General features: G+C 31.0%; 1 protein-coding gene across 2 annotated transcripts; it reads right to left on the bottom strand.

Moving 5' to 3' along the window:
* Window positions 1-98,105: 98,105 nt before the first annotated feature.
* Window positions 98,106-220,700, bottom strand: MS3_00001700 (uncharacterized protein). Of its 2 annotated transcripts, none has more exons than XM_051209169.1 (19): window positions 219,635-220,700; window positions 141,523-141,654; window positions 139,007-139,233; window positions 136,818-136,997; window positions 134,445-135,034; window positions 131,405-131,751; window positions 128,721-128,947; window positions 125,411-125,519; window positions 124,178-124,563; window positions 120,883-121,047; window positions 119,375-119,499; window positions 117,749-118,104; window positions 115,069-115,256; window positions 112,956-113,127; window positions 110,839-110,970; window positions 108,630-108,771; window positions 106,043-106,097; window positions 104,140-104,315; window positions 98,106-100,931 (listed from the first exon to the last, which is right to left on the bottom strand). In XM_051209169.1, exons 1-19 carry the CDS (start codon window positions 220,569-220,571, stop codon window positions 100,070-100,072), a joined length of 5,508 nt encoding a protein of 1,835 aa, XP_051074600.1. In that variant the 5' UTR covers window positions 220,572-220,700; the 3' UTR covers window positions 98,106-100,069. The 2 variants fall into 2 exon arrangements, with proteins under 2 accessions (XP_051074600.1, XP_051074601.1); XM_051209170.1 differs by lacking the exon at window positions 219,635-220,700 and adding an exon at window positions 157,715-158,265.
* Between the last annotated feature and the right edge of the window lie 67,658 nt (window positions 220,701-288,358).

Raw genomic sequence — 288,358 nt, 5'->3', positions numbered from 1 at the left:
CTGTCATATTTCGGTTGAATTTGATTGTTTGATATATAATAGTAATAATTATAATAATATAATGAAGTATCATAACATTTGTAATAATATTAATAATAATAATAATAAGTTACATTTTATAATGATAAGACAATTAAATGATGCATTAGAATAAATAATTTTACTAAAAGGTAATAAAATATTCATTAATAGGTTTACTTTCAGTTATCTATATGTTTCTACTTAATTTATTATGGTTGTATCGCTTTTATGTCGCCAATTTATATGAATTTCTAATAACCAAGGTTTCTGTTAGCTTTATTGATTATTTTTTTCTTCGAGGGGTTGGGGTGGGGGCAATTTATTTTTTATATGAGATGTATAAAAGATTAATGTAATTAATATATTTTCTTTGAGAATTTATCAGATGTTTTTGTATTTTTTTTATCAAAGTAGGTAAATCATTCTAAGTATTAGTTGAATAACTTTTTAAGAAATTGTACATTAGTTGATCAATGCTGATTTATGGTTTTTAAAGAATAAATGACTTAATCTATAATGAAAGAAATCTGTTTTAAGTATTATTCATGTATAACAAAGATAAGACTATTCATGAGATGAAATATGGAATTAAAAAGTACCTATTTGAACATTGTTGATAACTGTACATTTGAGTTAAGTAGAGTAAAAAAATGATTTGATTGATTTTATGGTTGTATGTGTTCCAGGTTATTTATGTACTTGACTTGAAACTAAGTATTTAACAGATATATTATCAGTGGTTGTATACGAAATATAGCTTTCAAGCAAGTGAACTATTTTGAGATAAACTACCATAGCTAGTATTGTTTACTTGAATTTTCCCATTGGTATTTGGGACCGCAATTGATAAGTCTCTTATCTAGGTAAAAAATAGAAAGCGAATCTAAACCTCACTCTATTGCACAAGCATGTGGCTATCAGCACTCAGTAGTTAAGTGGATAACGAAATGACGTTTGAAGCGAACGATACTGAGTTGGAATCTCGGAGTGAACATCAAAAATGAGATGCAAGTACATCCAGCTAACGAGTCTCGAATAGGACGAAACGCGCGTCCTGGATTCCATTTTTAGCCACTATCCATCTTTGGTTACCATAATCAGTATTAGTGAAGTTTATATAGTCAGACCTCTACTTTGTGTAATGATTTATTAAGTGATATTAAGCCTTTTAGGTGAAGTCTACTTGAAAGTTATGTGTAAAAATAATCGACAGGGTCTCAGTTTCATATTATTATGAAAACGATCACTAGCCTATGTTTCTTATTTTCAAAAATGGCTAACATTATTCACAAATTCAAATGTTCTTGCTTGCACCTAGAAACAGAAAGAGATGTGACCTTTATATATGTCGGATAATGATATTAATAAACATTTGAAGGTGCATTTGAATTTTCAAATCTGTAAAGTAAAACCGTCCTGACATTAGTATTGAAGGTTCTGACTTTGATGCTGGATGACAGTTGTTTTGAGTTGTACATGTTTTTCAACTTCCTCGCTTTACTAATACTTGTCTTCATATATCTATCAGATCGTTTTTGTTCGTCGGTTATGCTGCCCAGTGATAAGATGTAGGTATCTATTATCGTTGACCAATCTCGAAAACACTCAAAAAGATATACGTTGGTTACGTTTCCTGATAGTATACTTGATATAGCTATCACCATAATGTCAGCTGCATTTATAGATGCACAATGTTATATCACTAGACGTTTTAAGGTGAAATTCATCTATACATATAGTGTTTAGGGACATAATAATGACTTATTAATAAGATTCAGATTATTTTGTGTTAATTTAAATATAGCTTTTTATAGAACATATACAAACCAAACTCATTAGTTTCGATTATATTGAACTATAAATTTTGTAATTTTAAAGAAATTGGGAAAATAACATTTTTATGAGTGATAACCATTTTTTATTCAAACAATAACGCTTATGTAGATCATATAGTTTTTAATTAGTTTAATAGAAAAATCTTAGAAGGTAAAAAGAAAAAAGAATTAAAAATCAATAAATAATTAACAGTCGAGATCATATGTCGATTGAACCTAGACCACCATGGAAAACCTGGGAGCACTGGACGGTCTCATGTGTGAACGCTTAACCTATAGACCACTGAGCCGATTTGCATCCAACGGTGTTAATGTCTAACTTCAACTAATCCACAAAATTGAGCGACACATTCACCATTGTCTTGAGTGAGTTACTTCTCACAACAGACCCGGCTGAACTCCATTGGTCACGGGTAATCACTAGAACTCCAGGAAATAACTCTTGGAGACAGTCACTAGTGAGCATATGATGATTATTGTCAGAAGGGGTTTTTGTGGATATTATGTTAGCTTCAGTTGGCTCATAATCTGAACTATTGAAATTACTATAATATCCACAAAAACCCCTTCTGATAAAAATAATTAGTAATTTTTATTTTAAACATGTTACATTAAAAATTGATCTGATAGTTATTTTATTAATAATTCAACTAATAACTTTATAAATATAGAAAGAATCATTCTATTATTAATGCTATGAAAAACAGTAATGTCTGATAATAAATAAGAAACTTCATTATATACGAAAATTATACTTGAACCAATCTCAGTGATTGAAATTTAATATGATTCCAACGTATCGTCCAACAAATTCGCCTAGACATCTTCAGGGTAATAATTTCGTTTATTACCCTGTCTATACTTGGCGCTCAACTTTTGTCAAACTATTCGTCCTAATATTGAAGAATATGTGTATAAAATATGAGAATTATTGTTTTCAAAGTTCATTGTTGATTTGAAAATGATGAAGACAGAATTAATAGTGTTTAAATTATCTTACTATAGGAGAATTTCCTTTTAATTAAACTAAGAAATGTAAATGTACTTTAATTAAAACAAACAATTTTTTCTAACATTTTAAGATTCATAATTCAAATCTAATAATTAACTTCTAGTATACTGGAATAAAAACTGCGTCTGGCGCCACCTCTGGGGCTACGGCCAGTCCCAGGCTCAGATAAAGTAGGAGGGTCAGGCATGAGATTAGTAACCCCATCCCATAGAAAACTAACTCGTTAAAAAAACGCTAGTCAGAAAAAGTATTAGAGTGAAATACAATGATTTATAATTTATTAAGAAAGCAACACATATAAATAACGTTTTTATTCCGATTTAACTTAGGTTTTTTTTCTTATTTTCATGAAATTTTTACGACTTGCGTTGAGTAAAAGATTACCTTTAAGAGATAAATAATATTTTTGATTGAAATCATGAGTCAATTGAAGCTAGACAACCATGGAAAACCTGGAAGTATTGGATGGCCGTTTCGTCCTAGTATGGGACTCCTCAGCAGTGCGCATCCACGATCTCGCACCCCACAAGATTCAAACCCAGGACCTATCAGTCTCGAGCACGAGCGCTTAACCAACTAGACCACTGAGCCAGCATCCAACGGTGTTAATGTCTACCTTCAACTAATCCACAAAATTGCGTGAACATCTTCCATTGTACTGAGGTAGACACCTGTTTCTACCCGACACAGATTAGCGGGGTGCGGGATCGTGTATGCGTACTGCTGAGGAGTCTTATGCTAGGACGAAACAGCTATCCAGTGCTTCCAGGTTCTCCATGGCTGTCTAGCTTCAATTGACTCATGATTTCAATCAAAACCTTAACAATCTCAACAACTCCTAAAAAGATAAGTAATAATTTGAGCCATAATGAAGAAGATTTAACGTAATGGATTTTTTTATTATCACTATGATTTAGGTAGAATACTGATTATGTATTTAATGTTTGATCAATGGATGAAATAACATGCGGCTGGAAATGTTTTCAGTACTGTTTACTAAAAAACAAAGAACATTTAAGCTAATGCTTGTTTCTAATGATTTTCTTATCATGTACCACAAATATAACTCCATATTTATGATATTACAGCAACTAATACAAGTTATAGATATATTAGAATGAGTTAAACATTGATGTAAGTTTAATTAATGAACTTTCATACCAACTATGGGTTAATTATATGCAAAATATGTTATTTCTCGGGTCAAATAAATATTTAGGAAAATATGGAGATAATCATTGTGATGTGGTTCATCAATAATATTAAATCTTTTGACTATAGATAGATCATAGGAAAAAATGTAATATTGTAATTCATAGATACATATGGATGAAGGAAGATGTTTATGGAATCATTAATATTACTTAGAGATCGGATAAAAGAGAGATAAACATGAATGAAGGCAACGGTGAAAGTTCATAGTATGCAGCTTATGAATGAAGTAACTCTGTTGTAAGACAAAGTAAAGATAAAGAATAAACCAACCATCTTTCAGATACACAGATGAAGTTTCTTCAATTTGACTAAGATGGCTTCAGCTTAATAGCGAGGGATTACTCCTGCTTATTCTAGTAAATTAATTAATACTTCACAAATAAGAGAAGTCAGTGAGACAAAATCTTTTAAGAGACTGTCACGTAAATAATTAGAAAAATACCATAAACTAAAAGTGCTTTCAAAACTGTCACTAAATTATGTGAGTTCGTATGTTTGAGTTAAATAAAATCATAGTTGATGAATATGAAAAGGTTTCTGGATACAATTTAATTATGCGTTTTTCATCAATGTTAACTGAGTGGAGTACCTAGTATGTTTTCTTTACGTTAGAATACTACTTTGTTAAATAAAAGATTACTTTATATTATCCATTTCGGATTATATTTTAAAAAATCACATCTGACATGATTGAAACGGTAGTGTAATTGTATACATCTATAAAGTTAATCATTCACACTTTTAATCTCATCTGTCATACCAACTCGCTTAAATCATAAAGCGTAAAGTGTTTCACTTTTAATCATCCTTCACTGAATGTCAAAATTTTTTTCTTTCTACCACCTGAGATATTAAAACTATATTTTCCTATGAAAACTAAATTATGATCAATAATGTGTTTTTGTATTATCCCAATGAGTAGAAAACTTAGATTTTCTGACTTTTCATGACTCTGTGTGTTGTTCCGTTGTATTATTTAAACTTGGATTAATTTTGATTTGGATATTTATTCTCGGAAGAAGTGGTTTACACTGAGTCATGAAACGTCAGAATATCTGATTTTTCTACTCATTGGGATATTATTTATTTATAACAATCTACCTAATGCTCAATTTATTCGAAATTTTCGAATCAAACCTTGGTAACGATATATCAATGTGTTATTCCTATTGTAATAAGATGGATTTTTATTCATTATTTCCTTCAGCTTGAAAAAAAACTTTACAGAGGCTGATTAAAAATTTAAGTGAATAATTCTGGATATTGTCAGCAGAATTAATCGAATTTCAGTATCTGAGGCTGATCAATTGTAGTCCTAAATAACAATGGGAAGATACAAATAGACAATTTCAAGTGAATAAATGCTGTATATATATCTTTGATCTCAACCAAAAAAAATCTACGTGGGTGACATTTATGAAAAAACCACAGAATATAACAGTTGAATTGCAGTAAGACAGAAGTTATTTAGTATTGTGTATAGATATTTTGTAAATAAACGAAACCTTACTAAGCGAAGATGGATAGTAGCTAGCAGTGGGATCCAGGACGTGCATTTCGTCCTATTTGAGACTCGTCAGCTGGATGTACCTGCATATATATATATATATATATATATATATATATATATATAGTGAGCTGAGGAACCTTATGATCCGATGTTGTTAGAACAAATAATTTATTGTCAAACCTAATATATGTAATTAGATATAATTTAATGATATATTGTATTAAAATTCAATGCCTAAGTATTCTTAGAGCTATTATGTAACAACTAATGGGTTTTAAACTTTGAATTTGTAATATAACTCATTTTGTTAGCTACGTGCAATATGTAACCGACTGTAGCTTGGATTATTTACAAACAATAGAAGGATACAGAATTGATTATAAATCTTTTGTTAACAATGTTAAATAATTTTATACATCACATAGTGAGATTTTGAGTTTTCTAAACTAACACCAGTACTACGTGACAATAAATTATAGTGATAGCAACAATTTTTATAGTTACCATATCTGTACTCATTTTAATTTCAAACGTATAAAACAGCTTATTATTATTATACAATGTAAATATGGGATGAATGATTATAATGAAGTGAATAACACTATACATAATCGAATATAGTCGATGTTACGACAATAAGATAAGCTTACTGTCCAAATAACTTTTTTGTTTCAGTTTTATGAGTTTTTAGTTTGTTTTACCAAATAGAATTTAATACACATGTTTTGTCAATTAATAAGTTACCAAAGTTAAACATTTGAATGAAACAACTGAGGTAGGAATAGAAAACAATCTTGAAAGTTGGTTTACCTAATTCAACTATGCATTTAAATTTAGGCTCTATTACTCAATGATGTAGGCGTTTCATAATAAGAACAATTTGCACAATTATATAATTTATTTGGATGAACTCAAACGCTTAGTTTGTTGTCAAGTAAAGTTTTTCGATAGAATTTTCTATGCTGAATTACATAAGACGAAGAAATTGATGTAAATATTTAAAAATTTATGAAAAAAGCTATGTCCAAAACATTATGCTTAGTTTCAATTAATTTTGTTGAAGTTATTAACTAATACTAACTGTGAAATGACTTTATATCTTTTCCATTTATATATATATATATATATATATATGATAACAGAAATCTGAGAAACTGAAAAAACAAAATGACACAAGATTTTATTTAAAATAAATCATAAAAATTTGTATTCGTTCCTATTTATGACAATTCTTTAGTTTGTGACAGTATTGCGATCATATATATACCGACTCGGTAACATACTAGGAATTGTCTGATTCCGGAATTTGAAAGTACTTGTTTTCAAGTTAATTTCAAAAAATTCAAATTAATAAGTTTGTATTTCTTTTTTAGAAGAAATAGACGAAATACTTGAAAAACAAATGATGAATTGTTCTTCGATGAAGCACTTCTGAATGTATTTTTTTGTTGAAAATTTTAGTAATTAGTAAAAGTGAATCTTTTGAACTAGTTTGAATGTTTTTCTTTCTAAGAAACATTGTATACGCATATTAAGGAATATGTGAAAAGTCAGTTCTGGTTTAGAAAGATCTTATAGATCAAGATTTCTTCCTGTATACATGACCTTCTTCAAATGATCATATTTATTTTAGATATATTTCATATTTTGTTACGTGAAACGTTTATTCAATTATCTTCATCTGTTGAACATGATTTATAGTGTTGATGTGTATTATTTGATGTGAATATGTAGAAATTAAATAATTATCATTCTGATCGAAATCCAGTGTTGATTGTTGGTCTTGTGTTGTGAGTAGCTTAACGTTAGCTTTTACAATTATTATAATAAAAATATTGAAATAAGGTAATCTTGTCGAAACATTTGTTCATCGAGAAGTATATAATTATCCTCTACTTGGCTAATGAAATGTAGTTAGGATATATCTATGCCTTATGATCATTTAAAAGATTAAATCTATATATTGGGCCATTTCGAAGATAATCAATATGAGTTTTAACACAAGAGATGTGGAATATAATTTATTTGTTTTATCGAAGTTTTGACAAATCTAAATTCAACGTCATTAACGAACATGGTAGATCTGATGCAGATGTGAAGGAGCGGATCAGCAAAGCAAGTGTAGCATATCTACAAACGGAGAACATCTGGAACTAAAAACAACTGTCAACCAACACCCGGTTCAGAATTTTTAATACAATTGTTAATACGGTTCTACTGTGTGGGTTGGGAACCTGGAGAACTACGAAAGCCATCATCCAGAAGATACAAATGTTTATTAACAGTTATTTACGCAAAATACTTAGGATCCGTTGGCCAGACACTATCAGCAACAACCTACTGTTGGAGAGAACAAACCAGATCCCAGTGGAGGAAAAAATTAGGAAGAAGCGCTGGAAGTGGATAGGACACACATTGAGGAAGGTATCCAACTGTGTCACAAGTCAAGCCCTGCCTTGGAATGCTCAAGGCTGACTGAGAAGAGGAAGACCGAAGAACACATTACGCCGGAAAATGGAGACAGACATGATAAGAATGAACAAAAATTGGATCGAACTAGAAAGGAAGACCCGTGAAAGAGAGGGTTGTGGAATACTGGTCTGTGGCCTACGCTCCACTGGAAGTAACAGGCATAAGTAAGTAAGTGAATCCAACATCTACTGCCTTCCAAACACATGACCGACGAATTTCACAATCTAATCATCATCAATTTTAACAGATTTTTATACAAAAATGTTCATCTTCATATCTACCTATAAAGTCTCTATCCATAGAAATATTGGAATTGTTTAATTTCAATCATTGAGAGTTTTACAAATATAATACGTTTTATTATCTTTCATTAACTTTGTATTAAACTACCGTAAAGCTGTTTAATCCAGTTTAAATGAGAAATACTTAAACAATGTTCATTTTATTAGTTTTGGTGACTGTTTAATAAATAACTGAATAATGTAAATGTTCTTTTGAGTACAGAAAATTATACAGTTATTTACATTGATGTCTAATAGTGGTTTATAAGTACTTTCAATAGTCGTTCATTCATGTTAAATACCGTTAGAACTAAGCATCTTTTCGTTTCCATTTTAATGGTTAAGATCATGTGTCAGTTGAAGCTAGACCACCATTGAAAACCTGGAAAGACTGAACGGCCGTTTCGTCCTATTGTGAGACTCCTCAGAAGTGGGCATCCACGACCTCACCCCCTGCGAGATTCGACAACACTGTATGATAGGTCCTGGGTTCGAATCTCGCAGGGGGCGAGGTGGTGGATGTGCACTGCTGAAAAGTCCTAAAATAGGACGAAACGGCTGTCCAGTGCTTCCAGGTTTTTCATAATGGTGTAGCTTCAACTGACTCATGATCTTAACCATTGAAATTAGTATAATATCCACAAAACCCTTCTGATATTTTCATTTTAGTCCAGTTATGCTTAACACTACGTCATTAATATTTTTTATGGTTTTATTTATATATTTTATGAAACTTTCAAATTGAAATTTGATGTAACTTATTATACAAATACTAGAAATCATGGAACAACAGTGACAAATATCAGTCCATAAATCATTAAAATAATGTAACTAAATAAAAAGCATTTGTAGGATTTTCCAAAATCTTTTGTAGGAAACAAAAATATAGTTTATAGATTAAAGATATCTAAGAATTTCTTTCTTATTACGTTTAATTTCGTAGAATAAGAAAACGACACAATGACTTTTTAGAACGTCAAACTGTCATAATATAATTTAGATTTTAGCATAAGAATCTGTTCTTAGTTTTCCTATGAATTAAGATCTAGTATTATTTACACTCATGAAATTAAGATACCATTATGACATCATTACTTACCTAATATGTATTATATTATAATTGATAAAACCTGTAAAATAACTTGATATGTGGCTTGTGTGTTTGACTATCTATCTAATTAAATATATGATACTTGATAGTTAAACATTTCTAAATTTCATGTTTAAAACACTAATGAGTGTTGCCAACTCATCAAAAGGAATTAAGATGAGCATACACACTTTTTATTCCCTGGAAGTAAATGAGAACTACTTATATAACTCAAAAAAGAAATTATAAAAGAATTTTTTGTGGTCACTTTCTGTTAAACTGCATAATTCCATTATTATTTTACGGAAATAAAACAAATAATTGAAAAAAAATATATATATTACAATAGTTGAGATCATGAGTCAATTGAAGCTAGACCACTATGGAAAACTCATAAGCACTGGACGGCCGTTTCATCCTATTGTGGAACTCCTCGAAACCAGGATCCTTGTCTCGCGCGCGAGCACTTAACCACTAGATCACTGAGCTAGCATTCATCAATGTTAATGTCTAATTTCAACCAATCCATAGAATTGAGCGACACATCTACCATTGTCGTCAGTGAGTTACTCCCTCACAACTGACACGGTCGAACTCCATTGGTCACTGCTTCTCACTAGAACTCCAGAATATACATCTTGAAGCTAGTCACTAGTGAGCATAGGCTGATCAGTAGCAGAAAAGTCGTGGATGCGCACTTCTGAGGAGTCCCACAATAAGATGAAACGGCCGAATAGTGCTTCCGGGTTTTCTATTGTGGTCTAGTTTCAATTGACTCATGATCTCAACTATTGAAATTACTAAAATTTCCACATGACCCTTTTCTGATACTAAAACATATATTACTTGTTTAATTTTTTTCTCTCTTAAATTGAGTACCTCGAAAAAATGTACACCCAACTCAAAATGCATTTTCAGTATAAAATAAAATAAATAGAAAATATATTGTGTAAATACAATTGTATGTGTTTTCTTTTCGGTATATGTAACTTTTAAACTGTCAACCGATAGGTTAACACTTTAAAAGAGTCTTCATTTGACTTATACAGTTTTATAACATAATCAACTTTTATTCTTTGTGCAATTTTGAAGTACATTTTTTTAAAAACAAAAGTTTCAACTAAAGATAGGATGAATGTAAAAGTTCCGATTTCTTATTTATTACATCATAAAGGAAAAAGATGCTTCCAAGTTGTTGCTTAATTACTATGGAAGTGAAATCAGTTTGATTACAGGGATACATTTTAATATTATGATTGTTTTACTAAGATATGATTGTTGGTCACTTTTATCAACTAACTACATTCATTTGTATAGAAAATTATGTTCTGATGTAAAATGAAATAACTCAAAAATTTTACCTACAGATTTCCTTCATTGCTCAACTTGGAATTTAGTTGTATTACCTAATAATAAATGACAAATTATATAAGTTACTTATGAAACATAATCAATTTATTTCTATGTTAGTATTGTAATGAAAAGGTACAGTTGGTGTATAAATAAAGAAATAATATTGGTTTTATGTAAACGGATGAAAATTTATTTATTCAAGCGGTGAGATGACAAATACAGGATTTTCTTATAAGATAATTAAGTATTCTGCTTTTTATTATTTTTTTGACATATACAAGAACTATTAAGAGTCTTGTTTATGATGTATCTATTATTGTTTATAAACACTTGTTTTCATTTTCTTATAAACACAAACTAGAATCACATAAAGAGTTTATTTACGCGTTAGTGGGAAGAAAATCAATCATCTTCAGTTAAGTAAATATTAGAGGGTAGAATCGAGTTGTTCGATGAATGCTTCGAGTGATCTAAAGTCATATTCAAAGTAAATTATGTAAAAAGTGGAGTACAAATAACACAACCAAGAAAATACAAACAATTCAGAATAGTTTTGATGCTCATGGTTGAGAGTAACTGAAAAGGGAGTTTTTTAAAATATGTTTTTGCCATTCTTTCTGGAAATCTTTTTCTACACACTATTTTGAGGTTGTATATGTAAAGGGTATGAAATAATAATTAATACATTTTATTTGAAGAAACGATTATTGTGTTGATTTATCGGAAATTGCATCTTATAAGTGTCTGTATAATGAAATAACATAATCAAAAGCAGAATGGACAAGACACAAAAATATGTTTCGTGGAGATTTTAGTGATTTAATTAATGAATTGATGATTCACTCGAATCTAGACCGCCATGGAAAACTTGAACGGCGGTTTCAACCTGTTGTGGGACTCCTCAGTAATGCGCATCCAGGATGCCGCCACGGGAGATTCGGACCCAGGACATATCCGTCTCGTACGCGAACGCTTAACCTCTAGACCACTTGACCGGTCTGCATCCAATCGTGTTAATGTCTAAGTTCAACTAATCCACGAAACTGAGCGACGCATCCACCATTTTCTTTAATGAGTTACTATCTCACAACAGACCCGGTTGAACTCCACTGGTCTCACTAGAACTCCAGGAAGTACCTCATGAAGCCAGTTACTAGTGAGCATATGACGATTATAATCAGCCAGAGGTTTTGTGGAGATTTTTAAACCGGTAGGTCCTGGGTTCAAATCCCGAGGGTTGGGATCGTGGTTACACACTGCTGAGGTGCCCAACAACAGGACGAAACGCCTGTCCAGTGCTTCCAGATTTTCCATGGCGATCTAGCTTCAATTGACTCATGAATCCAATTATTAAACTTTAATTACAAAGAAAACATTTAGATTCTAATTTCGAACTTATGTAAATACTTGGGAAAGATCAAATTTACGTTTTTTGTTGCATAAATCCTAACATGTATAATGACTAGCTTTCTGGAAAAATAGACTGCTTAGAACAAAATAGTCCATAACAGTTACTAGAAGTAAACAGATATAAATGCTGTCATATGGACTACTACCACTACTTATAAAACTGAATCCATTCACCTAACTTTTAAGATTTCATATTATTCACCTAAATCGATATATCTACTTCAGCTGGGATTTCTATGAGCAAAAATATAGTTTCTTCAAAATATCCAATCTAAATTACAGGAATATTTTAGGAAAATATGAAGTAGCACTATTGTCAGTTAGATTTGAATCAAGATTTATTTTAATAGATGTAATAGATCAATTAAGTCAGTTTGTTAGTCAATAATAACCACAAATTAGATTACATAAGTAAAGATAATAAGGAAAATGAGTTAAATTTTTATTCATTAGTTCATTTTATCATAATCCCTTAATTTTAAACTAATATTACTAATTAAGCTTAGCTAATCATTTTATTTCTTTACTGATTCATATGACAGATGTATTTGTGAGACACGTTGTTAAATGATTATTTCGATTTGTTTATCACCATATGAAAATATTTATTATAGATTAATTATAATGAATTACCAACAGTGTTAGTTTATAATGATAATGCAATAAGAAGATAAAGGTTATCAACATAATGTCATATATATTTGTGCAATACATTTCGAACAATTTGACCACACATATACTTGTTAAGATCTTTTTACATGAAAACTAAAAGTCAACTGGATAGATTACATTGTGACAAAAATTACTACCTTCAAGTGATCTAAAAACGATTTTTTCCATTTGTGATCATATTTAGTTTATATAGTTTAGCGTAAGGCAGAATATGAAAAAATCAAGCCAAAAATTTATAATATATATTACTTTGGAAGCAAAAATGAATAGTGGCTAGCAGTGGAATACAGGACGCGCGTTTTCTATAATCAGGACACAGTAGCCAAGTGGATAACGAGATGGTGTTTAAAGCAAACGGTACAGGGTTCGAGTCTCAGAGTGAATTCATTTATTAAATATTATGCGGATTGTGGTATGTTTATTGTTTTTGTACATCAACTTGTATCACAAACCAAAGTAATAAATTCACTTGACATTGTTTACTTGAATCGTCTCATTGTTGTTTAAGACCGCGATTGGTCAGTTTCTTATTGGCATATGTGGATATTGTGCGGATTGCCATGAGATTGCCTTAAGTCATAAGTATTATAAGCAAAGATGGATAATGGCTAGCCGTGAAAACCTAGAACACGCGTTTCGTCCTATTTGGGACTCGTCAGCTGGATGTACCTGCATCTCAGTGTTGATGTTCACTCCGGGACTCCAACTCAGTACTGTTCGCTTCAACCGCCATCACGTTATCCATTCAGCTACTGAATAAATAATCCTAGTAAATACGATATTTTAATAAGATAGTTTCATTTTTCTTGTTTCTAAATTTGAGATTTTTTCCAACAAAATATATCGTTATTTACAGGCATCAATGCCAACATTGGACTTAATAGTTTCAAGTAATTTGATCATTAGGTAGAATGCTAGTAATCAATATGTTTTTTTTGTTATATTTCGAACGTTGCGAGGTATATTCTGGAGTTCTAGTGAGAAGTAGTGACCAGTGGAGTTCAACCAGGTCTGTTGTAAGACAGTAACTCGCTATAGACAATGGTGAATGTGTCGCTCGATTTCGTGGATTAGTTGAAGTTATACATTAACACCGTTGAATGTCGGTTCAGTGGTCTAGTGGATAAGCACTCGCGCGCGAAACCAGTAGGTCCTGGGTTCGAATCTCTCAGGGGGCGAGGTTCTGGATGCGTACGACTGAGGAGTCTCACATTGAAACGAAACGGCCGTCCAGTGCTTCCTGGTTTTCCATGGTGATCTATCTTCAACTGACTCATGATCTTAATCATTAAAATTACTACAATCTCCACAAAACCCATCTGATATCTGAATCAGTAGAAAAATTGTGTTTCTAACGTTTCGTGACATGATATAAGTTACTTCTTCAGGGTACATAAATATTCAACATTAAATTAACACAAATTTAAATAATAAAAAAGGAAACAATAAAGAATATTTCTAGTACCTTTTTTTACTCATTGGGATATAACAAAAAGAAAATATTTATTACAGTTATTTGTAGTTTTACAATTAGATATTTAGCTGAAAACATTCATTTTTGATTTTATAAACGAAAAAAATAAGTTACATTTTTAGTGATGTTTTATTCAATAACAATGTTCTATGCGAAAAGACATCTCATAGTGGTGAACAATTTTTGAAGTGTTTTAACTAGAGCTTAAAGAATAATTATGTTAAAGTGTATCACAGTCTTTAAAAAGAAATTACTATATTCAATGTTGTTTTTGTTGGGGATGTTAGATCACCGGAACTCACTTGGTAAATGCTTTATTTTTGTAATATTATTTTAAAATTTTGAATTTTCTCGTTTTCACACCAAAAGCGCTCATTTTAACCTTCATGTCTTATTTCTCACTTGGGAGAGTCTTAAACTTTATTGGCTGGTTGTCTTTTAATATGCTATTTTGTAACGCTTCTCAAGGACAATTTTATGCTGTATATATACGTTTGGTTTGTGCCTGTTGGGATTGCTCATGCCTCTGGCTGCTTGCGAAATATATTACCCCGTTTCGAACTTGGACTTCTTTCTCTGGTTAGCGTGGTTGGGATGCATCAGAATAGCTAGCTTACTGGTTTTTTGGTCACAAAGTCTTTGTTCCGTTCGCAGACTAGGTGAACACGTAATCGCTTCAAACATTTTATTTTTGACTGATTCTTAGAAAATCACAAATATTCACAAAAACTTTCACAGAATTAGTTGTCCTAGTAAACGTATATGGAATTGATTAGTACTGAAATATATATTTATGTTGATTTGATGGGTGAGTATTCGGTTTGATGAGATCTGTTTGATCATTGAAAGTTTACTCATATATCCTAATTACTGACTAATAAAGAAGCTCTCATTGGACGAAAATTAATCGTATTTGTGTATCTTAATGACATATAACTGAAATATTTCACGCATGATAAATATGCTTAAAATTCATGGTTGTATGATTATTAATTTGTAGATAACTCACCAACCTATGAGATTACGGCTTGTAGCTCATTGTTAGAAACATACTTTCTTCCAATTTTATGGTAGTTGTGATCATGACATTAAAGATTTTTTATCAAACGATTACTTAAAAAGAAACTTTTTCATGACATCGAAACATAAGTATAAACGAAAAGTATTTATTTTTAAACGTTTTTAACAAGTCTTACAGTTAGAAATGAAAATTCGCAATTGACGCAATTAGACAGGTTCAAGGCAAATAGATCATTTAAAATAAGAGATGTTAATATTTAGGGCTTTTGGTTAAATAAGTTTGTTGGATGGGAGTGATAAATAGAGTAAAAAAAGTAGTAAATAATACTAATTTTTTAGATCACTTAAGATTATGAAAAGGTATAAATAGTTAGGTATGTATAATGTGGGATGAGAGGAATAATTTTGATTCAGGACAGGCAACATCTTTAATAAATTTAGATATTGACATCAGAATACATAGTTTATTATACGCATGTATAACCTTGAACCCATAAATTTTGAAGAGTTTGAGTGTACATCATATCGTCAGGATATTTATATGAGAAATGAAAGTTAAAAGAAACTAATTGGAAAGCTGAAAGATCTTGAAATAATAAGATAAACGATGTGAATTACACCACCTTGGATATTAAATCAATAGTTACAAGGTTCACTATACGTAAGAATTATTTTTAGACACAAAGGTGTGGGACTGAATTTTCTTAAATCTAGGGATTTGATAAACCTGAGTATTCAACTTTATTACAAAGCCATGAGAGGGTGACTTAAGATTATTCAAATCAGCTGCTTCAAATATGGGTTTAGTGATGGAATAAGATGATTGTCTACTATCTCTTCTCAAAGGTTCAAAGCTTACAAGATGTAGTGATTGAATAAGTAACAGGTGGTCAGAAAAACATCCAACAAAGCCATGATTTCTAGATCTATAAAAGTAGTTGATAATACAGAACATTGAAGAACGGCATTCGACTGAAATATTTGTTCTTCATATAATTTCGCTCACATGTCATATACTTTTAATTAAGAATTAATTAATTCGTTCGCAGTTATACACAGGAATAATTTTTCTGGTTAGCATTTTTCTGGCGAGTTAGTTTTCTACGGGATGGGGACGCTAACCCCATGCTCAACCCTCCTCCTTTATCCGGGCTTTGGGCCGGCAGTAGCCCCCGGAGGGACTCCAGGCGGAGGATACTCCACATTCCCTTCAATAAGAATTCGGATGAGGAACAAGTACCAACAAATTGGAAAGAAGGACTTCTGATCAAAATACCAAAGAAATGTGATCTCAGCAACTGTGATAACTACAGGAGCATCACTCTTCTCTCAATACCGGGAAAAGTCTTCAACAGGGTATTGTTAGACAGGATGAAGGACTGCGTAGACGCCCAACTTCGTGACCAACAGGCAGGATTCCGTAAGGATAGATCATGTGCAGACCAAATCGCAACTCTACGGATCATTGTGGAACAATCAGTTGAATGGAATTCATCACTCTACATCAACTTCATTGACTACGAAAATGCATTTGATAGCGTGGACAGAACAACACTATGGAAACTTCTTCGACACTACGGCGTGCCTCAGAACATAGTCAATATCATACAGAGTTCATATGATGGATTACACTGCAAAATCGTGCATGGAGGACAGTCGACAAAGTCGTTCGAAGTGAAGACCGGTGTTAGGCAAGGTTGCTTACTCTCACCCTTTCTCTTTCCCCTGGTGATCGACTGGATCATGAAGACGTCAACATCTGAAGGGAAGCACGGGATACAATGGACATCTAAGATGCAGTTGGACGATCTGGACTTCGCAGATGATCTGGCCCTTCTATCCCAAACGCAACAACAAATGCAGGAGAAGACGAACAGTGTGGCAGCAGCCTCAGCAGCAGTAGGTCTCAATATACACAAAGTGAAAAGCAAGATTCTCCCATATAACACAGCATGCATCAATCCAATCACAATTGACGGAGACGATTTGGAAGATGCAAAAACCTTTACATATTTGGGCAGCATCATTGATGAACGTGGTGGATCTGACGCAGATGTGAATGCACGGATCGGCAAAGCAAGAGCAGCATATTTACAACTGAGGAACATCTGGAACTCAAAACCACTGTCAACCAACACCAAGGTCAGGATTTTCAATACAAATGTCAAGACGGTTCTACTGTATGGGGCAGAAAGCTGGAGAACTACGAAAGCAATCATCCAGAAAATACAGGTGTTTATTAACAATTGTCTACGCAAAATACTTCAGATCCGTTGGCCAGACACTATCAGCAACAACCTACTGTTGGAGAGAACAAACCAGATCCCAGTGGAGGAAGAAATCAGGAAGAAGAGCTGGAAGTGGATAGGACACACATTGAGGAAAGCACCCAACTGCGTCACAAGACAAGCTCTCACATGGAATCCTGAAGGTCAAAGGAAAAGAGGAAGACCAAAAAACACATTACGCCGGGAAATGGAAATAGACATGAGAAAAATGAACAAGAATTGGATGGAACTAGAAAAGAAGTCCCAGGACAAAGTGGGTTGGAGAATGCTGATCGGCGGACTATGCACCATTGGGAGTAACAGGCGTAAGTAAGTAAGTAAGTATACACATGGACTAGATACTACTCACAATTCTCTTAAAGTCATTAATATAAACTAAAAGACTACCAGTTTATTCTTACTAATTTGGTCTCTTTAATGTCTATTATTTACTCGATAAAGTCCACTTGTGTAAATGAATACCAGGGTGCTTCTAAACATTTGTATGTCAGCTTATACTTCGATATCATTTTTGATGCTAAAACACATATATCACTGATCAAGCTCATTACAAACATTATCACCAAACACTAACACATTAATTCATTGATCATCTATAACACGGTTTAAGGTAAATTTCACATCATTTTAAAAAAAGTATTCTTCGTATACTTATTATTTAAAAAACCTAAATGGTTTTCAGTGTTTCTTGCCTAGTAATATTGAGTTGTTACTTTATTCAGATGCATCTTTTGTTTGGTAAGAGGCCTATAATCGCAAAATATTTTCTTTCATCTACATCTACATAAATCATCTCATTAATGCATGAGACTGTTTATATATGATAGCAGATAACGTGCATAATTTATTTAGTTTTTCCAACTTGATTCATCGAGGAATTCGTGTTGTTTAGGGAAAAAAATAGTTGCAGGATATATTTTAGCTAAATATATTGACTATCGACTCATCTGTTAACTTATTTCGTTTCGTACCAGTGAACTGACTTCAGTATGAGGTATAGTTTCTCTCAACTAAGGAACTTTTGTTCAAATGGTGAACTTTGTAATAAATTTTGACAGATGGTAGTGATTATTTTTCTGGTGAAGTTCAAGATTTGTTTTTTCCAGCATATATTTTGTGTAAAGATTCACAAATCTAATCTCTTTTGAGTAACTGAAGTTCTTAAAAAATGCAAATAAATATTTCAACTTTATCCTAAAACATCTATTGCTCTTTGATATCGGAGATAATAACTATTTCCTAAAGACTCATAACCTTCACGTCGGTGTGGAGTTTTAAAAAATATGCATAAATTCTTGACCTATTAAATGATGGAAATGTTTTTCCTAGTCAAAATTTGCAGCGTTGTAACGATATGTGGCACTTTTACTCTAATAAAACCTTTGAGACCAAAATAATGCAGTTTGAATGGAGATCCATCATATAAAGAAAAATATCTACTCTCAGCTTCATTGTGCTATTACATTAGGATCAAGTTATCAAGTAATTATACTGAAGCACTAGAAAGTTTTGTAATTGCATCAAAGGATACTTTAATAACAATATTATTAATTACAGAACCATTTAGGTAGTAACCTAATTCTGGAATTGAAGCGTAGTAAAAATCATTGAAATGACGTGTTGTCTTATCAATATTTCAAAAAGCTGTCGCCCAGCTGTAGGCCCCGATTGAATTCAACTTATTTTTTCATTAATGTTCATCAGAAAAAGTTTTCAACAATTTGAGGAAATCGATGGTTGCTAAATAATTTCAGCTTAGTATTATCAATAAAAATCACTTTAGTAATCTCTCAGATTACGTCGTTAATTGAGTCTTACTTACTCTTGCACAAATCAACTGATTGTAGCATAGGTAAAATGTGTAGAATTCGATTCAGATATGAAGGAACAAATTGGCAAAACAAAAGGGACATTCTTGCTGATGAAGAGTATTTGGAACTCAAAGGAACTGTCACGCAATTTAAAATATGAATTTTCAACAATAACATTAAAATACTATTTGATGACCATCCATTTGAGCTACAGATCTTCTCCACCATTAAAACACTTATCGTGTACAGTGCTGAGACGCAGTGAACTACCATTATCATCGTTAAAAAGTACAGATATTTATAAATAGTTGTCTATGCAAGATACTCTAGATTTGTTGGGAAGGACCATCAGGAATAACTCAGTGTAATAGAAATCAAATCAGATTCAATTTGAGTCAAAGTTTATATGAAGACAATAGAGTTGAATAGCACACAATATTCGCAGAAACTATTAAACTGAATTACAAGATAATTTCTAATTTAAAATCGTTAACGTAGTGGGAAAAGTGCTGTATTTAAGAACGAATGACGTCGAAATAGTATACTGAAATCAATGTTATGAAAAGTGTTTAATAACCACTGAAATTAGGAGCTCTGGACAGAGTTAATTTGGACTTCTTGATCAGCGACCTATACTCTATGAAGGGTAATAGGCTCAAGTAAGTACGTAGATAAGTGTGCGATAAAATTTCGAATTCTCCTGAATATAATAATCACCCAGCTTATTCAAAGTTCTTATTGTTCTTTTTAGAGCTATAATGGTGCAGTGAATCGGATAAATTTACATTAAAAAATATACAAGCTTGCAATGTTCCTAAAGTTTATCTTTACGGTTTTTGTAACATTGCTGATGATTATTATAGACCGAATGATAAAAAAGATTTATTTCTTAATTTCATGGTCATTATTCACATATAATTAAAACAATTTTGTTGTTTATGCGATCACAGATTACTTTGTTATAAAATGTTATATAATTGATCATACTAAAGAATTTGACTTGATTGAGCTAATTGATTTCCAGTGATTTAATTGTCTCTTGGAATATATATATATATATGAATTATTTTTTCACCATCAGCAACAGCCTACTCTGGGAGAGAACAAACCAGCATCAAGCTGAAGAGGAAATTAGAAAGAGATGACGGAAACGGATAAGACATACTTTACTCAAATCACCAAACTGCATCACGAGGCAAGTGCTAAATTAAAATCTTGAAGGGAAGCGGGAAAGTGGAAGGTCAAAGAACACATTACATCGGGAAATAGAATGAGATATGAAAAGGATGAATAATAACTGGAAGTAGCTGGAAAGGACTGTCCAAGACAGGGTTGGATGGAGAGTGCTTATGGGCGGCCTATGCTCCCCCACGAGGAGTAGCAGGCGTAAGTAAGTATATATGTATGTCCTAGTATATATGATCATCATCTCACTCCTACAGGAATATTATTATCTTACTATTCAATGAATTTATTATAAAAATCAAATTGTTTGATAAGACACACTTGAAATATTCACTTGTGATTTATGAAATAGACTATATTATTATCTGTTAAAGGTATCAATAAAAGAGATAAAACTGAAATGTTTGTTTGGTTACAGTATTTAAATGATCGATTATTATATAGACAATTGGAGATTTCAAGTTTGAGGAAAATGTACTTGATAGAAAATAATAATTTTTTTTTGATGAAAAATATACTTGAATCATGAATATCAAAATGATCTATTTTCAAAATAGATTTTAAGTTATTTGACAGAATTTAAGAATAAAGATAATTCAATTTTCAATGTAAAAACAAAACGACATACAGAAGCAATTATTAAACATTCGTTTTAAAATTAAATAAGCAAAATATCATGCTTTATTGCTAATGAAGAATGACAGTTTTCCGTTAGTTGTAAGAAAAAAAAGGTATTTGATTTGGTCTGATATAAAGAAATTACAAAGTTTATTTTACAGTGTTTATAAGCAAAGCTGGATGGTGTGGCTAACATTAGAATACAAGATGCGTGTTTTCTATAATCAGCACTCAGTAGATAAGTGAATAACGAGATGATGTTCAACGAGAACGGTACAGGGTTCGAGTTCTGAAGTGAACATCAAATCTGCGATGCAGGTAAATCCAGCTGACGAGTCGTAAATAGGATGAAATGCATATCCTGGATTCCACTGCTAGTCACTATCCATTTTTGCTTATAAAGCTTGTGACTTTAGACAATATCGAGGCGATCCGCACGGAATACACATTTGTATAAACAACAATGAGAGGATAAAACTAAATAACACCAAATGAACTTATTTTACAGTCATTGTATGAAAAGTGAAGATCTCTTGAAGTAATTTTTGAATAATGTGATTAGAATTCTTTTTAAGGAAATAAGTTGATGAAACTATGTGAATTATTTTAGGAGTGTTTACGGATTTTATAAAATTATCTTTTATTACTTGATAGTGATAAAGATTAACTCTTTACACACTAATTTAACACTATTAAGCATCATACTTTTAAGCCCTGTCATTTTTTTGTAAATGTGAAAATGTCAGATTAGATTTTCTCAGAGTTTCCATTAGACAAACTTCTTCATTTTAAGGGTAATTACTGTTTTGGAATATAAACTTAGAGGATATACGTTTAGAAATTATGAAAATATGAGGCTTAAAATGAATCTTTAGATTTGTTCAAGTGTCATTTTACGTGCAAATTAGTATGTTATACTTTACGTATGTATACTTACAGTTATCTGCAATAAAAACAACATTCTTCAAAGGATTATTCACCATTAGATGTTTTAAAGTTTTAAGGGTTCTGTTTAAGATGTTGAACATTATTGAGTTGTTATTTGTAATGAAAATGGTATTGTGATTTTAGTTATCAAATATAAAACTCTTTTTAATCAAACTCGAAATTGGGAAGTAAATCATTATTCTATTAGAATGAATCTTTGACACTAATATAATGGAAGAAGAATTAAAAATAACAACAATGACAAAAATGTTTTATTGAACACTGGTACTTAAAAGACTACAATGCAACATTTTGAGGAGAATGTTCACACTTAAATTTTCTGACCTAAATGGATAAAAATGGATTCATCTAACTATTAAACAATTCACTATTATTATTATAAGCTTTAATCAATATTATATTTTTGGTACAATATAGAATTTTCAGCACAAAATATTTCGACAAGTTTTCGTTTCTTATTTCTTGGTCGATCCTGACGATAAATGTTCAGTGATTGCCGGTTATAAAATGGCATTCAAGTCAATCGACATATAAATTATGTACATCCCTTTCGATGTATATTGCCAGCAACTACAATATCGCTGATTGGGCGTTTTGTAGCTTGTGCAGCGAAAGGTCGTGAACGTGTCACAAGCACATCTGAATAGGTTTTGTAATTAATTGACGTAATGATGTGTTAAAACAAACATAAAAACAATTAACTTGTTGAAATGTCCAGATGGCAGGAACAGGTAGCCCAGATGTTCAAGCAGGCCTCCTAGTTATTCCCTGAAAAATCCATCTATAGATTGGATACTTCAAACACATCTAGATGAGACACCTATTCCAACTACAAATATTTCTGGGGACTGAAGAAAGTACATGTAGCTGGAAATGTAATAATCACGATCGGAAATTGAATGTATTCATTTGGTATTGTTATTCATGAATATTTTGTCGATTATTTTTTCAACCAACCTCTTGAATTTTTTTTGGGAAGTTATGGGTTCTTAATAAAAAGCAGTTATTATCAAGTGAATAATTCTATAATTACTGACATTCTGAGATGACTGACATGGAAACAATTTGGTAATATCCAATAATGATAATTTTTTATATCAGATATGCCAGAATCCCTGTGGTTTGGCAAACATTTTTTGAATGGTACCCGAAAAGTCTGAATATTTTAAACGAAAATTCATTCTTAATATAAATAAATCGTTTACAAGTTATCTGAAACTTTGTAATGAAATTTGTAGAAAAAATGTTTTTTTTTACATTTATCTTAAAAATAACTCTTATAACGTTTAATAGTTTATAATCAAGAATATAAAAAAGAAGCAAGTACTATGAATAATTCACATTACATAATGTTTGCTTCTTCCTTGAGCGTTTAAATGGTTTGAATTATCTTTTCTGGTTAGCGTAGAATCCTTCACGTACCTGGGAAGCATCATCGATGAACAAAGAGGATCAAATGCAGACGCAAAGCAAGGACAACATTTCTACAATTGAAGAACATACGAAACTCAAAAAAGCTGTCAACAAATATCGAAGTCAGAATCTTCAATACGAACGTCAAGAAAGTTCTACTGTACGGAGCTGAAATTTGTAGACATAATACAACAATCATCAAAAAGATACAAGTATTTATAAACACTTGTCTTTGCAAGATACTCAACATCCATTGGCCGGATACCATCAACAACAGTCTTCTGTGGGAGCGAACAAAAAAGCTTCGAGCTGAAGAGAAAATTAGGAAAAGATGATAGAAATGGATAGGACATACAGTACGCAAATCACCAAACTGCGTCACAAGACAAGTGCTAACTTGGAATCCTGAAGGGAAGCGAAAAAGAGGAAGGCCAAAGAACACATTGCGTCGTATAATAGAAGCAGATATGAAAAGGATGTATAACAACTGGAAGTAGCTGGAAAGGATTGCTCACGACAGGGTTGGATGGAGAGTACTGGTTGGGCACCCTATGCTCCTCCACGAGGAGTAACAGTTGTAAATAAGTATGTAAGTAAGTCCTTGACTGTTCTGCTTTCTATTATCTTTTATACCGAAAAACAAAATAATTCTATCCAAAATTATTCAACAAAATTAGATGATAAAGTGGTAATTTATGAGTGACAAAGAAAACTGTATCATTCATTGAAATCTAATTTACATCAGAGAGTATAAATCACTACATAGATAGTGATTATACTGAATAGTAAGTGTATTTACGAGTTTTATAATAATAATAATAGAAACCGAGACTAACATTAGTTGACAAAACTTAAGAAGTTATGGAACTATGTGTTGTATTAATTATTCTAACGTCATGTTGGAAAAAAAACATTATTCGTAGTAAATCATACACTGTTTAGAATGAAGTTACTTTGATTGCAGATAACAGTTTCTCATGTTTTTTGTTGTTGCGGGAATGAAGTGTTTATTATTAGACTTTGACGATACAATTTAAATTTACCAAGTAGATTGGGATAATATAGCCCTTAAATTGGATTAAATAGTAGTTGCAAAACGTAACGTGAAGTAATCTTGTTTTAGTGTATATATATTCATATATGTTAAACATTTTACGTCAGTAATTCTGTGGTATGTGCTACTGATGTTGACAGATGTATGTAGTATGTTTCATCAATCGAAATGCCTGGAGGCAGATGGCTAAGATGATCAAAGAAAAGAGAACGAGTAAAACAAATGACTGGTGTGGAAACGAAAGAACAATGAAGTATGAGATGATTGGATGACATTTGCAGAAGGAACAGTTAAGTTTGAGACAGCTGATTGATATTTCGCAAATGAAGAATTTACTGTATGGTTTACAGATTTAACTAAGATGTTCTGTAATTTTTTATTCAAATACATTCGATTGTCTCGACATGTGTTCATGTTCACTACAAAACTATATCACATTATCTTTTAAGGGCGTCCCTAAACCAATATGTATCAAAATATCGATCGAATCGCAGTCCACAATCAATTGAGATTCATATTCGAAAAATACATTAATGCTCTCAGAGATGTCAATCAGTCAGTCTGCTGCAACACAGGACCGGGCACATATATGCATCGGTCCAAGTTGCCATACCGCATTAGCACAACAAGATGAATAGCGGATTCATAGGAGTATTTAGTTCTGTGGTGGTAATATATAAAAGAAGGATTGCATATAAGGACCCAGTACTGGAAGAAAGATTTAGTACTTAGAAAGATATGAAGCGATTTTAATCTCACAGTTTAGGGGAAAACAAAGAGTGTACGCCATTGTGATCTATTCTGAGCCATGTCACCAAGAGTCTCCAACTATTGGTTACGATAGCCACGCGGACCCCAACCAAGTAGTCTGCATCTACCAACATCGCTCAAACCATGTTGTACTTCGTAGCTTTCACTTCAGCTACATACAAGGTAATAAGTCCAGTCATGTTATGACTCAACTTAAAAGTGAATAAACTGCTTCTATACTATTTGCTTGCTTACTTCCGCCTGTTACTTCCTCATAGAGAAGTAGAGGCTGCCCACTAGGATCTTTTCCAATTTCTATTCATTCTTTTGATGTCTGCTTCTGAATTTCGACGCATTGTGTTCCTTTGTCCTCCTCTAACAAGGAACCAAATTTTCAGATACTATATTATTCCAAGTATAACTGTTGTACTTATAAGGATAGTGAATAGATCTATACTGACAAATCTGACTTCACCACAATAAAAGGACAAGCTAGCTGTCCTTAAACTGTTTTTAATCTGATCACATTCACATTATATAACATGATTTCAATACATTGATAACACAAGATTTTAATTTATTTTTAAGTTCCAATCAATAGAGTATATCATACTTTTATTGTGATGTGGGTTACTTATATCCACATAAGTAGCATATAACGATGGTCGGGCATAGAATGTATTTCAGTGGATCGATAAGGAAAGAACGGAAACTGAACGCAATTGATATGAAAATGCATGAACAATGAAATCTGAGATAATGGACCGATATATGCTAAGGAAACAGTCAAGTTTGAGACGATCGATTGATATTTTGCAAATAAACGATTTACTATATGGTTCTCAGATTTCGTCATATGCTCTGTAATTTCGTGTCTAATACATTCGATTGTCCGCACTTGTGTTCTTGTTCACTACAATAACAATAATGTTCAAAATATGAACTGATTTACTAGTCATTGTTTATTAATCAATTTCCTTTAATTACATTATATTTCTTTCATAAAATCCATGAAAACATTCTAAGTGAAAAACTTTATTTATCAATCAACTTGAATTTGACTTATTCACATTTGAACACTACAATTCTAATTATAAACATAAATTTATAATCAAAACTTACTTATATGACATTTAAAATATCAAGAAAAGTAAAGCAATGAAAGATTTCAGTGAATAAGGATCTTTTAAAAAGAAGAACAATAAACTCTTTAGAAATGTTGATTACAATAAAACACAATTAGAGTTTAATCATTAATAATAATAATAATAAATATCAGTTTTATTTAGAATTCAAAATAATGGATCTTTTAAAATGATCAACTAAAGTGAATGATTCAATTCAGAAAAATTGTGAATAAATTTTAAACAAATAAGTTCAATTATAATTCAATTAAAGAATTATCATTCATTTTAATTGTTTTCTTCATTTTTATTATCATTAAAAGTCAATTATTTACTTTGATAAATTTATTTTCTTTTTTTTTTAAATTAAAATAATATTGAAAATATGATTTAAAAGTTTTATAAATAAATAATTGTTGACAACTGGTTGCCACGGGAACTAAAAAAGTTTGAACAAATTTTTGAAAAAATATATCAAATAAGAGTTTATTTAAGAGGTAGAATGTATTTGAAAAATCTCAGCGAAAGAATTTGAAGTAAATTCAACGTTATGCCTGGCAATCTGATCCAAGCTTTTTCAAGGAAAAGATATTTACTTCAAATTCTTTCGGTGAGATTTTACAAATACATTCTTCCTCTTTAATGTCTCACATTAACTCGGCGCCTAAATATTATGAAACTAATCGATCAAATTTAGACGAAAGTTTTTATTTATTATACTGCAAGAGTTTATTTAGTTTAAATAAAGTGTATTCAATAGTGAATAAATTTTTTAAAAACAACATAATTTCCATTTAATTGTTATACAAATAATGAATGTATCATTATTCTACATTGGTTCTATAATACCTTACCTAGCAAATATACTCTATGACGAACAAGTTGTTAGAGTTGACCTAGTCAATAACCTGCATTCCTAAAATGTCTTTAATTTGGAAAGTTGTACAGTTTTTCAGATTTTTTTAACATTTTTTCCTTTCTTTCTTGTCTTTGTTTTAGTTTTGTCAAAGAAACTTGTTGAAATACCCTGTGCTGAGAATTCTATATTGTACCAAAATATAATATTGAATAAAGCCATTAATAATAATAATTGGTAACTTATGTGTATTTATGTCTAGCAGTAATCCATATTAGATTGAGCTTTATTGATGAAACACAAGTAGGAAATATTTATATGTACGGATAATTTCAAATCTATAATTTATACTTTTCATGTTAATTTAAATGAATAAAGCTTATGAAATTTGTTGAGCATAAAATTATTATTAAAATGAGGAATCAGTGATACTGAGATATTCAGACGGTAAAAGAATATATTGTGTTGTGTTCTTTCAGCTGAATGATTTATTTGGTAAACTTCGATTGTAGAACTGAATAAAATTATCAAAGTATGAATCATATGGTAAGTAAAAAATAATGGCCACGTTTAGAATTACAATATAAACTTTACAATTAAGATACCGAATACAAAAGTTATAACACGAATAAAAGTAACCGATTGATGTGAAAATCTTTGTCAAAATGGGAAGCATAATGGACCGGGATTATATTAATTTGACTGCATTAAACACTAAAAATATTTCGATGTAATGTGTAAATAATTTTTAATCCGACCAGTATTCTCTGAAACTTTATAAATCGTTATTCATCTGGTTAACTTTATTAATGTAAATAATGTCACATATTAACTCACTGAACTTCAACTATGTAAATATATATAAGCACAGATCAGAAGAGTGGATCAAATCTGTAGTGGCTGGTACAGTGTCGAGCCTACATATATAATTCTAACTTCCGGACAGACCAATTCATTCATTCTTGTAAGGCCACATATTTGATGTCAATTATTCTCTTATTAATCCTGACGATTTTTATTTGAGTGTATGTGTGATAACTGCTTGTCCTATTAATTACGTGTCTGTAACTTATTTTTAGTCTGACTATAAATATTGAGTCATACTTGATCAAATCAAGTTAACTCACTCGCCTTCTCCACTATGCGTCCTTTTTTTCGTCTCACTTTCTCCTCTTCGATTCCGTGATTGTATGTTCAGATAAAGAAGTGTTTGAAATAAACGTATTAAAAATTCATTCTTATTTTTGACTTATTTTTACTAACGCGTTTTAAGTCGGCAATTAGATACTAGAATTAGATGATAGTTGAACAAAAGTTTTGTTTGGGCTCGACCAGGATAAGAGAACCTGGTGGAAACATCTTCGACACCATTTTGTATCTGAAATCGTGAACATCATCCAGAATTCATACGTCAGATTACAGTACAAAATCGTTCATGAAGGACAGCTGACAGACGCATTCCAAGTAAGGACCGGTGTCGGGCAAGCCTGATTACTCTACCCATTTCTCTTTCTTCCGGTGTTTGACCAGATCATGAAGACCTCAACATCTGAGGGAAAGCACGGAGAACAATAGACAGTTTGGATGCACCAATACGATCTGGACTATGTAGATGACCTGGCCCTTCTATCCCATAAACGCCAACAAATGCTGGTGAAGATAACCAGTGTCTCAGAAGCCTTTGCATCAGTAGGCCTCCACATACATAAGGGAATAAGCAAGATCCTGAAATACAATGCAGTGAACACCAACACAATGACATTTGATGGAGAAACTCTGGAAGAGGTGGAAGCTTAATGACCAAGGAAGATCTGAATCAGAACTAAAGGCAAGGATTAGTAAAGCAAGGACAACATTCCTACAGTTGGAGAATATATGGGACTCAAAACAACTGTCAACCAATATCAAAGTCAGAATCTTCAATAGGAAAGTTAAGGCAGTTCTACTGCACGGAGCTGAGATTTGGATAACTATTACAGCCATCATTAGAAACGTACAAGTATTTATAAAGAATTATTTACACATGGTACTGAATGACCGGTGGTTGGATGCCATCAGCAACAGCCTATTGTGTGAGAGGACAAACCAGCTTCCATCTGAAGAGGAAATTAAGAAACGACGATGAAAGTGGATAGAACATACATTGTGGAAATCATCAAACTGCATCACAAGGGAAGCCCTAACTTGGAATCCTAAAGGGAAATGGAAAAGTGGAAGGCCGAACACACTGCGACGAGAATTGGAAGTAGACGTGAAGTGGATGAATAGCAACTGGAAACAAGTGAAAAGGATTGCCCATTATAGAGTTAGATAGAGAGTGCTTTTGGGCAGTCTATGCTCTTCTAAGAGGTATAACAGGCTTAAGTAAGTAAGTAAACGAAGGTTTATCATAAAAAATAAAATTTCGGAAGAGTCATGAACGACAACATTATAGCTCTTTAATCCCTCCTTGTCCCAAATGTTAGTTACTATGAGAAGATTCTTTATAATTTCTGATTGAATCATAAGCAACCTTTCGAAATAACGCTACTTGTTATTATTGTATGGAAAATAAACTGATTCACCTTGACAATTTTAATATAAAACAAATCCTTTTAAACAAAGTCAAGAGTGAGATTTCAACATATCAGGCGAGGAAACTGTGACAGAAAAAAAATTTGTGTAAGTTGAAAACTGAAAAGATAAATTTGATGATTTGTCAAAGAATGTTTTGAACACACATCTTCTGTCATAGTTCTGTCTATTGTACTTTTCGATGAAAAAACACTAGGAAGACAGTTTTAACATCAATCTTTAATACATAAATTAAATATTTTATTGTCAAATATAAATATGCCAAGAATGTACTAGTTTACCTTAACTAAATGTTTTGAAACAGTGAAAAATCTGAAAATGTACTTAAAATTATTCATTGATCTGTTTCAAGCTTGCTGACAGTTAAATGTTATAAATTTTCATATTTGGTAGCTGAAGTATAATCATAAAAGAACTAATGATTCTCAATAACGCAGAAAATGGATAAATACTGTTAAATAAATTTGTTTGAATATTTATGTAAGCTATTAGTATATTGAATGATGAGAAGAAATTTACCGTAAGTCATTACAATTTATGGTATACACTCACTATGGCTTTTGATTGAAAATGTAGATTAATTAGTCAGATAATATTAGCCAAGCAAATAACAATTATTAACACTCAAAGACTTTGGATGCAAACAATTCATTTCTCTTAGCTTTTTTAGATGGAGTTTTCTTCTCTGAGATAGATGGTTTGATCATGGAACATTCATCGTTTTACTAAACAAAATGATCAGCACAAACTTCAGGTGAAAGTGAAGTGTTCGAACTTTGTACTGATGATATCGTTCAGAAGAACGATGAAATCTCAATAACCAAATTATCCATCTCAGAGAACAAAATTCTATCAAAATCACCTACCTGAACTATAAATATTCTCCACCATCTCAATTTCTTTTAGCTATAGTTCAAATTATTTATTTTTAATCCACTATCATCATAGTCCATTGTACACAGTGTCAATTAAAGAAAAAATATATCCGATAAATGATGACATTTGGTTATATGTTTATTCATAAAAGTGCACAAATGTTTCCGAAAATAAACAGCATTCAAATAGTAAAATACATTGGATTAACAAAGTTTTCTATTTTGATAAGCGTTTGTAATTCATATTCATTACTATAGATGTTTAATCATCAGAATGAATGATATGTGAGAAGACATATAATAAATGACATATGACTGGTATAATACTGTTTATGGATATTCATTATTTAATTAGATAATGTTTAAAGACATGTTAGTTCCTTGGAAATGCACGTGAATTACCACATTGACAATGAATATTTATGTTATTCATGTATGTCATATGATTTAATACAGTTGTCAAAAATGACATGTAATAAGTAGTTTATTGAAATAAAGATAAATGGAATGATGATTTCAGAAATGTTGTATCAACAAAGCAGTATGTTGAGGTTTTATTTTCTTTAGAAAAATCAACATAAATTGTCACGTTCTTACTTTATGATATATAAAATGTCATCTTGACTAAATAATAAAGTTACATTTTTGAAAACTGCGTCATTTAAATGTGTACAACAATCATCAATGAATTGGATTTGCATTTTTTGAAGCTCAACTGAATCCTGCTTTTTACGACTAACAGGAACAAAATTAGTTAATAATCAAGTACTTGTTTTACTACACTTCTTAGGAAGGTAGTTTAAGTTCGAGATGGAAATGAGCGAAATTCGTTACAAAAATCGTACGATGTTGGATAATAGTGTTGTGTAAGTTTAGGCTACTTAGAAGGATACAGCCATGAACTTAATATACATAGGACAAATTATTGACAAGTGCTGTAATCGTCTTTAATAATCTAGTCACTAAGTCAGATAGCTGCTGCTAGAAACTCCATTATCTTTTCTGTAAAACGCCTTCTAAAAATCAAGCACGTTGGTCTAAAGTGATGCGTTTCACTCAAATGATTGCTCAACAATGACGTAAAGTGTTGAGTTTTGGTCGATACATGATCGACCCTTATGGATTCCGGAATGCTGATCTCAATGTTGGGCGTTCATTGAATCTTACATTGGATTCAACAACACTGTTGAAAACCTTTCCTGGTAATAATAGTGGTGTGATGTCTATCCAGTTCTCAATTTTCCTGAGATCTCCTTTCTTTGATATCCTGATGAGATATCCTTCTCTCCAATCTGTTGGCGGTTACCTTTTTCCTAACTTTTCGTGAATAGAAGTATCTTTGCAGTTACTGCTGTGTGACTTCAGTGCTCCATTAAATATGTTGTTTGGTCCTGACTATTTGCAACCTTTGATTAGTCTAATGGATATGCTGATAACTTCAATTGTTGATGGAGTGACATACATAGTAAGGCTTGTGAGTGCTGCTTTGATGTCCGGTGAGCTCAGTGAGGCGGGTCTATTCAAGAGTTTCTAGAAGTGCTCAACCCACCTTTTTTTCTGTTATTGAATCTCGATGATTGACTATTGCACTAAGATCTCCCATTAGGGTGGTTTGGTCGTTTCTTAAGCATTTTTCCACGATCGACTTCAGCCTCTCATACAGCTAATCTTTATCATTCTCCTTAATGTCATTGGTAAGAGCATAAGATTAATTGTAGTCACCTCCTTCCTCGTTCTGAAGAATGCTTGGATGATTCTGAATCCACAAGAATTTCATCCTATCAGTGTTCTTCGTGCTTCGTTGGATAGTATCAGTGTAAATCCATGTGCACATGAGGCATTTTTTTCTTGATGATCAAAGTACAACGACAACCTTTTGGAATTTAATTCTTTCTATTCAGCTTGGATCCAATGTGTTTCATTTATTTCAGGCACCACTAAGTTGTGTCTTTTTATTTTATCAGCTATTTGATTAATCCTCTTGGTCTCCAACATTGTCAGGACATTCCATGTAGCCATATTAATTGTTGCTCAGGTTGTTAGAAGGGACATCGACCTCATGACTTTCAAAGAACCTCGGCTCTCCCCATGCTGATTCAAAACTCTTCTAAGTGAAGACCCTTCAATTCTTAGAATATATTTGAAATGGTTTATATTGTTTATTCTTGTTAACCTTTTTTTAGCAAGTTTGTTTTTTACGGGATGGGATTTTTAACTCTACGGCTAGTCTCAGTCTTTATCCGGACTTGGGACTGGTAGTAATTGAAGAAGGGCTATAGGCAAAGGTGAAAGGAGATAAAGAGTTTTACTGCAAAATATAGAGTAAGACAGAGCATATAGTAATATAAAGAGAATAATTGCTACGCAAGACAAAAGATTACACCTATCATACTGAATGAAATTTACACTTAACGTAAAATAAATTGAATTGAAATAATGTTGCACTAGAAAATGTAAATCTACTATCGTACTGATTGAGATGTTACACTGGGAAGAAACTCATGTCAAAATATCACATTGGAAATAACCTAATATCTTCAATCTTTACATAAAGTTACAAAAATGTGAAACTACCTTATCCCGGACGTACCAGATAGCCAGTTGCTTGTGAAAAATGAATTTTCCATGATTTTGGAATCGACATTTTTAATATTCTATTTCTATTCTGTTCCTTTTAAATCTAATAAACAAGAATCTGCAAAACTGAATTATTTTTTTCAAACCAAATTTCATTTCAGTTGAAGCATTTTATTCTATTGTTTTATATAATCGGTTTTCACAAATGATTAATCTTTGTTCTCCTACTTGAGGATTGTACAACCTCTTAACAACTACATTTTTAGTTCCCATGCAAGTTTATCATATTTTCTTTACTTTTGTGTGTTTTGCTTCTCCATTACATTGTTTAGTAAATTATTTATATTATTATTATTATTAAACGTTTTGTTAACAATAATTTTGGAAAAAAGCACATAAGATGAATTCTAGACTGAATTACTATTTTTGGTTTTGTGTTTGAACATGTATTTTTCTTTATGTAAATAGATATATCGAGCGATATCTACCTCATGCTTAAAATGGAATACTGCATAAATATGGTATCCTTCTATTTGATTATTTGAGAACGTGACATTTGATACATGTGTGGTGTATGATACTTATGTCGTTAGACATAAGTAGTATGCAACATCAATCGGAAGTGAAAAACCTGGCAGCATAAGATTGGGATGATTGAACCGCAGAGAAGGAAAACAGTGAGTGTTTGTTATGACAATGAAGGGGCGATGAAGTTTAAGACAATTTATGGAAGGTTTGCAAATGAAATACTGAAGGTATAGTTTTCACATTTGATAAAAGGAATCTGTACTTATCTAATAAAATACAACAAGTTGTTCCCACGTATTTCCTCGTTCACAACACAGACTGATGCCTCAATCAAACATGAACACTCTTTTGATTGTAGAAATTTAACATCTCATCAGGAAGTAGTTATTACAAGTGTTAAGTCCTCAGTCGTAGCAAGAAATATCGCTATTTCTAGAAGAATTAGTAGTGAATATTTTCTATTTTACTAACAAAATAACTTCATATAATTATGGAGTGAGCTACTTATATTCACAGAAGTAGTATATAATGATGGTCACGAATAGAATGTATTTCAGTAGAAGATCGAGAAGGGAACAACGAGAATCGAAATCAATTGGTATGAAAATTTACGAACAGCGAAATCTGAGATCATGGACTGAGATTTGCAAAAGGAACAGTCAAGTGTGAGACAAATGATTAATATTTTGCAGATCAAACTATTTACTCTGTAGTTCTCAGATTTCAGTGAGATATTCTGTGATTTACTGTCTGTTATATTTATAAAAATGTTTGAATGGTGTAGATAAATTATTGACTTTAGGACGAAATCATTTACTTAAGCTGTACATTAGTATATATAGTTATCTGGAAAACATATGTCTATAGAAGGATAGAAAAGATTGCATCATAAAATGGATTCGAGACTAAATAACAAACCTCATTTGTGATTGAGTCTCGAATCCATTTTATGATGCAATCTTTTCTATCCTTCTATGAATATATATTTTCCAGATAACCTTATGTACGAATGTATAGCTTAAGTAAATGATTTCGTCGAAAAGAAAATTTTCTTCGCTGAATTTTCTTTTTCTTATTCAATGACACTATGGATTATTTTAGTTAACTTTAACTAATTATAAAACATGTATTTACATTTCGCCTTGATTTACAGTATTTTATCTACCGACATACTTCAATTAAAAATTTTTTTGTGTAGGACTAAGAAAATACTGAATAAGGGCTGGGGCGAATGAAATACTGGAAAAAACCCATATGAAAAATATGAGAAAAAAAGAAGGATTTTACACAAATGTTTAACAAATAAAAAGAAATATTATCTTGGACAACAACAACAAAAAAGGAAACATCTTTGTCGGAATTTATAAACCATAATCATGACATTCATTTTAATTATTTTTTAATGGATAATCTTGAATAAAAGATTTTTATAGTGTAAACTATAACCATTGATATTATGAAATATGGAAGTATTTTAACTGTGAAAAAAATAGGAAACCAGATTACTAGTTTACACCATTCTTTTTATTTCAGTCCTGAAACGAATGTGATTTTCTTTGTTCTAACCTACTTCCACTGATTCACTGTATTGTAATATGAAGTATTTGAAATAAAGACAAAGAATTAATGGTATTGATTATTGTAATACTTTTAATGTCAGACATATTATAAAGGTAAATTTGAGTTATTTGTATTTGTCTAATTTCTAAATAGTTAATATCTGTCTACCATCATACCATTAAGGTATGTATCTATGTTACTTTAACTATAGATTGTATGCATAGAATGAATTCTATACAAAATAACTTATCGAATTAGATCGTTTGACAAATATATAACATTGGAAAAGTTAAGAAAAAAAGTTAGTAAACTAACGGATGAACATTTTTAAGTAGTATGAGCCGATAAGGAATGAAATTTTCTCTAAATTTTTTGATATCTATTACAACTTCAAATAATCTGCAGCTTAGTAATGTATATTATGATAACATATCAACTAAATTAAATTGTCTTAAGTTTAGGCAAATTTGTAATGCAAAGATTAGAAATACGATATTGAATAAATACTCAGTCAATGAAAATTATCTAATTTTAAAGTATAATTTATTAATTTCAATGGTTAAGATCATGAGTTAGTTGAAGCCAGATCACCATGAAAAACCGGGAAGCACTGGACGGCCGTTTCGTCGTATTGTGGGACTCCTCAGCAGTGCGTATCCACAATTTCGCCCCCTGCGAGATACGGACCCGGAACCTACTGGTTCCGCGCGCGAGCACTTAAGCATTAGACCACTGAGGTCGTGGATACGCACTGCTGATGAGTCCCACAATACGACGAAACGGCTGTCTAGTCCTTTCAGGTTTTCCATGGTGGTCTGGCTTCAAGTGATTCATGATCTTAACTAATGAAATCACTATAATATTCACAAAACTCATCTGATATTAATCAACATATGCTCACTAGTGACTGGCTTCAAGAGGTATATACTGGAGTTCTAGTGAGAAGTAGTGACCAGTGGAGTTCAACCAGGTCTATTGTAACATAGTAACTCACTGAAGACAATGGTAGATTTATCGCTAAATTTCGTGGGCTAGTTGAAGTTATTCATTAACACCGATGGATGCCAGCTCAGTGGTCTAGTGGTTAAGTGCTCACGCGCGGAACCAGTAGGTTCCGGGTCCGTATTTCGCAGGGGGCGAAATCGTGGATACGCACTGCTGAGGAGTCCCACAATACGACGAAACGGCCGTCCAGTCCTTCCAGGTTTTCCATGGTGGTGTAGCTTCAACTGACTCATGATCTTAATCATTGAAATTACTTTAATATCCACAAAACCCATCTGATATAATTTAATAGTTGAGATCATGAGTTATTTGAAGCTAGACCATCATGGAAAACCTGGAAGCGTAAGTTTAGCAGAATAAAGGGTATTTTTAATGCACATTACTTAATGAATACTACTATATGATTACTCTTGATGTACAATAGGTTGGTGAATATATATATAGAAAAGTTCGAATTTTTTTATCATAAATTCCAAACAGTAATATATTAGTAGCCATCTGTAATGAGAACCATATATGCTTTATTAGACCGTTTCCATTTAAAAGTATTTAATCTGATTAATTTCAAAATAAGAAACTAATTCTATCATTATGTGTAAACTCGCAAAAACATGCTAGTCCACCTAAATTGTTCAGTATGATGATGATGATAATGATAATGCTCAGTGATGAAGCATAGCGATCAGACATTTCATTAATCATGATTTTAAGATGATGGAATGACTATATTTTCTAAGATTATTTCAAGATTCAACAAGACATACAGCTGTTCACAAAACATCATCTTATATACAGATTGTGTTGAAAATATAAACTGAGAGATATGATGATAATGGACGTGAATAATTTCAATATAAATAATATTAGGACAAACTGGATGATTTATAAAGATTGACTCTAGTCATTCAATTCCCTAATATGTTAAACAAGTTGGTGTTAGAACAAATCAGCTTGTTAAAAAAGATGAATATTATCTATTATAAAACTATAATTCATTTGTTATTCTTCATGTCGATTGGAACTGATTTATGAACATCAGTTTTTGTTCTATCTAAGTAATCGATAAGTGGTAATTATAAGTTAATACATGGAGTGATCATTTAGTTTATTCACAAAGATTAATATTTCAGTTCATATTATTAACGTACATTGATTTCATTGTGATCTCATAACCAGTTTGGGATTATTACTAAGAGTACTAACTAATATTTACTTTTTTTCTCTAGGGACACTTGAAACATTTATCAAGCAAAACCTCGAAAATATTTTAATTTCAACTATTCAGATTGTTCCCAATTTCGAAAATACGTATGTTTTTGCAATTCATGGTGCAGTGTGTGCTACTGATGTTGAATGATATAAGTAGTATGTATGACTAATCGAGAGTGAAATGCCTGGGGCAGAAGGTTAAAAAGATCAAAGAAAAGAAAACGAGAATAAAGGATGCTTGGTGTGGAGACGAAAGAACATCGAAGTCTGAGACAATTTGGTGACATTTTGTAAATTAGTTGTTTATTGTATGATTCTCAGATTTTACCAAAATGTTCTATAATTTATACACATTTGAGTGACCCCACTTGTGTTCTCGTTCAATACAATAGTATAACAAAAATGTTCGATTTCCAGTTCCTAATCTCAGCCGTTGATATTTATACTGAAATTCATGAATCGCAATAATTTCAGTCTCTTTGCTATAAGAACACCAGTATACGATCAATAAAGTACTAAGTTACTGAATTTACTAGCTATTGTAAAATTAATTTCAAAAAATCTGTCTACAATTAGTACTTTTATTTTAAATAATATTCTGATAGATTTTAGTTAGTCATTATCATCATTTTGAAAAAAGAAACAAATAACGAGATATTAGCTTCAAAATGTCATATTTGTAAAGAAGAATATCAATTGGGGCATAGTTTTGGGATAACTCATATTATGAAGTTAAGAAAGATCTTTGGAATGATGTAAGGATTTATAACACAACATGTAATATTGAATATAGTAGTCAGTCATGAGACTGACCTAAGCGTCATGGCATATAAATTCAGGCTGATGGTGAGGTCATATTAATTATTATTGATCATAATAAATATAAATGATTCAATAATTTATTAGTTGAACACATGAGTCGATTAGAGCTAGACCACAGTGGAAAACCTGAAAGCACTGGAAGGTCGTTTCGTTTTAGTATGGGAGTCCTCAGCAGTTCGCATACACGATTTCGATTTACGAGATTCGAACTCAGGACCTATCGGTCTCGTGCGCGAACGGCCGTTCAGTGCTTCCAGGTTTTTCATGATGGTCTAGCTTCAATCGACTCATGAATTCAACTCTTAAATTACTATAATACCACAAAACCCCTCTCTAATTCAATAATTGTTTTTTTAATCTTGTTTAAATTCGATAAACAAAATTAAATTTATAATTTTCATTTAATCAATGATCTGACAATGCGAAGGGTGAGATTTAAGTTCTTAGATTTAAAACTGAAGTTAAGTCAAATATATGAACAAAATAACTTTTCTTAAAAATGTAACTTTATGTCTGACATGGATTATTGCTAAGAATGCTATTTACGTATATATATTTGGGCATACTTTATTACAGATATCTCATGTCAAACAAACTTCAATTGTTTTTTGCGGGTGGAATGTCAACTATTAATCTTCTTTGTACTTGATGTTGTAGATCATAACGATACCTGCCTATAGAAGCTTATTTCATTTCGGTAACTTAAAATCTTGTTCAACTAAGGACCAAAAGTTCTCGTTTATTGTCAGCTAGTTAAATTAAATTTCCTTTGGTTATAAAATCTTATATCATTATATCAAATGCCATTTTATTCACTGCCTATTTTGACCAATTGGACTAACAGCTTGATGAATCTAGTCATACTTTTCCAAAGTTTCATCTTTCAGATTCGATTCATTTTCATCTTATTTTCATCTGCTTGACATGTTCGTTTAATTTTGTTTTATAATCTTTTCTAAATTCTATCAGTTGAATAGCCGTAATATGCTTTTTTCACCCTAACTGTAGATAAATTGAAAAAGCGAGGATGTAGTTCTTCGATGTTCTTGAGAGACAAAAATGATTTCTGTCAATAATGAGTAAGATAAGTGTCTATTTTCTTTTATATTCTTGATAAATTATTGTCTTAAACAATTTAAAACAGAACTCAGCCTGATATACATAATTGAGAATTTGTTCTGATACAAGATTTCTAAAATCATTTTTTTTCAGTAATCCAGTTTGTGAATGTTTCTATTTTAAAAGGGTTTTTAGAACATTAGTAGTTTTATTGATGTGGTCTCCATTAGTCTGAACTTATTTCTCGGACAAATGGTTTTTAATTCTTAAGAAAAAACTACATCACTAATCTAAATGGACAGCAGAAAACTAATTTTCACTATGACCTAAATGGGTTCATATATAACGTTATTAATGATAGATAATATCATACTACTAAGATTTTTAAATGCATCAATATTTACACGTGCAACAAAATAAGAAATATACAAGTATAAATTCCAACATGTTATTTAGACACTAAATTATTGTGTAGCGAACGAGAACACAAGTGGGCACAATCAAACTTATTTGTACACAAAATTATAGAATGCCTTAGTCAAATCTTAGAACCATACAGTAAATAATTAATTTGCAAAATATCAATCCATCGTTTCAAGCTTCATTGTTCTTTCGTTTCCACAATAAACATTCTTTGTTCCCGTTCTCTTTTCTCTGATCTTCTTAACCATTTGCCTCCAAGCATCTAACTTTCGATTTATGATATGTACTACTTATATCATTCGACATCAGTAGCACACACCACATTTGTACAACACATAATACAATAGTTTTGTTTTTTTAAGAAAAGAAATAAATATAGTTTTTAATTAATCAGTGACAGAAGTTGAAAAATAAGCCCTTTTGAATTTGTAGTTTATACAGCATAGATTGTGGCATTAACATAAGTTGATAAAGATGATCTAGCTGTTTTCCGATAATTTCGCTTAAAAATAGATTTTGAGTAAAATATTTAGCAATAGTTATGAAACCACTGCAAAAGTAATAGAAATAATTTAAAGACTATCCAATAATAACAAAACGTTCAATTTGAATTAAGAAGACTTATGTTGTATTTAACTAAAACTTATGCAATTTTATTTTTTTCAATCTTGTTTAATTTATTTTGTTGAATCTGGATCAATAAATACAATGAAATTCATTTATCGTGAACTACTACCATAGTTTTGGCATAATAAGACAATGGTGGATGTGTCACTTAATTTTGTGGATTAGTTGAAGTTATACATTAACACCGTTAGATGCCAGCTCAGTGGTCTAGTTGGTTAAGTGCTCACGCGTGAAACCAGTGGGTCCTGGGTTCGAATCTCGCAGGGGGCGAGGTCGTGGATGCGCACGACTGAGGAGTCTCACAATAGGAAAAAACGGCCGTTCAGTGCTTTCAGATTTTCCATGGTGATCTAGCTTCAACTGACTCATGATCCTAACCATTGAAATTACTATAATATTCGCAAAACCCATCTGATAATAATAAGAATATTTAATTGAACGTAAGAATACATTATCATCAGACCATAATAAATATCGTGTAAGTAATAAAAAATTCTTAGATCAAATTTTGCAATATTAGACATACGCAAATATTTGATAATGTTATGAAATTCGTAGTGAACCGAAGCAAATGAAAATTACATTTTCGAAAAGTTTATGGTGTACATTTTATATCTTCAAAGACCAGTATTCATTTTTTAAACGTTTTGCGATAAGTAACGTTATGTTAGCTAATAAATTTCTGCTATTTAACAGTCTATGTATTTAGCAAGCTACTCAATCAGATGTTTTATTTTGATATCAAATAGTTAATAGAAAACCAAAGAAAGTCATAAAGAGAGGTTATCTGGTGATTAGCCAACATAACACTCATATTGTTAAAACAACTTGGAAGAGGATGATTGTCGTAGCAAAAACATAGTTCTGCGATTTACTATTAATTATCTTACATCACCATGGAATATAGTTATTTTATTGATTGTCTTAAATACGTTTGCGAAAATTCATTTTCAAAGAAATAAATTGATTTCTCTTCAAGGACTTTTTTGGCATAATCTTAAGGATGATGAAAGACCGAGAAAAAATTATCAAACGACTTAGTGATTATTTTGTTAAAAACAGTTTAAAACACAAATATATGAACGAAGAATATTCATTTCAATAATTTCTCATCAAGTTCTACAATTATAAATCCAAATTAATAATCCAAAAAATTGGCCAGATTTAAGGCAGAGTACACCATTTAAAATCATACCATGTAAATTAAGGATTGTTTGGATTAGAAAATCAAATCAGATCGTTAATGTTGGGGTTGACTAATATGAAGTTGTTTACTTGAATCAGTTTGTAAGTGAAATGAAATTGTGAGATAAATGATCAGAACAAATATGGTCAACGTGGGGTGAGTGAGAGAGAGAGAAAATCATGGAATAAGAATCAGAAATTGCGTAATATGTAGAATAGTATGAATTAGGCATGAATTAGGGGATAATGGTGGATGCTGAATAAATTTCCCTAAAAGGTTATCAAGTGTAATATTAATAATAATCGCAATGATGAAGATATCAATAATAAGTTTGAGACATAAAAATGAATATTAATCAAATTGTCACCATATTATATAACTGACTATTAACTAATTGATAACCTTTTGGGGAAATTTATTCAGCATCCACCATTATCCCCTAATTCATGCCTAGTTCATACTATTCTACATATTACGCAATTTCTGATTCTTATTCCATGATTTTCTCTCTCTCACTCACCCCACGTTGACCATATTTGTTCTGATCATTTATCTCACAATTTCATTTCACTTACAAACTGATTCAAGTAAACAACTTCATATTAGTCAACCCCAACATTAACGATCTGATTTGATTTTCTAATCCAAACAATCCTTAATTTACATGGTATGATTTTAAATGGTGTACTCTGCCTTAAATCTGGCCAATTTTTTGGATTATTAATTTGGATTTATAATTGTAGAACTTGATGAGAAATTATTGAAATGAATATTCTTCGTTCATACAATTGTGTTTTAATATAATGGGAATTTTTCAGCGATTAAATAGAGATTAACCAGAGAGCCTTGATGGAAGAAATTCAGAAATCAAACTACAAAATCTATCACAACCATACCAAAATTGAAGATATATACCAACAGACTAACGTAAGCGACAAATTCATGTCTACTTTATATTGATATATATAATTATAATTAAAGGCTGAAAAATCGTGAATTATTAAAATAGATCAATACTAATTAAATCATCAAAACTATTATGTCTTAGTTGCTATTTGTCCTTAGAAAGAAAAGCGTTTTCCAAAGAATTCGAGGCTGCGAGGAACCAAGGCTCTCAACAGTGCAATAGCCCGGCATTTATTTGACACCGGGCACACCATTGACAGCCCGCACGCCTATAAAATTATCAACAGACAAAGAAGTACGACTGCTCTCCGTTTCGCTGAAGCAATCGCGATAAAAAAACTTAAACCGGATTTATGTATTCAAAAAGAGACATTAATAAACTTATTATTACCCTGGTAATCCAATTCTTTTGTTATTTGGGTTATTTTATTCATTTATTTATACATATTTGGTTGTAAGCAGCTGACGAGAAACCTCAAAATATTATGAATTCATGCTATTCTACATCAATATTTGTTCTTGCTTTATTTAAATTCTTAAAGGCAACTAATTGCATGAAATTTTTTTCTTCTCACTGAAAAGTGGAAACATAAACACAAACCGGAAATCTAATTTTATTACTATTCCATAAGCTTTTAGAATGTAACCATATTTTCAACAACAACAACAAATACTAAATTGTCGATAAAATTTAAGTTTGTTGGAAATCAAAAGTGATGATATAATTCAGTCAAGGCGTATATAGATATGTAATATATATTACATTGATATTTGAACAGGAAGTGTACACTATTGTAAAATGTACCATAATAATAATATAAGATTTTAGTGATTGAAAATACAGTAATTGGTATTTAGATGAATTTATTTTTAACCACTATTCCGGATTCCATTTGGTTGTATTGTGTAACATAAGTATAATAAGTGATTGAATGATATTATATAATGATAGGTTAAATAGGATATTAAATGTGAATAGAACAATAGCTAGTTATGTAAAATACGTAAATATATGTTAAAAACAATTGTCATGTTTATAATAAATTGTGTTCAGAAACTTAATATAAGGGGAAGGTTAAGTGAATTTATACCAAAAAAGGAATAGTTTCAAAACAATATGAATTTGTTTAATTTTTTTAATAAGTTGAATGTTTTTATGTGAAGAGAATAGACCCCATCTCAGTAAATAGTCAATTCCTTTATTGTTCCGATAGGATTAAACATAAAAGAAATGTTAGAAAAATCTTTTATATACAGCCAGTAAATGTATATGGATGCAGAAATGGATAAATACTTGTTAAGTTCAATGTGTAAATTGTTGACCATCCGATATTTTACATGTAATGTAATATTCTAAGTCTACGTCATGATAATTTATGGAATGTCTCAGAAATAAAATGGATATGTGTTGAGGGATTCAGATTTATTACAAGTAATTATTTATAGCCTCAAGCAAATTAAGCAATAATTTATTGTAAAATTACAGAAATATGATTATGAACTTTAAGTTCCAATATCTGGATGAGAAATGATATTGTTATATATTTCAATGGTCAAATATATCCTACTCTTAGTTTACTTAAGCTCTTAAAGAGAGCAAGAACAAAGATTGGTGCACAATAATATTAATTCATTTTATTTAGTTAGGTTCTCATCAGCTGCTTACAACCTAAAATATTTAAAATTCAACATCATTAGAGATATTGACATACTTATACATAAGAGGGTGATTAAGGATGAATAAATGTATCATGGTGTAGCGAAGATTCCGATAGAGTTAATGAGATCATAAAATTTTGTCTCGAATAAATAGAGTTTGAGAGCATAAGTGTTCCTTTGACAAAGTTACGTGGAAATTCTTGCATATTTTGCTTTGCAGATCTTGTATAAAGTTGATAAATTTTATGCGACATACGATACTTAGATCGTAGACTAATTCATCAAAGGCATTAGTTTCTGCCCTGAAACGTTCAATCAGTAACTCTGTTGATTCAGTGTGAGATTTTGTGATGCGTCGAAGATTTTTAAGAGAAGGCGGAAGTTTACATGAGCGTCCCTCAAGGTGATTAATAAACCAAACCTATGTATACAAAGACAGTAATAAATCTTTCTTTATCCTGGTAACAATAACCCTTCTTTTTATTCATTTATTTCTATTTATTTGTTTATTACGTCATTATTCCAACTCTTTCTGAAGTTTAAATTAAATCATACATAATTGACTGATTTCAATTCATATTTTCTTTATTACCATTAATCTATTTTCATGAGTTCTAATCAATATTTCAATGTTCCGGAACTTTCCGTCTCAAACTCTATTTATTCGAGACAAAATTTTATGATCTCATTAACTCTATCGGAATCTTCGCTACACCATGATACATTTATTCATCCTTAATCACCCTCTTATGTATAAGTATGTCAATATCTCTAATAATGTTGAATTTTAAATATTTTAGGTTGTAAGCAGCTGATGAGAACCTAATTAAATAAAATGAATTGATATTATTGTGCACCAATCTTTGTTCTTGTTCTCTTTAAGATAATAAAGGGAACTATGTATATGAAATTTCTCAAAATGCGTCTCCCTACACACCTAAGCTCTGTTAGTTTTATCGCTGCCAGCACCTAATAGTCGTTACATATCCAGTATTATTTTCCGTGCACACGTTCGAAAAAAACGCTTCCTAGTCAGTTAGATAGCAATCACTTCATAAACTTTTCACTATAGAAATCTACACAAATAAATTAATAATTAATATTGGGTAAAATGTCTGTTATATTTAGGGTGAATTTGTAAAAAGATATATTGACAGTAATAAACAAAATGGTTTATTGAAATTTTACTACGGTTTTTATAATCTGCCTACTATCGTTGTCAGTAGTTTTTTCACCACATGTACATAGACATAATTTTGTTACCTAGAATTAACTGTGTGCTTATGTAATAGCGTATAGAATTCCATAATGAAATAGTTGAAGATAAAAAAGCTAGTTTTTTTTCAAGTAATCTGTATGGGCTTCAGAAACAACATTTTTGCAATATGGAACAACTATTGTGTAATGTTTTCTGATAATGTGCTACCATTCACTTTATCAGTTAATTAAAAGAAGCAAGACCATTACATCCCTTAATCTTATGAAAATATGTATGACTACGGTTATGAAGAATCTCAGGTATTTAATACTGCTTTATATTAATATTCTATAGGGATTATGTATGCAACATGCATTGTTCGTTGTGCATGAACAAAACTATAGTTATTTCCTAAATAGGTATTATTAACATAGAAAATATATCGACCTACTGGTTCAATAGTTTGTGTTCAAATATAGTGATATTTAAAATAAAACTTGAACAATGTGTCGTGCAATGACATATACCTAATTCTAATCGTTACTGGACGAATATTACGTTTTCTTTTAGGAAAAACCTTCATTTGATGTGAATCAGACAACCTTTTGAAACTTTAATAATCATCCGCCAGGATAATTTGTCGATATTTAATTTTAGTTAAACTGAAATAATTAAAAATGGATAAACGCTAGCAGTACAATCCAGGACGCGCGTTTCGTCCTATTTGAGACTCGTCAACTGGATGTACCTGCATCTCAGTGTTGATGTTCATTCTGGGGCTCGAAGTCAGTATCGTTCTCTTCAAACGCCATCGCGTTATCCACTTAACTACTGAGTCCTGGTAGCCTTTTGCTTGTGCAATGGAGTGACGTTTAAATTCACTTGGTATTCTTTACTTGAAACTTCCTATTGATGTTTACGACTGCAATTAATCAGTCTCTTATTGACATATGTGCATCCTGTGCGTATTGCCTTGATATAGCTTTAATTCACAAGCATTGTAAGTAAAGAAGGATAGTGGCTGGGTTCGAGTCCCAGAATTAACATCAACACTGAGATGCAGGTACATCCAGTTGACGAGTCCCAAATAGGATGAAACGGACGTCCTGGATTCCACTACTAGCCACTAACCATCTTTGTTAATAATGCTTGTGAATTGAGGCAATATCGAGGCAATACGCACACCATGCGTACATGCCAATAGAGACTGATCAATTTCAATCCTGAACATCAATGGGAAGATTCAAGTAAACAATAATAGATGAATCTAAATTTAAATAATTTGTTTTAGTTTCTACGTTTCTTAATATATGTTTTTATATCGTCATAACTATAGAAAACTATTCGACTAGCAAATCCGTTGATCATAAGACAATTGTCGGTGGAATTCAATGGAAAATTTGTTGAAAAAAGTTTTAACGAATATAATTTCTGTATTTCAAATCAACTGATAAATTAGGTTAAACTTCACTGAATGTTTCGTGACAAAGAATTAAAAGTGGTAAGCATAAATTTGGTAGTATCTGATAGTGATTCTTTTAAGTGCATATCTATAGTATTTAGATAAAAAAAGTTTATTTTAGATATTCAATATTCCCTTAATCTATGTTTCTGAAATACTCTTACTATACGTTATAGACAAACTATTCATCACATTAGTTTGTTAGTATACATCAGATTCCACGTATATTAACATATGAACAATCTTTAGATTATAAGTAGTCTTAAGTGCTCTCTGACTGTTATATTTGAATAATGATTTTATTAAAAACTAGAGATTATTTGATAAAAAGCGTTTATAAATTACGAGTTGAACGAATAGATTTTGACGATACCTAAATATTGATTTGATTATCCATTAACCAGTAGTTCAGTTTTTCTTCCACATTTTAACCACCCGAAATAAATCAAACAGCATTTTTAAAATACAATCTCATTTGCGTAACTAGTATATCTCCCTTAATAATACAGGCAGGTATAAAGTAGAAAATGAGATTGAAATTCGGCTACTTAGGGTAATCATTAGAAAAAAAAACATAGAGCAAAACTAAAACACCAAGAAGTTACTACAAACTAATTAAATTAGTCTATTATTGACTAAACCTAGAATCTTATTTATTTGTCTTGTCACGAGTCGGTTATACAGTTTACGGCTCGTCGACATTTTAAATAAATATTTGATTACAAAAACACATTTCTGTCTATCCCCACATTTTCTGAAAACTGCCTTGATGTTTTGAAATTTACTCATTTTTAAAAATTATAACGATATATTTTATTCACTTTTATCAGTTTCTAAAGAGTCACTTATACGTTTCGACTATCCTTTAATTAAGCACATTAACAATTCAAATCTACTATAAACTATCACGTCGTTCAGAATTTTCAATACTATTTGACGACAAGTGTCAAGTGACATGAAGCCTAGTTCACAGTTCTTCGCCTACTGTTTCCGATCACCTAGGATTAAAACAAAGTGCGCGAGATGTTAAGCAACTAAGTCTTCGGAAGACACTGAAGCTTAAACGATAAATTATAATCGCCAGTAAAAACTGCAAGATGTCACTGACTGCATTTCAGTGATAAACCAATTTAATTTACAATTATAATTTATAAATAAAACATCATATTCACTAGCAGTGTTATGGTTATAAACTCTAAACTATTTTTTCAGCTCATTACTGTTTTCTTGATGTATTTAAAAGTACTATGTATTGGAATTTATTCATCGACCTAACTGTTTGTTGAAATATTACGCTCAAGTATTTGAGAAGAACATATCTTTGGTATTCCAAGACAACATACCTTGAGATTTTGTCGAATTTCCAGTTATCTCTACATTTATTAAAATATTATTATTACTTATTTACTTGCGCCTGTAACCCCCGCTGGAGCATAGGCAGCCAACCAACATTTTCCAAGCCACACTGTCCTGAGCTTTTCTTACTCATTCTATCCATCTGTTGTTCATTCTTCTGATATCTGTCTCCATTTCTCGATGTAATGTGTTCTTTGGTCTTTTTCTTCTCCTTTGACCTCAACGATTCCAAGTGAAGGCTTGCTTTGTGACACAATTGGACGCTTTCCTCAATATACGGTTTATCCACTTCCTGATTTCTTTCTGCGCTGGAATCCAGTTTATTCTCTCCTACAGTAGATTGCTGTTGAAAGTGTCTAACCAACGAATTCAAAGTATTATTTTATTTATTTATAAATAATAAAAGAATAATATTTCACTAAGAAATGAAACTTAAAAATTTATTTTATTTGAGTCCCTTGAGTCAATTTATTACTATGCTTTATAGCTAATAAAATATAAAAGTAGTAACCAGATAATTTTATGAAACTTCATTAAATATATTTTTGCAAATGATAAGCAATTTCCTTTCTACTCAAAAATGGCAATGATCTGTGAATTATATTTTATGTTTTAAATGAAACTGAACTTCTAAAAATAATCAAGAAAAAAAAGAAAGCATCATTTAAATGAAAGCCACTTTTCACCCATTAATAAGATAATCTATATAGTTTTCTGTCATTTGCATGATAATTACATTGTAAAAAGGTTTGATAGATTTTCAGAAAGGTTTTTAACTTTTTTAAATGGTTGGCTTTATTACCAGTAAATGAGTTTATGCTTCAAATTAAACAACTTCTTTGTAAAAGACGTTTTTATAACGAAATTCTTTGAAAGTCCATTAAAAAGTAGAATTAATAGATAAATATCAGTTACCATTAAAGTTTCAACATAAAGTTATTCATAATTTATTTGGATATTTTAGTGAGTATAAATGTGTTAAGCCACTAAGATAAGATTCTGTATTGTTCATTTTTAGATTTATTCCATTTTTCTATTAGGATAGGTGTTTTTGTTAATAAAGTGTTCTTAATGATAGTTTGATTGATTCAACAGTATGTTCTCCTATTAAGTTGATTTCAGTATGAAAATCCTGAATACATTCTCCTAATATTCTACTTTCAGGTTCACTCGTATGAAATGAATGTTTTATCCATTTCAATTACCTTTTATTTAATTTTAATGACTATCATGCTTTTCATTGAGATTGATTCTAGACATATGAGTTTCCTGTTTGTATCATTTGTTTTATCTTCACTATATGACTTTTGCTAATTCAATACAACTACAAAAATTTATTCTAGGATCAAATCTATTCACTGATTAAGTTAATTTATATAACAAGTCATCACATGAGTTAGCCTTTCTTGAAAACTTATTTTTATGTGAAAGATAATCGGCTGTAAAAATATTTGCGTTCGCTGTGAGTAAGATCAGATCGATTTGTTTAAGCTACTGAAGTATTTTTCCGTATTATTTGCTATGATTATTGATAGAATTATGATCATGATGACGACAGTTTATTTCTATTAATTAACCTACAAAATGTCATTCGTTGATGTGACGGTAACATTCAAATACTTCACTGATCTGATGACAAATATGTTGACTGTATACTGAATGCTACATAACAGTTGCTAATATCTGATGGATGCTTTTGGAACTTATTTAACAGTGTGCAAGCTTCAAGTGATTCAGTTTTTCAGCATTTGACAATGTTTTTGTCTGTAACACTTTTATAATAGAAGGATACCGACCCAATCAAATCAAAGGTCATAGGTGAATGAATTGAAGGATATACTTGAATGGTTGTCCATATGTCGAGAATCGACCGATCTAAGCTAGCTATTAGTTATATATATATATATATATATATATATATATATATATATATATATATATATATAATCAATGAATGGTTGTAATGTATATATTCCTTACGTGATAAAGTAGGTGTTCACATCACCAGCGAATAGTTCCAATGACCTAATATAGAGACAATTAGAATGTAGTGGTAAATAAATCCCAAAAATAAATAATTCGGTAAGTCTTCGGCATTGATACTGACCTTTTTAGTTTTATTGGTCACACCTTAGCTCAAAGCACTCAGTGATGTATTTGTCCCAGATCGTTAGACGTGGCAAACACCTCTTGCAACTATTAGCTAGCTTAGATCAAACGTTTCTCAACAATATGGACAACCATCCAAGTATATCTTTCAATTCATTCATCTATGACTTTTGATTCAATTGAGTCGGTATCCTTTACAGTAATTAATAATCTTCCTGGGATTATTATAAAATCTAATTTATTCTTGATTGCTAGCTGTATATTTCAACAACGGCTTCTACAATAAGTCATCAAAAGAAAGAAATTCAGTGACAATAACTATTATCATCTAATTATAACAAATAAACCCAACAGAAATTATTATTATTACTATTATCATTTTTATATCCAAAGCATTTTCAACGCTCGTATGTACCTTCATTATTTCAATGTAATCGTACTCATCTAAATAGACAAAAAATGTAAACTCTAGTTACTTTCAATTTATTAACAGAACGATTCAACTAACCACAATTTTTCTATTGCAGGTAGTCAGACAAGATTGTTAACAATAATAAATAACGAGTAACTAACGTCGAGAAGCATATTATGAAGTATAGTTACTTATTTCTAATGCCCATAAAATAAAAACCTGGATATCTTGATTTAGATTGATTTTATATAATTGATGTTGATTAATGGAGAAGGCTTTTATTTATATGTAGACTAGTTAATGTATACATATGAAGGTATAACTATAGTTTTGTTTAAGATTAAACTTCATTAAATTCATTAAAACTCTTTCACGATATGATATCAACACCATTTCAGGCTTTCTCAGCGATAAAATTTATTTATCTAACATCGATAGCATTTGATCTGCATTAAGAAGGACCTAACGGACATGACATTGATCACCACCGAGTGATCAACCATTTGTGAATACATCTCAGTTCCACGGAAGATCAGTCGATGCCCGAATAGCTCAGTGGTAACATCATTGTCTGTGAAGCTGGGTGATACAGAGAGCACCTGTTCCCTCAAGATTACAGGTACACCTTGCTGACTAGTAACATATAGCACGAAACCCTGGTCCAGGGTTTCCTGTTGACTACCTCCAACCACCATCTTATCTCAACATAGTGCACGAAATGTCGACTCACCTAGACTTGTGGCCACGTTACAACTTGGTCGATAGCATTCGATCTGAACTAAGAAGGACCTGACATACATAACATTGATCACCATCCAGTGATCAATCAATTGTGACTATATAAATAATGATAGTTTAATTGAATTTGGTTCATTTAGTATTATACGTGTTCAATAAATGTTTTAACATAATTTTTGACGAGAACTCGATACATTATACTCTATTAAAACAAATATAGTTTCTATTTAGATTGTAGTTTAATGCATGTTGAAATAATTTCCGTAAACTTTCATTTTCATTTGTAAATACTTAACCTATCAGATTATTAGTTTGTATAATCTATATCTAAGGAAATATGAACAACTCAATGAAAATCATAAAGTAATAAATATTTAAGTATTTCTACAGCTTTGACTCATGTAAACATTGGTAAGCACTATTATTTTTAGCCTTTTATTAGCTACGCAACGTAACATAGAGAAATAGCTCAGGTAAAGCATTACTTAAGCAGAGAGATGAAGAGATTTGTGTTTAAGTAAATAGAAATGGAATGTTACACTATGAAGTTTATAAGTTATGATTAGTTTAAGAAATAGAAGACAATACATCTTATGTTTACCACTGATATCGAACGTAATAAAAACAAACGTTTCTTTAAAAAATCACAAAAGCTTTTACCCAGTTCATGGTAAAGTACTTTTGAATATTATTATAATTATATTATTGTCACTACCATTGGCTTCCATTATCACTATACTTATAAGTATCGATGATTAGGCATATCTCATTACCGTATTTATTAGTTTCAATCACTTTTCAACTTATATTTCATTATCAAGATGTATTATATCCGTAAAGCTATTGTTAAATCTCTAACAATGTGAAGTAAATTTAAGTTCTTTAATGGATTATTTTGTATCTATATGTTGCGAAATTGTTTTGTCTGGAAGTTGGATTAATTCAGCACATAAAGATCATTCCTTTACATCTTTTAAGGGAAATCTGACATACACCTGAGATAATTCAGTAATACAAATATTAACTGAAAGTTGCTGAAGTGTCAACTGAAAAACCTCTGAAAATGAAATAAAGTTAAGTAACCAAATTTATATCTTAGATTCACTTGGTACTGTTTTACTTGAATCTTCCCACTGATGTTCTTGGACTGAAATTGATCAGTCTCTTATTGGCATATGTGCATACTGTGCGTATGCCTCGATATTGTCTTAATTTAAAAGCATTAATTGGAAGAAAGAGGATTATTAATATTCAAAGTGATCAAGAAGTTGCTAAGTTGCGTAATGTAAGAAACAAAGAAGGAACAGAATTTTAACGGATGGTCAATAGGATGGTAGTTACGTAAGAATCAAGAGATGAATGTTGAGAAGTTATTAAGTTCAAAAGCAACAGAAATAAAATTACAAAAGTTAAAAAAATGGAAGAAGTATGAAAAATAGTTCTTTTGAAGGAAATCTTAAACTGATGGCCAGGGAAGGGAAAGTGGTTGTACGAATCTCTTTTGAATGCAAAGGTCAGGTTTGTGAACATGGATTGCGATGGCTTCCGCAATGTGCAAGAGGCGCACTCGTAAACCATGTGGCAAATTTGAAGGGATATTGTAGATAACCTTAAAAGCTTTATTCAATTCGACTTGATGACCTGTGTCAACCAAGTGAGAGAGAATAGAACTTTTAATCACTTTTACCTGTCCTTTGTTTAACCACGACGGATGATGTTCAGTAATGCGATGACGGACTTGCCGAATTGTACGCCCAATATAACTGGCTCCACAAGAGCAGTTGAAACGATAGATACACATAGATTTGGCGAATTCAGGCAGTCTGTCTTTGTTGGCTGTTCTTATCTTGGGATAGTTGTAGAAGATTGCATTTAATCTGGCAGCATTAAATGTTTTTTGTACGGCTCTTCTTAGTTTCTGAGTCAAGGTTTCTTCAATGGTGTCATTTATGAATTGTAGTTTTATGAATAGTACCTTCTTATGGACGGTGGGTATCTTTGTCCTTGTTTTCTTCTCCATCATATGTTTGTCGATGAATTTCATGGGATACCCATTCATGCTAAGTAGGTTCCGAATATTATTCAATTCTTCTTCGATGGTGTCTTCAGAGCAAATCATTCTAGCCCGATGTGTCAAGATTTTTATCAAGTTCCTTTTGTATCTGATTGGAACTGCACTATAGAAATGAGTGTATTGTCCTGCTGCAGATTTTCTGTGTACCCCTCTTTTTAAAGTTCCATCTGCTCTTCTTTTTAGTTGGACATCTAGAAATGATATGCTGTCGTTCTGTTCATCTTCTGATGTAAAATTAATTGATGGATGAACGTTATTAAATGTATTAAGTAAATTGTCCTTATCATTCTCTTTTTCTAGTACTATGAAGGTGTCGTCTATATAGCGATAATAAGTTGGTAAATGGCTAATTATGTTTTTAAGTGGTCCGTTTTCCAGTTTTGCAAGGAAAATATCAGCCAGTAGAGGGCCCAATGGTGATCCCATGGCAACTCCATCTAGCTGTCTATAGTATTCATTGTCAAATCTGAATTGTGCATTCATTGTGCATCTGAGAATTAACTGTTTTATCGCGGATGCTGGAATCGGGGATTCTATGCGTCTCTCTGTTAGTTCATTGCAAATAAAATCAACTGTTTCTTGTAGTGGAATGTTAGTGAATAAAGATGATACATCAAGTGATAACATGAAATTATTCTTGACTGGTAGATTTTTTATGTTCTCAACAAATTCAAAGGAATCCTTGACACTATGCTTGACAATTTCTTTGTGTAATGGTTTAAGAATTTGCACCAACCATTTTGCTATAGTATGATACGCTGAGTTATTCATATCTAAAACTGGTCGAAGGGGTAAGCCACTTTTGTGTATTTTTGGTAGGCCATATAGTCTTGGTGTCATCGTTCCTGTAGGTTTCAACATTTCGAACATCTTTTCTGAAATAAAACCTTGTTTTTCTTTCCTAATGCACTTTTATTATTATCCATATTTTTAAATTACTATTTTGCACTTTAAACTTTAATCATTTATTATTATTACCTTTTACAAGTTTTCTTGATTATCATTCAGTTTATTATTATGACCTTTGTTGTTTTGTCGTTTTTCTTCATATCTGTCAATCTGTCAATTGGACTATTATCTGACCCTTAAATTTTGTTCTTCCTTACCCCTTGATTAGTACGTTAACCTCATTTGTTATTTATTGTCGAATCCATTTTTTTGTGATACAACCCTTTCTATCCTTCTATAGACATACATTTTCCATATAACTATATATACGAATGTACAGCTTAAGTAAATGATTTCGTCGAAAAGAAAATTTTCTTCGCTGAATTCTCTTTTTCTTATTCAATGACACTATGGGTTATTTTAATTATCTAAAACCTTGTTGTTTAATTTCTTTCAGTGAATCTGTTAATTGCTTTTCAATCTTATCTGCTATGTATATTTGAGAAAGGAAAAAGGCGTGAGAATTTGAAGAAAAATAAACGAAAAAAGAGCATGGAAATTAATAACATGTAAAATAAAGGTGTTACAAATTCCTTATGAACACAAAGACTTGGATTGTCGGCTCGAATTCCTATAGCTTCTGCTATGTGTAAAATATGAGATCGAACAGCATAAGGAAAACTAGTAGGAATACGACATATAACTTTGCTTTATAACTAATACATAGGCGGCCTGCTTGAGCATCTGGGCTACCTGTTCCTGCCATCCAGATAATTCAACAAGTTATCTATTTTTGTTTGTTTTAATATATCATTATGTCTATTAATCACATAACCTATTCTGCTGCGTTTCTGTACAACCTTTCGTTGTCAAAGTTACAAAAAGCTCAATAAGAGACAATGTGGTTGCTGTCAATATACAACGGAAAGAATGTACATTATTCAGATGTTTATTTACTGGACAGCTAACATCTAACTGGCGATCACTCAATATTTATCGCCAGGACCGACCAAGAAGAAAGAAACGGAAACTTGTTGAAATACTTTGCGCTAAGAATTCTAATATTGTACCGAAAATATAATATTGAATAAAGCTAATAATAATAAATAAAATGAATAAATGACTTATTTCTGTTTACTACATGATCGCTATCGATCAAGTGTGGTAGAACCGATCTGCGTGATGTCTTGAGAGTACCTTTTTTTAACAATGAATGGAGGTGTTCACTAACACTTTGGTTCAATTTTCTGGTAGTGCGCTCAATATTTGAATAAGCTATAAGGTATTTTAAGTCTATTCACATCTATTAATTTTAGTGTAACTGAGAACAAATGCCACTTTCTTACATTTTGAAATTAAAACTAATTTTTCGACTGAACTGATTGCTGTCAGTTGAATCTAATTCTCGATCGTTTTAATTAACTGTTATTATTGATAACTGACAATTTTTTAACTAGTCATGTGTTAGATGAGAAACAATCACTCCACCAAAAAAGTTTTTTATTATTTTGTCTCATAATTTTCGTCACTAAGTTTGTATGAAAACAAAACAATTTGTTAGTCTTTATTTGAAAAAAAAGGTATTGTAAGATGTATATTATAATGGCGTTGAATGTCACAAATGGTTGTAAAGTATAGATAACGATTGTTCATTTCTAGCTTTTTGGATTAGTTGTGGAGGTTGAGGAGGCGAAGAAACAACCCACCAATAAGTAAATATATATATATGTCCATGGCAAAAAACTCTTTAGATAATAAGCTTTAATTCATAATCTTAACGGTTTAGTCACTTAAATCGTCTTTTTTTTTAAAGAAATATATGATGAGATGATAGAAGAATCTAGATTTTGATCACTTCGATCTAAATTATTTGCTAATCTTTTAAATTAAGTTATGAATCTCAGATGCTCTAAATGTCTAATACAAGTGAACTAAGAGCTCGAGTGAATGAAGTTGACAGAAAAATACCGATCATGATACAGTGATTTATGGATTAATGATTTACACTACGGCTTTTGAAAACTTTGTTTCGTGGACGCTTATTTTATGGTTAGATTTTTATAAGCAAGGTTTCTGATCCCACATCTAACCCTCTTTCTTTATCTGGGCTTAAGACAAGCAGCAATCCTAGAAGAGCGTCAGGTGAACGCTTTGGTGATACCCAAGTCAAAAGCCAAGAAAGGAAGGAGATAACGACAACAGTCAACAACAACTGAACCAGACCAGATATAGGTAAGTTAGAGACTGAATACGCGGGAGAAAATGAGTAACTGAAGTCGGGCATTTGAGTTAACAAGCTGAAAAGGTGAATAGAACACTTTGAGGAACTCTTGAATAAACCAGCTCCACTGAATTCACTGGAAATCAAAGCAACACATACAGACCATCTTATAGATGTCACCCCACCAACGATCGAAGAAATCGGGATGGCCATCGAGCAAAAAAAGAGTGGGTAAGCAACAGAACCAGACAACATTCCTGCTGATGCACTCGATTTTTAGGAAGTGTGTGACAGAGCGTTTAATTAAACAAGATGAAAAGCTCTTCGACATAATGTTGTATCTGAGAAGAGCATGAGCATCATCCGGAATTCATACGACGGATTACACTATAGCTTCGTGCACGATGAGCGGCTGACAGATGCATTCCAATTGAAGACAGATTGCAGACAAGGCTTTTTACTTTCCTCTTGTCTCTTTCTTCAGGTGATTGACTGGATTATGAAGATCTCGACAGTCTAGGGAAAGAACAGAATGCAGTGGACAGCCTTTATGCAGCTAGAATATTTGCACTTCATACAAACAAATTTCAGCCGAAAGCAAACTTAGAAAAAGACAATAGTGGTGGGTAGGAAACACGTCGAATTTTGTCACGGCAAGCACTAGGTTTGAATCCTGAGATGAAGAGGAAGACAAAAGAACATATTACGCTGGAAATGGGAAGGATATTCTGAAAGAATGGATGATAATTGGTAATAATTGGAAAGAGGAGTCTGTGACAGATTTGGTTTTAGTATCCAGGCCAGCGGTCTATGTTCCAAGAGGAATAACAGGCGTAATAAATTAAGTAAAACATTAATTTTGAGTAACTAAAATGGATAAATCTGTTGACAAGCGGAAAACTAAAGAATGTATTATGAAATATTTTCAAGAACTGCTTACTAGATTAAGTTTAGAATGTACTAGTAATAGCTTGAAATGAAAATCAAATCCGCAAAATTCAACAAGAGAATCATCTCAAAATGTTTCAATCAATGTGAAGCAATATAGTAATGCTTGAATTCATGAGTCGATCTAAGCCCGACCACCATTGAAAACCTGGAAGCATTGGAATTTAGACATTGACACCGTTGGATACCGACCGGCTAAGCGGTCTAAAGGTTAAGCATTTAAGCGCGAAACCGAAGGTCTTGGATACGAGTAGCGCATGAAGGATCGTGGATGACCACTGCTGATAAGTCTCATACTAGGATGAAACGGCCGTAGAACGCTTCCAGGTTTTCATTGGTTGTCTAGCTTAGATCGACTCATGAATTCAACTATTAAAATTACTACAATCTCCACAAACTCACATTTTGGCAATTTAGTAATATTTAACCTAAGGTAAATAACATCATTTATACAATTGTCTTCTTTCTGAAGTGATTTATTTTCGAATACTACAGTTTCATTGATCTGGTAATATTTACTTTGGAATATAACCATTCCGCATTGATCCAGAAGTAATTTTCGGATTTTCTATTTTGTAGTGAAAGTGTCAATTCATTCAAATTCTCAATTTCGAAGTGATCCTATAGGATTCATTATAGTAGAAAACACTTTCTCATACATGTATTTTATGAGATTCATTTGATATTTTGAACTTTTTTAAAAGTCTCTGAAATACAATGGTGTTTTTATTGGTTTCTCAGTGTTGACTAGTTGTTTATTGTAACGAAATAAAGATCATATAAGCATCGAAGTAGTAAATGCTAGGGTACTTGTCTTTTAAGAAATATGATCATGTACTGTAGTTTTACTTTACCGCCAAGGTACGACAGAAGATTCACAACGGATATTTAAAACGTACAAAATTGAAGCTTTCTATAAGATAACTAAAACTCTAAGAAACCCTCTAGTTAGAATTAAAGATAAAATTCCGTTTACTTCTACACAAAATTATGTCTACCGATTAGGTTGTGTCGGTTGTGATGCGTTCTATATTGTAGAGCCTTCTCGTGAGATCTCAACTCGTGCCAAGGAACACTTGATTTACACAAAAAGACCTAATAATCAAGTAGAATTGGAAAAAAATGTTAAATCAGCAATGGCCGTACATGCCATACATGCTGTTTCCAATAATCACCAAATTGATATTAAAATTATCAAAATATTTCAGAAAGGCTTTTCTAACCATAATCAGAGGTGAGTAGCCGAAGCGTTTCACATAATGCTAAATTCCTCTACCTTCAAGAAGAAAGGCTTGAATATTCGTCCAAACTGAACTGTTTTTACAAACAACCACATTTGACTTTATTTATTATCATTACGCACAACCTACACACACACAGACACACAATCTCAATACATTATTTCATATTATAAATACGTACATCTTTCATACCCACATTCTGACACATAAATTAATACAGTGACAGGCCATACAAATTCACCTTCACGAAGAATTACTTGACATTGACACATTCCGACCTATTATTATTTTGATTGTACTAAAAATATTTTTCATAATTTCCTTTGTACTATTTAAACTTGGGTTAATTTAATTTCGGTTATTGATTTACTCTGAAGAAGTGGCTCACATTAAGTCACGAAAAATCAGAAATGCAATTGTTCTACTCATTGGGATATAACAAAAAATATATTTATCACTAACTTTCTACCTAAAGATCAATTTATTTGAGACTATCTAGTTCAAACTTAGTATTGTTATCTAGATTTATAATTGTGATTATAACATTTAAAATAAATGCGTAGTATTAAGAAGTGTAGAAGTATTTCCCAATTTCTAATATCTCAACTTGACAACAAATACTTTTATCAACCTTTTACATTTTTTCTGTTTCCTAGAATAAGGAATATTTATTCTGTTTCTTTTCAAAATGCTTAAAAAGACAGATAGATTATTGTTCTCATAAATGATATTTATCATTTAAATTAGTTGTATTAAAAACCTCTCTCACTTCAAATTTACAGTCTATCAATTTGATGTTATATCTTTATTAATAACCATCCATTGAAAATTTCAATTAATTTTATCCGTAAAATCTGTTTCAACTTATTTATATAATAATTCAATTTCTAAAGCAATTAGTCCCTTTGATAAATTTCGATAGTGTAATAAGAAGATGAAAATTATCTGAACTATATTATATATTAGCGTAATACATTTCGAACAATCTGATCACACATATACTTGTTAAGAACATTATTATATAAAAATAAAATGTCAACTAGACTAGAAATGAAGGGTAGGAAGAGACAAGGATGATAAACAAATAATGTGGAAACAATTTTAAACCTCATCACTTTAGATAATAAGCCAATATTACCAAGGTAGGTTTACGATGAGAACAAACTGTTTTTTGAATACACAAAGGGGGTTTGAATTATCGTATGGCTAATGCTTCAATAAACATTAGTATATTACTTTTAATACTTGTACAACACCAGTAAGTTGATTTTTTTTACTACTTTCTAGTGGTTTGAAAATGAATAATAATTCGTACATTCCGTTTCCATTTGACTGAAAGAGTGCATAAAAGTATTTGATGTTAAACCTTATGTACGGACACCCTACAAATGTAGTTTCACTTTTTCATCATATTTTACGTTTATAGGCTACGTTTTATGATATGATTCATTTTATTTAAGAGTGGTAAGTAATTAAAGCTTGATCTGTTATTATTTAAATGAATTGTTCTTTATGTAACCCTATTCCACGCGCTTCATTCATTAGGTTGTTGAAGATTTTTCATGAAGATATTGTTTATAAAATCCAATTAAATGAGCATTTAATACAGTTAGAGATATTGCAGTGAACAAGGACACAAATGGGGACAATGGAATGTATTACAATATAAAATTACAGAATTTCTTAGTAAAATCTGAGAACCATACAATAAATCCTTCGATTGTAAAATGTCAATCAATTGTCTCAAACTCAACTGTTCCCTCTGCGTAATGTCAATCAATCGTCTCACACTTCCTTGTTCTTTCGTCTCCAAACCAATCACTCTTTGTTCTCGTTCTCTTTTCTTTGATCTTCTTAATCTTCTGCATTTCGATTGATGATACATACTACTTATACCTGTCGATATCAGTAGCACACATCAAAATATTTCTGGTGAACACGTATGTCAAGACGTGAAATCATTCAATAGATATTTTACTGGAAATTTCATCACAGTTTCAATAACTTACTAAACTTGGTGTGATAAGATATTTCCATCTAGTATTATCATAGTTAAAGGTGTATTCATTGACAAATTAAATAATGAAAATACTCAGTTTTACATTAACTTATGAACTCTGTATAATAAATTATACTGAAAAAACATTTTAATTATGAAACTATTATTCTTAACAAATGAAAAATAAAGCACATGTTTTCCTGGGAAAAAATGCCCTGTAATATTTATCCAATATAAATATAATTTGAGACTAATTTATACCCTTTAGACCTGACCAACATACAATAATCTTCACTCTCATATTAAGCAAGAAAATAGATAAGTGTACTGTTCAAACTATTAAAAACATACTTAAAATAATGAAGAGTTCTGATTCTATGATAAAAACTTTTTTTCAATACTAATATGATTTATATTAAAGTATTGATTTTCAATTATTTATTGATTTAGAAAATTTAGACTAACGTACAACTCACTAGGCAATAAGAAAAATCCCCCTCCCCCACTGCGAGAAAAAAAATAAAATCTTGTATACAATGGGGAAGATAGATTGAAGAAATTAAGAAATTATTGATTATTAAACATTTTACATAAATGTTTTATAAAAATCAAAGTTAAGTGAATTATCTGAAGTTTTTAATTGTTGATTAATATAGTAACCATTTAAATGTGATAAATTTGAATATAAACTAGAAGCAGTAGTAGCTAAGGTAAAAAGTTCAAAAAAAAATTGAATAAAATTCGTTAATATAATGATAAATAATGTAAATTTTCCTACAGTTTTACTACGTGTAAATCTTATTCTCTCTATCGTTCTCCAGTTTACTAAAATACAAATCTAATGTTTTATTAGATATTACTGTGTTACTAAAGCGAACGTAGATATCACTTTGAATAGTTACTACTTTTAATGTTTATCTAATAATTTTAAATATTCACAGGATTAGAATAGGAGAAGTTATGCTGAAGTTGATTGGGCTCAAATTAAATGTCAGTAAAAGTAATGTATATTTCCAAGAAAAAAGTACTTTATTTGTTCGGACTCACGGTAGAATAAGTGATGTCCGACTTTTATCTTAAATATTGCAGAAAAATATATTGGTCTATTTAATATGAAAGTAAATTAGTTTCATGTGAAGTTGTCCGGGTTAAGTTGATATTTTTGAATATAATCACACTTACCACTACTAAATTCTACCAAGTAATAAACAATAATGGTATCTGATTTTGTTTTGAAAAGAGCATGTACGGTATGGTAATAACAAATGAACATTTATTTTAACTTGGGTAACCAATAAGAAGGCACAAGCTTCATTATAACCAGGACTGTTTGTTTTTTCATGAATAAAATCAGTAATCTACACATTAAACTATTTTTAAGCCAGGTTATCTATTTCATTTTCAAACAGATTCTGTATTGTTTCCTGCCTATTCTTTAGGAATGAATAATTTTGATTTAATTAATAGTCCAAACCTGCTATCATCAGTGCTGAGGTAAACAATGATTCCTTGATGAAAGTAAACAGGCATGATACTTTCTTAATTGTTGTTTATAGGTAATAAGAAATCAGACAGTGAGGTGCCTGTACGAACTAGACTCCAACCCATATGACGTTGTAAGCGCGCCAAGATAAAGTAAATGAACTTAAATCAAGCATCTATCTACTTCTGTCTATGTCGTTAATGTTTTAACTTTTGATGTTACCATGAAGTAACTCAGTAAAAATAATTGATATTTTCTTGCTTCGATCAGCTCAAGTAATGCAAGAGGGTATCTATTCATATAAATAAAACTTGTAAACTTATTGGCTGGAAAAAGAAATTCTATCTGTTAACCAATTTATATAAATAATCATCACTATCTTCACTACACTGACTTGCTTAAATGTAAATCCAGTTTGCATTTTATTTGAAGAAAAACTAACTTCTAGATATGTTAATAGGTAAAGTACAACATACAATCTTATCATTGCAAAAAGGGTTGTGTACTAGTCTAGTGTTAATACGCAACTGATATTTTAATCTGGTTTCTTTTTCAATAACAATTCATTTGTGACTTCAGATACGTCAAATAGTTTAGAAAGGCTACGAATGATGAATTTTCTCATTTGTAAGATTATAAGATAATATTAAAGATTATTTGGGTTATTATTCATTATCCTAGCTTCTATAATTCATCAAATAAGTTATGCATCAATGAACTTTAGGCTTTGTAACTTAACATAAAGAACGTCAAATGAGTACAAATAAAATCAAACCCAGAAACATGATTAGTTGTTTTATGGAGAATGGGATCTATTTATGGAACCTTTAATTTTTTTATTAACAAAGTGAATGTTGCTTATAAAAATTATTCATTATCAAACAAAATTTCTCGAATACATAAATATTCTAAACTTAGATGAAAAGACTGTTGCTATCATGTAGAGTATCTAACAAGAGGAAGACGTTCTGAATCAATATACTTAACTTTAGCTATCAAAGCAGTTGGAAAAGTCATGTATTCTTTTCTTTAATATAAGACATTAGAATCGTACCAGTCATCCAATGTTATACTACATATTCTGCTAAATATCATTCTGATAAAAAAATAGTTAGTTATGGATAGGTAAAAATAATATTAACTGAAACAACATAACCATAACTTTAATTCTTTATTGTCAGAAAGTTTCTGTTCTACGAGTCATTTTTTTGTTTGCAATCAGTAATATCAAAATGAAGCTATGGGGGTAAAAGTATAGGATATTATAAATGGTATCCGGGATTTTTTAAATGAAAACTCGTCCTAACATCAACTACATTGATGTTTATTTACTACATTCAGTTCATTTCAACAAATTTTATTATTATCGACTGATGTACCAAAACAGATAACATTAGTAGCATCTATCAGCTAATGCTGCAAACGAAAGTGTTGCGAAATACTGATCACCTTTAATAAATAAATCGTTTAATGTACATGTCTTGACGGGTGTATAATATCTGTCATTTTAAAATTCATATGATATGGTAATTATGTTACATTCTTTGTGCAAATAAGCTTTCCAGAACTAAATATCAAAGAAAATTCTATGATTAAAATATTTATGACCACAAGGATGTTTATTTAGAAAAGAATGTTGTCCTCTACAGTGGTTTCAATTGCGATTATGATGTTTATTTTTTTTAATGCTTCATAGCATTAACAACTCTTTGAGGTATGTTAATGTAATACGATTTTTGAATTAAATAATCTGCCTTTACTTTCCTGTTATTACTCCTATGTGTTAATATAACCATACCTGTCAATCAGTATGACATATATATATATATATATATATATATATATAAAGGCGAGGATCGACAAATTAAGGACAGCATACCTACAATTGAAGAATATATGGAACTCAAAGCAACTGTCAACCAGTATCAAAATCAGAATCTTCAATATGAAAGTTATAACAGTTCTACTGTACGGAGCTGAAATTCAGATAACTACTACAGCCAAGTATTGATAAAGAATTATCTACACAAGGTACTGAATGGCCGGTGGTTGGATACCATCAGCAACAGCCTATTGTGTGAGAGGACAAACCAGCTTCCATCTGGAGAGGAAATTAGGGAAAGACGTTGGGAGTGTATAGGATATACATTACGGAAATCATCAAACTGCATCACGAGGCAAGTGCTAACTTGAACATCTGTAAGAAACAGAAGAGAGGAATACCAAAGAGCACAGTGCTTCAAAAATTGGAATTAGATATGAAAAGAATGAATAGAAACTAGAAATAACTGGAAAAATAGCCGAGGACAGAGTTCGATGGAGAATGTTAGTTGCCAGCCTATACTGGCCATATATATTACTCGAAGATTGATATATATTAGTTTTAAACTGTTTAAATTACAGTCCATTAGCTTTAATGTAAATTAGACTACAGATCACAATGTATTTGATATAAATCGATGTTTACTTGAGAAACTGATCACTTTCAATAAATGTATGGAATTTTGTGATACTTATAAAATGTTTATAGATTATATAATCTTACTTTTTTCTAACCTTATTCCAGTTATTCTATGAATCACTCAATTCTTGAATGAACTACTACATAGTTTCGAAATTAAATTGTTCATTTTCTCATTGTAAATTACCGTAATTCACTTATTTACATTAAAATTACAGTATTAACTGATCTACAAACAGAATCAAGTAATCAAGTATTAGTTAATTCAATAAACAGAAATGGCAACTAACAAATTTCATTTGCTAAAAATTAAAAGTTAATATGTTGAATTTTAAAGGATGTAGTTGATTCAGACTTAGGTGACTTTTCATGCTGATTACCTATTAAAAAGATAATAAAAAGAATAGTTGAAGTTTATATATTGTGTCATTGAGATTCTTATAATATAATATCAAACATTTTTATTACGGCTCCCAAAATATTCATATTTCTGTTGTTATGGAAACTTATTTTTCCTATACTCAGACGGATCGATGTATGCTTGGGAAAAACTTTCATAATAACAATGAATTTTTCTGAAAAAAAATTATCAAGTGTTTCACCCAACATGACAAAATCGCTTTAGGGTAAACATCATATGTGTTAAATTTGCAATAGTGAGAATAAAGATAATAATAAAACAAATTTAGTACATGCACTTCGTGACACATTGCTTTTGGCAATTTAAACGGTGAATAAGGCTATCATTATGTTTTGCAATTGTCTGTTACTAACTCAAGCAGATAGACAACTAATCATATACTATTAATGTGACCACGAAGTTTAAAAACTGTAATTACTGGAGATCAATGACCTCAACTAAGCATCAACTTTTTAATACTGCACATTTGCGTCCGAATAATCGGCAGCTAGTCAAAATATATCATCTTGGAAACCGGAGGACCACCAAACAGAAGATGCAAGACGGCCCATGAGAAATAAGGATTCCGAAAACTAGTGGTAACCAAAAACAAGGTTTCAGCTTTGTAAATCTGGAGATAGGGAACCTCCTCATTTATCCTAAATACTCAAGGTGACCTTGAAATACCTATTGAATGAAAACAACAGAAGTTGATATCAAAACTTAACTACGGAGCAAAAGCAGATGAAATGAAAAGATGGTTTCTTATGGTACAACCTAAAGTGAGTACACAAGATAAAAGCTAATAGGACTAATACTAGGATCCCAGACGAGAAATTCAGAAACAAGCAGACTAGTGCGACAAAGACAGTAAACTATAAAACCGACCGTACAAAATTTCTAGATAAGTGTTTGTGAGAGTCTTGGATGCCAGATAATAAATTTATCTGTAGAACTACATTAGGATCTCAAAAAAGACCTCCTATGGTGTGGCTAACAAACAGAATTAGGACTGCTGACGACTTGGTCAAACACAAGTTTTCTAATCGGCATTGATGTACAAATAGTGTGGGCAGTAAACTTCAGTACGATATATGTTCCTATAAAGCCAGATGGCCAGTGACAAAAGACAACGCTAAAGTGATAACTAGTTATAGACTAAACAAGGCTGAAGCCTTCAATGACCTGGACCCGCTGAGCTCAGTAACTCATTCATGAGCAGCGTAAAAGCCTGAGACAAACATAAACCGATCCAAGTTGCCACATCACATCAGTACAAAGGGATGCAGTCGTCGAGATGAAATAGCAGAAGCAGTAGTATTCGTAGTTGCAAGAACACTTAAAAGATTGAACGTAGAGAATATATTTCACGGAGTACCTCACTCCTATTCCTGGTTACGTGATCATGAATGTGCACTGGTGAAGAGTCCCATACTAAGACAAAACGGCTGTATAATACTTCCTGGTTGTTATTGGTGGTATAACTTAGATTTTTCTTCGTGATTTAAGGTATATTGTTTGCTAGCCCATACTGACAAAACGATTTTCTTCGTCGGTAATGATTTCATTGCGAAAGTAGTGTGTCTTAGCTGCTTAGTAAAGTCTTTCAGTAGATCCAAGTATACGCTTTGAGATATTATCCGCTATGTCCACTTTAAAATCAAGTCCTAGGTAAGTGATTTAATTATTTATAGCTTCGACATTTATCACATTTCTTGTTTCAAAAAACTGTTTTATTACAAAATTGGCTTGATATACATCATCAGGTAGTGTATCTTTTGGTTTAGCCATTTCTTCTTTTCGTTATTATCATAATTAAACTAACTGCATGTCTTTGATAATATATTCGTATAACATAGTTATTAATATTGCCAATAGTTCTATTTTAATTATCTTGACATAGTATTTTTCCTATTATGCATTTTATTCACTTGATCAATCTTATTGTATCTGTAACTTGGCACCTTACAACGAATTTTTTTCACTCTTTTGTTAGGCAACGCATTTCGGATGCCTTCCAGCTGTAACCGATGCAAAGTCACATCACTTGGACATATTATTTCATCCACTCATTTATTTAGCCATTGTAATACAAAGATTTTTTATTTGGGGTCTAATCGTGAAATAATTAAAAACATTTATTAGCTCAAATATTCCTTGCTTTTGAATAGCCTAACAGTTGCAGATTTCCAGTGAGAAATTTTTCAAATATAACAGGTTCACTTTTAACACCTTTATTTTATTTAAAGCGATGTTAAACGTCTATCAGTAGTAAAGTTTATTGAATTATCATTTAAAGGTAGAGTAAACTACATAATCAGTATGCTTATGAAACTAGATAATCATCCCATGAAACATAATTCTTGAATAATAAAAACCAAAACAGAAGACCGACTTTGTTCATTAAAAATGAAGCGATTCCGGTAGTCAGTGATGACTTTATTAAACTCTTCATCTTCCGGTATCAGTTACCATATAATCTACTTATCGTTTGCAAGACAAGACCTAATATGACTGGCCAAAATATGGACTATCCTGTATACTTTTTTTGAAGAATAAGCAGCTTGTATCTCAAAGTCGGTAATCATACAGTCAGTTGACTCCTCCTATAAAACTGTAAAGTAAGGATTTTTACTTAATAATGACTAAGTACTTGGAAATCATATCAAATGCTTCATGAGTAGAGCCAGAATAGTATCTCGGTTGTTATTATAAATGAAACATTAAAACTAATCATCATATCCTGATTATGCCTGATTACACCGCTGCGTTTATAAAGAAATATACATAATGATAGAGCAGTAATCCATAATTCCTTTTAACAAGGTCATTTTTACAAAGTTTTATTTCACTTGACAGATATACTGTATAAAGAATATCTATGTTCATAAGACTAACATTTTTTGTTAACCAATATTAGTTTGCTACATCACAATTGATCAGAATTGAAAAGTTAAGCATATCCAACTCAAAGAGCTTCTACTACTCTTATGAAAGGAACTATTGGGTATATTTCTAATCTGGTACATTTATTTTCCACACAATATCAAATAAAACCAAATAATCAGTTCTAATTTATTGCTTATATTCCGAACAAATCATATGGTTGTTTTAAATCAATTATTCCTCTTTTACATATTTGAAAGTGATGGTAACTTCATTAAATATCATAACTTTGATTAATCGGTTCCTGAAAAAGAAAAACACAAAATTAAAAACAACCTAAAACGCATTGATCATAACATTTTAATCAATGAAAAATTCCCATTATATTAAAATACAAATATGTGAACAACATAATCAAAGTAACAATCTAAATCATGAACAGGTTTGAGGCAAAACAAACACAAACACTAAGAAAATATTTCAACAAGAAATCAATTATCAAAATTCAAAACTATTAAACTTGGATAAATACATTTGATGTCACGAATAGATTTGAGAAACAAAAAAACATCTACTGACTAGATGAAGACTAAATCTCACATCGGTATAAATGCAATCATTGCAAAATGCTGAATGACTTATACAGCTATTGTATACTTTCTTGGAGTTCATTGACATTAAGTCGGTATAATGATACATTCTACGATGAATACTCAGTGAATAAACATAAAACACAATTATTCACGTAGATCTTTCTTGTCATCTGTTGGTTTCAAATAATGTGTAATTGAAATACAACAAGCACTTTAACGTGTTCTATCATAATCCTTGTAGTTGTAGTAGTAGTAGTAGTGATATGTAAACATTTTACGTTTAATTTCTACCCCTCCACAAAATGGTATCAGATTTCACTGAAATAAAACATTGAAAATAGTAACTTCCCATGTTTTCATTTATTTAACTTTTATTCTAAAATATTATTCATTTGGTTATTATTTCTTGGAGAGTAATGCTTTGTTGATAATTAAAGGTTTTAACGAAACATAATTATCAACTGAGTGTTTGTTTGCTGTGATACAACTGAGATCGATTTTCAGTTTTTATTACAAGATTGTAAGTCTAAATTTGCAGCTAGATAAGTCATTATATATATAACAAACTGCGCATCTAAAAATTTGAGGGTTTTTAAGTGATATATCATAGTGAATATTTGGGTAGCGGAAAAAGATAACTTTATTTGCAGTAAACGTCGCATTTGTGTGGTCGTTTAATGAATTATTGGGTTTTCATTATATTTATGCAGGTTTTGCGTGACTACCTGCTCTCGAATCAATATAGCCAATATTAAAACCAATCGTTTATTGAGTTTTCTTTTATGACTTGACAGAGAACACTTTATAACTTTAAATTTCTATACTGTATTTTGCATAAGAAGAAAAGTTTGATGTAGAATAAATGTATATGTAAGCTTATCATAAAAGTGTATTTGTAGAATTAGTTTTATCATATGAATTTATGATTATATCTGATTCAACTTTAAAATGAAATGCTATCAAGATAATGCTATACAGTCGATGAGTTATTTCATAAAAAGATATCAAGTATGTAAATGAGCACACTTAACCTAATGGTTAGTTTTTTATATGTGTAAATACATACATTTACTATTCTGGTAACACATTTCAGTTTAGAAAATAAGACTTTTAAACTGAATAGATGAATATGTGAGAAACATTTTTTTCCACTTATCCGAATTCTATGTCGGATATAAGTAGTAGTATTATAAATTGTATTCATGAAAATAACTGAATACATTTTCTGTTTTGGCTTTTGTGCTAGAACAATGTATAAGTTTAAAATGTTAACAAAATAAACATTACAAGTCTAATTAAGTTAGCTAGTAAATATCTGTCATACAACACAAATTAATAATTGGAAAATTTAGCCATGTCAAGTCTTATGTTCGCTTTGAAACCTCAGTTTAAGTGTATATTTTTTCTCATCAAAATATCTGAACATATTCAAGCGTATCAGAATATGTATTTCATTGTGTGCACAAATACAACTCCTTTCAAACATATAGATCATAAGGCTCTCTCAGAGATCTATATAGGGCACTAATTCCTAGGAGTAGATATGTTATCATTAATCTTTACGACGCAGGATAAAACTAGGATTTTCAGGTTTACGAATATATCTTTTTGATGATGACCAATTAACATAAGTCTTCGGTTTCTGGTCGGCTGTATTCTTCCATTTGTTATCAAAACGCAGTAGAATCACCATATAAACCACGTATTTACTATTGTGAGCCTAATCAATGTTTAGTTATTTACCAAACGTTTGTGAAGGTTCACGTACATCAAAAGGGTTTTAAATATATACGTCTTTGTAATAACATACCAGGGATAGTTTAAGAAAATCTTTGAGTGATAAATCGCCGTTTCGTGTTTGGTTGTGTATTAGATATTATTGTTATGCAAATGTTCACTTTTAGTGTAGACAAATTGAATTTTCTCTGACTTCTACTTAAAACAAACACAAGATCAACATACGTATTGTTCAATATTTTCTCAACATAACATGGCAATCAATTTTTTTCCAAAACTAGGTAGAAATTTTTGTATTTTCAACGGTTTGTGCAGTGCTTATATAAAGATTAACATTGAAATCATATACCTTTATAAGAGAACATATTTACCTTAACTAGCATAGACATTATATGCCATTTTATTCTGAAAATGACTTTATTTTAGAAGGCGCCGTTTGAATGAAAAAGTTTTAGGTTTTCTTTGATTGTATTTTTCCTAAAAAATTTAATTTTTATTTTCTTTTTCTAGCCTTTTAAGCGGAAACGTTAAGCAAACAAAAGTAATTTCAATCTAATTTGTCGTTCACATTAGACTAACTAATATAATTTTATCATTAATAATGACAACAGTATTTATATACTATAAAGAATATTCCGTTTTTATGAATAATTATAAACAGATAAAAAGTGAATGAGAAATTTGGAATTCTTTCTGTTGTGAGATAGTAACTCACTGAAGATAATAGTGGTGCGACCTCGTGGATTGATTGAAGTTAGATATTAATAGCGTTGGATGCCGACCGGCTCAGTGGTCTACAGGTTAAGCGAGACCGTTGGTTCCTGGGTTTGAACAGGATGTAACGGCCGTCTATAGTGGTCTAGCTTCAATTGAATCATGATCTTAAGTATTAAATTTCATTTTCATTTGTTTTTGTTTATATTTGGTGTTTATTTACAAAACACCTTCAAATTTTACGCATAACATTTGCTTATGTTAAAAGTCATTTCACCACAATACCGTGTTGGAATTATTATGCTTAATGTTAGAAAACCTAAGAAGCATTATAACACAATGCGGTGCTTGGAAATTTGAAATAAGTTTTAAAATAAACACTTTAGCACAAAATAAAGCAACTTAGAACAAATGAATACATCAGCTAATTGAAAACTTATATTTTTAAAGAAAAAAATGAGTAAATTTACTTTGATAACATTCATCAATCATTTAAGGTTTCTAGACAATAGCAATAATACTGTCTAACAAATTAACTACAAAAGACTAAATATTATTTGAAGAAGAGATATAAAACATTTTTCTACGGATATTCTTACATTTTGATAACTGGGATAGACTTAACAGAAAAATTCAGTGTACAAAATAGTGTGATTTGTTTTAGAAGACTAGAAGCCTAATATATCACAACTGTTAATTTGATAATCAATAAATAAAGTTGATCATAGAGCACCGAATCTGTTGATTTATGAATCCGACAATTATTGATATTTTAAGGTTATTTTAACCATGTTCATTTTGTTAGAGATTCTAATATATAACCACATAGTTTGTTAATACAACAACTCGTATTTATTTTTCTAATATCCATTCCATATAGAACTGTTTCAAATATTCGTATTTATGAATAATCATAACTAAGCCACGTTAATCACATTAAAGTGAATGATTAGTCGGAGATATTTATGATTAATATCACTTTTTCTGTTTTCTAAAACAATCATCTATAAAATAGTCTTTGAAAATATACAGTATTTTGATCGAAATCTTTATTGCAAGCTATTTGAAATTCAACATCCATAGATTGTCATAAAAATTGTTAATACGATACTGGTCGGTATAAAAGGTATGATGAAATGAACTATTAGTACAGTTATAAATAAATTAATATATTATAATATCCAAATAGGTAGAAAAAGTAGATTTTCTGACGTTTCGTTATTCAATGTAAGTCACTTCTTCAGAGAATAAATAATCAAATACAGAATTTATTTTCCGAAGAATTAGCTTACACTAAGTCACGAAACGTCAAAAAATCTAATTTTTCTACACATTGAAATATTACAAATATAGTATTTTTACTTATAACAATCTACTCAATGCTCAATTTATTCGAAATTATCAAGTCAAACTTTGATACTGATACCTATTATTACAATTGTACAGAACACAACTAATAATAAAATTCATTATCTTCAAATAATCTTTGTATTTTTAATCAACTCAATTAAGGTATTTATTATATTTATTAGACATATTCACCAGTTAATCATATTCATTGTCTAATTGAAAGGTATAATTTTTATACAAATTCTAATCTTAATTAAATCTGTTAATTTTAGGCAAACTAATCACACATATGAAAAACATCAACAACAGGATACCGTTAGAAAAACATTTTTTTTCTCACAGTGATTGAGTACATACATAATTAATCGGTAAATTAGAATTCAAATCCATCATTTAAAAAAATAAAATAAAATCAAATTAAACAGGGAACAAATGAATTTTCTTTATTTATTATAATATATAATGAAGCATTTTAATTAAATGAACAATTTATTAATTTAATTAAGAACTAAACAATTTCAGAACAGCAGGTAAAATTCCCCTTCTTTTTTTTGTTTGTTTGAATTCTGACATTGATTAATCATAATTTTAATCAACTATGTTTTCTTCGTTACCACCCACCCACCCCCGTTTTTTTAAAAAAAGAAAAAGAATTACATTTGTATATTAAAAGAACAAATATAGGTAGATCATATAAGGGAGGATGAATAAAAAATAACTAATAAAAATGATAATCATATTTAATTAACTAAATCAATAAAATAGTAATATTAATCAGTAGTATATATTGCTTTTATGACCATATTATGTTTTTCATTTCATCTTATTTTCATTATAATATTGTTGTACACTAGTCATCAGTATTAGTGATAAACGATTTTTCTCTTCTTCTTTTCAAATGGTAAGGCAATTAAATTTAGTCAAAATAAATTTGAGTGAAATATTTCATTAGATAAGGAAATCACTTAATTGCTTGAATGTTTTATTATTATTATTAATGGCTTTATTTAATATTATATTTTGGTACAATATAGAATATTCAGTTTGAGGTATTTCAACAAGTTTCTTTTACAAAAACAGAAAACAGCAAAAAGAAAGGAAAACAGGTTAAAAAATCTGAGTCTGCACAACTTTTTAAATTAGAGACATGTTTAAAAATATAGGTTATTAACTAGGTTACCTCTAACAACATGTTTGTCACAGAGTATATGCGATAGGCAAAGTATTATAGAACTTCTATATCTTTGCTTGAGTGCATGGATTTTAATGCATTTACTCCTCGTTCTATCCGAAGATGTTTATCCACATCATATTAATAATGACCTCGAAAGATTCACCATACACCTTGCTAACTGCTTTCAGCATTCTCCGCAACACAGCGAATTCTTTTCTCAGAAGCCCGGGAAAGAATAATAAAGAACAGTAAAGAATAATAGGTAATATGCAGGAATCAACAAATTGTTAGAGTAAATGTCGAGTAATCCCAAAGGCATGCAGTCTCTTTATGTAGTAAGTCAGATGGAAAACTCCTTGGAATAATAGTAAAACATAGGAAGACCATGAGAGATCGGAGGAAAAAGTAACACTAAGATAATTGACTTTCGACACTGTGTTTATCAAAGAGTCTTCAATGGCACAAGTATTATGGGATCTCAAAATGGTGTTTATTCACTGCCAAATACTCAACTTATTGTACAAATTTATATTCAGTTTTGTCTTTCATATTTGAAATGATACATTCTTTCTAGAATTTCACGTCATCAGGTTGATTGTAAGATAATACTGCACTTTCCAAACATTGAAATACATAATCTTTTGACAATTATAAACTATTCAAATCGAGATCTTTAAACCTGTTAATGTTAAGTAATACACAAGTAATAATGGTTCTTCAAGTTTTTGATATGAGCTAGGAAAAGAATTGTCACTGAATTGATGCAATCAAACGTTTTCCAACCTAGAGAAGGTAACAAACTTTTCGGTATTGGTATATATACATATATGATAAATCGTAATTTCTGAAGATATTCCAAGCTTATCAAAAATATACCTAACGCTATTTCATAGTATCAACGGTATATCGTCACATGTGATTCTTTGAATGATAATATAATTGATGTAAGTTTGTGATGAATACTGTCCTATGTAATTATTCTCTTGAAATGCAATTTAATAGAGTCAGACATTTATCAGCAATATCTTTTTGTATGCATACTTAGTTGGTTTTGTATATTCTTCTAATATTTTATTTTACATTTTAGATCTAATTATCCACTGAGTTACTTTCTATTTTATCTCATTGACGATAATTAATTAACTTCCTTAGAGTATCGAATTCCTAGCTAATCCTATTTACATTTAATTTTCTTATTCATTCTAATTTTCCTTTTCAAAGTGAACAAAAACAATTATCATCTTAACAGTAAGCTTTTTATAGGATGAAAGTAACATGTGTTCTATCAACTTTCAATTGTTTGCATAAATTACTTGGAAAGTTGTTTATCACTGTTAATCTGAATGAATTATAAATAAAGCAATGTTTCTTATTATATCATAACTTTTTCACAACTTCCAGAAAGTGCTGTTGGGCAGCCTGTGCTCCTCCACGAGGAGTAACAGGCGTAAGTATGTAATAACTTCCGGGGTTTATTCTTGTTTAGCGAAATAATGTTTGATAATAACAACCAGTATGAAAATGAGATATTGCTGTCCACTTTCTATTTTCCAAAAACTTATATTTAAAATTTATGTTTAATAGTCAGGTCTCGTATATTTCTTCATCAATTATTAATAACATTCAAAAATAACTAGGTAAATGGTTGTGTAAATTAAAATGACGCATTAATTCAGACGATAAGCACCCATTTCCCCTTACCGTGGAATATATATAGTTGGAAGGGTTATGAGGACTGATAAATTTTGCAGTGTGATACAGATGTGTTATGGGTCCAATAGTTGGATCTGCTGAAACTTTATCCGTATGAAAGTTTAAATAACTTCCGCATGTCTACGATATAATTTGTACTAGTATTGAATATACCGAGCCAAAACTGATTTTAACATGAGATACGGAATAGAAGGAACAGTACTTTTCTTTGTGTTTTTGTGTTTCCGTGCAACTAGTTTAAACATTTATTTCTCATAAAAGTCTTAATTTATGGCCAGATTACATGGTATGTTCCTAACTAAAATCCAGTAGTTCTGATATACGTTGTCTGCTTATAGTAAAGCCCAAACTTGTCAAAAGAAGCAACTGTTTTTTAGTAAATCCCGGATACACTCGCGCATAACGTACCGCTAAGTGTGTTACGGTTTTGATAAGATATAAATTTATCAATCAAAATGAACCATGGAATCCTTTAGTTCTATAGAACATGAATTTCAAAAGATCTTTTCAGTGAATATGTTTACAGTACTCAAGAAAAACTGATATAACAGATAGAATTAAGTTTTCTTTTTCTCATTTGAGGATTTAAATTTTGCTGAACATAAAAGTGAGTAAACATCAAATATATAGCCTTATTGTTTTGCTTTTACATTTCATAAGAAGAAATAAACATTAAATTCTCATGTCTGATGAATGAAAATAATTTCTGATCAAACTTTAGAGCAACAAAACTAATATTTATAAGCTTGATAAGAAACATTAATGATTTACCTAACAATTGACTTACCACAAGTTTAGTAGGTTTCAAATTTTAGAGATATTATGGCCAAATCGACGGTATATACTTCATTACAAGTTATTTGACTTAACACGTTAAATTTGATTTTTTTAAAAGTCAGACGGAGGTCACTAGTAAAATCTAGGATGTGTATTTCATCTTATTTGGGACCTGTCAGCTGGATAAATCCGAATTTCAATTTGAATGACTTCATTTTTACTCAGACTTGCTGGAGAATTAAAATTAAGTCGATAGCTTTATGTTCGATCCATCCATTTTGACCTAATGGGTATCCTGAGTTGCATAATCCTTGGTACATGTGGAATTCATAAATCCATTTACTACAAACATGTCGTTGTTCTGTGACTAAGTAACATTCATTTAAGGGATACAAATAGCTGTTATTTTGAAAATTGCCGATTTACATGCGTTGTTTTGCTCACAAAAAGCGATTACCACTGTAATTTAGTTGAACAAATCCTTTGCCATGATTTGTCAATCATCCAAGTCATTGTCATGAACATCTGGCTTAAATTTAATTCACTTGAAAAAAAATCACTTTCTGAACAGTTAATTGGGATATATAATTGTAGAACCTAATAATAAATTATTGAACAGAATATTCCTTAAATTCACATGGTGTTGTTTTACTTGTATCTTTTCATTGTTATTTTGGATGCAATTGATCAGTCTCATGTTGGCATATGTGCATGCTGTGCACATGCCACGATAAAGCCTTAAGTCACATATGCCAACATTGGACTGATCATTCGCCGTCCTAAATAACAATGTGAAGATACAAGTAAAACAACACCAAGTGAATTTAAACTTCACCCCATTTCACAAGCAAGTGTCTGTCAGGACTCAGTAGTTAAGTGGATGACGTGATGGCGTTCGGGTCCCGGAGTGAACATCAACTCTGGGATGATGGTACATCCAGCTGATGAGTCCTAAATAGGATGAAACGCACGTCCTGGACTCCACTGCTAGCCACTATCTATCTTTCACAATTGATTGATCACTGGGTGGTGATCAATGTCATGCTTGTCTAGTCCTTATTAGTGCAGATCGAATGCTATCGATCATGTTGCAATGTGGCCACCAGTCTAGGTGACTCGACACTGCGGGCACTATGTATTGAGATTTAGATGGTGGTTGGAGGTAGTCAACAGGAAACCCTGGACCCGGGTTTCGTGCTACTTGGCACTCGTCAGCAAGGTGTACCTGTAATCTTGAGGGAACTGGTGCTTCCTGGTGGATCCGATCTCGTGTCACCCAGCTTCACAGTCAGAGACGTTACCACTGAGCTATCCGAGCCGTGACTAACCTCCTGTAGGACTGAGATGTAATCATTATTGATTGATCACTGGGTGGTGATCAATGTCATGCTTGTCTAGTCCTTATTAGTGCAGATCGAATGCTATCGATCATGTTGCAATGTGGCCACCAGTCTAGATGACTCTGACTGTGAAGCTGGGTGACACGAGATCGAATCCACCAGGGAGCACCAGTTCCCTCAAGACTACAGGTACACCTTGCTGACGAGTGCCAAGTAGAACGAAACCCGGGTCCAGGGTTTCCTGTTGACTACCTCCAGCCACCATCTAAACTATCTATCTTTGCTTAGAATATTCTTTGTTCATATAATTATGTTTTAATATAATGAAAATATTTCAGAGATTAAATATCTAATCTAAATTTTTTTTATTAATGACTAATGTTTGTTCAAAAGTTTAATTCAGTAACAATTAGGTTTTAATTCTAATGAAACAACTTAATAAATATAAGAATAATTAAATCCAAATAAAATTTTGGCTAATGAATAATCTTCAGATTATAAGTGACTACATTACTAGGTCATTGTTTATTGTACCATATATAATTCGAAGTAACAATTGATGATATAGTTCTCAGTTCTTTCATTTAGGTCATAGATTTGTTTTTTTCAACATATTGACTTGTTAAATTTTATTCGAAAGAAAAACAGCTAATCATTCAATAGATTATTATTTCAAACGATTTTATCGTAAATTAGGTGAAGGTAACATTTTTTTTTTAAAAGAAGGGGATATGTACTTTCATTATTTCAGTGTTTTTGATTTCTTCAATATTGAAGATAAACATTAGCTAATTATTTGTAAGATATATTCAGATAACTCAATAATTAAATTAGAGTATTACTAATGTACATTTAAATGATCAATTTAAGAATGCTTAGAATAAGGATATCTCATGTCTTGCAAGTATTTTCGCTTTCATTGATGAACTGGATATTTTCAATAGGACTCTGTATTGTAGTTGTTGGGAACTTTGAAAAACAAAAATACTTTACAATCGAGATAAGGAAGTAAAAACTGAATTTTGTCATAAATAGAATTCTAGAGAAATGCTACTAGGCTGTTTTTTATCTACGTTTTCCAAGCAATTTGAAATATAATAAGGCATCCTAAAAGAACGATTAATTTTTCTGGTATACAGAATCATTCGCGTTTAGTGCAGAAAGGCACAGTTGTTTTTATGAAGCTGAAAACATAGAAGGAAAGATACGAAGTGCCTCCTTCAGCATATTCCTGAGAGCGGATAACTCTTATGGATTTTCAATAAGGGATTTAATAGAATATTTCTTCACTATTATTTGAGTGCTGTACTCGCTAGATATTTTTCGAAAAAAACTTGTTGATTCATTACAACACATGTCTATTGATAAGAAACTAGTAACGTCTGTGGAGATTCTTTTTTTTCAACTACAAATTACATAAATTTTCTGGAATACATTTTCCAGTGATGCGCAGGACTGATAGGTTCTGGGTTCAGATCTCGTGAGACAGGATTGTATATGCGCTCTGCTGAGGAATCTCACAATAGGACAAAATGTCCGTCCACTGCTTCCAGGTTTTTTATGATGGACTAGCTTCAAGTGACTTATGATCTCAACTATTGAAATTACTATTATATCCATAAAACCTTTTCTGATTCAAATATATTGGTGAATTTATGATTTGTGTTATTTTAAATGAGCACCAATTTAATGTAACTGATCTTTCAGTATGAACAAGGTGCCACTGATTTTATTTGCATACAAACGATTGTTCACATATATATAGCATTGAAAAATGATTGAATCACCACGCATGAATATGTTTCAGAAGATTACATAAATCTTTGCAATTTCAGATTTTATTAGCTAGTGAAATTAATTATGAATTGTGAAATATGTTTCTCATTACTGTCTCTTTAATTTTTTCAATGTTTCACATTGGATCTAATTGGAAAAATATATAGAATAGTAATTTATTTGTAGTGAATCAACAAATTCCTAAAAGACATGAATAAACTTCAATATTTGTGTTTTTATATTATTTCACATCTAATTAGATAATTAACAAGAATTCCTACTTTATTGGTGGCCAAAACTAATATATTTGGGAGAATTTAAAAGCCAATTAATTAATTGAAAGTAAATTTAGATTTTCTTTAATTTCAATGTACATCTTTTACAGGATATTCTTTTGGTTGTTATATGGGAACATTTTATTATCTAAACAGCAAAAGATACATGTCATACGCAAATGTTAACATGATAACATATACAAAACATTTATTATACTGTTAAAAAGTCCTAATATAGATACTATAGTAGGAAAATTTAATGGTTACATGATTATCTGTTGACATACTAATATTCCAGCCTTCGAAATGAGATGCTGAAGCTAGTAATGTGATTAATAATAAGAAAGTTTGTTGAGATAAATAGCTGGACTACTTCTCAGTTGATTAAGTGATCGATCAAAATGTGGTATGTACTTTACGATTACTTTGTACAAAACTCCAGTTAAAAATTGTGATCGAACTACTTTGAAGGATAATTAGTAAATAACTGACTAAAGGATAAAATGACAGAGTTCATTTTCGGCTCCGTGGAAAAGTAGTAATTAAAACAAAATGGAAATTTTTAGAGCGATTTCATATTAGCTTCATTCTAAAAGCTTTTAAATTTCATGTAGATTCCTAGGTTTCTGAAATCTCTGGAACTTTGAAGCCGAATTAAATCAGTTTCTGTAGACACTAACGTGTTTGTAGTGAATACATAGGTTCTCTAGAGATAATATTGTATTACAATGGAAAGGATGATCAAAATATTTGGCACTTTAATTGACAACAAGTAAGCTTGTTCTGCAGATTTTCGAAACCAGTATTTAGGCCTGCAATAAAGAGGTTAATAAATTGATGAGCGCTCCCATCAAGCTGTCACTTGGGCTCTATGGTCTTGCTCTCAGATTGTCAGTTATATGCTAACCTTTTTTTCTTTTTTATGTCTCTCAAGATAAAATAAATCCTTCTGGATAAGGGATATCAATAAATGCACGCAGACCTCTATGATCATTCCGCTTAAGTAAGCTGATAACAAAATATATTATACACTTTCTTAATATTTCTTCCATTTATACCACCAACGTTTTCCTTCTTATTCTTTTTGTTCCCAGTTAAAGATTGAGATTTCCGTTTGTGAAGCCATCGTCTCCAGAAAGCAAGCTACAAACTATCCGTTGAACGCTCTAATATCAAGCAGAATAGTAGGCTTTCGTAGGTGAGAAACCAATTACTTGTACGAAACTCGTATCCAGTATTTCATTCTGGTTGCCAGTGTAGATGATATGAGAAAGTTAAGCTATGTGAATTTGAAAACGCTTGGAGTGATATTCAAGCAGCTTTTGAAGCACCAGTGACATTTGCTAGTAATTCACGTAAGAAAGTTATGAAAAGTCCTCGGTTTTGAGCGGCACTGGTTAGATAGAAATCCAAGTCAGTCTAAGAGTTGGTTGATGACATGACAATTATCATGGTTACAAGTAGGACGTAGAAGAAAGACTATGAAAAAACAGCGAAACTAGCTAAAAATATTTTAAGTTATTAAAGATACACATAGTCTCTACCCAAAAGATTGAAACCACGATAAAAACATACATATTTTATTGACACTCGGAAACTTCTCAGTTGATTTAATAGTTTGATCATAAAGAAACGTCTGTCGACTCCCAAGGAAGTGGATTATGCCAAACTCAACTTGAAGTAGAGGAGGGCATTGGAATATGATGGACTGCCCGAAGAGGTTTTGTTTACAATATATAATACATAAGTTTGTTCTACCGATATATTAAGAAATCAAATCTAGTAGCATATTAAATCCTTAGTCTAATATTCAAAAAGAGTCAGTGGATAAACAGAAACTGCCTTGGTGCAGGAGTAAACAGTATATCTTATTTTTCAATCTTTTATAATTATTAATAAAACTAATTCAGTTCTGATTTATATTTTTTTGTTTATTCAACAAATCTTTTTAAAATTACAAGATGAGCTACTTTTTGATTCAGGTTCAACATTAGTATATATTTTTAAGTTCATAATCGAATCGATACAGAGTAATAAGTGATTGGTCAAGTTAACATTAACAGCAATCAGTCAGAACCTCAAGAGATGTAAATAATGTACCGATTCTAAAGAAAAGGTTATTCAGTTCGTTTCTTAATTAAATCCATCAAGTAAAAATATGAATTAAGTTTGAAGTTAGTCAGTTAGAAAAGACTCTTTAGTATCGTTTGTAAAGTTATTAACATGGTATCAGTGAAAAGAGGGCAAAGAAAACTAGATAATCAGATTATAAATATAGATAGATCATGTAAACTGAAGTAATAAATTAAAATTGAACAGAAATGAAGTATTTTAAGACTGAATAGAATAGAAAAGTTTGGAAAAAATTTAGTAACTAGGGTAAAGGCTATGATAAATTAAGAAGCTAAATAAAAAGTTCTGTATATATAAGATTAATTGATGTGTGTACCTATGAATTCTGCAAGGATAATGGGATAAAATTATCATTCCCACCAATTTAAAATTCTTATAATTATTGCCTATAAATCAGTCATTAAAACAGTCAATCAATTCTCACTATAATCTTATTTTTCTAACAAATTACTGTTTTCTGATGAACAATATACCTTCAACATTTTAGTTATATAAGTATTTCTAACTGACATTTGTGTTGATAAGAAAATAACGAAATTTAATGAGTTAATCGAATTCTATCATAATCGCTATATTCCTAATACTCATAATTGACTGAAACCTCATATTTATTCTGATAATTCAAATAATTAGTCCTTTTGATAATTGAGTTCAAAACATACGGTCATATGAATTTATTTTGAAAATGCATTTAAGTATATTATTATTTAAATAGTTGAGATTTTGAGTCAGTTGAAGCTAGACCACTATGGTAAACCAAGAAGGCTTGAACGGCCGTTTTGTCCCATTATGGGACTTGTCAGCAATGCGCATTCAAGATCCCATCTTATATCACAAACCGCAACGACACCGCTAAAAACCTTCGGAATAGGTGTTGCACACAAACCGACAAAATCAATACAATCAATCCTATGCAAACCAAAGGATGAAATGACTAAAGAAGACAAATCAAACATCATCTACAAAATAAATTGTGTCAACTGAGAAAAACACTACATCGGACAAAGCGGACGCCCCCTCCACCTTCGCCTACATGAACATCAATTAGCGGTCAGACGCCATGATATCTCTTCACTTATATCAATACACGTAAATAACTACGGACACTCATTCGATTGGAAAAATGTAGAAATCTTAGACTGAGGAAACTCCAAAAACACCAGAGAATTTTTAGAAGCTTGGCACTCAGGTCAATCAGCAATCAACAAGCATATTGAAATCAATCCGATTTATCAACCAATCAGAAAAATCTTGCATAAATATAGGAACAAAAATCAAACCAACGGGAGACAAAGCCACAACAAAGGAGTAAACAATGACAAATTTGAGGTCAACCAGAACCGATCAACTTTGAGATCTACGGGACTAGCTGTGAACCACATATGGAGAAATTCGAACATTTCACTTCTATCTGAAGTTTGTGCTGATGATGTCGTTCAGAAGAACGATGAAAGCTCCACGACTAAACCATCCAGCCCAGAGAACAAAACTCCATCAAAAACGATCCCACTTTGCGTGATTCCAACCCAGGATCTATCGATCTTCTTTCAATATATTATAACATCCAATCAGTTTGATGACTTTCTTATTACTATAAACCTGATTAAAACATAACATTATGTATCAATGAAAATACAGTATAATTTATATTTTTTTAAACATTTTCTTGATATAAAATGACAATTGGTTAAATAGAATCATTTCTTTTTTAAATCTACCATTTTTTTTTATCTAAATACCAATTTATATTACCAAGGTTTGATAAATTAGCGAGTAAGGTGAAATCCCTGCATGATCACTGTCAAAAGTGTAGTTTATAACTTGACATCTAAAATCATTTACTTATATAGTTTAATTATTTACTTTTGAATTCACAAATTTATAATTAAAAACATTCATTCGATATTTCTAATTCAAAGTATAAAGTTACTATTTTAAATGTAAAAACAAACAACTAAACAAACAAATACATTGATCTCCTGGAGTTCATTAAATATTATTGTTGAGATGAAAGATAGCACAGCAACAAGAACAACAACAAAAACAACAACATTTCCAACTGTATACAAGTTTTCATATTGATTGACTATTTACTACACAACATCCTTATTTCTATATCATAATCTACTAGAAATTTCAGATCTGAATTAGATCAAGAATTTATACCAAATCAAAATAATAAAAAAATTTATTGTGACAATCGTTTGATATACTTTAAAGATAAATAATCAAATAGAAAATAATATTATCATTATAGTTTATCTCTATGTAGTTTGGTTTTTTCCTTCAAAATGTATATTACATTTTATATTAAAACCATAATTAGATAATGTAGAGAATACTTGACTTTAAAGTAAAGTACATTATACATAACCAGTAATGTTAGCTTGAAGAAAGAAATTAATTTTTTTTTCTTTTGTTTAATTCTTATCTGATCTTAAACACATTTAACTCTATTGCATATTGAACAAAATCAGTACAACACAAAGTTATGTAATATAATCGTAGCCTTATATTTCATTTATGTAACGGCATTATTCTCTTTGTATTTGAGAATTTTCGTTGTTCTTGCCAGAAATACAATTGTTGTTTTAACTGAGACATTATATTAGTTTTTAATGGAGTTTTGTTCTCTGAGCTGGATGGTTTGGTCGTGGAGATTTCATCGTTCTTCTGGACGACATCATCAGCACAAAATTCAGGTAGAAGTGAAATGTTCGAATTTCTCCACATGTAGTTCACATTGAGATGTACAGGACAAGCTGTGAACCACATATGGAGAAATTCGAACCCTACACTGCTACCTGAAGTTTGTGCCGATGATGTCATTCAGAAGAACGGTGAAAGCTCCACGACTAAACCATCCAGATCAGAGAACAAAATAAAATCTCCCCCATCACATAATATTAGTCCTACAATGCACATTTTTAAAATGATAGCCCTCAGTTTAATCAAAATATTGTATTTGAGTTGCAGAAAAATCATGTATATGATAATATAGGTTCTTTTTTTGAAAATAAGTGGTAACTCTGAATACTTTAGATTCATTTGTAGCAATATTGTATACCACAACAGACCAGATCATAGAACAATAGTGTATTCCACTGTTCTTACTAACTAGTATCCGATGAATTCTGAGAATAGTAATTCAAAAGGATAAGTTACCGCACCAAGCAGAAAAATAATTCAGCTTTCTTCAACATGTTTAGTAGTAAGTTAAAACAATTGAAAAACGACTTTGAATAGATCATGAATACTAACTGGATTAAGCTTGTTCTTCTACGTTTTTCTTTAAGCCAACACTCTTCTCTTCTCCTAATGTTTTCATTTGGCAGTGACATTTGAAACGATCTAAAAAACAGATTATTAATGTCTAGTGGTAAATCAATGATTCTTTTTTTTAAACTTATATTCATACGATAGTATTAGCAGTTATTTCACTTACAATCACTTCCATTTAATCTGTTATTCTTTATACTTGTTTGCATGTCATTATCAGCTTCTATTCTTCTTTTAAAATTCGAACCATGTCTTTTGTTTTAGTTAAATATGGTATTTGGTTTTATTTAAACAGTCAACTTAGAAGTATGTTCATTCAGTGATATGAATATACTTTAGAGAAGAAAAAAAGACTGTAAACTACTATTTAGATATGTAATGAAATCAGGATAAACATTTTGGTATACAAAAAACACACAAAAATAATCAATCTTTTCTAAACAAAGATGGATAGTGGCTAGCAGTGGAATCCGGGACGCGCGTTTCGTCTTATTTCCGATGCATCAGCTGGATGTACCTGCATCCCAGAGTTGATGTTCACTCCGGGACTCGAACCTAGGATCGTTCGCTTCAAATGCCATCGCGTTATTCACTTAGCTACTGAGTCCTGATAACCATCTGCTTGTGCAGTGGCGATTCCACTGCTTGCCACTATCCATCTTTACTTAAAAAGCTTGTGACTTAAGGCTATATCGAAACAATCCTCATAGGATGCACATATGCCAACGAGAGAGTAATCAATTGCAGTCCTAAATAACAATAAGAAGATACAAGTAAAGCCACATCAAGTGAATTTAATCTTTTCTGTCTTCATTTGTATTCATGAATATAATTTCGATGAACAAGTTATATTTCTAATGAAAAAATTTCTTTTTTTTATTCTTCTACTTAAATAAGTTTTTAAAACTTCTCAAAAATACCCCAAGAAATATGTTTTATAATGCATGAATGAATTCAATTTAACTACATTCTCTTCAATGTATTACATTTTGTCATTGTGAAAGAAATTCAAAAATTGCTTACAGATTTAATAACTATGATTACTTGTTTGTATTATTTGTTTAATAGATTGTGTATATACTAAGAGTTGATAAATGTCTAATAGGATTTATCAAATGTTCATGGATAATGTTATGTCCCGACAAGAATAATGAATAGTAACTTTTGGGACCTATTGATGGACAAATACTAAACGTATATTTCTACTGTATAATTATTAGGTAACTAAACCATGCATATTCCTATTCCTATTACTATACACTTTATTTTGACCTATAAACTATTATTATACGTTTTACCATTCTTGAGTCATACCCAGTATATTAATTACTACCTCCCTCATTCACAGCCACATCTGGCTAATTCTTGTGCGAATGATGTTTCGTATTTTATTGGTACGTCGTGGTCTGTTTGATTGGTATATAAACTCAGTATGTTTGAAATATAAAGATTCATATTACAGAGGCTGAGACTGGTGTTCTGGACTTAACTGGCTGGGTTAGGCGGAAAGCAGGACCAACCAGGACTCTAGGCTGCTCGCACGTATTTTATGCGTCCTTGGTCCGATCGATAATTCGCTGCTGCTGATTGGCGGCTTTGGGCTATAACAGATAAGGCGTTCTCTTTGTTTGTTTAATCGCACATCTGTCAACTGGCTTGCATTCAGATAAAAGAGATGGCAAGAATTCAATAATATATAAGCTCACAGTAAAACATGTCCTCGAACAACAAACCTTCTTGGTAAAAAGAAATTGTTTTGAATTGTGAATGATTTTTTAACAGCGACTTTGACACTTAACTTTTATGGTTTGTTAGATATGAAGGTACTTGGATTTATTGTGATGATTACGATATTCGTCTTAAATTCATTTTAGTGTATGTTATAAAAGAGGAAAATGTAACTGTTCTTTGCATTAACTTCGTAATGTTCCTAAATTTTATAGCCTACCATTAATACAAATGGTTAAAAACATATGTCAAATAGATCACTCCAGTTTTAGCTAAAAAGAAAGTTCCATAGTGTGCTTTTGTGAAACAACATCGATCCTGGAAAGTATGAAGTAATGTATGTCATCGAAATAAAAAAACTTAGTTATCTCTTTTAAACAGAATGGAATTTATGAGATATGGTTAACATGTATAGCAAAAGTTTACTATATTCTAACTAGATATGATAGTTTACCTATTTTCTCGAACTAGTAACGGTAAAAAGATGGAAACTTTGATTGACGTAAGTAGGATAAAAACGGTTATTCAAAGATTGCCTTGGAAGCAATCACATAATAACCCTAAACGTTTTGAATAGATAAATAGCATTAACGAATATGAACTAGAAAATAAGATATAGATAAGGTAATCTATTGTGTGTGAAAAAATTAAGCAGAAATATGGCATATAATAGAATCCACTAGGAGGATGCGATGCAGATGTAAAGGCGAGGATTGGCAGAGCAAGGACGGCATTTCCCCAGTTGAAGAACATATGAAACTCAAAACAATTGTCAAAACGAAATTCAATACAGTTCTACTGTATGAAGCTGAAACGTGAAGAACTACTACAACTATCATCGAAAATGCGCAAGTAGTTCTAAACAATTGTCTACACACGATACTCAACATCCGTTGGTTGGATACCATCAGCGAAAACCTACTGTGGAAGAAGACTAACTAGCTTCCATATGAAGAGGAAGTTAAGAAAAGGAGCTGGAGGTGGATAGCATACACACTACGGAAATCATCAGACTGAATCACAAGGCAAGCCTCAACTTGGAATTCTGAAGAAAAACAGAAAACAGGAAGGCTGAAGAACACATTTTGTCAGGAATTGGAGGTAGGCAACTTGTAATAAAAGCAACTGAAAAGAACTGGGAAGGATTGCCTAGAACAGGGTTGGATGGACAGTGCTTGTGGGTGTCCTATGCTTCTCTACGAGGGGTAACATGCGTAAGTAAGTAACAAAGGAAGCAGGTCAGTAATAGAATCCACTGATACAATAATTGGTATTTTGAGCTATTGTTTGTATTGGATTGTGTTATATGAATTATTTAAAGGCTATGATACCAGTTGAAGCTTGGAAATAAAGATATTTGCAGCTGATAGCACAGTGAGTCATTTTACGAGTCTTATCAACAGATCATTAACTTGTTGCTATCACAGGATTTTTAGGATACTCAGTAACAAAAGCAAATTTGTACATCCCAACTCATTGTTCGATAACAACATTTGATTTTGACTTATATCCATCCGACAACCCTTTATAAAATTTCTCTGTTCATATGATAAGTTTATGTATTGAACACTGGCTATTGGACTTACATCTTTGTACAAACAACAGTATTTTATACAGATGGTTTTCTGATAAGAAACATTTTAAGAATGAGAATAAACTATTCCTATCTGGGAACATACAAATGAATTTTCGGTTTTAGATAACTTTACTAGTCAATAATTACTTCAAACGGTTCTTTATGCCAACACATTACGGATAATTGGTTTTTATATTTTATTCGTTTTGTTTCTAGGTATTATATCACACAAAATACTGATTGTATTTCATGTCACAAACATTAGTAATCATTGATCACAATCAGCTACATTGATAAAATTACTTAGAGGATAGAGTTAAGAGTAGATTTATCGATTGGAAATGAACTAAGGTATAAATTAACAATGTATGACGTTTCCATGTTATAAGCCTTATTTTATCGTTCCTTTTTAACTAATCTGATTGTCTGGAGATGTGATTACATGATATTTTTAAATAGATTTAACTGCATTTTGGGGTTATCTCTTTCATACACGCCATACGTCACATAATTTCATAGACATGAATGACCAATATTCATTAGCTTAATTCTTACGGATTGTTTTCTTTACTGTACGGTTAAATTTTCATGGAAGGAAATTTATTATTATATTAGCTATTAAATTAAAAATTCAATGGTCAATCATAATTCTATGTTCATTTATTTGATTGTATACGAGGTATAATTCCAATTAAAGTGCATTTATAATTAGTTTTATATAGTTTATCAATCTAATGTGCTTATTACAGACCGATTTCATGGAAAAAACTTTTTACCTAAGGTATAATTAAAACATATTGCACACTTCGCAATCCTATACAAAAGGGTTGAATACGCACTATAAACTACCTCTCTTACCACATGGTTAAATAATTTCAACGTAATATACGTATTGCTGATGATAGTAAATAAAATTACTAAACAATGGAATATATCTTTCTAGTTCCTTTTCGCTGACAATGATCTTTCGAAATTTCATCTGAACTGATTTATTAAGTTGTTACAATATAAGACTCAAAATGGTCTTACATATTTCAAGCGTTTATTTGCTAGGAGAATTTAAATCTCGATGCAAATATATGGTCATATTACTGTTAACTAAAGATGATAAGAATTATTCTACACAAAGATTATAGATGAGAAAGTATATTTTGAGTAACATCTTATTTTAAATTTGCTCAACAAGGTCTATCGAGTTACATCATTTATAAACACTTCCTTAAACTTCATAGATATGTGAAACAGATACATTTATACTTTACTGGTTTCTCATTCATCCGTTTACTAATCTAGCTGTGATTCATTTCTACAGTTCCCTGATCAATTCTGGTTTGCTTGTAAATAGTTGACTGATGACTTTCCACTATTTTTATCAAATAAATATCGATCTTTTCCTTGTAAATATCTCAGTCATTAAGGATATTAGTTGTGATCCAAATAGCTCACTGATGATGTCTTAGACTGTTAGTCTGAGTGACAAGAGTGAATCCATCAGGTAGCTCTTAAGTCCTCAAGATTACATGAAAATATCAATTAGCATAAATCCAAGTTCCAGGGTTTCTCATTGACTACATCCAACCACTTAACATTTTCTAATAGTGCATGTGGTGTCAAGTCACCTAGATTAGTAGTCACGTTCCAACTTGATTAGTGATGTTCGGTCATTTCCAAAAAAATCCAAGTAACGATGATATTTGTTACTACTTAAGGATCAAATAACTGTAAATGTAATATCTCCATTCAGAATGGTTTTTCAGAATTTATTTATAAGCAAACAATATCCTTTTATCTTCAATTACCAAGTTAACAATATTGTATTATGAGTTACTTAAACCAATGCAAGTATAGGTATGCTATGGGATGCATAGGATAAAACCTATGTTACCGATGCTCATTTAACATATATTTGACACAGGGTATGTATACCTGTATGTATACTATGGGATACTTGCATGAAAGTCTGTGTGTAACCTAGTATACATGCAGACTCGACCTAGTCAGGGTAAGTAAAACCTTCAAAAATCATTTGCTTGCTCCTTTACGACATCAAGAAACGCGCAAAGACCTGCGGGGCCGCGGTTGCCTACAAAATCAAATCCACATTGTGGGTTTGTGAGCCTTGAGAACACGAAATTCACTCCAGAAGGGCCTACATAATCTCCTCGAAAAACGGCTTTACCAACCAATCTGGTTGGATAACCGTAATAAATGGTTGATCTTTCGATCAGTAAAATGCGAGTGAATACATCTGGTTAAGCTTTAAAAACATGTGTGTTGTTATAAAGAATAATATCTTTCCGAAATAATTAGACGACTCTTCTCGAATTAGTGACATCTTCACGAAACGTATAAGTTATCAAAACTTTTAGTTGAAAAACAGTTGAATTACATATTTATTCTGTGTACTTTTAAAGAACTAAACACATTTTTATCCCTAAATGTCAGTTAGAAATCTATTCATATTGAAATTTTAAAATGTCAGGTTAAAGTGGACTGACATAGTCAAATCTCTAATATAACAGATAAAAACTATATCTTTTTATCAGTATATAATATTTGTTGGAAATATGATATAGACTATTAACGGTGTTTAAACTTTAAGAGAAAAAAATCCATCTAAGTTTATGTCTATACAACTAACTGTACATATCAAACCTATGAATCACAGTTACAACAAAATAGAACGAAATCTTAACTATATGTCGACTGAACAAAAAAAATTGCGATGCGGTCACAATCATGCCACAAGTCGAAGAGTATTGAGTAATAGGTCGTTAATAAATTAACCGTAATATGCGAAAAGTCAAACAAATAACATTATATATGTGAAACAAAAGCTTCCAAGTAGATGGATACAAGAATATGATAGTTTAAAAATGTAATAATTATACAATAAAAAATGTAAACAACAACTTCAGATAGGACAGTTCTGAAATCTCACTTTTACTTAATATACATCCCAGAGTAGTACATTCGTTGTTCAAATATTTGATATTCAATATATGAAACAATAGAAACTAATATGAAAAGCACTTAAACACAACGTTTATTTAGATACATTTATTCTATTCCATGAATAAACATTAAATAAAACAATGGGACATAGAGACAAATTTTTTAAAGTTAACAATTTGAAAAAAAACTTTCTCATTCACAAACATTCTTACTATTGTTACTTACTTACTTACGCCTGTTACTCCCAATGGAGCATAGGCCGCTGACCAGCATTCTCCGACTCACTCTGTCCTGGGCCTTACTATTGTACGTCCAGTAAAACCAGTGAATATGTAAAAAGTAACAAATAAGCATCACAATGTCGTATTTTGTTTGATTCAATTGCATGTATGTAATAATGTACAGGAAATGGTCAGTTATAGTGTGCTTAATATAAAAAGAGAAACTAAATGCAATAAATAGTAATAACAATGAGACATTTATATTTCTAAGGAATTGTGTGTCGTATGAGTTGAAGAAAAGCAAAAAAAAAAGCTAGATGGACAGTTTACTATGGTTCCTAGTATAAAACCTTATCTAGGAAAAACAGTTGTGTAAAATACGCACGTCATTTATTTTGCTTTTCAATAATATATGATGATAAATGTCACAACGTAAATAGAGAGAAAAAAAAGACATCGTTCCAGATGCTTCGTGGGTACGTAACATAAACTAATAAAACATCTGGTTTTACTTAAGCTGGTTTTTTTTTATGATTTCACTTATCCACATAAAACTAATGACTTTAGATTTACATTACTTTTCAATGATCACTTTAAATTGTTTCGTTTGGGCAGATTAGTTTTTTTTTCGTTTAGAAACAAACTATGATGTTTAATTAAATACAATTTTATGCATTTAAACATTTTCATACATAAGTTTTGTTTGTAAACAATTATAAATAACAGAATAGTACAATATAGCCATTTGACTAAAGTAAGAAATTTGAACCATTTAGTGTCAACACAGAGATTTCAAAGTTATCTACTCTTTAAATGGTTGTCTAAGAAGATTCAGTTTGTTGCTGAAATTATGAAAGAAACTTAAGAAAACTATTGAAAACTAAAGAAATATTTAAGGAGGACTCATGATTTACATTAAACTGATGTTAGGGTATTTTAACTTGATGGATAACTTCTTCACATATGTGTAATTTATCCATGAACATTATTTTTATTTTGTGCTTATGTTTGATTGATATCTAATGCAATCCATTGTTAATGTAATTAAAATGAATGTATGAAATATTATATCAAAATAAGTATTTGTTACAATCAGCTAGGTTGTGTTTGTCCTCGGTCAAAAGAGATCAAAAATATAGGAGTTATGAGTTCTTGCCAACTTGTTGGACTCCATTACATAATAACATGCCTATGTGAACTAGTGATTGGTCTAAAATGAATAGGCCCTACATGCTTAATATTAGCCTATGTCTAATATTTTTTTGCAATCCTATCTGTAAGTCGTATCTTTAAATTGTACGGGAGAAGAAGCTTTCATAACGTGCATAAATTCGGATATATGATATAATAGAAATGAAGAAGAAAGATACTACATAAATGAATAGGTAAAGTATCAGTTAATATAGATTAATGAATGACTATCATTACATTTGATATAATTTTATGGTATGTATTCATATTATTTAAAGAAAAACAAAATTTCAATCAAATGTCAACAGTAAATTATTATTTGTGAATGGGAAGATAAAACATTGCAGGAAAGTCAAGATTATTATATTTCACTGAATCACTTCATATTTGACATTTTAATTGTATGAATAAAGATAGCCACTATTGAATAAGATCGTTTAACTGACAAATATATAAAGTTATATAGGGTTTTGGATTAAAGAATTAAATTCAAATCGTATATGTTTAGAAAAAAAAAGAAGGAATTACTTACGTGATTATTTGACATGAAAAAGTAAAACAAACAACGATGCATTTTGCATTTTTATTCGTTCATAGTTTATTTCAGGTTTGTTTTTAGAAAGAGAGGGAGAGCGAGGTAGAGAGAGAGGATAGCAAATTAAGTTTAGTTTAATTTATGTACCAGGTAAATCGACTGTATTTCTCTTTCTGTTTCTTTACTTTTTATATTTTTCATACTAAATGTCTGTTATGATAAGTAAAATGGATTGAATGTTTCACGTTGTCTGTTCATAATGAATCCAAAATAGTTTAAGGATATGAATTGACTGAATACTTCACCTTATATATGAAATATGAAAAACTATATTATTTACATTTAATTAAATAAATAAATAAATCTGGTGAGCCTTGAAGTTAAAATTTCATTTCCATACGATAATAATGTGGTATTTATATAGATTTAATAAAATAAACAGAATTATATTAAATTAAATAAACAGTTTAATTAGTATAAGCGGATATACTGAACAGTTGACTTCCTCATTATTATGGTGGTAGTCATGATGACATTAGGCCAATAGCTGTTTTATCAACTAGAGGTAATACTTAATATAGGTATGTAGAATATGCAGACAGTGTAAGAAGTTGAAAAGATATTAAAATTAATGCAAAAGCGGGAGTATTTAGCCTGATTATGTTTTTAAATAAGTGGGACTTACTGGACACAATTTAGACAAAGAGAATAACTTCGGTAGAGCTGTTATTGTGTTGAGATCATTATGAAGAAAATGTTCTAATAATATCACGAAAATCACTTATGAGATTCCATAGCTCAGAGACCATCAAAATACCGAGTTCTAAGTACCCACAAATAGGATCAGTTTTATAAGAGGCTGCAGTTCACTCTGGAAAACTCCTTGAGAAAATAATTGATCATCCTGATGGAAGACCTGAAGGTTAACGTGACGATGGACAGTATTGGATATGAAGAAATCTTCGCGCAACATGGACTGAGCAAACTAAATAAAATGGTAAGAGATTTGTAAACCTATGTGCCTTTGATAAAATGGTAATAGGCAGCTTCATTTTTTCTCACAAATCTTCAGGTCACAATAAAGAAAACCAAAACAAGCAGACCTGCATCGATAGAAAAATTCATAAGGTCCGTAGAAGACATAAAAACAAAGACAGCTTATATCGCTTCAGATTAAGTAAGCAATAGCTTCAAAATGCTAGTAGGAAAAAAATAGTATAAAGAGTGTATGAATGGCAGTTGAGAAAATACTCAAGAAAACTGATGAGAAGACAGCAGTTGATGACAACGTACAGACAAACAATCACTGAAGGTCATTAGCAGAAGAGCAGATGTATAAGGCACTCTAAAGTGTTCCTTAATAGATAGGCTCTACTGAACTCAGAAGATATCGAGGCACTCTGACAAGGAAGAAACTAGTGTATTGCTGACGATGATATTAGAATTTTAGAATAGGATACTTTTTAGAAACCATAAAGCAGAATCACAAGGCAAGGCCCATATTTAAATCCTCAAGATAAAAGACAATGAGGCAAAACAATGAACTCATGGTGCCAGTAATGGGAGGCAGACATGGAGATCATTGGCAGAATTTGGAAACAAATACATGAATGAGCACAGAATATGGTAGGTTGGACATCTCTGGTGGGCGACATTTCCTCCAATAGAAGTTGTATATGTAACACGGAATGCTTAATTCATAAACCTGTACAAGTGGTGCTAAATATAATTATATGAAAAAATGAACAATAAATCTAGTTTTAAAAGTTTCTTACCCATCAACTTAGTTATATCTAATCTAGAGATAGTTGGTTCAGGTTACAATTGTATCCAAAATCACAAACTACATTAAAATACCAGCTAAAACCAACTAACTTATCACATATCCTGCAATAATGTTGGTAGCAAAATGTGGAAAATGTTATACTGCGTACTATACAATAAATTACTTATTAAGTTACGGTAATATCTCAAAAAGTAAATTTTAATGATCTTTGGATTTTCACGAATAGTTAATGATACTCAAAACTCAATCCATTATAGGCTGGATCAACAATTTATCATGAGTTCAGATAACTTGCAGGTATAAATGTATTGATTTTATAGCATGTTTCTTTAACAAAAGTTAACAATCGTTTATCCGAACCTCGTCTCATTACGTATTGAAAAATGGATATAATTTTTGTTTTCTTTCATGTTTGCTCTTCCAATCTCTAACTAGTTTTTTTAATTATATCTACTGATTTCTTTAAGTAAACATTTTAAATGTCAGTTAGGTTTAACATTATGTACATTTGTAAATAAAAGATGGTCATGGTAGATATTTCTCGTTACGTCGAATGTGTATAACATTTATATCTTCGTTTCTGTGTAATCCATGTAAATAAATTATAAAATAATGAATGTGGCAGGGGTAAGTTTAAAATGCTTCATTTTGAACTTAAGAAAAAAAATAACTGAAATATCCTTCTTTATCTTGGAAAAATTATATGTGCTTATTGACTAATATCGAAGAAGTAAACGAACAACATGAGAAGATATATAGTTACGTTGTCCATTGTATTAAAACTATAAATTATACTTTGGTATTTTCAATTTGTATTCTTTGTATTTTTATACATGTAAATTGTGGTGTTTGTATGAACTAGCAATTCCTTTGTACTTTTTGAATGCTTGATTTTGAATTCCAAATACAATACATTCGTTTGTGCTTATTTAGTACTTCTTGATCCAATCGCGTTATTTCTGGGATTCCTAGTTTGTACTATAATTAAAATACTTCTAATTATCATGTAGATGCAGTTTTCATCACAGAGTAATGTCAATATATAATGTACCAATTAATTTAAATGTATTAGGAACAGATCTAGTTAAGCTTACTTTAAAAAGAACTTATCACGAGATCATAGCTTGTTGAAAATATACATATCATGTAATTAAGCTTTTAAGTAGTATGAAATTTTGGCCACAATAGTAAAGAATAGAAATATGCTCATAGAAATGAAAGTTTAAACGTATTGCTTGTTTACTATGTTATTTGAATAAGACTGATTAACTGACAAAAGCTCAGATAAGCAATAAAAATATGAAAACAAAAAAAAGTTATCATAATAAGGGGAATGGAAAAAAATTGGTGCTATCTAATCAGTTCTTAAAATTATTCTACCTTAAACGAAATAATCCTTTGAAAAAAATGTTTATTTAAATGCACATACTTGGTTGAATTCTTTTTATATTAGTGTCTTCAGTGAAGCATAATAAATTCGAAGGTACACGGTTAATGAATATTTTGAAAGATTTTTATGCATCAACGTTGATTACACCATCAAGCAAATGACCTATGATTATATTGCTCAATGACAATATACACAATTTGTTTGGATAAATGGTATCTAGATTGCCCAGTTAGTTTACTAATACATAAGGAAACCAATACCAAAGAATGTAGCAAGAACTGACCAACCATATGATCAAAGAGTCCCCATATTAAATCAATCAGTGAACATTATTTTTCCAAGTTGTTATTTTCGTAATGTGTATGCTTCATTTATAACATATAGAAATAGATATTTAAATCTGATTTTTTTTTCTGAAAAAAATATGCCCATTAGACTTAGAATTTATACAAATGAACATTAATAAATGGTGGTTCACTTTGCATAAAGACTTAATTTTAAGAGTATATATATACTTCTCTTAAAATCATGATTGAGTTTCATATTTCTGATGTATTTGATATTTAAACTGATGTTCCGAAATTCCACATATGTGACATCCTGAAAAGCTTCCAAATTAAATCACAAGCTCGTGTAGACTATGTATATAGATTTAGATTGCCCATAATATTTTTCTGAAACCTTAAGTTATAATAATACATCTAAAAGCAACATCATTGTCTTGGCTGTTATGATTTCCATTTCTCAATACTTTTTGAATTATGTCGATCAGCGTTTTCCATTCAGTGTATAAGCTAACAAATCTAAAATGAATCTGAATTTTGATTCCATGGATCCTTCATTACTTGTAAAATTATCACACAATTTATGTGATCTGTCTCTGAAATCCACTCAACTACTACACCACCCATCCTTATTGTTTCCTTGATTCTAACACTAAATAACCTCTGACGTGTTCATGCACATATATACATAGTCATTATTGATAACTTTGGTCATTCCAATCCTTTACATTCAATTATGTCAATCGGTAAATTTTAATACATATTTGGTTGTAAGCAGCTGACGAAAAATCTTGAGATAAAATGAAGTCATACTATTCTGCATCAACATTTGTTCTGGCTTTATTCAACTTTATGGAGTCCATAAGGAATGATTGTAACCACAAAATTTATCATGAAAGCTTATTGTGAGTTTATAGTTGTGTAAGTTGATTTGAATCAAGTAGGCTTATTATGGCTGATTTACAAAAGTTTGGACTTTTTGAGCTATGTTTATTGTTTACTTCATTTTATGACTTCAAAATGTGCAACATACCAATATTCGGTTTATGTAACACAAATCACAATTGTAATTATTCATTCAAATTTCTTGTATTCAGTATTTACAAAATAGTTTTTGGAACGCACAAACGAATGTATCTCAGAGTTCCAAATTCCTACAACTGAAATATAGTTGATTTTAGTCAATCAGACGAAACACATAGTGATAACACATTTAAGTCAATCAATCAACTAAGGACGATGAAAAATTGTTAAACACTTACTATAAAGTAGTTGATATAACCTGTAACACTAAAATATCCTAAACATACTATCTGAAATCCTAGAATATTAAACTTCATTTACTTTTAAGGTTAATTTTAGTTATATTTACAATGTTGCTTATAATAAATGCATCAGATAATCAATAACCTGGTGCAATATCTAGTCACCTATTCCCGTACAAATGAGGGAAGTGAATGATAAATATACATATACATGTAAACAACCTCCCGGTATTTAATTGTATTCCATGGTAAACAATTTGTCAACGTTCATTCACTAGTTTCTGTATCTAACATATATAGCAGTAAAATAATCCAGGTCCTTCAACACTAATCATAATTGGTTTATTATACAATATCTAGCCTTAGTTATAACTACTAAATAAAATAGTTATAGCAACTATCCATTTCGACCAATTTCGATTATGGTTAATTTTGGTTAAGGCCTTTTATTAACTTACTTAACAGACAATGATATTTGAACAGTTGCAAGTCGCATATTTCTTTGTACCGTAATGATCATTAGATCGCATGGCAGACTCTCGCTAAAATGTTCATTGCTTAAATATCACTCGATGATTTGTCCTCCTCTCCGTGTATATATGTACTCAAATCCTATAATTAGCTTTTACTTTGCTTTGCTGCGCCCTTATGTAATTTGACTATACATTTACTTATGTAGTTGCTCATATATACCTATTCGCCTCTCTCCTTCAAATTCGCTGGATGTGCTTATAACTTTGGGATCTTCGCTATTGGCTAATAAACTGTAATTGCCGCTTTTCATTACCTTCAGATTTTAAAAACCGTTGAGATTTATATTATAACGATTATCAAGGTGATCGATTAACAAATCAAAGTTATCATTGATGAGTTCAAACTCAAAACTGACAATATCATATTATTATACACAATAGAAAGTATGTTATTGTATCCTCTTGATATTTAATTAATAATCAGAGCAATCAATATCAATTACATATAAGATCTTATATTTATTTACAAATTTAATAATGAATAATTCATCACATACACAGTTATAGAATGATTTAATAATTCTTGATTGACATAAAGACAATAAAGGGTTGAAAATAAAATCTGAAATAATAAAGATCTTTATAAATTTGTCTGTAAAACAACATGACGTATAATAGAAAAAATGGATTCTTATATTATTGAATGTATATTATTTAAGTAACTCCGCCTGGAGTCCCTCTGAGGGCTTCTGCCGGTCCCAAGCCCGGATAAAGAAGGAGGGTTGGGCATGGGGTTAGCGACCCCATCCCGTAGAAAACTAACTCGCTGAAAAAACGCTAACCAGAAAACATTCAAGTAAGTAATATCATCTAAATAAAGAACAACTGAAATATTCAATAGTCTACGACATTCTGTTCTCCTTTTTCTATATATATATGAAATAACTGAGAATTAACAATTATTTATAAAAGGCAAAAATCCTATGGAAGAATAAATGGTAGAATGATATTTCTATTGTTTAATTTCTTTTATATTTATCTGCAAGAAAGGAAAGTAAATTTTATAATGCACAACAATACAGAAAAGCTGTAGCAATCATACTTTTGCCTTTTGCTTATACATTTAGGTATATAAAAAACAAACAAACTTGAAGTCCTATTGAAATATTGGAAAACAGTAGTGAAAAATAATATTTCTTTTATACTTAAGTCATGAAATATGTTTTCTTTAACTAATTATTCATTTACATAACTATCTACACTAATAGTAATACCCTAACAATAGTAACAGTTAGAATGTAGGACTTTTGTTTTAATAAAAAATATACATAATAGACAATAGTGGAAAAGAGATGAATTGATAAGGTGTTCAATGTTGATACATTATCAAATCTGCTTGAAAGAAGTGAATTGATTGAAAGGGTTAGCTAGAATTGTTAAACAGGACATATGGGATGAAAAATAACAGCCCAATTGCAGTTAAAGTTTTTTAAAAAAATCACAGTTTCAAACGTACCATTCTTTAGGATTTATCGTCAACTTTTTTTTATCGACTTTCAAATAAGTTTTTCTAACCTGTTTATCGTTATTATCTTCAATGAAATAGGTGTTTTGAATATTGTTACAGTCATCATTGGTAATAATGGGGTTCATGTTAGTGATAGTTTTATCAATAACAATGACATCTGGATTATTTTCCGAGATTTTATCATTTGTTAAACTAGATTCGTTTATAATATTATCCAAATTGAGTTTGATTAGAGATCTGTCGTCTACATCAGTAGTTTCAGAATTTGTTTTAAACAATGTAATAGATTTAATTAACTCCGGTTGTAAACTTATCAGTGGTATAGATGAATCACTTATAATATGTTTTCTGCCACCAATGATACTGTTAGTTTGTACTGTTTCACCAGTATATGCTGTACTCTCTTCAACATTGTATGTGCCTTCATCACGTCGCATACATCGATATATAATACATGTTAAAATAATTAATACACATATACCACTGACAGAAACAGCAATGATCAGTACAATGTTAAATGAGAATTTTTTGTTTCGTTCAACAAATGAACCGAAAAGATTTTTTGATTTTTTATACAAACTATTATCAAATGTAGGATTATTTTTCTCATATAATATTTTATCTAATGCTGGTGTTATTTCTTTATGTTTTTGTGATATTTTATTACTGAAATTATACCAGTTGGTTATAAGTGGTTCCATTTCATTTAGATGTACAGTTGATTGATCTAGTTTAGAATAACCTTGAAGAAAATGGCTATCACTTGTAGAGGACTGCCTATTATTATTATTATTATTACTTTGATCAGCATTCCAACCTTGTTGAAATTCATTTTTATCGCTAAAATGTTTATATAAAAATGAATGAAAACATTAATTTACATGAACGAGTAGACAAACAACATAGAATAAAGTAATTTACTCCATAAATGTAGAAAAGGATTATCCTCTCCATTAATACTTACAATACTCATTTCATTCACCAGATAGTTTTTGTATTCTCATCTTCAAAAGAATGTAGGTAATATTGTGCACAAAACTCATATAGAAGTTGTACTTAAGCTTTGTTGTATTGTATTATAGAAATTGTGAGGACGATCCACGGGTGAACTCGAGGAAGCTCTAAGAAGCTTAGAAAAAGCTGAAAATATTCCATTCAATCATCTTATGGAATAATATTCTAGAATCCCTACGTGTAACTTCCCTATTGGGCAATTGCTATTAATCCTCTGTATGCGGATCGAAGGAATATAATGATTTCGTTTTTAACAAAAACTATAAATACATGACAGTTCTGTACCATAAATGAAGCTGCCTGGAATAGCATTCCTGTCACTTGTCTTCTGTCTTCTCATTTGCGACTTGGTGGGTTCTAGCGTTTGAGTGCTCTAGTTGTGCGTGATATAATAAAAAAACTAAACTCTAGATGTAAGACAAATTAATAACTGGCTAGTATAACTCGAACTATCGTCCTGTTTTGCTATATCTATTAAGTAACTAGATCATTACAGTTCTTAACCAGTTTTAAATATTTATAAGACTTCTATCATGATTTCTGTCTCTTATAAAGAATTTATATTTGGATTAAAATAGTAATCAACCGCCTCAATTATCATTTAAATATCATCAATAAGATAAGATGATGGTTGACTACCTCCAATCACCATCATATCTCAACGTAGTGCCCGCGATATCGAGTCACCTACACTGGTGACCACATTGCAACTTCATCGATAAGATTCAATCTCCACTAAGAAGGACCTGACATACATGACATCGATCACCACATAGTGATCAATCAATTGTAAACAGAACGTTTTATTGAGTACCTAGTTTTAAAAAAGTTACCATTTGTTAAGAAAATAAATGAAATGTATAGGCAATCACTGATAGCATTATTTAAATAAACGCCTAAAATAATGTGATTTTGTTAAGTCATATAAATCTAACAGAATATGTATTTTTTTTGAATTTACAATTCAAATGTTCGTATATATAGTATTTAACAACAAAGAGCTTGATTTCCTTCAACCATATCAAATTAATTTATGATACACTTTCGGACACTTAAAATTGTAACCAGATCATAATGTAGATCAATATAATTTTAGCTGAACTATAATTTATATAACAACATTGATCAGTGACTATTGGTTGATAAATATAATATTGTCATAGGATTCAGATACAAATTTTTCAAAGATCAACTTCATTTAATTGAATTATGTCACTTACCCAATAAAGCAAGAAAAAAAATGTTTTTAACTAACATTTTACATAGATATAGATATATAAATTTCAATCTCTCTCTCTCTCATTTAACCTTAAAAGTTAAAAATCAAGGAGACATACATAAACGAAACCAAGCTGAGAGGTAAATGTCAAGAATTTTTTCATGTGATTTAGTCAAATACATATATATATATATAATTATTAAGTATCATACATATGATTACTGGAAAATAGTAGTGTAAAATTCTCTCAACAAAGTTGGACAGAACCAAAAAAGTGAATATTTCCCATCTGTCAAATTTAGTTACAGTTTTACTGAATTCCTAGTAACTGATAAATGCGTATATAAATTATTAACCGAATGATTGCCTGTTTATCATGAATAAACAAAATGGCTAAACCTTCTTTTAATATACTACGCATATACATATTGTATATAGCTTTATTTACTAGTATAATAAACCTAAAGAAAAGTAATCATCAAACATTGTGAAAGATTATGTTTCAATGTAGCATACATATTTTTATCTATAAAATGTGAAAAATGTTCACTTTCTATGACATTATCATCGATATACGCAAATCTCAGCTAAGTGTTTGCATGTAACCTTCAAAAAGATTTCATTCTCAATCCTGAGACGCATTTATACTGCTTCAAGTTTATAGTATATGTCAAAGAGGTTCTAAAAACTAAGATGGTGGTTGGAGGTAGTCAACAGGAAACCCTGGACGCAGGTTTCGTGCTACTTGGCACTCGTCAGCAAGGTGTACATGTAATCTTGAGGGAACTCGTGCTCCCTGGCAGATCCGATCTCGTGTCACCCAGCTTCACAGTCAGAGACGTTACCACTGAGCTACCCGAGCCGCGACTGACCTCCTGTAGGACTGAGATGTAATCACAATTGATTGATCACTGGGTGGTGATCAATGTCATGTGTGTCAAATCCTTCTCCTTGACTACCTCCAACCACCATCTTATCTCAACATATTGCACGCAGCGTCGAGTCAACTAAACTAGTGCTCACATTACAACTCGGTCGATAGCATTCGGTCTGCACTAAGAAGGACTTGACACACATGACATTGATCACTACCTAGTGATCAATCAAGTATGAGGTTCTAAAAACTATTTTTCCACACATATTCCACTGTTTCATAGATTGAACTTTGAAGTTGAAGGCTTGATGGCTATCCTATGGTAAAATTGTCTACCTCACACTGGATACCTTATGATTATCACAAACTCTATACTACTGAAAAAAACGTGATTACATGATTGTTTCCTATTTTTATGGTTTTTATTTTTGAACGTGATTAACAAAAAATCAGATTTTTCATGGAACAGGGAGAACTAACAAATAGCGTTTGTATTCTATTTTCTACCAAGTTAAAATATTTTTAGTCCAACATAGATCCGAAAAATCATGTTTTTTGCTAATGCAGTATTTTGGCACTTGAAAGATTTAGTTTTTGCGTTTGAATTTTATTCCATCTACTTTGATTTGATTGACCGCGCTATGCTATCAACCCTACTTATGATCGATTCGGCCTAAAAGTTTTGTATACATTGATTTATTAATCTTGCTGATAAAAACATACAAGTTTAACAGAGATAATCAGTATTTGATCCCTCAGATCTACTCTGATCTTTATTACACAAATAATTTGAAATCTACAAAGTACCTGGCAATACCATGTATTTTATTTTTGTTTTCGAATAAATTTGCATTACTAGTACTGTTTTGGAAAATAAGTTTGCATTTTTTCGTAATTTATATTTATGAAAATCAAAATTCAACTTTAAATAAATGACTTACACAGCTCGCATAGTTAAAGGATTATCACTGAATGTAATTAATGGTTGGATTATACCATCTAAATCAGCTGGTTGGCATTCTTTATAGTTATAACTACTGTCATATTTTAAGCATTCTGTTTTCGGCACAACAATTGGTTGGGTTTTATAGTCGTTAATTCTGTCATGAAAATCTGTCTGAAATGTTTAGAAAATCGATACGTTTCGGATTTTAAATAGGCGAAAATGCAGATGAAGTATACAGATCAAAAGTTTAATATTAACAGTTAAGACCTAGTTTAATAAATACAAATGACATTGGCCTGATTAGACTAATAACTGAAACCTTGCAAAAATGTAGACAAACGATTTTATTATATTATTTATACCATACTATCTTACCAGCTGATGATGGCAATATTTATGGGACATTGTTAACGTTCTCATACAACAAATAAACGAAATAAATTTTAAAAATGCTAGATAAATTGTTATTTGTAGTTCTTGTCTTACTATGTCGAACAATTTATTAAAATTGTGAGTGATTTCGGCTGTACATAGACATTAGTCGCAGTATCACAAAAATCAGATATAAATGGATCCATCTATTGAATCCATCTACGTCTGTGGCAAGAACTAGACTAATAACTTTATAACAATAGCATTTCTTTCTGACTATGAACTTCGAATTTTCTATCTCGTTAATACAAATTTATACCCTGAATATTGACATTCCTAAGACAAATATCACTTCGACGTTAAACTAATCCATTAGGTTAATTGAGTTATCATTAGTTAAAAGAAATCGAAAACGACTAATGGATGGATAGTCATTATAATCCTTGAGGCTGTATCAGTGAAATATCGTCAAACAAATAACTAGTATTTTTTAACTATGATAATGAAATCAGTTTGATAGATATTACGTAAAATATTTCATTCATGCATATGATGGATAGCAATAAATTATTTCTACAAAACATTTGGCCAAATCTCTAAATTAAATTCTTAGTGGAGATAGATGGTAGCTAGCAGTGAAATTCAAGACGGGTGTGTTTGTAATGTTTTGGATGGGTGTATCTGGACCTCATAGTTTCTGTTTACTCCAGGACTCCAAAACTGATCAGTTGCAGTCCTAAACGTTAACGAGAAAATAAAAACTACTAATACAAAAATGAATTAAATCTAACTGGTTTGAATTATCCAGTTGTTGATATTTTGACTGTCTTTCAGAAGAAAGTACCTAGATAGATAACATGATAGCACTTAAAGCAAACAATTATAAGTTCGATTTCAAAAGTGAACATCAGCTCTGTGATGGAAGCACATCTAACTGACAATTTTCAAACAGGACGAAATGTACGTCTTAGATTTCACTCCTAGTCTCATTCTATTTGTTCTTTGTTAAATATCTGAATCTCTGATGTCTTCATTGATTCAGCTATGCTCACTTCAATAAAACATATTTATATGTATGAATATCTTTCTCAATGATATCTTATTGATTAACTTGAAACAAATCAGAAAACTCATGACCAGTTTTTCATCTTTCGCTTGTAATAGTATGAGTTTTGTTTCTTTTATCTGGGGTTATTTTTTGAATTATATCAGTAAATCATACCCAATGCATTGTGATAATAAAAAGATGGACTCATTTTCTTTGATGCCACTTTCTTTTACTTATTTAACCCCTGAGGACTTAGCAAATAGAATAACTAGTTTAGTTATTTTAAAAGAAAAACGACTTAGAATCAATACAAAGTTGAATGTTTTTTTTTGGAACAAACAGCGGTGAAATTGATATGTAATTGAAATTTAAATATATTTTTTCCATCATTATTAGTAATTTGTAACTCTGTTTACAGAATAAGTATTAGAAAAAAGGTAATTAATATAGATTATAAGAGTTATTTTGATCAACATACCGCTGTAAGCTGCATATCGTTTGCTTCATTTTGACTTCTAGTTTCTGGTTCAGTTCTGCTCGGAGGATTCAGATTAATGATAAAAAGGTGTTACATGTATTATTAGACAATAAATCATAATTTTATGAATAATAAAGCAGTATGAATGTAGTGATATTCAAGTTATTATTAATAGCTTCAAATAAGTCCGTTTTTATGAAAGTTCGTGGATGTTATGTTGAAAGATTTTAATGGATATTACCATTTGTCTTCAATAACTTAGATTAAGTAAATAGGAAATATACTAATTTAATATGTGCTATACAATAAGCAAAACTATGATTTACATGATGTAATTCAGCTGGTCAAAATCTTTCGTTTAGTACATCCTGTCAACCTTCCCCCAAATGCCCTGGTACGGCCGAGAGTGGGGAGAGTCCGCTCTCCCTCTCGAAATGCTCTCACACGGCCACGCGTATACAGCCTCTGCCAGGGAAGTCCTACTCACTGCCTTCTCGTGGTGGGGGTGTTGTTTACGAGATTGAGAGAACGAAAAGCGAATGTTCGGCCCTTTAACCGGATTCCAAACCAAAGGTGCACATGGGCTCCAGTATCCTACAGGAACGAATGGCATTTGAACCAGTTGTTGGTCACCGGCTTCCATGGGACTGCATCTCCTTACGATGCTCCACTGCCTCGTGGATCAGACCTTTAGGTCGAAGGCTCGGGGTGTGGCCCCCTAAGAAAACCACCTGCTTCGGTCTGGGCACCCGGGCAGTATCACAGCCCTCACACACATCGAATGAGATTTGTGTGGCGCATATGTATTTGGTGCCTCCTTGTACCAATATCTATGTGTTAAAGTAATAATAATAATAATCCTGTCAACCTCATGTATCAATCAGAAATCATCCTTCAAGCAAAGTAGTTTTACTTTTAATTTAATTTGTAAGGAGTATGTTAGTAAATTCAGTTGTAATATTATCATCAATCAACTCGAAGAACAAGATCTTGATTATCTTTTTATAGTTCAGCAGAAACATAATTGATTTAGTTTGAACTTTAGGTGGATTAATCAAAATTCGTAAAGTACTAATTAACTTACATATATCCACCATAGTGGTGTGGCCAGTAAAATGCCTATCTCCACGAAAGTCACTTGTATTCAATAATTTCGTATAGCAGTATAGGGTTGTGGATATTATTAGATTTTTGAATGAGATCATGAACTGAATGATACTAGATCAGCACTGAAAACCTGGAAGCATTGGACAGCCGTTTTGTCCTATTGCAGGACTCATCAGCTGTGCACATCCACGATCCCGCCTGTGGGAATCAGACCCAGGGCCTTCAGTGTCGCGCGCGAATGCTTAACCTCTAGACCACTGAGTTGGTATTATTGTCTAACCTCAACCAATCCACGAAATTGCGGGCTTTCAGGATTTAAATGCTGGTTTAACATTAATCAGTTCATGATCTCAACCAAAAATTTTGTTTAAGTTGACGGAAGGTTAATTGACTGTTTATTTGCTTTGCATATTTTAAACTCTAACTAATGAGAAACAAACTGAACATCATGTCTGTATTCTAGCATACAGAAAATAAATTTACAAAACTCTTTATTAATTTGTTGAAGGTAATAGTTGGTTTAATGGAGACATTATGGACTCTTTCATATTTTTTTAATGAAATGACATACAGATTACTGGATTTGAAAATACATGAGTTTTTATTGAATAAAGAAATAATAAAAATAGTCCAAGAGGATTTACTCATGTTTAGCACTACACAAAACTTCATAGCGTGTCTTATCTCTGTTCGACTTTGAGATTATTTCAGTTAACATTCTGTACCTCGAATTCCTGGAGCGATATTTGAAATGTATTCAAAAATAGGTACACTACTTTAGTCATGCCTCACGTTCTATAATGTACAAAAAATCTAAATACGCCACTGTTTTATATTCAACCAAAAACTGCGTTGACATGTAAAGTGCAGTTTATATTTCATCCAGTGGGTTCCCTTTACAAACTTGAAATGAGTAAGAAAAACGTTATCAAATTGTGTTTGTATTTAAATCCAATCAAGTATAATTTGTCATAAATGAATAATCAATTAGTTTTCAAATAAAGATATTTGTCTGTTAACGATTCCTGTTCATTTTTTCATTTGCTTGACAACTAATAGTCAATAGACGTCAGTTGATAATAATTTAAATTACGAGTTTAAATCGTCATTTTGATAAACAATTCTAAATATACAGTTTTGTAATTATTAATGAACTAATAAATCATAGTTTGAGAAAAGCTTTATATCGGATGATTAAGTCTTAAGTTCATTTACACTCAATATTTCAGTTTTACAAATAAAGCTTCAAGTTTAATTTATTTATTTAATAACTGCTTAAAACATATGTCTTAATAGTTTAAAAACGCTATCATTCTGATGGTGTCCTAATCTATAAAAATAAACGAGAAATCAAACCAAACCAAATTTTAACGTCGTTTAAAACAAGTGACAGTTACTATGTATACGTATATATTATGAGGCGAATCAGGTCACCTTTTATCAATTAACTAAAGAGATCAAGATATTCAAGTGAACTTACCTTTTACTATGAGCATGTAATTTCTTCATATTCGGTTTAAAATTTGGATTAAGTTCAATATTCTCTCGAGTTTTTAAATATATTCCAGGAACCATATTTCCATATAAAAGGTCTATCAAGTTGATATTGTTTAAATTCAAACCTGAAATATTCAAAAGACCGCAAAAGAAATTTTTTTTCATTTCTTGTTACAATATTTTTATTGTTTAAAGGTACCAGAAAATTTATTTTAAATAATTTTTTTGAACATTCTTGAATTAGTCTCGTCCCAGTTTCACCAAAATGATTATATAGTAAGACTGACTTTATATATAAGACATTTGCATACAAACGATAAAATTACGGTTAGTGGTTTTGTAAAGAATATACATTCCTATAGCATATTCTTCAGTTGAAGTGTTCAGATAGAAATCTTTTGTTATTACAAGTTAATATTTTTCTCAGAATAAGATTCAGTGGAAATTATCGAATATTCATAAGTTTTATATCACGAACTGAAATTATTTATGTTATTTCTGGACGACGTTTTCATCCTAGTATATCACTCCTCAATTGTGCATATTGACTAATCAGAACTTAAAAATCAAAGCAAAAATAAGGGGTAAACGCTTAGCCTCTATAACTCTGAGATGACATTTAATGTCTTTAATGTCTCATATATTTCTGATGTGCATAAAAATAGTTACAGATTCAAATGGATAAGCATGAAAAACTAATTTAAATTCAGAAAGCATTTAAAAAATCAAAGGATTCACTGGCATCATATTAAGATTCATGCTCATTTGACTTGAACATCTGAAATTCATAAATATGAATTTCCATACAAATTATACATAGAACATATCAAAGATACAGGTAGGATAAAGAAATTTTTCTCTATAATTGATACTTCACTATTGCTCGACACTCTGTTTTGGGATTGTTAAATTAACCAACCATCATTTATCCTAATCCTAATGTAAAAGTTTTGATGAAAAATTGACTGGGAAATTGTATTTCCCCCTTCAATTTATTTTTAGTTCATTGAAAAGAATAGTTAATATAATGAAATATCATATTGATTTTTGTGTGACAGTCAAATACTATTGTTGCACACTTACATAACTTATATTTATACATTGATATAACAATAATTCAACTTGGATTTGTTTAAACAAGGATTTCATACTTACACATTATGTAATATGGATGAAAACTGTTTTATATCACATAGAAAATGTGAAGATAAATAAACATATTTATTTACAGACAGTTACAGATAACATTAATAGTTAACTAAAGTAATTAATGAAATGTTTGGGTAGATACATAATCATGTCAAAAATTGTTAATTTCTATGTGAATTCATAAAGTCAAGTTAATCAAAAGAAACTTTTTGGAATTTTGTTTAGCATATTTAACATGTTTGTATGATATCGATAAATAAATGAAAGTCACTATAGTGCGAACATAGATTATAGATATTTTAAATGATGAGAATGTTTGTGAGATGGTGGAGAATGTTTGTGTTATGTCAAAAATGTATTATGTTATGAAAGTGAGTTCCCTAGTTAATGAAGTACATATTTGTACTAAGCAATAAGATGAAATATAGTTAAGTAATTAGGAAATATTTCTCATTACTAAGTCAAGAATATTAGAAACAAGGAAAAAGTAGTTAATAACGCATCAATCATGTATGTATATGACTATACAGTTTTGGATCTAAGATATTCAGCTGATGCTAGTTTTGAATTAAATTCGCTTATTAGTCAAAAGAAGTATTTACGAAAAATTAGGAATTTTTTCAGCGATTAAAACTCAAATTACATGTTCACAATGTACTTGATCTGAAACATGTCTCGCATATTCGAGCTGGTACTTGTAACGTTTGGAGGAACATATATCAGATGAAGATCGTATTGTATCATTAAATGACAGAAGAAAATATGAACTATTAAACTATGAGTTGTGTTTATACTGAAACACTATGTCGCTGTGATCTTACATAGATATAGATTTATCGACTTAGATATATATCTGCAGTTTCGCTTCTGTAAACAAATTTCTACGTACATATCATTAACCAAATACTAACGACTAATAGATAGTATTGTCTCAATAAATTTATTCCTCCTTATATGTTTGTAATCCCGGTTTGTGATTTTACACTAGATTAATTTATCAAAAAGTACTTAACATTTTCATGCATCCTTTCATCCAAACTAACCGGTAATAAATCCTTCAAATCCTTTTCTCGATGTGAATTCACTATTGTTATTTACTGACAGCTTTTCTTTCATTTTTGATGCTTCACCAAAATATATTCGTTTTAACAAATTGAAATGTTTATTGTTTTGATCTAAAAAAAAAACACACATACGTCTATTGACATTCATTAAACTATCTTCCAAAGACACCCGTCCGTATAGACATAAGTTAAAACATGAGCCTAATATTATAAAATATGTTGCCAATATAGAGTGAATTAGACAACCAATTATACATCGGTGTATGAAGACACCTAGATTAAATATCTTATGAGAATGTGCGAGTTGTAAATTGTGTTTTTCATGTATTTGTAGTGGCTGTGATTCGTCGACGTATCGTCCTCGTAACCGTTACCATATAATCCTCAACGGTGTTTGAAACCAGAAGGCAAAGAGAAGCAGCGACTACAGTTTTATTAGCAGATAACTCAGACCACAAAGCAGTGAGGCAATTAAGTGAGTCAGCGAACCGAGAGTGTAGAGTGTTAAATGTATATGTATATATATAGAGAAATGAATGGATCATCGAATCAATTAAGCAGTTAATAATAAAACTAGCACAATGAATATATGCATAGGCGGTAAGCAATGTCCAAGCATACATATTTCATACAAGCACAAGAATAATAAAGGTACATTAAGTTGTTATAGTACGGATGACTTTGTCTGCTAAATAAGTTAACAAAAGGGCTTAACCGAATTAAATGAGAACAAACTCAATTGCACGTGAATTGTTATACATTTATTATTATGGTAATACTACAGAAGTTTTTATTATTATACTGTTACTTATATTACATTCCAATTTGATATACTTATAAATGTATTTGAGTTTCATTGCTATGGCTTATATAATCTACACTTAGCATACATTAAAAACAATCCAAACACTTGTTTAATGTAAACACGCTTTACATAAACAATAGTACGTTAGTACTTTACAAGAAATTTGTAATCTTTATACAAATCATTTCGTAAGTTTCCACATTGGCTGTTGAATTCATGATCGTAATGATTAGTACATAAAAAATGCTAAGAGAAGATGTGAATTAAACGATCATTTTAATCAATAAGTCTTAAGTGTCATACAATAAAATAAGGATTTCAACTTCCGAATAATATTTATAAGTATAGATCAATTTACTTTCTGCTATATCATTTTTCTCAATAAAGCCAATAGAAAATCACAAGTCTTATCTCTGTTGATGTGTATAAATAATAAAATTGAAGAACACAAGGTTCAATTAAACCTATACTTTCTTAGTCATTGTTAATTGTGTTTTATTACAAAGTATTAAATATTTAATTTTCAGACTACAGAATATAATAAGTAAAAACATCTTAGCTACCTGTTCATGCTGTCAAGATATTTCAACAAATTATCTAATTTTTTTTCTGTTTCAATACATCATTATGGCTATTAATAGTATAACCTATACAGGTACATTTGTGAAAATTTGTATAAACTTTCGTTGTACGGGTTACAAACGGCCCAATCAGAGATATTGCGATTATTGGCATTATACATCGAAAAGAATGTATATTATTTAGATGTCGATTGATTGGAATGCTAACTTCTAACTGGTGATCACTCAATATTTATCGTCACGATCGATCAAGAAATAACAAAACGGAACTTGTTAAAATACTTTGCACTAAAAATTTTATGTTGTACTAAAGAGTATTACTAGTATAGGGGTTGTGGAGATTATTAAGATTTTGATTGAGATCATGAACAGATTGATGTTAGACCACCGTCGGAAACCTGGAAGCACGAAATTGCACGACCATCTTTCATTGTACTGAGGTAGATACCTGTCTCTACTCGACATGGATTAGCTCCACTGGTCACGGCTTCTCATTAGAACTCCGAGAATTCCCTCACAATGCTAGTCACTAGTGTGTTCACTAGTGACGAAACGGCCGTCCAGTGCTTCCAGGTTTCCAAAGGTGGTCTAACATCAATCGGTTCATGATCTCAGTTAAAAAATATTATATTGAATAAACATAACAATAATAATGTCTTTTAGTTGAATTACATTATTAAATAAAATGTACATATGGGTTAGAATATTACCTTCTGTTAGTTTTGTGATTTCATGTTGAAAATCAACTAACAATATACTTTTAGCTTCTTGTCGTATAAATTGAACTATATGAAAATGTCCATCATTAAAATTTACATTTGGTTGAAATAGTGTTTGAGTTCCACCACCCATATTAAATCGTACATGAAGATTAAGTTGATCCTTAGACAATGAAAAAAAAGAAAGTATTAAAAAAAACAAAAGTAATTAAGTAAACATATTTGATAGACGCATAGTGATATAGAAAATTTTGTAAAAAAAAAACAAAAAAATTTAATTATGATTAAATAATTATTCAAATCAATTATAAGCCTAATGTAATCGAATAATTACATAACTATATACTTCCGTATATTTAGACATATTTCTACCATAGAAAATCATTTGTTATTGTCATCTAATTCATTCTTTGTGTCTGAAAATTATATGTATATATATCTTTTCTTTCTTTCTTTCTTTACAAAATAATATAACACAGAATAAACACAATACTATTAATGTAAATATTTCAGAGAGGATGACATTAAGATGTTTCCATCAAGTTACATCCAGCTGTGTTCAATTACACTTCTTCTTCTTACTTTTCTTCTTTTCGATCTCTTTGTAAAAATAATGACGTAATAATTATGGATATAAAGGAAAGTTTCTCATCATTTATATTCCTTTTCTCATATTTGAAATAAGATGGAATAGAATAATGAAATATGCACAGAAAGACAATGATACAATGGAAATTATCCATCCATAGGTAGTTAAGTATTTGTATTGTAGTTGTGTTTTTTGGTTATTATTATACACAGAGTCATTGTGATTGAAGTTTGAAATGAAATTTATTGTTTATTAATAAAATGTACTAGATTATAGACATTTTTTTCTTTTATATTTCAATAACAACAATGGTTTCATTTAATATTCTAATTCAGAATATAAGTCGTTAGAAATGATGTTCGGTCTACGTAAAGATTGGAGGGATTCAACAAAAGAATTGTTTAGAAGATACCAATGTTATAATGATAATTGGTTTCTTATCACCTGATGGCAAAGTTATAGGTCAGTTTTATCTTTGTATTCTTTACAGTAAATAATAAACATGTTAGATAAAGTATTTAGAGTTTTAGATGTTTCATCTCATGTGCTCAAATATTAATATACGTGGTTATTGCCTTGTCAAAGTTTAGAGAGGATAGGGTGTATTAGCTAAAAATGTTTTTCCTTAACCAGTATGGTTATTAAACAATACCAGTTGTTTAATAAAAATCAAATATACGAAAAAGTGTAATATTATCTAATGGGTTGGAAGATAAGTAGTCTATGTTGCAAATTTTTTCCTTACGGAAATATATTTTTCAGTTACGGATTAGCAACTATTTCAGAATGGAAATACTTATAGATTTACTTTATACTAAAAAAAATATAATGAAATCTCTTTGTAAGAAATTACTCATCGACAAGTAGATCATCTTTGATTAATACAGGGTTCCATGTTAATACTCTCTAACATCATATACAAAAGCATATTTTCACTTGAAAACACTTGAAACTTCTTATTACATTGTAAGTAAATCACAACTCATTATCGATTAATTATTTTATTAAAATTCAGAAATCACATTACACTATAGTCTGAAAATTTTATGTCTACCAACTAGAAGAGATTCTAATATTCAGTTTGTCATAATTATTTTAGTTCATAAATAAGGTAACTCAGTTATTGAGTTAAGAAGAGAGTACGTTTACTATATTATAGCTAAATGGTCATTAAAAATACTAGAAATACATATCGGATTACTTTTAAATGGATGTTTCTAACATTTTTCCCAGGACAGAGTGGGTTGGAGAATGCTGGTCGGCGGCCTATGCTCCATTAGGAGTAACAGGCGTAAGTTCCAACATTTTTCGATTTAGATACTTTTTGTATTATCATCAAGATGTATATCATTACCATTTGACTAAATTCGTCTTATTAAACAAAATTACTTATTATTTTATTGTTTCCTACAATGAACTAATGTTGCACATCTAATATGTTAGGGAGAAGGAGTATTTTAAGTCGATTTAACCGAATATATTTATTTTTACAAGCGACATGAATATTCATCTTACCTTATTGTGTAATACAGATAAGTGTATGAAGTCTGGGGACTGACCTTGGATGTGTATTAATGACATTGTACCAGGATTAATTATTTGTATCCCGAACGCCAGTTTATCTAATGTAGTATTCTGAGGTGAATTCAGTTCAAAAACAGCATATCTTCTAGGGAATTCTGATAGGCGAACTGATGTTCCGGCTGTTAACGAAAATATTAAATAAAAAACATCCGAAGTAAACAATCATAATTCAATTTCCTGAAAGCTCTAAACCGTGATAGATACTAGTCAATCCTCAAAAACAAATTTTGAAATTACACTCTCATACGGGATTGGATAGTTACTATTCAAATGTCAATATCGAATAGTAGATGGAAGGCGAAGCCGAACCATCGCACTTTTTAGTTATCAATCTTCATTGTGTTTTGAATTTCATTTTCACACTACTAACTTCCAACTGCTACCCCTCGTGCAAACATAGGCCACCGACTAGTATTCTTCAACCAACTATGTTCTCGGTTCCCCTTTCCAGTTGTTTCTAATCGCTATTTATTCCTTTGACGTCTGCCCCCAATTCCCGACGTGATGGGTTCTTTTGTCTGCCACTTTCCGCGATTTCAAACCATAGTTCGGCTCGTGATGCAGTTTGATGATTAACTTATTGTATATCCTATCCACCTCTAGTGATTTTTCCTAATGTCATCTTCGCCTGTGAGCTGGTTTGTTCTGTCACGGTAGGCTGTTGCTGATGGTATCCATCCAAAGGATGTTGAGTATCTTTTGTAGACAACTGTTTATAAATATTCGGATATTTTCCATGATGGTTGTGGTAGTTGTTCAAATTTCAGCTCTGTGAAACAGAACTGTTTTGATGTTCGTATTAGAAATTCAGTTGTCGGAATACCGTCCTTGCTTTGTCTACCACATAACAAACTGAAAGAGTCATTTTTGGACTTACAGCAATATGCAGTCGGATTGTGCAACAATCAAGCAGAACAGACTAAAATGTCCAATTGTTTTCAACTCTCATTAAAAATTTTATTCAGTCTAGAAATGTGACAACAATAAGTAGAAAGTGTCATTTAAACTAGATGACTTGTTTTACGAAAATGATAGTCATTTACTTAACAGTAACAGACAAACACATCCAGATGCCAATTTACTAGTCTGATATACCATAAATTACATCAACAAAAGCCTCCAAAGTATATGATGTATCTAACTTTTCCTTAGCAATCAAATTTCACTACATATATCACCACGTTTATTTAGAATTATACCATCCTTTTAGCACACCTACTCCTTAATATATTTTCAACACCGTCAATCACTTTCATTGTTCCAATTACTCGCATTTCTGTATCTATCATAATGTTGTTCTTGTTTGCCCATTTTATTTTATCATTACTTCATGAAACACTTAGCCCCTTAACCGCCCAGTCATCAAAGCTGTGGATCTCATATGACCTTGAACTATTATCATTTGCACTTTTATTAATATGTTTCCTCTCGCCGCTATTATGGTCACTTCGCCATTGTTTATGCAACTAGAATGCTACCATTATAATAAATTACTGAAACAATTTAAGCAAAAGCATATTTTCGGTTATTTCTTACCAGTCTTTAGAATTATAAATAGAAATTTTTGTTCAGAACTTTCAATAGAATTATCATACACATATATGAATTAAAGAATGAAATTGATGGTAACTGTTTTAACAAATATTTGCAACCATTTATATAGTTTGTTAGAAATTTATATTTGGAGTAGTGGAATAACAAAATCAATGAATTAACGTTACACTATGTGAATATTTTGTAAAATGAGGCGAGTAATAATAATTATTATCATGAAATAATAGGGGTACATATGATTATAATATTTACCATTGACCAAAGTAACCGAGCAAAGTGATTATTGTAGCGATCCATTGGTCGGTGAAAGAATACATGGTTTTAGCCTAGATAAATTTGATCTGGAAAGCCTAATGGTCATTGGTTCCGTTAAAGTTAGTAAACGAAGACGAGCTAGACTAAGCTTTGTTGCGATATGCATATGGTGGGGGATTCTGAATTTACGTCGATTTTATCTTGTGCTCAATAGGTGGAAAAAATATCAAACTTCTAACGGGTTTATTTAGATGTTTGTCTAGCCACAATAGATAATGTTAGACAAATCCGCTGTTTATTTATCAGATCGTTCTGACTATGCAGTTACTCCCACAGAAGCACAAACATACATAAACACGGATGGATGTGGCCTGACTTGGAGGTCTATACGATGAATGTATCAGCCGTGCACAGAGCGTTCTGAATATGATTTTCAGTGTATATGCATGTAGTTTGTGTTTAAAGTTTTACGTAGTTCAGCCGTTAACAGTTCATTAATTATATAGCCATTAAAAATTTAAGAAAAATAGGATATCCTCCTGCTCCCTGATCTTAGATGGCTTTGTAACGATGCTCTCGTTTTGTTATTGTATTACTGAAACCTTCTGACACTACTTTATCAAAACAATTTTAAAGAGAATTTTGCAGAATCTATCATTGTTTATTATGTCAGTCTTCTTACTAAACGTGATGGTATACAGAGATTGATTTAAATAGGCTTAATATTGTTATTTAAACTAGTTTACTAAAAAATTGGATGTTATTGCAATTCTTATAATCAGTAACATTGAGTACCACTTACCTTTATCACAGAACTTTCCAGTAAAACCAGTCAAACTACAATCACATGTTATAGAATTCCACTGTTGCATGCAAATTCCATTGAAGCGACATGGATTCTCTGAACACTGATTCAGATCTAGATGTTTACTGTCTGAAAAGTGGCATCCCATTTGTATATTGTGCAAACTAACTTTTTGCGTATCATTCGAATATAAATAGTTCACATGGTACCTTGATGGTGTTGTGTTATTTAATTTAATATTTAATGATGACTGATCATAATCAGTGGAATAATTGAATGAAAAAGATGCTACACAACCTTGAAATCCTGTTGTTCTTTGCATGTAGTTACTATATGTATCGTAGTTTGAATTTCTAAAGAAATTTAATAAAATCAGTGAAAATACCATATATGTTTATTTTCTACTACTTATCGCTTTAACAGTACGTTATACAATGTTATCTTATGTTGTACGTTAGTATTTATTTTACCATATTGATTTTGTGCCCGAACTGTACATTTTAGGCTTGATTCTGCTTAGATATTTTAGTCACCTTAACTCAAATGGCGTTTGTATAAGCAGATAATGAAAATTTACCTCGAATTACAAGTAGTAATGAAAAACAAAATATAATGTTCCTTATTCATTTCATTGAATGAATTTATGTATTCTCATAGATTAATATATTCAAACATTATTTTAACAGTAAGCTTTTAGTGAACGTACAACTGACACTCCAAATAACGAGTAATCATGAAAACTTAAATTCACTTTACCTATATTGATGGGCAATGGGAAATTAGAAATACCCTACGTTCTCCAATCACTTTTTAAAGAAATATCTAGCTATAACGAAAACTATACACAAATGTAACTTTAGAAAACTTTTATATGCATATCAATCATTAATTAATTTTCTTAACTTTAACTATTCAGTTTTTAACATCTCTTTCTTTGAGAAAAGAAATCTCATATTTTCTAGATGGTTGTCTTGAATTTTGTAGCTGTTTTACGCATCCATGAGAAAGAAATTTTGACCAAGTTTACTATTTCTTTAAAATGCTTTCTAAAATTTGCATATTTCTATTTAAACAAAAGCTTCTTTACATTTTATTGTTACTAAATTTTAAAATATTGAAACGAAGTTGGTTGTAAATTAAGTATCTAATATTTGATTGAGATCATGAATCGATTGATGTTAGATGACCATTGAAAACGTGGAAGCACTGGAAGGCTGTTTTCTCTCAGTATGGGACTCCTCAACGTGATTTGAAACCAGGACCTTCGGTCTTGTGCGCGAATGCTTAACCTATAGACCATCGAGCCGGCCAGCATTCAACGGTGTTAATGTCTAACTTCAATCAATCCATGATATCGTGCGACCGTCCACCAGTGTCTTTAGTGAGTAACTGTCTCTGTGTGAGGTCCTGGGTTCGAGTCTCATATACGGGATCGTGGATAAGCACGACGAAAGAGCTATTCAGTGCTTCCAGGTTTTCAATGATGATTCATGATCTCAATCAAAAACGTAACAATCTTCACAACCCCATACTGATAAGATATCCAATTGTAAGAAGTATTTTTTTAAATATTGATATAAGAACAATAAGTATTATTCACCATAATCCACATTTCATTCATACCTTGTAGATAAACTTCCAATATTTATTGTTTTCAAAGCAAAATAATTTGAAATATTCATTTTGACAATTGTCGATTGATTATTGACCCGAATATGTATTAATTTAGTTGATTCTTGTTTGATGACCTGAATTTACGAGTTAAACAACCATATTAGTTAATCTTTAGATTTAAGTTTAAAGACAAATTAAAAATATATATATATATTATTTCTTATAAATAAGTGTATAATAAATGCTTTCGATTTGTGAAATATTATGAATACTTCTTAGATAATCAAAGAAGTTTGTGACATTACGGTGAACTTGAAGAATGAACTGTTATTTCACATGTGATTTTCAAGAACGATAGCCCTAGAGACAATTTTCAGTGAGTAATAATCCGATAAACTTGTCTAAGGTGATACTGTACTTAATCCATAGACAAGATTTGAAATAGAGATAACCAAACTCTGACCCAATGATAAAAATTGTCAGGATTGCTACTTGAGATTAAAGTATGAGATTCTCTTTTCTCCAGACCTATTTATTAGTACTACCAATGACCAGTGAACTAGAATTAAAAGGTTATACAATTTTTCTTTATTTCGATACTAATTTAATCCTGTAACTTTGCTACGTAAAACATCCTCAAATTGGACAAATTTCAAAAGAGACTGCTAGTTGTATTATGGTGAAATATCTTCTATATAGTGAACAATTGAGACTAAATTGTTTCAGAAGTACATTTACGGATGGAAAAATAATTCCGTTAAAACATACATCGTTATTGTTATGTCACCCCATTTACGTAGTCATCATGCACAGTCGTTTTGTTGAAAATGAGTAGGTGATTGCAGGAGCGACGTGACTTTAGTAAGAAACTATAGATTTTCAGTTTTTATCCACTATTTTGGGGACACGTTTAGCCTATTATTACTAAAAAAACAAAAGTTTTGATTTACTCCTGATATTTCAGCCTATCTTGATCACTTGTTATCTATTTCCATTATATCGACTCCGCTAATTGTAAAGTTTTAATAATCAAAGTCTTGTGATATACGGTGATTTAATTTATTCCTTAATCAATTTTTACCTTCAATCAGTGAAACAACAGTCTATTGAATGATTTTAAATTTAGTTGCAATGTGTGAAGTATCTGTAACACTTTAATGTGAAATACGTTTGTCTAACTTGGTGAGATAATAAAATAGTTTGACCTAATGAAATCCACCACCAGTTCATTCCTTTGACTGTGAACAGCGCGTGTTTCGTGAACTCTAACGATTTTCTCAAACTTAAGTTTATGGATTGCTAACTAATGACTAAAAATTGATTTTTTTAACTGCTCAATAACAGAAAAGGAATCTGTAAGTATCGATGCCAAGACTGGACTTGATAGTTTAAAAAAAATTTCTACTCATTGTGACATAAAAATATGTGTATTATTAGATAAGGAATCCATTTGCCTCAATCACAGTAAGATTAAAAATCTATCCGAGAATTTTATTTATTCTTATTGCGTTACCTACTTCGATGTGATACCATTCTCTTACAACCACTCTCTGATTTTCACCAATGGAATATTTCTCAGCTTGATCTTTATTCATGTGTATCAATTGTAGTCTACCATCAATTGATTCTAGAATTAAATTCTGACGGAAACCATCTTGAAGAAAGAGAACTGTACCATATTTCTATAATCAACAAGATGAAAATAAAATGTTGCATAAATATTAATACGAAAATATTTTTCACTACAAATCTAAAAAAAATCATAAGTTAGGAACACTTCAGTTGCGAACTTTTATCACCTATTTTGGTGTCTTATTTTATTCATGGCATAGATCACTTGAATTCTAATATAGTTTTTCTCTCAAAATGACTAAGTGAGCAAACCAGCAAAAACAATGAAATATTAATCAACTGGTTTATTATGTCTTCAGACTCATCATCATTAGAGATCCAGTACCTCGTCAAGGTTCAATTCAGCGATGTTGAAATTACACAATAAGAACATAACTTGAAAATCGTCAAGTCGACATTATCGACATGAATCAATTTACGACATCTGCGACATAATAAATGGGAAAATTTCATAAGCATTCTTGAAGTTCTACTGAAATAGTGTACTAGATGGATTTCAACTAAGATCATAGTGTAGTACATGTCACCGAAGTTTACGACACTACATCATGAACTGACAAGCAATTTTTTCACATTGTAAATTTGAACGACTTATTCAAATAAATGACTATTAATTGAGTTTTTATTTGGAAATTTTTATGATAATTAAGTAGCTTCTTAACTTGTTGTAAAAGAAATAAAAATCACTATTTAGCTAGTAAAAAGTAAAACCACTTAGTTATTTTGAACTTGAATTCTAGGACACAACAAGAGAGAATAAAATTCCACAAATTCACATCGTCAGGGTATTTACAATGAATTCTCATAGAAAAGAAATAAAACTGTCGAAAATATTCGAGGGATAATAAAACTGAAAAATGGAAAAACATAGAATTTTCACAGAATTAAATTCATTCAGATAATAGTAGTTATATCAGTAAGTACATTTTCAACTTACATCTTGATATATATACATCTAGACAATATATAATTCTTCAAATCATGATTGTACTTACTCGCTATGACATAATTCTATAGTTACAGATTAAGTAGCCCGAAAGTTAAGAGAACATAATCGAAACACTCTAGAGGTTAGGATAGGAGTGATGATCTGGTGATAACACTGTATTCAGTTTTCAACAAGTAAGTTGTAAGCTCAAAGCCTCAATAAATCCATGAGTACACACTATATTATTCAACCAATACGTGAACTAGATATAATAAGGTTTTTGGTTGTGTGTATTCAACGAATAACACCACAAATTGATTAAAATCAAATAATTACAGAACTAAAAGTAATTGGAAATAATTATTTTTCAAAACTCATTTCGTTTTTTTTATGGGGGTTGGGTACTAATTATGCCTTTTTTCTCTTTAATACATTTTAGGTTAACTATCTGAATATTTACTGAACCATCAAAGTAGAAGATATTTATAAAAATCAATTCGACGGAAATAATCTAGCATGAAATAATTTACTTTATTCAATCTGTTTATTTCCAAGACAATAAACTTGTTTTAATGAAATACCCCAATTATAGGTAATTTTTAAAATAAAAATAAAAATAATTGATTAAATCCTTAAATTAAGGTTTATACTGTTATGTAACGAATTATTTAAATCATTATTGTTGTTTCTGTTAGAAATTTCATGCAATTAGTCCCCTTTATGAATTTAAATAAAGCTAGAACCAACATGGATACAGAATAATATGAATTCATTAATATTTTGTGGTTTCTCATCAGATGCTTGCAACCAAATATGTACTACAATTTTACATTGACGTAAGATGTAGTGTGGAACGATTGACATAAGTGACTTTAAAGAATTGGAATGACGAAGGTTATCAATAATAATTTTAAGAGCTTGATGAATGTCAGTGGTATGCTAGGTGTCAAGTAAATGACGAGGTATTGCACTGTTAAATGTCATTATCCCTCGCCGTCTCAATTTCTTTGGAACATGCTCAAAAATGCGATCATGTACGTTTCTCTCGGTCCTTTCAATGTATATACTTTGGAACATACATGTAAAGTGGTAAATGCAGTTGGAGTTAATTAGAAAAGAAGACCTGTTATTATTAGTTTGTTTGAGGGAGCAGTTCGTTTCTCATAGCGTCGATAGTTTTGCTGCTGGTCACCTTCAACCCATCTTACCAGTTTTTATTCCATGAATCTCAAGTGAATCCTTCATTACCTCTAAAATTATCACATAATTTATTTTATCTGTGTCTGGACTTCACTCAATTGTTACACCACCAAATAACCACTGATCTGTTCTTGCACACATGTATATAGTTATTATTGATAACCTTCGTCATTCCGATTCCTATGTCAATCGTTCCACACTATATCTTACCTCAATGTAAAATTGTAGTACATATTTGGTTGTAAGTATCTGATGAGAAACCACGAAAGACTAATGAATTCATATCACTCTACATCCATGTTCGTTCTGTATTTATTTAGAATTATGTTGATAGTCCAGTGGTATAATTGAGTAAGTTTAGTAGTCTTTAATTTGTTCACTTTTTCAGTAGTAATCAACCAATTTTATGTAAAACACCACTTAGTTGAATGTAACCTGCTTACATAATTTACGGCAACCAATTTATTCAATGAATGAAAGTATTTATAGGAAATACTTAATTAGCTTGTCGAATTGAATTTCTAATCTACAAGCGTTGAGCATAATGTACTCGTGTTTGCTTATCGGCGAATCTCACTCATGTAAGTGGTTTTTGGATATCGTGATTGTAACCTTAATAGTTTGTTGTTGTTGTTTATTTATTATATAAATGCAATGATAGTAATAAAGAGGTTATTAGTAGCAAAAACGAAAGCTGTAAGTTACTAAAGTAATTATGTATTCCAAATCATATTCTTACTATGTATCTGACATTTTCCATTCCTCTAGTTTGAATCATCGCACTTGTACCAACATAAATATATAGAAAATATGTTAAACAAATCAAAGGTTTTCCTAAGCGTTTATATAGTTCAATGCAATTAATTATCTAGGTTAGCACTTTTTGTTCTTGTTTACGTGAACTCACAACGAATAATAGCTCTTCAATAGAAATCGTGGAATAATGTCGGGAAAACATAAATACGGAGAAAGTGAATGCGTGGTGCAAACATTTAATGGTAATTTCATAATAATATAAAAACTTAACAAATGTATAAGTTTTCACAACTCACCTTCCATTTTATCCACATTCCCAGGATAAATTCACTTGTAGAATGTTCAAGTTGAATTTCAATGGTAGAATCTTTATTGTTAAATGTTAATGGTAACTCATGATTTGGTTCATAATTACTTTGAGTAGCTGTAATATCTAGTTTATCTTTCCAAATGTATAAACTAGGATCATGTTTTAAATTTTGCGCAGTTCGTAAAAAATCGACTCCATTAAATAGAAAAACCATTATGTAACCAATGAAAACATGAACATTCAAATTGTTTATCTGTTTGATGTTGTGATTAAATTGTGTCGGTGTGTCTATCAACTGGTTTGTTAGAGAATCTTCAGAATTGCCAAGGATTAAATGACGATGTGAAAGATAACGACCATCATTTGGAATGTCTACAAAACAAAATATTTAATTCATATCAGCTGAAGCTTTTGGAAAATTTCGCATTATATAGTATCTTTATTTATCGTGAATAATGATATCTTATCGATTGAATGTCTGATAATACAAATTCCTTGAATTCTACACTAAAAGCTGTCAAAGGTATTTCTGAGATGGCTAAGAAGATTTGTAGCTCAGGTGGATGATTTTGATGGGGTTTTGTCCTCTGAGATGGATGGTATGGTAATACAGCTTTCGAACAATTCACTTCTACCTGAGGTTTTTACTGATGATGTCATTAAGAAAAACGATAAAAGCTCCACGGCCAAACCATCCAGCTCAAAGAACAAAACTCCATCAAAAGTGATTTCTGTTGAAACAACTAAACTGAAGACAATGCGATGAATATATTCGGTCAGTAGCTGTTCTCAAATGTTTTTAATTAAAGACTCGTTACATGAATTCAGTTTTTCTTATATGAAGTGTACGAGACTTTTTCAAATGACTTATATATTTTTCAATGAACTGAATCCTTTCTTTATATGTAGTGTTGAAAATCGGTTTATGCCTTATATATAAAACGTATTTTAACGGGATTCTAGGAGTGACAAACGTACTTATTTCAATTTAAAATACGAAACAGTATTTGAAGGCAGTATTAGCGTTTTAAATGTTCCATATTTATTTACATAAATTGGGGCATATTTAATGATAAAATGAAAATGTTAGATAACTTTTATCCTTCTTGAATAATTTTAACATTACACAAGGAAAGCAAATTATACTTAACCGTGCAATAGGCTGAATAAGTACAAGTTTATTTTACATTGTATACTGACAAATAAACTCAATACCTACCAAAAGTTTGAAATAGATTATCAACTGAGAAGTTTAGAACATTTTGTCTTCTATAAATTTTTACAGTGTGCCATTGATCGTCAGCTATATACACCGGGTTATGGTAAATCTGAAATGGAAAAAGAAAATAAAGCCTCAACATAAATATGAATCAAAACATCATTACTGATCAAGGATACGTAGGCTTGTTTTACGATTTTTTTTGACAATTAAAGATCAACTCTATGGTTAATAAATGTTCACGAATTATTGAAAATTAAAAAGTCTAGTGTTTTTAGAATGACTTCTACCTTCAAGCATCTAAACAGACATATACTTGAGTAAAATAATCTGTGAATATAACCTTGTATGAACTGAAATTATTCAATTAACTGGACTGGGTTTGTTGGCAATATCATTTATGATACAAGATCAAAGTGAAATACTTCATCTAAGAAAGTAATTAATATAAATGGCAACATGACTGAATGGAATTGGATTATGTAAAAAGGAGACAAAACTATGAATGTGAGAAAATTCCAAATTGATCAATCTTACCGATCATTTTCATTGTCATAATTTGTCTTGACACACTTTTCAATCTCTATAACTTAGGGCCTTATTTATTCTGTTTAGCTAAAATAGTTTAATGGGATTAAATTCCATATCTAGTTGATGATAGAATATCCTGTGCGGATCGCCTCGGTATTGCCTTAATTCACAAGCATTATAAGCAATAATGGTCGTTGGTTAGCAGTGGAATTCAAGACGCACGTTTCGTTCTATTTGGAACTTGTTAGCTAGATGTGCCTGCATCTCAGTGTTGATGTTCACTCTGGGAACTTATTGTTTCGTTCCTATTGCATTGCTAAATTTTCATTTTTATTTATGATTTTCCGAGTTTATTCTAAACTTAGAATTTTCTTAATAACCTAAAATAAATATTTTTGCTTATGTTTTATGGGTAAAGCAAACCTTAAACGAGTGAAAATGTCATTTGTGTAAACATAGTAACCATCATCAGTTGTGAATTATTTGAGAAAAAAAGCAAATAAAAATATTTACTCAATAGAATCCAATTTTTCAAGTAGTTTTTTGAACACATTTCGAAAATTGTGTGGAATGTTATAATTTCATTTATAACTATAATAAGCCTAAAATATTTACACTGATGTCTTCCTCTGTATATCGTGTGTTCATGTACTATTAAGTAAACATATGAATGAAAATTGAAGCGAAGCTAGTTTATTTACAGAAAGCGTACATCGTTTATTGAACCAATTTTAATTATAGACTTAAATAGGTTACTTGGCAAAGACGTCACTTCGATTTTTCTAAACATATCGTTGAAACGATATAATATACAAAAAGATGTTTTCAACTATCATGTTTTTAAACAAGCTTGAGAAAGTGATTTATATGTCGTTATTATTCATTTGATAGAAAAATACTACATGGCATTTAATTAGATGTTTACAAAGGTATACAAATCCCATGAGTAGCTAGAAACAACGAAAAATCCTATTGCGTCAGGCGGAGAAATAAAAAGTGATATAAAAAAAAATAATTTTCATTACTAAGGCATTGCTTATTAAACATGTACAATAGTAGGTTAAATTTCAATCCACAATGTTATCAAATGAGTTTCTTGAGTTTAACAGTGAGAATCCACGATCTCGCACGCAGGACTCGAACCCAGTATTTTTGGTCATGACCATCGAGCCAACTGGTATCCAACGGTATTGATATCTAACTTCAACCGATCCACGATATTGCGTGACCTTCCACCGTTGTGTTTTAGTAACTGCCTCTGTATGGGGTCCTGGGTACGAGTCCCGCGCGCGGGATCGTGGATGAGAACTGCCGAGGATCTCATACTAAAACAAAATAGCGTTTCAGTGCTTACAGGTTTTCAATGTTGGTCTAACATTGATCCATTCTTGATATCAGTCTAGATGAAATTTAGTTGATAATACAATGGGAACACGTAAATGTACTAGCGAAATTTTATCGTTTTCCAGCTGTTATGTGTATAGTTTGAATATATGGTTAAAAGTATACGGTTGTACAAAAGGGATATTTTTATAGGCATATTTTTGACAAAAGATTAATTGAAAGTTATAAAATATTGCATTGCGGTAACAACAATATGTAAATAAATTAGCTTGCGTAAAGCAGCGTTCATATATACAAAGGAATTATTTTTTATCAAGTAACATAGAGGCTCAATTATTGACTTGTTGATATTTGTCAGCTTAACACTAGTCTATGATGTTACATTTGTAACCTTTATATTTAATAATTATTTGAAACCTGTCTTCCTCACTCTCAACTTTGAATAAATGAATAGATGTGGCTTTCAAAGTTTAATTAAAATACAATTCTACACTGTGTCATTGCTGATCAGTCTCGTGTGTGAATCTAGAGACAATACAATGTGAGCCTTTTGTAATTGATGTTACCAAGTTATTTTGTAGTAATTCAAGCAGCTGAAAAATCAACAAATGCTTTTAACAAAGCCTAAAATCCCCCAAAGTTAGTTTTCATTTTTACGCGTATTTTTTCCATATTTCTATTAGAAAGAGTTTTGTACTTAACTTTCCTACTCAACTAATGAAACACATTTTATGCTCGTTTTTTTTATGGAGTTAATATTTGATTTTTGTGTACATTGATAAGAATATTTTATAAGGACAGACCATTCAAAGTGGTTAATAATTAAGTCGTTTTAAGTAAGAAACTATTCACAGTCACTTTCACTACTTGTTAAATCAGATCGTGGAGTGGATTTTTCAATTCAGTACTAAAAATAGATTTATGTGATGAAAATGGAAAACTTACTAATATAATACAAGTATGTGCACAATTTTTCATTTAGAATTCAATAAAGTTAGGAAAAACTACTATTGAGAAACGGGTAATGTTTGAGTTCAGAACTGTTTGTAGTAGCTTTATCTCCAACCTTAGTAACTATAAATTCAGCAATGCTGTATTACTATAGCCAGTCAACAATATTTAATGTAAACTAGTCTAATTTGATTTATTCATGACTAAAATACTTTTAAAAATATGTGATTAGTTAAGTTGTATGTTCGAGGTGTAATCATTAGAATGTGAATTTGTGAATACAAAGCAAAACAAATCAAATATTATATTAAAGTGATTAGGATGATACTGCAGACCATACCGTACGAACTAGAAAAAGCTATCCAATTAAAAATAATTTGAACTCAATGTTAAATCAAAAATTAGCATAACACGGCATCAATTGTCAATGTAATACTGAATGAAAATGACAATCCAATTTGGATAAATATATATTCAAACTTACATTATCTATTGCACCTAAATTATATATTAACGATAAATAACCAGAAATAATTTTCAATTCTAAACAATCTGGTGCTGACAAAATAGAATTTCGTGTAGTTAGCAGAAATCCATCTTCATATTTAGTTCTAAATCTTAAAGTCAATTCTTCAACGGATGATTGAATAGGTAATGGACTGAATTTTATCCATAACCATTGAAATCCATCAAAGCTAACAATAATAGGATCTAAATAATTCAGAAAAACATATATTCATATAACATTGGTCAACATATAAATTTTACCAATTTCAAATTAATATTATGAAATGAATATACAACGACAATAAATGAGGGGAAATCACACATGAGCTTTTATGTATGTTTGTTCGTGTGTGTGTGTTTGTGTACAGTTGATGTAATAAAACAACGCCGTTTTCTTTTTTCAAATTTTCATTTTACTACCGGTTCAATGTTTTATTTGGAATTTTGTTATATTCTAAGCAATAAATTCAACTATCTTCATAAATTTTCTGAACTAATAATTGAAATTTTGTTCTTATATTATCACCAGGTATGTTGTGCCTATTCTGTTTTATTAAAATAATTTATTGTCGACTAGTGATTAATCTTTGATTAATTAACAAACTTTATGTTGATATGATTGCTGATTATGTAATCAAAAGAAAATAATTATCCTAATTTATTCATTAGTTTTTTCATTTATTAAAATGTTCCCTTCCATTTGTAAGATTGATTCAACATATTACCTTAAATCTTACTAATTCGATTATGATCATAATAAGTTTCTATGGTGTTTGAATGGGCTAATGGTTCCTTTGTACTTATTGAATGCTTGATTTTGAATTCCAAATACAGTACATTCGTTCGTGCTTATCTAGTGCTTCTTGATCCAATTACGTTATTTCTGGGATTCTTAGTGTATACTATAATTCAAATACTTCTAAGTATCACATTGACATCGCGAGAAGGATCCTGTGATGGAATTGTTAGATATACATTCAGATCTTGATGCTTTTGAGGATTACTTTGAAGGGTTCGAAATTTGGGCTATGACCAAGGAAGATGATGAGGATGTTAATATTGTGGCACATTCATCGGAAAAGAAACATAAAGCTTATTAAAAGCTCTGACTTTACCGCATAAGCCCATTTCGCTTTCTTATACAACTCTCAAGGATCTACTGCTAGACTATGTTCAGTATACAAATTTCGAATGTCGTAAAGGAGGAAGATTTCGTAAAACGATTCATGATTATATAAAAAATTCCACTACATTACGTCATCCCAATCCAGTGTATACCGTAGGTTATGCAGATTATTTATTGGAGAAATGCGATGCAGTTCACGAAGATGGGCACAAGTTTGGTCAATGTTTGTTCTGTGGCAAGTTCCACTGAGTGATTTAAACGTGGTGATATAGGACATATTCAGTCAGTTTGTAATACTACTGTCCATCTTGATGCAACGAATATTAAGTCTTGTAATTCTGATTCTATTAAGTTCAGTGTTCCTAATGATCATTTATCCTTATCAACGATTTCAAAAGACAGTGTAAAGTCATATAGCAGTTCAGAATTAAGTGAAACTTCTAAGTATCACAATTCCTTACTAAACAAAAACAGTTACTATGGAGCAAAATGAATATTCGGTCATTATAAGGAAACACGGATTATTTTTAAATGACGTAATTTGTTAATATATGTAGTAAATTGATGTATGTACTTTACTGTTTGTAGAGCAAATGCTTATTTTTAGTAGAAATTGACCAAATGATGTCAATATTAAACGACAGTAAACGACGTGTTAATTCAAAATAATTTGTCTTACGATGATTATTTATTTTCATGGCAGATAGTGAAAGTCGAAGTGTAAAGTATTTCTAAAGAATATAACTTCAAGATATTTCAACTCCGTTCGTTCTTATTAACATTAAAACAATACACTGATGGGGAATTATAACCAGAATCTGTTAGACTAATAACATGTGTATAGCTCTCCTCTGAATAATTTTATCAAATATGATTAAATTGTGATAAGCTCCTGCAATAAGCTATCTTATATTGTATATACTTTTATTAGCAACCAATCTCAAGCAGCATCAGTTCCCTCAAGATTACAGGTACACTTTTCCGACGGCTGCCAAATACAGGATTTCCTGTCAACTACCTCCAATCACCATCTCAAATGATCAATATCCAATTACATATTTACGTTCAAGGCATACCCAATAAAACAAACTGAAATGCTAAAACACTGGTAAATTTGCGTATTATCGACTGTAGCACTTTGAAGGATTTTTACGTCTGTTCTCGATACTGTTTTATTAGTAATAATACCCGGTCATATGAGTTGTTAATATTTTTAGTATAAATCATTCTAGACAGACTCCATAACAGTATTCATCCACTACCCTATCAAAGACTGCATTCAGGACCTACAAATCCTGCGGCCAGAGAGTAACTTTCAGATTACTGAGGCGGCTTCCATTGTTTTAAAAGTTCTAGCCTAAATCAATTAGTGATATTATGTGGCCGTTATCCAGCACCACTGATGTTATTTATTTCACATCCAACACATTTGAACTAAACTGGAGAATGCCAAGCTTAACGTTTCACATCACTGACTTGCTTTGGTTTTTTTTCAAGAAAAAATAGATGACTTGTTAAAATCTACAAGGACTTACTTTCTGTACATGTTTTTCCACTAAAATTAGTATTACTGCAATCACATTCATAAATATTCCAACTAGAGATGCATTGACCTTTATTTCTACATGGTTTATCTGTACAAAAATCTATTGATGAAGACAATTTACATCCATTTTCCACAAATGGTTTAGACCAACATGGTCGCCTTTCTAAATCGATATCCCATAAGCGTTTATTTACAATGAATTCACCTAAACATCCAACAAAATCTTGTCTTAATTGCGCTGACCATACTTCAGGAGATATAAATGAGTTAATTTGACGCACTGACTCAGGAAGACCTCCAATATAAAAGTATTCATTCAAATTCAAGTATTTATATCTAGATACAAAAGCAATAACATATAAATAGATGGTTTACAATTGCATAAGTGAGTAATCAAATGAAATTTGATTTGTTGGTGTGTTTTTAATATGCTCTTAAGGTGATGGAAAGATGAATTTTATAAAGTTTGTTTTAACTATTAGCCTTTATTGTAGTTAGTCATACCTTTGTGATTTATTTGAATATTTTTAATACCGAACTGGTGATTGTTGAATATGGCAAATTATTGTGTTTTAAATATACTAAATTAAATGTATTGAGCTCGAGTCAAAATTCATGAGGGAAGTTTTTCATTTGCAAACAATTCCGTTCTTATGTGAATTGGCTTCTGTCTTATTTACTAATTAAACCATTACGAAGTTATTACTACTTTCTATATTTTCTCAACACTCGCTGTACATCTTCTGAAGTACAGTCTCAATCCAAGATATTCATTTTGATCTTTCATAAGGAAATCGTCTTTTGTGTTTAAATCATTTTTATTAATATTCTTAAGTAATTAATTAGATTTCTAAGAAATATCCAAAATATTGGATCCTTACCCCTATTTGTTAGGTATGCAGAGGAATGTACCAATAATAATCGTGTTAAGTCGAATGGTGTCCTTGGACGTTAAGTGGACATCTCCTATTGGTCGATGTTTATTTCACTTGTTAAATATTGTGTAAATGTTGTTTTCTAATTTTATGGTACGATGTGGTTTGTTTGGTTGGTATATAAACAGAGTATGTCTGAAATATAATGATTCATAGCTCAGAGGCTGTGACTTTCGTTCTAGACTCAACTGGCTGGGCTAGACAGGGAAGCGGGACCAATCACAACCCTAGGTCGTTCACTACGTGTTTTACGTGTCACTGTAATCAATCGATAAAACGCTGCTTATCAAAACATGCAGTCACCCGTTACAACACTATTGCAACACATTTGGACATTTATCTCAATATTATCTAGATCTCGTGATGGTCTACCACAGAATAAATGTGCTGATTTTAATTTTATGTTTCATATTAGATAGTTAAAATATGTTATTTAAATTCATATTAACTAAGTAGTTTTAAAAGGGACAGATTCTCATTGTGAGAAGCAAATTTAATATGTACAGATGATAAATTTAAAAGTTTAGATGAATTTAATGGTGAAAGTGGATTATCTGGTTTTCCAGGATAAATGTGTTCTATGTTAATATGATAAAAAATGTAAAATTCTTTACATCCTGTAAATAGATGCACAATAATGGAGGATACAGATAGTCAACTGGCATCTACATCTATTTGTTTACAAAATTATGTTAGGAATACAAATAAAGTAGTGCTTTATGGATTATAAAATAAAACTGACGTTTGAGATGTTTTAGCTTCATAAAGTGTGAACAATCTTCAGTGTTGCATCAGTTTTTATAAGATACTCATGAAAAAGTATTTTGAATAAATAGTAACCTATCGGGTAGAACTAAGTCATCTTTCTGAAAAAGTATATCATATAAGTATATATGTATATAATATGACTTGTAATCTGTACTGCTGTTATCAGTTAATAGCCCTTGATCTGACTCCAGTTATATCGTATGATTGATTGTTATTGAAATATTCATATCTCCAATTCTCGTATATAATCATCAACCTAAATCGCGTTGGTGAATAATGGAATTAAATAAGTCAAATACGTATATTTTGTACAATCGTTGATCGAGAAGGACAATCAGAGAGACGTAGCGAAGGAAGGGAAGAAGAGGGAGTGAAACGAAACGAAACGACGCTCAGTGGAGAAGGTATGTAAGCCAACTCCATTTAATTAAGCGTTAATCAATATTTATAGTCACACAAATATAAGCTACAGACATGTGATGAGTAGGATAAGATGTACATGCACATAGGCTCGCATAAAAACAGTCAATGTTGGTAAGTAGAGAATTAACGATGTCAAAACGTGACTCAAAAAGAATGGATGAATTGGCCAGTCCATAAGCTAGAATAAGTTATATGGGTTTAATATAGTAACCGACACTGTAATCAAAACATATTGCTTAATACTTATAATCCATGTTCTGTAAACTTTTTTTAAGTTTCTCATCATTTCTGTTATTCTTCAGCCAGCAATCTGTTAAAAAAATATATTATGGCAAAATGTCCTGCATAGTGAACAATTTTGTAAAAGCTAAGCAGAACTTATTTTTCTAAACAAACTTTAATTGTAAATTCACTTGGTGTTGTTTTACTTGTATCTTTCTATTGTTATTTAGAACTGCAATTGATCAATCTCATGTTGGCATATGTGCATCCTATGCGGATTGGCTCGATATATTCTGTAGTCACAAGCTTTTTAAACAAAGATGGATAGTGAACATAGAGTGAACATCAACTCTGGGATGCAGTACATCCAGCTAACTAGTCTCAAATAGGACGAAACGCGTGTCCTGAATCCCACTGCTGGCTACTATCCATCTTTGTTTGAAAGCCTTCATCTGTATTTTGACTGATAATAAATTGCATTTAAATAGTATCTATAATTTCAACAAACACAAAATTAAAGGTTTAATTTATTTACACAATATTTTACTTAAATATTCCAGTGTATATCTGAATATCAAGATCACATAGTTTTAAAGCTATGATTAATGTTATTACAGTTTACATATCATTATAAATAATGTTTAGTCTATTATTATCATGATCAAAACAACATAAGCTTACGTTTTAATTCCTGTACCATGTGTTACAAAGTTTTCACCATCAACATTTATTATTAAATCTCCTTCATCAAATACAATTTGAATAGAATGTTCTTTTCCATCGGAAATAAAACCTTTACTTTCTGATTCAAAATATTTTCTATCAAATTCTGGTTGAACAATACCTGATCCAGTATTTAATAAAAAATGTAATCTTCCTAAACGTAATTCTAAAGCAAATATATCGTAACCAGTTTGTTTGACTTCATGAATATTTTCTAATAAATTTGGTTCATTAATATCTTTTGGAAATAATTCATATTCATTTATAGAATTACTATAAATAATTAATCCATTAAGAGTAGTTGTACGTAAAATAAATGTGATTTCACCATGAAGTACAACTTTCCATCCTTTGATTCTTAAATAACTACCTGGTTTAGTAAATGATACATAACTGTTTAGTTTTGAATGATCTATATTTATTTTTTGTTGTAATAATTTGTAATCACAATTACGTAAATTAGATTGAATTGGTAGTTGAGATTGAATATATTTTGTGTTTTTTGTAATTAATAATGGAATAAATAATTCTCCACTTTTATAAATAATCTGTAAGATAAATGAAATATAAATTGATACTTTCTCATATATGAATCACAAGTTAAAAGTAATTAATTAATATACGAAATCCTATAATTGTTATTCAATAGTAAAGTTAATTTTTGATTGAAATCATGAGTCAATTAAAGCTAGATCACCATAGAGAACCTAGAAGCACTGGACGGCCGTTTCGTCCTAGTATGGGACTTCTCAGCAGTGCGCATCCACGATCCCGCACCCCGCCAGATTCGGACCCAGGATCTATCAGTCTCGCGCCAGGCGCTTAACCAACTAGACCACTGAGCTAGCATCCAATGGTGTTAATGTCTAACTTCAACCAATCCATGAAGTTGCTCCACCGTACACCATTACTTAGTATAGTCTATTCTATCATTCATAATTGATCTACAATGCCTGTTTGATATAGAAATTTTTTTATGAAAAGTTACTTTTTTCTTCGAAAACATTTTTTCACATGGTTACTATTTAAAAAATTGAACTTCACACGATTGTCGTACAGCATTTATTTACTGATGGTAAACTAATCAATAAAGTTCGTCTACATTAAAATTCAATTTTCTTCTTACTTTTGTTATTATTCATTGTAGAAATCATAAATTTTAACAGTGATGCCAAAGAAAATTTATATGGGACTCTTCAGCAGTGCGCATCCTCGACCCCACCACGAGGGATTCGAACCCAGGACTTATCAGTCTCGCGCCAGGCGTTTAACCGACTAGACCACTGGGCCGACATCCAACGATGTTAATGTCTAACTTCAACTAATCCACGAAATTGAGCGACACATCCACCATTGTCATCAGTGAGTTACTATCTCACAACTGACCCGGTTGAACTGCACTGGTCACTGTTTCTCACTAGAAGTCCAGGATATACCTCTTGAAGCCAGTCACTAGTGGGCATATGTTGATTAGTATCAGAAGAGGTTTTGTCGAGATTGTAGTAATTTCAACAGTTGAGATCATGGGTCAACTGAAGCTAGACCACCATGGAAAACCTGGAAGCACTGGACGGTCGTTTCGTCCTATTGTGGGTTTATGATGTGTTTATGCATGATTAACAGTCTTTTTTCCAAATAAGCAAATAATTGCAAATTATTCTTAATTAAGGATTCTGTTATGATCGCTTATTTGTTTCTTATAATTATGCTAAATGATAGTAGGAATTATCGAAAAATTAGGTAGGTCAGTAGTGATAATGATTTTGCTTTTACCAGTTTTAACTGGAACTAGTACTAATCAACCGCTGAGTTAAGGAATTAATGAATGTTTATTACAATAATTTCTAGATGTTTAGTGAGCAGATGTACCTGTTGAAATTTAATAATATTGGGAGTAAGACAGTCAGCTTCTTCTGCCACTTGATGAACTTCTTAGAGTTAAAAATTCCAAATACTGAATATAAACTCAGAAAACTAAAGTTCACAAGCTGATCATGAGACCTAAAGGAACTAGTTTTGATCTGTGAAGGACATAGTTGTCATGCTGCTGAAAATTTTCAAACAAGGAATAAAGATCAATCTAAGGCATTCTGATTTTGAGTTCATCAGTTGATGTCAATCTTTAATGAAAATTCACTGCATCTAATTACTGAAAGTCCCATAATCAAAAAATTTTATTCCTTAATGGCTATTGTCAAAATGATCAAGTGATAATTATTTAAAGTTAACAATTAATTTTACAGAACATGAAATGATAATAACAACAAAACTACTTTAAATTACATAGTTGAACCTAAATGAAATGCAATCGAGAAAGCTAGGGAAACATACCGATTGAAAGCAACCTCTAAAATTTGTTAGATTCCCGATACGTGGAATAAATCGTGTAAACGTTTCTTTTGAAGTATTCAAAAAACTTCCTCCCAAGTGCATAACTCTTATAGTAATTAATCCATCTTGACCAAATGGATTTAATTTGACTTGAGGTTGACTGTCAAGTACAAGTAATATCTGTAAAACACATGCAGAAATTACGCTGCAGTAGTTTAAGTACATGAACCATTAATTAACAAATTAAAATAGAAATTCAAAACATTCATCCAAGAAAATGATAATTTTGTGCTTTATTATGTCTTCACGTAGAACTGAGCAATTAAAATTATATATTACTCAACGATAGTAAATAAGCTATTAAAACAAAAAACTAATTAAAATAAGCACTTATAAATTCATAAATTTGGGGTGTTTGAAGAAATTCCAGATAACACGTTTTGGAACGTAGCTCGTAATCTATCTCTTGGTTTTGGTTCTCGAAATGAATGTTATTCAGAATCTCACTAAACGTCAAAAGAAAATGAACAACCATTTAGATGAAAAAAGTGGACATGGGCGTTTACGGTGATAAAAAATGCTTCGTTTACCATGGCTTAATAAATTTATTGACTTTATGCAATCGTATGTATCCCTTCACATTTAAACATTAGTATTTAATAGGGTGAGTAACTCGTTGGTATGAAACAATCTTAGTCGGACTAACTGTGGCTAGAAGTTCTGAATGACGTTGAGCAAAAATGTTCGAATCTTAAGGAGACATTTATTCCCATCAACATTTTAAACAGGTCTTGCTGATGAGTGGAAGATAACACGAAACCTACGTTTAGGGCTTCCTCAAGAGTGATTCCAAACATATTGTACCAAAATGTCCAGTTACTTACTAGAGGGCTTAGTAAAACGTAATCGATCAAATTTGATCCCTAATAATGACCAGACAGTGTGGTATTAATTATCAATAGGTTATCCATTAGTATTAGAACCACTATTATATACCTAGCACCACGGCATGTAAACACACTAGTTCTTTTACAAATTGAATCCTTAGCACGAAACTGTACCAGTTATTTTATGTCTCATTAAGCTAATCAAGCTTGGACATCTATAAATAATTTTTGCACGTAAATTAACTGGTTATCTCTTTACATATTCTGCTAGTTAAAATGTAATATTTTCGTAATCTAACTGAATTTTTATTCCCTTCATTTTATTGTTCTATAATATTAGACTATTAAAATTTAATTCACATGATTTACTCTGAGTGTGTCATCAGCTGACAGTTGACTTTCTGATTGAATGTAGATTTTCAAACAAATCAAGGTGCTTTAAAATTTTAGAAATCAGAATGAATTTTAAAAAATTAAAAACTGTGAGACTGTGTTAATGACGAATACTTACGTTCTCATAATTCTAGTTGTCCCTTAAATAAGTTAGATTATGATGGTGAATGAAGTTATGTCACAAATAATATACCGTAGTGCTCAATAATTATATCTCAGTTTGGTGAGACATTCTCAGTCACAATCTAGGTTAGTCATATTGTAAAATCAAAATTGGATTGAGTATAACTTAGATATTACTTACTTACTAACTTACTTACTTACTTACTTACGCCTGTTACTCCCAATGGAGCATAGGCCGCCGAAATTGGCAAAACTAGATAGTTACGTAATACACAAGGTCACTCGTTCTTAGACAGTTCATAAATATCGATGTAAACTAAATACTCTTTTGCAGGTATTTCGATTATATAATTCGTAATCTGCTGATCACTGAGAATTGGTTTGATTTACTAATTAATAATTTCTGATGACTATGAATTGGATTTACAAACTTATAAACCTCATATTTTAATGTTTTGAAAAGCTCTATGTTCGTTATATTTGCTTCCAGGTTTTCCATGGTAGTCTAGCTTCAATTGACTCGTGACCTCAACTATTGAAATTATTGTAGAAATCTTACATAAGGGCTTTGTCTCTTCTCGGACGGATTTTTTTACTTTGATGATATCTTAGTGTATACTTTCCAGTATTCGTAAAGATAAAGTACAAAACATCGATTGTATTAAATATGAATATTTGGTTGTTAATCATCCTCGCCTTTAATGAATTAGTTTGTCCTTATTTTCATTTAACAAATTTTTGTAAAAGTTCTATTAGAGTTACAAAGTAGTTTAACTTAAAACTTACATCATTCTTTTTTATCGTCAATAGAATTTGATGCCATTGTGTGTCAGCGCAAGTGTCATAATCAGATATACAGGAAATGATCTTTTGAGTGTTTGCATGGTTTAAATAAGAACGTTTTTCTGAAAAATGGTTAAACAGATTTACAACCAATGCTCCATTTAATAAGTAACCGAGCAGATAAGAATCAACTTTCATCTTTGTATGTTGCGTCAATATGCTGGTTAATTCTGTTATAAATATGTGAAAAGAAACTTTAAATTTATTATACGTTTAAGGAATATTAGAATACAGATTAAAACATCAGAAGCTTTGTATCCAAAAGAAGCAGGTTTAATTATTTCTGTTACTTTGGTCTGCCTAAAACTCAATAAATATACTTATCATACAATGACCAACTAAAGCTAATGCTAATTGTCTCCTACCCTCTTTATTTTACCAAGATAATTGTTCAGTAGTCAATTAGTTTACTTTCATATAGCTAAACATTACATGTAATGTATATCATATATTTACTATCTCATAGTTCTCATTTCATCAAATACAGTGCAATCCATGATAATGTAATGTTGATAATGTAATTATGATAATAGAACTCTGATAATATTTATTCCTATAAATAATTTGTTAGCCAGTGTAGACCTGATTAATGAGATGTTCCAATATTGTTCATTTTGATTGATCTCATCTATATATGGTTTACCTGGCTGAAAATGCTGATTATAATTATTACTTCAATATTTCATGCAATTGGTTCCCTTTATGAATTTAAATAGAGCAAGAACAAACATTGGTGCATCAATGTTTGTTCTTGCTCTATTTACTTCAATATTGTTTTATGAGACATGTTTAAGATTTTTAAGCAGCATATTCTTACCTTTTATATTCAAAGTCAAACATAAACTCGACATATGTAAATGAAGAACATGGATAGATCTCAGCCGTAGAAACATTAAAAACAGGAATTTTTGAATAACCATTATGTCTCAATCTGAAAGTTATCATTTAAATCATCTCTATAAAATTTTCTGTCATGAGTGTTTTATTGTTCTAATAATTACCAAAATATGCTCAAAACCGATTGTTTCATCATTCGGATGAACAAAGATTATTTTAATCTATCGTAGTATTACAACGTAATAAAATGATTGTCTCGTACGAGCCTCATATTTGTAAGTTCATCATATTACACTTAGCAGTTCATCCTACACTGTTCTTATTGCATTCATTAAAGTTTCATTGAATTAGTAAATCTTGCTGGATATGATGGTCATATAACCTGTTAGTTAAATGAGCCATTATTTATACCCATTATAGACTATTCGTCATTTACGAAATTATTGATTGATCATTTCTATACTATACACTTTTTGATAAGTTATTACGCTTTATAAAAATAAATTTCTGTTTATCAATAATGATTTTTTTTTGTTATCTAATTAGAATAAAGTAAAAACTTGTAAGGATCAACTTCTGCTTCTTTGCTCGTTTAATAAAAATGTTTTGAAACTATCAATGTACTATGTATAATGGATGATAGAAACTGATGTTAGTGAGAACTGGTCAACAACATTAAAGATAAATAGTATAGGGGTTGTGGAGATTATTAAGTTTTTGATTGAGATCATGAACCTGGAAGCACTGGACGGCCGTTTCGTCCTATTGCGGGACTCCTCAACAGTGTGCAATTTCGTGGATCGATTGATGTTAGAAACTATCACCATTGGAAGCCGGCTCAGTGGTCCAGTTGGTTAAGCGTTCGCACGCGAGACCGAAGGCCCTGGGTTCGAATCCCGCTCGTGGGATCGTGGGTGCGCACTGCTGAGGAGTCCCACAATAGGACGAAACGGCCGTCCAGTGCTTCCAGGTTTTCAATTGTGATGGTCTAACATCGATCGGTTCATGATTTCAATCAAAAATTAAAGATAAACCTGACACATCATATTTTCAAGGTACAATACAACATTAGGCTAAAATTCGTAATATTATTCAATGTGAATTACTCTTATTTTGTTAGTAGATCACTAACTGTAACAGTTAATAAACAACTTAATGGTCATTTGACGAAATTAAATTATATTTCATATAATGAAATCACCAAAATGTTGTGGAATATTTGTGTTGTTAAATTAATAATAATTTTGTTGAGATTGCTGAAGAAATGTAAACATTTAAAAAATGTGGGTTTTTTTCTAATTTGTTGAAAAATGTTGTGATCATTTGAAAACAGTTTAATGGATTTCCAATGTTAACCGCAGGCTGTGAATGACCTCGGGAATTAGAATAGGGAAGTCAGTAATTAGGGACTAAGGTGAAGATAAAGAAAACATGATAGGTGACCTGGAAAATAAATGCATATATATATATATATATATATATATATATATATATATCAGTCCAAAATATATTTTAGACAATAGTAATTAACAATTATTAATTATGATAAACTAGAGTTGTTCTATCGGTGTATGAACAAATCGATAGTCTTGAAGAATTGGTTAATCAAAATAAGAACTTACCAAAGCTAAACATTATTTGATTTTCTTTACGTGTTCGAAACTCGAAAAATATTTTTTCATCTATCCTATCTGTGTTAAAATGAAATGTAGCCTGATTTTGTTCATTAAGATTCAATATATTTGATGAGTCTTCTAAATAATGAATTAAGAAACAAAAACAATGATTGTATAGATTGTAGCAAAATAGTTTTAACATTGATATATGAATTACTTTTCATTCAATCATCTCACTTAAAATGAATTACATACATGTTAGAACAAGTGCTACGCGGCGTAAATACACATCGTCTTTGTATATAGATCTTATCTGAATAAACCCTTTTTTATTTAGCACAGTGATATAGCTTTCCTAAGAATAACAAAAAGGTATAATCATACTTAGTCTGGAAGAATAGCTAAATAATAATCCCCGTCATTATAACATCGGAGCGCATATATGCATGACCTATACGATGTATCAGTTCCCTCAAAAATTCACCAGTCTGGTATCTCCTACTAAACTCTATCAACCACCTTATACTAAATGCTCTTTTAATCTATATAAACAAACCAATTGATAACCACTAAAGACGATTTTACTCACTTATGTTAACTGTTTAACGATTTAAATAGTTTATTAGAAACCATGTGGGATTCATAAGTGCTCTAACTTCTAGTTGGATATAAAGGAGTTCGAAGAGTTTTCGAAGTATACTCGAAGTAATCTAACTCTACAGAATTACAAAAAATAACGGAACAAGACACTGTACATCAAGAATGTTAACCAAATTTAATAGTCTAAAAGTTACTCAAGTATTAATATCAAATAGCGATTTATTGAAAATTATAACACATTGAACAGTCGTTTCATCCTAAGTCGCATCAGTACCTGCTAACAATTCAGTCAAGGACATTAAATAATGGAACCAGTCACAAGGCATCTAAAGTAATATGTTGAAACCCATTAAGCTCAACCTCTGGTTAGTACGAAACAGCTGTACACTATTCCCTTGATTTTCATGGCTTCCCAGTCGACATTAGTATTCGTTAAGAATTTACTTTATTTTGAACAAAATTCATGAAAGACTCACTTCTCTATCCAAGTGAATGTAAAGTTGATAAACACAACTTTTCATCACTTTTCAGTTTGACTACTTGCCGAAGTTCAAACTGATCATCTTACAGTAGGATCAACTGGTCTTGTAACTTACTCACTTTTAGCTACTCATATTTTTAGAACGGGAAAGCAGCAGGACCCGACAACATACCAGCTGAAGCACTGAAATCAGACGTCGAAGTAACCACAAGCATGCTTTACCCTCTATTCAAAAAGATTTGGGAGGAGGAACAAGTGCCAATGGACTGGAAAGAAGGACACCTCATCAAGATTCCAAAGAAAGGAGATCTGAGCAAATGTGAAAACTACAGAGGCATTACACTACTGTCAATACCAGGGAAAGTCTTCAACAGAGTGTTGCTGAACCGGATGAAGGATGCAGTAGATGCCCAACTTCGAGATCAACAAGCTGGATTCCGAAAGGATCGGTCGTGCACAGACCAAATTGCAACACTACGGATCATCGTCGAACAATCAGTTGAGTGGAACTCGTCACTATACATCAACTTCATTGATTATGAAAAGGCATTCGACAGTGTAGATAGGAGGACATTATGGAAACTTCTTCGACACTACGGAGTTCCTGAGAAGATTGTCAATATTATTCGGAACTCATACGACGGACTACAGTGCAAAGTAGTGCATGGAGGACAGCTGACAGATGCATTCCAAGTAAGGACCGGAGTCAGACAAGGCTGTTTACTCTCTCCCTTCCTCTTTCTTCTGGTGGTCGACTGGATTATGAAGACCTCGACATCTGAAGGAAAACACGGAATACAATGGACAGCTCAGAACCAATTAGACGATCTGGACTTCGCAGATGACCTAGCCCTCCTATCACGTACACGTGAACAGATTCAGATAAAGACAGCCAATGTAGCAGCAGTCTCTGCATCAGTAGGCCTCAGTATACACAAAGGGAAAACCAAGGTCCTCAAATTCAAAGCGGAGAACAGCAATCCAATCACCCTTGATGGCGAAACTCTGGGAGATGTAGAATCCTTCACATATCTGGGAAGCATCGTCGATAGACATGGAGGTTCAGATGCAGACGTAAAGGCGAGGATTGGCAAAGCAAGGGCCGCATTCCTACAATTGAAGAACATATGGAACTCAAAACAACTTTCAACCAATATCAAAGTGAGAATCTTCAATACGAACGTCAAGGCAATTCTACTGTATGGAGCTGAAACTTGGAGAACTACAACAACCACAATCAAGAAAGTACAAGTATTTATAAATAGCTGTCTACGCAAGATACTCAACATCCATTGGCCGGATACCATCAGCAATAGCCTTCTGTGGGAGAGAACAAACCAACTTCCAGCTGAAGAGGAAATTAGGAAAAGACGATGGAAATGGATAGGACATACATTACGCAAATCGTCAAACTGCATCACGAGGCAAGCTCTAACTTGGAATCCTGAAGGGAAGCGTAAAAGAGGAAGGCCAAAGAACACATTACGTCGGATAATAGAAGCAGATATGAAAAAGATGAATTACAACTGGAAGGAGCTGGAAAGGATTGCCCAGGACAGGGTTGGATGGAGAATGCTGGTGAGCGACCTATGCTCCTTCACGAGGAGTAACAGGTGTAAGTAAGTAAGTAAGTATTTTTAGATCTAACTAGTTTTATAAAGGAAAGCTATTAACTTATCTACACTTCAATGATATTAGATAGTTCAGAATTATTTACAAATCATTTCAAAATGTTCACTATATAACTCAAATCTCAAATCCTTAGTAGAAGAATAAAATTATTTCCAATCTGTCATATTTACCTATCGTTTCTAGTCGCATGATATGAAAGACAATACAACTTTTCACAAAACTGTTTTACTGAAAATGAGCATAAAAATTATGAAAATTCACAGTCAAATCATCATTATGATGATTAGCGACGTAAACATTTTTGTATATTTTCAAGTGTAACATTATATAATGTACATAAAGTGAGCGATATTCCCAATGCATTAAAGATAAAATAGTCATTATTATCATTAGCTTTATTCAATGTTATATTTTTGGCACAATATAGAGTTCTCAGAACAAAGTATTTCAGAGAGTTTCATTTTTTGCCAGACATCACTATATTTCTGATTGTACATTTTCGTAACTTGTACAGCGAAAGGTCATAAACTTGTCACAAACGCACTTGAATAAGTTATGCAATAATGATCTGTTAAAGCAAACAAGGAAACAGATAACCTGTTGAAATATCAAGATGGCAGAAACAGGTCGAGTTCTAACCTCAGAATTGTCATATATTCTAACGTTTTAGTACATAAAGCATTGTTTCGGTAGTAATAATTTGGTAGTACCTTTTTTAGTAACTAGATCTTCTCCCCCCCCCGAAAAAAAGATGTGCGATTCAAACACAGTGTTGATATCTTATGCAACACAGTTCATTGATCATTCAATGCTCATATATAAACCGGAAATGATAGAAGGAAAATACACAACTTCACTTTCAGGAAATTATAAACCAATAACTACAATTACATTTTTTACGAAAGGTATATTACAAATACGAAACACTGAATAGATATTTCAAACTAGTTTAAAACACTTCATTAGTTTTAGCAAATGTTCTTCCGAAACTTTGTTTATAAACAAAACTATCATAAGAATCATGAAACTTCACTATTAAATCATTATGATGACTAACAACGTAATGTTTCTTGTATTTGGGATAGAATACGTATATTTTTTTGAATTATTTTCTCTGGTTAGCGTTTTTTTAGAGTTAGTTTTCTATGGGATGGGATTGCTAACCACATACCCAACCCTCCTCTTTTATCTGGGCTTGTGACCGACAGTAGCCCAAGAATGGCTCCAGGCAGAAGGCCCAGGACAGAGCGGGTTAGAGAATGCTAGTCAGCGGCCTATACTCTATTGAGAGTAACGGGCGTAAATAAGTAAACATATATTTTCGTAATGACAACTAAATGGGTTTAATATACATACGTATATCTGTTTACTTTCTTGTCATTATTCAAAACTCTTGACTGAATAAAACTAATGGAATTCTATTATAAACGACTAAATGTTAGGAATTAAAAAGAAGAAAAATAATATCCAGGTCATGTTATTATAATCGTAAATTCACTAATAAAAAGAAAGAAACAAAAAACAAAAACCGAAGTGAATAAACTGGCAAATCACGTTTGGTAAAGTTGGGTTTTTTTTAATTTTTTTCATTTAGATCATACATGATATTCAGTTATGTATAATATTTTACTGATTAAGGACATTTTGTGGTTAATTTCTAATCTTTTCTAAGTCCCATGTGGCTTAACCTGTATGACTTTATTTGGATACAATATTATTACTTCCATCTTATATATCTAAGTTTTTATTCAAATGACCTTGTGTAACAATCTAGAATATGATGTTTTCAAAATTGTATGGTTTTTAATTGAAAATAGTAATGAAATGAAACTATTTTCAGTGGTCTTTCTTTTTCTTTTACTTCTCATCGATATTAAGTTTACTTAAATTTAACAAAATATCTTTTCAATCTAAAGAGTATGTGGAAAATAAAAGAATATAAGAATAAAGTTTAGGAGGAATAATAGTTCTGTTTATCTGAAATATTATTTGTGAATTAGCTCTTTTAAAGTTATTACCCGTGCAACACCCGGATAAAAGAAGAGTGTTGGGTATAGGGTTAGTGACCCCATCCTGTATAAAAAATTAACTCGCTAACCAAAAAGAAAACGCTAACCGGAATATAATCGGTGATAAACAGTTATCTGAAAAGAATCTTTTATTTAGTTTTCTAATAGATCAATAATAAATACGTTTTATTATTGTACAAGCTTCAATTATGAACTGTTAGATAAAAAGAGATTTCGACACAAATCAGTATTGTATAAATTAATAGATTTACATTCTATCCAGTCAATTATAATCATGAGTGATTATCTCTAAAAAAAAAATTTAGGTCGTTTACAATACATCCAAGCAAACAATAATATGAAAGTATTTTAGTAACTGTCCTAGTCATTTTAATGATAAAGGTTGTAAATTTAGGATATAACTAAATGAATATAATTTACTTAATAATATCGAAATAGTTGAATGTTGACCGATTGTCCTTTAATGAACTTAAAAGACGTAAACAGAAGTTGCTGCTTATTTTAATAAAAGACCAAAGTTATTAGCCGTTAATGGAACACATTATTGTTAAGTGTACGACATTTTCTTAAATATTTTATGATGTATTAGATGTAGATTAACTTAAGTCCACTGAATAAATCTATTTCCCGTGCAGGAATGAAGAAGATATTTGGTATACATGTACCATAACAACAATAGAAATTCACGTATTGAGTCATATGGAACTAGAGCAAGTAATCCAAATAGATGAGGAATCTGTAATCGTAGCAATTCACATTAAAGAAAAGCTTAACAATGGTCAGAGTTTATTTTAAAAATTAAATTTCCAAAGTTTAACAGTGCTATGTCTATTGATTTAGTTATAAAATGCAGTAATTTATTGATGTGAAACAACTATTCTGAACTGAGATGTATTAGCATCCATATCTTCAGTTAAAGTGTTAAAAGATCTATTGTCTAACATTCTTTTCCTTAAGTTGTAGTTGCTCATTTATTGACATTTCGAAATCATAGTATTAATGATATTCAGAGAACATGTAAAATGGAGTTATTTACCGGTAGGTTTAGTCATAAAAATATTAATTATAATCGTTGACCTAATATCATTGTGTAAAGAGAAGGACTACATAAACTGTCCGACTTGAAGACATGCAAATTAAATTCGGAGTTGTTATTGGGCTTCGTTCAAACTGAAAACTGCAAAAAAAATGGGACGATTTGAACTCAAATATAACCTACAGTACTGTTAGGACCCAAGTTATACCCAGTTGATTAATTATTGCTTGATATGATGTAAAGAAATCTCAATTTTCGATTGAATTACTCATTATGAGTCTTATTTAATATAACATCCGTTTCGCTTCAACATGAGGATCATTCAGTGTAGTATTTGACCGTTTTTTCCAGTATGATATTCTCTTCTGTATAATATGCGATATTCTTGCATTCACTTGACATGAACTATGATCAGTAAGTGATTTGTTATAACTGATTATGTGATCTGATCCTAATTATTTATCAAAATGGATGTACAATCAATATATAAACCAGTGTACTTTAGACTATATTCGATTCGTTGTCGTCATAGTGTTTTGGGGCTAATAAATCTTCACTTATACCAGTCTTTGCGTTCTCAATTCGCGTCGTGGGAATTGCAGAGATCCCTCGTTCCAAGTATGAGTGATCAGTGTTTTTTCCGGCACAGCAATCAGCAACGACCAAATATAACAGTTAGACACAACCAACTATAACAAGTACAAATTATGTACAAGTGTTTCCATACATTATTTTTTATACATCTCATTCCTTCTTTTAAATAACTTAATTGTTCAATTGAGATAAAGGTCGAATATTGACAAAACAGAGCATAAATGTTGTTTTTTAGGTTTACGGTAGTTGTTTATTTCTGTTCAAAGTCTATGTATATCACATTATCTACATACACAACGACCTGGTCTTTTAAAATCAAACAATAGGGTTTTAATCATAGATTCATCTGAAAAAATATGACCTAATTTTGTTGAGCCATTCTATGTTTATCTGAATGTTTCACATTTAATTCAAAGGAAAAGATTTATTTTAGAGAAAATAAACTCAACTTAAATAGTTTCAAATCGAACTGAAAAACAGTATAAACCAATGTATTTTTAAAAAAAGTGAAAGTAACGATTGATTTAACCTCGGCATAACATAAGAGTGATCAATGAAGCGGTGTTTTTATCTGAAGTTTGTAATTTTCAAAAAAAGACTCAATTTTAATGAGTTAAAAGATAATACTGATCGATGTAATTATTAAACTAAATAAACCATATTATTCGAAGACGTTAAGTAAATGAAGTTATACAGTTGTGTATAAATATTAAAGTTGGAATCATCTCACCTGAATTATTGTCGTATAATGTCCTTAGATTAATCCTGTAGATGGCTGAAGCAATTACTATTCGGATAAAAAAACCCAGAGCATTGCATCCTAAAGAAATATGTTCAACCGCTTCTTTTACCCTAGCCAACTTCGGGGCCAACTAGTCAATAATAAATTTTATAATATGGTGACGTAATTTGATTATTGTTCGTTTTTATATCCTAAACTTAACTTATCGACACATCTTACCATTGTCATTATTATTATTAATGTCCGTACTATTATTAATATTATTATTATTGCTAACCTTTTTGAGAAATTTATTCAGCATCCACCCTTATCTATTACATCTGACTTAATTCATATTATTCTACATATTACGTAATTGCCGATTTGTAATTGCATTCTTCTCTCTCTCATCTCATGTTGACCATATTTGATCTGATCATTTATCTCACAATTTCATTTCACTTATAAACTGACTCAAGCTAACACTTCATATTAGTCACCTAAACATTATCTATTTGACTTTATTTTCTATTCCAAACAATCCTTAATTCACATGGCATGATTTTAAATGGTGTACTCTGCGCTAAATCTGGCCAATTTTATGGATTATTAATTTAGATATATAATTGCAGGGCCTGATGAGAAACTGTGGTTTTTTTAAAGCATGAAATGTTTATAAAGTATTTTAAGGATTCACAGCTTTGAGTTGAAATGAGTTGGAAGTTTCATTATTGTTTCCTGCGAAAAACAAGAACATTCACTAATGTTAAAATAGCTATTTTTATATCCGTAATCAATGTCGTGTTTTGTGTCAAATGCAACTGAAGATTTTTCAAACGGATCAAGAACGTTTTTCCTGATCTATTTATTTTAGATTTATTCTTCATTTATATCCTTATCTTTGAAAAATAAACACCGTAACAAATATAAATATCAGTTACGTAGATTTGATACAATATAAAATATGGAATAGACTATACTTAGTTATCTGTTTGTGAATTCGTATATTTGAAATTTAGTTTCATGTAAATAATTTTGATTGAAATCATGAACCGATTGATGTTAGACCACCATTGAAAACCTGAAAGTACTGGACGGCCGTTTCGTCCTATTGTGGGACTCCTCAGTAGTGCACAACCACGGTCCCGTCCGTGGAATTCAAACTCAGGGCTTTTAGTCTCGCGCGTGAACCTTTAAACTCTAGACCACTCAGCTAGCATTAACATTAGCACCGTAGGATGATCTCTACAACCCCGTACTGATATTTGTTTGTAAATACCTTGTTAAATACATACTTAATATTTATCTCTTTATACCTGTAACAAAATAAGTGAAATGTAACTGAAATAACTTTCAAATAATGAAGAATGGACAATTATTCACTGAATTTCTCTTGGAATAAAGATAATCAACCGGAAATACGAATTTCACTTCGCAAAAAGCCATTAATAAAAATAGCAATATGAGTTTTATGTTTTGACTATATATGATCATAAAAACATTTGTCAGTACAATGATTGATATAATGCGAGTTGAAATAAATTATATTTCAATTCGTAACATGTGAATTAATAGTTAATCACATTCTTAATTAGTCTAGTGTGTGATACTGATATCGATAGGTATTAGTAGTATGTATCATCAGTCTAAAGCGAAATACCTGACAGCAGAAGGTTAAGAAGATCAACGAAAAGAGAACGAGAACAAACATTGATCGGTGTTGAAACGAAGGAACAATGAAGTCTAAGATAGTTGAATGATGTTTCGAAATGAATTACTTACTGTATAGTTCTCAGATTTTACTAAGAGATTCTATGATTATGTGTTCAAATACATTTGATTGTCCTCAATTGTGTTCTCGTTCACTACATTAGTACTATTACCGGTTAAAGATCTCCAATTTTTACAAATCACAAAGACTTGAGAATGATCCAACAGAAATATAACTAACAAAAATATATCTGCTGAAGATTCCAATCAGTTATTAAGTTGTTCATTTATGCTAATATTGGGAAAACATTGCAATTCCACAACAAATGACAACACTTATAGAAATTTCTGAAAAATAAAATATTTGTAGTCTTTTTTATGTGAATGAAATGGACATAGTTGTCAATAAAAAACAATGTTTTGAAAATAAATTAACCGTACTCATCCACGATCTCGCTCACAGAATTAGAACTCAGGTGCTTCAGTTTCGTGTGCAATAGAACGAAACGGCCGTCCAGTACTTCCAGGTTTTCAATGGTGATCTAACATCAATCAATTCATGATCTCAATCAAAAACTTAATAATCTCTACAATCCCTATACTGATAATACATTATCAGTTGTGTACTTCATCTTGATTCTTGTTATTATCATATAACACAAGAAAAGTAGAGAGAAATATGATATTCCCTTATGATTCTGTTAAATTGATTGTTTTATATTTTTTTGAAAGGTTTTATCCCAAGTTTTTCTACAATTTTGTGTGGTTTTGGAAGAAAAAAAGAAAATCATAGTCTGTTATCTGAATTGAAATAAAAAAATATGATTGATATCGGTTTCTAAATTACCTGCATTTTATGTTACCCCTTTCTGATGTACTGCTTTCGGTTTTATATATATTAATTACAACATTCAAGTTACGGGAATGTTAAGGCGCGTATATTTCAAAATAGATTGGTTAATTTTATACTTTAAGTATAAAGACATTGAACTATCATATTCACTAAACACGGAAAATTATTATTTAGTTTATTATCTATTTTTATAGGTTTCTACTATGAAAAATGCTGTATATTTACTTTATTTCCATAAAACCAAGAACTCTGGGTTTACATGATACTAACGATTTTGAAATACTATTCTATAGTTTCAGTGAGAATCTGTGAACAGCTCAGTTAAACTATGTAGGATGTAAGACAGTTATCCAGTGCAGACAACAGAAAGTGGTGACGCTGTACTGTAAGTCAACTTAAGTTATTAATGTACGCAACTTGATGGTGATCCAGTGATGTACAAGTTAATCGATAAAACCAAAAACCTTTGGATCACTGTGACAGAGTCATGGATGAGCAATCCTAAGTAGTCCTGTAATAGATTTACAACAGTGACCAGTTTGTGATTTAAATTATGAATAATTTTTTATTTGAACAAAATGTTTTAAACATTTTATCGTGTTTTTTATTGTTTGCTGGGCGAAATATTACCGGCACTGTATTGAAAGTGATAGAAAATATCAAAAACATTCAGATGACTAATGGATATCATTCGAAAAGCTTTTAAAAAAAACTCAAGCTTCATTATTAGCTACTGTCTGTGACATGAGAGAGACCTATAGTCTCTAATGGTAAATGATTAGCGAAATCAACAAATACCATCAGAACTTTTAATTAAATTATTTTGTACGTGTTACACATCCTTTCATGTCCTAGGATGCACCGAATGTCCATTTTTATTATTTTCCTGCTACAAATATTTAAATCCTTTAGCCGACAAATTCTTAGTGCTAATATTGATTACACTCGCTTTATTCACCCGATAATTTTGGAAACAATTACAGTAAAATGTTTAGGTCATTAATTATTTGTTGGGGACTAAATCTATCTGAATGAGTTGTATTTTTAATCCGAAAAATGTTTCCCAATTTACACTCTCATTTTAAATTATGTAAACATACGAATGATAATAACGAATATGTATACTTTGTTTCAAAGACAAAATTAAATAACTACCAATAGCTCAACTTTATAAGTAAAAATAAACAGAATGATAAATCCGCAAAGTATGCATAAAATGCCTAAACAGTTAAAACTGATACCATGTGATTGATATACAGTTTAGATTTCAATGACTGCAGAAGGAATTATACATGTAGCGTTTCTAATAGGTATTGAATGAAAACTCTAGTTATTATGTATATTTCATATCCCCTATGATATTTTCTTACAAAGTTCGAAATATTAGTTATCTTCAGTGTGGGAATATGGAGATTGTCGAGTTTTTGATTGAGATTATGAATCGACCAGTGTTAGATCACCATTAAAAACCTGGAAGCACTGGACGGCCGTTTCGTCCTATTGTGAGACGCTTAAGTAGTGCTCATCCACGATCCCTCACTCGGAATCACATGTCTTTTATGCTTGTAGGATAAACATCTGAAAACCTTTTTTATACACATTAATTTTAAGACCAAGAGGTTTAAATATTCTATATTTAGTATCTGTATATGCAGAAAACTAATTTTGAGCGTGTTGTATTTACATTGAATACCTTTCAAACAATCTATTATAGAAAAAACAAATCTTGACAACATTCCATTCTGTTTTATCAAAAGAAAGTCATGAAATATGATTACTTAGCTATATTCATTCATTTTAATCTATCCAAATGTGCCAAGTATTTAGTTACTCGTTTATTTAACTAAAACTAATGTTAGAACAGAGGTGTTTTTACTTTACTAAACTTTATACTATATAATCACTTCAATGATAAATTAGTAAACACTTTAAAGAGATAATCATTTTGTATTTCCCTATACTTGATAGGCTTTTTCTAAAAACAACTATGACATAAACATTTATTGATATACTTAATATACATTACTCCAGTATTTCTGTGGATTTCACCATTCCTTGATGTAGTTTTTAATTGTTATATTCTGAATAAATATAAATTATTATAATGTAAGAAACTTAAGTAATAATAAAAATAATTACATTTGTCAATGTCAACATAAATTCATACAAGTAAGTGTCCTTTTCTTATTAATGTACTTCCCACTATTCTAGTCTTCTCTTTTTTTTCTTAGTCTTCATCTCTCTTTCTCCGTATATATATAGTTTATATGTATGATATGATCAATAATATTCTTTTCCAGAACACTTAAATGACAAGAAAGATATTCTTATTTCTGGACAAAAGTCCCATGTATTTATGAATACAAATACAAATTGAAATGAAATCTTGGTAAACGATAAAGCGAAATAAATCATAATCATGATCTATATATAAATAATTTATGCTTTATTCATTAACAGATTGTAAACACCAATAATTAGTGTAGAAAGTGAAGCAAAAAGTAGCAAAACACTGAAATTATTTCATTAAACCAATGAAATTTTTATTTTAAATGATTAAGTTTCTTTATTTAAAGTGACCAAATATTAATTTAATGAAAGATTTTTTTAAGGAAAAGTAAATTATGAACAAATTTACATGTATCTACCAAAGCAGTTACCTTGGTAGAATAGAAAGGAGAGCCTATGTCTAATTTAAAGAAAATAATCCGAAAAGTTTAAAATCAAATGGACTAAAATCATTCAGTTGTGCTGTTGTAAGACATCTCCTTGACACAGGACATGAAGTTGATACACTGAAGTCCTTCTAGGTGAATAATAAATAATCAAACTTCAATCATTTTTAAAATTTGCCGAAGTAATACAATCAAATGTCTAAAACCCGATCTGTGTATACAAAAAGAGACAGTAGTAAATGTTTCTCTGCCCTGGTAACATTGACCCCTCTTTTTATTTATTACGTCATTTATTATTCCTACTCTTTCTGACGTTTTAATTACATCATTGTCATTTTTCTTTAATTCATAATTGACTGATCTTAATTTATATCATTATTAACATTAATCTATTTTCAGTTGCTTATTTACACAATCATCTAATGTTTGCTAACTCCATGAGTTCTAATTACTATTTCGATGTTCTGGAACTTTCCCTCACAATCTATTTATCCTAAACAAATATTTATGACCTTATTACTTCTTGAAATCTTCGCTACATCATTATACATAAATTAATTTTTAATCACTCTCTTATGTATAAGTATATCAATATCTGTAATAATGTTGATTTTCAAATATTATAGGTTGCAAGCAACTGAAGAAAAACTAACAAATTAAATGAATTCATATTATTCTGCATTAATCTTCGTTCTTGCTCCCTTTAATATTCTTACTTTCTAATAATTAACATTATCATTATATATATATATGGCCAAAAATCTCACTCCAGATAAATCATTTTTTGCTTGTTATCGAGTGATGGCTGTCAAAATATAAATCCTGGCCATCCTCGTATATAATCATCGACATAAATCGCGTCACTGATTAATGCAGTTAAATAAGATAAATACGAGAATGGATATTTGAATGCGTATATTTTGTACACTCGTTGATCAACCCATACAATCAGAGAAATGGAGCAACGGAATTGAAGAAGAGAAAGAGATTGAGGCGGAACGAAACGAAACGCAGTGGAGTAGGCGAGTAAGGTAGCTTGATTTGGTCAAGCGTTGATCGATATTTATAGTTGAACAAAAATAAATTTCAGGCATCTTATAAGTAAGATAACAAATGCACACACATACACTTACATGAAAACAGTCAAAATCGATAAGTGAATAATTAACATGATCAAAATGTATCTTGAGGAGAATGGATGAATTGTTTCTTCCAGAATCAAGAATAAGCTATGTGTGTTCGACATAGGACCAGCCACTATAATATATATATTACTAGAAGTTACTTCTAACTAACAAATTGAAACAAACAATTAACAGATAAATTTCGAGGGGCTTATATGATTACCTGATAATATAATCAAATACAAAGAAACGCTGTTATAATAATTGTAATAAATACTTTCCCTGTCCGATATATCGTCCAGAAAATAGTATTTACCAAGTTTGTTGTGTACAGCGTCTAACTAATGACATTTTTAGCATAATTTATAATACTTTATCACCAATAACATTCTGTGAACTGGTTATTAAATTCCAAACTGGTTTATATCACTAAATGTTTCCTATTTAAATAAGATACTGCAGTATGATCTCCACGGATAACATAGTTTAACCTTTACAAACATAACATACTTATATGGTATATGTATCATGTATAAAAAGTGGAAAAATAGAAAAAATCAGCTTTTCATAGACAAAGTATCATTGAAGACATTCACTTAATCATTCACATACTTAGGACATTTTATTTCTTTTATTATCTATGCATTAAATACATGTCACATTTACGTGAATGAAAATGATGTACACAGTACAGATTTGACAAAAATATTATACTGATTATTAATGTAATCATATAGGGGAAATAAAAAATAATACTAACGAATTGTAAAATGTCACCATACACAACTATCAAAACTACTATTTGATTAATGTATTGAGATTTACTTGATTTTAATTTATGAATATGAATAAAGGTAAACAAGATTACTTACCAAACTTATGATGTTGTCTTTCTAAACGAATAAAGTTGTGAATATCAAGTTCGAAAAATGGATGTTTAGAATATACCATTTATAATTGATTTAACTAAAATTCATATTCTGGAGTGGCTGATCCTATGTCGAACACACATAGCTTATTCTTGATTCTGGAAGAAACAATTCATCCATTCTCCTCAAGATACATTTTGATCATGTTAATTATTCACTTATCGATTTTGACTGTTTTCATGTAAGTGTATGTGTGTGCATTTGTTATCTTACTTATAAGATGCCTGAAATTTATTTTTGTTCAACTATAAATATCGATCAACGCTTGACCAAATCAAGCTACCTTACTCGCCTACTCCACTGCGTTTCGTTTCGTTCCGCCTCAATCTCTTTCTCTTCTTCAATTCCGTTGCTCCATTTCTCTGATTGTATGGGTTGATCAACGAGTGTACAAAATATACGCATTCAAATATCCATTCTCGTATTTATCTTATTTAACTGCATTAATCAGTGACGCGATTTATGTCTATGATTATATACGAGGATGGCTAAGTCGTATAATTTCACAACAATCATTTTTTTACGATCCAATTGTAGTCAGATCTCAGGTCACTAAAACTCATTAGTTGACGTTTCTATAGCATTTTAAAATTCATATCCCAAATATTATAACTTCTTTGCTTGGTTTAATGAATAATTGTAGATGTTCAATTCTAATTGATCACTAAAACCAGTTTTGAAAATGTATACAGTTTCATCTTTTGGTATTCTTTGAATTTAAAATGTCATATCCCTTTTATAATTTTATTATATCAAATGATGTTTTCTTGTCGTTTTCAATTGTCAAGGTGATCAGTTATTCTAGTGTTTTCAACAGTATGAAAAGTCTAGAGTCTTGTAAACATTAATAGTCAACTAGTACCATAATCCTTTGATAATAAATTATTTCTTTTATTTAAAAAAATCTTATTCATTTTAATGTAGGTCAATATGTTGTTAGTACATCACAGCATGAAATACACGATTAAGTAACTTTATAGATGTTAAAGTTTTTTTACAAAAAGGAACCAATCATTTTCTAATGGTACAGACAATTAATTAATTAATTTTCCCAAACATTTTTATCTGACATTATTCTATAGAAGGTCATTTTATACGTTAGTAATTACTGAAGAAAGAAATTTTTTAATGACTAACTCAGATGTTTTTTCAAATAGTTACATATGAATTCAGTGAATCTATTAAAATCATTATACTTCATGAATCTATTCAATATAAACAGTAACATTGTTTTTAGTTCTAAGATTTTCTGCTATAATTCCTCGCTACTAAATTGATGTTCTTTCATATAAAGCTAGTGACTTCAGATTTGATGAGAACATTTAGGTTTTAAAGATTTAAACCGTGAAAGTAACAAATATACATACTGATTCTGGAAGAAATAGCTCATCTTAGCTTAACTACTAGATAATTGCTAAATAATATAGAATGCCAAAAATAATAAAAATATCAATATAATAGAGTACAATTTAAACTTTAATAAAACTACTAAATAACTGTTTTATATGCAATTGATTCTACTAAATAAGAGTGATCCTAGATTCCTGTTAATTCAATGGTTAAGAAACTCTTCATGTAGATCGAGAAAAAAAACCGAAAATTTCTCAACATCTATATCCAGTATATCAACACATAATCATCCCTTTTGTTTTTCATAAATGTTTTCAGTAGACTGACAATTTAAGTTAAGAACAAACTATATATCGACATGTTCCTGCCTATACTCCACTGGGAGTAACAGGCGTAAGTAAGTATCTAAGTAAATAAGTAAGTGTTTTAATAAAATGACAAAATGTTTACAATATAAACTCACTATTCACTGGTATTTGAACTTGTTTTATTTTACATAAATGATTAGAATAATTGTAAACCACTAAAGGTAATACATCCGTAATTATGATTATTTTCAAAAGAAACCATATGAATAGTTTATTAATAAATATCCACATTTCACCGGTAAATAAAAACAACAACAAAAAAAATAACAAAACAAAACAGTAAGACGAAAGATTAATCTAATCAAATTTTATTCTTTTCTTGTTTTTATCTCTCATTTTTTGTTTTTGCTATTGTTGTTGTTGTTATTGCTGTTGTAAAATCATTTTTCCTTATTATGTTACATGTTGGTTAGTAATAATGATAATTAATCATTTGTTAAACAGGACAATCATCTTCAATGAATGTTGTTTTTTTCTCTTTTTTTTAGATTAAGTCATTTAAGTAGTAATGAGAATAATTTGTTAATTAAATTAGTCCATTTTATATAATGATTCCATAATGTTAAGTTAATAGTAATATCCATTATAATGTATAATGTGTCATAAAGAGTCTATCAAAACTTGTTGTTGTTTTATTATTATTTTTTTAATACAGCAATGATGTGCCTTTTATCATATTTCTATTCAACTAATAGTGAAGTAATTTGATTGGTCTAAATAAACTGACTTGGATATAAATATATATACATATATATTCATTAGTTTATCTTAGTAACAATATATAACCATTTATTGTAAATGGTACACATACAAACATAATTATTATTTAAGAAGATTTGTCTAAGCAGAAAATCTTATTATGATTAAGTTTAATATTATCTACCAATCAGTGGTAAATTAAAGTTGCACAAACAAACAAACAAACGAATATATATTCACATATACATAATTAAGTCCTTGATTAATGAAATTAAATCCACCCATTGATATATATATATAGGAAAAGGATAAAATCACTTACTATATTGAAAATAATAAGAATAATAGAAAAAAAAAGAAAAAAAGTGAAACTATAAAAAAATAATGAATTAAACAAGTGTTCAAGAGAATTACAGTTACTGAAGAGGAAAAAAAAAGGAAAAAAATAAGAAACTGACTTTTATTAATTTTTTAACATTATTTATGTTATTAATTGGATAAATATATATAGAGTTGTTGCCAATCAATGTGTATAGTGCATATTTATTTTTTTAAGAAAAAGAAAAAGAAATTTCTCACTATTTTACGTATCATTTTAGTTTATGATGTATAGAAATTATATTTGTAATATTGACATGAATGTGAATTTATCCATTTTATTCCCATTAGGAGTAAATCTATATGGATAAGTTTCTAATTCTAAATGTGTAACAGTAGGTATTACAAATTTTAGTTATTTAAAAAAAAAAAATAAACTTTTACAATGGTTATGTACGTAATTGAGACTTCTTTATAGTGTACAATGTATTTTTTAGCAATTTCATTATATATACAATTATTGTAAACAATATTATTATGTAGAATTTCAATAGTTTATGAATTGAGAGTACTTATAAAGTAGGATATAATAATAATAATAGAAATTCTGTTTCATTCAAACAAAAGTGATATCTGATACTTGATTGAGAGATGAATTAGTTTGTATTATTGATGTTTGAATGATTTCTTGTTTATAACAATAATTAGGGAATTAGGATGAATCAAAGATACTATAAATCATTGATATTATTGAAATACTGATAAAGAAAACTAAAATTCACACAGAATATAAGATAATTGGACTTCATATATATTTTGGTTTAAGTGAGTTGTTGTGAAAACGTTTCTAAGAAATACATGTATACAGCAATCAGAAGGATGAATGAATGAACTATACATAGGGAGCATATTTTACCGAAACCTTCACTTCCTACAGTAGAGCCGGATTCAAATCAGTCTAAAGAGTTTTATTACTTCATATGGTTATCGTTATTATTGTTGCGAATTTGTTATTGTAAGTTAATTTTTTGTTTGAATCACAAACTGACTTTAGATAGACAAAAGTTAAAAATAGTGGGCCTATTACAAAACGTTTTTGTGATACTGTGATGAATTATGTTAGTCCAATTTCATGAATTGAATGAATTCTAGAATACAAACTACTGGATCTGAAATCGGTGGTAGTTTCGCTAATACTTTACTGTGAAACCCGAAGGTTCAGAGTTCAATTACCAATACGATCATTTGTAGAAACTTTCACATACTAGAACGATATATCTATTCTGTGTTCTCTGGTTTTCGTCTGTTTCAAGTTAATCCGTTCACATATATTTTACACCACTAAAATCATTTATAGGTGTTCAAACCACTATATCATACCTAACATATATTCAACCTGTAGGTATGAGGAATTTTTAGAACACATGAAAAAGACATAGTTTCAAAATCATAGATACCGTATATATAATTGATTTCATTAATTTCTATTTCATTGACTTATGAGGGTAACCCATGTAACCAGGAGATTATCATTGACACTTGGGACCCTTTTTGACCTAGCGTTACGTACTTCCTAATAGAATCGAGTGATAATTTTGTTCTCTTATTTAAAAGTAATTTCACTAGATCGTTGAGCTTTTGCGAGTGATTGCGAAAATATTTACCAGAACACATTTTACTATTTATTCTTAAATAAGTAGCTCAGTTAAATTCACAACAATATTTTGCCTTATAAATTTTCGCAATTGATACTTATAATGTATTGCTACTTGTCTTAATTATCGCATTTAAGGGGGGACCTATTAGTTCAGATTCAAGACTCTTGTGACAGTGATCTGGGTAGACTACTTTGAAAGTTTTTCACCAACAGTTCGTTATACGTTACATGATCTATTGGCATTGCACTAGAACATTATGCAGTTTAGATGATACTAAGTTTCTTTCTACCATGACCTAAAGTACTATCAGTTCAGTCGACTTCGTCTAAGACTATCTTGGCATCTTATTAATTTAGGTTGGCTGTTCTAAACAAAATAGCATCACAAATTACGAGGAGCGCTTACCACACACATTACACGTCTGAAGTATAAACGTACTTAAATTCAAAAATATTGACAAAGAAATGAGACTAAGCACACTGATAATGAGGTATAACTAACTTATAGCTAATCTGACTGGTGATCGATTTTCATCGACTTATTCAACGCAAAGAACACAAGCGTATCAGATCTGAGTGTAAATCATTTTTTATTGAATTATCTATAGTGTCTACAACTGTCACCACTAAAATGATAATAATTAAGGCATAAATTTGCTTTATTCATATAATAGTGCTTGAAAACTATCAACCAAAATATCTCAGTCAAGCATGAATTTGTGTAAAATCTATATGGTTTTATAATTAAAGACATATGGACGTAATGGACTCAAAAGTCAACTAAGATGTTATGCTTAGTAATGAAAATGAATTCTAAACAATTAATTGAAAAAAATGATATCTGGTTCTTTCTTTAAATTAACAGTTAAAATTACGAAATGATCTTAAGTAGATCACCATCAAAAACCTGGAAGAACTGAGCAGCCGTTTGGTTTTAGATTAGAACTCCTCAGCAGCATACACCCACTACTGCGCATGCGGGAATCGAACTCAGTACGAATTTACACACTCTGTTTGTTAGTGGCTTTGTGTTTAACGAATATTTCTGTTAGAATTTGATATTGTCCCATATCAGCAAAATAACGATCTAGTTATCACAGCATCTTGTCATTTAACCAGTAATCAGTTCAGAATTATAATAATAATCTCTTCTGATAAAATATTGAGCAATACACTGAATTATGTTTGATAATTGGTAAATAAATAAGCAACATAATGAATAGTGACATGATTATATCTTGGATTATTAATTTTTACCTTTTATATCAATAAATCTAACAACAAAATGTTTCTGCTTAAATATCTTCTTACTAATTTTATTAATTTGTCAGTTTATTTATTTGGACACATAAATATTGGTAAAAAGGGGCACCACACAAGTCACTTGGTTTGTGTGTGGGCCGTGATACTACCCGGGTGTCCAGACTGAAGTAGGTGGTTTTCTTAGAGGGCCACACCAGGAGCCTTCTACCTAAAGGTCTGATCCACAAGGCAGTGGAGAAACATCAGAAAATGCAGTCGCATGGTAGCCGGTTACCAGTATAAGAGAACAAATATTTGATAATCTAACCTTTTTCTAATTGAAACAAATTTCATTCGGATATTTTCACAATAGTTTAACTCCATTCTTTTGTATATACAGCTTGATTTATGTTATAATTATGAGTTATGTAGATATGAAAGTGGTTTTGTCAATAGTTTTTATTTGGTTTATTTCACTAGAAGCGCTCGGACACAACTGACCAGAAGAAAGATCCTAAACAATCCAATTTCAACCAACGAGATTAAAAAAAGAGTAAGTTTATCTAAACTCTATGAGCGTTAATAAAAGCTGATTATTTCACAATTTGAAAACAACAAAAGGAATCTACTGAATCATCAAATGAAATGCTACTGTAGCAATAAAGAAAGTCTGAACTCTGCTGAAAATTTTCTGTCAAAACCACAGCTAACCATAATATCACTATATTAAACAACTCTTCGTGAATAACGTAGACGAGACAAAATCTAGGGCGGTAGAAGCTGAACACAAAATAAAATATGGATTATACGATTTACGAGGTAACACTCGTTGACGCCATTGTGGAAAGACACTGAGAAGATATGACATTATAGCTATTGAAGAGATTAAGACAAAGGGAGTTCTACACTTCTTTTTCTCAAAGCATACAAGAAATATGTATTCAGTTATTGTAATATGTCGTTATCTGCCTTTCAAATACAGGGATTGTTTTTCAGTCCAAGAGTTTACGTCACTGACAAATGTTGATGAAATTCACACAAAAATACAATTCCGAAGTCTAATCAATTAACCATTTGATTTAGCTGCAGCTTCTGGAGACATTTAGATAATTCGTGTACACCTTTGTTAATTGTTACTACCAACATATTAGTATAAAATGTGCTATGAGACGACTACTATAAAAATCTCTCAACTAAATGTCTACTTTGGAAATAAGGAGGTACTATCACTTCGTTCAGATGAATGTGCTGGGATTGTCGTTTGGATCGAATGGAATTAACTAATAGTTTTTCTATTGATTAGAAAAAATAGGCGAATTTCCTAAAGAAGCTATGAAGAAAGATACAACTAATCAAGTTAAAGACAAACTGACAAAAATCTAAAGAAAAATAAGAGATAAATCAGTCGTTAGGGGTAATTTGCTTAAATGCTTGAGATAGTCGGGCTCTACCGTCTCAAAAAATATAGGTTCCCAAAAATACGTAAGGAAGATGTTTCTCTCCGCTCTGTAATAATATCATAGACATTCCATATGGTACGCTGAAATTTTTAAACCTTTCAGAATCAGTAGACGTAGCATTCACAACTCTTTTTGATTCGATAGCCGACACTGATTTCTTTAGATAACACCTCTATTTTTACAAATGTGTCTCTCACATAGACAAACAGTTTCTCTTGTAATTACATCAAGGACTACCTCATCAGTAATGGTATTCCATGACACTATCTTCAGTTCAGATCCTAGTATGATTTTTACAGAAAAACTGATGACATTTCTAAGGGTTCCTTGTTGAGTCCTCTCTTACAAGAATGAACTTTAATTAATCTAGAGAACACTTTTTCGTTAAACAGTTGACGGTTTTTTTATTTAAAGAAACATTATATGGATGATATTTTCATTATATGTGGTGAAACTAGTAAGTTTAGTAAGGTACTGCATAACGTAGCATTTCACTCCCTCAGTGTGTTAATCAGAACATCACCAAACAAATATAAGAAGTTACATCGTAATTACTAATTTTCATGACTTGCAAATCATATATATTTGCCATAAATTGATCAAAAATATTTGGTTATTATGTCAACACCTTAGTAATCGTAAACAAATTCTGGTTAAAAAATTCATTAATCTGTAGAAATCTGTAATCACAACTTTGAGCGCATCTCGGGCATGACTATAACTTATAGACGAACCAATCGGATATAAGAAAACAGGCTTTGGATTTTAGCGCGAAATTCATTCAAACATTTGACTTAATAGCGTCTTGGCATTTTAGATGGTCAGTTCGTAATGAAAACTAAATCCGGTCCCGAACTCTAATTATCAACTGTGAATCATAATCCTTATTCTTTAAACTGTTTTGTAACCCTTATTTAGTCCTAGTAAGTAGGTAGACACTCTCAAGGTCACTTTGGCGTCGCTCACATGTCATCCATAAATTATAGTCTCACCAAAATTTCTTTAGATTCTGAATAATTTATTGTCAAATTTACAAGAGCATATGTTAGCTTACAAACTTTGTCATGTATATTAAAAATGTTTTTCTCATCTGTCTAATATTCATTTAGGGAGTTATCATACAAAGTTATGTCTGTTCGATAAAATATGCAAAATCTTGTTTGGTGCACAATACACCATGTCTTGTGAATCAACAATACCTGTCTTACTTCATTTTGAATATAATCTATCTGAACATACATAAATACCTTATTTCAAATAAGTTTAAATAAATAGCAGTAACCTTAAATATGCACATAGTTTCCTTAATATTACTAAGAAGAATGTTTCTGGCGTTTCATTTTGAAATCTCAAGAAATACATATCTTTACATCCGTCATTAAGAATATAGTTTGTTAAAGCATTATGAAAAGTACAGTTTTAATAATAACCATATTCTGAAAGATAAATCACTGAAAGTACTCGCGTTATTGCCTAGCCTAATATGTAGGGATTATAAATACATACATACGGAAATGCAACTTTTTTGGATATATTCTACTGTACGGTCTTAGTTTCAACGAGCTAATTTCCAAGTCGTACAACTTTAATATGGACAATTCATCCAAATGATGATGAAAAAACTTTCTTATATTGCAGAACATGAAAACTTGGTGGGGAAAACCAATTACACAAAAATATGCTGTGCTTCTGTAAAATATGAAAATCATACATTAAATACATCATTTACATATCATTCTTCACTTGTCGTTTACGTAATTCGCCATTCTTGCGATTTTGTTGTTATTCCAACTGCTCTTTGTGTTCATTCACCTTCTTTTTATTTTAATTTTCTGAAGGTATGCATTCGTTTTCGACTGCTCCAACATACTACCTATATCTGTCCGCATAAGTAGTGCACACCGCAATATAACAAAAATTACAAATTAGAACTTTGACTAAAGTTAACTAATTAGTAGTGTCAATATAATATGAATTAAACATTCCGAGAAGAATCATGATGTTGCAGAGCTAATACAATATAATGTGAGCTGAATGATAAGAAAAACAGAGAGCATTAAACATCTCTTTTTTCTAGTGATTGTCGTCAATTTGTTGAATATTGGTCCAACCCTCAATATTCCATATACAGTGAGTAATATTTCCATCTAAAAGTTTGCATTCAATTTCAGGGAGTTTTAAAAACAAAGATGAGTATGTATTAACATATACGGAAAAAAGATACTTGTTAGGAAAATAAGGAAACGTATCGTTTCTCTTAAACACATTTGCTAAATAATTAAATTATATTGCTTGGTGCTTAACCTAACCATAGTTAAATAGATACATATATAAATGCTTATATACTTAAATTACTGAATAACAACAAACATAGGGGCCCATCCATAGATTGAACACTTACTCATTGGTCTAAAACGAATATTTTCATTATGATATCTAAAATCATTTGAATTGATTGCTGTTTTTGTGATGTGAATTGCTGACAAGTATAAAAACTGGATAATATACCAAAAAAATGGTGCTCTTTGGTTCTCATTGGTTCACAATTTAAAGTCAGTTTATTCAGAATAATTAATCCAAATATTATAATCATCAAACCAAAAACTATTGAATTTTTATCATTTTTAAAAATAAATTAATAAATGACTTCATCGTAGTTACGTTGGTTGACTTAATCTTTTTAATTAAGATGAAACAGAAAACTATATCTTATTTTATTCCCCCCTCCCAAAAAAAAACAAAATTGTAAAACTAATCTACTCTCTTGTTTATTCACTTACATCTTAATGTACTATTCATATATAGCCTATGGATACGTTGTAGTCATGAACAACTATATGAGAATTCATTATGAGAACAATGAATGGAGAAAATGAATTTTGATTGGAAATTTAAAAGGGCGACATAATATAATTGAACTTTTAACATTTATGGACTGTTGTCATTTCATTAAATATAATGTATATATATATTGCATTGGAAGACTTGAAATTGTTATGTAACCGTAAAAGAAATTTCTTTTTAAATATTTATGTAAAATTGACTTCTCTAGGTTTTTTTATTTATGACAAGATATTTCCATTATATAATTTTTCTTTTTTAACCAAATGTAAACTTCATAGAAACTAATTTCAGTGATAGATTAAAACCTGTTTACCTATAAATAGAATGTATGTTTTAGCTGTATAAGATTTGATTAGTGTTATAACTTGTAGGTTTGTGTCCATATAACGTAGTGATATCACCAATTAGAGAACAGTGATTTATCGACCGGACCAATGATGCATAAATCTACACGGGCAGTCTAGATTCCTTACCAAGTGCTTCTTACTGCCTAACACTACCTGTTCAGTCCAGAACATTACTCTCAACAACAACCGCGATATAAATCATGTATTTCAAACATAATTGGTTTATATACAAACCAAACATATCACATCGTACCATAAAATAGACAATGACATTTGTGCAAGATCTAGACAAAAGTGGTTGTGTATGTGGACGATAGTAATTGATAGACTGAGTATAACTCGAGAATGATAAATCGTATAAAAATAGTTCATAAGTCAAAATAAAGCTTATAATAAGAGAACATGAATATGAATATTTTAGTTACTTAACAATTATACAATAAAAGTATATGTATAGTATTAGTCCAGAAATAGATTTCAACAGTTACCATTTATTATTCTCATGGGGAAATAACAATTAAGAAATGTGTTGATATCAATTAAGATCAAGGTTTAATTCTATTTATTCGTTAGCTAATATATGAGTTAAATTAATTAAATAGTAAAGCTTGATATGCACTGATATTATAACATAAGGCGAAAAAAACATAATATTTATACGAGATATTTCTTTGTATGATTTAAACGTAACTATCAACCAATATTAGAGTCAGAATCTTTAATACAAACGTCAACATACTTCTACTGTACTGAGCTGAAACTTCAAGAACTACCACAACCATCATCATAATGGTACTAGTATTTATAAACAAGTGTCTGCTCAAGATACTCAATAGCCGTTGACCGGATACCATCAGCAACAGTCTACTGTGGAAGAGAACAAACCAACTTCCAACTAAAGACGAAATTAGGAAAAGACGTTTGAAGTGGATAAGACATACATTGCGGAAATGATCAAACTACATCATGAGGCAAGCGCTTAACTTGTAATCCTACGTTGGGAATAGGAAGAAGAGATGAAAACGGTGAATAACAACTATAAAGAACTGGAAAGGATTGCCCAGGACAGGGTTGGATGGAGAGTGCTGGTAGGCGACCTATGCTTTTCTTTAAGGGGTAACAGGAGTAAGTAATGCTTACTATGTGATATGATAATAAGGCCAGTGAAAATATCTGAATAACATAGAAGAAACATGAAATATTTTGTCTATATTTCCAAAATTTATAAAAAGACTTTTTAAAATGAAAAAAGAATATTCTAACTGGTAATCTGTAGATTCCAAGATCTTTTTGCTTCTAGGACTTTCTTTATAGAATACTTAAATCAAAGTCGGTCTAAAAAGTGTCCATAATTCAGTCTTTTAATATTGTATCAGCAAAATAATCATCAAAAAGCTTGTAAATTGAATAAGATCAATGTACTTGTGTAATGTTTATTCTACTTCTACGAAACTAACTGTATCAATGGCAACATGCATTAAATGGAAAATTATCTTAAACATTTAGGCTTTGTGATTAGGATCATTTACTTATGAACAACTAAAAGGTTTATAGCATATGATTCAGGAATGTTTCTATGTGTATTGGAGGGGATCTAAGGACATTTTAGTCTGAAATTAACCTTAACACATATTCAACACTACTTATTTTTAAGATAATTTTTTTTCATGATTATCATTGTGTTTAAGACAGTATATTCCTACACTTATTAAACAAGTTTATACCACCTAGTGAATTATGACCGAGAATAGGAAATTATTTCATTATAATTATGAAATAATAAATAATAATTACTTTTAGCATATTCTCTTTAAACTTGGATGTAAATTATTCTGATTCTAAAAGAATATTCATAGTTGAAATATGTTCAAAGACAATTAGACGGTTGATATAATAACAAGTTTATAATGTTTATCTAGGTTAGTTCTTTTATTAAAACATCCTATAAACTATTATTATTATTATTTATTGACGTATTTTTCTACGTAATACCTGACAATTTATCTCTACTTTCATTAGTTATTTTAATTTTATTGCTACATGTTAACATTGAACAATGTTCTATAATCTAGTTTCTAATTATTTTTTCCTTCATAAATATGTACCTCCCTTATTTGACTGGATCTAATGTCATTATGATTTACTTAGTAAATCTAAAATAACTTAGTAATATAAGAGTTATGTTTTTGGTCACGACCAAACCATCAGGCTCAGAGAACAAAACTCCATCAAAATCATCCAGCTGAGCTACAAATCATCTCCACCATTTCATAAGAGTTATGTATTTTGTTTTATTATTTCAATATAAACTTATGGCTATTTGTTCCTGTGACATAATAACAGAATTAGGTAGATTTAGTTTACTCCACAAATCTTATTGTTAGTTAGTTTTTCATGAAAGTGTATAGAAAATGTTAAGTTTCACAATTAAAATTGTTACCGAGAACGTAATGAAAGCTTAATGTTAATTCACACGCACAAATGATATTACTATAAACAATATAATTCATGAAAATATAAGCTTTAACTGAAGACAAAACAAAAATTCTTAAGTACTAATTGTAATGTCACTTCATGATTCTGTAGACTAAAAATATTTCTTTGTAAACAGTTAAGAAACTGTAGTATATTTCAATAATCGAAGTCTTTAAAAAAGAAAATTATACTTGAGGGTTTTAATTCACTAAACATAAATTTAGCTGTTTTCCTTTTAAGTTATATCACTCTCATCAACAACACATTCTTGAGAAAAAAGATTATGAATCAGTCATAGCATAGTTGAATTCATTCCTTTTGTTATCAGCAAAGACTTATCAAACTGACTGGGAAAGAAATACCTGAAGAACGTCTTTCAAAAGAACGGCTACCCAATCAACTTCATCAAAAAATAGCAGCCGCACGCATCATCAGAAACAAAGTCAAGCACAGTAATGAACAAAAAGAACACTCAACCATATATAAAAGACATATCAGAAACCACAACGAGACTGCTGAAAACCTTCGGATTAGGTGTTGCACACAAACCGACAAAATCAATACAATCAATCCTATGCAAACAAAAGGATGAAATGACAAAAGAAGACAAATCAAACATCATCTACAAAATAAATTGTGTCAACTGAGAAAAACACTACATTGGACAAAGCTGACGCCCTCTTCATATTGGCCTGCATGAACATCAACTGGCAGTCAAACACCATGACATTTCCTCACTTATGTCAATGCATGTGTAAAACTGTGGACACTCATTTGACTGGAAAAATGTGGAAATCTTGGGTAGAGGAAATTTTAAAACCACCAGAGAATTTTTAGAAGCTTAGCACTCAGGTCAATCAGCAATCAACAAGCACATTGAAACCGATCAATTTATCAACCAATTAGGAAAATTATGTACAAACATAGGAGCAAAAATCAAACCGATGGGAAATACAACTAAAACAAAGATGTAAATAATGACAGGTTTAAGGTCAACAAGAACCGATCAACTTCGAGATCTACAGGACAAGCTGTGAACCACATATGGAGAAATTCGAACATTTCACTTCTACCTGAAGTTTGTGCTAATGATGTCGTTCAGAAGAACGATGAAAGCTCCACGACTAAACAATCTAGCTCAGAGAGCAAAACTCCATCAAACTGACTGGAGATCTAATTGATGGTTTTATTTTACCATCAATACTAATTTACTGTTTGCATACTTGTTTCTCATATGTTAAATTATTGTCCAAGTTGATACTAGTAAAAGGGTTAATTTAATCAAATAAAAGATTTAGGATTCATTAAATTGCAAATACCGTCCAAAGTCTAACATAATGTAATAATCTATAGAAGGGAGAAAAGGCGTAGTGATATAAATACTATTTAATGTTTTGTCAGTTAATATTAATGCGCTTGTTTAACACGAAAAGAAATATCTTTGGATCAACTGTATATAAAAAGTATAGAAAAACACTAACAACCTATAGTAAATGTCTATTGTCATAAGTATCTAAAGGATTAACCAATTCTTTAATTAGGTTCTTAGTTGACAAATATTGTTCTATGAAATTTTAGTACTACATAATACCTAGTTATCTTTTCCCTGTGTAATAACTTCACACTGATAGTTATGGTGGCTGGGAAACAGTTACCAATAGTATAAACACGTTGTTTAGGGATATTATTTTGTCAATTCTATGTTCACTTTAATTAGATGGTATAGCTGTAAAATCGTTATTATTTTAGTAGAAAAAAGATATCGTAGACTGATGATTTTAAGTTCAACCAAATTAATCTATGACGTTGTCTACAATCTATTTCTTACAGTAATCAATTTTATTTTGTGATATAAATGTGATCGATCACTAGAGCTTACTTTCATCTATAAAATGATAGTCTATACTGAAATATAACTTTGTAATGGCCAAAGTTTCATGCAATAATCCAAATAAATATACTGTGTTGACCTTAGTTTCATGTTGAATTATATATTTAAAGTAATGTACATTGTTGTGTTTTGAGAATATACTTTTTGTATATATATTAGAAATTAATGAAATATTTAGTAAATTATTAAAAGCATCAAATTTCATTTAGGGAAAGTGATTCACTTACTTATTCACTAATTAGAAGACTGATTTATGTTTGATAAGTTTTATTACCCTTATTAATGTTATTTATAATAATTTAGTGAAATGTATATTATTCTTTGAATAAATGTCAATCAGATAGATTTCAACAATACTTACTATGTTATAGAATCAGTTTATATCATTAATGTAATGAACTAAATCATGTCAATCATGACTTAACAATACTCTATTTGTTATTAAACGAATTCTGAGTAGATAGGTGAATCAGTGATTATAATAAAGCAAACAGTCAACTTATTTAGGATTACAAAAGTTGGCTTATTGAAGTGAACAATTTAGTAAATCGTATAGATAAATCAATCAGACTTTTATGGAATAGAAGAGTTTATTTTTTAGTTCATCAAATGCTCTTATATATTCTATTTCATTTTAAAAAGATACTTCTATTTCAATAACAGAAGTATTCATAAATTTGACTCAATAGAGATCGGTTTTTCTGTTCACTTTAAATACTATACCTTAAATTATGATTTTCAACTACACATTTTTTCTTATTAATCTGTAATTATTCAATCTATTTCTCACTTATTGCGTAATCATCCCTACTTATTTTCTTAAATTTGGATAATCCTTGTCACACCCTGTTTGAAAGTTTTCTACAATATCTGTCTAATATTATTTTTAGGATTCACTGTCGCCTTTTTAATTATAAAATATTGTGTAAGTTTTCGTTCCTGTCAAAACAATTTCCTAATTCAGTCAAGGTTGTGTCGTAGATACTAAGACATTTCAGTGAAGTGAAGGAATATTACTCAGCTTAAACTGATGCCCTAATATTGTAAACGTATGTAAAACGGAACAACTTTATTATAATCAGATTTTAGGTTCTTTTTCCAAGTTAGATTTCACTGATTATTTCTAAGCAATGTATGCTATAACTTGTGGACCCCTGCCTATTATTATGTAATGTAATGCAATGATATTGCCAATTCGAGAACAGTGATTTATCGACCGGACCAATGATGCATAAATCTGCACGAGCAGTCTAGAGTTCTTATCAGGTCCTTCATATTGCCCAAACCTGCCTGTTCAGTCCAGAACATTACTCTCAACAACAACCGCGATATAAATCATGTATTTCAAACATAATTGGTTTATATACAAACCAAACATATCACATCGTACCATAAAATAGACAATGACATTTGTGCAAGATCTAGACAAAAGTGGTTGTGTATGTGGACGATAGTAATTGATAGACTGAGTATAACTCGAGAATGATAAATCGTATAAAAATAGTTCATAAGTCAAAATAAAGCTTGCAATAAGAGGAGTATAGATATAAACAATCTAGCTACGGGAAGAATATACGTATAATATTTGTCCATAAAAAGTTCCCAAAAGTTGTTATTCATAATTCTAGTTGGAATATAACATTATTTTAATGCCAGTTTTAGGTAGAAGATGCTCGTGATTCTTGTATTTCGAATGAAACATAGCATAAAACGACTGTCTCAATTAAAATATAATCTAAACCAAGTTGATAAACAATTCAGAAAGCAACCTACTAAGATATTTTTGTTGTGACTTTATGTTCAGCTTTTTATCATGTGATTTATCCACCAATCAAAATACGACTTATACAATCCTAGCACTGTGCCAAAACCAATGACGTTCGACCGGTATGAACAGCCTTGCGTCCGCCTATCCCGTCCATTTGAGTCCAGAACACTAATACCAGCTCCAAATATGCGAATCGAATCTAATCATTTATTTCAGACATAATGGGTTTCTATATCAATCGAACAGACCGCAACGCACGATAAAATAGGAAATAACATTTGTATACAATAAAGCCAAAAAGTGGCTGTGAACGTGGGAGGCAGTAGTTAATAAACTGAACATAGCTTAAGAACCATAAATCGTACAATAATAAATTACAGATGAAAATAAAGCTTATAACAAGGGGAATATAGATATACATAATCTAGTTACCGAATATTTATACCATGAGAATATATAAATAATAATAGTCCATTAATAAGTCTCAGACGTTACTCGTAATGTCGTCTTCACTAGGATATAACAATTTTAATTAAGAATAAATATTGCATATATTTATTTGCTTAACGGGGGATTATCTAACACACAGCACAATTCTTTGGAATTAAGGTTGGTAAACTTATCATCACATTAAAATAGTTAAAATCATTTTTTTGACTGAGATCATGAACCGATTGATGTTAGACCACTCAACCGGCATCCAACTGTGTTAATGTCTAACATTAACCAATCCACGATATTGCACAACCATCCTTTATTGTAATGAGGTAGACACGGATAAGCCCCACTGGTCACGGCTTCTTACTAGAACTCCAAGAATTCCCCCACGAAGCTAGTCACTAAAGAGTACATGGTAATTACCAGTATGTGGATGTGGAGATCATTAGGTTTTTGATTGGGGTGCCGACTCAGTGTTCGCACGCAAAACTATAGGATCTTGGTTTAAATCTCGCGAGTAGGATCGTGAATGCACACTGCTGAGGAGTCCCACAATATAACAAAACGACCGTCAAATGCTTTCACGTTTTCAATGATGGTCTAACATCATTCGGTTCATGATGTCAACCAAAAAGTTAATAATCTCCAAAATCCCCTCCTGTAAAGTTTAGTATTATTTCGAGCATTTCTATTAACGCCCTTCATTTCCATATTCTATCAAAATGAAAAGTTAAACATTCAACAATGAAATGGCAGTACAGTCGGTATATTCATTTTTCCAAATAAAAAAAGAAGAAAATATGAAAATTTAATTGTGGAAAATTCTTAGGCGGATAATCAATCATTTTTATCAAAATATAATTAAATTAATCTTGTTTTCAAAATAATCACTGATTTATAGATCTTAAGCTTTAATTTTTTTAATGATTTAAAAAGATTTTTATGTTCAAACCCTGAAAAATATTGAATATTGATTAATTACAATAACCGGTAGTAATAATAATAATAAAAGGAAATAGGTATGTAGAATTGTTACGCAACAACTATTTCGTCTATTGTTGATAGGATATATTACAATGCTTTTTTAAATACAATATATCTAAGACATGGATATAAAATAGTTTCCACAAAGAATATGTTGAATAACATAAGTTTAATAATAAGTACAATAGGAATATAAGTATTTAGCACTTAGGAAAGTTTATAACTAACTTGTTTTGTGGAATAAGTAAACTGAAACGCGGGGAAAATATTAAGCACCAGTTATATTGTAGTGAACAGAACATGGGTTGGGACAATCGAATTATATTTAGCACAAAATTACAGAGTTACTTGATAAAATATAAAAACGATACTATAATACATAAATTGCAAAATATTCAATAATTGTTTAGGACTTCATTGTTCTTGCATTTCCATACTAATTGCTTTCTATTTCCGCTCTTCCTATCTTGATCTTCCCCATCTTCTGCTGTCAGACATTACATTCCGGACTTGCGTCATATACTACTGATATCATTATAAGTAGCATGCACCACAATATTTGCAATGAAACGATGAATGCTATATTACTTACTTACTTACGCTTGTTACTCCCAATGGAGCATAGGCCCCGACCAGCATTCTCCAACCCAGTTTGTACTGGGGAATGCTATATGAATGAAATTTATTATCAGAAACTATATATTTAATTTAAAAAATAAGTAAAACAAATACTAATTCATGTTGGCTCTATAAAAGGAAAAAAACGGAAGTATATCATTATCATTTATATCCAACAGTTTTTAGTGGCCCAGAATCTGACTCCAATATGATCGTATGAATGATTGCTGTCGGAATATACATATATCTCCAATTCTTGTTTAAAATTATCGATTTAACTTGCTTTGGTGAATAATGGAATTAAATAAGTCAAATACGTATATTTTGTACAATCGTTGATCGGGACAGACAATCAGAGAGACGTAGAGAAGGAAGGGAAGAAGAGGGAGCGAAACAAAAAGAAACGACGCTCAGTGGAGAAGGTATGTAAGCCAACTCCATTTAAGTAAGCGTTAATCAATCTTTATAGTCACATAAAAATAAGCTACATATATATATGATGAATAGGATAAGAAATGTACATACACAAACACCCATATAAAAACAGTCAAGGTTGATAAGTGAATAATTAAAAAGTTTAAAATGTATCTTGAGAAGAATGGATAAATTGGTCAGTTCAGAAGCCAGAAAAAGTTATATGGGCTTGACATAGTAACCGACACTACAAGTTCTGCTAAATGCTTCGATCATTAAATTAAGAATTTCAGGTTTCATAGTGGTAGCTTAAAATCTTATTAGGTGATGCACATCACCATCTTTTGGATTATTCCTACTCATCGCTTCATAACTTTTTCCAAGATGTCATTTTTTTCCAGTACATAAAAGAATCTTGTTTTGTAAACTACTACATGTGTACCTAATAGTAATCTTGTTTTATTAACTTAAATTCACATATCAGAATGCTTGAAACTATTTGATCGATCAAATTACGCTGTTGGCAGCCATGTTTGTTAAACTAATACAACTTACTGCTGCTCATCTAATATTCTCTACTAAAACTTTGGAAGTTATAAATTTTATTTCAATCATTTGATGAATTAAATAGCTCATCAGTGGTATACAAGTTTAGTACATTTTTATGCTGCTGTTAAAAAATTTTGTTTTTAAATTCAGAGTATTAATGTAGCCAAGTGCAAGAACCAAACCAAACCTGGAATGGTTAAGCGATACGCCAACAAAGAATAACCGATGAGCTAAACACGCAAGTCACCATTATACTAAAATTGAACAAATAATAATACAATACAGGTTTTATCAGATTTTGAATGATACCAGAAAAAAAAACACATTTTGATTGATATACTGATCTGGCTAATCAAATGTCGAGTTATAGTCTTGATAGTCTCTATCAGAGTATAGTCTTGATGAGATTAAATTTACTAATCAGTTGTTCAGCTTGTGCTGTATTGTTACATTAATGTGAAAAAATCATCTTCAAGAATATGAAAGCACTATGTTAATTATTTATAACACACAATTGCCTACTTTATTATTAAAAGTGTTTAGAATAGAGGTCAAGTTCAAATATTTCTTGTAAAATAACTATTTAATGTGACTTAAACTAATAAGGATATTTAAAACCCAATAATTAGGCAAGGACGAAAAAGCTATTTCAAATATAATGTTCATTTTTCAGTTCATTTATTAAGTTCACAGTTTTCAATTTGTATAGACACTTAATATTATTCAAATGTACCTATATAACTGAATATATTTAAAGTATGTAAAATTGCTACTTGAAGTATATAGTTACATTCATAGGAGCAACAAGTTTCTGAGTGTGTATGAATGAAAATTCCAACGAACATAATGCTTTCAATTCAAACAATATTGCACAAACAACAAGATTGATGTTGGTACTATAGTGATTTCTTTGTGCCGTTTAGAATAATAAGTTCAAACATTTACAATCTGTTTAGTTTCATGGTTCATCAATGACTTTCAAGTTACTACCTTTTTCATAATCGTCACAAAAAAGGCTTTAGCAGCAAATTATACGTAACCATCATTACAAATACTGTAGTAAAATATCAAGATTGTTTATTTTTATTTCAATTTATATGTACCAATGCACTTAAACTATACACATTCAATATTTAACTGAAATAAAACAAAACGTTCAATCTTTTACAATATTGATCTAAACTAAGTCTGAAAAATTAGTTTGATCAAGAGACTAGTTCAATTTGAATAGTTAGTTAGTTTTTGATTTTAGAAATACAGATTATCTAGTTTATCTGTTATGAATTAGTAACTAATATCTGTTTTGATATGATTTGAACATCATGACATTTAACGAAACAATATTGTATCCAATTTGTTAAAATAATATTTTAGACTTACTTCAATCTATTCAGGAGGAAAAATGATATATAAATAATTTATTATATAAATCTATGTTTTTAAGTCATAATTCAAAATATTAAAGAAAGATTATGATGGGCAAAAACTGTTGAATTGGTTAAGCAGAAGAATATTGATTGTAAGTTAACAAGTAAAACTTAAGTTGATGTTAGTAGCTAATAATCAAGGAATCTTAAGCTTTTAATAGTGATTAACAAGTGAATTCAGATAGGTAAGACGTGATAACTCATAATTTCTATATTTCATTTGTATTTAGGAGTGAACATTTTGTAGAATACATCACAAACAATTTCAAGTTATGATCAGTTAAACCTCGTATGGGATCGAGTCCGTCAGGGAGCACCAGTTCCTTCAATATTACAGGTACACCTTACTGACGGGTGCCAAGTAGCACAAAACCCGAGTCCAGTGTCTCCTGCTGACTACCGCCAACCACTATCTTATCTCAACATAGTGCACGTAATGTCTGCACTAAGAAGGACTTGACACACATGACATTGATCACCACCCACTGATCAATCAATTGTGAGTAATAATTCAATGGAAATGAAACATTCCTACGTGAAACAACATTAATTGATGTATATTTACTGTTTGTGTATTATTATTGATGTCTAGGTATGATATTGAAGCGAACGGTACCAGATTTGTTTCGCAAAGTGATCGTCCACTCAGGAATGTAGATATATCAAGTTGCCGAGTTCTGATTAAGATGAAACGTACTCACTGGATTCCACTTCCAGCCACCATCGACCTCTACTTGAAATAACATTAATTCACATATCTTTTTGATAACAATAGCTTTTGAAAATATCTCTGAGAACAGTGAACTCATAGATTAGAGGATTTAAAAAGTTCTCCTTCTGGCTGTTTGATACAGCTTTTGTAAAATTAAAAAACTTGTTTGTTGTGATTTAAACACTTCGGTATAAACTCTTTTCTAAACAATGCGAGAGTAGTAAGAAGGAAATACATCCACTTCCACCTGATGATTAATTTTGTTGTTGTTGAGCAAGAAGCTCATCAATCAACATTTATTTTGATATTATAAAAATAAAAATGTTTGTTTCTCTGTTTACTGAGACTGCTTCCAATACTTTTCAGTACTTAAAGCGATTTTGATTGTTATGTGAATTGATTTGTTTCAGAATGATGTAATTATATTTTGATATTATCAATGTTTGTTTCGAAACAACAGACCTCTTACTCGTGTGTTATTCGAACATCTAGAGTTACAAATATAACTCAGACATTATTCAACTATACAACTTAAAGTTGTAAATTATTTATCTGATTATTCACGGTTTGACAAGCATCATATTTTTAATGTCTTAGCAAATACTGAATTAGATCCATGAAAAATACAACGTGAACACCAAAATATGCTCTCGAAAATTGTAGCTTATTACATTAAATGTTTGATGGCTGTAAATGATAATGGCTTTGCCTGAATTTTCCAGCTCTTGTAAATTATTTAGCTAACATATTTGTGTGCTCAAAGCATTTGATGATAACATGAAAAATGAAAATTACATCATTCTGAATCTCACTCAAGAAGTCACTATTTAGCCAATCTGTACTTGTAAATCATATAGAGAATACACAAAACCTTAAATCTGTGTTATCAAACAATTTCTTAGTTTTTGAGATATATTCTACTGAAATATCTAAAATTTATTTATTCCTATTATATACATTTTGCTACAGCTGGTTAAAAACGGAAATATTTATTCTAAATATAGCGGCTTCGCTTCGTTAATCGATCACCTTGATAACCGTTATAATATAAATCCCAACGGTGTTTAAAATCAGAAGGCAATGAAAAGCGGCAACAAAAGTTGAAGTAACGGACAACGAAAACCACAAAGCTATAAGCGGAGGCGAATAAGCATATGCGAGAAATTACATAGGGAAGTTTATAGTCAAATTGCATAGGGGCGCAGCAAGGCAAAACAAGGACCAATAATAGGATTTGAGTACATACATACGTGGGGAGGAGGATGTATCATCGAGTAATATTTAAACAACCAACATTTTAGCTAGAGTCTGTCATGTGCTCTTGTGATCATAACAGTACAAAGAAATATGCGAATTGTTACTATTCAAATAACATTATCTGTTAATTAAGTTCATAAAAGTTCTTAACCAAAATTAACCACAATCGAAACTAGTTGTAGGATAGTTGCTATAATGAGTTTATGTACTACTTTATGTGTATTAATAGCATGGTCTATTTCATGTCTTGGATAAGTTACATCAGTGAATCAGAACATTCTATGACTAAATTAATAAATTCTTAAAGGATCATGAAATCATGAGATCCCATTGAAAAATGCTATCAAAAAGAAAATACATAACAGCTGCTATTTTACCAAAATCCTTAGATGAGTAAAAGTAATAATTTTATTTCCCCTGTGGTGTAACTCTAAATCTTATTTGATCTACGTCTATGCAAATATGATGTTAATTCATTTTATTACAGGAAAGGAATTTTTCAGATAGTTATCCGTTCAGAAGTATCCTTGTTGGTGTACTTCAAGTTTATATCATTCAAATTTAGAATTCATATCATCCAAGTAACAGAATAAATAACTAATTCTCTGGGTTCAAAATATTGAATTGATCAGACTAAGAATATGTATTCATCGAAATCGCCCACAGTTTATTACATTGCATAATCATGCTACCTAAAACTTAACATTCAGATTCAGGCTGGTGAAAATAAAAATCATCTAATATTTTAAATATTTTCAACTCAGTTTCGAAATTAGTTTAGTTGGGGAAACCTAGGTAAGTAGCGTAAGCGTCGAGTTATTAGATAACAATTCTAAGCAATGTAATGAATAGTCACTTAAAGTCATTATTACATTTAAGTGATTTTATTCATTTTGTTGATGAAAACTTTTTATATAAAATACATGTAGAAATTATAGTAAGCCAATTTGACCCAGATATTGTCAGTATTAGAAAAGATAAGTGATGTTATAAATAAGCTATTTCTTAAAGGTGTGATATTTGTGTTCATTTAATATCAACTATAGTGTACGTTTTATTATGAGTACCTAAGTAACAAATAGTTACACTATACTATTCTTGAAATCCATACTGTTGTAAGTAGTCTGTTACCAAAAGCGTACTTCCTGAAAAGTTTGTGGTCGATGCTTACAATGATACATTTATTCGAAGTTTTTGGCACGTTACTAATATTATTTATTGTTTTAGATCATTTAGTCATTTATTTTCACTCTCGAATGTAAGCGTCTTAGCATTAAAATATTCTTCACTATTTCAGAGATTTGCGTTCTTCAAATACGTGAGTGTAATTAAACTATCAAGAAGATTGTATTGAAGCAAGTATTTAAATAGGATCATAAATTAATCAAAATTAGAATAATCAAGTATTTTATCTTTTAAGTTAACTCCGCCTGGAGTCCCTCCGTGAGCTACTGCCGGTCCCAAACCGCGATAAAATAGGAGGGTTGGGCATGGGGTTAGCGACCCCATCCCGTGAAAAACTAACTCGCTAAAAAAGACGCTAACCAGAAAAAATTATTCAAACCAAATAAACTCTGCCCCGAGAGTCAGAAGGTCTTCACTTAGAAGAACTATGACGCCTTATGATGGAGGCCGAATTCCTTCGGAAGTTATGAGGCCGATGCCCCTTTTGACAACTAGAGCGACCATTTATTTAGGTACATGGAATTAAGATGATGGGGAATAGAATGCTCGTACAATGTGGGAGACTGCGAGAGTCTTACAAACTGCTGCGGAAATGAGAAGATACAATCTAGAGGTGCTTGAGATCAGTGAAACACATAGGACGCAAGTTGGACAACAACGACTAGCTTCAGGGAAACTTCTGTTATACCCTAGCCATGAAGAAGAAAATGCCCCACAAACACAAGAAGTTGCATTGATGCTGTCTAAACAAGCACAAAATGCACTTATAGGATGGGAATCTCATGGACCAAGGATCATCAAAGCCTCGTTCAAAACAAAGAAAGAGGGCATTTCAATGAACATCATCCAATGCTATGCGCCTACCAACAACCAAAATGAAGACGCTAAAGATCAATTCTACGATAGGCTGCAGTCAATCGTCGAGAAGTGCGCAACAAAGGACCTGACCATTCTGATGGGAGATTTCAATGCCAAGGTTGGAACGGACAACACCAGATATGAAGACATCATGGGACGACACGAACTAGGAGAAAGGAATGAAAATGGTGGAGATTTGCAAACCTATGTGCCCTCAATAAACTGGTAATAGGCGGCACTATATTCCAACATAAACGCATTCACAAAGCCACATGGACTTCACCGGACCGCACTACGCAAAACCAAATCGACCGTATCTACATCAACAAAAAGTTCAGGAGGACAATAGAGAATATGAGAACCAGGAGGGGAGCTGATATAGCATCAGACCATCACTTACTGGTCGCCAAGAAGAAATTGAAACTCAAGATGTACTGGACAACGGGGCGGACAATATCACAAAAGTTTAATACGGCTTTTCTTCGGGATACTGACAAACTCAACAAATTCAAGATAGTCCTCAGCAACAAGTTCCAGGCCTTTCATGATCTACTCAATGGAGAAGGAACTACTGTGGAGAGCAACTGGAAGGGGATCAAAGAAGCAATCACTTCAACATGTCATGAGGTCATGCGTCACAAGAAGCACCATCACAAGGAATGGATCACTGTTGATACACTGGATAAGATTCAAGAAAGGAGAAAAAAGAAGGCAGCAACCAATACCAGCCGAACAAGAGCAGAGAAAGTCAAGTCACGAGCTGAATACACAGAAGTAAACAAGCAAGTGAAGAGGAGCTTTAAAACTGACAAACGTAAATATGTGGAAGATTTAGCAATGACGGCGGAAAAGGCTGCAAGAAAAGGGAACATGAGACAGTTTTATGACACGACGAAGAAACTCTCTGGAAATCACCGTAAACCGGAGCGACCAGTGAAAAGCAAGGAAGGTAAGGTGATCACCAATATTGAAGAACAGCGAAACAGGTGGGTAGAACACTTTTAAAAACTCTTGAATCGACCAGTCTCACTGAACCCACCCAACATCGAAGCAGCACCCACGGACCTCCCAGTCGATGTTGGCCCACCAACAATTGAAGAAATGAACATGGTCATCAGACAAATCAAGAGTGGCAAAGCAGCAGGACCAGACAACATTCCAGCAGAGGCACTGAAAGCAGACGTAGCGGCAACTGCAAGGATACTCCATATTCTCTTCAATAAGATTTGGGATGAGGAATAAGTACCAACATACTGAAAATAAGGAGTTCTGGTCAAAATATCAAAGAAAGGCGATCCCAGCAAGTGTGATAACTACAGACGCATCACACTACTGTCAGTAACAAGAAAGGTCTTCAACAGGGTGTTGTTAAACAAAATGAAAGACTCTGTAGGCGCCAAACTTCGAGATCAACAGGCAAGATTCCGTAAGGATAGATCGTGTACAGACCAAATCGCAACTCTACGGATCATTGTGGAACAATCAATTGAATGGAATTCATCACTCTACATCAACTTCATTGACTACGAAAAGGCATTTGATAGCGTGGACAGAACAACACTATGGAAAATTCTTCGACACTACGGCGTGCCTCAGAAGATAGTCAATATCATACAGAATTCCTACGATGGTTTAAACTGCAAAATTGTGCATGGAGGACAATTGACAGACTCGTTCGAAGTAAAGACTGGTGCCAGGCAAGGTTGCTTACTCTCACCCTTTCTCTTTCTCCTGGTGATCGACTGGATCATGAAGACGTCAACATCTGAAGGGAAATGCGGAATACAGTGAACATCTAGCATGCAGTTGGACGATCTAGACTTCGCAGATGGTCTGACCCTCCTATCGCAAATGCAGCAACAAATGCAGGAGAAGACGACCAGTGTAGCAGCAGCCTCAGCAGCAGTAGGTCTCAATATACACAAAGTGAAAAGCAAGATTCTCCGATACAACACAGCATACAACAATCCAATCAAAATTGACGGAGAAGATTTGGAAGATGTAAAAAGCTTTACATATTTGGGCAGCATCGTTGATGAACAGGGTGGATCTGATGCAGATATGAATGCGCGGATCGGTGAAGCAAGAGCAGTGTATTTACAACTGAGGAACATCTGAAACTCAAAACAACTGTCAACCAACACCAAAGTCAGAATTTTCAATACAAATGTCAAGACGGTTCTACTATATAGGACAGAAACCTGAAGAACTACGAAAGTCATCATCCAGAAGATACAAGTGTTTATTAACCGTTGTCTACGCAAAATACTTCAGATCCGTTGGCCGGACACTATTAGCAACAACGTACTGTGGGAGAGAACAAACCAGATCTCAGCGGAGGAAGAAATCAGGAAGAAGCGCTGGAAGTGAATGGGACACACATTGAGGAAAGCACCCAACTGCATCACAAGACAATCCCTCACATGGAATCCTCAAAGCCAAAGGAGGAGAGGAATACCAAAGAACAATTTTACGCGGGAAATGGAGATAGACATGAGAAAAATGCACAAGAATTGGATAGAATTAGAAAAGAAGGCCCAGGACAGTGTGGGTTGGAGAGTGCTGGTCAGCGGCCTATGCTCCATAGGTGGGAACAGGTGTAAGTAAGTTAACTTTTATGTTAATCAGAGTTAAATTCATGTGAAACGCTTTTTGATTGAAAGAATTTATTTATCAATAAAGCCTACATAGCTATGTTTTTACACAAGAATATTTCTATACTTCTAAGAGTTGTATATTTAGTCTAACAAAAACAAATCTACTTTTCGTAAAACAATTTAGCTTCACAGTTCATTAATTGTAAAAAAAATTAACAGTAGATTGAAACCCTCAGAGTATATGATCCAATGAAGATCATATCTGACATTAGAAACATGTTTTGTTTGTGACTTTTTAGAAATGTCGAAAATTCATGTTACGCAGTCTCAAAACGTAAAACACTACTACGGTACCCAAACGTATTGGTAATCTAACCAATTTTGATTTTCAGTATAGGGGTTGTGGAGATTGTAAAGTTTTGATTGAGATCATGAACCGAGTGGTGTTAGAGTACCATTGAAAACCTGAAAGCACTGGACGGCTGTTTCGTCTTACTGTGGGATTCCTCAGTGGTGCACATCGACGAGCCCGCTCGCCTGATTCAAACCCAGGGCCTTTGGTCTCGCAACTTCGTGGATTGGTTGATGTTAGACACTATCACCATTGGATGCCGGCTCAGTGGTCAGTAGGTTAAACGTTGGGGCGCAAAACTGAAGACCCTGGGTTCGAATCCCGCGAGCGGGATCGTGGATGCACACTACTGAGGTGCCCCACAATAGGACGAAACGGACGTCTAGGTTTTCAATGGTGGTCTTACATCAATCGGTTCATGATCTCAATCATAATTTTGATTTGATAATTCATCATAGAGACTTGATCAATAAAACTCCAGGGATAATGTGTTCAAGTTTTGTTACTAATAATTATTTTCACCCATAACATACGTTTAAGGTTTATTTCAATGATTGAGATCATGAGTCAATTGAAGCTAAACAACCATGGAAAACCTAGAAGCACTGTACGGCCGTTTCGTCCTATTGTGGGACTATTTTGATTTAGTCAATCATGTCGGAAGATTGATTATGGTAGTTAAATTTCTTAAATAAAGTATATATGACTGATAATCTGAATTGAAACTGTAATTTCTGAAAATATGTATAATAAGAATATGAAGAAGATAAATTCAAGAGGTAGTTAGATAATATTCGTTATTGAAATATAATCTACTCTTATGATCTTTTACATGATCAATATTTTCTGAATTTAGTATTGGAAATTATTGAGAATACAAGAGGTAAGATGAGATTCAAACTAATTACTGTATTTAATGATAAGATTAGATAATCTAGATACACTATGAAACATGAATAAAAAGTTAATGAAACTTACTGTTTATTATATAAATACCTGAAAGGTCAAGTATTTATAATAAAAACGATCGATTTCTTTTTTCTTTAGAAAATTGATTTATTGACACTAAGCAATAATAAAACATGTTAAACTTTTCTCGAATAAGTAAATGGTCAGGAATTAAGCTCTTTTATTATTCTGGATAATTCGACACGCAATAAAGTAACTGTGTGAATAAAAGTTCTTCTAGATTATTATACAGGTAAGATAAAAGAAAATAATAAGAATGAACAAATATTCAATAAATTTTAATTCAATATACGATATAAAACTATGCTGATCATAATTGTTTGTAAAATTGCCGAAACCAATGCAATAAAATTATCAGACACTATTAGATGCTACAAGCTTATATGCAATAATTTGTTTACTGATAGTGTGGTGTGTGATATTTATATCGACATAAGTAGTATATGATGTTAGTCGTGAACAGAATGTCTGGCAGCAGAGAGACAAAAGGATCGAACAGTAAAGAATGGAAATGAAGTCTGAGTCATTCTGAGACAATTGATGGACATTTTGCAACTTAAGCATTTACTATATGATTGTTAGATTTTATTAACAAGTCCTGTAATTTTGTGTCAAATATATTCGATTGTCCCCACTGGTGTTCGGTTCACCATAATAGGTCCTGGGTTCGAATCTCGCCAGGTGGGATCGTGGATGTGCATTGTTGAGGAGTCCCCTACTACTAGGACGAAAAGACCGTCCAGTACTTCCAGGTTTTTCATGGTGGTCTAAATTCCATTGACTTATGGATTTAATTAATAAATCATTTAAATTTACTTAATAAGTAGTTTGTTATAAAAACTTGTACATTAAATATGAGTCCTAAAGCAAATCGTTAAAACAGGACCTTTATTAGATCACTGTTGAATTTGAAAATAGTTCACATGACCAAATTTACTTTTAGCTATACAATCACTGAACATCAGATTGTGGTCATATGAAAGTGTAACGTTCAACAACTGGGATTATCAAGCATAGTTTTTGAGCATTTATTCCTCACTACAATACTTTTTATATAAAGTGATTATTACATATAAATAATGGTTATTCAGAGTTTGCTATCGTAGTTATTTTATTTATGGAATCGACCAAATGAGTTGTTACGTTGAATGAATTGGTTTCCTTGATTAGTCACATTAGGTTAAAGTATTCCACATAATAAAATTTAAAATAATAGAAAGATTCTGACATATTTTTCACTCAGTGACTAACTGATGCTTAACAGAATATAAATATTTTTTTTGATTACGTATAGGAATAGTATTATTTTCAATTTTGATGAGATTCCCATAATTCACATTGTGTACCCGAACGAATGTTTTCGCTGAGCTGTTTTAGCATAATTAACATAGGAAATCTTTTTACTCAAGTCAACTAAATAAACTATTTGTTCATTTACTTATTGTACAATGATATGTTGTTTGACTTCATCTAACATTTATATTTTTATCTGCATAATGGATATGTCTCCTACTTCACTTCTACTTTAAAATTGTGCTTATGATGTTATTCAGAAGAATGATGAAAGCTCCACGACTAAACCATCCAACTCAAAGTACAAAACTCCAAGAAAATCATCCACTTGAGCTACATATCATATCTACCATCCCTATTTATTCACATTAGTCTTGACTAGTTTACAGCAGTTTAAAAGAGTACAACACATTATCGTTTTCCATCGAATTGATAACTGGTAATAAATAAACCTGATAGAAAAAAAAATTAACTTCTAGTGTAAAAAAAACACTATTTCATTTGTTTTATTTCAAAATCATTAATAATTCACCGCCTAACCAGTTAGTTGCTAGTTATTAATTTTTTCTAACAAATATTACATTTCCCAAAACATACAAATATACTTTTTTTCGTGCCATCAAAAGTTCCTTCATGAAAAAAAATCACAATTTTGATTAGAAAATGATGAATTGTACATCAAGAGGCAAAAAAAAGAGAAAAACAAAAAAGAGAAACAAAAAAGAAAAACGAAAAAACGAAAAGGCAATAGGAAATATATACAGTCAAAATTCCATCCTAATATTATTCGGTCGAAATTTCAACTCAATGTAAAATGAATATATTTGTATGTTATTATTTATTGAAAGAGAAAAAAATATGAAAATAATCGAATTTCCACTGCACTCAATATCATCATCGTTATTCGATTTCCGTCATATCCTTTCTTATTCATTCAAATGATATAACCATATATACTCATATAGATTATAAAATACAATTGAATTATGAAACTATGGGTAGAGATATTAACTTTGGTTGAATGTTTTATTTTATTCATTTGGTATTGTTTGGCTTGTATCTTCCCATTGAGGTTTGAGACTGTAGTTGGTCAATCTGTTATTGGCATATGTGCGTACTGTGCGTATGCCTTGATATTGCCTTAATTCATAGGCTTTTTGCAAGCAATGATGGATAGTGGCTAACAGTGGAACTCAGGATGCGCGTTTTGTCCTATTTAGGACTCATCAGCTGGATGTACCTGCATCTCAGAGTTGATGTTCACTCTGGGACTCGAATCCAGTACCATTCGCTTCGAACGCCATCGCGTTGTCCACTCAGCTACTGAGTCCTGATATATTATTATTATTATTCTCTATTATATATTAGTTACTTAATAAAGGAAATGGATAGGTTATAATATTTAATTTGTAAATGGAATACACCTACTATGACATTAAATAAAAAAGATTAATTCAGTAAAGTGTTCTCTTTCGGACGAATTCATTTTCAAAGCTGTACAATCGCATATATTTATATACATACTTATCGTTTCAGAATGATAATAATTATAATAATACTGATAATAAACGTTCGTTAGATATGGTGACAGTGAGGTAAAATAAACAAAGGTATTAAAGAAATGTTTTTAAACAAGGAAAACTTAATAATCCTTTGATTGTTAATGGTTTAAGTATTCATCAAAAGATAGATAGGAAAACTATCCTTGGGAAAGAATTTCTCATTAAGATAAGATAAAATGTTCACATTGAGATTAAATGTAATCAAGAGGATCGTAGAAACTGAAATGAACCGGTTCGAAGTAAAAGACTTAAGAGGAAGATGGAAGGTGAAGCATATGTCTGTAAAGTAAGATGAGTATGAAGAAAGAAAATGTGTTTCAACCTTTTTATTCACTTGCTTACTATTTTCTCTTATGTATTTCTGTTTTAATTATTCCTTTATATATATGATCCCTTCTTTAAATGTTGGATATCATGGTGATTGAGTAATTTCATATAAAATAAATAATAAATATGTGACAGGTAAATATGGTCTGAACTATAATTTTAAACTATGTAAACACAAGATCAAATCATTATTTTTGACTATGTAACAATGTGTATTCAGTATTGAGTAAATTTGGCAAGACTATAATTTATGAACAAACCAATCAGTTTTAAGATAACAGGACTTGAATTTCGGAGCGAAATTTATTCATTCATTTGGCTAAATAGAGTTTTAGAATTATGGCTGATATTTGTTCATGATGAAAACTCTATATTTAATTTCTAACCCCAACTATCAACTGTAAATACTAATCCTAATTCCTCACACTAGTTGATTGCTATGTTTGAAAAGATTACAAGTTCACCTAATCCGAGAACGGAACGAAGACTCTGTGACACAATGACCAATAAGCTAACTATTCCAATACTGGAGAGAGAAGTCCAAGTTCGGAAGAGAGAAATGTATTCCACAAGCAGCCAGAAGCACGAACAATATTAACAAGCACAACTGAAGCGTATTTATACAGCATAAAAATGTCCTTGGGAAGCGTTTCAAAATAGCAAAATAAAAGATACAAAAACCAATAGCTCTTATGATCCTCTTAAGTCGGAAATATGACATGAAGATGAAAATGAGCACTTTTGGAGCGAAAACTAGAAATTCAAATTTTTAAAATAGAATTACAAAAATAAGGTTTTTACCAAGTGAGTTCTGGGGATCGAACATACCCAACATTAATAACCGTGATTTAGCCGTAGTATGTAGGCGGACATTCTCAAGCTTTTTAGCGTTGCTCATAGGTCCTCCATAAATTTTAGACACATCGTAAATTTCACTATCAGCAAAAGTAATAAATTTAAAATCCGTTGATATTAGCTGTTGTTATGGTACTACAAGTCACATACATGATTTCAGGTATACTTAAGTCAAAATATAATTTCTATAAAGTAATTCAGTTATAGAAATGGATATATACTCATTTTATAATATGTTAAGGATCATACAAATATTTGGATAAATATATCCACTTACATTACTTGATTTTAATTATGCATGTAACTGAACATTCATGTTTACTGAAAGCAGATATATTACATATGCAAGATACCTTAATTAATGGGAATTTGTATTTGAAAACAGTCTACATAACTAATCTAGCTTTTGCTCATTTTAAAACTAATTCTCAGCCTTAGTGATAGTGAGCTTACGGAGATTCTCAATTTCAATTGATTCCACAGTTCAAACTTCTAAGTAATCACGGTGGTTTAATATCTTACATTTGTCTAATAAGCATTATCTTCATTATCTAAATAAAAAACATGGACTATTTAGTCTCTTGACTCGATGGCGTTTGATCATATAGTATGTGAGGAAGCAAAGACTGGTCAAGACCTTATGTAAAGATGCACCATATTAACCGTCTGGTTTAAGTAACTTATCATAGGAGCGCACTGATTAAGGCACTTGAATTAGTTCAAACAAAATAGAGACCTACTGATGAAAACTGCATCTCAAGAAGCACAAATGAATTATTATTAAAGATAACTAGTAAAACAGTTCTCATGCTCCTTGTGGTATAGTAATCAATTAAACGTAGTTAAAATAGTTTCCTACAATAATGCATTAACTTAGTTTTTATACGTAATTTTGTAAATGTGATTATATTTTTAACTAACTCTTATTGTTCAGATATGTAATTATGACGTTAATAACTTTACATGGTCATATATTATTTTTAACTATTTCAGAAAATACCGGATTTTTCGTCAACAGTACTACTGATTTGTTTCCTGAAGATACATATATATATATATCACTAGCAAATTTAGTATTAAGGTTAATAATGATTCCCCTAAATTAATTGATTTATGTGATAAATATACTCAATAAAATCTCTGCAACTGTGACGTAGTCATTGACGTTAATATGGAATTATAGTAATTAAAACAATAGCTACTGAATTAATTGACAATTTATCAGATATGCAGTGAAATTTTCATGTTTTTACAATACAACTGCTACATAAGGTATTGTGAGATTATGTAATAGTACACTAACTGTTAAGCGAATATGAAATATGAGAGAGCTTCCTTTGTATTTTAAATTTTAATTTACATTAGACACAATGGAAAAACCAGCTAAGTAATAAATAAGATTTTGTATGTGTTGTATTTAATGATATAGTTGGTATATTCGTGATGTTTTAAATATATGTTTAGACAATATCATCACCCCATACTCGTTATTATCTACAGGGACAGAAAAGACTCGACTATTAAAACATTCATCTCCGAGTGGCTCCTAAGTTTTTTTATCTCGAGAATCAAATATTTATCAAGCAAACCATGTGAATTAAATACACTACACTGAAGTTTACAGACTTAATGAGATGAATGACAGCGGATAAAGTCCGACTTGCACCATCTCGTAGTGCTTTTTGGATAGTGGGTGATGTTTTTCCCCATGAACTAACGCAAGCAGCTCTGCGGAGACTGGATTGACCAACCACTCCGTAGTCAAATGGAGACTAATCATCCGCTTCTTGTTAACCCTGATTATATGAGAAAAGAGGTTGGCTTGAATTGGTTGTACGGCTGGAGTATTGGAGACAAGTTTCATTTTGGTGCCTGAAAAGACTAGTCTGGAAAGGCTTATAACGTCTGACAGGGGCGCAACAGAGCGTGGACCATAAGCTGTTCCGTTACCAGTGCACAGTGATAGAAAATAAACCGGCTTGTGGTAAGAGCGTGAAACGAGCACATCGTCTATGACGAATTACTTTTAAACCGATTAGAATACTCCGTATTCATTCAGTGGAAATGGTGCAGGTTTGAGGGCCTGGGGCGTGACACGCATCCTATATATCCATGTGTGATATACTTGCTAGCGAAAACCTCTGTGCCTATATGTATTTGTTGGAGGCATGGACATGCCTACGCTTTCAATAATTACATGTACACCACACTAGCAACCTTACCTATTTATGCCATTATGTATATCACTGGAATGTGTGTATCTTTGATACCTGCATTTGAATACATGAAAATGAAGCATATATGGGTATAGTTTTTCATGTTTCTCCATTGGTGAACTTATAAATAGCTCATTAGTGCTTTTGGTTTGCATAAAAGCTTCCAAAAGTGATAGCAAAAGATCCCTACATACATATATTCTCCAGTGTTCAGTCGCACCGTCTTTTCAAAGCTCTTATTTATCCGACGAGCTATGGAGCTTCGCCACTTTGTTGAGCGGGTAACTGTGACGAATTTTTTTGAATGTTTAGTTGAACGACTAGTGAAGTGACATATTAATTTGAGTAAGATCAACAAGTATCAGACTATTTCACCAAGGACTCCGTTTCACTTTAGTTTCTTAGTGATACATACTGTAATATCCTTATCAGGAAGTTTACAAAACATGCTAACATCGTTTAAATAAATTAGCAGGGATTTTCTAGAATTTTATCATTCTGCTGATTTATTTTTTATATCAACTATTAAACGTGAAAACTCGTCTTACGGCTTCATTGTAGATCAATAAAATAAATTTTAGTATATAAGAAACAGGAATAACTGAAAACTCTCAACAGGTCGTGTTTATTCACTGATCAAGCTATTCAAATAATGAATTTTAAATGCGATTTTTGACGATTTCACCACCTTACCTTAAGTTTTATCAAATGTAGTACTTCATGCATGATGTACTCTTCAAAACTGAAAACACATTTTAATATCTTAATGAATAAATTAAAATGAGTACGTTTTCCTTATTTCACTTAACAGTATAAGCATTTATAACCCTACCTAAAATAACCACTTAAAAAGGCAATAATATTAAAAAATATAACAAAATCTAAGATATTCTGGCACTTGAAGCAAACGGTACTGAACTCGAGTTCCAGAGTGAACATCAACCCTGAGATGCAGGTACATCCAGTTGACGAGTCCCAAATAGGACAAATCGTGAGTCCTGGATTTCACTGCTAGTCACTATCCATTTTTGTTTATGATATCCTGTGTTAAGTGATTGGGGTGTGCATTAAAACTTTTATTTTATTAAAACATCTTTTAATTTAACTGGTCAAGAAATTAGAATCAATTACCTGTACTGCTTATTTGGTTTTACCAAAAGTTATGAAGTTTTGACCTAAACAGGGACTTCACTGGATTTTAGTAATCAATTTTGAAATGTTTTAGTTCTAGTTCATTAGTTCTAATACATTTCCTAATACTAGATCCAAGAAATACCCCGGATTATTATTTAGAGGTTAACAGCTGCTTTTTAGAAAATCTGGCCGACTTTGGTTGTGTATATATAACGCAGTCATCATTCAAAATTATGTACATGTTAAATGATTTGGATCGTTAAGAGCGTGGGTCAGATATTCGTGAACACAAAATATCCTTATCATTTTATTTGATTATGTTCATTTCGTCAAACTCTTTATTTCCTTCAAGTGAACCTTTATTTTGCAGTGCTCTCTTCCAGAAGTTATTTCGATTTTTGTTGGGATATTCTGAAAAATATCCCAAAAATTATTCTGTTAAGCCTAATGCTATCCTTGAACATGAAATGGTATCATCCCATTGGTCAATATTCATTTGACGTGTCATTTTCCTTCTGGTCAATATTGTACAATGTTATTTTCTATTTTATGGTACGATGTGGTCTGCTTGATTCGTATATAAACAGAGTGTGTTTGAAATGTAATGATTCATATATCCGAGGCTGAGAATTGCGTTCTGGACTCAACTAGCTGAGCTAGACAGGGAAGTGGGACCAATCAGAACCCTAGGTCGTTCTTACGTGTTTGCACGTTTTTGTTCCGGTCGATAATTCGCTGTCCTCTAATCTGCCGTCAGATATAGCAATTTTGCTGCTTCTCATTTGATGTTTGACTGTTACGTAACCTTTTAATAAACACGTTTGATCACTTTGTTAATAACTTACCGTTACGTAGTGATTAAGTGGATTCGAAGCGCTATTTATCTTGGTTACTGGTAGATTTTTGAAGAGGTTTAACATATTGTTTGTAAAATTTATCTATCAACGTTTCATAAACTTTTGATACATCTGCCTGATATTTTTAATCACATACCACTTGTTTAAGTAAAATGGATTATGGTCTTTATTACTCAGTAACGTATTTCTATAACCAGTCACTGAACATGATTGCCTTGTCTAAAACACGTATGTTTTGTTTAGCTCATGATGTTAAAATAACAACACAGTTTCAAATGACTATTGATAAACATACTGACTACTGATTGATATCGATTATTACACGAATCTTCGGTGAAACTTTCGTTTTCTTGACTCTTCTATATCATGAAATTACATTAGGCTTAGTTTGTTTGCAACTCAAAGTCAATGAAACATCTGAAAAACTCTGGAAAATACTTTCATTTTTATGTAACAATATGTTATAAAATTACTCTATCTGTTTACTGAAACTTGATGGTACCTCTAAAAATTAAACTTGAATGTCAACTGTTTTAGCTATATTATATTATATTATATATAATGAAGTAAATGTATTTATTCCATTCAGCTTTTAAATACATGATCTATGTATCGCACCAGAGTATTCCATCGATATTATGTTATTCCATATTTATAAGTGATATTACTACATTCATTAATGTTAATCGCGATTTGTTAAACCTTATATAGTTTGTATAAATCCTAAGATATTATGGAAACTTAGAAGAGTAGTGATTCAGTTGGCAATAGAACTAATATTTGTTATGATCTGTATTCAAAGTATACAACCTAATAAAGAAATCACCAACGAAATCAAAGTAGTTCACTTATAAGTTAGCTTCTTACTAAACATCTTATTTCGATCATTCATTTCGCACATCTATACACGTAATATCATACTCTCAGAAAAAAAATAATGATGAGTATGTAATGCAAAGTTTATACTTATTTAGTTTATAAAAGAACAAAGCATTGTTTCAAAACAATTGTATGTTACTTGATAATTGTTCATTTAGCTAGAAATTAACGGTCACATTTCATCGGTCATTTTGTTCAGTGAATGTATGTTCCAGTACAACAGAACTGATAGTTCTTTTTTTCTTGTTGTTGTTTCTAACATAAAATAAATGACCATATACAATGTTTCTTGCTAATATTAAACAATCTAAGATAAGAATACAAATTATAGGATCCAATTCTTGACAAGTAAATATATGTTAAGTACTATATGTATATGTTAGTCTTAAAGATTATTTGTTTTGTTCATATGAGTAAATTAGTCAATTTATTTCTCATTCAATGTAAAATTCAGTCAATAGAATGTCTACATTGACAGTTCATCATGTTTTGTACAAGTTAATTATAAGTTATATGATTTATAATGTAATATTTTGGCAAAGGGTTATTTACATATTGGCATGTATGTGATATACATGTTTCCTAATTCAAATGGTTAAATTGTAAATAAACTTTAGAAATTTTAGAATATTTGTACTTCAAAGAAGAAGAATGTAGTTGTAAACTCTCAGCAAAAGAATTTAAAGTAAATCCAATGTTTCGCCTGGCAATGTGGTTTAAGCTTTTTCAAGGAAATATTTCCTTGTCAGGCAAAACGTTGGATTGACTTTAAATTCTTTCTTGGAGATTTTAAAAATACATTCTTCCTCTTTAATGTCTCACATTAACTCGGCGCCGAAATACTGTGAAACTATTCGATCAGATTTAGACGAAAATTCTTATTTATTTGTACTTCATCTGTTAATATACCTTCTAGTCAATGTAAAAATTATTTTGAGCAAAAATATATGCTCGGTCTTTGTCTTTGTTACAGTATACGGTGATTACCAATATTCAATCCATATTTTAATATCTTCAAAAACAAAACGGTACAAAAAAAGCCTGAATAACACTACCTAGATAGTAGTATTATCTACATCAAATCGATTTTTAAAAGATTTAAACTTATATAGTGTATTTAAGAAGTTGTTAATATGTCACTATGACTTCATGTCCAATAAATCATTGATAAACGATACCTAATTTATCATCAGTAACAATAAAAAAGTCCAGATTATTTAACAATAAATTGTGCTACTGTACTACTAAAATCAGAACTAGAATATTTTGTAATTGTAAAGTAACACAAAAACTTTATTATAGATACTTCAAAACATTTGGCAATATGTTTCTTTTTCTGTCGAAAAAAAATGAAAAGAAGAAACATTTTACGAATATTCATGTAACGTATCTCCTAATAATCCATCATGATAGATGGATAATATGTATACTTTTCATGTGTTACCATATGATCACATAAGTAAAGAATCAAATCTGTTTAATTTGTCAACTTTGATAATAATTTTTTTTAAATTTCAATTTAAGTCAGACAATAAAAACAGCTTTTTGAATTATATATTTAGTTTTTATCTTTGCAAAATGCGAGCAGATATACATCTTTTTGTTAATGTATGATATTCAGTATATTTTCAGAAGAGGTTTTTGTTGGAGATTTTAGAAATTTCACTGGTTGAAATCATGAATCAATTGAAGCTAGACAACAATGGAAAACCTGGAAGCACTAGACGGCCGTTTCGTCCTAGTATGGGATTCCTCAGCAGTGCCGGCTCAGTGGTCTAGTAATTAAGCGCTCGCGCGCGAAACCAGTAGGTCCTGGGTTCGAATCTCACAGGGAGCGTGGTCGTGGATGCGCACTGCTGGGGAGTCCCATACTAGGACATGATTGACTAAATCACGATTGTCCAACAATAAGACGGGACGGCCGTCCAGTGATTCCAGGTTTTCCATGGTGGTCTAGCTTCAATTGACTCATTATTTCAACCGGTGAAATTCAGTATATTTGCATTGAGATTTCTTTAAGATAATATCTATACTTCATATATCCTTCATTCTGATAAGCTTTATTAGATAAGTCACAATGTTGTGTATAGTTCAGAAGACAATACCAATGGATAATTATAGTTTGCGATTGTACAAAAACATATTACAATGTAATCAAATACACACAGTGAATTCAAATAAAATTCGATTGAGAATGGATAGATAAATGGAATTTAAGAAGCAAGCGAATGAGTTGTCAAGTGTCAATGAAGCTAGTAATATGAATATATATCTAGGCTTTAACTAATGACCAAGCATATATGATCATAGCTGCATGAGAATTATAACATAAAGATATAAACAAATTATTACCGACATAAATGATCCTGTCTATCAAACCAGTTAATTAAAAAGCTTGATATACTTGATTATATATATAAGCTCAAATATGAATGAGAGTACTATATAATTGTAATATTTGAAAAGTTATTTCGAACATAGTAATGTTTCGGATAGTTTCATACTTTCAAACGAAATTATGAACATTTATGTATATATTTTACACGAACATTCGTAAAGATTAGAACGAATAGTTTGACAGAAATCGAGCGCCGAGTATAGAGACGTCAATATATGTGAAAATTATATTTGAAATGATCTCAGCAATTGAAATTTGAATATAATTTTCACATATAATGAATGTATGTATATATATTCCAATAGGTGAACTTGTGAGTCGAGCTAAACCACCATGGAAAACCTGGGAGCACTGGTCAGCCGTTCCTTCCTAACATGGGACTACTCAGCAGTGCGCATTGAATATCCGGTCCTCCGTAAGATTAGAACCCAGGACCTATCAGTCTCGCTCACAAGCGCTTAACCATTAGACTACTGAGCTGGCATCCAACGGTAATAATGTCTAGCTCCAACCAATTCACAAAATTGCGCCACCGTCCACCATTGTCTTCAATGAGCTGACATCTCACAACAGACCTGGTTTAACTCCACTGGTCACTGCTTCTCACTAGAACTCCGGGAAATGCATCTTGAAGTCAGTTTTCCATGGTGGTCCAGCTTCAACTAACTCATGATTTCAACTATTTAAAGTACTAAAATCTCCACAAAACCCGTTCTGGTATATATATTGATTAATATATAATAATAGTTAGAATAAAACTGAATTCATAACTTAATTTTGTCTGAGAATTTACCTACTTATTTCACTTTATCTGCCTACTTAAATGGTTTTAGATATTTCCGCATATTATTTAATTCATTAAATAACCAGATTTCATTATAATTTTCTAATGTTGAAACTGTATAGAATAGTGTTATTCAATACGAAGAAGAGCGAAATGTTTAAACGATTAAGTAAAACAATGACATATGAACATAAGATAATCTAACAGTCCTTTCAATGAATACAGTATCATATATGGTTTCAGCTTAATAAAGTGTATTTAATTGATCAAAACAATGAAAAATAAAGTTAACTAACTGATTTCATTCACTTGATGTTGTTTTACTTGTATCGTCCCATTGTTATTTAGGACTGCAATTGATCAGTCTCTTGTTGGCATATGTGCATCCTATGAGGATTACCTCGATATAACCTTCAGTCACAAGCTTTTCAAGTAAAGATGGATTTCGTGTTATGAAGTGTAGCTTTGAGTGTATTAGGTAGCACTTAGTTATTTTATCTCAATAAATGTTTCAATAAATTTAAGACTTTTGAATGTTGATATTAACAGAACACTTATTATACACAGATATGACTGTAATGTAAAATAAACCAATATATTGAATTTTATCTCATTTATTGAATATTTTTCACTCGGAACCAATCATTTTTGTTATAAATAAGTATGTTATTCAGTTCTGTCAAAAAGAGTCGTAGATCATAATTTTCATTTGACGTATCTTGTTACTTTGTGGTAAACGTTTAGTAGCCGTATATCTGACTCCAAGTGGATCGTGGGAATGATTGTTATTCAAATATACATGTCGTCAATCCTCGCATATAATTATCGACTCAATTTGCTTTATTGAATAACAGAAGTAAATAAGTCAAATACGCGAATGGATTTTTGAATGAATATATTTGGTACAATCGTTGATTGGAAAACGAAGCAGAACAAAATGGAGAAAGTGTATGAACCAACTCCACTGCGCGTTATTTCGCTTCACTCTGTTCTCTTCGCTTCCTTCGCTTTGTCCTTCTGACCGTATGTCCAGCTAAATGAGTAAACAAAATATACGTATTGAAAAATCCGTCTCCGTATTTGACTTATTTAGTCCCATTATTCACCAACTCGACATAAATTGATGATTATATTCGAGGGTTGATGACATGTATATTTCGATAACGATCATTCGTACGATCTACCTGGGGTCAAGTATTCGAGGGCCACTAAGGCGGTGAGCAAGTCGATAGCATTATCATTACCATGTTGATAGTTCGTCAATTTATATCAGTTTACAAAAAGAATAAGAATAAAGTTAATACATAAAAGACATGCTTTCAAACAGTAACAAAATTCAATGAAGAGACGAATTTGTCATATGTATTACTCCTTTTTCATATCAAAACAACAATAATTTAATTATATGAAATACAGAGTTTGAAAATGCATTTGTATGGATTATGGTCAAAATACTTAATCCATTATTTGTGTTATGATTCGTTAAACTTGAATGCTACTACTGATTCGTCTTACTCGAACGGAACGAAAGATCAATGAATTAGCGACTCAATAGCTAACCTGGTCCGTTGTCTCCGACTCAGCTAACTCGATCAAGAAGTCGGGGTGAGGCGTAGAAAGTGTATTCTACAGGCAAACAGCAGATTACAATTCAGGTCAGGCACACAAATCAAGCGTATTTATACAAATATTTATAATCGATATTGTCATGGAAAATTTTTAAACATTATTCAATAAGTTCATCAATTGGCTGCTATTTGCACATTTAATCGATAAGTTCATCAGTTGACTCCCATTCAAATATTTAAACATTTAATCGATAAGTTAATCAATAAGATGAAGTTACAAAATATGAGTTTTGGGGATCTATCGTCCCCAACAATTTGTAATTAAAGTATTCCTTTCCTTATATTGACTCCAGTTTACCTCCAAAAATCTCAGAAACAAAGTTATTAGTCATAACTTTTGACTTTATGCCTTTGGTACCCAGATCCGCATATGATTTATAAACTGAATTTGAATATATCCATGTCACATAAGAGATATAATTGTTTATATTTAATGTAAACAGTAACAAAACGTGATGAAAATGATTTTAATGAAACACTTAACTTGAATCAAGAGATACATTATCTTAACTTCATTTGATTTATTTGAATTTTCTTATAAATTAGCTCTTAGTAATTTATGATAAAAGTAAATCCTTGTTTCCATGAAAAAAATATTTTTAACATTCATATTATATAAAGAATATTAGATTATTTGCTTGCGCCTATGGCCCCCAATGAAGCATAGACCGCCGACCAGCATTCTCCAACCCACACTGTCCTGGGCCTTCTTTTCTAATTCTATCCAATTCTTGTGCATTTTTCTCATGTCTATCTCCGTTTCCCGCGTAAAATTGTTCTTTGGTATTCCTCTCCTCCTTTGGCTTTGAGGATTCCATGTGAGGGATTGTCTTGTGATGCAGTTGGGTGCTTTCCTCAATGTGTGTCCTATCCACCTCCAGCGCTTCTTCCTGATTTCTTCCTCCGCTGGAATTTGGTTTGTTCACTCCAACAGTAGGTTGTCGCTGATAGTGTCTGTCCAACACAACTATTAATAAACACTTGTATCTTCTGGATGATGACTTTCGTAGTTCTTCAGGTTTCTGTCCTATATAGTAGAACCGTCTTGACATTTGTATTGAAAATTCTGACTTTGGTGTTGGTTGACAGTTGTTTTGAGTTTCAGATGTTCCTCAGTTGTAAATACACTGCTCTTGCTTCACCGATCCGCGCATTCATATCTGCATCAGATCCACCCTGTTCATCAACGATGCTGCCCAAATATGTAAAGCTTTTTACATCTTCCAAATCTTCTCCGTCAATTTTGATTGGATTGTTGTATGCTGTGTTGTATCGGAGAATCTTGCTTTTCACTTTGTGTATATTGAGACCTACTGCTGCTGAGGCTGCTGCTACACTGGTCGTCTTTTCCTTCATTTGTTGCTGCGTATGTATAGAGGAGTATTAATTGGATGCTTTGCATATATTTAGCCTCTTATTTGTCAGAAAGCTAATTGAAGAACACGTGAAATCTTTCATAGTTTATGTATAGATTGTCTACAATTTTCTTCGAACAGGTTCTAACAATGTTTGTGACATTCTTATAGTCTAATAATTTTACAATAACAAAAGTGGAAATATTTCTATCTAATCTTATCAGATAACACACTTTCTATAAGTTTTTAACAGATAAAATTGTAAAGGTCAGTTATACATATAATCCTACGATAATTATAACTAACTATCAAACAAGGTATGTGAAAAAAATGACATACCGATTTCTTTGATACACGGAAACTTAAATACTGTAAAATGCCTATTTTTTTAATTTTTAGACAAATACATTGAGCAAACACATGGGGCAGTATAAAAAAACGGAGCATAGATAAAAAGATCATGAGAATTGCAAAATTCCCAACTTATTTGTTTAAAAGCGATAAATTTAGTTAGTCTGCTTTCCTAAGAAACAAGAGTATGAATCAATTTATGATAATACTGCTTATATATATAATACTACCTTTAAACCACCATTTTTACGCATATAGTTATCTTTTTCCATTGTTACATTAGAATGTTGAGTGAGTAGTTAAGTTTCATAGTACACATGACACTATCAATACTATCATTACTATCCCACTCACTATTATACTCAAACTATTACATATAAATAATCATATAACATCGACTTACTTATTTGTTTAATGGATGGATTTCTAACTACGCTAATCGCATATTTTGCGTTTTCTGGAAGAAAATAACGTTAAATCCTATATTTCTAATTGTTTGGGTACTAGTTTGCAATGAAAAATGGACGTGAGTTTGTTCCTGTCTGATAGTTATCATAAAAAGCTCTTGTATTCCACAAATGGTAAAACACTAAGACTAGATTTTACAACTCATTTCAAAATCCAGCGTGTTATCCACTGAGACACTGATTCACAATAACTGTCAACTTATTCAATATGTATGATATTTATTATTACTAATGAATTGTAATAGGGAAAAATGAGCATCTCTTATAGTCTGTCAAAAGTAGAATTGCTTTAAAGCCTTAAAAAAATAACCAGTCGCTTGTTCAAATATCTTAAATGATATTGATCAATTAAACATCTTAATATAAACAATAGGAAAAGACAAACACTTTCTAAAATGTAATCAATACTTTCTATTTAATGCTGATTAATTCGGTCTGATCTCTTTTATATCTTGTATACTGTTATACAGTAGTTATAGACTTATAGTTGTTTGGATTCAAGAGTAAGTTAGTGACTACACTTTACCTAAATGTTCTTCGTTTAAACATGATAATTTGTACTGTGAGGCTGATATTATTCAGCAGAAACTAGTTATTAGGTAGAAGTATAATTACAGCACAATAAACAATGTTAAACATAATTGACTATCAGTGAATAACTTAGTAATTACATAAGTGATGGTTCTTAGCTTGAAGTGTTGATACTAAACAAGAACTATGTGTAATCGAGTAATCTTCAGTTAGTTTTTTCGACAAACTGACACTATCTGTTGAAGAATCGAAACCAGGGCATGGTTAATATCTGTTTATTTTTAGTTTTGAGTCCATATAAAAATTTTTGACATAATAGGTCAAGAGACGTTTAGGTATACCGATAATTTAATAATAATTTGACCAACTAAAATTTCTAATTATTAAAATTGGTAATACAAAGACAACCTGTAAATGAAGGGTAGGAGGAAATGGCTTCCCATCAATCCCATTTTCGTCAATGCTTTTTCCACCTGATATCAGTTAGTGATGAAAACCATATGATAATCACTCATATATTATATTCATTATAGTTGTTAACGTTCCTTCGGTATAAAAATTTAAAAATTAATGTGTTGATAAATAATATTAAATTGCCCTCCGATACTATTAGAGATCAACACGTTATTTACATTATTTGCTCTTTGGTTCTGGTATTTCTTTGGAACTACATTGCCCTTTCCCTCATATAATGTAGAGTTATACGGAAGCTAATACAGTTTTACCTTTCATATGTTTCTTGAAACAGATGATATAAGTTATAAGTAAAGAACAAATGTGTGCAGTATTATTCCTGTCAAGCTTGTTGAATAAAGACGCACAATAATATATGGTTTTATTAACTGAAATGACTGAAAAATAATTTGTGCCTCCTATTGATCAGTACTGGGTCAAATCCTTAAAACATTTATTTAATATCCAAATGTCCTTAATTCAGAAGTAGTTTATCTACCACTTTGAATTCTGAAGTTTGTAAAATCAAAAGGTTATACTTCTGCCACACAAACCAATTTTTGAAACGAAGAATTTAGGTTGATATTCATAATATATTTTTCTAATATATATTCACTCGTTACTTAAAACTGAAACAACAAACTGTTTATGTTGATCACCATGTTTATATTTGGATGTTCAATGTCTTGGTCTTGCACTGACAAAAATAACGAATATATGGGTTTAGGAGCAAGTTGTATATGAAACGAGATCTCATTCAGTATGACCTTATTCTATACGAACTTGAAATCACCAATATTGATCTATGATAAAATTAACATCTGATTACTCATGGACAACTTTATTAAAATGCACTCTTGCAGCTCACCAGAGATGTGAAAGTATGCTGCTAGAGACCTGGTATAGATACGTATATCACATAAGCATATTATTTTGATGTTAGGTCGTTTCGTTTTAATATTATATTCACATCACCAAGACTTTCTCCCAGTTTTTAGATTTTTGTCATAATGTTTATTAAATCTTAATTCCTAATGTAATACCATACATTTTTCTTCCTATTTAGGTAAAAGTAGCACAAAATCATTAAAACAATGTCACTTATTTCAGGCATAATTTTACGAAGAACTGAAGCTGTAAGAAAAATAAGTTCATGCATCTTTTTTTATTCATTTGTGCTTTATCATGCCATGTTATTTACAAGATTCTATTCGTAAGACAAAAATAGACTTTGTTATTTTGATTCCTTTATCTTAAAGGTTCACGTGACTGTTAATACTACATCCAGCTCTTTGAGCTAGATGGACCAGTTGTAAAACCTAAGTTATCTTTCTAGACATCGTGAAAACCTGCCTCGGCTAAAATTATTCTATTTTAATGCAGAAGTGTCAACTGAGTCTTTCTTGATGACCTTGTATGTGTGATCGTTTTCGAAAGTAAAAAGATCTATTTTCAGGTTTCTGTGTAAGATTTTCTTCTGGCCTATCAACGTCTTAGCTAAAGTTATGCAGACTGTTTTTCTTATTCAGGACGAACAGATGGTAGGATTCTTTTATTTTATGTGTGACTTGTTGTAATGATCTTAGACATTTTTGAATAATATTTGTATACGTCATCTCTCGTTTTCTGCTGAGTTTTGTTGTTGCAAGGTATATAGTATTTGTGGCTTGCTTTCTTTGATGATTCTGTTTCCAAATCTATTATGTTTGCTCTTCCGATTGATATATCGAAGAATGAAATCCCATATGCTGATGTTTGCAGCATTAATATCTCTGAAGACACTATTAGTGATTTTGTAGTTATTTCTACGTTATTTTCTTTTTAGGATAAACTATGTATAAACTAAATAACATATCAAAAGCGTTGCTTTGAATTTAGCTACGAGCCTTGTATAACAGGAATTTCCGTCAAATGTAGCCACTACAGTTCTTGAACCTCTTGAGTTTAGTTACTGTTGTAGTGGATGAAACCACGATCTCGTCTTTGTTTGGTTGTAGGTTCTTGGAGTTCTTTGGAAGGACTGTAAGTTGGAGTTCCTGGCAGTTAAACAGTTTGTCGTAAAAGGGTATCCTCAAACGATTAATGACTTACTCTGTTTCATTGGTTACATGTACCGTCTTTTGGTTTTCTCCTCTCTGAAAAACATTTTCATGATACTCTATATCCAACTAACCAAATTTAATTAGGATTTATAGTCAGAGGTTGGCGTATATCGTTATCCTTCTATAGGTATTCGGCTTTTTCGATACAGTACTATTCATATAAACATCTCCATTTATGATGTGCTTAAAGATCAAGCACATTTACATCTGATCTGTAAACTATTATCTGTTAATAAACAGCATTTTTGTTTTACTTATCAGGTATTTGGTAAGATTTACTTTTCAATAAATTTTTATAATATCTTCAGACTACTACATGAACAAAGTTCATAAATAAATAATTAGGCGTGTACTTCATAAATTTTTAGACATAGTGATCGCTAGTTTATAAAAAGAAATCAGCCTTACTAATTATCACAGCGTTCAGTACTATATTACCTTTTCTATTAATCTTTATTGAGTTCATATGTAAGAACAGGAAGGAAATGAATAATTATTGACCAATTAAAAAAAGCTTATTTATGCATCGTTTATCACTAAACTATAATAATGTCCATGAATTAAACAATCTATGAGAAAAAAATCAACTCATTTACATGGATTTGATTCTAAATTCGGTTCTTATTAAATTTGTAATGAATGAATCATAATTTTTCCAAACAAATTATATGATACATTGAACAGTATCCATACTTTACTAAGAGTGTAGCTTAAATATTTCAGTGCTGAATTTTATTCTAATTTGTATGCATTAAAGCAACTACTGAGATTTTAGATACAAACAAAACAAGTTGATATGAACCTTGAATTATTATGAAATTTTGAGGACAAAGTGGTTTCAACATTGTTAGAATTATATATATGTGTATATAATTGCCGTTCAGTTGTGATGTTTCATACCGACTGGTTTTAATATAATGAATTCGATCCTCTTGGAGTCATGAGTTTTGGTCAGCAATAAGGCTCAAACGAGAATAAAACAGATATTCAATGCTTATAGGTTTTAAGTGTTTACAAAAGTTCTGTTCATTTACGATAAAAATCAATGAACAGTTTATTTACATTAGTTAAATTCAGCATCCTCGATGTATGTAAGAAGACAACTAAGAGTTAAGTCTACCTGAATGAGTAGAAAGATAATACCAAAGCTAGCTCGTAGAGATCGATTATTTGATTAATTATTTTTTTCGGAACCTTCTTTAATATTGCACTGGAATTGTCTATTTGTAAACTAACTTACTCATAAACAGTGTTCAACAACAAACATTAACATCTTTTATTACGTCCACATTATTAGTGTTAACCAATGGCTGATTGGTATTTTTTTAGCAAGACTACTTTTTTTAAGAGATGGAGTTACCGACTCCATGCTCAACCCTCCTTCTTTTATCCAGGTTTGAGACTGGCAGTAACTCTAGAACAGTTACAGGCACAGTTTAACCAATGGATGACTAAAAATATTTATTTGTTTGTTGCAATGATAACAATCTAGTAAACGAAGGTCTTTTTCAGTTTGTACAAATCACCTATTTATTTTGAAATAAAAATTATTGATATAAACGACAAAGTGAATCAGTAATGATAGTTCTTCTTTTAATATATATCCCATGAAACGATTTAAATGTAACTGAAATCATCTAAAATGTTGATTTTTAAAATGTCAATAACACTAAGTAATACATAACGAATTCATTGGTTATTATTCTAAAGCTTAAAAGAAGTTTGTTGTCACTAATTGTTACCGCCGATTTTCTTCGTATTTTACTTAGAAGGATTAACAAATAAATGTCATATATATAAAGAAATATTTTCAAGTAATGACTCTCAATCTCAAATGATTTCATAACCTTCAAAATGTATCAGTCAAATATGTGAACTATTATTATGAATAACTATTGATTATTATCAACATGAATGAATGATCCATTTGGTCTATTTAAAAAATCACAGATATCATTTTTGTGTTAAAATGTATCATGAATATATTCGGATTTTATATTAAATAAAATAATCAGATCATTTCAAGATTTGACAGACTTATATGTAATAATATAATGAAGATATGGTCTGTTCAATAATACATAAATATTCATATTCACAAATATTATTTCAGAATAAACATGGACCGGTTTCAATCATCTATACAGGAAGAGGTTCTTGATAACTTTAAGGAACAATTCTCGGACTACTTTAAGATGGTGGTCGATACAAGAAAGGAAAAGTAATGTACTACATTAAAGATAAGTCGATATGGTCAAATAGGGAAGTGAGTAATTGTTACATGTTTATCATAACAAATATTAGACTTCTGTCTACTTACTCAGAAGGTCTCAGTCATAATGTTACTCCTCATGAAGGAGCATATGCCGCTCACCAGCATTCTCCATCAAACCCTGTCTTGGACAATCCTTTCCAGCTCTTTGCAGTTGTTATTCATCTTTTCCACATCTGCTTCTATTTCCCGACGTAATGTGTTCTTTGGCATTCCGCTTTTCCGCTTCCATTCAGGATTTCAAGTTAGCGCTTGCCTCGTTATGCAGTTTGGCGATTTGCGTAGTGTATGTCCTATCCATTTCCATCATCATTTCCTAATTCCCTTTTCAGCTGGAAGCTGGATTGTTCTCTCTCACAGAAGGCTGTTGTCGACGGTATCCGGTCAATGGATGTTAAGTATGTTGCGTAGACAGATATTTATAAATACTTGTACCTTCTTGATGGTGGTTGTTGTAGTTCGCGAATTTTCAGCTCCGTACAGTAGAATTGTTTTGACATTCGTATTGAAGGTTCTCAATTTGATATTGGTTGAAAGTTGTTTTGAGTTCCATATGTTCTTCAACTGTAGGAATGCGGCCATTGTTGTGCAAATCCTCACCTTTATGTCTGCATCTGAACCTTCTTGCTCATCGATGATACTTCCCAGGTATGTGAAGGATTCTACATCTTCCAGAGTTTCGCCATCAAGAGTGATTGGATTGCTGTTCTCCGTGTTGTATTTGAGGACCTTGGTTTACCCCTTCTGTATATTGAGGCCTACTGATGTCATACACAAGTCAAATGCAGTTTAACGTTTACCTATTGAATCACGGCTCAGTGATTTGTGAGTTAAGTGCTTGCGTGAGACTTAGGGTATTGGTCCCGCGCGCGGGATTGTCGATACACATTGATGAGGCATCTCATATTAAGAAAAGACGACTGCCCGGTGTTTTCAAGTTTTCATTGATAGTCTAACATTGATCAATTCATGATTTCTATAAAATTCAATAATTTCCTCAACTGCATACTAAAAATAAATTGTACATTAAACCTGATAAAAGTTTCACTCATCAATATTTATTTAACAAGAAGAAAAAACAGTTCTGTATGAAATAGATAATTTCTGAAATGTTATAAAGCTTTATTTAAACAAAAATTGTTTATTCTAATAATAATAATAAAAAGAAAAAAGTTGAACATTTTAAACTCTTGCATAATTTATGTAACAAGTTTGATTACAGTAAAAGAGATTCTATACTGAATTTCACATAGTTTTCATTAAAACGTTCCGCATGACTACACATCACTACATTAAAAAAAAGTCGAAAAAAAACAAACTTTCTTGGATAGTAACAATTCTGTTATGCAATTTAGATTTAGATTATTCTATGTTATCCTCTTTTCTTTCCTTTTTTTTCAACTACAATATATTCGACGGATAACTAGACTATATAAATATGTTTGGTATCTCATTAAGACAAAATAAATTTGATATATATGTATGAATTCATGACAAATAACAATGAATTATACATCTGAGTAAATGGTGAGATCAGTAATAATAATAATGTGTTTCGCATTCAGTTAATTATTAATAATGCATTATATAATGTTCAGGAAATGTTTTATTCACATTATCATAAAAATAGATTATATTCTCAAGCATATTAAAAATGAATATATATCTTTCATTATATTGTTAATCATCATAGAATATATAATAAAGTAATAGTTATCTATAATGAATGATTTTCGTTAATACTTTACATAAATTTTATCGTTTCTAATCGAAAGAAATTGACTTTATAAAATTATTGTACATCTATAACTAAGTGATTATAGATGTGTTAACTTTTAATCAATATTTTGATAAGCTTCATGCAATTCGTTGATTATTAATAATGAGAGAATCAATGGCGGTCTGTTTGAACAATTAGACTATCTATTCCTGACATCTAGATATTTCAACAAGTTATCTGTATTTTGTTTAATTTAATACAACAAAACCTATTTAGGTGCGTTTCTGAAAAGTGCATAACCTTTCATTGTACCAAATTATAAGAGGCCTAATCAGAGATATCGTGGTTGCTGGCAATATGCAGCGAAACAAATGTATATTATTTAGATGTCGATTCCTGAATTGTTAACATCTAACTGACGACTACTCAATATTTATCATCACGATCGATCAAGAAATAAGAAATGGAAACTTGTTGAAATAGTTTGTGCTGAGAATTCTATATTGTACTAAAAATACAGTGTTGAATAAAGCTAATAATAATAAAGTATACCTTTCAGACAATTCTATCAATATATAACAAGAGATTACAATGAGTCAAATCTTCGACTATTACTAAAGTTAGTAATTTCTCGAAGAAAAAATCAAGTAAACTAAAAGATTTTGTTCACTGCTGTTGTAACGTGTGAGACTGCAGGTTTTGATAAGCAGCGTTTTATTGACCGATTCGGTAACAGTGACACGTAAACACGTAGTGGACGACCTAGTGCCCTGATTGGCCCTGCTTCGCTATCTGTCCTAGCCAGTTGAGTCAAGAAACACAAGTCACAGCCTCTGAGTTATGAATCATTGTATTTCAGACATACTCTATTTATATACCAAACAAACAAACCACATCGTACCATAAAATAGAGAACAACATTTACACAATATTTGACAAGTGAAATAAACATCGACCAATAGGAAATGTACATTTAAGGTCCAAGGCCACCATAGACTTACCACGATAATTATTGGTATATTTTTCCGACTATCCTGCTAAGAACAATCACAAATATTGTTGATTAAATTTAGTTTTCAGTTGCTATCATTACATAACATGAATGAAATCTCAGTTTCTCAATTTTATCATTAGAACGATAGACATAAAGTCATAGAGATTCAAAGAAATATAGTTGAGTATGAAGTTACTGATTACAGAACTTCCAATCTTTTGTTATCAACATTTCTGTGAGATTTAGTACTTGCAAAAAGTCTAACAAAAACAACATTGAAGAATTACATATTATAGCCTTTATTGGCTTTATCAAAGTGCACCTTGATATTAACTTTAAACACATTCTTTTGAATGATCTCATTAATATCAATAAAGTGTAGGAAATCGAATAGGAAAGTGTTTCGGAAGCTTTAATTTCAAATATACGTTTAGACAGATAGGTAATGCGTATGATCAAATAAAAAGTGGATTTAGAATAACTTCCCAGTGGCATCTCATTTTACATAAGTTCATAGGTTCAGTAAATAAAATAAAAATGAAAGCATTAGTGCAGATAAACTCAGAGACAAGAAAAAGTATGTTGTTAAAAGGGAAATAACTACTCACCCAAGGATAAGTAAATTTGGTTAATAGAACTATTAGTGATAATTATAGAGCCTTCACAAACAATAATAATTTGGGTAGGCGTATGATGAGAGCTTTTACGTGTCACGTTTGATATGCTTAAGCGTGAGGAAAAGCATACATCAAGAGTGTGATATAAGAGCGAGTTTAAAACAACTGTGACTGATCTCAACTATTTTCTACCCAGTGAGAAAATTGTTTGGTTAAATGAGTGACTTTTGTAAAGTAAGATACTAAGGTATGGAAATGTAAGTCGATTTTACATAATCAATAAATCTATTGACATATTCTACTAGTCATTTTGTCTGTAAATCAAAAAAGTAATAGCATAGAAATCTCTCCTTATGAACACTGATTGTTCGGCTTCTCAAACCTTTAAAAAGACCCAGATCTAATTCTAAGTCCTCACATATTTCTTACTTAGGGTTACATGTTTAACATTACGATTATAATTTAAGGATTAAAGGTTTTACTAAAAACTGATGCCAGCTAGAATTAGAAAATACTCTGCAGCCATATGAATGAATGAATGTCGCGGGAAAATTCGAGAAGCGCTATCACTAAAATATGGTGTCAGTATTGAATTATTTTTCAGAATCAACAGAATAAGGTAAAAATTTGAAGTCAGTGTCGAATTATTTGCTGCATACAGACTAAATGAACTGAGCTTGTTACGCTAAACATTATGATTTATAAAATGTGGTGGTAGAAAGAACTTTTTTGACATCATATTAAAACTTTGAGCGGTATGGAAGAATGTTTCTACTGGTCATTGTACAAGATATTTGAATTTTGCTCAAAAACTTAAAAGTTTCGTTCTCGATTCCGACTTGCTCATCACTAAACTCTTTGAATGTTCAACGATTAGTTGTTTCGTTTTAAATCCTTACCAAGGTTTATTTAATTGAAAATGTTTATTACAGTTTATTCCAAACTTGATGATAAGCTGTATTATCCCACTAAATTAAGATACATAAAGCCTCAAGTTTTTATTCAAATTATTCGAGCAAAGTTCTTGATAACAGTTGAATAATCTCTATTATTAGTTGCTTTCCGAATCCTTTCGGACAGTTTATTAATTGTGCATAGACTTTAGAAGCTAAAATGTCTCCGTACACTGTGCATACATTCCAGATAAGTATGAATGAGAAATGAATGTATCACATAAATTGTATTCAAATAACCGAAAAATTCCAAGATATTTCGATCTAACTAATCCTAAAATCATTTTACAAATTCCTTGTATAACCATTTCTGTTGTTTATCTTACGATTCCTTATTTCAACAACTAGTTCTAGAATTATTAATACTTCATGTCACAACTCAGCCTAGCAAGTTTACCAGTTACCATCAGTAATTATGTATGCCAAAAGTACTACTATGCCATGTGATGAATATATATATATATATATATATATATTTATATATATGAATACTATTTATTTTTTTTCATAATTCAATGTAAACATTCACATTTAATTTCTAAAATTAATCTTTCCACACTAACTAGTAAAAAATCCATTTCCAATTTTTGCGTAATTAATATAACCATTTGGTTAAAATATGATGTTACTTGTTCCAGACAAGATAGAAAGACTTTTACATGCGTTTGTTTTAATATAGCTGGTGAACACATGTTTTAAAATTACAAAATTATATAAATATATATTCAAAAAGCGATAGAGAGGTATCTTGTTGAGAGATGTGACATAAAAAAGAATAAGTTTTCATGTATAAACGAGAAAATCAGTCCAATAAGGCAAATAACACAAATCACATCCTAATAGTTCGATTGTATCTGGATGGAGGGCTGGGCAGAATAACGTAGAATCTGTAAACACATAAATGCTGAGTTATCTAATTATTTATTTACATCAGTTTTAGAGTTTCGTAAAAATATTGATTAGCATTGATCATAATGTTTTAATACATTTAACTGAATCAGTAGGAGTGATTTAACAGTTTCACTAGAAACCTAGAAACAATGTTACTCATAGACCATTATTATCAAACACTGTAATATCAACCCTTAATTGATTTGTATTACTAAGCACACTTACCTAATGAAATGTTTTATTTATTAGTTTAAAGAATATACCTGATTTTCGCCTATAATATAATGTTGTATTACAAGATTTCAATGCGAGAAAATTGTAAAACATCTTTTTAATCTTTTTGTGCATAATAATAATAGGGATTCGATATTCTTGATGAAGTACAAATACAAATTTGTAAAACTTATTTCAGGAAATAACATCAAACAAAGTCTGTAAACGATTGTGTATCTAAAATTATTTGCCAAATATTTACTATATGCACAGCATATGCTAATCCACCAATTTTCATGAATATTGTAATTCATGTAATCTCTGAGCTGGATAATATGAATGTGAATTCTCATCACAGTACCTTCAACATCCTTATCCTGAATCCTAAATATTCATCATCATCATCATCTCATGACTATTTGAATAACAATAATATTTGTACTCATTAAATCTATTTGCTAAGCTGAAAACATGATAACCGTACAATTGATTAGTGAATAAGAAATAAAATGTTAATTGAAAAATTCCCTTTAAATAATAAATATGCATGTGAACATACAATGTACTTTATTAATATGAACGTGTATATATGTGTATATGCATCATTTTAGAGGAGAATTAAAAGGCATTCAGGGAAGAAAAAAATGCAAAACAATAATATAATAAATTAAATGTAAAATATGAATGAATCTCTAATAGATTGTCATTTACTTATTTTTATTATAATTATTATAACAGAATAAATGAAGAAAAGAAAATTTCCCATAGGGACCTAATTATATGTACATTATAAATAATCATAACATATATGCTTTCAGGGTGTTCAGGTAGTGAGCGGAAAAGAAATAATTTAAAAAGTAATTGATTAGTCTTTTCCATTAAGTTTTATATACAGTTGAATAAATGGCAGTTTGTTAAGTAATTGTGAAAATCTTTTTTTATTTGCTCTTAGGTAACATGTTTTGATATTTGTTGAGACTACGTTAATATATAAAATATTTCATTGTCTTATCTAAGTGAATACATTCGGCTTTTTGAATATGCCATACGGTAAGCCCAAATGTCAAGACAGTTCTACTATATGGGGTGGAAACCTGGAGAACTACGAAAGTCATCATCCAGAGGATAAAAGTGTTTATTAATAGTTGTCTACGCAAAATATTTCGGATGTGTTGGACAGACACTATCAGCGACAACCTACTGTTGGAGAGAACAAACCAGATCCCAGCGGAGGGAGGAATCAGGAAGAAGCGCTGGAGGTGAATAGGACACATATTGAAGAAGGCACCAAACTGCGTCACAAGACAATCCCTCACATGGAATCCTCAAAGCCAAAGGAGGAGAGGAATACCAAAGAACAATTTTACGCGGGAAACGGAGATAGACATGAGAAAAATGCACAAGAATTGGATAGAATTAGAAAAGAAGGCCCAGGACAGTGTGGGTTGGAGAATGCTGGTCGGAGGCCTATGCTCCATTAGGAGTAACAGGCGTAAGTAAGTAAGTAATACGGTAAGCCCCAAGTGGTTCATTTTTAGAAATTACGTAACTAATAATATTTAACCAAAAGAACTTGTCCATATACAATATGAGATTATATTTATTGGTAATATTATTTGAATATAAGAACTAAAATATATAACTAACATAATTTGTTGAAGTGTCAATTGTACTATAATGACTAAGACCAAACTAAATGGATTGGAATTTCAAAGATAACCCATTATACATAGTAACTGTTGTCTATGCTTCTTATGGTAACCGAAAGAAGAAAACTTACGATAAAAGCATTTAAAGTAAAACAATGGTAATTGTGAATTTTGCGCTAATGTTTTTACTAATATGGAAAGTTTAACTTGGGAATAATATACTATTTGATCATAATATATTCAATCTAATTATTAAATTATGCAACGTTACTTCGTATGATCAATCGAACTGAAAATTTCAGGTATTGCGATTTCCATAAGTATAGTAATAAATAAATCATAACAAGAATGAGTAGCTTGTAAGTGTATTTCAAGGTTTATTTCTGTTTCAAATCATATCAAGTGGACGAATGTCAATGTTCAAGTTATATTAACATTTCATTTTGTCTATATAGGTCAAATATCCAAGGATAATATAAACAAATGTAAAAATGGACGTCAGAATTTTATAATTAGGTGATTGAAGATAGACGGGCAAAGATTACCTCTTATATTTGATTAGTATATTCCAAAGTGATTTTTTCAAAATTTATTGTTCCTGAAATCTGATTTCGACTGATTTGTCTGTTCAATTTGAAGCAACTTAATTATTAATTTCACTTCAGACATCCTTATCTATAAAACATAAATAAACTTTATACTGGAAAACAAAATTCATAAAGTACTTATGGTAATGAATCAATGAAATTACAAAGCCCTGAAGTAATTACTTTGAGTGCTCCATACATCCTAACGTTTTACTGAATGACTGGATTCAATAGATAATCAAGGATTTGTAAATGGCCAATTAGCAATTTCTAATATTTCACGTTAATCAAACTTCACTGATCAGATATGCTCGACTTAACGGAAACTACGTGATTTTACTACTGTAATTAAATAAATATCTTAGTGAAAATCCAATTCAGCTCTGACTTATACGACAGATTGATTTTTTTTCCAGTATGATCGAACGAATCAACTTTAAGTATTCGTTTAAAAAAAGTAGAACTTGATAAATAATACACTGAAATTAGGAATCATTCCTACTGATTATTTTGTATTCTCATAAAACAATATGGAATTCTATCTCAATATTAGTTTCATATCGTATCTGTGAATTACAGTATGGAATTTCTCTTAACTTAAAGTTACTCATTTTCTCACAAGAGATCAGATGATTCCAGTTTATTTAATTACAAGATTTATAAAACTCTGTTCATGAACTTCAATGATATTTTATTCAATAAGTGGCATATAAGCAATGAATCTGTTATGATTCCCTCTTACAGTTATAACCCAGCTATTCCTAGTGCTTAGTATTCTTGGACACCGATTCACTCGACAAGTCCCCCAAATCAGAACACGGTTGTATAGAAAAGGGATTATATTCCAAATAACAAGGTTAGATGGAAGTAAGAAGCACAATAGGAAAAACGTTAGTATATTTATGGTTTTTCACATGAGATTTTTAGTGTTCACAAAATATTGGCTAACGCTGATTGGATAAGAATTAGCCAATCAGCGTGCGCCAACGCAAGTGTGCATTGAGCATGATTTAATCCAATCTATGTCCTGCTAACGGAATCAAATGTAGATATTTCAAGTTACAAAACAATGATTAAACAAACTTATTATTATAGCTAGATATTACTCATAAAAAATATGGACTCAAAATAGAAAACTAATTTCAATCATTATTTACATTGATGACATCAATTGTATAAGTTAATTATATTAAATCATCGAATTTATTGTTATTTCTAAAAAGCCTTTGCTTAACAAATAAATTTTCTCTCTTTTTTTCTGTACACTTTTACCTAGAATACTAATCTTCCAATTTTTTCCTTCTCCGTTTTATTCTTTAAACTATTCACTTATTTAATCTATAAACGATTTAAAGAAAAAAGAGAAATTCACATCTCAACTTTTAAATAATCAATTTTTTTAAAAAAAGCAGCTGAAGAGAATCTTCGAAGTAGATTAACATCGTATTGTTTGGCTATGAATGCTTTTCTTGCTCTAATGAAATATATATAAGATGGATCATTTTATCCCTCATGGGATGGTGCGTCTGCATTTCTGTGACATTTCATATCAATAATATAGATATGTCTAGTGCTTCATGAATTTCTGTATTTATTTGGGTACAACCATTCTATCATGTAAAGTGAGAAGTTAAGTGATTTTTATAAGCTCTTTAAATTAAGATGTATTATGTTAATACAGCATTAGAATTTATTGATATTATTTTAATTATTGGTTTATAGCTGTATTATGGACAGTTTATTTGTTCCATATTGTCTATCATGAAATCTTATATTGAAGCATTCAGTATAAAACATTATGGGTTGAATAAAACAAATTAGATAATTGCTTATGCTAATTCTACTTTACAATATTGTTTAGTCATTAACATGACCAAAAAGAAACGAAAGCCATGTAAAAAGTGATTAATAAAACAACTTAGAGAGAAGCAGAAACAGAACATTTGTATGTGTATATATGTGGCCAAATATAGGACGTTGTTCAAACACAACGTATTACTCAAATAAATATTCGTTCTACGTTCGGAAACGTTATCTTATTATCTTTAGTAAAGTAAATTCAGATACTACTCAGTTAAATTAATTTCTGTCCAATGTATTGACGTTGATTTCACTTAAGAATAAGCTTATATCTATTCATACAATTGAATAACATTTTAAAAGTATATATTTACCCTAAACAACATCTAATTCAGTAATTTAGGTTATGACAGTTAATAAAATGCTTCATGTTGTCACATTTCATTGTACAAGTATGACACCAATGAAAGGTATTAAATCAACAATTAAGCATAAACGAATATGTAATCAATGTCTGATTCTTAGAACGTAATAGATGGTTTGTGTCGAGAAAATATATATTGACGGATTCTATAATTAGGTGTGAGTTTAAAATATTCTATTATTTAAAATTCATAAATATGATGCATATAAATACAAAAAATTATAAAAATATTTTAAATGAACTCATTTACCAAATAGTTGTGTATAATCAAGGGCTGATAATACTACCGAGTTGCTTAAATCAAAGTGAGTAAAGTAGGGTTGGAACTAAGGTTTTAATGGCTAAAAGTTGAACATCTTAACTACTAAACTACTTTTCCAAATCTTTAAGTATAGTATGAAACATTCACCATATACTACATTACATAATACGGTGAGACTATAATTTATGGACGACTTTTGAGCGACGCTAAAGTGACCTTGAGAATGTCTACCTACTTACTAGGGCTGAGTGAGGGTTATAAAGCAGTTTGAAGAATAAGGATTATGATTTACAGTTGATGGTTAGGGTTAGGAATTAGATTTAAGGTTTTCATCACGAAATGACATCAGCTATAATACTAGGATTCCACTTAGCCAAATGGGTGAATGAATTTCGCGTCAAAATACAAGACCTGTTATCGTAAATCTGATTGGTTTGTCCATAAATTATAGTCTCGCCCATAATACATTATCATCATCCCATGTTACTTACTTACTTACTTACTTACGCCAGTTACTCTCAATGGAACATAGGCCGCTGAGTATCATCTTATGTGTTAGTTTAATATTGTAAAGTCATCAAAAATCATTATTTCACCAAAACAATAATAATAATTTAGATCAATAATTAAAATGAAAATAATTAAAATCATTTTAATTATCAAATAAATAAATAAATGAAAATATGTACAATGATTTCTGAAGTTTAACTGGAATAGTCTCGAAATTGAAATAGATTAGGTAGTTTGTTTATGTAACTGAAAGATAAATCAGTATTTTTATATGCGAAAAATCAATAGGTACATAATCTATTGAAATATATCCTAAAGCTTATATATAGGGCTTATATATATGGATAGATAGATACGTACCCAGTGCACTTAATAAAGTGCAAGAACCATTTTCACTTGTAAGAAACCACAAAGAATAATAAAAAAGAGATAAAAAAGAAATGAATATTTCATATCATTATATATAGATACATATAGATTTAACATATAATCATATGGTGCTTTTGCTATCTCCACCCTTTTATTAAAAGGTTAACTTTATTTTCGTTGTTTCTTAGTTTATTGATGAAGTTTTTATTATTATTATTAATACTGATAATGATTACATCCTAAAAATTTTGTTCACTTGTATTTATCCATACACAAAACACACAACCTTCTTAAGAAAGATTTAAGGAAAGTAATAATTGTATTCTCTTACAATAGACAATCCTATAAATTTATATATTTTGAAGCAGACTACTTTGATTATATGTATATATCAAGTTAAATTATAAAAGTAATATCTCATTGAATTTCTAATGTAAATCATTGAAAAAAAGTGGAATTATTTTTTTTGGCATCATATGTAATGCAAAGGTTAACAAGCAAATAATATTGGATACTTATGTTTTTTTTGTTTTGTTTTTCTATCTGGAAAAGGGTAACATTATCAAATTCTGACAATATATTCGTAATATATCTATATATTATAGTTATATACAATCACGTGTTATAACAAATTATCATAGGAATAATAATATCATGATATGGAATTATGCAATTCATATTTTATGTAACTGTTTGTTGTTGATAGATTTATACAATTTTTAGTTTTGAATGGGACCGGAAAGGAATATTGATCGCATCATGACAAAATCACATTTTATGTAGACTACGTGGGCAACAAAACATTCATGTCTAAATGAAATGAAAATACTATACATAAATTCAAGTAGAGAAGTTACTTTCATTTAATCAACTAGTTTGCTTATAATCAGTTGATAAAAGGCAATTAATTAAACTAAATTAATTGATCTTTCCTTGTCTTTAGGTAAGACTAACTGATTGCCTGGACTGTTTTGATTCATTTCGTTCCGCTTGACTGATATAATGTTTTGAACAAAAATAAAACGTATTGACAAAAGCATTATTTGAATACGGGTGGGCTGCTTCAATTAGCCATTGTTTATGTTATCCAGAAAAATAACGAAATATAAGCAGTCGCGTCATCCATAACAGGTTATGGAACACTATAAAAGAAACCGTCTGGACTACATATCGTTTCCACATATTGTATTCGTAAACGTTAGTAAAATACAATATATTCAAAATAAATTAATAATTAAATTAACCTTGGTGTGTGCGACTTATATTGACATAAGTAGTATATGAAGTTAGTCGTGGACAGAAGGTCTGGCAGCAGAGAGACAAGAGGATCGAACAGTAAAGAATCGAAACAGAATGTAATTTGTATGAAAATGCAAGAACAATGAAGTCTGAGTCATTATGAGACAATTGGTGGACATATTGCAAATTAAGTATTTACTTTATGATTGTTAGATTTTATTAACAAGTCCTGTAATTTTGTGTTAAATACATTCGATTTTCCCCACCCATGCTCTGTTCACTACATAACTACAACAATCGTTATTCTGTTTAAGTGATTATGAAACAAGTGAGATACAACTAAAAGTCACAAACTTACTTGGATATTATCATTTCATAAATGAAAAATGAACACCTTACATACATACTATACTCGATTTTTCAAAATTCTAAATTAAATGATTGACGGTTATAATGAAAGTAAAATGATATAAGTGAAATCCAGTTAAATATTTTGTCATGAAACCAACTTACATTTCAATTAATTCTTTACAATGAATGTTAATTATAGTTTTAAATTTACACCTACATAACTTATTCTGTGGTTTATTTTTTTTTGATGATATATTGGGATAATTAAAATATAGTGCCTACCTAATTGATAAATTCCTATCTAACTTCAATTATACCATGTTGAATTTTTCCAGTATGAAGTGATATGTTGAAGACATGATTTATTTTGTGGTTACTTTTAGCTGGGATAGTATTTTAAAGTTATCCACTGTCATGAACTATAGAAAAATTTGGATAGTATTTTAGCATAGAAAACTATAGAAGTCAAGATAATCAAATCGTCTTTTCTACTAATCTGATTGTATTGTTTTGTCTAAAGGCTTGCAATAAACTTTCCTACTAGACTTTGTGCGAACTTTTGAATATCTTAAAGTGATGGTGATTATTATACTAACGGGAATTTATTCCATTTGTATATAAAGCTAAGAAGTAAGCAATCGTTAGCTACATTATATACTATTTGTATAACAAGTATTGTATAGCGAAAATTTGTCAAAGAAAGATATAAGGTATTTTATTGTCATATAATGGAGTTAAATTTACTTAAGTAAATGAACTAAGCAAAAAATACTGTTACATAAAATTTCGTGTCTATTTTTCAGTAGTATTCTCAATGAGATCATAATATAGGTCAGTTCATTAGTTTAAATCCGGTTGATAATTGTTTAATTATGTAAAACGAAATATTCATAAATAGTGATAGTACTTACTTTCACATCGTACAAATGGTGTTTGCTTTTGAAATAAATTGAAATAACTTGAGCCATTTATTAATCCATGAGTTATATTTGGAGGATTATTTCGAGGTGAACAGAAGTGTGATAATTTATTTAAAGAACTAGAATAAGAGTGAATTTTTAATGCACCGTTTTCCAGAATAATTGGTTCATATGGTATGCATTGTTTTGAAGAATTCATTTCTATTTGGATTTTGGAATGATATGAAGTAGTGCATTGGATAACATAAATATCCTTTACTATACCTTGAAAACTCGGTTGCATTGCAGCACTGAATAATGCACGCTGAGTTGCATCTGAACGCATTTCATCTGAAAGTTGTCCCATATACACATAAGGACCTAGTAAAAGGTATTTTGATGTCAAATAAATCTTTGACGGAGAAAAATCTACTGGTGGAAAAATTTTCATTTGAGTGTGATATTCATTAATTTTTAATTTTACTCCATCAATCGTGTGGTTTGTCTGTGATTCGAAAGTAATTTCCACAGTATTCCAACGACTAGAAAAAATGCTACCTGCTTTATGAGATATACGTGAATCAAACTCACTTAAATATGTATCAATCTTACTCTTTTCTGAATAATCTAACGTAATAGTTGTATGTGATCTTGTTATACGATATTGAGGTGAACGTAATTCCAATTCCAATTTTATTCTACTATTCGGTAACAATGTGAGTGCAAAAAATTGTCCAGTAATATTATTTTCTGTATATAGCAACAAACCTGTTGAAGTTGCAGTGAGAAATCTAAAGTATAATCCACCTGAAGGGCATGGTTTCAATTCTGGTAGAATTGCATAACTACCAGGTGTTCTAAACAAAAAATCAGTCATAATTCCTTGCTGATATGAGAACAACATGATTAATACTACTATAAAATGAACAGAAAATCTAGACTGATTCATTATCCATAATACAAAATTAGAATATAATACAAAACAATTTCCATGAATATATGAAGTTTATGATAATATGAAAATTCATTCCAAATCATATGAATTTTGATAGAATTCAAGGGAACCAAATGGATTTTTTCGTTTTTTTTTGAAATAAATAATAATTTTATTTAAGTATTTACTATAATGAATTTAATATTAAATAAGTAATAAATTAGTCAATAGTATATGTTTATTTGTGAATCATTTTCTGATTGGTTAACATTCAATGTTAACCAATCAGAAATTTTAATAATTCTCCTTTATAAAAATATGAAATCTATTCCTTGTTGAATAATTTCATAGACAACAAGTATATTTGGATAAAGGAATTCACTAAGAAGGAAAAAAGAAAGAAATACATTAAAATTTAGATATTGAAAACCTGCTTGGTAATGAAGAAAACATTATTAATTTTCTCATTCATTATTATGATTACTGAAACTTGGCTTCGTGAGGGAATTCTCCGAGTTCTAATGAGAAGTCGTGACCATGTTGGGTAGAGAAAGGTATCTACCTCAGTACAGTGGAAGACGGTCGCGCAATCTCGTGGATTGGTTGATATTAGACACTATCACCATTGGATGCCGGCTCAGTGGTCCAGTAGGACGAAACGGCTGTCCAGTGCTTCCAGGTTTTCAGTGGTGATCTAACATCAATCGGCTCATGATCTCAATCAAAAACATTTTGTAATTTATTATTATTATTAGTGGCTTTATTCAATATTATATTTTGGGCATAATATAGAATTCTAAGCGCAAAGTATTTCAACAAGTTTCTGTTTCTTATTTCTTGGTTGATCCTGACGATAAATATTTTTTGATTGCCAGTTAAATGTTAGCAGTCCAGTAAATCGACATCGAAATAATGTACATTCTTTTCGATGTATATTGCCAGCAACCAAAATCTCATGATCTTTCTTAACTTTTACAGCGAAAAGTCATGAACTTTTCACAAACGCATCTAAATAGGTTGTGCGATTAGATGACATAATGATCTGTTGAAACAAACAAAATACAGATAACTTGTTGAAATATCTAGATGGCAAGAACAGATATCTCAGATATTCAATCAAGCTGTCTTCGATAAGATATTCAACTGAATCCCAGTTTTACAAATAAGAAACTGAAGAAATAATAGTTAGCAAGTCAGTTACTAATCGATTGTTATACTGTTAGAAGTGTAAAAATCGTTCTCAAATCAAACTTGGTAACTAATGATGAAACAAAAGATGTTATTCTTTAAGGTTTTTACCGATAGTAAGATGATCAGAAAATGTAAATGAACAATTCTCATTTCATTCTTCAGTTTGAGTATTAAGGTATTTATAATAATTTTTATTCAATAAATTGTTTTACACTAAAATTAATTTAATAATTTCTCTGTATAATACTCATTAGAAAACCTTATTTAATAGTGACTTTGCATCGATTTACTCTCAACTATACATAATTCATTTAAATACGAAATTGATAATTAAAAGTATTTTGACAGGAATTCAATTTACTAATGGACTTTTTATTGAAGTTGACAATTAAAAGTATTTTTGACATAGATACTGATGAATTGTTTAGTGTAACGCATGATTTCCATTTTACAGTAATTAGAGGATGGACTTATATTCATTAGAAAATCTTAATCATATTAAAACACAGATACATGAACGAAGAATATCTTCCTAAAGAAATTCTCTTCAGTTTCTACACTTATGTATTTAAATTGATAATCTGAAAAGTGGCCAGGTTTAAGATAAAGCCCATCATTTAAAATTGTAACATGTTAATCAAGGTATTTTTTTTCTCATATAAAATAAAGTCGTTAATGTTTGGGTGGCCAATATGAAGTGTTAACTTGAATAAGCTGATACGCTACATGAAATTGTGAGATAAATGATGATTAGAATAAATATGGTCAATATGGTTGAGAACGAGAATAATGTACTTACAAATCAGAAATCACGTAATATGTAGAATAAAACGAGTTGGGTACGGAATAGTAAATAGTGATGGATGCTGAATACATTTCTCAAAAACGTTGGCAGGTTTTATATTAATAATAATAACGATATGTGGATAAGTTTAATCTATGAAAATGAACATATTTCCTCTGGATGCAAAGCTCCAGCTTTTTGATCTGAATAGCTATTGCTTCAACCGTCTGAAGAGTTCTCAGTCTGAAGGATATAGGAAGATTGCTGTTAACCCGATATATTATTTTGAATGATTGCCCCATATTGACTGTGTGGCTCGTTTGTACTAAATAAGCCAAAATCGATGAGTTAACAGTTTTAAATATACTTTTGCATCACCACATTGAGAGGTACTCTAGAGCCCGAAAATACAAAGTCCTAGAACAACTACCAACACAACCGGCTTCGAAAGAGCATTGGAATTGACAGTGTAATGTCGGTTATTATGTTAAGCCCATAAACCTTATTGTAGCTTTCGAACAGGCCAATCTATTAATTCTACTTGAGTCATATGTTGACCTTGTTAATTATTCGCTTATCAAACTTGACTGTTTTTGTATGAGTGTATGTGTGTGTACAATTCTTACACTATTCATCACATGTCTGTAACTTATTTTTATGTGACTATAAATATTGATTTAACGCCATCTCCACTGTGCGTCGTTTCGCTTCATATACAAAAAAGTCCATTCCCGTTATTCGACTTATTTAATTCCGTTATTGACTAACGCTATTTAATTCCATCATTATATACGAGGATAGGCGACGTATATATTTCAATGACAATCATTCATACGATCTACTTGGAGTCAGATACGGGCCACTAAAACAGATACAGAAAGACGTGGCTAGTTTAGTTAATTTGTCTTTCAATCTCGTAGTGATCAACGGATGTGTAGAAAACAATAGTTGTAGTTTACCGGGATTAGAAGTTCTTTGAATTGCTCCGTGTAACTTTAGTATTAGCATTTCTCTGGGTGCATCACCTCTAAACTGTGATCGCATATACAGAGACGTTTTGTTCACAGTTAGGGCCTCCTTATTCTCTTTTCTTAGCTAAATGTTTAGTCATAAATTTCTCCAAATGTCCATTTTCTTTTAGAGTCATGTACAATGCCTTCTTTTCCTCTTCAACCACATCTAGGGGGCATATGGTCTTGATTCCATAATGAAGTGTCTTAATCAAGTCCCTTTTATATTGTAGAGGAAAAAAACTAGTAAAATTAATACATTGGCCAGTTCAGGTAGTTTTCTTCCTAGTGACCCATCAATCCTCCTTGTAAGTACAACATTTTGAATGGCTATTCCGTCTGTATTTTCTTCCGCATATGTGAATTTTATAGACGGAGTAACATTAAATCGCTCAAGTGTTTCTATCAGGTCCGTATGACCGTTATAAAGGATGGACTTATCGTCCATAAATCGGCAGTAAAATGAAAACTTGTCGATCTTCTGTGTTGGTGGATCATTTTCTAGGTTAGCGACAAAAAAATTTCAGTAAATGTGGAACCTAGTAGTGAATCCATTGCGACACCATCTATTTGTCTAAATATATCACTACTGAATTTGAAGTTAGCGTTCGTAGTGCAATTTCTTAATGATTTCTTAATGATTCCAACAGAGAATTAAGTCTATTTCTTGTTCAATGAGTTGTTCACAGATATATTCTACCATCTACCTGTAAACAATGATGTTGCGTCTCAGAACATCATCGTTTGTTCGTTCGTGTTTATGTTTGTGGTCTTGTCTATGAACTGGAATACATTATTAATACTGTGCTTCATTAGGTGTTTGTGGAATGGCTTTAAAATGACTACTAACCGTTTCGCCTCATTATGATAAGAGGAACTGTACATGTCCAATATTGATCTCAATGGGATATCCGGCTTGCGTACTTACAGTAGTCCGTATAACCTTGGCAAATAGGTTCCTATCGATTTAATTTTTTTTGTATATATTTGGTAGAAATACGTGTTGATCTATGAGCTTTTTAAAGATCTCGTCAGTTCGTTCACTATTTTATTACTGACGTTTTTCTGGCCATTCAGTTTTTGGAATTTTAGATGATCAGTTAAGATGTTATTCTTGATCAACATTTCCTGTTCCTTTATCAGGTTTCACAATAATAAAATTTTTCATCATTAGTAAGTTTACTGATAACATTCTTGTGTTCTGTTAGTCAATCAGATTTGAAATGAAATGTTCAAGCTCTTGATCAGAGAACGTTGGCAAGTAAACTTGAACCTATGATTCATGCTAGTTGCACTTATCAGCAAAGTATGGGGGAACGTATGATTCTTGTGGCATTAAGACTTCATCATTCAACTTCACAGTATGAGATATTACCAGTGAGCGTTTGTACAGCAACTAAATAATTCTGAGATATTTGCAACTGAAGTGAAATTTTTTCTAGTAACATAAATGGTAAAGTCCAATAAATAAATAGAACAAAATGGAAAACATGCTGCTTGAAAACTTTGATAAATAGACTTAAAATGTTTACGTTGAGATTCAATTTGAGATATTTATTTCAAATATTCAAAGCATTTTCGTTATGAAGAATTCTACTGTTAGTTATGAATACCTGATTTTACTATTTAAGCTAAAAATGTGTCAATAGTTTGTTTTACAAGTACGGACAGTCATATTAAGTCGATTTAATGATCAGAAATGCATGAATCAGTACAATTTATTGCTAGAAAATTGATAGAAACCTTAAACCATGTAAAAATCTAGAAATAAATATTAGTATGGGCTTGCGGAGTTTGTTGAGTTTTTGATTGAGCTCGTAAATCAATCAGTGTTAGACCACTATTGGAAACGTGGAAGCACTAGACGGCCGTTTCGTCCTAGTATGAAACTCTTCAGCAGTGAGCATCCACATTGATCGATTCATGATGTCAATTAAAAACTAAAACTAAATTTCAGATCTTTTAAAGTCTGATGTTCAGCTTGAGACCATTCTCTTCAAAACCATGTTTACGGAAGTAGTAAAAATTTATTGGTCAAATCAAGATTATAAGTATGAAAGTAAATAAAATTCATTACTATTGAATGGAAATGATGCATAATTATTATGAAAAATCCAAATTATATTAGGTCTTGGTACAGTATTTATCTGTGCGGATCATGGAAAAACAGTTGCTGTACTGAACTATTCACAATGCATCGATTTATTTAGCTTCAAGTCAATTCCACTGTATGATTAGTCTAATAACAACTAAATCCTTAGAAGGATACTTTATGATTTTTCCAAAATCATGAAATTCACAACCAAACGAAAATATCTTAATCCAGTCAGGAAACAAAGCGAGAAAATTAATTATGATGTCACATTAGCGTTATTTTTACTCTGAAATATTCACTTAAAATGTATTTTAAGTACAGTACACTATTTTTATCAAAGTTAGTCAGCATTGAGGACTGGATAACATGATTTTAGTTATTGGTCAGTTAATGATTGGTGTATCCATCTCAAGTTCGCGATGAATCAATTACGAGGTAGAAATTTCTTTACTATTACATTAAGTTTAGTGAATATAAAATCTCACAACCAGCAATATTTTCTACACAATTTGTAATAGTTCATACTAAGGAGTATTAATTGGCTCAATCCTCCCTTACAAATCTCCTTCTCTATCCATCCAGCTGGTTTACACATTACACGTTGTTGTTAATAGTTTTCAAATGCAACACTTTAGATAAATAGAATTTCAGTGAATGATTTTGAATACAGAAAAAAAATCCGAAGTTCCATTAGTAAGAAAACAGATTAGCAAACTTGTTATGAAATATCCCAAAACCCATATGCAGTTTTATAGGATCACGATATACCATTAACGGTGTATTATACATATGAAACAAACCTAACCTTGAAAGTTCAAAACACTTTTTCTCATATCTGGATTTTGGTAAACAATAGAGAACATAAAGTTGTTTTGCCAGACGATCTATACTTTATGAAAAAAACAGTTCAACTAACATGGATCTCAATACAATTTAGAAGTATATTCAATAGATGATCATGGATATAGATATTCATGAATACATATATTTTTTTTATCAGTTTAGGGGTTGTGAGATTGTTAAGTTTTTGATTGAAATCATGAGTCAATTGAAGGTAGACGACCATGGAAAACTTGGAAGCACTGGCATAAGGTACGAGCCCAGCCGGCTCAGTGGTCTAGTTGGTTAAGCGCCTGGAGAGAGACTGATAGGTCCCGGGTTCAAATGTCTCGGGAGGCGGGATCGTGGATCCGCGATGCTGAGGAGTCCCACACTAGGACGAAACGGCCGTCCAGTGCTTTCAGGTTTTAGATGGTGATCTAGGTTTAATTGACTCATGAATTGAACTATTAAATTACTATAATATCTACAAAACCCCCTTCTAATAATAATATAAGATTGTGAGACCAAAGATACATACTTGACATCAATGTGATTTTATGAACTTTTAATGTAAATGGAATGGATTTACACCTTAATTTATTGAATAATCGTTAATCGATGTTTTAAAATGATATTTCGTGTCTATCGTGCTGAGAATTGTAGTTTAATCAAAGTTAGGTTACCAATTTCACTGTTTCTGTGAAGCTAGTTACATAAGTTGAACTCAGAGGGCCTTGTCCCTGCAAGCTTGTGAACATGAAACGACATGGTTAGGGAAATGAGTCAAAAAATCTACTAGAAACGCCATCCTTCCTCACTTGGTAAATAGTAAACATAATAAAATAAATGGCGCTTTCTCTGTTTTTTATCGAGATCCAAACAACCTAAAAGAGCTAGATTATTACTTCTCTACATAGCTGAAGTCACCCGGATCAACTCGAGGAAACCTAACTTATGTATCCAGAAAAGCTATTCCCAGCCTATATGTTTACCTTGGTCCACGACCGGATCACTAGATACCTAAACTAAATATTACAATCCTCTTGTCCCTTCCCCCTTTGTGTTTGCATATTTCTTAATCAATATGGTCATCTTTTCCATTTGCCATGAATTTTTCACCAATGATTACCTGGACAACATCTCTTTTATTACTTATCATACACACACATTATTATTATTATTATTATTACTGGGACTAAAATCTCTTATTATGCATTTTATCCAAACGATTTATTTTATCAATATATTTATTACAATTTCACACCTTACAACAAATTATTCTGACATTTCGTAAATGACTATGCTAATTTACAATTGACAACATTTTGAAGTATTTATCCTATAACAGATGCTTAAGCTAGTTTTGTTAATACATTAGCCTTCGATTGAATGCTGTATATTTCAAATAAGAGTTCTTTCTTAGTAATAATACTTTAGAACTAATTTTTACATAAAAAGAGTTTGAATGCATTAGTTTATGAAGTATAAACTATAGGACCATTGCTTGTGTAAGCATTATTGTATGTGTATAGAAAACGCTGAGTCGTTTCTTATTCCGTATTTAATGACAACTTGTATCAGTCAGATTTTACATGTGCAATATTATATAGTTCGGTTATTCTGTCTTGGAATATCCAACTAACCATCGTCTTTTTTTATTGATTATTGACTCATAATTCTAATAAACGTAATATATCTTATGACACTATTCAAAGAAGTATTGATGGTTTGAATAGATGATAAACTTTGTTGAATATTCTGAGTATGTCAGAGGTCTGGAGATGGAAGCGCTGTGACTAAATACTCAAGCTTGGAGGATACCACAGGATACCACTTTTCTTAAGTAATCTTGATTGTTGTCTTCAATAAGGAAATTTGATCGCTTCTGAGGACAGAAGTTAACATTTTACAACATTTAGATCTTGTTTAGATTTTGTTTACTGGCAAGAGAAATATTTTCATCAATTGATTATAAATGTTTATTGACGTTAGAATACAATCATTTGATATATTCATCTTCAGTATGCAACTTTAAGTTGTGCACTTTAGCTGTGTGGTCTTACATGTTTATATCCTAAATACTTTAAAGATTTGGTTTTATTTATTAATATAAAAGTATTTGCCAGATGTACCGTGTTTATTAATAAAATTCTTGCTGGAATAATTGGACAGATGAATATACATAGAACAGAATCAAATAACAAACATTTTATCTATATTTAACTTGAATATTCATATCATTTTTATGTATATAATATCAAATATCAAGGTTTTTGGGAAACAGACTAACTCAATAGAGGACTATCTTGATTTCATTGTTGGCTACACACAACAAATCGGCTGATATAGGCAAAGAAACGATGAATTGCGTAAAACTCATATACTTGTGTATCGTATAAATTAAGGTTTATGTCTTATTCCTAGTGCATAGATTGATACGTCTGTATTACTCAGAAATACTTACAGTGTACTACCTTGTTATAGACATTATTTACGAAATCTGGGTAAAGTTTAAAAAATTGACGGCACCACTAAACGTCTACTGGCTAAGCAACACCGTAACTACTTAATAGAATTAAGAAAAGATCACACATTGATTATAAACAAGCCAGATAAGCGAGGATGTCAAGTTTTAATAACCAAATACTTAATGATCTTAATAAATCTCAAAACCTTATGGAAAACGAAGATATCAATAAAAATTTAGAGAAACAGCTAACTAATTCTACTAAAGAACTAATGCAAAAGCGTATAATTCCGTCTGAGTTTCACGATTCACTTAAACCAACTGGATCTAATATACTGAGACTGTACGGTTAACTCAAAGTTCATGTGTCGTGTCTCCACCTCCTTCCAGTTTTAAATATGAATAATTCTCTATATCACAAAACTACTAAATGGCTAGTCTGAAAATTAAAGCTTCCGCACAAATTGATCGTTAAATGGAGCATCAAAACGTTTTCGATTTCATTTTCAAAGTGGTAGATATGAATATTAGTAGCAAATATATTATATAATTAGATATCGTATTTTTATTTATCAAAGTATGACTAGTTGAGTCGATCCAATTTATATGTAAGCAAATATCGGAAATTGTACAAGTTGAAATCATGAATCAGTTGAAGCCAGACCACCATGGAAAACCTGGAAGCACTGGACGGCCGTTTCGTCTTGGTATGGAACTCCTCATCAGTGCGCATCCACGAAAACCAAATTAGTATTAACGTCCCTGACAACGGTCTGAAAAAACTACACTTAAGGTATATGCTGAACGTCCATTTTGTCTTCTACAACACATATTATAGACAAATCGGCGAAACAACTGTGGGCTCACTTTGAGCTGATTTCTTCCTAGCAAAATTATTGAGGTTATTAATAAACGAGATCTATACTACCACTATACCGAAGATTCATTCATCATCGTAAATCAGAATACTAAATCACTTCAATAGTGTAGACCCAGAAATCACTCTCACTGGTGAGGGTGAGTGTGACGATATACTAAATTTTCTTAACATCTAATTAGTTAGGCAAAGTGAAGGGTTGTTGGGTAGAAGCGTGTATAGAAATACCTCTTCTGCTTACCAACACACTTTTAGTTTTGCACTCATTCACTGCCATAGATATCTGGCTAGATGTTTCTCAACTAAGGAAAGAAAGATCTACTCGGATGATACCATAAGGGGCGAGTTTGGGTTTGTTAATCATTATCGATCGGTTATCAGTAATGTTTTTTTTAAAAACGTACATGTATGCGGGGATAAATAAGCTGGAGATACTGACCAGTCATATGAGACCTCAATTCCTAAAACTACAGTTCAACGGTGATGTGGCTAGAGATGTCCTGGATAATAAATTAGCAAGAAATTGATATTTTCTAGTTTACTAGTGATATATACGTAAAATGATAAGCTACATGGGTTTACCTGTTCGGTTTGCAAAATGCCAGACGTATACAGTAAGTAGCTTTATCTTGTCACGCCTAGTTGACACGGTGCATATGGTATGGAAAACCGAATTACCTCATACGTTCATCATTTCTCAGTGGTTTGCGATCTCGTCACATACATATAGCAAAAGGCATAGGGATCCGAACATAAAACCCTAGTTTATGTGTCCAGAATAAATCCGTGGTACCTCTATATCTGCCTTGGTTAGATATGACTTAATAAACGATTCTACTACACCTAACATTTCAAAGGAAGAACCGATAACTCTACACTGACTTCAGAATGTACTATTGTAATCACAAGAGCTGACAAAGGCAAGAGAACAGTAGTTATGTATAAAAAGGATTATGATCCTAAGTTTTTGAACATCTAACCACAAAACCATGTCAAAAGATTGGTAAAAAGTTCATATAACAATATATTCAAATCAGACTTGAAACTAAAACTATTCATTGGCGTTTACTTTATATCCCACATCACGTTTTTATGATTTAGCCAAACTTCATAAACCAGCCATCCCATTACGACCTATAATGAACTTTACAAACGCGCCTACATTCGGATTATTTAAATACATGTGTAGAATACTAAAGTCACTTTAACACAACTCACAAAATGTAGTTAGAGATTTTTACGACTTCATATCATAACATTTCGAAATCACATACACATGGTTCCCTTTATTATTTTAAAAAGAGCAAGAACAAAGATTGGTGCAGATTATTATTTTATTTCGTTGGGTTCTCATCAGCTGCTTACAACCTAAAATATTTGAAAATCAACGTTATTACAGATATTAACATACTTATACATAAGAGAGTGATTAAGGATGCATATATGTATCATGATGTAGCGAGGATTCCGATAGAGTTAATGAGGTCATAAGAATTTTGTTTCGGTTAAATAAATGAAGTTTGGGAGGGAAGGTTCCAGAACATCGAAATAGTGATTAGAACTCATGGAATTAAAAACACAAATGATTATGCATTGAAATAACTGAAAATAGATTAATGGTAATAAAGAAGGATATGAATTGAAACCAGTCAGTTATGAATGATGTAATTTTAAAAAATCTAGAAAGAGTTGGAATAGTGAATGGTGTAATAAATAATTGAGGGTTAATGTTACCAGGGCAAAGAATGATTTATAACTGTTTCTTTTTGTATACATAGATCTGGTTTTAGACGTTTGATTGCTATCGCTTCGGCAAATTTCAAAATGTTAGAGTTTGATTATTTGTTATTCACCTAGCAGGACTTCAGTGTATCAACTTCATGTCCTGCGTCAGGGAGATTTCTTGCAACAGCACTACTGAAGGCTTTTAATCTATTTGATCTTAAACTTTTCAGAATATGTTCTTTGAATCGGACGTAGGCTCTCCTTTCTGTTCTACCAATGTAACTGCTTTGGCAGATACATGTGAACTTGTATACACAGTTGGTGGTGACATGAAACGGATACCTGTCGACCTTTGATTGCGTCAAAGAGCATGATATTTTGGAAAGGACTATCAATTTAGCTACAGGATAAGTTCTTGTCAATGCAGTTTTTAGTCTCATATTGATTGACCCTGTGACATTATCACCTTTGAATCTGAGTTGAATAAAAATAGGTTTTTTATTTACTGTAGTTTCTTTGGGTTTTTATCTTCACGTTTTCCATATCTCTCATTAAATTTCAATGGGCATCCGTTATTCCTTAAACACTTTTTAACATTCATAACTTCCTCTTCTAGTGTATCGGAAGTACATATTCTTTCTGTTCTGTGAAACAGTGTTTTGATAAGTGCCTTTTTGTGACTGATTGGACAAAAGCTATTGAAATTGAGATAACTTCCATTCCATGTGTCTTTCTTATAGACTGGGCGTTGAACTATACCATCCTTTCTTCGTTTCATCGCGATATCAAGAAAATGAAACTTGTTTTCTTTTTCATGTTCCATAGTGAAATGGATATTTGAATGAGCTTCGTTGAAATATTTTAGCAGATTTGTTGCATGTTGTTGATTATTAGATACGATGAAGGTATCATCAACATACCACGAATAATACATCATTTCATCAATCGCTCCTTTGGGCTTGGTTCTTTCGAGGTTAGCCATGAAAATATCTGCTAGAACAAGACCTAACGGATTTCCCATTGCTACACCATCGGTTTGTCGGTATATAATATTGTTGAATTGGAACTGAACATCTTTTGTACAAATGAGTATTAGTCGCTTGAATTCTGTTGCTGATAGAGCTAGGATGTCAGGATGCTGACAAATTATGTCTATGGTTTCAAGAAGTGGTATTTTTGTAAACAATGATGTCACATCAAAAAAAACCATAAACTTACCAGCAATATTTATGTTATTCATGCTGTCAGCAAATACAAATGAAATTAATTATCAAAAAGAATCTACGCTGTTGTATCCTTATACACTAACATTCCTATTGATAGATCCCTAGACTAGAGAATGATCATGCTTCATATAGCATATGTGACTTAAACTTCAATCTAATCATGAAATCCCTAAAAGTGTATTTTTATTCAACCTTACTTACTTTTAACAGGACTATACACAAACATAATACTGTATATCTTTTACTCAAAAAACACACAGTTTCAACATCAATCAAAATTTGTATTATGAGATTCAAGATATCTCTTTTTAGCTTCTTTCATAGGTGCAAAATTAAGTCATTTTTCCCCCTGATTTCATGTTTGAAAAGTGTTTCTTTTCTTTTTGTCTACAGTTACAATGATTTTTATTTCGCCTTTTCATTTAAACAACATTAAGTTACTTTAATAATTCATTTATATATAGTTTTTTATTATTATTTTACTGATATTTGATTAGATATTACAAAACTCTTCTGTTTCCGACATATTCAAGAATCCTTTTTCAAACTAGAATTTACTTATATAATCACAATACTCAGACTGTAGATAACTGTACAAATGTTTTCCGCTTTACATTATTTCTTAAAAATGCCTTTATGTTTTCTTTAAAATAAGATAAACAAATAAAAAGAAGAAATTTACTTAAAACACGAAATATCCATATATCACTATGAATACGAAAAAAAAGAAAAAAAACATTGTATATTACTAATAAAATCTAAATAAACTTAAATACCGACAGAATTAGAAAAAAAGAATATTTGAGTATTAAGTATGAAGGGAGGATAAAGACTTATGCTATAGTGACAAAGCCTTCGGCAAACTAATCATCATGACAAGAATGACTAGGTTTTAAAATTTTCATTTTGTCAATAGTGTATAGACCATTTCTTTTTGTTTATTCTATATATGAACTAAAAAGCAATAACCCGGTTTGCGAATAAAACCAAAGAAAAAATATTATTGAATTTAGTGGTTACATTCATTTCTTGATTCAGGAGAATGTGCTCAAATTTGAAATAATTAATGTTCAAATTATTTCTAAATATCAGAAGTTATGGTATGGAAAAATTTCTGATTCTTTCTATATTTGACTATATATGTATATAATCTCAATGAAACCTACATTCTAATTAAGAAGACTATACAGATTGTAAGAAATTTATACGTATTACTGATTATACGTGTTGCATCACTTCTAGTCAATGCTATGGCGATTTGTGAAGAGGTTCTTCTTCCTACTATTTTTATTAATAGTTCTGTTCGACAGTATATGCTTAGTGCAACATGGAATTCTCGTCATCATGTATTTCAACAATTTGCTTTTATTAATACGTCTATATACAATCATATTCATACTGAGTTGAAGGAATTTAACACACACTCTGCTAACTGCCTTCAGCATTCATGACAACAGTGCAAAATATTTTCTTAGAATACCTAATAAAAAAGTAACGGGAAACAGTGAAGAATGGAAGACTACACAAAAGAATTAATCCTATTTATATAATAAATCAAATCAAAAACTTTCTTTCGTATCAATAAAATATGAAAAAGACCAAGATAAATCAGAGGAAAACTTACACCGAAATAAATGATCTTCGATATTTATTTTATTACAGAATTTCCAATCGTACAAACTTTATGGGATTTCAGTGGGGTGTTTAAATACTATTCATGTCCCCAAGTAAAATTAACAGTTTGACATTTGAAAGGATTAAGTGTATTTAAACCCTTTCTTAAGTTTAAGCAAAAAAACGACAAACAATATCAACACAAAAAACAACAATATGCAGATACAATTGCATGTAAAAGATAATGTATTTAAATAAATTTTGAACGACTGACAGAACATTCCGTATACAATACTTGAAAACACCGAAGGACATTTACTGGAAGTAGCCTCAGTATAAAGTGCATGAGAAACGAAATAATTAAACTATGTTTTTAAAGGAAAAGACTTGTTAGTGAAATTAAAATTAAACTAACTAAAGTAAAACTAATGCGAATAAAATCAAGATGAAGTTTTGCATTACTACTTATTTTGAAACTAACCTGAACTTAACATATTCAAACATCTGAAATATAGAGTTTGTCTAGATGAAACACTAGAAAAAAATGATATACCTACAGTTTGCAATTCGTATTACATATTCTCACAATTTATGTCTTATCATTTTTATTTATCTGTAAATTCGAACTGTTTGATATATATGTATTTATTGAAGTTAGGCTTTTTACTCAAGCCATAATAATGCTTTAGAATGCTTAGACATAGATTTTGTTAATCTAAAATGTATCTACTCTTATGGAGGTAAGTTATGCTAAACAACTTCAAATACAAGTGAGATGTATGGCTTTTGTCTGAGAAAAATTATAAAAAGGTATTTTTCAATAAAATAAACCAATGAAAACTGTTCAATATATAAAGCGCTAATGAAAAACAACCTAATAAATACTACAAGAGGTGGATAGTCTTGATAAACGAATCATAAGTTGAATTGAAAGAAAATTTAAATGCGTCCTTACACCGGAAATCGACTGTTATTAAATGTAAGATCCATGAGTTGGCCTAAGCTAGACAACCACTGAGAATCCGAGAACATAGGATGTCCGTCTTATCCGAGTATGGGACTCCTCAGCAGTGCGCAATCACGATCCCATACTCGGGACTCGAACCCAGGTCTCGCACATGAACACTTAACCTTTAAACCACTGAGCCGACATCCAATGGTATTAATATCTAACTTCAATCGACCCACGATCTTGCGCAACACTTCAACCATTGTCTGAGGTGGATAACTATCACCGCTCGACAGTGATTGGACTACTATGGTCACGACGTTTCATTAGAACTCCAGGAAATCCATCTTGAAGTGCAAGATCATGGATAGATTGAAGTCAAAAATTGACATATTTGGATGCCGGCCGACTCAGTGGTCTAGAGGTTGAACGTTCAAGTTGAGCACTACTGGGGAGTCCCGTACACGGACGAAACTGCCGTCCAACATTCCTGGATTTTCAATTGCTATGTATCATAGATCAACTCATGAATTTAACTGTTAAAATTACTACAACCTCTACAAATTCCATTTCGATATTATTAAATCGTCAATGTAAAATCATGAATAAAAGTTTTAACAGAAGACAATCATAACAAGCGATTAAAAATAATCTTATCAATCTTGGCAATCTAAGTCACGACGTATTCTCAACTTATGATTATGCATCCGATATTCAGTGTTTTCTTTTTCGTGATATACCAGTTTTATAATGTAAGAATGTATTACATTTTTGTAATTATATAACGTCATTTAAAAGGTTAATGATTTGATAAACAATAACTGATTGATTTTCAATTGTCTTAATCGACTGTGTTCGTAATTTTATACTGAAATGTCAGACTATCCTAATTAGGAATTCAGGAAACAAGACAGGCAATCATAATTTAAAGTTAGTATAATGATGACGTTTAATATAATATGTATTAAAGTATAAATTTGAAATGCCAATATCAGAAAAACTTGACTTCCGCTTCAATCAGTTATGTGCTTTTGATTAGTATCTCTCATTTTTCTAGAAATGAAATGCTTTAAACTGTTATTGACATGTTTTATGCAAAGTGGTGCCTGGCTTATAAGAGTTTACTATAACAGTGATTTACTATTGTAGATATCAGCGCACAACATACACTGACAGTATTTAGTGAACTTTTACAATTTTTATTTCTGTAACTTCACCATATGTTGTACAGTGTGATAACTTAAACCAATTCTATCGCGGCTGGTTTAATCGACTGTTGACTTGGAGTTTATAATACTAATTATTTAATCGTTACTGATAACCACTGAGAAAAAATCTGACGGGTGGTCACGTAAGTTCCAACAGTTAGTAACAGCAATCTCTTGAACGGAATACAAATCATTTACAGAAATTTTGCGAACAAAAAATGCCTAAATAATAATGACAATAACAAATAGGATAACTACTTCTAAAAAAAGTAGTTAAAAAAGTAGTAGAAAAAGTGAAATGTTTGAATACCATTGAAACTGATTGTACCAGTTAATTATTGTTTTACTCGACTGAACGACACGAAATCTTATTCTTTGAACAATAAGTCAGGAATTGTATGATCAAATCATTTCAGTTTTCTTTTAACTGTGAAATTAGATTCTAGGTCACCTTCATGATATGTATCTACATAGAATGGTTTATTATGAGCTTCATATATATTTGTTCAACTGTTTATAATATGCACATATATACAGTCTAAAATAGATAAAGTAACGTCTAATGCTGAATCCATAACTTATACTCTCATTTTATGTAATTTTTACGCTTATTTAACATTATGTTTTCTGATGAAATATCGAATATAAGTTAGGATATATGGGTTAAGAAGAATTAAACAGGTTATATCTAAAATCACTTTGTTTTTGACTCAGGATTTAAAATAATGGTAATATTGTGTCGTTCTGATTAATTAAATGTGTTTTCACAATAAACAATGAAAGAAAAATGGTTATTTAGATTGTAATTTCAGTGACAAACATAAAACCAAATGAAATTATATGTTTGGATAATTGTTGTTATGCTTACTAGTTAGTGATTTTTTTTAGCAAGTTATATTACAGGACATAGTTGCTGACCTCATGTTCAACCCTCTTGCTTTACCCGGATTTGGGACCAGCAATAACCCTAAAAGAGCTACAGGCGGAGTTTCTTTGTTATACTAACCTCGTAGAAACGTATTTATAAATAGGTAAATTGGATGTTTTTTGTGAAGTCGCTGACTGTCATTGATTACTGAACCCTTGCTAAATCATGTTTCAAAGAAAGCAGAAACGATGTAGATTAGTAAAAGCTTAAATTATTTATAAAACATATAACAGATGTCTTAAAAGTTGCGAATCAAAATACAGCTGTGTACACAATATTATGAATTGGTTGTTACAAATTTACTTTCATTTAGTCACTTCTTGTGCACTTACAGACAGTTACATTATCTAGGATTGATTTTTAATAAATCAGCTTAAAAGACATGATTGAATTATTAACAAATAGGATTACCTTTTTTCAATATAGACTGGATGTAAGAACATGGAATATTTAACATGTTTTTTACTTTTATTCATATTTTTTTTTCGAATTGACAAACGCCAGGTTTCATAGTTGACTTTAATAAAACCTTATTGTATGATCAGGTATGTTATAAATTTTCTAGGTTGATTCAAAGAATATTTATGGCAAAGGTTACCCAGTTCGATATTTCATTCATAAATACATTTAAATGAACAATGAACATTCAGCAACGTATTCAATAATAAATACTTTATGTTATATTTGAATCAACATTGTCATAAAATATCTGATTGTTTGTACAAGACAAAAAACTAACATTCATTTATCTCTTCATAGTTCAAATGATCCTCAAATATTATGCTTACCTGATAGTGAACACTGAGAAACCAATAGTTTTGATTATCTTTTAAAAGAATCATTGTACATAAAACTTAAGTTAATTGTTTACTAACGAAGAAGAAGAAGATATTTCAAGGAAAATAATATTGACTAAATGTTTGCATTCATTCTCAATAACAAAGCCATTCAGATAGCGAACACACTCTCCACATTAATCCATTACTAAATGAAATTCACTTAACTGATTAAAAAGCTTTGTAAGCTTTAATTTTAAGAGATACTGCTCATAAGAAAACACGTAATCATTTCTTCAGTAACATTATTCAATTTGTTTCCGAATATATCTTTGTTTAACAGGGACGTCTATTGGTAAATGAATAACAGTAATAGTTCGATCTACAAGTATTTCCTACAATTTCCTTTATGATAACGTTATTTAAGTAATTTTTCATATATGGATTGACTACTGAAAAGCTTTTCAAGAATTAATACCAAAATATTGACTGGTAATTACCAGATCATGTAATACATTTTTCAGATCAAATCCTTCTTCTCATTATTCTATTAGTCATTTGTCGTAAAATGTGCTTAAAATATGACATTTGTATAAATGTGTTTGTATATATCAGTATGTTATTGTAATTAACGTTCACTGAAAAAATATTTTTCTACGGACATACTGTTCATTTTCTCCACTATAAACCTAATAGCTTGATCGCTTATTATTAAATATTTAAAGTCATATCCTTAAATTTCCATTGATAGAGGTCAGAAATTACAATAATAGTCAGAATAACGTCACCCGGAACATACTGTAGTCATATAGTCGGTTGTGATATTAAATTAAGAGCGTTTGGAAATGCATCAAAAAGTTTAAAGCCTTGTTTGTGTACTTTCACTCTCACATTCATCTATTCATATGTTTCTTATCTAAATAATACACCAATTATATCTAATTTAATAGAAAACGTTTCTCTGATTCTCTTTTGGTATCATATCCTTGGAGTTCATTTATCCGGATCAAATAATATCATTTAGAAAAACAAAACTTTCATGTTGTATTTGTATAGAATGCTCCTGATCTCTCTTGATTTTCTTGGTAGACACTCAAAACTTTTTTTCTTCTTTTTTCATTATCTTTTTCAAAAGCGTTATAAGATAAATATTTACCTCCAAGGTAGATAAGATTTGATTTATATCGATATGTTTATCTTCTCTCTCTCTATTAGATTATAGTAACTCTACTACAATCAACAGTACTTACGATTTATCAAAGTTATGAAAGAAAAAATTGTTGTGCAATCCATTTCTAGCATTCAATCTGAATTGAAAATGCACTGATTAACGTAATACCTTTCTACTGAAACATCAAGATGTTCCCAGCATCATGGCACACAAGAATCATATTCGCGACAAGTAATTTACTTATAGTCTGTATTAAGTTTGTATTTTAAGCATGACTAACACTTTATATCATTTAGTTTCTTTGTTTCTAATGATAGTGGAAACATCTTTAATCCTTATAGTATTTTTTTACTACATATTGCAAGAAAAGAAATCTATTATAACCTCTAAAGCATTCAAAAACCATTGAAAATATCCTTACATCATCAGCGCAACTAATATTGAGGTTACTTCTTAAATAAATCCACTAATCTTAGTTATGTTTTTTTATATGGAGAGGAAATTCTGACAAGAAAGAAACTGTTGATTTTTTTATTAAACCTTAACAAAAGAAAAGTAGTCAAACGTCAATAATCATCCAGTTAAACCGGAAATCTGATAATAATGATAAAAATGAAATTAGACATTACTTATACAATGTCCCAAGTATAAAACCAAATATTGAAGTTTTTCAAACTATCTGGTGTACCCAACATGATGTTAAATTACGACTAACACGTCAGTAAACTTCATTGTTTTCTCCTTATCTGTAGGACAGATGTAATGTAGTGAAAAATTACTAGTACCAGAGTTTGGGAAGTCAGTATATAAATCTCAAATCAAAATTATAATCGCAAATGTATATATATAAATTCATATAGAGTCATTAAATGATTTTCTTCGATTCGTAGACTCCGAAAGCTGGTTATACATAATGGACAGTATATTGAAACTCAAATTTTAAATTCGAATCACCCGTCATTCGAAGTGAAGACTTATGAAGTTATTCATAACATCGAAGTATTTAGATTACAGATCAGTACAGTTGGTGATAGACTTCAGGTTCTTAAGTTCTACCCAAAAGATCATCAAGCTGTGATTATCAAAAATAGTGTCATTTATCGATTACATTTAGACTGCATATAAAGTGATTTATCACTAAATCTAATTTTAGTGATTCGACAGAGCACTGAGAAGAAACCAGACTGAGTCGACTGAAAAAGCCATCTTAATAAAGCTATTATTAGCTCTTGACACAGAAATTATTTGTATACGTTAGAAGTAACAGTATCCACATCAAGGACCTAGGATTTTTTGTTTATTTGATTGTATAATCTCGCCAACCATTAAGCGGAACAATTAGAAGCGATTTCTGCCTACAGTTTGAAGGACAATTTATAGTTCGTTTAGATGTATAAAATGTTGAATATCTCTAATAAATCCATACTTTCTTTAAAAACCTTTCTTTTTTATTACGATTCCTCATTAGGAAAATATAAAAGTGGTATATTAGAGCTCAGATCTTCAAATATACAGTAACACATTTAACTAGATCTTACTCATATACCTCAGAGGTGTCTAATCTAAGTTGTTGGAATAGTTTTTTAGGTGTTTGTTAGATACAGTAGTCTCAGACAATCTAATAAGAAAATAAGAGCAAATATATTTAATGAGAAGTTAATTTACATCTGAATTGGTCAGATATTTGTTATCGAACTGGTTATGAAATATTTATTGTGAATAAAAAGTTAACACCAGTTTACATCTTGGTAAGTGTTAACATGGATTAATAGCACTTCGTCACATTCCGTATTTTGTATTCTGGTTTTAAAGGCAATACGTCATAATATTAAAAAACACTATTATTGGAAAGGTTCCTGGGATGGGAAAGCTATGAACTTCCAAACAGCAAACAACAAGGAAACTTTGATTAGATCTTTGTGTGGTACTACATGTTAAACGTTTTCAAATCGGAAAACACTGCAAGATATAATCGTTGTTAAAAGTTTTGTACAATAATGGTTACTTTTTAGAATTCAGTAGTAAATAGAAGGACTTAAAATGAAAGGAACAATTTATTATGTGAATTTTCTTGGTAATTCCTTCAAAGAAAATGACTTTTAAAGCCGTAATCAATTAAAGTAATTCAATACTACGGCTAAACTCTTAGAAAAATACATCGAATGTTCTGGAAAAAATCTGTGTCGTTAACCTCAAGCTGTATGAAAATGAGTTATTTACCTTATCTTTTAAGGTAAATTTAACATGTCATTCCATTCTCTTTTATGGTCAAGAAAATCTTGAACTCCGTCGACAATTACTATTCAATTGTAACATTCCTCAGAATATTATCTTACTCCTACAACATCTAATCACTTGTCCGAATCCATGAAAACTTATTTACACATAGCTAATTTTTGACGATTCAAGACTCACGATTCCTCACTGCTGAGCAGACCCATACTAGGACGAAACAGTCGTCCAGTGCTTCCAGGTTTTCGATGATAGTCTAACGTTAATCCATTCATAATATCAATTTAAGCTCAACAATCTCCTTAACTCTATACTGATAATGAGCTTAGATTCACCAAAAAAACTGCAAATAACTGTTGAGTACAAAACTTTCAATAATTATGTAGATATTAATATATCAAAATCATTCACCATGTTCAAAACGTTTCAACTCATCACTTAGGCTACCCTCGCAGATTAAATTCAAACGATAAAATCAGTCAATTTGCTATTTAATGTTTGTGAACAATTGATTAGACATACGTTTTGATGGTTTTCAATCAAGATCAGGAAAAATGACATCTGTAACTACTCAAATGTTATTTTCATTTAAAAGATAGACAAAAACTTTTAATACAAACAGATGGTAGGCTAACAAAAATAATAACCGACCACTGGTAGTAAATATGGAAATCAATAACGTATTCACAAATCACGGCAATATAATGTATTTTATTATATTTATGGGACTAAATATTCAGGGTGATTTAATAATGAGTTGCGGAAGCCAGAAAAACTAGTTTAAAAAATTTCTCTCATTCTATTCATTTTTCTATCTTAATTTATTTCCCAGGGTTGGGAATCTAGCTAGGTTTTCAATAGTAGATGACAAGCTGATCAGTATTAGTAAGTATCAAGCAAAATGAACGTATTTCATGTGTGGTATTACAAAACATCGGTTACAGTAAACTTATTTCTTTCAAGCATCATGTGAAGTTACCGTAATACAGCTCACACAAAAAAACTGAATCTATTTAATTACATAGGGATTTCTTTCCAACTTATTATTTTATACATATGGTGGAATTAGTGCATGAAGTTATTTTCATCAAGTAAAAGTTTTCGTAGTCGTATTTCATGAAGTGATCTTATCTAAATCGACACAAAAACATAGGAATAATGAGCAACCGTTTCGTCCTAGTACAGGAGTCGTCAGCACTGCATATTTACGACCCCACCACTATAACTTTAGGAACTGCATTTTGAAGCTAAGAGTTTGTGCTAAGTTTCCTAATCAGTCGGTATCACATTTTTATGTTTTTGTTATCACTTATCTTCTAAACCCATAACATAGATTAGTACGAATATGTTTCACTTTATTGAAAAGTATGGTTTCGATCAACAAGTACGCAGTCACAATCTTTTTCGTAGCTAAGATTTCAAAATATGACTATGGTACAACTATCTGATTATCGGGATTGATCCTATGATCCCTTAGTCAATAAAATGTAATAGACAAAAAACTACTGGACTTCTTGAACTTATCTTTAAAAGCTAAAAGTGTAATTTTATATACAGTAAATCCAAACAAAATAGTAGAAGTCTCAGAATGCGAGTGATTAAAAAGGGAAAATGAAGGCCGTAGAACAGTGGTATCCTTCTTCCTCCTGCTAAGTACTTCAGACTAGAAACCATGGTGTTGTCATTAAGCACAAGGCAAACTGGGTTAAGAAAAAAGCATGACCTTGCCATGTCATTGCGAAAGCTAGTTAAACTAAATTTGGATTATTCTCCAAAAACCCAAAAAACCACCTACGTATGTTTACAATTTGATAGGAAATTATTTAAAAAGGTAAATACAATTTATCAGAGATTGCTAGAAATATTGATAATGCTAATAAGAAGAAGAATATAATGTGAATGTAACTACCAAAACTATGTCCATCAAACCGGAAAAGAAGAGGGAACAACTAAAGCTAAGAGTAGAATATCTGAGTCAATGTGATTCATCAATTTTGACTGAAACGTTTGGTTTCAGTTTTATGAATAATTAAAAGTATACGACTTATGTGAATTACACTATAATATTCTTTCAAGAAAGTACACCGTTACTTATATAACATTTACTGTAAAAGTGGTTAATCCTTTAGGCATAAAACTTTCATTAACGATTATAATGTGATATAAGTAATCTGAAATCCCAAGATGGTGACGTACTAATTTTTTTGTGTGTTAGAATTATATATGCCACATATTAATTAGCTGAATTATTAGGATTCATTTTGATTTGTGATTTTTCCATTTAGTCCAATTCTTATCGGGTTTCATTGGTAATATAAGTTTTAATAAGTAGAGAAATTACACAGTTCGTTCAATTCCTTGTTGAACATCATATAATTCACTGAAACAAATTACATCATCTCAAATACCTACGATTTCACTAATACAATAGTTATTATATAGAGTTAATAATTTACTATCAAAATCATTTAACATATTGTGGTAATAACGAGTATTTGAATTATAGTATGAACTAAGAATCCCAGAAATAACTTAATCAGATCAAGAAGTACTAGATAATCACAAACGAATGTACTGTATTTAGAATTCGAAACCAAGCATTCCACAAGTACAAAGGTATCATTGTTTCATTCAAACACCACACATATTCCAGCATTCATCAATATTATAAATTTATATTTTCTAATGAGTTTGTTAATGGTTTAGTATTACCTTGGTAATACAATTGACGTTAAGTGGCAAAAGATCAATAAAAAACAATATCATTTTCTTTTCCTACTCATTAGAAAATATAAATTTGTAGTAACGACAAATGTCATTTATCCAATGCCCAAATGTTTTCAAACTATTAAATAAGAGTTGGTATAAACACTTAAATACTATAATAAATCCATTTTTGTGATATTCCAACGAGTAGAAAATTGTATTTCTGACATTTCGTAACTTAAGTCACTTCTTCAAAGTAAGAAATTATTATTATATATTTATTATTAGCTTTCTATCTAATGCCTAATTTATTAGACAATTATATTTAAGTATGTTTATAAGTAAGTAAGTAGTGAAATGAGTAAACCAAGTGGTTGTTTAAATATAATCAAGAGAACTAATGTTCAAGTTTAGTGAACACCCTCAGTGTTATGCTTAAAATTTATTTGAAAATATCATATATGAAAATACTCTATTCGTAGCCAACCTTCGAGGAACCTACCAAATGCATATCATAATATTTAATAATCAGTGTCAAATAATTTGTTACATTTGATCATATACAAGTTCTCTTATTCTTGTGAAGTAAGTTACACAAATTAGTATTCGACGCATTGAAATATAACATTTGTAGTGTCGGTTATTATGTTAAGCCCATGAACCTTATTGTAGCTTTCGGACAGGCCAATCTATTCGTTCTACTTGAGTCATATTTTGATCTTGTTAATTATTCGCTTATCAATCTTGACTGTTTTTATATGAGCGCATATGTGGGTGTACATTTCTTATCCTACTCATCACATATCTGAAACTTATTTTTGTGTAACTATAAATATTGATTAACGCTTGACTAAATGAAGTTGGCTTACCCGCCATCTCCACTGCGCGTTGTTTCTTTTCTCTCTGTTTCATTCGCTTCACATACAAAGTATATGTATTCAAAAGTTCATTCTCGTTATTTGACTTATTTAATTCCATTAATCACTCAACGCGGATTAAGTCGATAAAGATATACGAGAATAGTCAGGATATATTTATTTCAATAACAAACATTCATATGATCTAATTGAAGTCAGATCGTGAGCCACTAAAGTGTAGAGCCCGTCAACAAACATCGTCTAATCTAAATGACGACAAAATAAAGGGCCGCACTGAACATTCTTCTAGAATCCTTTGAGTAATAGAAAATACTTCATATTCAAAGGAAATATTGAAAAAATTACATTTATCTGTTGTTATTTGCGGCATCTATTCATTACTAATAAACGTTCATTCTATGTAATAAATTCACTTAATGTTGTTTACTTGAATCTTCCAGTTGTTATTTAGGACTGAAATTGATCAGTCTCATGTCGGCATATGTGCAGCTTCTTAAGCAAAGATGGATAGTGGTTGGCAACTGAATCCTGAACACGCGTTTCATCCTATTTTGGGACCTGTCAACTGGATATATCTGCATTTCAGAGTTGATGTTCACTTTGTTTAATTACTTAAACTGTCATCTATATTTTAATACATAGATAGTGTGGTATGTGCTACTTATATGGACAAGTATAAGCAGTATGTAATGTTGAATAAATCCTTAAAAATATAGATTATATTTAAACAGTTTATAAAAAAATATTAATACGGTTTTACTGTTTTATTTTTAATCACCATTAAATTCATTAGTTCCATTTGAATGACCATCATTATTTACGGTACTTGTTTATTTGAAGAAAAAAAACACAGCAACAATCACTGTGTTCAAATTACTGAGTGAAATAATCCTTTTAGATTTAAATCACTCACAAATCATACATTATCTGTGATTGTAAGTTTTCGAGCTAATTTTTACACGATGACATGAAAAGAAAAAGAAAAATGTCATAAAAGTTATTTTCTACTTTAAGTAGTTTTGAAGTCATTGCTGTCACATACAATCGCCAATAATAAATCAACTTCTTTCTTCAACTAATATTATTTTCTATATGTGTTAAACAATGATTTTCTAGTTTTCACAGTTTGTCAAGGATTGATCACAGATTATCGTAAGAAACGTACAAACACTCGATGGCCGTTTCTTCCTGATATGGGACTCGTCAATATTTCACATTCATGAACCTTCATCCGGTAATCAAACCAGTTATCAATCAAGAGAAGAATCATACAACAATATATATTTGAGTAGAAATAACTTTATATAAAGTACTAACAGCTCACCAAATATTGTAAGTTTAATAAGATCAGTAACCTGAAGATACAAAGTTCAGCTAAGGGATCTCTTTTCAACGAAATTATTATCAAGCTGTACATTAACACCATTGGATGCCGGCTCAGTGTTCAGTGGGTTAGGCGTTCGCGCGCGAGACTGAAGGCCCTGGGTTCGAATCACGCGAGCGGGATCGCAGATGCGCGCTGCTAACGAGTCCCACAATAGGACGAAACGTCCGTCCAGTGCTTCCAGGTTTTCAATGGTGGTCTAATATCAATCGGTTCATGATCTCAATCAATAATAATATTAATTAAGGCTGAGGTAACGATGACGATAAGACGTACTGCTTTTGTACGCATAGTTTTGGTTTGAGCTCATGGATGGTAGGAGCTTCGGCTATTTTTGAGAGGTGGATACGAAGAAATCTAGGTAGATTTGAACGAATCATATAAACAACCTTAAAATCAAACTGTGGATCCGTAGAATGATTACAGTTGATTAGGTGTTCAAGTATGGAACTCCTAACTGCTTTCCTTTCACCCTTGTAGAACCAAACTGGGATATGTTCCCGTATCCTAGTTGAAAGCGAGCGCTGGCTACGGCCAATGTATGTTGCTTCACAAAAGCAGGTGAACTGGTAGATGCACATGGAGGCGATTAGATGCGGAGGCTCATCTTTCATAGATAGAGAAAATAAGTTCCTACTAGTGAAGATTACTTACAGTTTAGCCGCATTAAATATTTTTTTAATCGCTGTTGTTAGACGAGTTTTTATTATGTCTGATGTTCTACCACCTTTAAATTCCAGACTTATATAAAGGTTTGTCTTTGGAACGGAACAACTAGATTTCCTGTCGCAACTACTTCTATTCATAATCTTTTCTATGAAACGGTCTGTGTAACCATTTTTTGTCGAGGTTTTCTTGAGGAATGTGAGTTCCTCGTTAATTCATTCTGTGCAGCATATCCGATGTATCCGGTGATATAACGAGTGGATGAGATTTCTTTTCCCACTTAATGGAACCCAGCTTTAGAATTTGGTTGGCTGACCATTCCGTGTATGTTTTCTAAAGATGGATCTTTTTAAAGAACTCTTACTCCTTGTCATCAGACGTACATCGAGAAAAATTTTCATATATATCCTAAGATTGTACAGCTTGACAATAAATCGATTAAAAAAAGATGCCTCCACTGAACTCTGTGTTTTTAATTTTTAATGTTTAAATGGGAATCATTTGTCAACTTGAAGATAGTTTTTATTATGAAACTCAATAAACTAGGTAGCACTTATTGTCATTTTTTATTAGCTTGCGATTCAAAAAATTAATTATTCACTAGTTTATTCGAGATTGAATCATCTCATTTTTTATCGGCTAGAGTGTGAAATAATTCTTAGAGTCGTCATGAAACATCATATTTAATGAACTTCAACCGTACGAAACATGTGATAGGTATAGTCCATAACTTGGATGTTTGGATTCTGATTCCATTAGCTAACTGAATCCTGACTAACACAATACCTGGATGTTCTAAGTTTGATTCTGCTTAGGTTCTTGGGGAGTGCTGAAGAGAAGTCCAATAATGAGGTGAATCAGTTTATGAATGCCACTAGATATTTAATGTCTCCATAGTTCATGATAGCTCACAGGTAGAGATTACTGTACAGGTCGCTAAACCTAATAATAATAATAATAATAATAATGGCATTGACTGAACGAGATACATTTACATAAATGGTGTCTCTGAAAAAGAATTTAATAAAACTTTGGCTTATAGATTCATTTTAGTGAAGGAAAGTCTGTCTTCAACAATATTGGATTTCCATAAATATATAAACAGCATGAGAAAACTCCGTAAGAACATTGTTATATTACTAATGGTCACACTATAACACCGATACTAAGTACCTATTTGATTCCGTAGTTTAGTTTTCAAAGTTAATTTCTTAAGTACCCGAAGTGACCATTATTAGTTATGGAGATTAATATTACTACATTTCGTTTTTGTGTTTAAAATGAGCTCGAAATACATGACTACACATCAAGTTTCTTGTTTACAAAAGTCTTATTTCCAAATATATTTTTTACTAGATGCTCTAAACGTAAGTAATGCGACATCCACATTTATAAAAAGCTTCGTCAAAGTAATTAAAACAGAAGTAAATTAATGTTATAGTAATTATTGTACTAGTCTCATCTGTTGATAATTTCTTCATTACCCATGGAAAAGAACTAATTTGCATTTTAAAAGCAACATTATAACTAATAGTTTCTTGTCTGAAATAAACATAGTTGAGGGTGAATATTAGTTATTGCATGTTTTGAAAATACTGATAATTCTTAATTTGAACTTCTGCATTGAGAATATTCAGGTGTACATCTACCCACTCATTTTCTTTCAGTTCACTTTTGGATTTTATCTAAATTAAAACACCTCCTCCTATTCACTTTTTATTAACTCTATGACAAATCGATTTATGGGATTTAATTATTTAAGTTGTCATCCACATTTTGGTACATAGATAATGTGGTATGTGCTACTTATATTGGCAAGTATGGCAGTATAAAGTATCGACATAATACACTTACATAGCCTTTAATTGTTCATTTGCATTTTCCGGTGTGTTCTACAATCTGAAATTTGTATTCAACTGGACTCTAATTGTTCTGCTAACGCCGTGCTCCGTGATGGATTTGATCTTGTGTCACACAGATTCGAATTTATGGACCTTACCATCATCACTTGATGTCATAATGTAGTACACATAGCCTTAAGTTGCTAGCACTAGTGACTATTTTTCAGCTTAATCGACGGAACTCGATCATCACTAGAAAGGATTTGGTATACATCTCATCGGTCACTACTCAATGATCAATTAATTGTAAATTTGAAAAGATTGTTTGTCTTCATAAATTATTCCACTACAATACCGAAATAACTTACCTAGGAAGCCTGGGCAGCACACATTACTTCTGTAAGGCCGGTAAGAAAAATAATTGAGGACAGGCTTTTGTTAACAATTAAGCAGTTCACTTAGCCATGATCACCGTCATTGTACCCTTTGGTCCATTAGAGTACATGTATACATATAATATACAAATATGACACTTGTACGTCATTAACTTCGCTTGTGAGAATAAAATTTCCAACTTCTCTTTAGTCTTGCACTAATCATTGTTGACTGTGCAGTCGCTGAATAACGTCCATTTTACTCGAATTTTTAAGACAATAGTTTAAATGTTTTATGCCTTCTAGAATGAATAATTTGTTGTTAGCAGTGGATTCCAGGGCACACCTTTCATTCTATTTAACACTTATTTGCTGTAGGTAGCAGAATCTCAAAATTTATGTTCACTCTTCATACCTAATATATTTCGCTCGGAAAGGCATACAGGTTACCTGCTCAGCTAATAAGTTCAGATAGCTACTTTCATATTCAGCAAGTATGAATCTGTTATTTGATTTTTAATGGTTTTAAAATTGTCCTTTCCTGAGTCTCACTGCAAACCACATTTTATCTATTCTATAAACACTTACAACAACATGCACATATGCTAAGACTTAGTAAAGAACATTTAAAAATGTCAACAATTGGAAAGCAAAGCAAAAAACACTAGCTGTACCAGGGTTCACTGGATTTTCACTGACAACCATGATATACAAAAATGTTTGAAAATATTTCTTTTTTTGAATGAGAATCGAAAATGATAATATTTCTGCAGTAAATCAAAACCATTTACTATCTAGATCTGTTTTCTATTTTGGATTCTAAAGTGCCATGCATATGTTTCAACAGTTTTTGATTTGCCTGTTCTAATTGGCTAAATGTATCATAAAAGCTCTATGAAGTACAGATACCTAGTAATTACAAAAATTTCAAACATGCACATATGAGCATGGAAATAATACAACGTGAACAGAGTTTCATCCAATGGCTTACATTAGCAATACCTAATGCAAAAAGATAGTAGTTCTAGTTTTAAGCAAGACATGAAACTACGGTATATGAATGTGAAGTGTCATTTTCAGTATTAAAATTAAGCATTACTTCATGATTTGAGACAAATCATTCCGAAATAAAAATTTACGGTTTATAAAGTTTTAGTTAAATTAAATAAACGTCTAAACAGTTGAAGTTTCTCCTCTGACATTCTAATTTTTACCATTGAAAATGAACGGTGAAGTTTTCCGTCCTATTTTGTTTTGTTTATTTAACCCTATATGTTGTACAATCTTTGGTCCGCGTTTTTTTAGCCAGTTAGTTTTCTACTGGATGAGGTCGCTAACCCCATGCCCAGCCCTCCTCCTTTACCCGGGTTTTGGACCTACAATCTCTGTATCTACGAAACTTGTAATGCTATTTTAAATATGCTTATTATGTATAGATTATTCTTAAGTGAAATATAAGGTTTGAGAATATTATGACTCATCAGTTCCTTTTAAAATTACAAAAAATCAATTATGTTTTTGAAGGATTTTGTTTGTGTTTACTTTATTGAAGACCTTCTAAATCATCTACATATGTGATATTTCCTTTCATAAACAAATAAATAATGACCTAACTAACTCAACTCTCCTTGTAGCTCTTCCCGAGTTACTGCCGTTCCCAAGCCCGGGTAAAGGAGGAGGGTTGGGCATGGGGTTAGCGTCCCCATCGCGTAGAAAACTAACTCGCTATAAAAACGCTTACCAGAAAAAATAATTCAAACCATTTAAACTCTGCCCTGGAAGTTAGAAGGTCTTCATTTAGAAGAATTATGACGCTTCATGGTGAAAGCCGAGTTCCTTCGGAAGCCACGAGGCCGATGCCCCCTCTAACAACCAGAGCAACAATTTTTATAGGTACATGGAACGTCCGAACAATATGGGAGACCGGGAAGACCAGTCAAATAACAACGGAAATGAGGAGATACAACTTAGCAGTACTGGGAAACAGCGAAACCCATTGGACCCAAGCTGGACAGAAAAGGCTAAATACGGGAGAGATGCTGCTATACTCCGGTCACGAACAAGAAAATGCTCCACACACTCAGGGAGTCGCTCTAATGTTGTCCAAAGTAACACGAAGTGCACTTGTAGGATGGGAATCTCACGGATCCAGAATCATCAAAGCATCATTCAAAACAAAGAAGGAGGGGATCACAATGAATATTATCCAATGTTATCCACCCACCAATGATAGCAACGACGACATTAAAGATCAATTCTACGAGCGGCTGCAGTCAATCATAGAGAAGTGCCCAAGAAACGACCTCACCATTCTGATGGGAGATCTAAATGCCAAAGTCGGGATAGACAACACTGGATATGAAGATATCATGGGGCGACATGGACTGGGTGAGAGAAACGAAAATGGAGAAAGATTCGCAAATCTGTGTGCATTCAACAAATTGGTGATAGAAGGCACAGTATTTCCACACAAGCGTATACACAAGGCTACATGGATGTCATCGGATTACACTACAGAGAACCAGATAGATCATATTTACATCAATAAAAATTTCTGAAGGACAATGGAAGATGTGAGAATCAGGAGAGGAGCTGAAATAGCTTCAGATCACCACCTAGTTGTGGCCAATTTAAAACTGAAGCTAAAGGAGAACTAGACAACTGGACAAACAGCGCTACAAAGGTTCAACACAACCTTCCTTCGAGATACTAACAAATTCAACGAATTCAAGATAGCTCTCAACAACAGGTTCCAAGCCTTACAGGATCTACTGAAGGAAGAAGAAACTACTATGGAGGACAACTGGAAAAGCTTTAAAGAAGCATTAACTTCAACGTGTCATGAGGTTCTGGGTCTAAAAAAACACTATCATAAGGAATGGATCTCTATAGAAACACTGGACAAGATCAAATAAAGGAAGAACAAGAAGGCAGCAGTTAACAACAGCCGAACACGAGTAGAGAACGTCCAAGCAGAAGCTGAATACATGGAAGCAAACAAACAAGTGAAGAGGAGCATTAGAACCGACAGAAATACGTGGAAGAGTTAGCAACGACGGCGGAAACAGCTGCTAGAGAAGGAAATATGAAACAGCTTTACGATACAACGAAGAAACTAGCAGGGAAATATAGTAAACCAGAGAGGCCGGTCAAAGACAAAGAAGGCAAGCCAATCACCGAAATTCAACAACAGCGTAACAGATGGGTAGAATACTTCGAGGAACTTCTGAATAGGCCGGCTCCAGTGAATCCACCGGACATCGAAGCAGCACACACAGATCTTCCTATAGATGTCAATCCACCAACGACGGAAGGAATCAGAATGGCCATCAGACAAATCAAGAGCGGGAAAGCAGCAGGACCCGACAACATACCAGCTGAAGCACTGAAGTCAAACATCGAAATAACTACAAACATGCTTTACCTTCCATTCAAAAAGATTTGGGAGGAGGAACAAAAGCCGATGGACTGGAAAGAAGGACACCTCGTCAAGATCTGAGCAAATGTGAAAACTACAGAGGCATTACACTACTGTCAGTACCAGGGAAGGTCTTTAACAGAGTGTTGCTGAACTGGATGAAAGATGCAGTAGACGCCCAACTTCGAGATCAACAGGCTGGAATCCGGAAGGATCGGTCGTCCACAGACTGAACTGCGACACTACGGATCATCGTTAAACAATCAATTGAGTGAAACTCGTCATTGTACACCAACTTCATTGATTATAAAAAGACATTTGACAGTGTAGACAGGAGGACGTTATGGAAACTTCTTCGACATTACGGAGTTCCTGAGAAGATTGTCAATATTATCCGGAACTCATACGACGGACTACAGTGCAAAGTCGTGCATGGAGGATATCTGACAGATGCATTCCAAGTAAGGACCGGAGCCAGACAAGGCTGTCTACTCTCTCTCTTCCTCTTTCTTCTGGTGGTCGACTGGATTATGAAGACCTCGACATCTGAGGGAAAACACGGAATACAATGGACAGCTCAGAATCAGTTAGACGATTTGGACTTCGCAGATGACCTGCCACTCCTATCGCATACACACGAACAGATGCAGATAAAGACAGCCAGTGTAGCAGCAGTCTCTGCATCAATAGGTCTCAACATACACAAGGGGAAAACCAAGGTCCTCAAATTCAAAGCGGAGAACAGCAATCCAATCACACTTGATGGAGAAACTCTGGAAGACGTAGAATCCTTCACATACCTGGGAAGCATCATCGATGAACAAGGAGGTTCAGATGCAGACGCAAATGCGAGGATCGGCAAAACAAGGGTCTCATTCCTACAATTGAAGAACATATGGGACTCAAAACAACTTTCAACCAATATCAAAGTGAGAATCTTCAATACGAACGTTAAGGCAGTTCTACTGTATGGAGCTGAAACTTGGAGAACTACAACAACCACAATCAAGAAAGTACAAGTATTTATAAATAGCTGTCTACGCAAGATACTCAACATCCATTGGCCGGATACCATCAGCAATAGCCTTCTGTGGGAGAGAACAAACCAACTTCCAGCTGAAGAGGAAATTAGGAAAAGACGATGGAAATGGATAGGACATACACTACTCAAATCGTCAAACTGCATCACGAGACAAGCCCTAACTTGGAATACTGAAGTGAAACGGAAAAGCGGAAGGCCAAAGAACACATTACGTCGGATATTAGAATCAGATATGGAAAAAATGAATAACAACTGGAAAGTGCTGGAAAGGATTGTCCAAGACAGGGTTGGATGGAGAGTGCTCATGGGCGGCATATGTCCCTCCACGAGGAGTAACAGGCGTAAGTAAGTAAGTAAAAGTAACAAACTTAGTAAAATAGTTATGTCACACTTGAAATAGTTATTTAGTTTGCTGTTATTTTATGAAAAGTATATTTTATCTAACACTGACTGTGTCAAGGTGGTCATATAGCAAACCAGATAATTGGAATTTTGAATGATTGGTTCATAAATTTCATCCACCTTCAATAAATAAATCATGACGAATTTTTCTATACTTTATGTGTTACCATTAGAGAGATAATTCATTCATTCTGATTGTTTTCACCTAGCAAGTTATCATGCTAAATAGTAGCAAATTATCAAGTTTAGGCTAAATTTTTAAGCATTTATCAGTTAATTAATTTTATCAGTCCATATTATTCATCACGTAAGGATTAGTAATGCTAGTATCTCTAGTATTAGAAACAATGTATTTGTATATCCACTTGTTAAGAAATGTACAGATAAGAATAACTGATTACTTAGGAGACGACAGTAAGATACTGTACTTTCAACAATTAGCCTTTGGTCTACGCAGTAAGCACAGGAATTCTTTTTTATGATAAAAATTATGATACTATGAGTTAACTGATCGAGATAAAATCATTTTATGAAGTAAAAAATATTGTAGGGTTTTGTAGTGTATAATCTGATACATACTAGAGACAAATACGGAACATTGAGGCACTGTTTTTATCAAACTTCAAAAAATGTTAGTGACTAAGTGAATAATCGACAGAGAAGAAATTAATTTTTTTCTTAACGATACTGCTGTAATATTCGTTATACAAGTGTGGTGACGCTAACAAAACTTAGAAAACTTTTGGTTAATTAAGCTTTCAGTCATTTTCGAGTACACTTACCTATTCCATTAACCGATCAATGTTAGACCACCACTGAAAACCTGGAGGCGCTGGACGGCCGTTCCGTCTTAGTATGCTCATCGACGATGCTGCCCACGAGATGTGATCCAAAGACCTTCGATTCCGCACGCGAACGCTTTGCCTCCAAACCACTGAGCAGGCCGGTATCCAATGGTTTTATGTCTAGCTTCTATCAATTCACAATATTTTGAGACCAACCACATCACATCTGACACAGATTGAATTCCACTGGCCACGGCTTCTCACGAGAAATCCGAGAACTACTTCTCGAAGCTAGCCATCAGTAAGCAGATTATTAGTATGAGAATAAGGTTATGGAGATTGTTGAGTTCTAAATATTCATAAATTTCATTTTTATCAAACGTTCATTCAAAAAAATTGTTTTTATATTGATATTTGTGAATTATTTTTTTTATTATTTTATAAATGAAGCGTAAAAATGAATAGCAGTCAGCATTCAAGTATAAATTCACACAATACAGTGTGACATTAATGATTAGATAATCAAATCATTAAATGCAACTTCCTTCTTTCGTCTTATACCAATTCTCCAGTCAATTTTTAATGATTTTGAAATATTCCATATTGAATATATCTCCTTACAGAATTATATTTCATTTCATTTTTGATACTAAACAGAAAGTAGACTCTTTGACTCAATTAGAACTATATATATATATATATATATATATATATATATATATATATATATATATATATATATATCGATGTGTTATTTCATTAGGCAATAGTTTCACACATCATTTAGATGATTTATTAGAGATTAGTGATAGAATATCAATTGTTTATAACTAAAATGTATACTTCAATGTCAAGAAAAATAAGTATATAAACAGAATTTGCTGGCAAACGACATCGACCAGTAAGGATGTGAACAATTGAACTTTTTAAATTTATTACATCAAGGAACTTGTGAAGCCGGTTACCGAAATGACCTTTATTATTGTAATTTTGCTAACAGAAAATAACATAAGTGACAACGAGAATTATTAACTTTAATTTGATTTACATTTAGAATTGAGCGATATCATACAACTGCTATTTGTTAAAACATTCGATATGACTCTAGCTACAACTTACCGAACATATTTTTATTAGCTAAAGTTATTCAAAAGTCCCATGAATGTACTAAAAAAGTGGAAAACTAATATTTGTTTCAATTATGTTGGAAGGAGCAATGTATGAAGGAACGATATCCATCTTCATAAGCAAAAATGGATAGTGGCTATAAGTGGAATCCAGAACGCGCGTTTCGTTCTATTTGGGGTTCATCAGCTGAATGTACCTGCATCGCAGAGTTGATGTTCACTCCACGATTTGAAACTAGTGCCGTTCGCTTCAAACGCCATTGCGTTATTCACTTAGCTACTGAGTCCTGATAGCCACTTGTTTGTGAAATGGGGTGAAGTTTAAATTCACTTCGTATTGTCTACTTGAATCTTCCCATTGATGTTGAGGACTGCAATCGATCAGTCTCGTATTGGCATATGTGCATCCTGTGCAGATTACTTCGATATTGCCTTAATTCACAAGCATTATAAGCAAAGGTGGATAGTCCAAGAGTGAATATCAACACCGTGATGCAGGTACATGCAGCTGACGAGTCCCAAAAGAGGATGAAACGTGTGTTCTGGATTCCACTGTTAGCCACTATCCGTCTTTGCTTATAATGCTTGTGAACTAAGGCAATATCGAAGCAATCTGAACAAGAAGCATATATGTCAATAAGGGATTGATCATTGGCAGTCCTAAATAACAATGAGAATGTTATGAGTTTATATCCGGCTTTTTATCACGTGATGTATCCAAAGTACGATTTATACAATATTAGCACTGTGCCAAAACCAATGACGTTCGACCGGTATGAGCAGACTAGTGTCCTTATTGGTCCTATATTCGCCTAGCCCGTCCACTTGAGTCCAGAACACCAATACCAGCTTCCAATATGCGAATCGAATCGAATCATTTATTTCAAACATACTGGGCTCATATATCAAACAAACAGACCGCAACGCACCATAAAATAGGAAATAACATTTTTACACAATAAAGCCAAAACGTGACTGTGAACGTGGGAGGCAGTAGTCAATAAACTGAACATAGCTTAAGATTAGTAAATCGTACAATAATAAATTATGGGTGAAAATAAAGCTTATAATAAGAGGAATATGAATATACATAACCTAATTATTGAATAGTTATACCATAAGAATTTATAGATAATATTAGTCAATTAATATGTCTCAGAAGTTACTCGTGATTTAATCTTCGCTCGGATATAACAGAGAAGATTCAAATAAACAATACCAAATGAATTTCGTTATCCATCTTGTCTTGATGTTATGCATGAATATAGTCGCATACTAAAATTCCCACCACAATTTTCCTAATATATATAAGTGACCTAATTAACAATAAACTTTCTAAATAAATGTTTTTTTAAAAAATTATATTTATTCACTTAAATTTATTATTTTTTTTATTATTACTTAAACTGTTGGAAATTCTTTTCTTTTACAAATGAACTCTGTTTTTAATTCGATTGTTTCAGCATGAATTTATTCAAGTTTATTTAATGAACAACGTTCTTTTTATAAAGATATACTAATAACATTAGGATTGATTGAACCATAAATTACTTCTACGCGAAAATGGTTCCCTTAAATTATATTTATTCAATTTTTGTTTAAAGATACATTTACTAACCTTTTTTTGTTTGGTTTAACTATTTGAAATTACTTTCTATTCATAATGAAATAAATTACATAATGAATTTATTTTGTTTGATGAGTTAGTTATAAAGTAAACAAAACTGATGAAATACCATAACAATGAAGAAGAAAAAAAAGAAAATACATATACATAGATTATTGAAATGAACTTTTAAGACAAAGTTATGTAATGAACATGGGAAACAATAAAACAGTAAATTATTTCATTGATTTGAAATATTGAAATATTTTCAAAAATGTCAAAGGATAAATAATCATAAAAGGAAAGTAATAAAATATGGAAAAAAAAGTGTATAGATCCGGGAAATATCTTATTCAGTAAGTGCAAGTATTATATATATATATATATATTGACATGCTATATGTTATATCTGAGCGAAGATTAAATCACGAGTAACTTCTGAGACATATTAATTGACTAATATTATCTATAAATTCTTATGGTATAACTATTCAATAATTAGGTTATGTATATTCATATTCCTCTTATTATAAGCTTTATTTTCACCCATAATTTATTATTGTACGATTTACTAATCTTAAGCTATGTTCAGTTTATTGACTACTGCCTCCCACGTTCACAGTCACGTTTTGGCTTTATTGTGTAAAAATGTTATTTCCTATTTTATGGTGCGTTGCGGTCTGTTTGTTTGATATATGAGCCCAGTATGTTTGAAATAAATGATTCGATTCGATTCGCATATTGGAAGCTGGTATTGGTGTTCTGGACTCAAGTGGACGGGCTAGGCGAACATAGGACCAATAAGGACACTAGTCTGCTCATACCGGTCGAACGTCATTGGTTTTGGCACAGTGCTAATATTGTATAAATCGTACTTTGGATACATCACGTGATAAAAAGCCGGATATAAACTCATAACACTATAGGCAGTCAAATATTAGTGATTGTAACATTTTATGAATTATAATTGATTAATTTGTTTGCACAAATTTGATCACTTTTTGAATTAAATAATAATATCAATAGTTGAGATCATGAGTCAGTTGAAGTTAAATTACCGTAGAAAAAGTGGACGCGTTGGACGACCATTTCGTCGTCCATGATCTCGCCTCATGAGATTCGAACCCAGGACCCATCAGTCTTGCGCGCGAGCGCTTAACTACTAGACAATTAGGCCTGCATCGAATGGTGTTAATGTCTAACTTCAACCAATCCAGGAAACTGAGCGACACATCTACCATTGTTATCAGTGAGTCACTACCTCACTACTGACCCGGTTGAACTCCACAGGTCACGAATACTAAATAATAATGATTATTTTGGTTAACCAAGATCTGTACGCAATACAAAGCCTAAGGAATGATCAAAGTTGATTCTAAAGTTCAGATGTATTCCTTTAATGCAACCAAATGCTGGATTATTGAGTAAATTAATGTTTAACCAATTGTATAATACTCATTTGTACCATCAAAAACGTCAACTAAATAAATAACGGGACAACTAAAACCCTATTTACTTATTATGTAAACTTCATGTCCATTAAAAATGTCACTGAATATCTATAATTAGTTGTCCAGTGGATATCGAGTCGGTGATCTGAAAAAACGATACGGAATTCGATTATCAATATGAACATCACTGAAATGCAAATCCATCCAGCTAATGGAAGAATGAAAAGCACGTTCTTGATTTCGCTGCTAACCATAATTCGTTTACTCTGCATAATTCTCCAATATTCACTATATTTGTATGTTATTTAACTAAAGAAAATTCATTTTTGTTGTGGTAATGTTATTTCAAAATATATCGTTTCCACTCACTCTAAGTTTTCTTATCGACCGCTAAGTCTGATGCAATGTGGTGATGAAACTATGCAAGTTAAAACAAAATATTTCACCTTAAAGTTACGGCCTATAATAATTAAGTGCTAAATACTTGTGCAGTCGGTAATTAATAACAGTAACCTGAATAAAAGCGACAAATATTTTGCTAATTATTTAAAAGAGTACTATTGGCTTATATGTATTCTACTGGTAATTATGTCAAGCTTTGTCTTGTCAAGATTTACCTATATAGCTAACACTGAATGAATCAATACCTTTTTTAATTTACATTAATTATTTCGTCATTCTTCTGATCATATTTTCTAATCGCGTATTGTAATTTGAACATACAAAAATAATCTCTCAACATAAGTTCTTTGTTATATAAATGCCAACTGAACAGTAGTGTAGTGAACGAACACACAGGTGGGTTAGATCAATTTATTGTTTGGTACAAAATTACAAAGTGACTTCGTAAAGTATGTAAACCATACACTAGCACAACTTTTATCAATTGTCATTTACATCCTACATGATTCTTCCAATCCCCAATTCCTTTATATTTCCCATTCTGTTTTCTTCAGTTTGATTTTCTAAACCTTCTATTGACAAGCATCGGTGTTACACCGCAGTTGCATATATATATAATACAAGAAAATTAATGAGACAAAGCAATCCAACTTTATATCGATGTTAAAAACAAGATCGTGTATACAAAATTTTTAAATCGGAAATAATCTATTAGAATCAAATAAAAATGTTGCAAATTTTTAACTTTCCTAAGTATAAATCTTACTTACTTACGCCTGTTACTCCCAATGGAGCATAGACCGCCGACCAGTATTCTCCAACCCACTCTGTCCTAAGCCTTCTTTTCTAATTCCATCCAATTCTTGTCCATTTTTCGCATGTCTAAGTATAAATCTACAAACTGTTATTTACCTCATCGTTTAATTATCCGCATTTTTGTTGTTATCAATGGTTTATTGATTTATTAATCCAAATAAAAATTATTTAATAACCGATATCCTGTGACTAATTCTAAACAAGGAAGCATTTGAAATGTTTAAAACTAAGATGTAACTATGTAATGAATTGAATACTTTATAAACATGACATGAAAGAATGATAAAAATTTCTTAGGAAAGATTTAAAATCCACCTGGAAACGGAAAAACTGATTGTTCAAATATAAATAACTGAATAATGCAGAAAGTATACATTACAATATTGTTATATCATTAATAACTCCGTCTGTAGGTCTCCTAGCGTTACTGCTGGTCTCCACCACGGATAAAAGAGGAGGATTGAGAATAGAGCCAGCAATCCCATTCTGCAGAAAATAACCTTGTCAAAAAGCACTAACCAGAAACAAATGAACTCAAAGCGAATGAAACTGCACCCTGGGAGATGAAATACTTTCATTAAGAAGGATTATGATTATGATGAATTATAATGAAAGCTGAGGTTCCTGAGGTCACAAAATCTAGAACCCTTTTAACAACCAGAGTAAAAATTAACACCAGCATATAAAATGTTCAAAAAGTATGGAAAACTGAAACGAACAGTCAAATAGCTGCAGAAATATAGAGATAAAACTTGGTGGTATACCAAGAATCATGATTACCTATCAATTGAAACAATACAAATGTATTCCTGACATAGTGTATTTTTTTGTAAAATGCATGTCTGTATGCATCATTCATTTTTAATCATGAAACCACCAATGAATTTAACGTTTTATTGTATTATATTATTCATTTTCGAACAAGTTATAACTTTAATCATTCATCAAATATGAAATCGATTGAGAACTTGAACCGATTGATGTTAGACTACCATTGAAAACCTGGAAGCAGTGGACGGACGTTTCGTCCTATTGTGGGACTTTTCAGCAGTACGCATCCACAATCCCGCTCGCGGGTAGAGACAATGGAAGATGGTCGCGCAATTTCGTGGATTGATTGTGATTAGACATTAATACCGTTGGATGCCAACTAGCTCAGTGGTCAGTAGGTTAAGCGTTCGCGTGCGAGACTGAAGGCCCTGGGTCCGAATCACGCGGATCGTGGATGCATACTGCTGAGGAGTCCCACAATAGGCCAAAACGTCCGTCCAGTGCTTCCAGGTTTTCAATGATGGTCTAACATCAGTCGGTTCTAGATCTCAATCAATAAGTTATTAATCTTCACAACCCTATGCTGAAAATATACAATTGCCAATTAGAAAAATATTTTAATGCATAATTCAAATTGAATTGATATTTCTTCATAAATTAAACAAAGTTTCCCGTTTTACCCTTAGAAAACTATCTAAACTATAAATGAATTTCAAAACCAATACATCAGTACTTACGTCATCGTTCTCCTAATCATTAGATTAAAATAGGCATCCAATAATAGTTTTTCTTTCATAAATAACAATTACAATTAATAATTCCAAACCATTATGGTTGAATTGTAGAAACACTATATACAAATATTTTCGTCAATATAGATACATATATGTTTACGAAAACATTACTTATAAAATATCCATTTGTCTATATATCACTGATTTTGAATAGATTACTTCTCATTAATCAATTTCAAGAATACACTACGTAAACATTAACAACCGTAAGTGGATTGACACAAAGAAAAATGTATTTAGATGTTTTAAAGACTGAATTACTGTGTGTTATAGTGTGAAAATATAGAGATTCAACATTTTGGTTCAAATTATAGTCATCTTTAGAACTGAGATCAAAGAAATTTATTTTAGCCAAGTATTTAACAGTTTTTTTCTTTATATTTCTTTCAATTCACAGTAATAGAAGGTACAATAATTTATAAACAATTATCTACGCAAGATGTTCAATATCCATTGACCATATACCATCAGCAACAGCCTACTGTGGGAGAAGGCAAGCCAACTTTTAGGTGAACAGGAAATTAGGAAAAGAAGTTGGAAGTGAATAGGACATACATTATGAAAATCACCAAACTACATCACGAGGCAAGCGTTAACTTGGGATCCTGAAGGGAAGAGGAAAATGGAAGGCAAAAGAATACACTGCTTCGGGAATCGGAAACAGATATATAAAGGATGAACAGTAACTGGAACGAACAAGAAAGGACTGCCCAGGACAGGGTTGAATGGAGAGTGCTGGTGAGTAACTTATGCTTCTCGACGAGGGATAATAAGCATAAGCAATTTATATACATATAAACTTCACTTATTTCAAGAATTTAGCAAATGAATCTTTCTCTTATAAATTAACAAATTAAATTAATTTCATTAAATCTTATATTTTATAATTTGGACATATTTTTATCTAGTCAATTTACATAATAAATGAACCACATAAAACATTTTAAATTCATTGCTATCAATGACAAAACAAATAGATAGCGAAGTAAATTATAAATAAATGAACAGTTGAATATACTTTCATCTTTATTTATTTAGTTTTATTTATACAAGGATTAAATATACCTCAATTCATTAAAACAGCTTACTATACTACTAAATAAGCCTATTTTACGATTAGCCAAAGCAGAATAAACATTTTCAGGAGAAAAATGATCAAAAAATTGAGTTTGGGTATCATTGTTGAATGATGAGATTTTAAGTTTTACGTTTTATGCCAAACAACCCGAAGGAAATAAAGATGAATATCAAGTAAATGAGACCAAGGAACAGGAAGACACCAGAATAGTTTGTTATTCTATATCTTGATTGCCAAATAGTTGTTTACGAATAAAATATCGGTACCTACATATATATATATATATATATATATATATCACGTACCTGGGAAAAATTATCGATGAACAAGGAGGATCAGATCGGACGTAAAGGCGAGGATTGGCAAAGCAAGGGCCGCATTCCTACCATTGAAGAACATATGGAACTCAAAACATTTCTCATCAAATATCAAAGTCAGAATTTTCAATATGAACGTCAAGGCAGTTCTATTGTACGGAGCTGAAACTTGAAGAACTAAAACAACCATCATCAATAAGGTACAATTATTTATAAATAGTTGTCTACGCAAAATACTCAACATCCATTGGCCGGATACCATCGACAACAGCCTTCTGTGGGAGAGAACAAATGATGGTGGAAATGGATAGGACATACATTACGCAAATCATCAAACTGCATCACGAGACAAGCCCTAACTTGGAATCATGAAGTGAAACGGAAAAGCGGAAGGCCAAAGAACACATTACGTCGGATATTAGAATCAGATATGGAAAAAATGAATAACAACTGGAAAGTGCTGGAAAGGATTGTCCAAGACAGGGTTGGATGGAGAGTGCTCATGGGCGGCATATGCTCCTCCACGAGGAGTAACAGGCGTAAGTACGTAAGTATAACAATACCAGATTTCTAACCATGATAAAAACAACTGAATTTTCTATTCTTTTTAATCTTAACAATGATAATGTATATTCAGCTTTTGTCTATTCACCATTAAAATAATAGTATAATTGCAAACTATACAAGGAAAAAGAGATTATTACTCAATACTCATAAACAACTAGATTCTATTCAATATAGTAGTATCTAACATATAAATTAAATATAAAACAAACAAACAAAAAAACATCGTTCAACCTTAATCAAACCAAAAACATATCTAATCATTATTTAGATTGTTTTTCCAAGATTGTTTACATCTTTAGCATTAAAGAAAAAAAGATTTTTTTTGCATTAAATCAACTAATAACGTGTTATGTGGTCAATAGAATGATAAGACTATCATTTATTTTATTGCATAGACACAGAATAAATAATCAAAAATAAATTTTCTTAAATATGTAATCCTATATACATTTCTCTTAGTAAAGCTTTATGAAGAATACTGATAATGATTCTTGAAGATTTAGCCTATAGTTTATGAGTATATATCAAGAGTTATTAAAGCAATTTATGTAATTTAGCATAATAATAATAATAATAATAATGATTTACAACAATACAAATAAGCCGAAATTAGAAATAAACAAACGTAAACAAAAACAAAAAAACTAACAGAAACTGTGATGAAGAGATTAAAGAAATCAGTCTAGAAATTAGTCATCAGCAATATTAGTGACCAAGACCTCTCCTCTCTCTCTCTCTCTCTCCCTCTCTCTCTCTCTCTCTATATATATATATATATATCATAAAGGGTTTTGTGGAGATTTTTAGGAATTTCACTGGTTGAAATCGTGAGTCAATTGAAGCTAGACCACCATGGAAAACCTGGAAGCACTGGACGGCCGTTCCGTCCTCGTATAAGACTCCTCAGCAGTGTGCATTCAGGTTTTCCATGGTGGTTCATCTTCAATTGACTCATGATTTCAACCAGTGAAATTCCTGAAAATTTCCAAAAAACCGCTTTTGATAATAATCATCTGCTCACTAGTGAGTGACTTCAAGAGATACTCAAGGAGTTCTAATGAGAAGCCGTTACCAGTGGAGTTCATACAGGTCTGTTGTGAGATATCAACTCACTGGAGACAATGGTGTACGGTGGCGCAACTTCGTGGATTAGTTGAAGTTAGACATTAACACCATTGGATGCCGGCTCAGCGGTTAAGCGCCTGGAGCGAGACTGATAGGTCCTGGGTTCGAATCTCGCAGGGTGCGGGATCGCGGATGGGCGCTGCCGAGGAGTCCCATACTAGTTTGAAACGGCCGTCCAGTGCTTCCAGATTTTCCATAGTGATCTAGTTTCAATTGACTCATGACTTCAACCAGTGATATATATATATATATATATATACATATACATATATATATTGGCAGGAGAGATGAAATACAATTAACTGTCCTATGGTAACTAATAATTAACAGGTAAACCTAAACTCCTTATTCTGTTTAATCTATCACTTATTATCTGAATAATAACAATTACATTTAACTGTTCTATTCAGTTGTCTTTTCTGAATATGTTAAAAAATTAACGGGAACAATAAAAGTAACACAAACATTCATTCATTTATTTTTATTTTGTTTATTTGTCTTCATTTTATGCATACTGGGACATATTTGATTTATATCTTATAAAACAATTGTATATTTTTCTTTAAAAGTTTACCGATCAGAGGAAATAAATAGTCGATGGAATTTCTCGTCATTCCACATATCCACTTACGAATACACACAATCTGTTATTCTAACACACTCCTCAACTTTCCACACCAAATGTCTCTCATACACACTACAGGGAATTCTTTCAACATTGTTAACATGATTAGATAAATTATCTAGTATACTGTTAACCGAAGAACTATGTACCTATTTATATTCGATAATTTTGATGTTTGATTATATTTCATTGAAAAAGCATGGACTAGATTGACTAGTGAAATGTTGGATTCGATCAGATTTTATATAAACCCTTCTTAACGTCTAGCATTAATTCGGTTGCCGAACACTGTGAATTATATCAATTATGTTTCAGTTGTTGATAAATCACAGCTACTGAATGTATACAAAACTATGGGTAGATGATAACGCTTCATAGTTTTTATACCAATAAATTACCATTTTCTGATCAATTTTATCATTTTGTTCAGTTGGGGTTATATAAATTGAGTAAGTAACTGCACAAAAAATCAAAGTGCTATAAAAATGATAACACTAGTATATATCAAATAGTTTAAAGTGTTAAAAAGAACTAAGTGATGTTATGAAATAAAGTTTATGCTATCATGACAGAGAATGATTGACGATTGGTTCCTTTCAGACACATAATTCGGGTTTCTGGAGCCTAGGTGCAATAATTTAGAAAACTTGATTATGAACACGTTTATCATTGGATAAGTAGGCTAGAAGTTAAGCGATCTGAAAAGCTTTCGTTCAATTGTTTGGTGAGACCATGGACACCAACTGTTAAGAATCCCCTTCCTATAACAAAAGAGCTGTCCAGACCTCTTTCCTTCCAGTGAGTATCTAACTTGAGTGGATTCGTGATCTTAATAATACTTCGGAAAGCTGGAGCTCGGCTTTTTATAATTTACCTTGAAAAATTTTAAACTATCTATCGAATGTTCTGTATCCATAGACTGCACCAATCAATTTACCTAATGTTCTTGGTCTAAGTGTTTTACGAACATGTTTGAATGCTCTAAGATATGCCCTCCTTTCTATCAGAATAAACTAGCCGGTTTGGCAGGGGTAATTACAATTACAGACACAACTGAAGGTAGTAGGAAAAGGGTTTCCCGCCGGTGCTAGACTAATTTAATGAAGATGCTATCTTATGCAGGATCAATCGTTTGTCTGCAAGGTAGATTCAGGCCAATTCAGTGTCAGTCCTTTTACTAAATGTTTTAGAAACATCACTTCCGAGTTTCTGAGAAATAAAGATTGAGACCGAAGGTCCTGGGTTTGAACCTCGCGAACGGAGTCGTGGATACGCATTGCTGAAAAGTCTCATGGTAGAACGAAGTGACCGTTCAGTGGTTTCAGGTTTTCCATGACGGTTTGGCTTTAATCGACTCATGAATACAACTATTGAATAATGATTGGTTTTTTATTGACTGTAGTACCATGCAACTGGTTGTCTGAAATTTTCTCGTGCTTATCAATAAATTTTTATGAATAGTGATGATCATTTTTCATCTATATTCCATAGTAATGTGTATATTATGATGAACCTTTCTAATAAACTTTAACATGTGTATTGAATGCTATTTACAGCTACGAAAATTCGTGTCATCAACATGCCCAGAATATTTGACCATTTCGTTAACTTTTCGTTTAATCTCAGTATTTTCAAGTTAAATCATGCAAATATCTGCAAGGATTGGACTTAATGGACTCTAGACTACAACATTATCAGTCTGACCATAGATGACGTTATTAAACTGAAATTGAACGTCCTTTTGTATGCATAAATAATAATCATTCGGATAATGCTATATTGAAATTTTCACCGATTCGGTTATACTGAAAAATGTTTAGAAGATGTTACTCTTATGATTTCCTTAGAATGACTACTGTTGTTAACAGTCCTAAATACTATTGACAAATTATTTGTGATTATTATTCTGTTCTAATGGTCCGTTTTCAGTGGTTTGGTCATCAAACTTTGTTTTTACAACTAGCTCATTTCCAATTCGTTTCTGCAAACAGTTGTGTTTAACGGAGCATTTAGTTCAAGTTATCAATAATTTAGCACCAACACAGCAAATGACCCAGTTAATTACATATTTTTACTTGGTGATTTTCAAAATGGCTTCAATATATTAATAAAGCTATTTAAAACGTCAGTGTTATTTTCCTCATTGAGTAAACTTTTGTTGTTTTGATCGTTTATTACTCAACAAGACTACTGTTTACACTTTAATTGAATTTATAACAGTTAACTTCGTTGCGAACCCCTTAAGTATATGCTTTAATCTATCCGTAACCCAGGGTCGTTTATCAAAAGACTGGAAGAACGCCATAGTAAGTCCTGACTTAAAAACAGATAAGAAACATAAACCTGAGAACTACCAACTCCTTAGCCTAACTAGCCTGGATGTCAAAATTTTAGAAAAAATTATTCGGAAGGAGCTGTTTAAATACCTCGGTGAAAACCGGATCCTTTTCGAAAAGCAGTATGGTTTTAGAACATGTTATTCCTGTCTCACTAACTTATTATTGACTCTTGAAAGCTGGTGCGATCTTAAAAACCAAACGTTACTTATAGACGTGGCCTACATTGACTTCAAAATGGCTTTTGTCAGAGATCCTCGCAACCGTCTGTTATATAAGTTAAGAAATGCCGGAGTTGTAAGTAATCTAGTTGAGCGACAACAAAGGGTACGGGTGCTGGGAAAATGTGCTTAGCGGTGTGCTTCAGGGTATAGTTTTTAATGCAATTAGTTCCCTTTTTGAGCCAGTGTTATTCCTCTTGTATATAAACGACCTTCCTCGTCTCCTATCGTCATCAGTCTCGCTTTATGCTGACGATGTCAAGATATGGAGAGCGATGCGAAGTAAGGGTGGTAGCCTAGAACTTCAAAATGACCTGGAGAAATTTTCTGAATTGTTTCAAACCTGGCAGTTACCGATAAATACTTCCAAGTGTATTGTGATATATAATGGTCATCAAGGTACAGATACATGCATGACGAATAACGCTAAGCTACCTGTTGTCTAGATACACAATGACTTAGGAGTCATCGTTTGCCAAGACTAAAAGACTACTAAACACTGCCATGCAATAGCCACCAAACGTTTTAGAACCTTATGGTCAATACGTATGGCCTTTATTCATGTTGACGGTGAAACGGTTTTGACTTTGTATGCAGTATTCGTGCGTCCTACACTTAAGTACTGCATACAAACGGGTTGTCCCTGCTTAAAAAAGACAGTGAACGTTTGGAAAAGGTTCAGAGAACAGCAACTAGGCTGATTCCAGGAATAACGAAGCTCCCGTATGTTGCTCGACTGGCTAAACTAAACCTATTCCCGTTGTCGTATAGAAAGACTAGAGGTGACTTGATCACAGTTTTCAAATTACTTGGTGATAAATTTACATCTGATATGCCCTTATTTTTCTTTTCTTCCAGAACAGAGAATTTACGAGGTCACTCCAAAAAAATTCACAAGTCATTAGTCAATTGACTATCGACTTTCCCACCGAATCATCAACGAGTGGAATTCATTACCTCAACACGTGATTGAAGCACCATTCGTCGACTTTTTCAGACGAAAGTTGAATCAACTGAGAGACCATTATTGTCAAGACTAACCTAGGCCATCAAGCCTCCTGTCCTTTACAAACTGAAACTTCCTTATTCGATTACAGTTTGTTTATTACTGAAATTAATCTAACTAACAAAACATAGATACACTTAATTGATTATACTTTTTAGAGAGAGCACTTACATATTTTAAGTGAGATGACATCTAATATTGTGATTATGAGACTGGATGTTTTTTAAATAAAAATTCAGTCGTTAACTAATTTTTTCTTAGAAAATATTTTTCAACTGAACAAATGCGTCCATGTAAAAGCGAAAAAAAATTGATGGATATTTGTAAAACAATTAATCATAGACATAAGAAAGCCAACAATTTTACGCAATGACCTATGTGAATTGATGAATACATTTTCAAATAATTAGTTAGAAACTAATTAGTTAGTTAGAATTGAAATTATTTTGTTTTAAAAAAAAACAACAACCGTTAGTTAAATACAAAATGGTTAAAAAAAATCAAAGTTACTTTTACAAAGAAAAACAAAAGCAATTCAGATTACTACAAAGATAATAGCCTTCTAGATAATCACTAATCACTATACATATACAATCTACAGTTAGTTTGCATGCTAGTTTTGTTTGTTCTTAAGTGATGATTCCTTATAAGATAAAACGTTTTCACTCTTTGGTCTATACTTTTCCACAATAAACCTAAGCATGGTTTAGCTATTGTATTTTTGTAATTTTAACTTTGTGCAAATTGAACTTATTAGAAAAGCTGTTAAGACCTTGGAAATAATGAGACAGATAAGAAAACAATAAAAAGAAACATTTATTTCTTCACTATAATCTAATTAGGTATAATGTTTTTTTCTTATTGAGATCATGAACCGACTGACGTTAGACTACCATTGGAAACCTGGAAGCACCGAATGGCTGTTTCGTCCTATCGCGGGACTCCTCAGCAGTGCGCGTCCACGATCCCGCTCGCAGGATTCGAGCCCAGGGTCTCCAGTCTTGCGCGCGAACGCTTAACCTAATGACCACTGAGCTGGTCGGCATCCAACGGTGTTAATGTCTAATCTCAACCAATCCACGTAATTGCGCGACCATCTTCCATTGTACTGAGGTAGACACATGTTTCTACCCGACATGGTATAATGTAGTCGATAAACTGATTTGTATAATGCTTGTATTAGGATAATGATGCTCTGTAAAAAATTGACCATTATTATCAGCCAAAATCTACTACTTAATAACTGATATGATAGGAAGAAAAGTCAAAATTAGATTGATTTCTTTTTATATGAGTTTTGTTCAACATCACTTCCGTTTTGATTTAATCGGATGATTATTCAATGTAGTATTCAGTTTTAGTTTCATGTAGCACGTTGTATTAGTGTTTATTCGGAAGCAGGAGCGATCTGAAACAACAACACATTAGTCAGAACTGGTAACTGCCTCTGAACTGAGAACGCGGCGTACTGGCACAACAGAGATATATTTAAAATTGAAAGACGCGGTCATGTTACAAAAAGGTAAGACTTATTACAAAATAGTTTTATCCATCGCTCTGCAGGTTCAGCTTCCGTAGAGCTTATTCCTCTTCTCCCAGTGCGTTTACTCTTTGTTGTCCTGCAGTAAGAAAAACAGACTCGTGTTAGTAACATCACATGCAATGATTTTTGCTACTGTTACATTCGCGTATATTTTATTCTGTATAATATACGATATTCTTGTATCAAAAACTGATATGGACTGTGCTCAGCATGTGACTTGTTATAACTGTAAGTATTTCATCCTAATTATTAATCAAAATGGGGGGGGGTACAATCAATATATAAATGAGCGTATTTTCCACCAGGGTAGTCGTCTTGTTTTGGGGGTTAAGAAATCTTCACTTATACCAGTCTTTGTGTTCTTACTTTCGCGTCGTAGGAATTGCAAAAGTCCTTCGATTCGAGTATAAGTGATAAGCGTTTGAGACACAACAATCAGCGATGACCAGATATAACAAGTAGCATTCAAACAACAAGACATATCAATAACCTCATAGTATAATCCTTTATAAGACGAAAATATATTTGGATTGATTAAATACACAATTTAAGATGTGCTCAGTAAGCACTTAAGGTGATAGTTGAATAGTGTTCAAAGTAACCATTGAATATAGTAACTAAATGATCATATTTAATATAAACTTTCATTTAATTGTTTAGAAATTCATCGATGATTTGATCTATAGTTTGAAACAAACTTCTAAATCACTGTATCATTAATAATAACTATGTACTTCATTTGATCTATGTATAACAAAACGGCATTTTCTTTCATTATTATAGACAAGATGGAAAACATAACCATTAGGTAAAATATGTTAAGGGAATACATATGTGTATGTAATTATGGAACCTAAAGATAAATTCTTGAAAAGAATATTCTCCTTTCACATATCTATGTTTTAATATGTAAACAGTTTCAAATTACTGTTTTCTAAGAAAGAAAAACATAACAAACAAACCAACTTCCGTATATAAACAGATATTAAAGGGACATGAATGCAGTAGAATAAAAAAGTGTGGAACCATTTAAAATCTAAGTTGATATGAAAATGAGATATTGATTTTGTTCTAGCAAATGAAATAAATATTCATTCATGATATATTCATTATTATAGAAATAAAAATGATATTTATGTTAATGGATGTAGGATGATATTTATTATTATTATTTCTTTTTTGGAACAAATCAGAAAAATAGTGGATTTTTATATCTGTCTAAGTACGTTTATTTAAGACCTGACTGACATAGAAGGCAACTGAAATGAAAAAAAAACGAAAAAAAAAGAATTTATATGAAAATGGATGATAAAGTACAACAACGAGAGATGAATGTAAACAATTATAACAAGAACATTGTTACATTCTTCAAGAATCAATAAATGATCAAGTGCTTGAATAGTTATATGCATTTGTGAAATTTTAATTTTCCAGTTGTAAAGAATCAATGTAACTATGTAATTTCAACAGTTGAGATCATGAGTCGATTGAAGCTGGACCCCCATGGAAAACCTGGAAGCACTGGACGGCTGTTTCGTCCTATATAATTTATTGTTTCTTACATATGTAGAGTCCAGAAGGTTATAGACAAAATGCTGTTTTAGAAAATATAGATTCAATATATTCAAATAACATACTTTTAAATTCAATTAAATTTATATATACACACAAAGGAATTCGTATATAAATGACTGAGTGATCCGCAAAAATATAAAGAAAATTCTTTAGAATTCAATTGTATGATAAACATTTCATCTTAGTTCAACATTATCACTAAATATAATGAATGTTCGATCCTCATTTCAATTATCGAATCAATCAACTATAATTTTTATAGCGGATACTACCTTACTGCTAACTTGACAATATATGCTCAAACACTACATGTTATTTTAGTGTAATAGTACTTTTAATTATATAATAGTATGTTGCCAAATCATCAAACTGCATCACGAGGCAAGCCCTAACTTGCAATCATGAAGGGAAGCGGAAAAGAGGAAGGCCAAAGAACACATAACATCGGAAAATAGGATCAAATATGAAAAGGATGAATAACAACTAGAAGGAGCTGGAAAGGATTGCCCAGGAAAGGGTTGGATGGAGAATGCTGGTGAGTAGCCTGTGCTCCTTCATGATGAGTAACAGGCGTAAGTAAGTAAGTAAGTAAGTGAGTGTTGCAAACTAATTTGTTAAGGTTATTATGTTTACATACACAGTTGTGAAATAGTAACTCATTGATGACAATGGTGGATGTGCCTCTCAATTTCGTGGATTAGTTGGAGTTAAACGTTAACATCATTGGATACCGACCTGCTCAGTGGTCTAGTGGTTAGGCACTCGCGCACGAAACGCATATATCCTGGGTTTGAATCCCCGCGAGCGGGATCGTAGATACACACTGCTGAGGGGTTCTGTACTAGGACTAAAACGGTCATCCAATACTTCCAGTTTTTCCATGATGATCTAGCTTCAGTTGACTCATGATCTCAACTATTGCAATTACTACAAAACCCCTTCTGAATCCATTAATACTTTAAATTGACCATATTAATATTGATTTGCGTAATCTGTATTTTACTTACTATCTTTTTAGTTCTTATATCCCGTTCATCTAGTTTGACCTTTCATATTTTCGATATAAAATTAATTTAATGCAATAATGTGTGATTAAGTTGTTCAAAATATATGACGCTAATATATTATCATCATATTAATATCTTCTCATTACATTATTCAAAATTGTTTCCACGGGAGTATCATTCACGGTATATTTCAATAATGAAATTACATTTACTTCTTCAAGATATAAATATATAAGAATTTTGCCGATAACCATGTTATTTTGACTTAATTTAAAATGAAAACAAACATGTAAATATTTATTTTAACAGAATTTTCATAATTAAATTAAATAATTGGCTTTTTTTAAATGTTTGTTTCTGAAATTTAATAAGAAAAATTAATTCAATTGCCTTTAGGGTATTCATAACATATATCAAATGTATATATATATATATATATATGAATCAAACTAAATGTCATTTACAGTGTTTAATTTAGAGATTTGAATTTCAACCGTTATTCTTAGGTGATTATGAGATATAAAAGTATACCGTATTACAGAATTTAGTATAATACTCATTACTTTCAAACCAATATCTGTCAGTAACATTGTATATTCTCTCAAAACCCGAATAGGAATTTTTTCTTTTATATTGTGTAAATACTATTATAACTCATAATACAGTTTAAATTATTATTCATATGTTCACAATGGATTGATCACTGGGTGGTGATTAATGTCATATGTGTCAAGTCCTTCTTAGTGAAGATCGAATGCTATCGACCAAGTTGCAATGTGGCTATTGGTCTAGGTGACTCGACATTGCAAACACTATGTTGAGATGGAATGGTGGTTGGAGGTAGTCAACAGGGAACCCTGGACCCGGGTACCCAGTGATAACGTCTCGAACTGTGAAGCTGAGTGACACGGGATCAAATCCGTCAGGCAGCGCCAGGTGCACCATGCTGACGAGTGCCAAATAGTGCGAAACTCGGGTCCAGGGTTTGCTGTTGACTACCTCCAATCACCATAATATTCATATTAGCTCTGAAAAACATCGTCAAGTTCTCAATGAACCATAATTTTTATTTAATCAGTAGTTGTTTTTTTTTTCATTTTTTGAGGAATTACTGCAAACAATGGACTATTGATTTAATCTAGAATACCTACTGATCACTTAATAGACAGATAATTCTCATTTAAACAATAAAATTAAAACACGAAGTTCAGCGAAAGGATCTCTTTTCAACGAATTTATTATCAAGCTGTACAATCGTATATATATGAAAGTTTTGATCACTTAATATTTAAATCATCCAGTGCAAAGTGAACGTCAGATTCTATTATTTAAGAATGCTTCAGTTCTATAGAAATCAAATTTTTACTCATACAGAGTCATGTTGTAATAGTTTGATATGAATGTTTAACATATTCACATCCATGTAAATATATCCTGGAAAATTCTCAATACCACAGAAGGGCATAATCACAACGATCATCTAAAACTAGACAACGGTAATCTGAACAAATTTATAGGTCTAATTAGCTTCTATATTTATTTAAGATGAGAGATATTCCATAATTAAATTGACACCCGAAATAGTAATATCGCATTTTTTTATTTTAATTTTTACTATTATTTCATATTTTATAAAATATACCTTATCCTTTACACTTCCTACTACATTACTCATCTATATCCGAGCAATTATATTTTCCACAGTTCAACCATAATTGTGCATATATTACGTTTTATGAAGGTACTTTCAACATGAAAAATGTATAAATATGAGTCAGAATAGACGACCTCATTTAGACCCAAAAACTATTAGAGAGTCTTCTTTATAATCAATAGCAATCCAGTTCATTAAAATTCAGAATACCTAATATAACCTGAGATGTATATACGTTTGTAATAGAGTAATTAATTCATCATAAAAAGAACATAGCCTATGCTCCAAAGTATTTCATTAAAAGCAAACCTGATCTGCACAAGTAATTATAGCATGGAAGAATGATTAAATCTGTTTAAACAAGCATTCAACACATGGATAATGTTTCAATATGCGCTGTAAGTTGTTAACTTTGTTTATAACATTCATTTTCAACTACAAACTTTCTTTGTATTTGTGTAGATACTTTTATTTTCTGTCAATATAACCCCCCAGATTTGAAACGCTTGTGGGTCAGAATAAAGTCATTTCTTTTAAAATAAGTAGTTGACTCAACATTATAAATATACTTTAAATTGATCAGGTTTTTTTGTAGAATACATGAAAGTTAATCAGAACAACTTAATATTTATTTGATTAGTTCATTAGTGTTGCTTCATTTCTATCCATTCTGAGTACTAAAGCGTGTTTTTCATAAAATAAACACTGAATCAACCAAACCGAGGAGTTTTACTAAAACATTAGCAAACTTTTGTTCGAAATTGACGAACTTACAGACATCGTATTCATACATCTCTCATATAAGTGAAATCTTTCAAATATTCGTTGAATTGCCGTGGTTTGCGAATTAGCCACGAAACAAACAACTAAAAGCGGGTTTAGTGATGAACCCACTGTAACTCCATCCGTTTATCTATAGAACGTCTATTATCAATTACTGCTATACTCCTGCAATTTTTCATGATTATTTAATTATTATTAAGACCTTAACATTCTTAATTCCTTCTTCATATTTGTCATCTTTGATCCGTAAATTATATTCATCCTCATATTTTCCTCTAACCTTTCGACCACCACGCAACCTTCTTTTAATATTTACAATCTGGGATCACTTTGCAACGCGATCTTTTCTATTCCTCTATATACTCATATTAAACGAATAACTATAAATGCATCATAAATAAATGATAATGTCGAAAATACTTCTTCTTTGTTTAATGCTCTTTATTTTAATCCTTAGTTAATGGGTAAATGTATAGTTTTGTTAAAGTAGCATCAATTTTCCAAAAAAACGTAGAACACAAATTCTAAGTAGTTTTTCTATTTAGCATGAAATATTACATTAAGTTTTCATTATCAACGCTGATAAATCATATAAATCATGTCATTGGGCGTGGAACGAACATTGATTTCAGGATGGTGAAAGCTCCACGGCCAAACCATCTAGCTCAAAGAGCAAAACCTCACCAGAACATTAATTTAAATTGAAATAATCAAACATGAATTAATGATAATTGATATAGTGTTGAACTAATCTATTATATGCTCAATAGAAAAGACGAAAAACTAACAAAATTAGAGTATGTAGGAGAAATACCGCAACCAAAATAAAAAAGTACAAATATTTAAAAACAATTGTTTAGGCAAGATAATTAATGTCCGTTCGTTGGATGCCATCAGCAGCAAACTACTGTGGGAGAGAACAAATCGACTGCCAGCTGACGAAAAAATTAGGGAAAGAAGATGGATCGAACTACATCACGAGGTGAGCACTAACTTGTAATCCTGAAGGGAGACGAAAAAGAGGAATACCGAAGAACATACTAAGTCAAGAATTGGAATTAGACATGAAAAAAATAAATAATAGTAAGTGAAAACAACTGGAAAGAATTGTTCGAAACAGAGTTGGATGAAGAATTGTGGTGGGCGGCCCATGTTCCTCCATGAGGGTTAACAGGTGTACGTAAGTAAGTAAATATAGGCTGGATTTTTCAAGTTTATAAGAACCATGTACCTGTTTATATTCGATAATTTTGATGTGTGATTATACTTCCTTGAAAAAGCTTAGACCACCTTGCCGAGTGTAACGCTTGATGTATTTAAAATTTATTTTCTGAGTTGTTACAAATATATTCTTCCACATTAATGTCTAAACCATTCAAGATTCCAAACAAGGAAATGTTAACAGCTTTATCAAAATTATGAAATATAGTTTACTTATTCCTTTGATAAGCCCCTTTATTTTTTATATTTTATTATCTAACTTTACTATTTCTTATTTTCTGACATCAAAGTGCATTCTAATTCATTTTATTTAAGCGAAAAAATGTCAAATGAAGCATATTGTTATTTCAAGTTAGTTCAATCCCAATACATTTCGATTGTGTATTGTGCAATGATAGACATTATCACACTATGCATTCAATTCATTTTAATCCCACCTTATAAACACTTTAAATTTTTGCTTTGCTAGTGAAAATAATTAATAACCGTATGGATTTATATAATAAAAATCTTCAGGATTACACTAGAGTAATTGAAGCTAGATCGTCATTGAAAATCTGGAAGCACTGGACGGCCATCCCGTTCTATTTTGTGACTCCTCAGCAGTGAGCATCCACGATCCAGGTCTGTTGTGAGGTAATAACTCACTGATGACAATAGTAGATGTGTCGCTAAATTTCGTGGATTAGTTGAAGTTAAACATTAACACCGCTGGATGCCGACCGGCTCAGTAGTCTAGAGGTTAAGCATTCAGGCACGAGACTGATAGTTCCTGGGTTCGGATCTCACGAGGCGGAGTCGTGGATGCTCACTGCTGAAGAGTCCCACAATAGGATGAAACGGTCGTTCAGTGCTTCCAGGCTTTTTTTCATGGTAATCTAGCTTCAACTGACTCATGATCTCAGCCATTAAAAAATTACTATAATATCCACAAAGAAACCCTTCTGATAATACGCGTTTTTTTAAATAGATCAAAACAAATCTATCCAAGGAATCCATATTACTGACAATATCCCAGTAATAGATTTGCATTTTAAATCACTCTACAAATCTCTTATTTATAATGCGATCAAAACTCTAGATAATAAACTATAAACAAGAAAGGATCAAAAGGGACCAATCAAATGATTTACCTAAAAAAAAGAGTTATTTTAGAATAACATATCGTCTTATTAGAGAGAAACTAATGTATGAGAAGTATTATCTGAAGTTTTTAATAAACAATTGTTTTTAAAAAGAAACAAAATATAGATTTATTCGATAGATATTAAATTTTATTTCTTCCCACTTGAGTAGATAAAGTGAAAGGATTTAAGATAATAGTTTAATAATTAAAATACTTAAATGATATTTTATGTAAATAATGATCTACTGAAAATTCTAGTAAGTAATCTACGATTAGTTAACAACTATTTATGCTTATCTAAATGACCGAATAAACAATAAAATACTCCCTTCTCATTTTTGTACCACTTCAGTTACTATTAGTTTAAACTGAAAGTTTTAATTGGCTTTTTTACTGAATTTCTGGAGAATATCTTTTGCTTATTCTTTCTTTTTTCATGTTATTAAGAACTACACTCATGAAAACATCATTACTGAGTTTAATCTTCAAGTGTGTTTCTTAGTTCATCAATAATTGAAAAATGTTATGATGTAAATTATTATCATCGATTTATTGTTTTTTAACCTAACACTACTACTCATATTGTTTTATTGCCAATATAAGTCCGCTTAAGATTAGGATATATAACCCATCTTCAAATAACATCCAATCTATATGAATTAGAAGATATATCAAAATAATTCCTTTCATTAACGCTTATTTCTTTATATTACAATATTAAATGTGCTTATTAGTAGTATTTATCAACTGACCAGATATACATATAGAGATAGGCCAATGTTTGAAACTTTCATCAATTCTTCATAGTTCTAGGAGGCATAAATAAATTTTCAGCTTAAATTTTGCGACATAGTGTAATTTATTCTTGATCGAAATGAATTATCAATCAACGCTAGATTTTTTTATGGGTTCTATCTACATATTTGTTTATGGGACGTCATGTATTTTATAAAAGACTAAGAAACTTTAAATGCACTAAACAAAGTTCACATTTAGTAAAAGTATCGTTTACTAGTAACGTTCAATGTAAGATGTAATTGGAAATAAATTGTTATGATTTAGTTTAAGTGAATCACTAGAATATCGAGTTAAAATACTGTCATATAACTAGACGCACTACGTTTTGAACTATCGTGATTTCGTAAGCTTAGGTACTAGCGAAAATGTAATATTTCATTATTATTTCGAAATTGCTGAAATGTTTCATTACGAATAATTAAAATTGTAAAGCCGGAAATGTATATATTTACCATGTATATTCAAACAGTTCACTAAAATTACTGCCTGAATTAAACTCCTTATTACAGACTAGTTTATGCAACTAATTTGTATTTTTGTCTCATAATTTGATCAAAATACTGTATAAACACTTGATCTCTGGTGATATGCGTTACACAGTATCAAAGATTTTGTGAAACATGTGTTTACAAAAAAATAATGCTATTGTCTTACTCATGAATACAATTTGATGTAAAGTTAAATATAAATGAAACAGACGGTGAACATATACCAAGGAGAGGTATTCTGCAAAAATGATCAATCACAGTTTAATAAAGTAGATTTTACAGTAGTCCAGATCATGAGCCAATTGAAACTAGAACACCATGCAAAACCTGGAAGCACTAGACTGCCGTTTCGTCCTAGTATAAAACTCTTCAGCAGTGCGCATCCACGATCCTTCATCGCGAAATTCGAACCCAAGACCTATCGGTCTCGCGTGCAAACGCTTAAACTCTCCATCACTGAACTGGTGTCGCTCAATAGGACAAAATGGCCGTCCAGTGCTTCCAGATTTTCAATGACGGTCTAGCTTCAATTGACTCATGATCTCAACTATGGAAATTATTATAATATCCACAAAAACGTCTTCCGATACTGAAGTAGATTTTATCTATTTATTTCGTAGGTACTGAACTAAAATTTTGATGAGAGTTCGTCAAAGATAAATGATTAAAATGTAGCTCATATATTTAACTACAGTTCTGGTAGTACTATAAAACATAAAATTCATAAAATCATCAAAATATATCAAGTTTTCAAGCTGAAATATAACACTTTCATAAAGGTTAATTTCTGTAATGTGTTCATTTTAAGCATTTCTAAAATTTATTCAAATCCAACAATGTATTCCACAAATATTTACTTTAGGTAACTGTGACTATTATTCAAATTAACTGAATTGTTTAATGAAACTGAGAATCAAGTCAAAGCAGTAGCTAACAGGTTAAAACATTGTTCTCCTACAGTGAAGATGTATAGTTTCAATATATAAACACTTTTCTAATTAATTTATTTTTAACCATATTTTACCCACGATATTTGCGTTTTACTTTTTTTGACAATCAATTTTTTGTACTGATATTGCCTAAGGTTTGAATATTATGAAACTGTATCACAAATAATTTAATAGTCTTCATTAGGCTTTAATAACTGGATTTTTTATAAGAACAACAGTATTATTTATGTACAGTCAATTAAAGCTAGACCATGGTAGAAAATCTGGATGACTATTTCGTCCCATCGTATGACTCATCAACAATGCGCGTCCACAATCCTGCTTCGCGAGATTCGAAACCAGGACCTATGATAATAATAATAATAATAAATGATAACAATATGCTTAAATGAAATCTATATTTGTTATATTTTGTTTAATTATATTCTTTGTAAATAGAACAATGTTTTTTTTCTAAAACACTCACTAAAATTATCTTTAAGATGACTATATACCACCATTAATCTTCATAAACACTCGATGATGACTCCCATATCACCAGCATCAATCCACATAATAAATGTCATCAATTGACTTATTTTTTTGTCTAGTTATTTGAACATCGAATACTTATAAGTAATAAAACTTCTAGTTGTTAGTTATTTTATTAATTGAAGTACATTTTATTTTCTGTGTAACTATTTCTAAATTCTGTAATTACTGAAACGAGTATTACTTTAAAATTTACATGTTAATTGAATATGTATCAATAAAACAAGTTTTTCTCTTTATAATTGCATAGTAACACAGTATAATATGATATGCTTTTTAAAACAGACAACAGATATGAATTTTCTTTTTTAAAGAAAATCTTGGTTGTTTCTGATGATTTATTTATAATAATCAAAGCTTTAATATCTTTCCATGAAATCATACAATCAACTACTTGTTGTTAATATACAAAATGAAACATAAGAAAGAAATTCAGTAATTGAAGAGTATATTTCAAAATTGAATTTATCAAAGAATATCATCATCAATTTAGCTTATGATGTTAAAAGATGAATACATTTTACCTTTTTTCATGTTTCATTCAATATCACTGAGTTTTGTTTTTATAGAAACTTTGAATAGTATACATGATTTAAATAACCACCTCAAATCATTTAAACATAAAAGAGATTTTACTTTATAAGTGTATCATGTTGTAAAGAAATTTGTAAAATTGTAGATATAAACAATGATTTTACTAACAATCAAGTCATCTTTTGTATTGACTAAAGAATTCACATTAGTAATTAAATTGTAAAACATATTCATTTTAACAGAATGTTTTAGTTTACAGTTAACCATAAACTGTTGGTAGGAATTCCCTGTTCTAATTTAAGCAATAAAGTCTATATAAATTACATTGAATTTCATGTTTTATATTTGAAATAACCATTTAAATGTTTCAAACAGAGTATAGTTTAACACATAATTAGAACGTATGTTTAGTATGATGTTGTATTTAACTACACTTATCAATCTACATTTATTTCAAACATGGTAAATACGGCAAGATTAGTATAATAAGCAAACACAAAATAATTAATATATAACAAAGTGATTAACTTTTTAGACGGTAATTTACTGAATATATTTAGTGTTTGAAACATTCAAAGCATCATTAGATGACTTCTTTTAAAAAATATGTTTGTTAACTAATGGCTGCATAACACTCATCTACAATCTAGAGGGAATTTAAGAATCGATTAGGTTTACTGACGGTTTGATTCAGGGAACATGTTTAGTTCACGGTCTTCGGGCTTACAGATCATTCTATTGTATTTTTAGCTGCTTGAATTTATCAGAATCGTTAGTATCAATCATATTACTTGACATAACGTTTTAAAATTTTATTAGCTGACAAGTAATCTTGTATTCATACATAATCGATAGAAACTGTGAATTTATCATACAAAATGATAATCAAGTATTAACTAAAACTTTGATAACTGTTTATTTACAAGAAATTGGAATAACCATAACTGCAATACTCTAACTATGACTACCCTATTATTTAATTTACACTAGAATTTTCCTTTAAGTGCAAAACTTTGAAGATAAGGTTCTACACTTGCATCGTCGAATATATTAGTAATGGTACTTATCAGCTTGAGTGGATGGTAAGCAATATACCGAGGAACGAGAATTAGGTCTCACATATTGAATTTTCATTTCTAAAGACAATGAAGGAAAAAAATTATTCGGTTGTGAGACATAACCAAAACAAACTCTTCATCTTGAATGAATTTGTTGTTGCTCTTGTAACGATAAACAATACTGAGTTATTAATTTGCCTCGTGAAAAAAAAACAATTAACGAATAGCTTATGACGCTTTATCGAATGTACAAGTTGATAGATCACGTCATTGCAATAATGAGTATAAATATGTGCTAAAATGATTTCGAAAACATAATTTCAAACATTTTATCTTTGTATTATTGGCTGACTCGTAAACTTAAAATGGATTTAGACAGCTTTAATACAGGTACGAAGTTTATAAAGAAAATATCAAAGATGAGTGTCACATTAACATGCTTTTCTGTAGTTTCCATTCTACAAAATTATAAGCAAAGATGAATGGTGGCTAGCAGTGGAATCCAGAACGCGCGTTTCGTCCTACTTGGGACTTGTCAGCTGGATATACCTGCACCCGAGTTGATGTTTACTCCGGACCTCGAACCCAGTATTGTTGGTTTCAAACGCCATCGGGTTATCCACTTAGCTACTCAGTCCTAATAGCCACTTACTTGTGAAATGGCGTGAAGTTTAAATTCACTTCGTATTGTTTACTTGAATTTCCCCATTGATGTTGAGGACTGCAATTGATCAGTCTCGTTTTGGCATATATGCATACTGTGCATATTGCCTTAAGTTACAGGCGATGGCGTTTGAAGCGAACGGTACTGGGTTCGTGTCTCGGAGTGAACATCAACCCTGAGATGCAGGTACATCTAGCTGACGAGTCCCAACTAAAACGAAACGCGAGTTCTGGATTCCACTACTAGCCACTTGCCATCTTTGCCTATAATGCTTGTGAATTAAGACAATATCGAAGTATTCCACAGAAGATGTACATAAGTTAATAAGAGACTGGTCAATTACAGTCCTAAACATCAATGGGAAGGTTCAAGTAAATAATACCAAATTTATTTACTCTACAAAATTGTTCAGTTATCTGAATATTTTCTTATTTTTCTCTGTATCCAATAAATGTATCATCATATCTCATAAACTAGAGGAAACTTTAAATCATGACCGTGAACCTCCCATTGAACCAAAAATGCATATCAAGGTTTATCACTTTTCTACGTAGTTTGACTCTGTATAGAAACCATTATGGTATGAAATTGCATCAATTACAAACAAAATATGAAGTTTTGATACTGAATATTTTAATATTTAAATATAATGAATAAAAACTCAATCTTAAGCGATTAAACTGAATACATAGGGTTTTGTCGACACATTCCGTTCATTCATAATCACTTATATGTTAGACTTTAAATGGCATAAATTCAACACATTACCTATTCATAATAGAATTCATTGGTTACAACTAAATAATCACTATTCAACCTTTGCATTAAAATGGTATTTTTTTAAAAAAGATACATAAAGCTTTATATTTTTATAGAGAAATTAAAATATTCCAAAACAAAAAGTGTAATTTATTACACAACGATAAAATTCTGCCAAAATTATTGAAAGGTAACTGAATATAAAATTAATTTCTAGTCTGACATTTTGTTTATTCTTTATTTCTTCTGATTTATTCATACTTGAAAATATTCTAATAAAATTATTCATTATAACTACCCCTGACTAATATTATACCTAAAGGCTATTTCTTTAATAAAAAATCATGAGTTAGATGTATCATGATAGTAAACAACCTTATTATACTTAAAGTTACAAGTTACGAGAAAAATATAAAAGAAAAAACCATCCTACAATAATTCATTTGAAAATTCACTAAGAAAACTGAATAGATCAAACATAAAAATACGTAAACCAGAACACAACAAATAGAAATATATCAGAAGGGGTTTGTGGAGATTTTAGAAATTTCACCGACTGAAATCATGAGTCAATTGAAGCTAGATCACCATGGAAAACCTGAAAAAACACTGGACGGCCGTATCGTCCTAGTATAGGACTCCTCAGCAGTGCGCATTCATGATCCCGCACCTCGCTAGATTCGAACCCAGGCTCAGTGGTCTAGTTGGTTAAGCGCATGGCGCGAGACTGATAGGTCCCGGGTTTGAATCTCGTGGGGTGCAGGATCGTGGATGCAGAGTAGTCCCATACTAGGATGAAACGGCCGTCCAGTGCTTCCAGGTTTTCCATGGTGGTCTGGCTTCAATTGACTCACGATTTCAATCTGTGAAATAGAAATATAGTTGTAAATATTCAAAAAAAATGATTAATCCGATTTCAATATTCAATGTAGTTCAGTTTAAATGAATTCATAGATTATTTTATTTAGTATTTGCATAGAAACGTAATAATGGAAATTTTTCAAGTGAAATTTTAAAATTAACAATAAACCACCGATGAACATTTAGTTAACATGTAAAAGTTTCAGTAAGCTTTATCATATCGGTAATATTGATGTTGGAACATGAATCTGTATACAAGTCAGTTATTCCTTTTATAAGTACAATAATTACAATTTGGATAAATTATAAAAGACTTTAAAAAGAAAATTTAAACTAAATACATTTGTAAAAAATAAATCAGTTCTTGACAGAGTTTTATTCTCTGAGCTGTATAGTTTGATTGTGGAGCTTTTATCGTTCTTTTGAACCACAAACTAAACACAAACTTCATTTAGAAGTTTTTAATAGCTAAACTAATGAGAATATATATATATATATATATATATATATATATATATATATATATATATATATAAGACTACTTTTAATTAGATACTGTCCCATATTTAACCACATTAACATATTCATCTAAAAAATGGACTCATACAATTTGGTATATACCGACATATTTCTTTTAATATTCCTAAAAAACTATACCGAAAATAAGAAGAAAAGAAATTTTAAATTCAATGCAATATTGTCTTGTTAATAGTGTACAGTGCAGAATAGTTTTTTGTTTTATTCCATCTTATTCAACACTAATAGCATAACTCTACTTTCTAAATTAGTTTTATTTTAAAAAGCCTTCTATCAACGGATAGGGAAGTTAATTATTGCAGTCCACTTATACTGAAGATGTATGCCGCATATTTATTTCAATATATTATTATTATATAAATTAATCGTATAATCTTTAATTGAAAATGGATTATTAAATTGTTGTAATAAAATTACTTTTATTAAGTTGATTATCATTAAAAGTCAAATTAATTCCACATTAGAATTAACTACTTTTAAGGTTTCTTTAATTATAAATGAATTAGAATATGATCATACAAACATAATATAAATCTTCTGCAATTAACACATAATACTACTATGAGTTAATTAAGTAGTTAAGAATGACGTATAATTCAATTAGAGAATATATAAAAATTAATTATTATTTATGAAGAATTAAAATACTAACCAGAATGTTTGCAATTAATATTGTAAAACAATTATAATGAATTCAGATAGATTATTACTTAATAAAAAAACAAACAATTATATGTAAAACTTGTCTTCTTAAGTAAACTTATAATTGGCTTGAATTAGTTAATTTACCGTAATATTAACTTTTAACTAAATTTCACTGATAGGTTGAATGTGATTGTTTAGTTACAATCGAATGATCACTGAGTGTTGACCAATGTCATGTGTGTCAAGTCCTTATTTAGTTCAAACCGAATATCATCGACCATGTTGCAATGTGGCCACCAGTCTAGGTGACTCGACATTGTGGGCACTATTTATTGAGATTAGATGGTGGTTGGAGGTAGTCGATAGGAAACCCTGGACCCGGGTTTAGTGCTAGTTGGCACTCGTCAGCAAGATGTACATGTAATCTCGGGGGAACTGGTGGTCTATGGCTGATTCGATCCCGCGTCACCCAGCTTCACAGTTCGAGACGTTACCACTGAGCTATACGGGCCGCGACTGACCTCCTGTAGGACTGAGATGTAATCACAATCGATTGATCACTGGGTGTTGATCAATGTCATGTGTGTCAAGTCCTTATTTAGTGCAGATCGAATGCTATCGACCATGTTATTGTTTAGTAACAAGATTATTTAGTTTGTACAATGAATTTATTTTGATCATAAATGTTATTGATTAGAGAAGTGCTTCTATAAATATTGAGATGAATTTTCATCGACTGTTGATCATCGTTAATTCTGAATAGGATTTAGTATAGTTGAATGATAAAGAATTGAAGATTCTTCTGTACTGATTGGTTGTTATAATGTTAATCACACATAATAGCGATTTTTGGCTGAACACAGCATGGTGTCTACCTATTTGATATTTTTTGTTTGAGAAAGTTATCATCCAAAATATGTTTTTAAACTTAACTGTATAAACACTATTAGATCCTTGGTAATTTATTAAAACATTAGAGAAATGTTATTTTAACCGAAAGCGAAAACCTGATTAATTCAATATGAAATAAAAACAAATTAAACTGGGCGTTTTGTAATGAATTAGAAACTATACTGAGAACAACACGTTGTCTGACTTAAATAAATCTGGTTATGGAAGTAAACAATCGAAGTCGATGTCAATTCGAGTATATTTAGTAAACGGATAATATATTAATACCAATATTGATGGTAATATTGTTCCAAATAATCCCTTGAGCCATAATCACTAGACATACTGATGATCGCACGTCAGTGTTAAAGAGGAGGAGACAATTGCAAAAATGTTCAATGTCCTCTTCAGAAACATCTGAGGGAAAGGATCAACACCAGACACCTCATTAAAATACCGAAGATAGTATATCTTAGTAAGCGTAAGAATTATAAAGTTACGACAAGCACCACTCAATTCACACTTGATGCTAAAACTATGCAAAGGGTGGAAGCCTTCATGTATACGGGTAGTGTTATGGATAAATATAGAGAATCTTATGCAGATGTCAGCAGACGAGATATCTTTACAAGGTCAACTTTCTTTCATTTAAAGAACATCTGGGACTAAGAACCTGTCATATAAAACCAAACTCAGATTATTTAACACTAATTTGGAAGCGGTTTTACTGTACAGAATAAAAACTTGGAGAACCACCATAATCGTCTACTAAAAATTACAGGTACTTATAAAATGTATGAATAGCACTTCAATAACAACTGGAAATAAGAAACCATGATAGAGTTATTTAGAGATCTCTGAACAGTTTCTTATGCCCAGTAAAAGGTCTCATACTTAATCAAGTAATTGTTTATAGATTGAGTATAATCAAACGATGAAGGTATTTGAAATTCTGTCAATGACTTGGAAATAAATAAAGTATTTAGCTGAATGATGGAAAATAATAATAAAATATTCGTTAGAATCAACATAAATAGATTTTAATTTACTCGTTTGTAAATGTGTTGAACAGAAACAAACTAAACTGACCCAACTAAATCAAAACATAAACATACAAAACCATATGTATGTAGTTAATGAGATTAAATCAATTTTGAAACCCACTAATACTTGTCGGATATATTTAAAATAGAATTTCTAGTATCAAGAAAACTTTATTATCTGAGATTTCAGTATGTTATGCAGGAAGTTTCTCAGAAAAGATCCAAGTAGAATACCACAGAGACTATCACTACAACAATCAAATAAAACTAATAAAATGTAGAAATTACTCTCCGCTTTAAGAAACAATATTTAACTTGTGG

This window comes from Schistosoma haematobium, chromosome 1 (assembly GCF_000699445.3).
Source record: "Schistosoma haematobium chromosome 1, whole genome shotgun sequence".
Lineage (NCBI taxonomy): Eukaryota > Metazoa > Platyhelminthes > Trematoda > Strigeidida > Schistosomatidae > Schistosoma > Schistosoma haematobium.
Note: the sequence above shows the minus strand (reverse complement) of the source record. Positions and strands in the feature narration are given on the sequence as shown.

What these genes read in the sequence shown, in the direction of transcription:
- MS3_00001700 (XM_051209169.1), bottom strand. Translation starts at nt 220,571, where the DNA reads ATGAATCAGTCTAGATTTTCTGTTCATTTTATAGTAGTATTAATCATG. An exon ending in ACCATTTGTACGATGTGAAA is followed by an intron (nt 141,655 to 219,634) that starts GTAAGTACTATC and finishes TTCATTATTTAG; the next exon opens with AAGACTCATCAAATATATTG. An exon ending in TGGAAAAACATGTACAGAAA is followed by an intron (nt 128,948 to 131,404) that starts GTAAGTCCTTGT and finishes TGAATTATTTAG; the next exon opens with ATCCTATTATTGTTAGCTTT.